Genomic DNA, 288,358 nt, shown 5'->3' with positions numbered 1-288,358 from the left:
GAGAATGAGACACAAAGGAGCAAGTCCCATGAGCCCCACAAACATCTGATCCAGAACACAAATGGCTCCAGCCAGCACAGGAGGTTGTGGGTTTCAGGTAAGACAGAGACAGCAAAATGGGAAATAAAAATTGAAGATACATGATGCATCTGGAGTAAAATAGCCACTGGTACTCCATCCCATTTTTCGTTTGATAACTAGGTGAGTTTATGTAAGATTTAGTAAAAATGGGGAATGTTTGATAGTCACAATTTTGGTGCACTCTAAACTAGAAGTTCTAGTTAATAAAATCAAGGATCATAAACAAACATCCTACTTTAATTGGAATTTAAAAGCATGTAAGGAAAGAAACAATTACATTGCTGATTTCAAAAAGAGAAAAACTTGGAAATTGTAACAAAAGAACAACATATTAAAGGATAAGAAAGCATAGATCTGGTGAGGTGGTGCTAAGGTTAAGAGCATGTGCTGCTCTCACGGAGGACCAGAATCAGATTCTCAGCACATCCTAGGCAGTTCACAACTGCCTGTAACTCCAGTGCCCAGGCATTTGACTGCCTCTTTTTGCTTCTGTGTGCACTTGCACACATGTGCACTACTTACACACAGATATAACACACAATTATAAACAAATAATAAAATTAATACTGAAAAGAAATTTTAGAGGTTGTTTCAGAACTAACCTCACATTGCAGCTGTCCTTCTCTAGTCTTGACTTTTCTTAGCTCTTTCATTTCTGCCTCCTTCTCTTCTTTCCTAGTAATTCCCAAGCAGAACAAAATTCTATGTGGAAGGAAAAGATTGTTAGGATTGTTTAATGACAGTGACTAGAAGAAGAAGGGATCTTGATGCTATCTATACTCCCTGCACCAAACTGTGCTGAAAACTTCATGGGGTTTCCAGAGTCATCTCAGAATGCTCTGGTGTTGGGGGCACAGAGGTCCTTGTATTCACACAGAAGCACTAAGAGAATCAGGAGTGGTCATCACACAGGGGTGTCTCCTCAACAGAGGAGATAAAATCAAATACCTGCATTCCACTCAAAAAGCTAGGATTTTTTTTCAGAACTTGATGACCTTTTTTGCTATCTGTGGAGGAAGACCACACCTGCCTTTTGCTGTAGAGGCAGACCTCACCCAAATTCCCGAGAATGATTGTCCCAGACTGTTTCTTCCTGAGACCATTACCCATCCTTAGGGGAGATGTCACATGTACTTTATGGCCTGCTGACCTCTATGCTATTGGTCAATGACCACACTAGATTCTAGGCCTTTTAGCTACAAAACTCACCCTTTTCTTTTTCCTTTCTCTGAGATTTCTCCTTCTATTTATTCTCTCTGCCTGCCAGCCCTGCCTATCCTTTCTCCTGCATCACGATTGGTCATTCAGCTCTTTATTAGATCATCAGGTGTTTTAGACTGGCTAAGTAACAAAGCTTCACAGATCTAAACAAATGCAACATAAAAGAATGCAACACATCTCTGCATCATTAAACAAATGTTTCACAGCATAAACAAATGTAACGTTTCTTAAAATAATATTCTACAACCAGGGTGGGTGCAGGTTTGGAATCCAACTTGACAGTGCATGAAATGGGTTAGATAGAGAGATACTTACTCTCTGTCTGATTAGCATGACTATTCAAAGTCAGGTGGAAATCTGACCCAAATTACAGGAGGCACACAAAATTAAAGCCGAAATGTCAGACTTTTATCCTGTTTGGGGGTAGCTTCCAGGTCCTAATGAGAAGTCCATGCATTTCAGGGAAGCCTGATTCTAAGTTCTTGTTACAGTCAAATTTAAATCTAAAACAAGTAATTCGTTTAAATTTGTGAGTAAAGAAAAAACAGAAATATCTCTGTGGCCATTAATAAAATTTACTGAATCTTCAGACACGGGTTCCTGAGCTTTCATCCAAATATGAAGTAATTTTATTTCGCTTAAAAAAAAAAGTTTCTGTTGGGCTGGAGAGATGACTCAACAGATAAGGCACTTTTCACGCAAGCATGGGGACCAGAGTCTGGATCAGTCTGCCTGTAACCCTAGCACTTAGAATCCCTCAGGCAAACAAATCAGCTAGACTCACTCAGAGAGCTGCAGGTGTAGGAGTTCAGTGAGAGGTCCTGCCTTAGTAAACACAGCAGAGAGTGATTGAGGAAGACACCTGACCTCAATGTCTGGCCTCCCTACTCATGCACATACAAACACACATTCATGCACAAACATCATATATGCATATTCATACATGCATATACACAAAAAGATTTGTCTAAGTTCAGAAATTGTATAAAGGAAAAGTAAGGACACAGGAACCATCAAATATAAGAAAGATAGTATATGTATTTACATATATAATATATATAAATAATATTTTTTTTAAAAAGGAAGAGATATAAAAAGGTACAAATATGGACTAGATTTTCTTGAAAAATGGTTAAAGTAAAAGGAATTTTTGATAAGGAAAAACTTTAGACTATAAATTAATTTTTTCATAAAATTTAAGAATTTAAAAGAATAAAAAACTGGAGAGATGGCTCAGAGCATCAAAAGCACATGATGTTCTTCCAGAGGACCTGTGTTCAAATTCTAGCACTCAGAGCCAACTATAATTTCATTTCTAGGGGACCTGATGCCCTGGCCTGTCCTCTGTGGGCACCCCACATGCATTTGGTACACAGACACACATGCAGGCAAACACTCATACACAGAAAAGAAGAGAAGAGAAGAAAAAGAAAAAAAATTTTAATTTTTTTCATTTTATTTTTAAGTGCATTGGTATTTTGCCTGCACGTATGTCTATGTAAGAATGTTGGATCCTGGAACTGGAGTTTACTGATAGTTGTGAGCTGCCATGTGGGTGCTGGGAATTGAACTCGGCTCCTTTGGAATAGCAGCCAAGTGCTCTTAATCCATAAACCATCTCTCCAGCTCCCAAGAAAATGATTTTTTAAAGAAAAGAATTACTCTGAAATAGAAACAAACAGGTAAGTACAAGACAAGAAAGCTAAAGTGTGTAATAAGAAGGCTTGTGAAAGAGAAAACTTACAAGAAATGTATGCATGATCAAGTTCACTATAATTAAAAGCTATTATAAAGTCCTTGGGTTAAGATTAAATACACTAAAAGACAGAAAATCTAACTTTCTACTTCCAACAGGATGTTTTTTTCATATATCCCTATCCCATCCATCTTCCATCCCCTCACAGCCACCCTCTGCCTTTGCAACCTCCCATCCCCCACTTAAAAATTAAATTAAAATAAAATTTCTGGAAAAAAAAGAAAAACAAAAAAAAGGAAGAAAGGGAAAGTCTTACCATGGAAGCTGCAGTGTGACACAGTAAGTACGAAGTAAGCCCCTTTATCCATTTATCTGTACATTCAGACATTCATCTCAAAGAATTATTGGTTTGGTTCAAGGCCCCTGGTCTCTGCTACACTATAGATACTACACACACACACACACACACACACACACACACACACACACACACACACACCTACCTGTGCTCCAGCAGATCACAGATGGGGTGGTTGTTGGAGTTGGCCAACACTTAAACCTGGTTCTGGGCCTGGGTAGTTCCAGAAAAATGTTTTAAATTCACAAAAGCAAAGTAAAAAACAAAGCTTGCAGAACAGGATTTAAAGTTATATCCCTTTGCTAGGTGGGTCACTTGAAACCTTATGCGGAGGTTTGATAGGTAGACCTCCATCAAGAAGATGTGAATATGTTGTAAAATGCTACATTTGTATGTTTCCCCACTGTTTTGAAGTCTCTCATTGTTAAAAAGCCACCACCTTAGCAGTAGTAGGAATTCCATTGAAAATAATTATTCCTACTTGGGACCCTGCTAAATTACATAGTGGTTGTGAAACTTACTTTACTGAAGGGGTATTTTAATCTATTTGGAATATCTGAGCTACTGTACAGATTTTTCATTGTGCCTATAATGAATTTTCTATTCTCTAGATTGCTGATTAGATAAACAAATATCAGTAGAAATTAATTTTCACAATTGACAATAACCTTTGTCTCCCTTGGCCAAAGATATTACAATGTATTTGTTCTTTTAAATCTATCCCACTTGGAAAACATCAAATATCCCTTATAAAATAATTCCTGAGCATCCAATGAAAAGATGCAAAGAACTGTATGGGTCATCTCTACTAAAAGGAAACATGACACATTACTATAAGGGATTTTTTTTTAATTGACAATGAAAATTCAGAGCTGGTTATGGGGTCTTTCCTCAGTGAAGAATAAGGAAACAAAGAATTAAACAAGCAAATGCTAAGGCAGGTCATTCCATCAATTAGAAAAGACAGCAGACAGATGCCTCTGTCCATCCTCCATGCGTCAACTTTTGAAGACACTACCACTTGAGCTTCAGAAAAGATGGGTGACAATCATCTTCAGCTGTCCCTGAAAAGTGAGTGCCCCAACACCTTTGGCATCATATTATCATTTCTATTAGCTCTCATTCCTTTGTAATACATTTCATATGCCCTTTTGTGCTTAGAATTTTTTTTAATTTTCTGAAGTATTTGGAATTTTCCTTAGTATATCTTCCTAATGAGAGTAATAATTCTGATTTAAGTATTAATGAGGATTGTATGATAAACTACAAATGAGGATGGTTGTGTCTTCTCATGAATCTTGTTTGCATACCCTGCACTCCTACTTCACTTGAACCTAGCCTTTATGGTTAAAAATACTTCAAATTATTCATCAGTTTCTCTCGGTATTTAGTTTCATTTAGAAAATTAATCCAGTTTTTAGATTGACAAAGACCTATTTTAAATCTTCCAAAGCAAACTCCATTTGGGGGGATATCCTGTGTTCTAAAATCTACTAAGAAAAGGGGAAAAGCCTTAACTTGGTCAAATTAGTTCGATTCCTTTGTAGCCTTTAAAATTTTTAAAGTTAAGATACAAAAAATAACAGGTTCTCTGAAGCCCTGTGGAATACTCAGATTTCTGTTTTCCTTGGAGTAACTGATTCTATTAGCTCTTGTTAGGGATGGTCATGATTTGGAGTTGAATCTTACTATCCAAATTACAGAAAACCATCAGTCTCTAACAGCAATAACATTCATGTTGCTATTGTTGTTGTTGTTAGAAAAATCAAACAAAGCCTATAGCCAAAGCAAGACCTCTCTGGGTGTAGGTACTAAACTAGGAACTATAAAACAATGAAAGAAAGTAAGGGAGGGAGGGAGGGAGGGAGGCAGGGAGGGAGGGAGAGAGGGAGGCTCACCTTATAAAAAGGATTGGGAGTGTGTGGCACCTTAATAGATCAGAGAGCAGGCAGATTTGGAGTGAGGAGGGACAATATCAGAAACGAAAGTACAAGAGAAACTGTTCGAAAAAAAAAAAAAAAAAAAAAAAAAAAAAAAGACAAAATGACATTCAGAAAAAAAAAGGCTTTTAAACTTAGCACTGAGTCTGTTTGTCCTGATGAAACAGGTCTTCCAAGTATCCTATGGTACATTTTTTAGTCAAGATTAAAGAAATACTAAATAATACTCAGTTTTGCCAGGGAGAAGTAGATGGCCTATATTACAAAAGGAATTTTATGGAATTCCTTTTTCTTTCCTGATACTAAAATTAAAACATGAGACTTTGGGACTAGCAAGGTGACCTCAGTGAGTAAGGATACTAGCCTGTGGGCCTGAGTTCAATCTTTGGAACCCACATAAACATGGAAGGAGAGGACCAATTCCACAAAGTTGTCCTTTGACCTTCACACATTGACCTTCACACACTCTGTGGCACTCATGGCCCCCCTTTAATCAAGACTCCCACTTGCACACACATGCATACAATAATAATTATTTGTTTTTTAAGAAATAAGATTTTATTATGTCTATAAAATTTATAAAATCAATTATAGAGTCAATTATGGCGTCTTGATTGTGCCACCATACTAATAATATTTGCCATACAGGGAAAGAACAATGCTGTTACAAGAGAACTTAAAATGATATTATATTGTTAATCTGATTTCTTCCCAAATGTGATTTTCCATTCATTTCTCCAAACGGGAAGTTGTTGTAATACAAAGATAATAAGACAAATAAAATTATTATCCACAAATAACAGTTACAATAATTTTAACATTAAAATGCAATATTTCTTTCCATAGCCTGCCGAGTATCTTCCTGTGCTAAAGAGACTAGAACATAGGCGTGAAGTCTTAATGAAGGCACCAGCTTAACCTCTCTACATTCAGTGAGCTGTGAAGATGTTGTCCTTGACAATAGGACCCCACTGTCAGTTTTCAGAAAGTGGCCTTCTTCTATTATAGCATTAGCCTGGGTTGCTTAGGGATCTTCAAGAGATTCCCTCAAGCAGCAACTCACCGAATGCAATCCAGTGCCACCACTGGAAGCCTTGGAAGCCTTGCCTGGTTACAAAAGATAGCCAGTTCAGACACCCTATCCTCCAGGGTCTTCACTAGGGGTCGCCCTCATAGATTCTAGGAAGTTTCCACTGCACTAGGTTCACACACACACACACACACACACACACACACACACACACACACAGAGCTTCCCAATCCCAGCAGTCCCTCCCAGCACATTCTCTCTCCACCTTTCAATCACCTGATCTCTCTGGCTCCCACCACCTCCACCCCCAGTCGACCCCCAAAATTTATTGTTTCTTCTTCCCAGGAAGGTCAATTGGTCACCCCTAGAGTCCTCCTCTTTACCTAACCTTTCTGGGTCTGTGGATTGTAGCTTGATTATCATTTACATACAGTTAATATCTACAAGACTGATGGCCTACAATCTGTCCTGCCTACAAAATGTGCTGGGGCAATGGTGTCACAGAACATGTGGGAGTGGCCAACCAATGTTTGGTTTAACTTGAAGCCTACCACTGAGAGGAAGCTCATGCCAGACATTTCTTAATGGCCAGGAATTAGAGACTGGATAACCCAGAGATCTAGGGTAAATTAAACAGGATTTGAAAAAAAAAAAAAGTGAAAATTATTTCTAATGATATTCTGCTATACTGATAGATTAATGCCTTGTCCAGTCATCATCAGAGAGGCTTCCTCCAGCAGTAGATGGAAATGGATGCAGAGACCCACAGCCAGACGTTGTACAAACAGAGAGTCTAAATTGGGGATCTCCAATGGAGATTGAGGAACCCTGTGAAAGAGGAGTAGGAAAGATTATAGGAGGCAGAGGGATGGAGGATATCAGAAGAACATGGCCCACCAAATCAACCAAGCAGGGTTCACATGAGCTCATAGAAACTGAACAAGCATGGGGCCTGCATGGGTCTGAACCAGATCCTCTCCTTACTTTGTCTGTTACCTTGGTGTTTTTGTGGGACCCCTACCAGTGGGAGTAGGGGTATCTCTGACTTTTTTGCCTGATCTTGGGACTCTTTTCCCCCTGTTGAGTTGCATTGTCCAGCCTCAATATGAAGGCTGTTGTCTTGTCTTATTGTACCTTGTTTTGTCCTGTTTGAGATCATCTCTTGGAGGCCTACTATTTTCTAAAGAGGAAAGGGAGGAAGAGTGGATCTGGGGAGAAGGGTGGAGGATGGAGAGGAAGCTGTAGTCGGAATGTATTGTATGAGAGAAGAACCTATTTTCAATATAAAAAAATTGATTAAGAAAAATCCAGTCTTTCCTAAAATTAGAACTAGTCACTCTACATGTGGTTATGGTTATTAAATCAAACTATCTAGAAGAAAAATTAAGGCAATAATAAATTATTTCAAAAGTCCAAAATATCAAATAAAATATTTCATAGGATACAAATGACTCTAGACACTCTGGAAATATAGTCAGTCTGGTTAAAGAGGATGACTTTCATTAGTGGTGATAGTGGTTAAAATATGTTTTCCTCATCTGCTAGTTATTTCTTGAAGACATACTATGTTCTTGGTTGTCTTATCTTTGATGATAAGACTTCTATTATATGCTATGTGTATATGGCATATCAATACAGAGGATAGAAAAAAAGGCTGAATATGATCACTAAGAATGTCAGTACATGGAGGCTCCACAGCCACCAGTCCACAGTTCATGGGCTTCCACTAGTGTAGACCGTCATCCCTGCATGTCCTCCCATCATGATCTCAAAGTCCCTCGCCTACACTATCTCTCCTCTCTCTCATCAATTGGATTCCCAGAGCTCAGCCTGGTGCCTGGCCATGGATCTCTCTGTATTTGCCTCCATCAGTCACTGGACAAAGGCTCTGTGATGACAGCTAGGTTATTTGCTAGGCTGGTCACTAGAGTAGACCAGTCCAGGCACCCTCTGGACCACTGCCAGCAGACCAAGGTGGGGTCAACCTTGTGGATTCCTGAGAGCCTCCCCAGCACCCTGCCTCTTCTTATTCCCATGATGTCCTCATCTAACATGGTATCTTCCTCCCTGCCCTCCCACTCTGTCCCTGTTGCAGCTTGACCTTCCCATTTCCCTAAGTTCTCATCCCCCACTCCTCACCCTCTGCCACCCCCCAACACCCAGTCCACTCATGTAGATCTCATCCACTTCTTCACAGGGTCATTCATGTGTCCCTCCTAGGGTCTTTTCCTGTTAGCTAGACTCTCTGGAGTTGTGGGTTGCAGTCTGTCCATCTCTTCCGTCACATTTAGTATCCACTTATGAGTGAGTACATACTATGTTTGTTTGGCTTGAACTGTTTGTGGGGCACCCAGGCAGGTGGATCAGGATCTGTCCCTGGTCTATGGGCAGGCTTCTGGAACCCGGTGCCTGTGGTGTGACACCTTGCACAGCCTTGGTGCAGTGGGAAGGGGCTTGGACCTGCCTAGGCTCAGTGTGCTGGGCTCTGCTGACTCCCCATAGGAGACCTTGATTTAGGGGATGTGGGGATGTGGGGTGACTTGGGAAAGAGGGCTGGAGGTGGGAGGAGGAAGGAGGGGGGGATCTGCGGATACTATCTGGAGTGAGTAGAAAATTTCTTAATAAAGAAAATGAAAGAAAAATAAAGAATGTCAGTACAATCCAGAGGCTGCTTTCTTAATAGCTTTAATAACTACTTCACACTCCTGAAGACTGTTGCCCTGCCTAGTCAGCTTCATCTCTATCAGACGCTAGGAATTACACTCTCTAGAACTACAACACAAACTATTTGGCTTCTCTGTGCACAAAATGTGATGGCTAATAGGGGAACTGTAAGCTGAAGTTCTCAAAACAAAGCGTCTCTTGTGTGGTTTTGACAAACTCACTGACTCATTAGAACTTCGTAAATTCAGAGGCTGGAGAGACAGCTCAGCAGTTAAGAATACTTGCTGCTCTTCCAAAGGACCTGGGTTTGATTCCCCACATCCACGTGGCAACTCACAACCATCTGGAACTCTCCGATTCCAGAGAATCTAATACCCTCTTCTGGCCTCCACAGGCACCATGCATACTAGAGGTGCACAGACATACATTCAGGCAAAACAAATAAACATTTAAAGGTTTATTTTGAGGACCATGTATTCAATTTACAGCTGCAAAACTTTCTGGGGTTGGCTATTGGTATAAAGTCTTAGTGACATCCTACCCTTACCGTGATTTAGCAGATGATTCTGCCACATTTGCTTCTATAAACTTCCTGGAGCTTCTGTGTTTGAACAGAAAATTTGTGGGCTGCTTTCACAAATTTAGAAATTTTCTCCTGTTTTCTAGTTCATCCTCACATCAGGTATTTATTCTGTTTTTATCATGAAGTAACAGAAGCCAAGAGATTAAATGAAACTATCGTGAAAAAACATTAGTTAGTAAATCAAGAGTAGAACCCAGGCTGGGTGACTTGCCTCACCTGCATACAGCCCTAGATTTGATTTCAAAATCTTCCGACACAAAAAGATTAAAGCTCAGACTTTATTTGGCCTACTTGGATTACTCGTGAAGTATGATTTTCCCTGTAGGCACATTCATTTCAAATGCAGTAACTTATGTCTTAGTGCCACTGTACTTGATTTCTAAGAATTAACTCATGAATATTAATTTATTAAACTAACAAAATGCTAAATCAAAAGAACATGATTTTCTTTCTCCAAAAGCTAACATAATCATGTAAAATTAGACTTTCTAAAATTGACCATACTCTTATATTTCTATTGTAATTATTTTAAGAAAATTTAAGTTGAAAAATAGAAGACAACTAATTGCCCAGTTCCTTTTGATTGGCAACGTTAGAACTCAACATGTGAGTTTTCCAAACTCAAGACCCCTCACCCAAGGCAGATTCTTTAAAACAAGTTTAGATTCTTACAAAATTTGTTCTTGTTCATACCAAGTAATTTATTTATATATTTTGACTGACATTATGAATCACAAGATATTTTTACCAAATAAAAAAATTAAATGATTGAATATCTCAACATTTCATTTTACAGATACAAAATGCAGATTTCAAAGATAGATTCAACACTGTTTTTTGTGACTCTAAATGGTATTTTCTTTTTGATTTTTCAAAACAGGCAAAAAAAATTAAGTGAGGGTTTGTGTGGCACACAAGTGAACACAATTAAGGAGACCCTCATTGTTGTCTTCTGAATAGACTTGTCACATAACTATTCACAGCTTTGTCTAGTGACAGTGGAGTATCAAAAAGATACTGAATACTATAGCAAAAACCTATTGTGCTTCTGAGATCTAATCTTTGTCTGAATGTAATTGCCTTATTAAAAGATTTGCAAGCTTACTCTTTCTGTGGTTCTAAAATAAGCCAAGAAAAACCATACTGCAAAATTGCGACTGCAGTCCCCATGATATGACAGCAGCATGTAAGTCAAACTGAAATTAAAACCCTATCACATAGTTCCCCAGCAATGGCATGGATGCGTCTAGTCCTGCAATTATCCCTGGTGGTATGAGTGGCATTTCGAAGACTTTCTTCCCATGAACTTAGCTTAGAGTGCCTGAGGAACTGCTTATGTAAATACGAATATCTCATTTAGATTGTAATTTATGTTGTGTGGCAGTGTCTGCTCCTTAGTACCTGTTCATTATAGCTAATAGATTCAGGATGAGTGCTTTTGTCTTCCCCATTCCCCTCACCCTCAAACACCTTGGTATAAGCCTTCCTAGTTGGGAGAACAGATTCATCATTCAGTAGAAGAAATCATTGTACGTACTGATGCCAATATCTCCTACCGATTGTCAGCTTTGGTGAACAGGAAGTTTCTGCAGCTGCTGCTGTTTTCCCTTTCAAACAACTCCTTTTTTTAACATATTGTAATGTTTTACTTTTATGATTTTATGAAAGCCAATGCTTTCCACTTCCCTCATTCCCTCACCCATATGTAACAGTAAGACATGGTACCAAGTACTAATTCACTTTAGTTGGGAACTAAAGTTATTATTCCCAGGGGAGACACAAGTAACAATAAATTTAATTTTTCCATAATTATCTTATTCAGGAAACAGTGGCCAGTTCATTATTATTCCTCCAATAACAGTGGGTTTGGGTAAAAGAAGACAATGGGATTGACTGATAAGTCCAGATATGTTCTGACAATGTATAAGTTACATGCACTTTTTTTTGTTCTTCCAGGATTGGTGGATTTGGGGCATATATTAAGTACGTGTAAAATGTGATATGTGTAAATTAGACAGATTTTCTTTAAGTACATTCTTTTCACTTCAGTAACATGAGAACTTCACTCTATTCATGTAGGGTGAATTTATATCCATTTGTCTGTCAAAATACAAGCTTAAGTTTAATCAACTCAGAAGCTACGACTCATTTCCATGACCACCATGAAACCTCAAGTTAATGCCTACTATTGCATATGACCGCATCTCGAAAATACAAACATTTGGCATGCCAATTACATAAGATGGGATTTGTTCAAAATGCTACCGAAATTCCAAGATGAAAATTTTATAAACTTAAGCTTTTCCTTTTAAAACCCATTGTTGATTTTATTGTTACTCAATGTTATAATGATATAAGTGTCTTTTAAAGAGCAATTTTACTCAATGTATAGGTGTTGGAATTAAGAAGATCACACACATTTGCCAATAATTGGCATGCCTGTGACCTTTCCAACACAGTTAGAACTTCCCAGAAAGCCATTTCATGATATTTTTCCTTCTTCCTTCTTCAGTTTCTTTCCAAGTCTTGTGTTTTTATAGGGGAAGATAAGAGGTGACAAAACAGTAAATTGTATTGAGTTATGCAGCATGTGTCTGTCCCGTTAGTGTCCTTGAACAACATCAATGTAAATGATGCCTGTAAATGATTAACCCATCTGTCAAGTGAATACACATTGTCCAAGGGATATAAAATTAAAGAGATAGAGTATTTCAGCTCTAATTTTATTCAATTCTAATAAGTCTTCTGGCTTAGCTGAAAGAATGTAAGAAAAAGGAACATCTATTCCACCTCATTCTATTTTCTCTCCACTTAGTCTATCAGGATGGTGCAGTCAAATGCATCACTCAATATTCAGAGGTTCCAGATCAGGATGGGCAGAGTTGTGATCATGTAAGAAGGAGCTATTGATATTTATACCAAGAGGAGTATGCAAAAAGTATCTCATTTAAAACTACAAAATATGGGTTCCACATACTTTTTTTCTAATCTCCAGTATCTGTTTTCAGGACAGAATCCATTTTCTCAAGAAAGAGAAACTATGGAAAGAAAGTGCATAATAGAGGTGATGTGAATCCCTTCACATGAAGACTTGACTGTTCTTGAAGACATTCCATTGTTAAGAGAAGACTGTAAATGAAAAATAGTATGATTTCATACCTAAAATTATATATTTATATTTTATAACATTATATATATATGCATATATATATATACATATATATATAATGTTAAATGAAGTTATGCAACTTGGTCTGACAATGTTTCCCACCAAGAGACATAGACTATCTAATAAAAACCTCAGTACCAGTCATGAGAAATATCCTTTCATGTTGTTGATCAAGGTAGTCCAAGAGATTTCCAAAACAATATAAGCTATTGCCATTGCCCTTGGTTTCAGGCCAGAGATTAAGTCCCTATTCCTGAAGAATTCACACACTTAAGACATAAGGCTTAGATCTTCCCTAAAAGTCTCCTCCCTGAGATCTAGCTTTCATAATATTAGAAGATGCTGAGTAAGGGGCGGGGTGGGGGGTGCATGGGGAGAAATCAATAGTACTACTGAGCTGTGATGCCTGTGAATCATAACAATGACCAGCATGGCAAGATATCCCAAAAGGTGCAATAGTGGCACTCATATCTTGGCAGTAACCAACAGCTGTCTGTTTGGATTTCAGGCCTACTCAGAAAGAGAGAAATCATCCCTGGTACTTGAAGTATAGCCAAGTTCCTGATTTATGAAGAAAATGTATCTGCACTCGGGAGGCAGAGCCAGGCGGATCTCTGTGAGTTCAAGGTCAGCCTGGGCTACCAAGTGAGTTCCAGGAAAGGCGCAAAGCTACACAGAGAAACCCTGTCTCGAAAAACCAAAAAAAAAAAAAGAAAGAAAAAAAGAAAAAAGAAAAGAAAAAAGAAAAAAAGAAAATGTATCTTAGAAGAGAACCAACTGCCAAGCACTTTGCTATACCTGCATAATTCCTAACTGCATTCTAATGCAATAATGGACACAAGTTATGAAGGAATATGTAAATCTAATCTGTCATGAATTTTTGGCACTGGATAAGTTCATAAAATATATTTGATACTGAAAGTATAAAATTTAATGTGAAGCCCCACAGTTTCTGTTCTAAATTCTTACTCTAACTGTATAGAAGTTCATTGAGTTGTATAGAGTATGGATCTGTTTAATTTTGGTATGTACTAGTATTATTTATTTGCAAGATTTTTATAGTAAAGTTTTTTAATCCAAAAGAATAGTAAAACTTATCCTTATATCCACATATAAATGTAGCTCTCACCCCTCATTAAATTCTCTTTGCAGCAAATACCGTAACAGAAAACCACAAATGGTCCAAACACAACGATCAACTAATTGTGGAGTGCTTAGCCTCAGCTGATATATCTACAACACAACTCCTGTACTTAAGGATCACAGAACAGAGGACAGAAAGATTGTAAAAACCAGAGGATCAAGAAGTCTGCTCTGAAAGTCTGTCTCCTAGAAGTGACAGGAAAACTACATCCATGACACCTCAGCAGGATGGCTGCCTGAACAAGACCTGAAAAAAGGACAATACCAATTCAATAGATATGTCAGCATGGAAGGAACAATCTCATAGAGCCCCATCCATAGATAATCCAGTACCAAATCATCAACCCTGAAAAACATAAAAGCAACAGTAAACAGACTCAGCAGCTTGTATTTATATATGTATGCATTTATATATGTGTGCTTGTCTATAACAATAATAACCAAAGAAAAGGAGGCCAAGGATTTGAAAGGGTGGAGTGAGTGGGAAGTGAGGGGTTAGAGGGAGGGGCCATGGGAAGCATTAGAGGGAGGAAACGAAATGGGGGAAATGATGTAGTTATATTTAAATTAGTATATTTTTAAAAGAGAAGACTGTAGGAATTTGGTCTTTCAGGATCCTAAATTTTTCATCTGGAGGGTAAAGATGCTGGAATGCATCATTTTTGCAGTCTCTTACATATTCTAGAATTTACTCTCATGAACCTGTAGAATTGAATTGCTAAGAAAAGGGAAAAACAGCAAGTTTTATGCCTTCATCTTAAAAGGTTAGTTATATTAAACATAAGATGGTTCCACATTCTCTTCCCTTAAATGTGAAATACTTGAGGGCACATTAGAGCTGGCACATAAAGTTGGTTTTTAACTACTGAGAGGAGAAAATCATTTCTTTTACTAAAGTATATGAGCCAAAATTAAAAAATACATTGTAAGTGATATAAATATTGTCATAAACCTATCAAGCTTTTAATATTTCAGAGGATGAGAACTGACAAGATAATTACACATGATTTTTATTTTAATCTCTTCAAAATGACACTGACATCTCTCCTCTTCAGGTTTGCTTCCTTTGGGCCTATTATACCTTCAGTGATTATTTTCTCCTTCCCATTTCTGAAATAAATTATTTTACCTTTAAGATTTTTAATATTTCTTCCTCAGCATGTTATATAGGTGCCATACATGAAAAATCAGCTGGTTTCAAGTTTTACTTGAAGGAAGCTTTGGAAGAAGATATGTGTGTCTTATAAATTCATTAACTTTAAAAGATCAGTTCAATCTTATAGTCATCCTAGATTTTCATATTTATTGACATGTCTCCACCTTTAGTTTTATTCTTATGCAACAAAAGTTAGTCGAAATGTCCTGAGAATTTGTGCAGGAGATGGTGTTGTTGAACACTGTCCAAAGAGCATAACAGCCAGTAACATCTTGTTCAAAGCAGCTGTGACCACTCTCGAGGGACCCTCAAGTCCAGCAGGTTGACTTTCCCACATGGGAAGGACAGGGAAGTTACTAGAACTTCCCTTGACCCTCCAGTCCAGCAGGTGGACTTTCCCCACATGGGAAGGGCAAGGAAGTTATTAGAACTTCTCTTGGCCCTCAAGTCCAGCAGGTTGACTTTCCTGCATGGGAAGGGCAGGGAAGCTGTTAGAGCTTCCCTTGAGATTCCAGCCACGCCTTCCTGCTGTTTCCTGACACATAATTCTGTTCCAGCTGCACACAGCCTCAGCCTCAAGGTCTGAGGTTCTTGGAATAGTCTTTCCAACATCTTCATTGTTGTAAAAGTCAACACGACTGCAGGTGCACCATTGACAAATTCTTATTCACATCTAATGTTAATGCCCATCTAACAGCCAATGTATTAATAGCAAATGTATTTTTTTATAAAATGAAAATCTGTAAAATATACATTGCTAACTAAAATGTCTTTTAAAAAATGTATTCCTCTTTAAAATCCTATTCCAAAGGACATGATTTTTCAGGACTACGTGATGAGTCAACTTTACTTTGTCTTCTTTTGCCAGAAGCAAGACTGTTGAATTAAGTATTCACATGAGCTACAATACAAAGTAGATAGTTAGGGAAATTCTATCTCTCTTTAAGCTTTCTCCAGACATCAACTGTCATCTGACAGATTTTATAATGTATGTTGCTGTTGCCATAAAAATCTAATAATTTTATGTTCTAAGAAATCAATTTGAATTAACTATGAACCCTACTTGCATTTTTCTTAATTAACCTGATGATACTTATAACAATATTTTTAATTTTATGATATTTTAAATGAAGTCATATATAGAGTTGAGCTGAAATCACTTCTGCTATGGCTTTTTCTTTTAAACATTTTATCATTTTCATTATAAATTTAGCATATAATTATTACCCAAAATTATAAAATAGAGAATAATACAGAAATAAAATACATCTGGCATCTTAACATATAAAAACAATCTTAACTACCCTTTTGGCAATTTTCCTTCCAGTCTATTACTTAGATTTTTTTAAAAAAATATTACTTTAGAATTTTATACATATAGTGTACTTAATGCCTCACTCCATATTATGTCCACCCTTTCCAATTCTATGTACCTTTTTTAACCCACTAAGTCCACTTAGTACTGCTTCTATATGCACGAGTGTGGGGAAGCAATATTTCCACAGATTTTTAAAAACCAGATCTAATTACTTGTATAGCTGTATATCCTGAACTTTACACTTCAGTGTCTCATAATATCTCTCATGTCAAACTATTCATGAATGACAATTTAAGGAAACATGAAAATTAAATGAACCTAGAATAGTTAGATCATGGTATCAAGTAAGTATATGTTAGCATATGTCCAATAATATCTTGATCACTTCTTAATATACCCAGTCATAAAACTCTATCAATTTAGATATGACTCTGATTACTAAAAGATATTTAGCATCCTTAGTTTTTAGCCTTACAAATAAATAATACTTGATTTAATAAATGTGATACATTAAGTTTTTGGTATACCTTGTTATATTATTAAGAACAATTTTCAGAATTGAACCATACAAAACAACATGGAATGTACATTGCTCAAGACAATGTTTTTCATGAAGGTTCATTAACTTCTCTTACTCAGAATATGTAGGATTGGCTACAACATCAATATTCAATTTCTTTCATAGTACCTTCCCACATATTTTAATTATGTTCCCAGTGTAATGCTGCCTGGGGGCGGGGCGGGGGGGCAACCTCCAGCAGCATAGAACTCAAAGGGAATCCATGGAGTTGGCATAGACTATGACTTTTTTATCTGAGGGGGTAAGGGAAAAGGACACACACTCTCTTGATGGTTTCCTTCAGACTGTTTCTTTATTCTTCTTTTGCACTCTCTATTCTTTATTTTCCTGGTGATTTCCTTCTCTCATCTTTAGTTTTCCTTCTAACTCTATCTTTATTCTTGATGTTTTCCTTCTAATTCCTTCTAATGCTCTCATTTTTCAAGTTTTCCTCCAAATTCATTTTAACTCTATCTTTATTCTTTCCCTGACAGCTTATATACTCCAGCAAAATCTTTCAGGCAATATAAAAATTACAATGTGGATACATTCTGTTTTTCAAGTGAATTATTACAATGAATATAAGTAAAACACAGCATGTTTTTTACATCTCTTACATGACTAAACACTTTATGTATTACAGGTAAAAAACAAATTATTCCAAGAACCAACATACATTCATACCCAAGCAACTTGTTATAGATTAACCGTGTAAGCAAGCAAGATATTCTTCTACTGGCAGGATGTGTTTAGAAGTTATAAAGACAGGACCAGTCTCTTTATTACTTATCTTAAAAGGTAATCTTATAAGAAATCTTAAAAGAATCACAAATCTAAACTGTTTTATATGAAAAAGAATCAGTCAGCTCTACTTTATATCTTTAGGGTACATACCCACTCACCAATGGTTTCTTGTATCAGGAGACTGAGGGCAGAAATGGGTATAAGGAATTAATGATCACCTTTGGTCATCACCAATCCTAGCAAGAAAGGCACATCAACTAATGATAATTGGGCTGTAGCTGGGTTTTTCTCCAGTCCCGCCTGGGCCTGCAGCCACTCAGACCCAAATAAATGCACAGAGGCTTATATTAATTAAAACTGTATGGCCTGATGTTTCAGACTTCTTGTTAGCTAGAGCTTACATCTTAAATTAACCCATAATTCTTATTTATGTTTAGCCACATGGCTTGGTACCTTTTCCCAGTTCTGCCTTCACCTCTTGCTTCCTCTGTCTGGCTGGCGACTCCTGACTCAGCCTTCCTGTTCCCAGAATTCTCCTCTCTGTCTTGCCTATACTTCCTGCCTGGCTACTAACCAATCAGCACTTTATTTATTAACCAATCAGAGCAACACATTCACAGCATAAAGAGCAATATACACAGCACTTGGGGATATCCTTGGTGCCAAGCGAGCACTGGAGAAAACTTCAGCTACATTGGGCTGCTTTGTTCTTATTCCCTGACCTTAAAGAGTTCTTCACTCAACTATGTACCTTTCTAAAACTTTAGATTATCTTCTTTTTACCTCAAAGGTATTTGACAAAAACATCTTAGTTTAACCTTAAGTTATTTTCAAAGGTTTGTTTCATCTATGATGCACTCTGAAACCTGTGAACATGTCTCCCAACATTAAGGTTAAAAGAATTCAAGCCAGCCTGGCTCCTGGGACTCAATTGTTCTCCTTAATCATTAACCTGAACTGTGATCCCTGCAGTTCCTTAGGTGAAAACCCTAGGTCCTAACTGTGTAACACTTCCTTATACTTATTTCTAATCATCAAAACTCTATTTAAACTAACATTATTATTATCAATTGGACAGTCCAGCTTAGGAAGAAATCATCTTCATAATAATCCACAGGTAAAAATGCCCAGTAGAATGGGATGTTTCCATAAGATAAATACACTACATTACAGTCAGTGGGTATCTCACCACACCAATTCACACCATGCCAGATACCAGAGAAAGATAGCAGAGGCAAACATGTAAAGGCACAGCCGAAGCAAAAGACATTCTGGAGTCTGTCGTCTCAAGGCCTTGCCTGTCTGAGATTCACCCATCAGGGATTTTCCTCCTGGTGGGCTGACACCTCAAACTTCAATTGCCACCTGCTGCTCCTCTGACATGGCCACCAGCTTCACTGTATCTATTTCTATTACCATATTTTCTTTTTATTTTTTGAAGAATATATGTTTTTGTAATTAATAGTGATGGAAAAGACACAATTCAAAGAATTCTCCAAGATTTCTTATCAGATTTTCTGAATGTTAACATGTAGTTGCATTTACCCTATTTTTCCTTTCTTTGTAGACACAGCCATAATTTTTCCCTGAAATGTTTGAGAGTAAGTTGCATAAATAATACTATTGTATTTCACAAAGTGAAAGTCTTATGCATTATATTTCATGATGTTTGACAACTCTGAATCTTTGCCAATTTAGTAGATGGAAATAGCATCTTATTAAATTCACTTTTCTCTGTTAAAAAATAGAGCATGCTTCCTTATATTAACTAATAAAAATAGAGCATGCTTCCTTATATCAACTAATTATATCTGATCTTTGCTACCTGTCTATTGGTGTTTGCACATTATCAACAACCTTATGTACACATATGCTCATCTCCCATGTAAGAGAAAGATAAAAATCATTTCTTTAAACAGTGAAGATCAAGTCTTTGGTCCCTGTAAAGTTATAACAGTTTTAAGAGTAAAGGTATAAGATATTAGATAAATGTTTTATACATAAAACATATACATATACATTACATACATATATAATACACATACATAGACATCATGGAATCTGTCTACAAGTAAAATATTACATGTAAGTACTATGAAAGAATAGTGTCAGATCTCCTCTTTTGTTGTTTTGTTTTGTTTTGTTTTGTTGAGACAGGGTTTCTCTGTGTAGCTTTGAAGTCTGTTCTGGAACTTACTTTGTAGACCAGGCTGCCTTGAACTCACAGAGATCTGTCTGCCTCTGCCTCCTGAGTGCTGGGATTAAAGGTGTGCACCACCACTGCCAGGCCAGCATCGCTTGTAGTTGGTTGTTTTTGTTCTTTTGGGGGGCCTACCACCCAGCTCCCAAATAAACACACAGAGGCTTATTTTTAAGTATAAATGCCTGGCCTTAGCTTGGCTTGTTTCTTGCCAGCTTTTCTTAACTTTAAATTAACCTATCTGTCTTTTGCCTCTGGCCTTCTATCTTTCTCTTACTTGTATATATCTTACTTTCACTCTTACTCCGTGGCTGGCTGTGTGACTAGGTGGCTGGTCCCTAGCATCATCCTCTCCTTGTTCTCTTGCTCTTTCTCTCCACCCCCAGATTTCTCCTTCTACTTATTCTCTCTGCCTGCCAGCCCTGCCTATCCTTTCTTCTGCCTTGCTATTAGTTGTTCAGCTTTTTATTAGACCACCAGGTGTTTTAGACAGGCAAAGTATCACAGCCTCACAGAGTTAAACAAATGCTACATAAAAACATGCAACACATCTTTGCATCATTAACAAATATTTCAGAGCATAAACAAATGTAACACACCTTAAAATAATGTTCTAGAACAGTCTCTGGCAAAAAAAAAAAAATAATAATGGGCAACTCAGATGGCACTAAACATACCCCTTTTCTTTTCAACCTCCAGGTAAAAAAGCTCTCCAATTAACCGGGTGTATTAATTATTTTTCTCATTGCTGCAATCAAATACCTGACAATTAAAGCAAGTTAGGAAGAAGGGGTTTATTTTGGCTTGCAGTTTAAGATGGGCTGTAGTTACCAATAAGGAGGTGAAGGCATGATGGCAGAAGCATGAGGTATCCAGTCATTTATTCAGAGAAAATAGGAAATCAGCCTGGTCTATGAAACCACAAAGCTTACAGGGCAGTGCTATTCCCCTCTTTAAAGTTACACAGCTTTCCAAACTACCACCAGCAGCAAGGGACCAACTGTTCAGACATTTCATATTCAACCACAAAGCCAAGCAAGGTGGCACAATCCTGTAAAACAAGCATTTGAAAGGCAATAGAATAAAAAAACTCAAGGACAACACTGTGTAGTTGGATTTTTACTATTTGCTTTAAGGGTGCCCACCACCTAGCTCCCAAATAAATGCTCAGAGACTTATTCTTTTTTATGAATGCTCAGCCTTAGCTTGGCTTATTTATAGCCAGCTATTCTTAAATTATCCCATTTAACTTTGGCCTCTGGGCTTTTACCTCTCTCTATTCTATATTCCTTTTTTTATGTTTTACTCCATAGCTGGCTGGGTGGCTGGGTGGCTGGCCCATAATGCCCTCCTCTCCTTCTCCTTTTCTTGTTCCTCCCCTCTTCTCCTTCCATTTATTCTCTCCTCCTGCCAGCCCCACCTAGCCTCTTCTGCCTAGCTATTGGCCATTCAGCTCTTTATTAGATCAATAAGGTGTATTAGGTAATCAAAGTAACACAGTTTCACAAAGTTAAACAAATGCAACATAAAAGAATGCAACACATCATTCTATCATTAAGCCAATATTCTACAGCATAAATGGATGGAACATATCTTAAAATAATATTCCATAATAACACTGCTTTCCAGGGCAGATGGAATTATATAATGACATCTTGTCTTAGGAATTTTTAAAAACAAAGTTTAAAAATTTCCAATTGATTCCCACTGGAAGTTGTTTGCAAACTATCAATAGAATCTGGGCTTCCTTTTTTGTTTGTTTGTTTGTTTTGTGTGTTTTTAGCTAGATTATGTAGTCCTGGCATCCTGAAATTTGCTCTGTAAACCAGGCTGGCCTCAAACTCACAGAGATCTTCCTGCTTCTGCATCCCAAGTCCTAGGATTAAAGATGTGTGGCACCATGCCTGGCTAGGATTCCTTTTTTTATAATCAAATTAAAAAAAAAAATATGGTTCTCTGAGTGGCCCGCCTGCCAACAGAATGGCCCCACTCTCTAGATTCTGTATTGCAAGACCCTTCCCATAACCCATGCTGTCCCAGCGCATAACAAGTCCCACTGCTGGACCCTGCCTCCAAACCCAGTGCACTTCTGTCACTCAGGAACAAGCCAAGCCATACCAGTCAGAATAGATGCAAGCCACACCAGTTTGAACAGATTTCAGCTGCTAAGGTGCAGGTCACACCAATCAAAAGAACAAAGGAACCCCCTTCCCACTTCAACAAAGACCAAGCTAACCACCCAAAGGCCAACTCCCAAATTAGACACAAACTCCCAACTAGACCAGAGGTCACTCCAGCCACCAGAAATTTAGGCCACAAAGGCTAGACAATCAAAGAGAAAAACAGAAATCAAGGAATGAAACATCCATTCACAAAGACAAACTCAGAAATCAGGGATTAGAACTAATCATCCCAAACCTAGATACCTAAACACCAGCGTAAAAATACAACCAACAACAGCCAAGGCAATAGGGCACCACCAGGGTTATCCTACTACATCAAGATCTGAATATTCCAATGAAGCTAAAGCACAAGAAAATGACCTTAAAAACAACTTTATGAAGATGATAGATGTCCTTAAAGAGAAAATGATAAACTCCCTTAAAGAAAAGACAACAAAAAATTAGAGAAAATCAACAAATCCTTTAAATAATGCCAAGAAAGCCAAGAAAAAAAAAGAACAGGTAAAGAAAACTATTCATGACATGAATGAATATGGAAAGAGAAGCAATAAAAGTTCTATGTGTGATTTAACCTTTAGTAATGTTTCTTTTACAAATGTTGGTGACCTTGCATTTGGGGCACAGGTGTTTACAATTGAGACATCATCCTGATGGATTTGTCCTCTTTAATGAGTATGAAATGTCCTTCTCTATCTGTCTTGATAAATTCTGGTTTGAAGACTATTTTGTCAAGTACTAGGATAACTACACTAGCTTGCTTGTTAGGTCCATCTGATTGGAAAATCTTTTTCCAACCCTTTATTTTGAGGTGATGTTTATCTTTGATGTTGAGGTGTGTGGGCTATTTCACTTTTCTTGTATCTGTAGAGACTTGCTTTGTGACCTACATATGGTCAATTTTGGAGAAAGTTCCATGAGATGCTGAGAAAAAGGCATATTCTTTTATGTTACAGTGAAATGTTCTGTAGATATCTGTTAGGTCCATTTGAGTCATAAGGTCTGTTAGTTTCATTATGTCTCTTATATCATAGCTGGTTGATATCCATGGGATGTGTACCTATATCTGAAGAGAAATAGTGGAGAAGGAGTGGATGGGGTGAGGGGTGAGGGAGGAAATTGAAGAGGGGAGGGGAAACTTCAGTTGGGAATATAAAAACAAAAATAAATGAATGAATGAAGAAAGAAAGAAAGAAAGAAAAAAAAAAAAAAGAAAAGAAAGAAAGAAAGGAAGGAAGGAAGGAAGGAAGGAAGGAAGGAAGGAAGGAAGGAAGGAAGGAAGAAAGAAAGAAAGAGAAAAATATGGTTCTCTTTACCAAAATAGAATCACAGATTTTTTCCAAATGAATATTTTCATTTTGTTTACAATATTTCTATGGATAAAATTTATGTTCAAAGTTGACATTTTTGAGTCAGTCATTATATGACATTCTGTCTAACAGTAGTCTTTAGGTTTTTATTTTCTTATATCAAAATACCAAAGGTATCAGCTGAAATAACCTCATGAGCTTATAAATTTCTGCACATAAAGTATTTTCTCATCTCTTCATGAGAAGTGAATAGAGAATAGTAAATTTTATTGGACAGAATACCCAAGCCTTCTTCCCAAAATTGCTAAGAACTATATCCCACCTGGAAGTGGGAAGAGGGGATGTTCAAGTCACTCATAAGCCAAGTCTGTGCCATTAATGTCTTTTTATTAAGGAAATCGTCTCTTGGTCTCATCTTGGTCCCCATAGCCTGTAACTTACCATTCTTCCTACCCCCTTGTCTATTCCTTCTTAAAATAATTCTGCTATCCCATCAAGGTTGTTCATTGGGGGAAATTCCATATTATGTGTGAAGAATGCACTGGTCTTACTCTCTAGGAAATGTTTAGATTTTTTCCCTTTTAGTTTTTGTTCCCTTGACCTCTGCTCATTCTGGGGCCACATCAGTCTCTCTTGGAATTTCTCTTCTAACAAAGCTAAGACATCCCCCAAAGTAATTTCCACTGCGTTCTGATACACTAAAAAGCTCTTCATCGGGGTTGGGGGTTTAGCTCAGTGGTAGAGCACTTGCCTAGCAAGCACAAGGCCCTGGGTTCGATCCTCAGCTCAAAAAAAAAAAAAAAAAAAAAAAAAGACTCTTCATCATCTTCTCAGTCTGTTTGGTTCACACCCACCTAGCACTTAAAATTCACATTTTACACAATTTAATATTGTTTTATTTAAATATTTTTATTTTTGTCTTCTTTATGGCTGTATGTCTAGTCCACATCTCTGTTGCTGTGGTAAGACAATGGCCAACACCATCTTGTGGGACAGTTTATTTGGTTTATGTCATCAAGTGGAGGAACCAAGGCAGGAATGGAAACAGAGATCAAAGAGGAATGCTGCTTCGAAACAACCCCAGACCACTTGCTAGGGATGGCATCACCAACATGGTTTGTACCATTCAAGATCAATTAACAGTTAAGAAAATGTCCTACAAATATGGCCACAAGTTAAACCAGTGGAGGCAGCTCCTCAATTGAGGTTCCCTCTTCCCAAGAGGGTCATATTGACAACTGTACCTAATTATGACAGTGTGATGTAGCATGAATCTTAAAGAGTCTTATTAATAAAATCAAAAACCTGAGCCAGGTATTGGGGTGAACTGGAAGATCAGAGAGACAGAACAAGCCACAGTTAACCTCACCTGGCCAACTTCTCAGCTGATCTTGTTTCCTCAGACTGGAAGCCTCTGTGTCCTCATATCCGAATGGCTCTCAGCTGAACTGCTGCTAGAAGCCTGAAAGCTTATCCAGCCAAATGCTTCTAGTTTCTGGTCCTCACACCTTATATACCTTTCTGCTTTCTACCACCACTCCCTGTGATTAAAGTCTCACTTTCTGGGATTAAAGGCGTGTGTCACCATGCCTGGCTGTTTCCAATGTGGCCTTGAACTCACAGAGATCTAGAGGGATTTCTACCTCTGGAGTGCTAGGATTAAAGGTGTGAGTGCCACTATTTTCTAGCTTTTGTATCTAGTGGCTGTTCTGTCTCTGACCCCAGATAAGTTTATTAGGGTGCAGTGTAAAATATCTCTCATTTGCATTTCTTAATACTGGACATTTTCCATATTTATATTGACCATTCCTTTATGTGTTTGTGTGTGTGTGTGTTTTAAATGTATATGTATATGTATATGTTTTAAATGTATATATATAATTTTGTGAAGCGGCCGTTCTTTTGCTTATTTTTATGTGGGGTTATGTGATTTTTTTTCTTTGTAGACACCTTTATATATTCTTAACCTAAATTATCATATACACAGACATACAGAGAAAAAGACCAACAAATATTTCTCTCTGTGACTTGCTTTTTTAATTTATGGCTGGGGATTTTGCTAAAAATCTAATTTCTCATTTTTTCTTTTATGTTTAATAATTTTTGCTCTCTTTAAGAATCTTTATCTCTAGAGAGATGGCTCAGTGGTTCAGAGCACTTGCAGCTTATCTAGAGAAATGCAATTCAGTTCCCAGCACCCATGTGGAAAGGTTCACAACCTCCTGTAACCCCAGCTCAGGAGTCAAGATACATCACCTTCTGGCTTCCATGGCCACCAGCACACACATAAGGTTCACTCACATAGCTCACATAGGCACACATACACATAAATAAATATAATAAAAATAAATCTTTTTAATTTTTAAAAATTGCAAGGGTCCAGCCTCAGCTTGGGTTCAGGACCTGAGGTGGGGAAGGGGAGTTGGTGCAGGAAAACTTCTGACCACCAAGTGGATTGCACTTAAGTGGCCCCAAGTAGCTCAGGCCATCTTTGTATATACTTAAACAGAGTTTTTCTTACCAGGGCTACATGAACAGCTACATTATTGACTATTATTTTTTTACTTTAAGAAATATACACAACTTAAGGAATACATCATGATCATTATGAAAGCCCCCATTGTTCACCTTTATACTTCCAGAAATACATCTTCCCACCCACCTCCCCCCCACCCCACCCCACCCCCCCCACCCCACCCACCCCCACCCCCGCATAACCTTATTCTAGACATAGAGTTCAGCGTTTTTGAAGGCTTAACTAAATATTGAGCCAGACACATCCTGCTCTCACAGCACTTACGTTGGCTGGCAGCTACTTGTGATTACAAAGTTAAAAAGTAATAGACATGGGTATAATATTCAAACCTAAAAAATTCTTTCATGTCTGCAAGAAATGCTGTTACACGGTTTCCTTTTCTATAAGAGGGTCCCATGTCTTAATCTCTCTGTAAAAGGCAGACCTTGATAAAGTACTCTTTTCCCATCTCACTATACCATACTTCTTCCACCATATAAGCTCCTATGTATGGTACAGATGGACAGATGGACCTATCCACCTCACATTTTGTATTGTAGTTTTTCCTCCCGGAGCATACCAGATCCTACCAATGATTCCATGCTTGGTGTTCAGGGAACTTACTCTCAACAGTTGGCACTATGTATATTCCTGAGGCTTTTTCCCTATTCTGTGTATGCATGCCTTACTCTCCTTTCCAGAACTGTGAGATGTGGTTAATGTTCCAAGTGTTGTTTTCTCATTTGTACCTAAACTGTCTCTATTGAGTCAGAAAAGTTCCCATGATTAGGAGTTGTAGTCAGTAATTCCAGATAAGAGATTCTAGAAGCATTAGTCCCCTGCTGAAGCTTAGGGGAAAATATTCGAGAAAGAGCAGAATTTCAAGGGAAAACTACAGCTATTGTATGTGTGACTGACAAAGTAAAACTAAAAACCACCCAAAGAATCACCAGTATAACGAGAGAGAAACAAGCCTGCAAGCTGCACCAATTTTGCAAATTCCTGTGCTGTCTTGTGGACTACTGGTCCTTGCCAAGTGAGAGTCTGTTTCCCAGGTGCTTTGCTCTGAGAAAACCCACTGGACGGGTAGTCATATGCTGATCTGAGACGAGGCTGCATGGCTCCTAACAACAACAACAAAAAATCTTACCCTTCTTTGAGTTCATAAAGACATGAGCCTATGTTCTTTTCTAGAAGCTTTGAAATGTATTTTTTACACTCTGTGATCCATCTGAGGTTGATCTGAAGTACACTGTAAATTTGGGAGTAAATCAAGTTGTCGGTTTTTTGTTTGTTTGTCCTAGGTATTTGTTCATTGCTTCAACAGCATTCTTTGGAAAAGCTTTTCATTCTCCCATATGGAGGACACCTTGACATAAACGAGCCACCAGACATACAACTAGCAAAACCTCCTTCCAGGTCAGAGGAAATGGAAGGTGTACGGATCAAATTAAAGTATAACACAAAGAGAAAGACAGAAGTGGGATATGCTGAGTCTACTAACATATCCAGGACGTAGACTCAGGCAAAATGGTAGTCCCACACTGCTGGATCCCCCCACACAATTCCCTGCTGGGATGGAGAAACTGATTCCCACTTAACCTTTCCAGGAAGGACTTCCACAGGCACATTTGGACAGTTAGTCTAAAAAGCAGTGTCTAAACTAACTGTGCTTCTTGAATAAAAGCACTGAGGCCAAACTAGGTGTCATCAGCGAGCAGCCTATTTACATCCCCATGATGGCTGGGCATGGTGGCTCATGCCTGTAATCTCAGCACTTGGAAAGTAGAGGCAGGAGGACTGATGTGGATTCAAGGCTACCCTGGGCTAGAGTGAGTTACACAATCCCTGGGTATTAGAGTAAGAACATAATTCAAACTAACAAAAATAAAGGAAACTAAATATTGAATATTACAGTAGTTGCAGGACTTGCATCTATAATAGCTACAAAGATGCCATGTCTCTGTTACTCTTTCAGTCTTTCTATCAATAAGTTACACACAGTCAACTCTTCCACCTCTTTTATATGCATCACACACCACTCATGTGTCAGTGCATTTGCTTTATATTAACAAGCTTCATAAGCCAAGTTGTTCTGTATTTAATTTCATCTATCCATTGTATTTGCTTTCCTTATGTTTTGATAGGAGGAATCAGCATAGCCCACCATCTGTTTTTGTAAATAAATCGTAGCATAATGCATCCACAGTCATTCATTTCCATGTTTATAGCTGCTACAAACGCCGAGCCAAGTAGGATCAGCAGAGGCAGGATAGGTGGCAATTCAGAATAATTTACTATATACCCCTTTAAGAAAAAAAACTTTCCCCACCCTCCTTCTGTCGAGAACTGAACGCTGAGCAAGCATTTATTTCAAATCAGTTTCACATCTGTGGATCCATTCTTGGACCTACTACTATGTCTTGTTTCTCTGAAAGTCTACCACTGCACTGGTGTCATATCGGTATGATCACAACAACTTGAAAATAAGTCACTAAATCAAATGAGGTGAATATCACTTTTAGGATTCTGCCCGACTGCAGTTGCATGACCGCACATGCGCAGTTCAGGAGCTAGACAATGGGTCTTGCATCTTATATCATCAGTGTGCACTGGTGATCACATGTGTGGCGTGGCCACTCAATCTTTGCATACATGGCGTGGCTCTGTAAGCCCACCTGCACCTGAAAAAGCGGTGACTCAGACCCCACCCTCTCTCTGTTCTGTTCTGTCTCCCCCAGACCTGGTTCTTCTCCCCCACCACTTTTCCTCCTAATAAAGCTCTCTACTACTAAGTAGTCATGGTGGTACCTCATTATCTTTTTGCATGGTAACCAGCGCTATTTATCATTCTTTCAATCTCACCATTGTTTTCCTTATTTATATATGTTTTGTTAATTCCTAAAGGATTTCATACAATGTATTTTGAGTGCACTTACCCCCTCAACTCCTCCCCTTTATACTCCCTCAATCCTGACATCTTTTCCCACCAACTTGGAGATAACTGCTTTTTTTCCTTTCTTTCTTCTTTCCCAATCAAGTCCAGTTTGTGTTGTCAAGCTAGTCTTGACATTGGTGCTTGACTCCCCTTCTTCTATCAAATGCCAGTAGCTCCTCAGCTAGGATTTAGATTACATATCTACATTTCTACCCTCCCCTGTGGGATTTTGTCTGGATGGAATTTATGCAGATCTTGTGCATGCTATCACAAACACTGAGTTCTCTGCCTTGTTGTGTCTGGAAAACACAGTTTCCTTGAAGTTAGCTGTCACCTCTTGATCTTACTACAATTTTTTCATCCCTCTACTACAAAGATCTGTGTGCCTTCCAGTGAGATATGATTTGGGGTACTGAGCACTCCAGCATCTTTTGTTTTCTGCTTGTTTAATAATTGGGGTTTTCACGGTTGGATAAAGCACAGGGACAAATGGCCAAACGAATGGAAACACATGAACTATGAACCAAGGGCTGAGGGGCCCCCAACTAGATCAGGCCCTCTGAATAGGTGAGACAGTTGATTGGCTTGATCTGTTTGGGAGGCATCTAGGCAGTGGTACCAGGTCCTGGGCTCATTGCATGAGTTAGCTGTTTGAAACCTGGGACTTATGCAGGGAGGCTTGGCTCAATCTGGGAGGAGAGGACTGGACCTGCCTGGACTGAGTCTATCAGGTCAATCTCAGTCCTCGGGGGAGACCTTGATCTGGAGGAGGTGGGAATGGAGGGTGGGCTGGGGGAAGGGGAGGGAGGCAGGAGGGAAGAGAACAAGGGAATCTGTGGCTGTTATGTAGAACTGAATAGTATTGTAAAATAAAAAAAAAAAAAAAAAAAAAAAATTGGGGTTTCACCCTAACAACATCTACATCATCTAGGACCTGCTGGAGCTTGAGAAGGGGAATGGTCCTGTGGAAAAATAACTGCAGGATCTCCATGACTGGGGCAGCCACAGGCTATCCCAGAGGACTTTCAGTGAGGATCCAGTGATGATGGTGTACCAGAAACCAGAGGCCTTGAACTAGACCAATGACTCACTGCAATGAACATTTGCTAGTAATGCTGACTGGACAAAAGGGTATACTATGTGACACACCAATGCCACCAGGACAAATGAAGAAATGTAGGAAAGGTGGGAAAGATGGAGAATCAAAGAGGGATTTTTTTGGTTTGGTTTTGTTCTTGGTTTTATTTGTTTGTTTGCTTGCTTTGGTTTGTCTTGTGCTGTGAGATGTTCTGTATGTCAGATGTGTTGCTCTGATTGGTTAGTAAATAAAACACTGATTGGTTAGCAGCCAGGCAGGAGGAAGTATAGGTGGGACAAGTAGGAGAAGAATTCTGAAAAGTGGAAGGCTGAGTCAGAGAGACACTGCCAGCCACTGCCATGACAAGCAGCATGTGAAGATGCTGATAAGCCATGAGCCACGTGGCAAGGTATAGATTTATAGAAATGGGTTAATTTAAGATATAAGAACAGTTAGCAAGAAGCCTGCCACAGCCATACAGTTTGTAAATAATATAAGTCTCTGTGTTTACTTGGTTGGGTCTGAGTGGCTATGGGACTGGCGGGTGACAAAGATTTGTCCTGACTGTGGGCCAGGCAGGAAAACTCTAGCTATGGTCTTGTTTTTAATTTTCTTTTGGGGGTGCTGCAGGGGTGAGGGGAGGATAAGGGGGGACTGGGAGGTGAGTAGAATTAGGGTGCATGATGTGAAATTCCCAATGAATCAATAAAGAAATTTTATTTTTAAAAAAATGGGGCTTGTCTTAATTACTTTTCTATCACTGTGAAGAGACACCAAGACCAAGGCAACTCTTATAAAAGAAAACATTTAATTGGAGTCTTACGCAAAGTTTTAGAGAGTTAGTCTATAATCGGCATGACAGGAAGCACACAGTCATGTTGCTGGAGCAGTAGCTAGGAGCTTTACATCCACATCTGCAGGCAGCAGGCAGAGAGAAAGATACTGGGCCTGGCATGAGCTTTTGAAACCTCAAAGCCCGTGTTCAGTGACACACTTTCTCAAGCAAGGCCGCACCTCCAATCCTTCCCAAACAGTTCCATTCCCTGGTGACTAAACATTCAAATATGAGGGCCATTCTCATTTAACTACCATACCTTATAAGGAAAAGCATTTAATGGGAGCTTATCATTTCAGAGGGTGAGTCCATGACCATCATTGTGAGGACTATGGCAGCAGGAAGGCATGATGCTGGAGGCGTATATGAGAGGTTACAACTGATCACAAGCATAAGGCAGAAAGAACTGGAAGGTTATGAACATATAAAGGCCGTTCTCGTTCAAACCACTACAGGTTCTCAATTGCCATATGCTACAAGGGAAGCTTCTCTGATTAAGGCTGAGAGATGGTCTGATCCCACTGTTTTAGCCATTCTAAGTATTTTCCATTTTATATGAATTTTAGAATCAACTTGTCAATGTCCCAAAAACAGCTCTTGGGATTCTGACTGGGACAGCATTCAACCTATGGTTAACTTTTATAGAAATTTCATTCTAACACTATCAAGCCCCTTATAATATATTATTTATGACTTCTTTATTTCACTCATTAATGATTTCTAAGTTGTCAGCATAGAAATCCTACACATATTTCATTAAAATTATTCTAAGTATTCTGTGTTTACTGATACTTTCATAAACAGAATTGTCTTTCCCTTTTCTAAATCACTTGTGCTAAATGCAGAAATACAATGGATTACATGCTGAACTTTTACCTGCTTCATTTGTTTATTAGCTCTATTGGTTGTTTTGTGGATCATGTCCTCATTAACTTTGTGTTGACTCGTTCTATCAGTTTCTGACAGTAGCATTGAAATCTTTATCTTTGGTTGTGCATTTATCTGTTTTTTCTCTTTGCTTCAATTTGGCTTCATTTGACTCTCTATTATTAGAAGTATACATATTTATGATTGCTGTGTCTTCTGGCTGAACTCACCCTTTATCCTAAAATATAGGCTTATCTCTGATAATTCAGTTTTGCAATCTTCTTACCTGATAATATAGCTATTAAGGATATCATAGTTATCACATACTTTTATTTATGTAATATATATTTTCTTACCTTTTACTTTCAAATTAGTTACATTTTTTTAAAAGAGCAACTGTCACTGACAACATAAACTTAGATCTTATTTTTTTATTCAGTAACCTCTAAGCTTTAATTTTTCTATCTAAGAATTAGCATCCACTTGCTACTTTTCTTTCTGGTACTCTCAGTCACATTTTCCAGTTTTCGTCAGGGGTAAGACAAATTTATATGGTATACTGGGCATACTGGATGATATTTTGCCAAAACTCTAAATTTTGGGGTCTTCCTTTAAAGAGTTTTAAGGGTTGTTTTTATTTCTTTAATCTCCATTCAGTAATGAAGTTATCTTGGTAAGATCCAGGCTCCAACATCTCCCTGTGACAGACAGCAATTTCAGTATTCTGTCTCTGTCTCTCTCTCTCTGTGTGTATGTGTGTGTGTGTGTGTGTGTGTGTGTGTGTGTGTGTGTGTGTGTCCCTCCTTCACTACCTTCCCAATTTATATCAACCTAACTACTTAGAGTTCTCTTCGTGCCTGTGTCCAGGTCAGTATGACCTAGAACATGAAACCTTTGTGGTGCTCTCCTCAATATGAACTCCTCTTTTATGTCATTTAGCTCTTGCAATTTCTTCTTTTTTTCTTCCTTTTATTGAAAATAGATTCTTTTCTCACATAATATATCCTGATTATCGTTTCTCCTCCTTCTACTCCTCCCCACATCCTCTCCCATCCAGACTCACTCCCTTTCTGTCTCTCACTAGAAAAGAACAGCCTTCTAAGAGATAATATTAGAATATAACTAAATAAAATATAAGATACAACAATAACTATCACATTGAAGTTGGACAGAACAAACCAACAGAAAGAAAAGAGCCCAAGAGAAGGCACAAGAATTAGAGACCCACTTGTCCATACACTCCAGAATCTCATAAAAACACTAAACTTTGGAAGCCATAATACATACACAGAGGACCTGGTACAGACCTATGCAGGTTGTGCACACACAGTCTGTCTCTGTGAATTTTTAGGAGCTTTGCTCAGATTGATTTAGAGTGCCTTGTTTTCTTGATGTCCTTCACTAATTCTTGTAGTTTCAAGCTACCATGATAGCCTCATCTTCCATCTCTGATGCTCTAAGGCAATCTCTCTAGAGTTTTTATTCACATTCTGGTTACACCACACTGCACAGACTAGACAGTCTATGAAAAACAGGTCAACATAAATATAATTGTTTAAGAATCAAGTTTCTGTTTGAGTTTTGTTATCACTACTATTTTTGTTTCTTTTTAATTAAATGCTGTATTCTTAAATATATGTGGATTTTTAATTTGATCTATAGTTTGTAATTATTACATGCAGAATAGTTACTCAAATACTAGATCCTTGGCTGTTTCTAGAATCAGAATTTAATGATTGTGTAGAACTCATTTAAATTTAAGGCACCATTTCCCAATGTCAGTTTTGTAGAACATAAATAGGTCCTTAAAGTGAACAACCCACAAGACACATTGCTAAATATTTCCTGCATGATGTCTCCTAGATATTTACAATGTCCCTTGGAAGGACATTCCAAGTCCATATGTAAATAAAACCATTAAACTTCAACACAGCATTTCATTGATTCAATAAATATGTATTAAGTTGACATTTTAGTATTTTTCAGAAATTCTTCATTTCTCATTTTTGTTTTGTTTTTATAATTTTTGATACTTCATAATCTAGTGTTCTATGCAACACTTGAAAAAATGCTATATTAAGAATATGGCCTTTATATGGAATTCTAATCTCCTTCCCCAGAACTTCATCTCAAAAAAAAAAATCTCTGTTCAGAAAACTAGGATATTACCCCTCTGAGGATGCAAGTAAAAATAGTAACAATCTTTCCTCTCACAACACCTAGCATAAATGTGAGATCACTTTTACCTTCCCATTCAACTGTACAAGGTCATTCATTACTCAGAGACCACCAAATGAGTATGTCAGATCTTATAGGTTGAGAACTCAGTGTCACAAATGTTCCCTACTTCAAATACCAATTGCAAGCCCTGGATCGTTTTGCCTACACTTCTTATCAACTTCTTATCACAGGAGCCCCAACTAAAAATGCATTCATTTACTAGAGTCCCTCACAAAATTAGGAAAAATATTTTCATCTATCAATTTATTATAAAGGATACAGATGAGCATCCAGCTAGGAGAGAAGCATGGAACAAACTATGGGAGAAGAGGCAGGAAACTGCTGTGAATTTTTCCAGTAAATCACCTTTTAAGAATCCCCTGTGTTTAAATACATTGAAGCCATCCACCGCTTTCCTTTGGGGAGGCATGACTAATTATACTGTCAGCTCCTGATGATTAACTTAACTTAGAAATTCTCTCTGCTACCTACAAGTTAGAGCTATATCTAATCCTACAGTTGGCTCTTCCAGGTAACCAACTCCTCTCCTGAAGTTATCTAGAGGACCACCAAGAGTTGTCTCACTAGAACAAAGAGATTCCTAGCACCCCTATTGCTTAGGATATTACAGAGAGTTTAAGAGCCCTGGGCTAGAAATTGGGGGCAGAAATCAATATATGTATTTTTTATTATTTCAAAGCCCATAAACACATCTCATTTGTTTTCTACCTCCATGATTTTTCATAGAATGATTATATCAATCAATACATGTCTTCTCTAACCAGTAAATTTATATGTATCAATTACTTCACAAAGGCCAATCCTTTTTATTGTTAATACTCAAGCCAGCATCCCACTAAGATCCAGGAAAGTCCATCAAAACACTTTCCCATAAGCAGAGCACATGTTCAGAGAGCATGCAGAAGAGCAATGAGAACCAAATTGAGCGTGAAACAAGCAGTCCTTCCTTTGTTGTTCATATGACTATGAAATAAACTCTTAAAATTTTAGTGCCTAAATCTGTACCATTGTATCATATAGCACAACTTTGTGAGTAAACATTCCAGGCAGGGCTTAACTGGCCATTTCTTCTCCACATAACACCACAAAGTGTTATTCAGGGATGGTGAGAAAATGTGAGACTTGTCCATAGGCTTGAGTGATATCAGTTACTTTCCTTGTACCATGATGAGTGTCGTCGCTGCATATTGGGATCAATGTGGATTTTCTCTAGCCCCTGTAGCCACAGGGATTCCTTGCAAGATGTCACTAGCCAAAGTCAGATTTTTTTCTCCATGGTATCTGAGAGGGCCAAGTGGGTGAGGTGGGATTGTGGCTCTTTTTAAAACCAAAGCCCAGAAACAGCCACTGCTTCTTTGGCACTGTCCTACTTATTATAGTTATTGTCCCAGATTACAGACAAGGGAATCTAGAGCCCCACACACTGCAGAAAGAATATCAAAGAATTTGCATTCACCTTTAATCTACCATAGCATTCTCAAGTAGAGAGACCCATAGACATTTTGCAGAAAGAGATATGAAAGAAAGGGACTTCTGGTCGATTCTAGAATGAAAAGATAGTGACATTGAACTCGTAGACAATACGATCATCAACAAGAAAATGATTACAGGCAATGAAGGTGCCAAAACTACGTAAGTACATCATCATCAACTTCATGCCCAAATATTTTACAATTTAGATAAAACTGAAACATAAATAACTAAAATTTATAAAATTGATCCCGTTTTTTTTTTAAAAAAATGAAATTACTATACTATTTAAGAACTCTGTTCAAATGTTTTTTATTTTTTTAAAAAAGCACAGGCCACATGGAAATGTCTAGACATGAGTGGCATCATGAACAAGACAGACAAACATGCCAGGGATAAACCTTTGTGATCATATCCAAGCCTTCCACAATAGCAATAGAAGGAATGATCTCAATTGTTAGGTCCGGACTGATGGAGGTGATGATCAGCCCCTTGAAAAGCTTAAAGCACAGTGATGATTGCATCCCAGGTGGTTGCTGTAAAAAATATTTTCTGGGTATGACAAAGAAAAAAAAGTCAGTATTTTGTTTCAACAAACCCAGGGCCTTGAACATGCTAGGCAAAATCTCTAACTCTGAAGTAAGTCCACAGCCCTGGGAACATAAGGGTATGTTTTCCTCTTCCTGATGTTATTACTAAAAATAATTTTGTCTTTGCCCACTTAGAGTCTTTCCCTCACATTCTCTGATGAGAAGCCCTGCTTTGCTGAAACTATTCTTTTGTGATGCAAAAGTATACAAAGGAGAGGACTGAGAGAGGTATGGAACAGGGAGGCCCTAACTACAATAGTACACCATTTACATAACAAAGAACTGGGGAGGGGTAGAGGAATGAAAGATTTGAGTGTCTGGGAAAGTTTGAGGAGTTCTTAAGTGACCCCCTTCAGAGAGATCACAAGGTTAGTAAAGGCTATTTCAGAAAGTATAGTTTGGGAATTTACACTTAATTCTCATCCTGGATCCAAACATGGAAGGGGTGCTTGAAATTACATTCTAGTGATTATTGTAGTATTAGTTATTACTACAGTATTAATGTTCACTGATTTTTATCACACCAAAAAAAATTAGCAATATCAAACACCATACCTATCATGATCTACCGTCTTACAATAAGAAAATATTATTTAGTAATCAGAGCATCAGCTGGAGAGCTCATCCTCTTGGACTGAGAAAACCTGGCTTGATCTGAGTTCCAAAATGTAATACTATGAAAAATGAGAACTAATTGCTGAGGGTCACATATTCTCAAGGACCCCTCTGCCATCTTTGTTACTGCTGTTGCATGTATGCAATGTTCATGATATACAACCTGAACCTAGATATGTAATCAACGCTCTCTCTGAAGTGCATTCTGAGAGGCTAGGGGAGAATATGTGTATTAGCATCAAGCAGTCAAGAGTTTAAGGAACTGTATAGACTCTGGAGGAAGATTTTGGAAATAGTCTTAAATCTTCACAGTCTATTGATTCTGAGCTATGTTTAAATGTCTTTCTGTCAGTCTTTCACATAATATTGTTTTAAGTTTTCTCCATCGCCTAGGAGCCCCTGCTTCCTCTTTGTCTTGGGCAGAGCAACTTTTCCTCTTCTGATAACAAAAATAACAATAGCTTATTTCCTTTTTCAGACACTGTGCTGTTTTATAGATAGTACCACAGTACTCAAACATCCTTTTATTAACAACTAACATTATCATCCTATCTATAAATGAGCAAATGAAAAGGTCTAATAACTTTTCCATGATCACACAGCTAATGATGTAGCTGACATTTGAACTAATGCAATCTGAACATAAGGCCTAGCTGTTGAACCACCATAGCATTTTGCTTTCCAGTATAATTTCAAATTAATTTTACCCAAAACTTTTCTCACCATGAAAGGAATTCTGAGTCCAATTAATAAAGTGATTAAAAAAAAATCTCTTGTCACCTCATTACACTTGGGTTGTTTTTTTTTTTTTTTTTGAGTTTGAAATAAAAATTTGGCATAAAACAAAGTGAGGAAAATATTTCTTGATCAAATATTACTTGATCATGTGTTTATCCTGATAATTCAAGTTATCACTCAAATCAAGATGGTCTGCCTGGGAAAATAGAGAAAGACAGAGAGAGAAAAAAAGGAGTGTAGAAAGGATCTAAAATTATCATCAGTGAGGGGAGAGAGCCACAGAGCTAAATTACCAACTCAGTGACCTAAATAGTTCCCCCCTAAGCTTTTAAGGACCTCATCTCAGGCCAAGCCAGGGTTCATTGGTTTTACAGTGGAAAAAATTTCATCATTAGCCAGTTTATGAAGGAAAGTTCGGTATTTTCTTTTTATTTTTTTCTTTAGATTTTATTTTATGTCCATGAGTATTTTTTGTATGTTGGAGGAAGGGTTCATTTCAGCTTACACTTCCAGGTCAAAGTCTTATCACTGAGGAAAGTTGAGGCAAGAACTCGAGACAAGAACCTGGAGGAACAGTTACCTTGGAGGACCAGCTCAAGATCACCTTCCTAGGGAGAGAAGAACTCGCAATGGGCTGGACCCTCCCAACATAGGTCAGCAGCCAAGACCATTCCTCACAGATAAGGCCAACCTAATCTAGGTGATTCAGCTGAGATTGACTATTCCCAGGTGACTCTAGGTTGTGTCAAGTTGACAATAAGACTAGTCAGCATAATTAGTGGGTGTTTTCAATAACTATAGGCCAAAAAAATATAAAATCTAGATAAAGGAATATATGTCAGAGGACACACACACACAAAATCATAATTAAGCCATAAGCACAGATTGTAGAAAGGTACATATGTACATATGAATGACCATAATATACATAAAAACATAACTATACAAATACAATTATATGTATAAATGTACATATAAATGACCAAAGATAGTTTTTCCTTTTATTGAATATATACTTTTTTTCTTCACATAATGTTGTGGTTAGGAGGTGTGGCTTGTTGGAGTAGGTATGACCTTGTTGGAGGAAGTGTGTCACTGTGGAGGCCAACTTTGAGGTCTCAAAATATATGCTCAAGATACTGCCCAGTGTCTAAGACTACTTCCTGTTGCCTGCATACCAAAATGTAGCCAGCACCATGTCTGCCTGCATGCTGCCATGCTCCCTGCCATGTTGAGAAAGAGAATGGAATGAACCTCTGAACTGTAAGCTGCCACCTCATTTAAATATTTTCCTTTACAAGAGTTGCTGTGGTCATGGTATCTCTTCATAGCAATACAAACCCTAGCTAAAATGCATAATATATCCCGATTATGGTTTCCTCTCCCTCTACTCCTCCCAGTTCCTCCCTACCTCCCCTCTGATGGAGATCCACTTTTCTGCTTCTCACTGGAAAACAAACAGGCTTCTTAAGGAATAATAATGAAATAAAATATAAGATAAACCAACAATTAACATATCAGAATTGGACAAGACAAATAAATAGAAAGAATAGAGCCCAAGAGAAGGCACAAGAAACAGACTCACTCAGTCCTACAACCAGCGATAAAAAATACTTAACTGGAAGCCATAGTATATAAATAGAGGCTACGTGCAGAGGGTATGCTGCCTCAGACTCTGTGATTTCATATGTGCTTTGACCATATTGGTGTAGAGGACCTTGTTTTCTTGGTGTCCTCCATCCACTCTGGCTCTTTCATTCTTTCTACCTCCTATTCTGCAGAGTTCCCTGAGCCCTGATGAGAGGAATTTGATCCTATTTAGGGCTGAGTATTCCAAGATCTCTCATTCTTTGCATAATGTCTGGCTATGAGTCTCTGTGTTTGTTCCCATCTGCTGCAGGGGGAAGCTTATCTGATGCTGGCTAAACAAGGCATGGATCTATGAGTATAGCAGAATGTCATTAGGAGTCTTGTATTGTTACTTTGTTTTCTTTTTAATAACAGTAATATTTGGTTTTACCCTAGGTCTCTGGGCTATCTAGTCTCAGGTTGTTGGTCACCCAAGCAGTGTTAAGTATTGGTTCCATCTCATGGAGTGGCCCTTAAGTCAAATCAGATATTAATTGGTTACTCCTACAGGCTTTGTGCTACCATTGCCCTAGCATATCTTGCAGGAAAGATACAATTGTAGATCAAAGGGTTTGTGGTTGAGTTGGTGTTTACCTTTCCCCTTTGGCAGCATACAGAGATCCTTCCTATACTAAAAACACTAGCACATAGGGGTGAAGGCTCTAGATAGGCATGAGCTCAACTTCTCTGTGTTCAATGAGTTGTATGGATGTTGTCTTCAGCAATGGGACCTTGTTGTCAGTTTGTGGAGAGCAACCTATAGTCTTGGCAACAATCTGGGTTGTTTGGGAATTCCATACGTTCCTTTTGGATAACAATTCAATTAAATGTAACCTAGCCTGGGTACTGGAAGCTTCGTTTGGTGACAAGAGATGGCCAGTTGGAGCTTTGTATCCCCTATTATGGGTTATATCATTTGGATCACCTTCACATATGTATATATTTTAGGAATTTTCTACTGTATTAATTTTCCATACTACCTTTGAAATGGCCTTTAATGTTAGCTGCCTTTCCCATATTCCCTTCCTCATTCCTCTTTCCCCTCTCCTGCTGTGAGATGTCTTTCTATATGCTGTGAATATGTGTTGTTCTGATTGATTGATAAATAAAGCTGTTTGGCCTATAGCAAGGCAGCTTAGAGACAGGCAGGAAATCCAAGAGAGAGTGAGGGAAGAAAACAGAGTGAAGCAGATGCTGCTAGCCACTGTCAGGAGAAGCAAGATGTAAAAGTACCAGTAAGTCACAAACCACGTGGCAGAGTATAGATTTATAGAAATGGGTTAACTTAAGATGTAAGAGCTAGCTAGCAAGAAGCCTGAGCCATTAGGCCATATAGTTTGACAATAATATAAGATTCTGTGTGTTTATTTGGGACCAAATGGCTGCGGGATACAAATGGGAGAGATTCATCCTGACCACAGGGCCCAGGCAGGAGACCAGAGAAAACTTCTGGCTACACTCTCCCTCTTAACTTGATCCTCCCATTCTACCCTCACATCCATCCATAACTCTCTGTTGTATTTACCTCTCCTAATGAGATCTATCTGTCCCCACAATCCTTTATGTTACACCTAAATTTTGTGGTTCTATGGACTGTAGTTTGGTTATCATTGACTTAACAGCTAATATCCACATATAAGTGAACATATACCATATTTGTCTTTATGGGTCTAGGATAACTCACTAGGATGATTTTTTTTCTAGTTGAATCCAATTACTTGAGAATTTCATGATTTCATTTTTAATGGCTTAGTTATATACTCTATTATAGAAATGTATAACATTTTTAAATCCATTCTTCTGTTGAGGGCTATCTGGGTTGTTTCCAATTTCTGACTATTAAAAATAGAGTAGCAATGAACTTAATTGAGGCAATGTCTCTGTGAGAAGATGAAGCACCTTTTGGGTATATGCTAAGAGTGACATAGCTGGACCTCCAGGTAGATTGATGCCCATCTTCCTGAGGAACTACCACACTGATTTCCATAATGGGCATACAAGTTTGCACTCCCATATGCAATGGATGAGTGTTTCCCTTACTCCACATCCTCACCAGTATGAGCTGTCACTTGTCATATTGGCCTTAGTCATTCTGATGTGAGTAAAATGAAATCACAAAATAGGTTTGATTTGCAATTTGCTGATAGCTAAGGATGTTGAACATTTCTTTAAGTGTTTCTTGGACATTTGAGTTTCCTTTATCGAAAATTCTTTGTTTAGATCTGTACTTCATTTTTAATTGGGTTATTTAATTGTTTAATTAATATCTAGGTTTTTTTAGTTCTTTATATATTTTAGACATTAACCGTTTATCAGATGTGTGTAGTTGGTTAAAATCTTCTCCCATTCTATAGGCTGACACTTTGTCCAAATGATATTATCCTTTGGCTTACTGAAGCTTTTCAGTTTCAAAAGGTCCCATTTAGTAATTGTTGATCTTAGTGCCTATGTTAACTGTGTTCTGACCAGAATGTCTTTTTTTTTTTTTTCTGAACCAATGAGTTTAAAACTATTCCTCACATCCTTTTCTATCAGGTTCAGTGTATCTAGTAATATGTCTCTGATCCATTTAGAGTTGTGTTTTGCACAAGTTAAGTATGGATCTCTTTGGATTCTTCTACATTCAGCCATCCAGTTTGATCAGCACCACTTGAAGATACTGTCATTTTTTCCAGTATATATTTCTGGCTTCTTATAAAAAAATCAGGTGTCCATAGAAGTGTGATTTATGTCTTCAATCAAGTCCACTGATCAATGTGTCTGTTTTAGTCCCAATATCATGATGTTTTTATTCCTATAGCTCTGTAGTACAACTTGAAATCAGTTTTAGTGATAGCTCCAACAGTTCTGTTATCATTTGGGATTGTTTTAGCTATTCTGGCTGTGTGTGTGTGTGTGTGTGTGTGTGTGTGTGTGTGATGTGTGTGTGTTTTCATATGAAATTGAAAATTGTCCTTTCAAGATCTGTGAAGAATTGTGCTGGAATTTTGATGGGGCTTTTGATAGGATGGTAATTTTCACTTGATTAATCACACTGATCCCAGAATATGGGAGATTTTTCTGACTTCTGATATCCTCTTCAATTTCTTTCTTCAGTGTCTTAAAGTTTTTATCATACAACTCTTTCATTTGCTTGGTTAGAGTTACTCCAAGATATTTCATATTATTTGAGGTTATTGTGAAGGGTGTTGTTTCTCTGATTTCTTTCTTAGACTGTTTATCATTTATATACAGGAGGGTTACTGATTTTTGTGAGTTGATTTTGTATCCAGCTTCTTTGATGAATGTGTTTATAAGATGTAGGAGTTTCCCAGCAAAATTTTTAGGGTCACCTATGTATACTATCATGTCATCTGCAAATAAAGATACTTTGACTTCTTCCTTTCAATGTATATCCCCAGCCAGGCAGTGATGGTACATGTCTTTAATCCCAGCACTCAGGAGGCAGAAGCAGGTAGATCTCTGAGTTTGAGGCCAGCCTGGTCTACAGAGTAAGTTCCAGGACAGCCAGGACTACACAGAGAAACCTTGTCTCAGAAATAAAAAAAATTGTATCCCCTTGATCTCCTTGTCTTATTGCTCAACTAAAACTTCAAGTACTATATTGAATAGGTATGGAGAGAGTGGGCAACCTTATCTTGTTCCTGATTTTAGTAGAATTGCTTTGAGTTTTTCTCCATTTATTTTGATGTTGGCTATGGACTTGCTGTGCATTGACTTTTTTATGTTTAGATATGTCCCTTGTAAACCTAATCTCTACAGGAATTCTTATGAATGGCTGTTGGATTTTGTCAGAGGACTTTTCTACATCTAATGAGAGGATCATGTGGTTTTTGTCTTTCAGTTTGTTTATATGGTAGATTACATTTATTTATTTACATATGTTACACCATCCCTACATCTCTGGGATGAAGCTTACTTGATCATGGTGGATGATTTTTTGATGTGTTCTTAGATTCAGTTTGCAAGTAATTTATTGAGAATTTTTGCATCTATGTTCATAAGGGAAATTGGTCTGTAATTTTCTTTATTGGTTCTTTATGTGGTTTAGGTATCAGAGTGATCATGGCCTCATAAAACAAGTTGGACAATGTTCCTTCTGTTTGCATTTTGTGAAATAATTTGAGGAGTATGGGCATTAACTCTTCTTTGAAAGTCTGGTATAATTCTGTACTAAAACCCTATATCCCTGGGCTTTTTTTTAGCTCATAGATATTAATTACTGCTTCTATTTTGGCAGTGGTTATATATCTAATTAAATTGCTTATCTGATTTTGATTTAAGTTTTGTAAGTGGTACCTATTGAGAAAATTGTTCATTTCTTTTAGATTTTCCAGTTTGGTGGAGTATGGGTTTTTAAAGCAGTCCTTATGATTCTCTGGATTTCTCTGGTGTCTGTTGTTATGTCCCCCTTTTCATTTCTAATTTTGTTAATTTGGATATTCTCACTTCATATTTTAGTTAATTTGGATAAGGATTTGTCAGTCTTATTGATTCAGAAAATGAATGGGAATAGAAGTCACTAGAAATGCCAACATTTTCTTTTCTATACAGAATCGTGTGTGTGTGTGTGTGTGTGTGTGTGTGTGTGTGTGTGTGTGTGTGTGTTTCCCCTCCTTTGATTTGCTGGTCTGGGATTATTTATTCCTTGTGTTTTCTTGGGTATGTTTAACCTCTTTAGGTCAGAGTTAGCACCTTCAGTAGGACTGGATTTGTAGGTAGATATTGCTTAAATTTGCTTTTATCATGGAATGTCTTATTTTCTCCATCTATTGTGATTGAAATTTTTTGCACAGTATAATAGGATGACATCTATGGTCTCTTGGTATTTTGTATGACTCTTGTAACCTTGATAGGCATTTCTTCTTTAGGTTAAGAAAATTTTCTTCTATGATTTCATTGAATATATTTTAGCCTATTAACCTAGCATGGTAGTTCTGGTACTTGGGAAACAGAGGTAGGCAGATCTCTGAGAGTTTGAGACCATCTTGTTCTAAACGGTGAGTTTTCAGGCAACCAGGGCTATGCAAAGAAACCTTGTCTCAAAAGAAAAGGAAAGATAGATTTTTCTGGATGTTTTATGTCAGGATGTTTTTCTTTTAGATTTAACCTTTCTTTGATCAATGTATTCATTTCTTCTATCATGTCTTCAGTACCTGGAATTCTGTCATCTATCTTTGTGTTCTATTGGTGAAGCTTGCCTCTGAGGTTCTGGTTCCAGTTCCTAAATTGTTCATTTCCAGATTTCACTTAGTTTGAGTTTTCTTTATTGATTCTGTTTCCACTTTGAGGTTTTTCTGTTTCCACTTTGGGGTTCTGAACTTTCTTTTCTCTTCTCTCTCTTTTCACTTTGTTCTACTATTTGTTTTTCATAGATCTTTTTCATGTATTTTTTAGGGATGCATTCATTTCTTCTTTAAGGACCTCTACTATGTTCCTAAAGGCAATTTTGTCTTGTACCTCAGCTATGTTTTAAGACTCAGGGCTTGCTGTGCTCTAGCGGAGACAGATTGTCCTGGCTGTTATTGATTGTATTTTCACACTGGTATCTAGGTATCTGGGTTTCAGAAGATTATAATTCTAGGTGCTGATATCTGGTCTTGTCCTTGTTGGGTGTATGTTTCGTTCCTTGGTTGTATTCTTTGGTTCTTAGAAGAGTGAGGTGTCTGGTAGGAAATTCTTGCAGGATCTTGATTGGTGTGGCCACTGGAGTTTCCAAGTAAAATGTGTTTCTAGGTATTGGGAGCTGACACTTAGGAAGGAAATGTGGGTAGACTGTGGGTATCCATAGGAGGGAGGAAAGTAGGGTGTTCCACCAGGATCTGCTTAGTGTCCTGGGAATGGAGTCAGAGAGTGAGGAGAGGCTGCAGCAGGTGGTCTGTTACAGAGCTAGGGATGAGACTAGGGGATTGGATTTGGAGGAGAGAGAGTTGAAGATCTGCAGCTAGCCTATCTGCTTACCTGGTCCCAGAGTGGACTGCAGGTTCCTAGGGAATGCCTGATGGGGGTGGTAGCTGGGACAAAGCAATGGTTGGATGGGGGAGGACATTTGGAGGGTAAGATCTGTGTGATCCGATGGAGATGGGGACAGAGATGAAAAGGAGGTCTCCACAGGCAGCCTGCTACAGAACTAGGGATGACACTGGGGTGTTGAATTTGGAGGAGCTGAGGGAGAAGTGAAGATCCGCAATTAGCCTACTTGCTTTCCTGGCTGGAGTAGTGTGTTTAAGTATTTACTTGCATGTATATATGTGTACCACATGCATGCCTGATATCTGCAGGGGTTAGGAAAGCCCATTAAATCTGCTAGAACTGCAATTATGGATGGTTAAAGCCTCTCCAAGATAAACAGGTGCTCTCAACTGCTGAGTCATCTCTCCAGCCTGAGGATTTTTGTTAAAGGTGTTTTAGTATAGGTGTAAGCATAAGGGTTAAGAGAGAGACTCTCAGAAGACAGTAAGACCCTATGGGTTGTGTGCTTTTCGAGGGAGAGTAGGAGAAAGTAGGAAGTCCTGGAGTATGAATACAGGCTCCTCAAGGGAAAGAAATCAAGTAATTGGCTTAGCATTAGCCATATGTATCATTTAGACTACTCTTGGGTTACATCTCAGCCACTAAATGATCTCACTAACCAACTGAGCCAAGAGGCAAACACCAGTTTACATCTCAAAGGTTGACAGAAAACCTTTTCTCCATCTCTGTCTCTTTCTGTCTGTCTGTCTGTCTGTCTGTCTGTCTGTCTCTCTCTCTCTCTCTCTCTCTCTCTCTCTCTCTCTCTCTCTCTCTCTCTTTCTTGCTCTCCCTCCCAACCTCCCTCTTGTATGTGGGGTGGCTCTGGAAGTGACTTGGATGAAATTATAATCTGATAAAAATAAAACTAGAAGCCACTAGGATTGCAAAAGGAGTTTAGAGCATGTCCTTTCCCTGTAAGTGTGGTTTCTGGTGAGACTACCAGGAAATGATCCATTTACCCCTGGGAAGGGAGAAAGGCTCTAAGCCTTGTTCATTGTGCTGGAATTCTTGCTCTCCTGGCAAGAGACTTTGACCAGATTCTGAGAGACTGAGCTACTTTCCCTTTCTCAAATCTCCAAGATTCCCCCTGTCTCTCTATCCTGCCTCAAAATGATATGTGTATCTTCAAACAAATTAGATCCCAGGAAATTTGTCTTGGTTGCAAATGGGGAAGGATGCATATCATGTTGCACTCTTTCTGAATATCTTTGATATGCTCAACCTGTTTGGTGGAAATCAAAACCAAGACACAAGACACCTAGAAGGAACTGTAATTAGGAATAAGAATGAGTTGGTAGAAAGACAGGAATTCACCGTTTTATTCAAGGCCAGTTGAGGAGAGACAACAAGTAATATATGATTCTAAGCAGGAGTTAGCTCCCTTAAAGACATATACCTAAGGCAGGGAACCATAAAGAGCCTAAGAATGTCAGCTGAAAATGGGAATCACATGGCCATTCAAGGGTACTTTTACAGTCAGGTTTTGGGGTAAGGGGTTGAAACTGGCTAATTAAGAAATGTCCTTACTGCATGGTAGGTGCTAACAAGTTTGAAATTTGAAATCTGTATAATAGGTTGGCAGGCTGGCAATTCAAGCATGACAACACAGAAAAAGTTCAGAATGTGGTTTTGAAATGCTAAATTCAATTAAATCATTTAGGAAATGTGTTTAAAATGCAGATCACTGCCTTGCTCATTCTCTATGTTTGCAAAGAAATATGCATTTGCACCATCATTCCAGGTGAAGCTGACAACCGAGGAGAAACGGAAGCAAGTGACAGACACGCAGCACACAGCTAAAGAGAATACACATTCCTAAACACAACACAATCTCCAAAAGGGCAGGCTTCACTCACTGAAGTGACAGAATGACCAGCTAAACCTGAACTATGTCACCCGGCAGAATGAAGAGAAACATCATAAAACAAAGGGAAATGATAGTCTAGATTTGCCAAGCAAATTTAATTTGAGAATAGCTATCTCTGAGCATACAAATGGAATCAGAACAAATGACCATTGAAAGCCAATTCAGGATATGGCTTGTACCCACTTCCTATCCCTGTGTTTTCTTTCATTTGTTTCTGTTAATGAAATTGGAGCATATCACAGAGAAACAGAACAAAGTAACTGCGATGCTAAGTGAACAGTTTGTTCTCTGAACCCACTTTTCCAAAGTGCTGTTGGGGGGGCATTCTTTTCTTTTTATCAAATGATAGGCCCACCAGTTTGAATGCCTTATATGGAGTATAGTATCAGAATGCAAGCATAGCAAACACAGAGCTTCTGATGAAAGAGAGGAACTTGGAGCAAAATTACAATGGAATAACTGTTGATGATAGAGAAGAGAATCAAACTTTCATCTTACAAACCAAACCAAAGGATTGCTACTACCATGTACTTTGAACAACTCATTTAACTACACAAGTAGAAAAATTAAAATCCCTTTCCTTTGAAATGTTATCTATTTCATAACTGCCTTCTAAGGACCTCCAGTTTCTTACCCTTTAAAATCATAGATTTCTAGAATCATCTCTTCATCAGTGGCTTTGATATCAAATCCATTTGTTCTTTATAAGTGATGCAACCCTCCTACAGGATAACCTGGCCAAATATCTGCCAGTCTGTACTTTAAAAGTTTGAACAATGGGAAATAGTGACCTCAAAACTCCTGTACACTTGGAAATGTTTATTTGAAAGTCCCTCCACTTGGTCCCATGTTACTCCCTCTACTTTCCCAAGATAATTCTCACTGCCACTCCTTTTTGCCCCTTACCTCCTCACAAACCGATATAGTCCTCCTCATGCACACAAATACACTCATTTTTATAAAGTTTAGAATAATATTTTATTTACCACATAGAAAGTAATTAGCCTACATATTATTAGTAATTCCGATTTTTAGTAAGAAGAGATTGGGGGTGTGTGATTGGTATGTAAAATGAGTAAAAAATTTAATATAAGAAGAAGAGACTGGATCACCGGGTGTGGTGGCACACACCTGTAATTCCAGCACTAGAGAGGCTGAGGAAGGAAGACAAAAAGTTGGAAGCCAGCCTGAGCCACATAGCAAGACCTTGTCTCAAACAAAAAAAGAAGAAGAAGAAATGCTGGGGGATATCTTTTTGTATGCTGTGAATATATGTTGTTCTTATTGGTTGATAAATAAGCTGCTTTGGCCTATGGCAAGAGAGCTTTGAGGCAGGTGGGAAATCCAAGAAGAGGGACAGGGAAGAGTAAGGCGGAGTCTGGGGAGAGACACCAGCCTGCCGCCCAAGGAACAGCATGCCAGCAGACCGGTAAGCCACAGAACACGTGGCAAAACAGATTATTGGAAATGGGTTCAATTAAGATATAGGAGCTAGCCAGCAAGAAGCCTGCCATAGACCATACAGTTTGTAAATAATATTAAACCTCTGAGTGATTATTTTCTAAGTGACAAAAAGTTAGCTTCTCGAGGCTCTCTCTTTTCATTGTAACAAATCATTATCACTAATCACAAATAGTATCAACTATCCTATTATTTTATTATAAACAGAAATTATTAATGTCATATAATAAACATGATTCGCACACACGAGGCTAGGTAAGTAATAATATTGTTCTCTTTACTTTAGGAATTTTGATGAAAATGAATAAAAATTTTTCAGGAAAAATAAAAATATGGGTGTAGCTCAGTGACAGAGCACTTTGCCTAGTGTGTGCAAGAAGCTGAAGTTCACACCAGAAAGAAGGAAATGGAAGGAGGGGAGGAAGGAAGAAGGAAGGGCTTGCTAGTTTCAACGCAATTTTATCAATTATACCACTTATAAGTACAGGAGTATGACAGACCTAATTTAATTTGGGTTAAAATTATTACAAGTTTCCAAAAATGTTTCTATGACAAATATTGTTTGTTTTTTACACCTATTATTTATTTGTTTGTTTATTTATTTATTTAAGTGTATGTGTGTGTGCACACATTTGCATGTCCTCTGGCCTGGGTGTGATGGTCAGAGTACCGCTTTCTGGAATCACTTCTTTCCTTCCATCATGCGGGGTTCGGAATTGGTACTACACGCACAAAACAACAAAATCAAATGCAGGATCTATTTGTTCAGACATCCTCTCAAATGTCTTCATTATTAATTGCTCAAGTTTAATGTATAATCATTCTATATTAATATATATGATTAATATAATCATTTGTATATAATCAGGTTTATATTTATGTACTAGAACTATATATATAACTATGTGTATACAATTACATTTATTAGAGTTATTTTTCTAGAACACAAGTATTTGTACTGAATGTGAGATATTCGGCACAAACAGAAAGTGTTGTTTTAGTCAGTATTCATTAAAGTGTGTTCCATAGTTCACTTTGTTTATGAATTAGGTTCTGATTTTGTGATACCTAATATAAATAACTCAATCTGTAACAATTTATCCAAAGAATGTTTTCCCCTTAACTTCCAGTCAGTTGGTGCACAAATGAAAAGCATTGTGTCCAACAGATAATCTGTGTTGTTAGTTGAGGAGCTCAATAAATACTTGATTATTTGACTGAGCTGTCCATCCAAGCTAAAAAAAAAAAAATTACTATGAGCCTAGGTACATCTAAACTTTAATATTTTCAGCTCATTATATTCTAAAGCCATCCCAAGGAAAGAATATTTTCCCATTTAAAAATGGATTTTAGTTAATAAAGGACAACGCAGCCACACAGGTTGTAAGCAATCACAGTATATGACAAAATGTCATTCTTTTTAGAGAAGAATATTGAAATATACTGAAGTATATAAGGGTGATATGGTATATTTCACTTAAGACATTCAACAAATGCATAACAGAAATGCATAAATATGTACGAGACATGTACGAGAACATTGATGGCAGCACTCTTTCTTTCTTTCTTTTTTTTTTTTTTTTGTTGTTGTTTTTTTTCAAGACAAGGTTTCTCCATGTAGTTTTGGTGCCTGTCCTGGATCTTGCTCTGTAGACCAGGCTGGCCTGGAACTCACAGAGATCCGCCTGGCTCTGCCTCCTGAGTGCTGGGATTAAAGGCATGCGCCGCCTCCTGGCTTGACAGCACTCTTTGTAACATTAGCACCAGAAATGGCCCAAGAACAGTAGATTGTAAATGAATTGAATACTGTGTAACAAGAGTGAGCAAACCACAACAAAGAACAGCAAAAGGGGTGTAGCTCCTAATAACCAAGCTAGAGGTTGGGGATTTAGCTCAGTAGTAGAGTGCTTGCCTAGCAAGGGCAAGGCCCTGGGTTCAATCCTCATATCTGAAATAAATAAATAAATAAATAAAATAAATAAATAAATAAATAAATACATACATACATACATACATACATAAATACATACATAAATACATAAATAACCAAGCCAAACAAACAAGGCCAAACCCAAACACATACACACATGGTCGACATCTTCATTTGGGTAAAACATCCCTCTGGTAGTAATGCCTGCTACCCTTGAATTAGAGGGTGATGACTAGGAAGGGGCACAAGGTGGCTGTATTTCTGCCAATTTTACTTCTTGACATGGATGTTGATAGGTGTATTCTTTTCATGTGTGTGTTCCTTTAAAACTTTATTACACTTAAAAAACTCACATAAAATATTCTACATATGACATTATGAAACTATCTTACTGAAGTCTTAGTAATTACTAAAATTGGATAATAAATGTATGGAGGCTCATTTCACTATTTCACTTTTCTTTCAACTTTTATGTCTCTGAAACTCTTCATATAAAAATGTAAATATAATTGAGAAATGCATCATTAGGTGGGGACCTAGGGGTCCTTAACTCATGAATTCTTGAGTGGTGGGCTTGGAAGAACAGTGCTCACCTAGTGGGCATGAGGCCCTGGATATAATTCCCAGCCTTGCAAATTAAAATGGGCTCACTGGAGGCTCCTGAGCGGCTGCTGATATTCTAAAATTAATGGACTCTTCAAAAATACAGATTCAAGAATAAGTTAAGATGGTCAGGCATAGTGGTAACTGCCTGAAATTCTGACACTTGAGAGACTGAGGCAGAAGGATTGCCTCGAGTTCAAGGCTATCCTGGACTATTTAACTACATAGCAAGACCCTGTCTCAGAAAAAAAAAACAAGAATAATTTAAGATTATATATCATAATTTAAGATGTATATAAAGGCATACATTTATTTATTATAGGTATGTATTACACTGAATCCTAAAAATAAACAAGCTTCTGCCCCATCTTCTATACACAAAAAATGTTCATTACTTTTTGTTTGTTTGTTTTTTTCCTACTTCCTTTCTTTCTTTTTCTTTAAAAACAGAGTCTCGCTATGTAGCCCTAGCTTACCTGGAACCCACAATATAGACCAGGGTGGCCTTGAACCCACAGAGATACACTGGACACTGATTCCAAAGTGCTGGGATTAAAGGTGTGTGTCTCCGTGCCCTGCACGTAACAGTTTATTATAAAATTAAATTGATGACCTTAGAGATAACCAGTCTAACACATACATGATCATGCTGGATTCCAGTGTTTTCTCATTCCTGCGTATGAAGAAACTAAGCCAACTGCCAACACTGTGTCAAAGATACTGTTTTATATTTTTAGTCTCTACAAGAGAAATAACTTAAAGGAAGAAGCTCTTATTTTGGCTCACAGCTTTGGAGAATTCTGTCCTAGGCCAACTGGATCCATGATTTGGGGTCTGAGGTGAGTCAAAACAATGGTGACGGACTGTGTGCCTCATGATAGCCAGGGAACAGCGAGAAGAAGCCTGCTTCAGTCTGCAAGCTTCCTCCTCTCCCTTTTGATTCCAGCAAGGCTTCCTGCACTTTGGATAAGTCTACACACATTCATGGTGAGTCTACCTTCCCCCTCAATTAATCCTCTCTGGAAACACCATTCTAGGCTCACTCAGAAGTGTATTATACTAATCCCTTAGGCATCTCTCAATCCAATCAAGCTGACAATCAAGATTAATTGTCACAGATGGGTCTCTTCTCCGACACCTGAATAAATTGCTATGCCTTTGTGATTCTAATGTCTATCTTGTGCCTTCTAAGGGCTGATCCTGAAAGGTCCACATAGAAAAGAAGTAAAAGAGAAGGTGAATCTCCTCAAGGCCATCCACCTACATCTGTCAGCAACTCAAGTTTCAAATTTAGCTGCAGAGTTGGACAAAATATCATTAATTAATTGAGGAGGGAAAGAAAAATTTAGCCTGGAAGGAACAAGGCTGTATGTATATCATGCTGTTAACATGAACTCTCAAAAGTTTGCCAAGAAGAAACTCCTGGATATGCATGCCAGACCCATTGTCTATCAAATTAGGCCACTTTTCTGCCCACTTTGAAGAGTGCTCTTTCTGAGTGTTATTAGTTAAGCTTAGGAGTGTAAAAAGGTGTTATCATGACACATGAAGAAAGAAATTATTTTCCCTGCTCTTTGCTTTATTTCTATGAATATGCTTTTTGTGTTATATATAATCAGAAAACGATTTCTGGGCCAAAGCTGAAAGTTAACAGCTCTAAGCATTGATTGATTTTTTTTTCCTTCATCTTGAAACCATTTGTTAGATTATTCCTACCTTTTGTGCCTAAGTTGAAAAAAAAAATAATTTATGGCAGCCAGTTACAACTAAGTCAGTTTCTTCTCAAGCAAACTAACTCTGCTTGTTGCTTTTTTTTTATGTTAAAGCTCAAAAGGATTTCACACCTAGTCACCAGTGTCTGCATTGTAGTTAATAAACCATTACTCTCTGTGAACATTATGATTTTTCTACTATTATATATGCCTTAAATTAAAATTTGAAAAAATCCCACTCCATTCAGTACAAGTAAAATAGGCTTAACAGTGAGTAATTGCTGATCATTTTTGCCAGATATTTTTATTAGAATTACATGGTAACCACTAAAATGGGTTTGCATTTGCTTCGGGAACATTAATTTTCGGATTAAATAAAATACATGGTCTTATTTTAAATCAGGCTCATATTGTACAATAGACCAATTTTTTAAATGAGCTACCCTACACTTAATGTCATTAGTAAACAATACATTTAGTCACAGAGGAATACCAGGCTCATACATTTAAAGCACTTCAGCATCTTGTTATGCCAGCTGAACCCCTGCACAGTGATGCCACCTAACAATAGCTATTTATGTAACCAAATGGATACAGAAGCAAGGCTTCCCAGCACAGATGCTGCCTCTTGTCTCAGAAAAAGTCAAAATAGCAATTACGGTTTTATATGTGAAGTTCCCTTAGCATTCTTCAGGGGAGTCAAGAATTGTTATCCACATCTTTCTACAGACTTCCATCGAAAGTCTTCTGAGGGAAAATGTACCGAACATGTTCTTAGCTCCCTTGAGCGTCACCAAAGAGTCACATGACTTATCCTAAATTATGCCTGTTGTGCATAGAAGGAAAATGCTAAAATATTAGCATAACTCTGCCATCAATAGCTAGGGTTTATCAACCACACACAAGGCAATGCACTAAAATTTTTATATGCTTAATTTCACTAAATACAAAAATTGCACTATAATTTAATTTTTTTTTTACTTTTATTTATTTTGGGGAGGGGGTCTTCGTGCAGGCTATGCTTTGCCTGTGTTGTGGAGCTCAGAGGACAACTGGCAAGAATTGGTTCTTCCTTCCACATTCTGGGTCCAAAGATCAAACTCAGCTTATCAAGCTTGGTGGCAAGTGCCTTTACCTATCAGGCCTGTACAAATAAATTTTACGTTCCCCACTTTGCAGGTATGAAAATAGAAACTCAAAAAAAAAAAAAAAAAAGCACATGTAATATGCAATAGTTACATGGCCTAAATATGGTAAACTGGAGATTCAAACAAAGTTTGGCAGTAGACAGAAAATGACACTAGCCATCTTTCTAGCCTTTAAAAACTGTGGCTTGGTTTTTCTTATGCCTTCTACTTTCCTCTAAAGCCTCAGCATTTGCTGATGCAACAAAAGCTTTGTCGTTAACTGACTCCGTCACAATTTAAGTATGTGTGCAAGCTATTTGTAAGTAGTCTAATTTTTTATATTTGAAACAATCATCCAATTGTGCACTATCCGTAGACATAAACAATAGTAGTAGGCACTAAAGCTAAAGCAGTATAATTCCTAACTGCATTCTAAATTCTTATTTTTATATCCACAAGTAAGTGTATCTCCCACCCCTCATCAGAGACGTTTCCTTTTGCAGCAGATAGAGACCATTACAGGAAGAGGCACAACTGATCAAAATGCAGAGATCAGCTAACCATGGGGAGCCTGGTTTGCATTAAAACACATCCCCTACACCTAAGGCTTCTGGAAAACCTAGGAAGAGCTTGAAAGATTGTAAGAGCCAAAGGATCAGAACAAGGACATGCTTGTGTTTGTGTCGTGCAGTGGTAAGGGCAGGGGGGTGCTTGCATCTGGGAGAAGTTGAGGGGTAGGAGTTGGGAGCTGATCAAGATATGTTGCATGAAATTCTCAAAGAATCAATAACACTATTTTTAAATGAACAACACAAAATTTAGCAGTACTCAAAATTGGTTAAATTAAACTTCTTAACTACTATCAATTATTTTAAAATGGTTCATATACTTTAAAAATTCTATATAAATATTATTACACACACATATATAATACACAATATCTGAATCCAATAATCTGAATCCTGTAAAAATCTACAGGAATCATCTGGTCCCTTTCTGCTTCAGTAACCCACCTCAGAATCCACTCTCTATAGCACACACAGAGAACACACACACCCATCACATGCTTCTGTAACCTCAGCAGGGTTACTATAAGTGAACCATATTTGGTTAATTGCTCATTGTCTCAGACTGCTGTATGTTTTTATAACAATAAATCTGAGCCTAATTTGTTTCTAAAAAGAATTATGTGGCTACAGGTTTTGTCACTGAAATATCTAAACAGCATGCATGGTGTCTGGCATCTTAGTGAGGATCCAATAGCTGTGGCATGGCAGGGCAAAGACACAGACAAGGAAGCAGCAGCATGCAGAGGGGCAGACACACGAGCATCCGCTCTAACAAGCACTAATCCATTAAGGAGATTCAAGCTCTCACGACCTAACTGCCTGCTACCAGGCCTCACCTCTGAAAGGCACAACATCACCACACTGGGAACTGACCGGCCCTGCACATGGATTTTTTTTAGGGAACAAAGCACATTCAAGCCAAAGTACTGAACAAAAAAGAGAAATACCATAGAGAAGCTTTATCCATTTCCTGGTAGGGAGGCAGTTCTGATTGCCTAAGTTCCTCAAAAATTGGTATTTAACTCACAGTCTCACTGAGTCAGGTAGTTAAAATTCAAAACAAAAATTGGTCAGAATAACAACTACGTCAATAAACAAGGCATCGTCTCTCTCCTTCTTTTTGTCCTTATAAATTTTTTATCTTCCTTTAACTCCTTAACTGTGGCTCTGATGCAGTCTTAGGAAAGAGAATGGACATAGACACAAGCATATTTTCAATGGATAATTTTAAATGGGAGCTTTTCAAAGTATTTCACCTTTATAGCTACCTCAAGAAGTGTCTCTTGTGATATATGCACTCTTTAGAGGTTTAACTAGAATCTTCAGAGTACATATTTCTCATTAAATACTTCACAACCAGTTTCCCTATAAAATGATCAATTTTACATAAACCATATTTGCATTAAGTGTAGATTCATATGCAATCATGGTACAGTTTATCAGAGTGCAAATTTATCTTGCCTTATGAAAACAAGTAAAAAGAAAATTAACACTTTGTCCAGAACTTTTAAATAATAATTCAATTGCATCTATATTTAATAGAAAACAATTTAGTTTGCAGATTCATTTTGTGGTTCAATGATAAATTAATTAATGCCATATTGCTTATTTTGTCACATCAAAATAAATCACTAATAGCAGTGATATCTGAGACTTTCCTCAAAAGCAAATTAGTTGATGTATCATTTAATTTTTAAATCTTTATTTATTTATTATTTATTTGTGTGTGTGTGTGTGTGTGTGTGTGTGTGTAAGAGAGAGAGAGAGAGAGAGAGAGAGAGGGAATAGAGGAGGTATTCACATGCCATAGAATGAGTATGGAGGTCAGAGGACAGTAGCTGGTTCTCTCCTACCATGTTAGTCCTGGAGTTCAAACTCAGATCACCAGCTGTGGTGGACTGAACAAAAATGCCCCCCCACAGGCTCACAGGGAATGACACTCTTAGGACATACGGCCTTGTTGGGTGAAGTGTGTCACTGGGGGCAGGTTTTGAAGTATAAAATGCTCAAGCCAAGCCCAGTGTAGTATTCTCTTCCTGCTGCCTGTGGATGCAGATGTAGAACTCTCAGCTCCTTCTCTAGCGTCATATCTGCCTGCATGCTACCATGCTTCTTGCCATGAAGATAATGGAGTAAACCTCTGAAACTGTAAGCTAGCCCTGTTTAAATGTTTTCCCTTATAAAAGTTGCTGTGGTCATGGTGTCTCCTCACAGCAATAGAAACCCTAACTAAGACACCAGCCTTGCCACCAACTGTCTTTATCTGCTGAACTATCTTGATGCCCCTAATTTCAAAATATATATTACAAGACAGCTTTCTTGTGTGCTTCTGAGAATTCTCCAGCTATGAAGATGGTGAGCAACTGCTTCTGAAATACACTTCACACTTACATAGCAGAACTTAAACACTACTACAGAGATAAAGCACCATTTAAATGCAAGGCAGAACTGACTTTCTGATCTCTGTTCATTTGAAATAACAGGAGGCCTTCACTGCACAGAAGATAAACAAAGAACATATTTCATTAAATTACATGTATATGTATATATATATATATATATAGTAATTTATATATAAAATATATAAACCTGGAAGTGACCACATCTTCCAATAGTTCTCTCTACATCTGATTCCACACTTTTTTTCATTTTATTGTACATTTTAAATGAAAATGTATACTATTAGTAGAACAAATAGCTTAATTAAGAGATTTGCTATAGAAAATATATTAATATTTAAATTTTATTAACACTTCTAAATATTCTTGCTTATACAAGACAGAAATACTAAAAAAAAAAAAAAAAAAAAAAAAAAAAAAAAAAAAAAACCACCAAAAAATTTATGAGGGGTTGAGAGGCGATTGCAGATGCCGCAGGTTTGTTTCCAGCCCCCACATGATGGCACTAGTTCCGAGGGACCTGCCCCTCTCTTCTGATGTTCACTGGAACCAGTCACACCTGGGGTACACAGACATACAGGTGGGCACAGCATGCAGACACATAAACTAAATAAATCTAAACAAAATTTGATGGAAATAAAAATCAAAAGAAAGTGTGTGACTCTCCGAAGTTAATGTCTTGAAAAACAATTTGACCTATTTGATCTGCTTACATTTCGATGAAACATAATATGAGGTAGTTTATTAATGAATAATCCAAGTTATAAGACACCCTTTAAATATAATTACATTATATACATAAAGTACAACTGTTTCCTACATTACACTAATCTACCTACAACATGAAAAGCATGTTTAATTAAGTGTTTTCAATGGACACAGAACTCTGAAGACTGGTGCTACACAATGTTAATTTAGATCTCTCAAACGAAAGTCATATAAACACTGTTGCGAATCTAAAATCTTTTCATAAACATTTAAAAAGGTGAAATACCCCCTGAAAAACAACTTAATGTTTGCCGGGGTGGTGGTACATGCCTTTAAATCCCTTTCCTCAGGAGGCAGAAGCAGGTGGATCTGTGAGTTTGAGGCCAGCCTGATCTACAAAGTGAGTTCCAGGACAGCCAGGTTGTTACACACAGAAAACCTCTCTTCAAAAACCAAAAATAACAACAACAACAAAACCTAACATCATATTCAAACACAATTGAGTGTATTCATAGTGGTATGGCTGTAGACCTAATGTTATAATCAAAGAAGAAGAAACTAAATCCAAAAGTTTTGCACTAAGAATAAAAAAAAGGTTAAATCAGAAGTAATATGGCAGACAGCAAAGAAGATGGGAAAAATCAATAATAGTTCCTTGACAAAATAAATAAAACTCCCAAGGGCCACCATGGGCCAGCCTGGGTCCTCACAGCAAATATATAGTGGAGAAATGGGAGAGAAAGAGAAGCAAAGTGGTCCATGTGCTGTGGAGAGAGGCAGAACTGAAGAAATGAAGGCAGTGAGGAACAGGCTGATGTGAGTGGCCTGCAGGGTGACATCTGGCCAGGGCTGCTGCCCAGGACCATGTCTGGGTCCGTGGTCCTACCACAACTGGGGTCTGTGTAGATGTCCATGGCCCATGTTGCCATGAAAGGCCACATGGATGCCCATAGTCCAGGCTGCAACCTGTGGCTGAGGGCTGTTTTGCCACTGGGGCCATGCCGATCTGAGTGACCTGCACTGTTACATGGGGCCATAGCGTAGCCTGGGCCTGGGCTGTTGCTGAGGGCCATGTCTGGGTCTGTGGTCCCCCTGCAGCTGAGGTCTGTGTCATAGAAACCATGGGTATTGAAATCTGGGAGCCATGCTGAGCTGACTCTGCCCTTGACTGACCCTGGAATAACTGGCCCTCCCCCTCACTGGACACTGCAGCAGGAGAGCTGGTCTTGCCCCTCATGGGAGAGCTGGATCCCTACACTTAGAAGAGATGGCCCCACCAATCACCATGGATGTGGGAGAGCTGGCCCTAATGGCAAGGGCCTAGGAGAGCTGGTTCTGCCCCTTGCCTGAGGTGGGTGGTCCTAGTAGCCTGGACTGACCAGCTCAGTTACCACCCAGACCCATATCCTGGGCCTTGGGTTGGCTCTCCCATCTATGACCTGCTGGAGTGCTTGAAGGGATAGGCCCTGCTGAATAATAGCCTAAGAAGCCTCATGACTAGGGTCAGCAGCAGATATCCAAGAGGAATTTAGGGATGGAAATGGATCTGAGGGAGAAGGGAGGTGCTGGAAGCTGGAAGGAGGTTAAACTGTGTTCAGGATGTATTGTAGGAGAGAAGAATCTATTTTGAATAACAGTAAAAACATACAATAAACACAAAGCTGTCTCTTCTCTTACTTCTATTCACCACAGTAGTAGAAATCTTAGCCGGGTAAATTAAAAAAGCAAATGCACCATAGTGAAAGGGAAGAGGTAAATCTATCTCCGAAGAGAGCAAAATAATATCTGCAGAAAACAAAAAAGCCTAAACTACAACCAAAAGTATTAGAGCTAATAACTGAATTCACTAAGGACTCAGCATACACAATCATGGAATATAAAAATTAGTAGCATTCCTATGGGCTAACAGTGAACTATCAGGAAAAAATAACTAAATAAACTTTGTTATAATAGCAAAATACAAAACACACAGGGATAAACTAGAGCAAAAAGGCAAAAGATGTAGACAATGAAAATTGTAAAGCATTGAAGAAGAAAATTAAAAGAAGATGTGGGTGTCTGGAGAGATAGCTTTTGCTCATCCATTGGAAGAATTAATATTGTTAAAATGAGCACAGTGTCCAAAGCGTTCCACAGACTAAATGTGATCCCTATCAAATTTCCAATAATATTTTCCAGAGATAAGAAAACAATCTTAAAACTCATACAGAAACACAAGGGGGCAAAGGATAAGTAGTTTCAGATATGTGAGATGAATAAGTCATGGATATCAGATTTGTAGCATGGTGGCTGCTCTTAATACTGTTTTCTACACTTAGAATTGGGTAAGAGGGTAGATAATGAATGTCTCGAAATAAAAAGTGTGGTGAGTGGATGAAGTCTTGAGTGAATGTGTATTGTGGACATAGTACCCCAATACCTTAAGGCTATATATTCAGAATAGTGAGGCCTTACTCCAGTCCAAGTACAGATGATAACAGTGGTGTGTGTACAAAGTACCAACCACAGCTTCCTCCTCCCAGGTGACTGAAATAGGAGACTGACCCCTTGCAGAGAGTCCTACTGAAATTAGCTAACCCACCTGCTTGTTCAGTAGTACTCTATTGTGTATATGTACCGCATTTTCTTTATCTATTCTTAAGTTGAGAGGCTTCTAGGTTCTGGCTATTAGGAATAATGCTGTTATGGACTGCCCTAGTAATCAGATAGGTGAATACTCTGTCATCATAGAGCCTTTCTCCAGTAACTGATGGAAGCAGACACAGAGATCCACAGCCAAACACAGGGCCAAGCTCCAGGAGTCCAGTCGAAGAGAGAGAAAAGGGATTCTATGAGCAAGGGGCATCAAGATTATGATGGGGAAACCTACAGAGACAACCAAACCAAACTAGTGGGAACTCATGAAATTTAGACCAACAGCTGTGGAGCTTCCATAGGCCTGGACTAGGCCCTCTGCATAAGCAACACAGTTGTGTAGCTTGATCTGCATAAGGGGCCCCCTGGCAGTAGGATCAGGATTCATCCCTGGTGCATGAGCTGGCATTTTGGAGCCCACTACCTCTGTATGATAGGACACCACGAAAAGTCTGCCTCAACTGAATGTACCAGGCTCTACTGACTCCCCATGAGAGGCCTTACCTTCTTATAGAAGGGAATGGGGGGTGAGTTGGGGAGGGGAGGCTGGAGGGACAGGAGGAGAAAAGAGGAGGATCTGTAATTGGTATGTAAAATGAATTAAAAAAATCCTTAATAATAATAATTTTAAAAAAAAAAGAACCAGCAGAGGGGAAGGAGAGCCATGAAATGCTCACTTCTTGAACATGGCATGGCTGTTACTGACATTAACTCCTAGCAACTGTAGTTATCTGTACATGATCAAGGCGGTCAAAATTCCAGCATGCAAGGGAGGGGGCTCCTAAGGCCCCACCTCTTGGAGGAGCTACTGGCAGTTGACAGAGATTGAGGAAAGGAGAGTCACTCTCAAGATGTGGCCCCTAGTAAGTTGCTCATCTCCCATTGGACAAGCACTCTCCCAAGTACATATAGGCAGCACTAATTGAACTGGAGGTGGCGGTATTAATAACAAAAAAGTAAAATAAGAAGACAGGAAGCTGGAAAAGAGAGAGGATAGATCAGCAGAGGGAGTTGGGGGAGGTAATAGTATATGGATAAGATTAATACACATTGTATAATTATATAGAATTTTCAAAGGATAAAAATATGTCAAGAAACAAAAATATAACCTAAAAGTGAAATAATGACAACTAATGCTATTATTTCAATTTTACAGACAAAAACTAACATTCAGAAAGTTTAACTTAACTAAACTAGCTTATTGACTTATAAGTGGGTCACCTAGCTTATTTCTAGAATCTGTGTCTCAAAATGCAAGCCTAGACTCTTTCTTTGTCTACTCAAAACCAGTCTGAGGATAAATGGATGTCTCAGCTAGATCGAGGCCATAGAAATAGCTGAGCATTGGGAAAGAAGCAGGGTTTTATAAAGCAGTTTCCTTGGAGAGACATGTTTCACTGGTGTGAAGGGGGCTTGAAGGATGCACCTTCCCTGAGCCCAAAAAAGAAGGTACAGATGAAATGTAACATGGCCATGTTTGATGACTAGGAATACCATTGTCCTGTATGTTAATGTGGGCATTTTTGTATAAGGTGAATTGCTAAATGGTCTTATTAATTAAAAAAAAAAAAAGCAGAGCCAGTTATCGGGGTAATTTCTGAAAGATCAGAGAAACAGAACAAGCTGCAGTCAACCTTACCTTGCCAACTCCTCAGCTGATCTTGTGTCCTCAGACTGAAAGCCTCTGTGTCCTCATCCTAATGGATCTCAGTTGAACTGCTTAAAAGCCTCTAGTTCCTGGTCCTCATACCTTAAGAGCGTGAGTTCCTGTTTCCTCATGCTTTATATATCTTTCTGCCATCACTTCCTGGGATTAAAGGTGTATGTCTTTCCCAAGCAAGTCCTGGGAAAGGACTTGAGATCTCATGTCCTGGGATTAAAGGTGTGTGCCACCACTGCCTGGCTCCATTTCCCGTGTGGCTTTGTACTCACAGAGATACAGATGGATCTCTGTGTCCCCAGCGATAAGATTAAAGGCATGCGTGTGCCATCACTGCCTGGCCTCTATGTCTAATATATATAATAATAGTAATAGTGGCTGGCTCTGTCCTCTGATTGCTAGATAAGTATTATTTGTTAGAACACAAATGAAATATCACCACATTTTTGTGTGGATATCTGTCCTCATTTTTATTGAGTATGTCAATGACAACTGAAAAGTAATTATTGAATGCATATACAGGCCTAGGGGACTGGAAGGGGAGGAGCATTTACTTATGTAGGGTTTTGAGACTTATTTATTTTTATTTTTACATGTATGAATGAATGTTTTGTCTGCATGTATGTCTGTGTACCATATGCATGCAGTGCAATGCTCATGGAGGCCAGAGAGAGGCTCAGAACTCCTAGAACTGGAGCTACAGTTCTATCTCCTAGAACTGTGAGCAGCCATGTGGTTGTTGGTGATCAAACCCTGGCCTTCTGGAAGAGCAGCAGCAAGTGCTCTTAACCACTGAGTCATCTCTCCACCTCTGCTAATGTATTTTTTATGGGGTTATTTAAATGTTCTAAAATTCTGACTATTGAGCCAGCAAGATGGCTCGGGAGGTAAGCATGTCTGGTTTTGATGACCTGGGTTTGATCTTCAGAACCCAAACACTGAAAGAAAAACATATATTCCTTCACAGTGTCCTCTGAGCCTCACAAACATACCATGGCACACTTGTGCACAAACACATAAGCAAATAAATAAATGAAGGAATTTAAAAGAAAAAGAAGGGAGCATACCCTTAAGGGCTGGTGGAACAGCTCATTGGCTAAAGACATAAGTTTCATCCTTGGGTTCAACATAGTGAAAGGAGAGAAGTGACCTCCCTGAGTTGTCACCTGACCCTTACACACGTGTTGCAGCATGCTCACACACATATATGATAGATAATAGGCAAGTAGATAGATGATAGATAGATAGATAGATAGATAGATAGATAGATAGATGATTGATAAATAGATGATGATGACAGATAAATATGTAAGTAGGTAGGTATGTAGATAATGTAAAAAAAAATTCTATGGTTGAAAATTCTCAAACTGTACCAAAAGCCATTTAATTGTACACTTTTAACAGGGGAATTCTATGACATCTGAATTATATCCCCCAGTAGAGAAGTAATTATAAAAATTTAAGAAGGTGTCCCAAATATAGTCATCAAGATAAATAATTGTTTAATGACAAAAAATTAAAAAGTATTGTAAAAAATAGTCTATGTTGAACAAAATAGCAAAGGCTTAAATAAAAACAGTCTAGCTTTTGTTTGAATTTTGAGTTTTACCTGCCTCATTGAACGATAGAAAAATCATTTCCATACAGCCCTGTTTTCAGGGCAACACTGTACACTTGTCAACATTTTGTCACTGTGCCCAAACACCTGATAAAAACATGTTGGGAGGAAACAATTGTTTAGGTTGTGCTTTCAGACTGTTTGGTCCATCATGGCAGAGGATGGGATATAAGTGAATTTCTTCCCTCATGACAGTTGGAGAGTGACAGGAAGGAGTAAGAGTCTGGGGACAACATGAGAGCTTCAGAGCCAGTCACACCTCAGTGACCCACTTTCTACAACTAGTCCCTGCCTCCTCTTTACCCCCACTGCCCACTAATTCCAACAAATTATGAACCAATAGACGGAGCTGAGCATTGATGCACTTAGAGTCCCCATATTCTGGCCACTTACCCCAAAGCCTACTGGCTGGCTACCTGCTCTCAGTACATGAGTCTTCATAGACAAAACATGATGGATATGTGTCCATCCTACAGTGCACTTATGTGGATTGACAAAATCATGTGAGGAGATTGACAGTGCACCTTTGTGTATAGTCACTGGATATATGTCTGTGTTGGGAAGTTTTGACTTTCATCTATTTAGTTCCAAATATGGGAAACTGGTTTGTGTTTTGTTTGGGGGTCTTTGTGTTTTTGTAAGTGTGTGTAGGTGTGCACATTTTCCTTCTCCCTGGGGTGTCAATGTTGCTCATCAGGACACAAAGGAATTTTCACTGGGAACCCTGAGAGAGTTTGAACTCATTTCTACAGTGCAACTACACTCTGGATGCTACTAAGTTTGGAGAGTAGAAAAGGAGTGAATACATGAACAGTGAAACTAAAAAAAAAAAAATTCTTCTGTGTTGAGAGAGATGCCAGCATTCTGCAGATAGTCAGACCAAAGATTTGAATCCCCAGAACAGTGCAAACAGAATACAAAGACCCAAGTACATCTCTCATTTGGTCTAAGAGGGTTAAGAGCATCTGTCAAAGGACGAAGGGACCCATCACTGAGCCTCTCTCTAGAACTGACTGCTGGGGAGATGTAAGGGACAATAAAGCAGAAAGGAAGAAGCTTGCTGATGGAAAACCTAGATGGTGGTTATGTTTATGGGACCCTGAAATGTTTCTCTAAGAAACCCACTAGGGGGAGTCCACTTTAAACATAACAGCTCTACAGTGCAGGAAGGCATGACTCTCAAAAGGGATAAATCCAATCTGGATATGGTGGTACACACTCATAATTTCAGTACTCAGGAGGCTGAGGCAGGAAGATCACAAGTGTCAGGCCAGCCTGAGCTATACAATGAGACCATATCTCAAAAGGGGTGGGGTAAGGTAGGCATGGGGACACTAGCCCCAATGTCTTGTTTTTCTTTGTCCTACCAACTGTGACACTGGTGGGCTTCAAAATTAGTAAACCTGAGGCAGTGCATGTGGCACAGGGGAGCAGCTGCCAGGGAAGAGGGGTATCACACCAGAATGTCTTCATTCCACTCAACAGATCTCCACATTAGTGAGAGAGAAGATGAGATTATGTGTCAAGTCCACTTTGAGAGGTTATTGTCCGAATTCTGAACAATCCATAGCATGTGAATTCTGGTTTCTGAACTGAGTCTGTTTGATGACAAAGTGACTATTGACTCTCTTTTTTTCCTCAAAGGGCCTAGAATAGGCAAAGAGGTAGTCCCTAGATTCCACCTAGGGAGAGAAGAACAACATACCAATAAGTAAATTTTAAATGAACAGATGGGGAGGGAAATAGGAGGTATTTTTATTACATCTCATGAGTCAGAGTTATATGTTAATATAAAATAAAATACTAGGCACAATTTTTAAAATGTTGAGTATGTACTTATATGGAATTATATTCCAGCATAGTATTTTAAAAATTCTAAAACTATATATATATATAGTGATGATACAATTTATATTAAAACTAAAATGTGAGCTGAAAGTGTACCTCAGTGGTAAAGTTTGCCCAAAACAATAGATTTCTTAGTCCCCAACTCAGAAAAAAGTGTTCTCTCTCTCTCTCTCTCTCTCTCTCTCTCTCTCTCTCTCTCTCTCTCTCCCTCTCTCTCTCTCTCCCTCGCCCCCCTCTCTCTCACACACACACATACACACACACATACACACACATACATACACACACAAAACCAGAAACCATTTCCCAAGAGAATGTATGGATGATAGACAGAAATGCCTGAGATACTTGATTTTCACTGCATACACATTGATATCTTTTGTATTTTCTACTATGCATTGACCAATCAAAAATTAAATGATGAGTCAGCAGATAAAGTATCTTTGCACCAAGCCTAAGGACCTGAATTTTTTGTTTGGTTGGTTGGTTTTTGGTTTTTCAAGACAGGATTTCACTGTGTAGCACTGGCTGTCCTGGAACTTACTTTGTAGGCCAGGTTGGCCTTGAACCCAGAGAGATCTGCCTGTCTTTGCTTCCTGAGTGCTGGGGTTAAAGGCATGTGCCATCACTACTTGCCTGAATTCAATCTTTTGAGACCCACATGATGGAAGGAGAGAATAGATTCTTACAAATTAACCTTTGACCTCCATATATATATGCTATGGCACACATGTACACATACACACAAAATAAGATAATTTTAATTAAATAAATAAAAATGAGTTTATCTCTACATGTAAAGACAATCTAATGAAAGTAAATTAAGAGATGACAATGAAATAGGACCCCCACCACCACCACCACATGTGGGAGAAAGTGGACTAGAAAAAGGCTATTTAAAGAGCATAGAAGACTTGAGTATCAGGATCTGAGTTCCCTTTGTTAGATCCCAGATAAAAAGGCAAGATATGGCAATATGTGTCTGTAATTATAATGCTAGGGAGGCTGAGAAAGGACAGTTCCCAGAGTTCCTTGGCTAGCGGGTTTAACTGATCAACTTTAGGTTCAGCATGAGACGCTGTTTTGTAACCATTTTCTCCTAGATTGAAACATTACCCTTCTGAAGGGAAGCTCCTTAAGCAGGAAGGTAAACAACTCAAAACAGCTTTAGGAAGTTCCTGAAACTGACCAGATTCACTAGGCTACTCCCTCCAGAGTAAACAGCAAAAGCTGAGAATCCTTCTCAGACAAAAGGAAGCTGAACTGCAAAGAATTTTTGTAGAATATTATTTTAAGATGTGTTACATGTGTTTATGCTGTGGAATATTTGTTTAATGATGCAAAGATGGATTGCATTCGTTTATGTTGCATTTGTTTAACTCTGTGAACTTGTGATACTTTGTATGTCTAAACACCTGATGGTCTAATAAAGAGCTAAACAGCCAATAATGAGGCAGGAGAAAGGATAGGTGGAGCTGGCAGGCAAAGAGAATAAACAGCAAGATCTAGAAGCAAGAGGGAGGAAGGAGCAAGAAAAGAAGGGGCCAGCCACCCAGCCAGACATGGAATAAGAAGGAAAGAAAAGATATGCAGAAATATAGAAAGGCAAAAGCCCAGAGGCAAAAGGTAAACAAGATAATTTAAGCTAAGAAAAGCTGGCAAGAAACAAGGCAAGCTAAGGCTGGGCATTCATAAGAAAAAGCTCTATGTATTATTTGGGAGCTGGGTGGCAGGCCATCCAAAAGAATAAAGAGTAATAAAACAACAAACAAGAAAGAATCGCAAAGAAAGTGTACAGAAACTCTTGAGAGCAGCTGCCTGGAAGATGTTTAGACCAATTGGGGCACCTGGGAAAGACACTCTAACCTGTTGAACTGTCTGTAGGTTGCACAATATGGTCCAGGTTCCCGGCTTTCATGAGCTGTCACTCATGCTGGAATGAGCTTTGGTGATGCGTCTTTGAGTCATTTCTGCTCCTTTAAGTAACCCTTCACCAATATTGCTGTAAGTAAATCCCCACTCCCACTTTCACCCCTACCCCCACCCCTCAAAAAAACCTCATGGTTTGCCAATTTGGACTTTGGTGTTGTCCATACTTTGGTCTGTCAAGGGCTCCCTATCTGGAGTGAGGAGATGCGTGTATTGCATCTCCCAAGGAAACGTTTTGTCACACAACAGACTCTGCCTCAAAAACTAAGATGGAGAAGCCAGGCAGCGGCGGCGCACGCCTTTAATCCCAGCACTTGGGAGACAGAGCCAGGCGGATCTCTGTGAGTTTGAGGCCAGCCTGGTCTGCAGAGCTAGATCCAGGACAGGCACCAAAACTACACAGAGAAACTCTGTCTTGAAAAAAACAAAAACAAACAAACAAAAAACCCTAAGATGGAGAGCAGTATTTAACACTCACAGGCACACACACCAGGGAGCAAAAAAAGAAGAGATAGAGGAATCCAGAAACAAGATGAATGTCCCAACCTTAATTCTCTGTCCAACCCACCAGTACCCAAATTACATCTTTGGTGTTCCCTAAAGGGGTCTTTTTTAGCCTTCCTATGTTCTGAAAGGGAAACTGCAAGGAAAAGGCATTACATTCAAATATGCATGGTACATAAAGATTATATTTATAAATAAAAGATGGAACTATAACTCAAGGTTAAAGCAAAATGACCACCAACTCATACCTACCCATATCAGGAAGATTTACAACCACATCATAGGCATCATTATCCACTGGAGAAGCCACCTCATCATTGGTAGCACTGAGAGTTAAGAGAAGGGTACTTGCTGGGCAGTGGTGGTGCACACCTTTAATCCCAGCATTTGGGAGGTAGAGGCAGTTGAGTTCAAGGCCAGCCTGGGCTACATAGTGAGTTTCAGGGCAGTTACACAGTGAAATCCTGTCTCAAAAAAACAAAACAAGAAGAAGAAGAAGAAGAAGAAGAAGAAGAAGAAGAAGAAGAAGAAGAAGAAGAGGAGCACCAGAATAAAGTGTTAATGAATTCCTTCCATGGTATTGGTTGAGTTTCTCCAGAGAAAAGGAACACCTACCCCTTCTCTCCCTTATATATAATCTATTATGAGAAATTAACTTAAGCAATCATGGAAGCCGAGAAGTACTATGACATGCCATCTGCAGGCAACAGCTCAAAAGAAACCAGTGACATAATTCAATGTGAGCTCAAAGGTAAACAGAAGGTCAATGATCTCAGTCAAAAGCAGGAAAAGACCAGTATTCAGTCCCAATAATCAGACAGAGAGTGAGTCTTCCCCCCTCCACCTCTAGCTTTATTCAAATCTTCAGCAGGCTGGATAATGACCAATCACACGAAGAAGAGCAATCCTCTTTACTCAGTCTATTGATTTATACTCTAATCTCACCTACAAACACAGGGATGGCCAAAAGAGAATGTCCCACCAAATACCTAGGTCCCCTATGATCTATTCCATACATAAAGGTAAGTATTAAAAGATGACAACTCTACCATTTCTTTCTCCTGAATGGTCAGGGGTGAAAAAGGTCACGAGGAGATGGTGACACAGGGAAACTGGCCCACAGTCTTCACTCTTTGAGAAAAGTGAGGCCTGTGCTGGGAGCTCATCAACTTAACTCCAAAAGTGTCCTCAGTAAAAATGAGCTGTACATCCCTATACTGCCTGAGTGGGTTCCCTTAATCCTGACAGAAGACTTTTAATGAAAGGTGCGAAATGATAGCAGAGTCCTATGTTCTGAAGGGAAATGGCAGGGGGAAAGCACTATGCCATCACCCATGTCTGACAGCTCATAACCACCTGTAATTCCAGCTTTGGGGGATCCAGTGCCTTCCATGTGCATGTGACCACCACACACACACACACTTCAAAATTTAAAATAAAACAACTTTGAACCAAACTTAGGAAAAGCATAATATGAGAAAGTGAATTAATTCTCCATAAGTGTTTCACCATTTAAAGTAATTTAAGAGGAATAAAACAAAAATTCAAAGATGAGTCAAAAAGCTGAGAATGGATAAAAGAAGGATTATGGAGTGAAGGAACTAGAGGGCTGGCAGAATATCATTAAAGAACTAATAATAAACTTCAAATGCGAGAACCCCCTGAGATAACCAGAGCAAAAGCAGATTTAGAAAAAAGAAGAAACTCAGAACTGGAAAACGGAAAAAATTCTATGCAGCGTAGCAGTGTCTTTAGGTGGAAAACCCAGAGGAATATAGCAATGTGTTCAAAGAAAGTCCTTTTAAATAAAGAAACTTTCCCTGATTGAAACATAAATTTAATCTTCATATTGAAAGGGAGTGTGCAGTTCAAGGTCATTTGATTGCAAACACCCAACCCTGAGATCAGTCCTTAGTGGGCCTTCATTCTGAGTAACATGAAGTGGTAGAAGACACTGGAAAACATCTAAAAAATATTAAAGACAAGGAAATACAATCCCATAAAGACACCTCAAACGGTGTGCAAAGTATCAGTGCACACCAGGCTTATGACCGAGTGGAACAGGCAGATGTCTTCACACTCAGAAGAAGCCTGAAGATCACTCCACCCTTGCATCCCTCCTTCACTACAGTCAAACCAAACCAAACACAAACCAGCAGACACGTTCTGCCTGTTGGTCAAGAAGTCCAGTGGGAAGAATGTGTAAAAGCTCTTGGATGAACAATTAAATTAATTTTAAGTCTATTTAATAACTATAAAATATATGTTGGTGACACAGAAATACCACTAAATATAAGAAAGAGGTGGAAGAAAGTACAAGGAAGAGGCTAAGGTCTTTCTTGTGGTGGGGTTGTTACTGATGGAATATATCAAAAGATTTCAAGACTAAAATTATGATCTCAATATCTTACTTTTTAAATAATTTTAACTCTTAATTGTAGGTTGTTCTATTACAAAATGATATACCTATTCTGAGTGCATTTATTTGAAGTTTAGCAAACCATTTCAATTCATGTCAGCTTCATTTCTCTTCTTTCTACTTCCATACTTACTTATAAAAATACTATGTATAATATATTAATAATGATTAAAAATGTTTTGGGTGATTTTTTTTTATAAACTCTTTACTTTTCTCCATTTTTTTTATAACCTCTTCTTTACTTTACTTGAAATCATCATAATGAGCAAGTGTTATATTTAGAAGATCAAAAAAGTAATTTTTTGTTTAAAAATGAAGAGGAAAGATAAAAACAGAGAGACATTTAAGTTATTCAACAAACTGATTTTGAGCCTAATAAGTACAGTGTTATAATTTAATTATATCTCAGACTTAAGATTTTTCTCTGCATTTGGATAGATCTCATCTCCAAATTCCAGACAAGCGCCTCCATTTGAAAATCCTTTGATTCTGTAAACAGAATTTAGCATGCAGAATAAATCCCAGCATTTAAATTACTCACTTGGCTGCTAAATCAACAACGTAGATGGGATCCAGGTTTGGAGCCAGAGAAGATAATGAAGGTTTAAGACTGAAAATTATTACATTATTTTAAAAAAAGAGAGAGAATTGTTTTATCTTTCATAAAGCCATCTTTTCATAAAGTTCTCTTTCTTCTGCTCAGTCCCACACCCATTGCATTTGAGTTGGTCTCTACTTCCTTTGGAGGAGATAGGCAAACTAGCATTTAACAAATGCTTTCCCTATACATGGATGTATGCTGATGCCTGTACGTAAAGGGCAGTACCTATAGAACACAGGCTACTGAACTACATATGCCTTTAAAATTACATGCTCATACAGGTGATTGCATAGCAATTCTCCCCACAGTTCCTCACAACCTTTAGCACAATATAGAGATTTCCTAAAGGCACAAAAACAGGCACATTTCATGGGCATTTTGTTTTAAGAATCATAGAGAATAAATACCTTTATACATACTCACTTAGCATAATAATCAGTTTTCTTGATATTCAGCTATGAGAAACAAAATAATGCCCCCTCAGTAATGTCCATGTCATAATCTCAAAATTTTGTAGATGTATTACATTAGTAAGAGTGATTTGAGTTTCAGGTGGAATTAAAGTTGTTGATGACATGATCTTGTAATACAAATATCACTGTAGATTTTCTGGGTGGGTTAATGTTATCATAAGGGTCATGTAAGTAAAGAAAGAAGGCTAAAAATCAGTGTCACAGTGATGCAATGAAAGAGACTCAGGCCTTTGCTTCCAGCTTTGAAGAGGGAAATGGGCACCACCTAAGGTGCTCATTTCTAGAAGATAAAAAAGGGCACATGAAATGTCTAACTTAAAGATACCAGCAGAATTTTATCCCTATCGAGAGTGTGGTGGTTTGAATGAGCCAGGGCACCATAGGCTCAAATGTTTGAATGCTTGGTCCCCAGTTGACATAATCTGGGAAGGATTAGGAATTGTGGCTTGGTTGGAGGAGGTGTGCCACTGGGGGTGGACTTTCAGGTTTCAAAAGCCTGTGACATTTCAGTTGGTTCTCTCTATGTGTCTTATAGTTGTCTCAACATATAAGCTTTATGGTGGTTTGAATAGGTTTGGCCCCCATAGATTCATGTGTTTGAATGCTTAGTCCATAGGGAGTGGCACTATTAGAAGGTGTGGCCTGTTAGAAGAAGTGTCTCACTGTGGAGGCAGGCTTTGAAGTCTCCTATGCTCAAGCCATGACTAGTGTGACAGCTCACTTCCTGCTGCCTGCAGATCAAGATGTAGAACTCTCAGCGCCTTCTCCAGCACCATGTCTTCCTGCATACTGCCATGTTTCTCACCATAATGACAACAGACTAAATCCCAATTAAATGCTTTCCTTTGTAAAAATTGCTGTGGTCATGGTGTCTCTTCAGAGCAATAGAAACCCTAAGACAAGCTTTTGTCTACTGCTCTAGCACCATACCTGCCTGCTGCCATGCTTCCCACAATGATGGTCAGGAATTAAGCCCCTGACACTGTAAGCAAGTTCCCAATAAACTCTTCAGTGTCTTTCTTCATAGTGTCTCTTCACAGCATACTAAAAGTAACAGAATATATATTAAAAGGGGGTTTATTCAAGGGGTTCACAGGGCATGGTCTGAGTAGTCCAACAATGGCTATCTCCTGATGGAAGGGCTAAAGATTCAGTAGTTGTTCAATCCAAAAAACTGGATGTCTCAGCAGTCCCAATCTGATGCTGGAGTCCCAGAGAAGTCCCAGAGAGCTGCCAGTCTTCAATGTGCACTGGAATCCCTAAGAAGTAGGTTCAAATGCTGGCAAAGGAATGCCTCAGCAACAGGATGAATGAACTTGCCAGTGAGAGTGAAGACAACCTGGCAAAAAGCAAAAACTTCCTTCTTCCATGTCTTTTTGTATGGGTTGTCCACCAAAAGATGTAGCCCAAATTTAAGGTGGGTCTTCTCACCTCGAATGAGCCAGTCAAGAAAGCCTTTCCTATCAATACCCAGCTGCTTAGGTTTTAGTTGATTCCAGATGGAGTCAAGTTGACAATCAAGATAAGTCATCCCTCCCCCTGATCTAATTCTTCATGGAAATGCACTCAACGACACACCAAGAGGTGTGTCGTTACTAATTTCCTTGGCATTTCTCATTCCAATCAAGATGACAATCAGGATTAGCTGTCACAGCAAGGAAACGCTACAAGAAAGAAAAAAAAAATTCTCCAGGCAGATACATGGCTGCTTAATATCAGGAAAGTTGAATGGCAAGTAACAAGCGCTAGGACAGGGGATGAATAAGGGCCATCATGGGCATACCAACTAGCTGTAAAAGAATCTAGTTAGCAAAGAAAAGGTACCTAGTAAGGAGACTATCTGCTAGAAAATTGTGACTGAAGTAAAAAACCATTTAGCCTAATTCGATGCTGTTAATCTACAGACACCTCTTACCCAGAAATGGAGTTCATGTAAGTAAGACATGTAAGTTCATATAAATAAGACAGAGACCACCAAAAACTGAGACCTGGTAATATGAGCAGGACCTGGACTCATCAATATATGCTTACTGCTGTCAAATGTAATTCCCTTGAGCTTTATTCTGTAGAGTTTCCTGGTTGAGAAGAAACTTAAGCAGATCAAAGTTGGAGGCAGCATTACATTACAGATACATTTCTTAGCCTTCATTGCTGGTGGATTTAGGTTTTTCTTCATTTGTTGTTTTTGATACAGAATCTCAATTATGTAGCCCAAGCTGGCTTCACATTTGTAATCCTCGTGCTTCAGCTTCTAAAGTGCTGAGATTGCAAGCCATTCACTACATGCCCAGTTCCACTGCTGTTTTAGTTTTGTTGTTTTGAACACCTACACAAGAAGACTGGACAAGATGCTCCAGACCTTAAAGCAACCATGTTTTCCTTCAGCACATGTTCTTGTCTGAAACCTTTGTGGAAAGGATTTGTCTTGAAGGTGTGGTTTGAAGAAAACCTTAGGTGGCTGTTACATGATACCTCCTGCCCACATCATATCACCTGAGGGAATGCTTCCATCTACCACGTTGAAAAGACTTACATAGAAAGAATTCTGAGCACTCAGCATGGCAAGAACCACAGAGAGACAGTTCACACTGCAGGAAACCAAAATCAGAGGTAGAACTCACCAGTCACAAAGTAAAAGAGACCAAAGAGCACAGACAGGAGCTGTGGGATGTCCTCTATGCTGTGAATGTATTGCTCTGATTGGTTAATAAATAAAGTGCTGATTGGCCAGTAGCCAGGCAGAAAGTATAGGCAGGACAAAGAGGGAGGAGAAGTCTGGGAGGAGGCAGGCTGAGACAGAGAGACGCTGCCAGCCACCACGTTGAGAAGCAGATGTTAAGATACTGGTAAGCCACGAGCCATGTAGCAACTTATAGATTAATAGAAATGGGTTAATTTAAGATATAAGAACAGTTAGCATGAAGCCTGCCACGGCCATACAGTTAATAAGTAATATAAATCTCTGTGTGTTTACTTGGTTGGATCTGAGTGGCTGCTGGACTGGTAGGTAAGAGAGATTTGTCCTGACTGTGGGCCAGGCAGGACCAGGAAAACTCTAGAAACAGACAAGTGTTAAAAATTGGGTACAGAATCTGAAATGAGAGATGTCCAGTGCCCACCACCTCCCTGCCACACTGCTGCCTGGAGAAGCAAGCAATGAACCCACGGGGAGAGCACTGTAGAAGTTGACTCTAACACATACCATTAGAGAAAAACAGCTCAGCTCAGGGACATAGCTCTGGAGAAGGAATGCAGGAATCCTAAAGTTGAAAATTATGAAATGCTCATCTCTCACCCCCTGCCTTTGCCCCATGGAGCAAAGGATCCCAGGAAGAGCTGAGCAGAGTGTGGAAAATGGTACATCATACTGATCCCAAGGAGAACCAACTGTGATCATAGCCACAGAAGTCTGTTAAAGAAATTCCCACCACAATCCCTGACCCACTCTTAGGCATATGGATCACAGGAAGTTTGTGATGGAAATTGGTACGTTCCCCTGTGTATCAAACTTGTAGAGGATGCAAGTGAAGTGTACAAGTATCTACTTTTTCAGTTAACACTGGGAATGCTGACAAATCATCATAGTTATTACAGCACCAGCTCTTCTCCTGAATATACATCCAAATGAAGACAACCTACCAGAAAGGCTGACATGAGATAAAATGTGCAAAATAAAGTGAGAAAGGAGGGAAATTACAAGCAAGAAGACACATAACACTTCAACAGATGCACGAGACATATCTAAGAAACACACACACACAAAATGAGACAGCATTCCACTATGACATCCCCATAAGCTCTAAGTGTTTCATCACAAGAAAACCAAGATAAATAAAGGACTGGACGGGCAGAAAATTGTTTCAGAATCCTATGTTTCCACAGCCAAGCACTGGGCTGAGCTCTGGGAATCCTAGTCAAAGAAAGGGAGGAGGGATTATATGAGCTGGGGCGGGGGGTCAAGATCATGATGGGGAAAGCTACAGAGACAACTGAACCAAGCTTGTGGGAACTCGCAGACTCTAGACCAACAGCTAGGGAGCCTGCATGGAGACTGACCTAGGCCCTCTGCATGTGGGTGACAGTTGTGTAACTTGGTCTGCTTGTGGTATCTCTAACAGTCTGACCAGGATCTGTCCCTGGCACATGAGCTGGCTTTTTGGAACCTCTTCCTTATGGTGGGATGCCTTGCTCAGCCTTGATGCAGTGGGGGGCGGCGCGGGGGGGGGGGTGTCTCAGTCCTTGATATGCCATGCTTGTTGACTCCCATGGGAGGCCTTACCCTTTTTGAGGAGTGGATGGGGTGGGAGAGAAGAACAGGAGGAGAGGAGGGAGGGGAAACTGTGATTGGTATGTAAAATAAATTTAAAAAATTGAATGATAAAAAAGTATCAAAAAGAAGACTCAAATAAATCACTAAATTCAGGACCTAGACAAGAAAGTAACCAAAGTGGGTGAAAGAGATAGTAAATCAGAGGAAAAAAAAATAAAGCATATAGGGGAAGAGTCAGTAGTGAAATTGATATGCTAGAGAAAAACGAACCATGTTTTGGCAGCCAGACTAGAGAGATGGCTCAGTAGTTGAATACACTTGAGTTTGAAAGAGCTAAGATAAAAGCAAATGCCTTAAATAATCTTTTCAATAAAATGATAAAAGTCTACAGAATGCAGAATTTCCCACCTACAGAAAGAAATAGATGTAGAAGCACAGAAAGTGTTTAGAACCCTAAAGAGACCTGACCAGGGAAGAACCTCTCCAAAAATGTATCATTGTCAAGCTATCAAAAAAAGGGGCCAAGGAAGGAGGTGGCTCCACATGAACTTAAAAGCACTTGTGATTTCCCAGGGGCTAGGAGTTCAGTTCTCAGCACCTACATGATGCTAGCAAACTCTCAATTCCAGTTCCAGAAGCTCTGCCTCTCTTCTAGTCTCCATGGGCAATTACGTACATGGTATACAGATGCACAGACATGCATCCATACACATAACATAAAAATAAAATCTTAAAAAATAGATAAAAAATGTAAAGAACTGAAGAGACGGCTCAGTGGTTAAGAGCACTGGCTGCTTTTGCAAACAACTCAGATTCAACTCCTAGGGGGTGGTTTACAGTCATCTGTAACTCTAGTTCTAGGGGATCTGGTACCCACTTCTGGCCTCTGAGGGCACCAGGCACACACATAGTGCACATACATACAAACACACAGATAAAACCTCCACACCAATGCACATAAAAATAAAGTTAAATGAATTTTTAAAAAGAAAAAAATCATGCATATAAAATAAAAATTAAAGAATCACACATATGAAGCACAGAAACAGTAATACAAGTTGTAAGAAAAAAATGCTAACTAATATTAGTTACTATACTGTCTTAGTTGTTCTGTTAGTCTAGAGAATCTTGACTAATGCATATACAGAGGCAGAAACATCAGAATAACATTAGCTCTGGCATCAGCAACCCAAAAGCCCAGAAATTTTGGAATCATAGATTGCAAATCCTGCAAGCAAGTAACAATCAACCAAAATCACTCTACCCAGCAGTTATCTGTTAAAATGAATGGAGAAATAAGAATGTCTGAAGACAAACACAAGTGTGAGGGATCATCTTGATTGTCAACTTGATTCTATCTGGAATCAACAAAAACCAAAGCAGCTGGTCTCACCAGTGTCCTTGATTGGATCAGTGGATGTGAGATGACTCACTCTAAATCTAAGCCACACCTGGCCTGGTGGCAGCCCACCTGAAAGGACATGGAAGAAGGAAGCTTTTGCTTTTTGCCTGCTTGCCCTCACTCTTGCTAATAAATTCATCTACCCTGTTGCTGAGGCATGTCTTTTCTGGTATTAGAACCTGCTTCTTGGGATTTCCGATGTTGTAGAACTGAAGACCAGCTGAGACATTCAGCCTCATGGACCAAACAGTGACCAGAGTCATCCAGAGACAGCTACTGTGGAACTAGCTGGACAGTAACATATATAGTGTGTATGTGTTTGTATGTATTTATGTATTATATATACATATATATTATATATACATATTGGCTCTCAATTCTGTTCCTTTAGAGAACTCTGACTAATACAGTAAGACATTCATGACATCTAAGCCAAAATGGCAGAAAAGTCTTAAAGGCATACTATACACATGGGAGGAGTAAAACAGTTTCATCCATGAGAACACAGGAAAGAATGCATTAGATAAACAAGGGAGAATGGAAAGGAAAGGAGAGGAGAGGAGAGGAAAGAGAGGGGAGGGGAGGGGAGGGAAAGGAGGAGGGAAGGAAGAGGGAGGGGAGGGAGGGGAAGAGAGGGAGGGAGGGGAGGGGAGTGGAAGGGTGAGGGGAGGGGAGGGGAGGGGAGGGGAGAGGAGAGGAGAGGAGGGGAGGGAGGGGAGGGGAGAGGAGAGGAGAGGAGAGGAGGCAAACCAGAATGGATATATTACTACCAGAAGTTGTCAGCTACCAGAAGTTGTCATCCACCATGCACACATATGTAAAAAATAAGTTAAGCCAGGCGGCTGGCGGCAGGCGGCGCGGCGCGGCGCGGCGGCGCGCGGCGGCGGCGCGGCGGCGGCGCATGCCTTTAATCCCAGTACTTGGGAGGCAGAGGCAGGCGGATCTCTGTGAGTTTGAGGCCAGCCTGGTCTCCAAACCAAGTTCCAGGAAAGGCTCAAAGCTACACAGAGAAACCCTGTCTCGAAAAACCAAAAAAAAAAAAAAAAGTGAAAACAAACAAACAAAAAATCAAAAAACAACTTAGTGCCACTTTTAAGCATTCATTTCCAAGCTTCAAATAAAATCCTAATAAGACTTAAGTGATTAACTATTCAAATCATTCAGCTAGTTAGTAGTAAAGCTGGCACTCAAATAAAATTCTGTTGGATTCAAATGTTTACTTCCTTATTTTTGACGCTATTCTGCCTTACTACTGTAATCACCTGATATAAAGGAACAACACTACAAAAATGTCTTTGACCTATTAAACACTCAGTGTGTTACAGACTAAAAACATTAAGACAGAATGGCAAGGGAAAGGTGGAAATGGAACATCTGGTTTCTTCAAAGCAACTGTAGTGTAAAGTACCTGCAAGACTGCCATGTTTGGCTAACACATGTGAAGGAATGTGGGGCCATCCAAGTAGTCACTGTGGGAAGATGTGCTCACATCTTCAGATCTGCTCCGAGTCTGATCATTCTGGGTACACATGTAACTGCTTTATTTTAGCAAAACAAATAAAAAATAATCTATCTCATCTATGCGTGTGCGTGTGCGTGTGCGTGTGCGTGCGTGTGTGTGTGTGTGGGTGTGTGGTTGCTCACAGCTCACTAGATTAGATTCAGGTCAACTCTGGACATTTCACTATATCAAATCTAAGCTTAGAAGACTTATTTGTGAACATTGCTATAATGCTACCATTCCCTAAAATTGTGATTCAGGTTCTGAACATAATTCTTAAAGAGAATGTTAAAATTTGTTTGGCAATGTGGAAGTAAACTAGGGTAATCAATGACCTAACTAAGCACTGACAGTCTTTCAGAGTAAATCTTTTTAATATTCCACTATGAATACACTTCTAAGTGAATACTCCTTTGCACTCAGTCTGCTCACTTGAGAATACAAGAAAAGCTAAGCACAGTGGTCCATACCTACACTCCTAACATTCTGGAGGCCTGGGTAGGAAGATCAAAAGTTCAAGGCCAGCCTGGGTTACAGAGGAAAGAAAAAGGAAAGGGAAAGGTACTTGGATTTACATTTTGGTTGAATTTTAAAAAACTTAGTCCATGTAAATTACTTTCCAATCCAGTCATTTCAGCAGATCATCTAACCCCCACTAGTCACCTGGCCATAGGTGGGCTTTCAGGGTCTCTCACCCAAAATTTTCTAAAGTGGCTGACATTCCAGTCATACAAATAATCCAGGCAGATTGCATTTACAGAGAACCTGCAACAGCAGCAGACATGTCTGCTTAAGTTTTAAGTGACAGAATATGCAGCTAAATATGTCAAGAGTAAAAAGAAATATCTTTTTTTCCACATATAACAAAAAGTCTAAGGACAGGCAGTCCAGACACTGTCTGCCCACATAGATTCCAGACACCCAGATATTTCATCTCTTTCTTCACCATCTTATAGAGATTGGATTTCCATTTGTTTATTTATTCATTGGTTTTTTAGAGACAGGTTTTCTCTGTGTAACAGTTCTGGCTGTCCTGGAACTCGCTCTGTAGACCAGGCTGGCCTAGAACTCACAGAGATCCACCTGCCTCTGCCTTCCAAGTGCCGGGATTAAAGGTGTGCCCCACCACCACCACCACCACCACCACCACCACCACCACCACCCAACTGGATTTCCTTTTACACAAGTCCTTCTTGATTGCAAGATAGCTGCTCCACCTCCACACATCACATACCAATCCAGGCAGGAAGATGGCAGTGGGGCAAACAGATAGGATACAGTAACCACTATGTTTGTTCATTCGTCTTTCATCAGGAAGGCAAAAGTGTTTCTAGACGACCCCTAGCAAATTTGTATTTGATGTGTCAGACTATGCTAAACAACCATTACAAGCTGCAAAGAAAACTGGGAAATTAAATCTTCAATTTTCCAGTCACTGAATGAGAGTTAAGATGAAGAAGGAGGAAGTTGAGAATTCATGTTGAGTTAGCCAAATTATAATGTCTGTCTCAACGGGCTGACGTTTTACTAGGCAGTGTGTTTTCACACTTCATATCGTTAAATCATCACAACTGTGGGAGTTGGTCTTTGTTCTTTTAATTTTATTAAAGTGGCAAGTATAATCTAGAGTGGTTAAGAAAATTGCTCAAGGAACCCAGCTCACAAGCACTGGCATCAGTTTCTATAGGACTCAAGAAACACTGCTAACGTGGGTAGATAAACATAACAGCATGCAAACAAGTGCTTTCTCAAGGGCTGAGCTTTGAGCTCCCCAGAGGCAGCACACAGGCCTGTCTTTACATCCTTACACACTGATCCTGTCCTTACTTGGAGACAAACAAGGTCGCTTGGGATTAACCACTCTATTCCATTAGTCACCAAAGCTCTCTCATGACTCCCAACATTCCCCTATTGGTGAGAGATTTATAGACAGTGAATTACTCCCTTAATACCTAGCCTACTTATGTTCCAGACTTGATTTGCTTTTATTGATCATGATGTAGCCCTTGATGTATGCCAAGGAAACTAGTTTTCCCTCTGTTTTTCCCTGCCATAGATAGAGAAAAGCCTTAAATAAATCGCACTAATCATGTTAGTAAAAACAGAAAATAAGGCACATGGCCTTGTTCAGGTATTAAATAGCTGTTTTTCAAAGTTGTTGTAATACCATCATATAGATATCATAGAATAAGCCCCATCTTTTGCTAGGATAAACACTTTCACAGGATTGTAGGTTTTTTGTTTTTTTTATTACTATTACCTGTTTTAATGCATCTGGTTTTTCTTTGGGCTTGATATCACTTTTACTGCCTGGAAAAATTTCAGTTTACATTCAGATGTATAATTCTTGCAAATGAAGTACAGTTACATTCACATTATGCTCACCATCTGCAGAGTGAGTTCAAAAACCTTAATACTCTCCAACTGTGTTAACTTTTCCCAGGTGCGACCTGAAATTTCACAAAGTTAACACATTTAGTATGTAGATGCAGTAGGGTTTCTTTTTTTTGAAAACCACATTTAAAATTATTTGATAAAAGTTCTAAATTCATTGTTCAACTCTATAGTCTACTAGTCAAAATATCAAAACAAACAAATAAATCATTCTCCCAGTCATTTGCAATCCTTGCTTTTATAGTCTCTGTCCCTCTCTCCCTCGGCCTCCTCCTCTTCGTTTTTTTTTTTTTTTTTTTTTTTTTTTTTTTTTTGTTTTTGTTTTTTTTTTTTTTGAGACAAGGTCTCCCTATGTAGCCCTGGCTGTTCCTGGAACTCACAATGTAGACCAGGCTGGCCTCAAACTCACAGAAGTCTGCCTGCCCCTGTCTGAGATTAAAGCCATTCACCACCACACCTGCTGTTTTCTCTCTCTTAATCACCAAGGTTCTAGACTTTAAGGGGCTGGGAAGGGAGATCAAACAAATGAACTTTAACAAAGACAGCATTTTCCAGGAGGTCTTCAACACTGTTGAAAAGTCAATTGCAGAATGAACAACAAAAACCAGTTGCCAAGTCAGCTGATGGTAAGTGTTCCAAAAATGACCTTGTAGTTTTTCCTTCAGGAGACTGTGGTCCAAGAAAACATATTTAGTATCTTGCCTAAGTAGGTTTCAAGGAAATAGAGACCTTTGCTAATAACAAACCTTTTTGATTTTTTTTTTCTTTTATTCTTCTCTCACATATCTCTACCACAGTTTCCCCTCCCTTCACTCCTCCTGGTCCCCCTTCCCCTCTCCCCCAGAGCCACAACTCCTCCCTTCAGGGAAAAAAAAAAAAAAAGAGCCGGCCTCCCAGGGATATCAACTGAACATTCTATAACAAGTTACAATAAGACTAGGCACAAACCCTCATATCAAGACTGGATGAGGCAACCCGGTAGGAAGAAAAGGGTCCCAAGAGCAAGCAAAAAAAAGTCAGAGACACCTCCACTCCCACTGTTAGGAGTCCCACAAGAACACCAAACTACACAACCATGACCTATATGAACCTAGCTCAGACCCAGTCTGTGGGTTCAGTCTCTGCGATGCCCTATGAGCCCTGCTTAGTTGATTCTGTAGGCAGTGTTCTTGTGGTATCCTTGACCCCTCTGGCTCCTGCAATCCCTCCTCCTCTGCTATTCTTATGCTTGCAAGTAAAAACATACATCCATTTCCCAGGTTCACTCTCAACTATTTTATAAATGGATGTAAATAAACACTACAACAATGCAAGAGGAAATGTATGAAAACAAGAATTTGCATTATGCTCTTAAGAGGAGCAAGTTAGGGCTAGAAAGATGACTTAGAAGTTAAGAGGACTAGCTCTTTTTGTAGAAGACCCTAGTTCTGTTTCTCGGCATTCATGGCTGGGGGTGGGGGCACTCGCAACCACCTGTAACTCCAGTTTTAGGGATCAGCTGGCCTCTTCTGGACTTCAAATGTACCCACAAGCATGGGCAAATGCAAAGGAGCACACAAGTGTGAGCACACACACACACACACACACACACACACACACAAATACAAATTAAATCAATCTTTTTTTTTTTTTTTTTTAAACAGGCAATTCAGGTGGCACAAACTTGAAGTCTAAGCACTTGGAAGGTTGAGGCAAGAAGATCTGGAGTTCAAGACCAGCTTGGGCTCCATGAGAACATGCCTTTAAGATAGAGAAAAGAACAATTTACATAAAAATAATTATTTTACTAATTCCATATAATTCTTATTCACTAAGGTATATCTCTAAGGATTTCTTCCAGGCAAGCTTTATTAAGTTTGTGTTACTGTTAATCAATAAATTAATTGGACAATTTATTTTTATTTCTCAATTATTACCACTGATCTTCTTGTCCCTCCCCAGCACACCACTTCTCTGTTCCTGCCACTATATTTAATTATTGGAAATTCCAAAGTCTGGCACTAGTTTGAAAGCAAACGACTGAAAGAAAAAACCCGTGAAAGCAATTGGTATCCAAAAGGAGGAGGGGCTGGGATTTGGAATTGGATGCATGCCAGTAATCCCAGAATTTGAGAGGCAGAAGACTCAGGTGAGTTTGAGACCAGCCTGAGCTATGTGAGACCTTGCCAGTGAATGAATGAATGATTTTAAAAAGGAAAAGACTTCTATGTCTTACAGAGAGAGGACCTAAGGGAACTACATGCAGTCAATACATCACCTTTCCTGGAAGTTTGTCAAGATTTCTTCTTTCCGTTTTTTTAAAGGTGGTTCCATAGCTGGAGTGGTGGGTGGTATGCATTTGTAATCAAGAGGCAGCGTCAGGAAAATTACACATTTAAGGCCAGCCTGGAGTACAGATTGAGTCTAAGACTCGCCTAACCTACATAGGGAGCTCTTGTTTCAAACAAAGTTTGTTTTTAAGTTTATGTTGAAAGCGTTTAACTGCTATTATGTCTCTTTCTGCGTGGATCAGGGGCTTTTTAAAGAGTGGTATAGAATTTTCAATGATTCTTCCGTGGTCTAGAGCCGACCGAAAAGCCCATGTGCACAAAATTTAAGTGATTAATAAATAGCTGACATAAAGAAAAGGGGAGCCTCTTCATTAGCCATACATACTGTTTTCTCTCAGCTTCTTGCCTTTCTCTTGGCTACTGTTAAGTCATCGGTGATTAAAAAAAAAAACAACCAAGGAAGTCTTTTGCTCAGAGAAGTGGCGGCTCCCTAAACGCTAATAACCGGGAGTAGATTCTCTCTCTATGCGGTTCTGCAGAAGGTGCTCAAGGTGCTTGGAAGGTGCTTTGACGCCTCATCAAGAGCACGCGGCTTCACTGTAAGTTAGAAATGGAAAGTTGAGTGTAAAACAGAAGTCAGTTTGTTCACACAAGGAAAATCAAAGTATCGGTATGACTTTCCAGTAAGTGACAACCTGAGTCTGCGAACTGGGTCTTTGGGATCATTAACAAAACTGCAAGAAGGAAGAGAAGAAAGAGCAGCTGCTGGGGGATGTTTTCCGCGCGGCGGGGGCAGATGGGAGGCTCCAGACTGGCCCGCGGCGCCTCTGCACCTGGCAAGAGTGTCCGAAGCACACCTGCGGGCCGGGGCGGCGCCCCTGGACGCACTCCCGCGCAGCCGGCGTGGGCGCCCCCAGGGGGTTCGGCGGCTGGGGAGCAGACGTGCTGGAGCAGCTTCCGTGCACCGGCTCGCCTCCAGGGGGCCGGGGCGCCTGAGTTCTGCGGCGCGCAGCCAGCTCCGGCCGGCCGGCGTCTCCCGGAGGCGCGCGGAGTCGGCGGTGCGCTGCGAGGACAGGTGCAAAGATTGGCCCGTTAACTCCCTGGGTCTCCTCTAGCAGCACCCCCCAAGCCCCCGCCCTCCCTCCTTTCAGTTTTAGGATCTCCTTAGTGTTTGGATCGGTTCGCTCTTCGTTATGCGTTGCGCTGAAAATGACTCGATGGTTTTTCCCTACTTCTTTGAACTGAACGCTAACTGCAGAAAATGCCTTGTCGGGAGTTGGATTAAGAGGGAGGAGTGTGTGTGTGTGTGTGTGTGTGTGTGTGTGTGTGTGTGTGTGTGTGTGAGAGAGAGAGAGAGAGAGAGAGAGAGAGAGAGAGAGAGAGAGAGAGAGAGAGAGAGAGAGAGAGAGGACTTCTATCTCCAGGACAGACAGAATGATACATACTGTCATTAACAGTTTTGACCCACCCAGACCCCACCCTTCGGTTGCATCTATCACAGTCATTACAAAGGGGCCGCGCTGTCTCACAGCTTGCGCTGTTCCTGGGGCTCTCAGGCTGGCTTAATGAGGTGCACCCAGCCGGGGCTATTGTGCAGCGCGATCGAGACAGGAGCAGGACTGCAAGGATCCTCGCAGCTGCTGGAAGCAGCCGGGGCTTCAGCAGCCGCTAAGCCCAAACCTCAAGTGGATGGATGACTCTGGAAGTGTTTTCCTGAAGGAACCCGCCAGGCTTTGGAAGACCGTGGCAGGGTTAGTGAACTTAGATGGGGCTTTCCTGTTGTGCACTTGAACTGGCTGGAGGCAAGTGCGGTCGCTCGGGTAATCGCGGGGGTGCTGGGGGCGGGGGTGGTGCTGGCGGTTTAAAGCCAGTCCTCGGTCAAAAGGCGGCTAGGATCAATTTCCCCTCCAACCACTCAACTCTTCCTCTTACCTTTTGTTAGCTTGGCTTTCCCACCCCCTCCTCCTCCCTGGTGTGGTCTGAACCCTGCATCTTGCTCAGGGCTTCGATTGTGCATTTAAATGTAATTCTGATTGGTGAATGCTCTCTTTTTTTGTTGTTGTTGTGATTACTAGAGATTACTTTAGTCCTGCCTTTCCAGTTCTGCGCCCAGCAAAAGCAGTTTTGAAAAATTAAGTGCAAAAAAAAAAAAAAAATGACAAAGCAATAAGAGGTTGCTGTGGTAAGTGAACTTTTAAACCAAAAATTATCATTCTTCTGGTATGCTCTGTCTGTGGGTGGTGTAAAAGGATCCACACACAAAGGGTTGGGGGCTGGGAAGAGGGGGTGATTAAACGGACAAACAAAACCCACTATTTCTGATTTATTTGTTTATTTGCTTTTTTTTTTTTCTTTCTCTCTCCTGGTAATGGTCAACAGACAAGTACTGTGCTTTATTTGATAGTATTGGGTTGGCAATGGACTTGATGCATTTAAAGTGGGTGAGAGTTGACAGTCAGTAGGGGATGGGGGTCCCCCTGGAACTAGGATATGGTCTGTTCTCAGAAGAACCCTGAAGCTCGGACTTCCTGAACTTACCAGAGTTCTCTGGGTTTTCCCTCACAGAAAAAGAACAATAGGGTCTTGCTCAGGCCCTCAGGCTACCTCAGTGGCCTCCCCTGAGCCCACCACCCCTTGTTCTTCTGTTCTTCCTCAGGTAGCAGCATTAGAGACCATCATTCTTAGACGGATTTTAGATCCTGAATTGAGAACCAAATAATGCTTATGGAAAGTTGTGGACCTGAAAGGTTGAGGAAGGCCTTGCTTACACCTTCCCCTGTCCCATTCCCTTTAATGGGAAAATGGACAGATCCTTTCAACAGCCTCTCTGTGTCGCTTTTGTTTATTTTGAAGTAGAAGTATATTCCAGGGAGGGATTCCTCAGTTTCACCTCCTTATCTCATTCCTTTTCTAAGAATGGCTATCCAATATGATGTTTGTTGGCCAAGTTAACAATTCTAAGTTGGGTGAAGTACTCAACTTCTCCTCTGGAGAATTCTAAATGCTGGCTGGATCTTCTCATATGGGAAAGAAGTATTAGTGCTCAGTAGTCTTAATCCATCATCATCATCATCATCATCATCATCATCATTATTTTGTGGAGCCAGTTGCTTTTTGACTGGATTAGGGCTCTTGTCATAGAAATGACTGAGATGCTCTGTAGTGTAATGGACCTATACACTGATATGGGAAGGGCATCTGAGTTTTCAAATCTGAATGATGTGATAGAAACAAAAAAATGCCCCTTGAAAGGAATTAGTTCTTGTTTTGTTGAGCCTCTAAACTTTAATTTCTGTGTGTTGATGTGATTGCATTCTTATGATTCTCAAGATGTATTCTAAATTGACTTTTTTCAGTAATTATAAACTCTCTGTGAACCTAGAAACTTGAAGAAATACTTTAAGAGTGTTTTATGGTACAGATGAATACTTTGTATGCATGTCTTTAATTACTATTTTAACAAATAACTTTTTGCCTATTCTACACAAAGTTCCTGTAATTTCCCAGTAACTTTCACAGGAAAGCGCTCCAAACTCAACTTTCTAAGCTTTTCAAGCTACTGTTTTCAGTTAGAGCTTACAAACTCAATGGCCAATTAAACTACTTCCTGTGTCAAAAAAAAAAAAAAAGTTCTGTAAAATATGTGAGGGAAAAGTCTTAGAAGTTTAAAATTCAGTATTACATGTTTGGAGTAGCAGGACCTCAATAGGGAAGTTTGGTTTTCTGTGCAGCTGGTGCTGGGCCATAGCCAGCTGTTCTTAGAGACAAACAGACAGACAGCAATACTCTAAGACTATAGACAGCCAAACTAGCATTATTCTACAGACAAATTCATTTTGGCCCTTACTACTCCATTTCCTTAGGTATTTAACTATGGGATTAATCTCAAACTATGTTAGCATCATCTGGGGATTTTTAAATAAGTGTATTGAATGTATGTATGTACATAATATTAAAGTAAGAATATTATTTTTCTCTGTATAGATATTTGTAATTAAATATGTCTCCTGTACATAATAAAAATAGATTAGTTTGAAACTTTAATTTAGAAAAATATCCTTAATTAAGAGTTCTTTTAACCATATTCCATCTCAAATCAGCCTTCAGCTGATTTTACTGTAGTTTCCCACCTACACATTGAAAATACTGTTTCAGTTGAAGACACTAAAAAGTATTAGTTCAAAAAGTTGAGGAACAAATCATTTCTAATATTTACCCTCAATAATTCTGTAATTCCCTGCCAATTTTAAGGCTGCTAAGTAAACATGGAAATTTCTTCATAGCAGAATGTAATATTATAACTTATTTTTTCTAAAAATAAAAATAATTAAATAAATATTTTAGACATAAAATATAAATGTTTTTCTTAGGCATTCTTAGCATAGCAGGTCCGTACAGACCATATTCTGACAATGTCCCTCAACCTTAGTCTATTCAAATACATTTTAAACTAGCAGAAACTTTATCGTGCTCATAAGCAGAAAATCCTTTTTTTTTTCTTTTTTAGATTTGTTTATTTTATGTATGTGAATGTTTTCCCTGCATACATGTGTGTAGACCACATTTGTGACTGGTGCCCACAGAGGTCATAAGAGGGGGTTGGATCTCCTGGACATGGAGTTATGGGTGGTTTTGAACCATCATGTGAGTGCTGGGAACTGAACTCCAGTCCTCTGCAAGTGCCACAAGTGCTCTTCACTTCTGAGCCACCTCTTTAGTCCCAGTAAGAACATTAACTGTTTTTAAGTCTGACAAATAGTCATTGCTTCCTAGAATATGGTTATTTTGAGCAATTATTCACATACTAAGAAGTAGATAAGATGTATGAAGTGAGAGATGGGGGTGACTCCCTATTGGTATGTCAAATACATCTAAGATCTGAGTTCTTGTACAATACCTAGGGCATGAACCCTCCCTATGGGCAAGGAAGTCAGGGAGGACTCACTGAAGTGATGTTGTCATTGTCCCAGTGCTAGGGAGTAAACCTAAGAACTCATATATGCTGGGCAAGAGTTCTATCACTACGCTATGTCTCCAGCAACACCAACGATTTTAAATATTTATTTTTCATTTATTCATTGCTGTGTGCATATGTATGTATGAGCATGGAGGAGAATCACACTGCGTACATGTGGATGTGGAAGGACAGCTTCCAGGAATCAGTTCTCTCTTTCCACTATGTGGGCTCTGGGAATCGAACTCATGCAGTCAGGTTTGGCTTCAAGCACCTTAATCCACTGAGCCATCCCTTGGACTCCAACATTAACATTTTTTTAAGGAACAAAAGCAATATTTATTTATTATTAGCATTAAATTCAATGTGTATCTTATATATCAACTATGTAGTCTAAAGTAGCTGAGAATTTACTAATTAACATTGTCAGTGTAGCAGTCAGGATCCAGTCATATGGGTGAGTGTTTTGTATATATGATCTCAGTTAATGTTCAAAACACTGAGTAGTAGGTTTATGTATTTGGGGTTAGATAGGTCATAAAACATAAGAGAAGATTTGAATCAAAATCTGTCACACTATAAACTTGGGTCTAAAGGAAACAAATTGTGACTCAAATAATAGGAAAAATATGAAATAATCTACTAGGCCTAAAAGTCATAAATAAAACCCACACAATCTCCATAAATTCTGATTACCTGATTATTTATGTTGTTTGCATGACAAGAACTTTTTTTCAGAAATAAAAAAACCTTTGAAATATTTCCAACTACATCTTCTAGTTGGTTTTAGATGCAGTAACCTAGTTTGGTTGGTTATTTCTTCTCAGGGGTATTAATTATGGAGAATTTGTTGTATTTTTTGTCCTGTCCCCCAAACAAACAAACAAACAAACAAAAGGGAAAATAATAACTCAATTATAATGGCAAAATATTTTAAGATAAATTTCCACAATCCCTACTTAAATAAAATGAAAATATAACTGAAAACCCAACTTTCCTTAAATTGGAACCTAAAACTAAAAAAGTAGGTTGTTTTATTTTGCTAGCAACTTAAACAGGATTTAATTTTTATTTTAAAAGACCTGAAAATCAGGTTATAATAGTATTTTCTAAAGTAATAAAATCCTATGTGATTTTATCAGTAGTAGATTAATGATTATCTTTTCTGTGGCATACTTTCTACATTAGCATTTACCTTGACATTGGTGGTGTCTGCCTCAACTCTCAGCGAGTCAGGGAGCTCCATGTTATACACTGTCCTCATCTGGTGAACCAAAAGAAATCTAAAAGCTGAAAGTTACACAAAAAGGTTAAAAGTTTAAATGGAACCCTATTCTAGGGTTCCTTTTTAAACATAAAAGGATGGTAGAGTCTTAGCCAGACCTGATGGCTTTCATAACCCTAAGCATTTAGGCAGCTGAAGTCGGAGAAGTGCATTGAGTTCAAGCCAGCCTGAGTGTATGACCCCGCCTCAATGCCCCCTCAACACACAAGGGCCCTCCATGATGGGAGAGTCTCTAATAGACACTGAGAGAACAGCCTTTACATTTTAAGTGCTCTTTTAAAATCAGTCTTTGGTCCATATATATTCCATCTGCCTGGGTTTGTTGCTTATATGGTTAGATTGGTGAAAGTGTGGGGTGTTTAGCTTTTATCAAAATAATTCAGGCAAGTTGCCCTAATTTTCATACTGCCTATATGGAAATATATTTAGTGCCCATGTGGAACTATGTTTAAGGATATAATTACAGCCAGCAGGAAGCTGCTCAGTACTTGACTTTTAGTTGAAGAGGAAGGAAAGCATCCAGTCTGGTGACTTTATGCAGTAGATGCCATCCTGGCTTGTTTGTGTAAATATTTACTCCTTTTAAACTTGTGTTACTTTTGTAGGGTGTATATTTGAAAGAAAGAAAGAAAGGAAGGAAGGAAGGAAGGAAGGAAGGAAGGAAGGAAGGAAAAAGGAAGGAAGGAAGGAAGGAAGGAAGGAAGAAAGGAAGAAAGGAAGAAAGGAAGAAAGGAAGAAAGGAAGAAAGGAAGAAAGGAGGAAAGGAGGAAAGGAGGAAAGGAGGAAAGGAGGAAAGGAGGAAAGAAGGAAAGAAGGAAAGAAGGAAAGAAGGAAAGAAGGAAAGAAGGAAAGAAGGAAAGAAGGAAAGAAGGAAAGAAGGAAAGAAGGAAAGAAGGAAAGAAGGAAAGAAAGAAAGAAAAAAGGAAAAAAAAAAGAATAGCCAGGCATATCTTTAATCCCAGCACTCAGGAGGCAGAGGCAGGTGGAGCTCTATGACTTTAAGACCAGCCTGGTCTATAGAGCAAATTCCAGGACAGCCAAGGCTATGGTGCAAAACCTTGTCTTAAACAAAACACAAACATGAAAAACAAAACAAAACATGAGAGGGTCAGCAAAATGGCTCACCTAGTAAAGGTGTTTTTAGTGAGTGAAAGCCTAGAGATTTGAGTTCGATCCCTGGAACTCATATAAAGGTTGAAGGAGAAGAAAACAGATTCCACAGTTGTCTATTAACCTCCACATGTGTACCCTACATACTGCGTACAGACACACACAATAATAAATGCACAAATAAATAAGTTTTTAAAGCAATTGAATCTGGGTGTACTGGCACATACATGTAATCCCAACCATTTTTGAAGGTAGAGGCAGAAGGATCATAGGTTCAAGGCCAATCTGGATGACATAGTGATACTGTGTCTAAAAAAAACCAAAAATGTTTAAAATTATGCACATACATACAGAGTTTATATTAATGATCTTGTTAAGTGCAAAAACTTTCTTTAAAAAATGACAAGTCCACCTTTTAAATTTCCAACTCTTTTAAAATGGACTCTTTTAAAAAATTTACCATATTTAAACTATATTTTCATGAAAATACCAGTAGATGTTTTTCAACTCATAATTTTGAACTTTAAGGAAGCATATCAGAGAGGGGAGATTCATGAGACTTGAATGTGAATAACATTTAAAAGTCAGTCTTTTTACAATTTGACCCTGGAGCATGTATCTTGAAAGATTTTACCCCCAAGAAATTAAATTGACTGTTTGTACATATTAAAAAAAAAATCTCAATGAAGTTTAGTCTCCTTTTAATGTTAGATGTTTTCATGACTTTTCTATCATATCCATAATTTGTAAATTTATATTATTATGTACTAAAATGAAAACACTGTGTTTGGATAGATTTTCTTTCCACTCAAATTCATCAAAATGCAAAATATAACCATATAAATAATAAATACATATAGCTGTAGATATAAAAAGCTGTCATAGCAATGTGTAGCAAAAGAGGAAAATTAAAATGTTAAAGCTTTTTTTTTCAGCTTTAAACTTAAGGGATAGTAGATACTATGAAAATGAATTGTTTTAAATAATAAGACTATTTATTATAATTACCATTAACTAAAGATTTGGACTATTTTAGTGTAAGTGTATGGAGACTACTTTTTTTTTAACCTCTCCACTACTACATTTTTACAACTTCATACAAAGTTATAATGTCTTTAAAACATTAGTGGGAAAAATATTAAATATCTTTAAAGTAAGGAGAAAAAAGTCAAAAGTCCCTTAAAGTTCTATCTTGGTTCTGAGATTTTCCAGCTCTTCAGTTATCCCTATAAAGTCTCTGAATATGAAACCATCATACATTGTGTTAGAGGACTTACATGTTGTGGACTTTTAGTATATCTGAGAACATTAAAGTTTTTCCAGGCACTCACAAAATAACACAAATGGATGCCACTACCCTTGACAGACACTGGGAAAGCTTGAGAAGGCAGTGGCAATGGTCCAAATTCCTTAAAATAGAGATTATAAAGTTAATAAGACTGGAGATCATTTCTATTAAGAAGAAAGAACCCAACTTTTTTGAATGTTTTCAGAAAAGTAGTTTAAAGAGCTGATTAATATTATAAATATTTAATACAATCTTAAAAATTACCATTATCCTTTATAAAGATAATGAGAGCTAAGATTGCTGTAGAAATTTAGGCATGCATTTCTAATTTCTCAGGGCTTAATCTATCAGCATCGAATCCGATTTTGTGGCACTGATTGTGTTCAAAATAGGTTTGATTGTTACTGTCAAGGCCACATTTGAGGCCACTGTATCTGATAATACAGATGAATGAAAGACTTCACTGTACAAATATCACTGTGCATTTCTAGTTAAGTGTAATTCTAGAGCATCCATGGTAATGCCCTTTTGGAAAATAGAATGATGTTGCCAAGCATTGTACATCCCATGTCTGAGGTAGATATATCTCCTGATGGTTAAATGTAATGAGACCAACAGTGTCAGAAGTATGCACAGAGTTCCCTTAGGGAGAGAAAAGGTGGATCCACTGGGATGCCTAGACTGGGCATTACTCTAGCTTATTAGTTTTGTACATGGACTTTGTGCTTTCTTTCCATTAAAAAAATAGAATAATGAGCTTTCAAATGACATGCAGAAAGATGGAAGTATACATTTCTCTTGTTTTTTACTTAGATATGCACTTATGATGAGAGAGCTTCCTGCATAGGATGCTGACTGTTCCAAGATTCATTAGTGTAATTCCTCAGACACACTGCCTTTGACAAATGTGCACAGCTAGGAAAGCCTTTAATATATTGATTATGTTAGTGTTTTGTTGCTGGTGGCATAATGGATCCGGCACAAGCTCCATTTTTATTCTTCTATGCTAAAAAAAAAAAAATCTTGCAAACTGTACAAGGTTCTCACAAGCAAAGGTAATTAAATAATGTAAGTGCTGAACTGGCTATGGTGAGGAAGGGGATGTAATAAAGAGGTTATTTGAGAGCGATTGATCGGAAAATGTTTTAAGGTGGTTTCAGTTTCTTTGTATTGTTGCATATCTGCCCGAGAGGAAGGAAACATGGCTAATGTGAAAGTTTCCTTACTTGTGATTAATTTTTACTGTTAGTCAAGTTCAAACCATCCTGTTTATTTCTGAAGCTTGCAGTATGCAGTTTTACTGTGAAAACCCTTCACTTCAGACTCAGACTTTGTGTGCATACCATCACACAGTTGCTCTCTTGATACTCCCATACCACAGTGTAGCCCTTCCTTCTGGGATTCTCTCCTGGCAACCATTTTCTTTTTATTTATTTCCCTGTGTTCATTTTTAGGAAACTCCTCTCAACATTGTTATATGTATTATTTTATAGGAAGGAAGTATGTAAAATACTCTTGAACTCATTTTACTTGTGAGCTTGAATAGCATTCAGATTAGAATGATTTCCCCAGAATTTTGTAGGCTTGCCCAATCCAGCTGTATATTTTATATGCTAATGTAAATTCTATTTTTGTTCCCCTTGGGGGTTTAAGTGATTATAATTGTTGCTCTTCAAAAGCCAAACAGATGATGATTGCTGCTTCAGGAGTGTACCAAAAGAAACTGGCTTTCATTAAACCTGCTCATCCACTTCATAATTATCTCCATTTTATCTAGCTAAGAAGCAGGAAAAAATGGCAAGTACAGTTCATTGAAGCCAGTTCAGTTATTTAAACATCGTTTTATTGAACTAGCAGGAGGTGTTAAAAGTAGGGGGAATGTTTTCGTTCTAACACTGATCCGTAGCCAGTGGCTCAACTCAAGAGGTGGTTAAGCATCCAGTGCCAGAGGCCACAGAGAGCGAGAGGAGTCCTCTAGTGGATACATTCAAGAGTACTGCCGTGACAGCTCTTCTGAACTCCTCTTCACTTGCTCTTCTTCCACTATGTTCAAAATGAAGTTATCTATTTACTACCCAGGGAGAAAGACCTAAAATGCATTCTAAATGGTAGGAAAATATCCTATAGCATGTGCAAAAAAAAAAAAAAAAAAAAGAATTTGTCAGTTTCTAACAGGCTGCTGAGTCCTGAGCCTGGCCTCAAAGATCTTGCAAGGAATCCTTATAATGAGCTTCCAGATCTGACGAGGCCAGGAAAGGCTGTCATTCAGGGAGGGTAGTGACCTCAGGAGGGAGACACAGTGACTGTGATTTATCTGCTCTGCAGTCCTGGGGTGGCTAGGAGTCCAGTTGCACTGGACAGTGCTTCTGACCACACATTTGACTCGCTGCTCACCAGAGGTATAGATGGTGTCCTGAACTCTAACCCAGGGACAACGGAGTGTCAGAGTCTACCGCTGTTCAGCCTTCCATATGTGAGAAAACAACTCGTCGCTGGTAACATGGAAACACTTTCACTTTATATATAAGAACTGGAATATGGGCCTAGCTACCCCTCTCATCTACAACTTAATCAGCATCTCCTTGATCTACAACAGCTTGTCAATGCATGATGCTAAATTATATCTAGACTGCAGAGTCATTTCTAAAGCCTGAAGGTAGATTGCCCTCAGGGAATAAGTATTTTCACAGTGAGCTCCTAGGTAATCTATGCAATTTGCATCCTTAAATCCAGGGATAGTATATCAATGGCCTGCTCTCTAGAATTTCTGAATTAAAAACTGTTTGATAGTGTGACCGCCCTGGAATTTTCCTGAATTCCTATGACTAGGTATGTCAAGATATGTATCACTCTGCTTTAAAAGGCTTGAGTCTGAGAATGTTCCATCTGTACCCAGATGAGCCCTGACAAAAATAGGAGCTTTTCTCACCTCATCTTCACCTTGTCTCTTACTTCTAGGACCTGAGTATCCTTCCTTCTTCTTAGGATTTGTTTCCCCACTTTATTAACATGGTTAAAGTCCAAAGTCTACTAGAAAAATATCTCTCTTCCTTCCAAGTTGACAGACAAGTTGCTAATCTAATAAAATCATTTCTAAACTAATGAAAAAGTGTTAAGGATAGTCTTGTTGTAGTTAATAGGAAGTCACTGTGAATCACAAGTAATTTGTAGAATATTTATGTCAGGTTAGCATACCTTGTGTGTGTACATGTGAGTATGTACATTTATACATTTCTTTTTTTTTTTTTTTTTGGTTTTTTTTGGTTTTTTTCGAGACAGGGTTTCTCTGTGTAGCTTTGTGCCTTTCCTGGAACTCACTTGGTAGCCCAGGCTGGCCTCGAACTCACAGAGATCCGCCTGGCTCTGCATTTATACATTTCTTTAGTGGTTGCTTTTCTTAACTGTGTGGCACCTTTACCTCTAACACTGAGAAGAACGTATCTTGAAGTATAACAGTTAAAAATGAACTAAATAAACTAACTTGAACAGAAAAATATGAGCCTGAAAAAATAATTTGGTAGTGTTGACTCATCTGCTTGTATTTATTAAATAAAAGTAAAGCTACAAACATAGCTGACACTAAAATATATCTTGGCCAGGAATGATTCTGTAATTTCCCAGGGTCATTTCTCATATCTGTTCTTTCATTTTACTAGCAGGAAGTAGTGCTTATTCCATATATCCATATGATATAAATAAAATCCTAATATATACCAACTTAAATATCCTTCAGCATCAGTAATAGCATTATGGAGAGAACAGAGCCAAAATAGTTCAAGCAACAGTTTACAAATGCCACAATAAGGGACCAAGAATATGAAATCTGTACTGATTTTTAAAATTTTGTGTTTTTTGCTCTAAACCAATGTTTTATCCAAATCCTCCATGGAGTTTTTGTTTGTTTTTGTTTTTTAAATAAACAGATGTGGTTAGAACTCACCTCACAATTACCAAGTGCAATTTCCTAGAGTCAAGACCAGGAAAAGAAAAGCCCGTGCTCAGGTAGAAGAGGCACAGATGCACAGACCTGGGTGGTGCCTGCCAGGCGCTCTCATAATGAGACAAAGACTTCTTTCTTTTTTCTTTTCTTTTTAATTTTGAGACACGGTTTCTCTGTGTAGCCCTGACTACTCTGGAACTTGCTCACTCTATAGACCAGTCTGGCCTCCAACTGAGAGATATGCCCGGCTCTGCTTCCCAAATGCTGGGATTAAAGGCCTGTGCCACCACACCTGGCTAGGGAACAAGTACTTTTTTCATTTCCACGCTCACTGCATGTATAAAATAGTGGCTCTTATTTTCAGTACCCATTTGACTAACAACAAAACTGAGGCTTAGAATGTCCAAACGACTTGCCTAAACTCATACTTGGGAAAATGCAGGACCAGAATTCAGGTCTGCTTGAACGCTTAACTGCCACAACCCTGAACTTCAAAAGCCTTTTTAATACACAGATGGAAAATGTATGGCTCTGGTTTATAGCTGCAATTTCCCACCCAGGAGCTTCAATTTTGCTGTTTTGATTACCCTAAGAGTATCCAGATTGGATAGGGATTGTCTCCTTTTATAGCCTTGAAAGAAAGCCACTATATTCCTGTGTAAGGCGACATGGTCTAGTAGGTAAAGGGTACTTTAAAATTATAAGTAAAATGTTTTGCTTTCTCTGTATAAAGGTCACTTCTTAGCTCTTAATTCACAAATTCAAGAAACTTCTGTCATTTCACTGCAGACTTTATTCAGATGGGAGGCAAGGCTGGAAGTGCATGAGCTTTCTTCCAGGTCAGCTCCTCATGACAATATTAACAATTATCTAAAATCGTTTCTAGTAGATGCAGTTTCCAGAGTGGACTGCACAACGCTAGGACCTTTTTCTTTCTGATGAAGGGATGACAGCAGTATTTTAAATAGTGATGACTCATGTCTAGGACTGAAATTTGTTTTTCATGAGTTTATACATTTTTTCCCCTTGAATTGCACCAAAAATGGTTTTTTAATTGGCTTTAACTCATGCCCAATAAATTGGATGAGAATTGATTGCTGCAGTCCTGTTTGGTTTAAAATGATTCAGGACTGCACTTTGAGTCAAAGGAGAGCATGAGTGAAGGCAGCGAGCGGCACTCGCTGTCCTCTGCTATGACAAGCAGGGTTTTAAAAATAGAATTCAGGTCTAAAAATTAATATAGATGTAGTTCATAAAGCTGAAAGGATAGTGACAGAGCACTTTAAAGTAGATCATATTACGAAAACGCTTCTCTAATTAGGAATTGTTTCTTGGTATCTTTCCCCCAGTCTTAACAATGCTACAGATTTAGTTGAAATTCCTTTAAGATGCATCGCACCTGCATGTTGCTTGTGTTCAGAACCCTGCCATAGTTTTAGAATGCTTCTAAATAGTGCAATGGAATAAGAGGGAAGGCAGAGACTGCATCAGAGAACTGCATCATCCCACCGAGATAGACTTTGAGTGAGGCACTTCTCCATTCTCTGAAGAGTGATTTTGAAGGCAAAAAATTAAACAATATGAAAATTGAATTAACTTGGGTGACTGTTTAGGGCATTGAAATAGCAATTCACTAAATGGTACCTGTCAGCAAGCCAGTTCTTGTTCAATCTCATTATAATTACTTACTGTATTATGGTTTTCACTTACTTATGTGTCACAGAAATATAAGCAAGTCATTTTAAGGATTTTTTTTTTCTTGTTGGCAAAGGTTTGTTTTATGAAATTCTTTACCTGTGGTAGGGAAGGGTATAATGGGTAAAAGAAATGATTAATTAATGAGAAAAGAAATTTCCCTTGGTTTTAATTTAGAAAGGTAGTAAGTGAAGGAAACAGTTAATTTTCTTTTTCCAGTTAGTATCAGTAAATTCTAACTGGGCAGGATAATTATATGTGCTGTAGTCTTAAGAAACTGGGAGAACACTTTCTTATATTGTGGTTATATTGCTCTGTCATATTTGTTTCTCATCTGCATTAATTTTAAATATTTGATTTTGTCAGTAAAAGGTATTTGCTTATAAAGCTCAGGGATGCAGGTCTGACCCGTCTGCAAATCCAAGTCCTAAAGGACAGTACTGGACCTTACCACTCCACATATAGCAGCTGCCCCCACCTGGTGGCTGGAAGGGCAGAAGCCTGAGCTGGAGACTTTTAGTTTCTTCTTGTCGAAACCCCAAGCTGTCTGTCTCCTCTGGAAAAGATAATGCCTAGTTAGAATTTTCACAAAGGCAATAATGCAGAAAATGTAGTGAAAGAATTAACTGTAAATCTAGTACCTTTTAGCTCAAATTAGCTTCTGTTTAATGTTTCAGTGAACATCCTCTATATAAAATTTAATAAGGTCAGTATTTAAAGAAAATCCTCATATATAGTTAAATAGTAAATATATACCATCCTGTCAATGGCTTTATAGCTATACACTATACAATTAGGGAGAGAACTCCTCAAAATACACAAAAACTAAATCACAATCTTCAAATTCTTAAACAATTTTACCTAAAGTTGAGAATATCCTAGGACAGCTTATAGTTTCAAAAATTCTAGTATTTTCTCTGATAAAAAGCAATTATCATTTTGTTTCTTGTCTATAGACAAATTATCATGAATGTAAGACATATGAGTATAATTATTTTTGATATGAAAGTTTTGACTGTTCATGTTAATAATCTATTCCTTATCATTTGTCCTTATTCAAGTGTTACATCACCTGCAATCTGTGCTATCTTTAACGAGGTTGGATTTTATATCTAAGAGGTACAGTCGGGGTGTTGTTCCAGACAGTGGGGAGGACTTAGATTCTAGAGACTGTCCGTTTCTACTTGTATGTCTTGGGCAAACTGTTTAACTTAAGAGTGCTGTGACGATTCCTGAGTTAGAAAGCTGCCTAGCGTATAGCTTAGTGTTATCACTCTGATTATAAGTTAAATACTAAGTTAGAGTGGGAGTCATGAGGTGTACATGGAAGGACTTGCTGAAGGGAAGCAGCCAGTTAGAGGGAAAAACAGTGCTAGGACTCATGTCTCTTTTCTCTAAGTCGAGGAAGTTTTGGTGAACAGCACAATCTGTGTCTTTATAGCAGGGTTTTTAATGCCCTCCATAGGCACAAAGGTGTTTTAGGGACATCCAAAGCGAAGGAGGTTATCAGTCTCACAGGCCATGGCTCCATTTCTCTTTCATACAACTGCCTTTGGCTCCTTGTTGCAAACATATTCTTTGTTCAGAATCCTGTCACTTTCCCAGTTCTAAGTAGACATATTTTGACCATCAGAACGTTTTCATTCTTATTAGTGTCATGCACCTCTCTTCAAAGTCTGCCAGTCTCTCCTTGCTCCCTGTTATTCGCTGGTCCTGCCACTTCATCTGAAGAAGTTTTGAATATAGACAAAATCCAGTTTATATTGTGGGTCTCATTTCTGTGTTTACCAGTCCCATACTGCTCAGCAGTTCCCAAATTTACATTAGTCAATGATACGTAATTTGTCCTGGTACTTTTATATCTGTATGTCCCTTAGTTGATTTTCAAAGCCAGCAATGGGAACTTAAGCATACTAAACCAACCTGACAGCTGTACAGGCCTTCCAGCCCACTGCATCCACCGTACCTGGTATACTGCTCTTCACCACAGGGCTGTGACTCTTACCTCTGAAACGTCTGTTTGTCCTGAACGACACTCCCCACCCCCTGCACACACAGAGTAGATTTGTATAAAGATCCTTCCGATTGAAGCTGAACACTGCAATATGTGTTAATATGGCCTTCTTTATACAGACCTTATAAAAGAGACGCAAACTTTCATGAATTCTTTTGATATGATTAAAACAGAGGCACGCCTCTCTTAGTATTCATTTGGCATCTAGGAAGTATTAGTATTCCAGAAAACATCAGTGTTCTATGAGTTAAATAATGAGCGTTGACATAAAAGAAAGGCTTTTCTTTTTATTGTCTGCACAAGGAATCCATAAATACCAGCAAGAGAAAAAAAATCTCATAGTAAATTGTGTCAAAATAATTCAAGGAAATGTCTATTTGTTGCTCAAACAGCTTAAACAGTCTGTACCTCATTCATTTATGTTATAATTTCCAACTTTTGTGTATAATATCTAATATCTTAAGCAATCATAGTCTCTAATTTCTAGTGCCAGGATGACAGTGACCAAGGAAATGGGATTTTATTTTTATTACAACAGTATCCTTGGCCTCAAAATGTTGCTCGATCAAAAAAGAAGATTTTTTTAAAAAATTTAATCATAGCAACATTAATAGTTAAGAGGAATTGGTGTGAAAGAGCAGTAAACAAGCGTTCTAGCTCACTGTGTATATGCTTATACAATTCTTCCTGGTGTTAATTACACTTCCTCAGGAAATCTGGTAGTCACATGACTAGGCTTGACCTTGAGTGGGTCAGTCCTATCAAATTATGAGGGATCAGATACCTACTGAAAGTTAAAATAAAAAATGTTGCATCTGCTTTCCACTGTGATATACAATGAAGTAAGGCCTCCAAAAGTATACATTCATTCTTTTTATCAGGCTGCAAAATTTTGTTTCCTTTTAATTAATGGCTTAAAATCCACATCTGTAGCTATATCTTTATCAATTCATAGCAAAGTAAGCCTGGAGAAAACTGCAAAGCTATAAACTGTAAGCCAGTTTTATTGTTCTTCTAATAGTCTGTTTTATGATGTCAACTTGATATTAATTCTCCACTTTGTTTTATTCAAAACAAACAAAAAATCCCTATTATTAAAAGCTCTTTATACAGTCAGTCTTTATATTCCTTTGGATATTTATTTGATAGTGTTTTTCAAACACAGCAACCTAAGATATTGTATACTAAACTAGAAATTCCTATTAGTCCATGTAAATGGAAAAAATACAACGGCATATAAAAATACATGTGGAAAAGGAGAATGAGCCTAGAGATAGGCTAGGGCAAGGACATTGGGACCAGTTTCTTTTCATGTAATAAATAACTAGTAACTTTTCAAATCATGTTTTGGAATTAGCAAAGAATAGAAAATGAGCATAGATTGTGTGTGTGTGTGTGTGTGTGTGTGTGTGTGTGTGTGTGTGTAATTGAATAATCAAGTGTTTCTACATTAAATCAAAATATCTTAATTTGGTTAAACTTCAGTGTTCTATATTTGATTAACTGTGATTCCATCAAGTAATTAACTGAATTATAAGCTATACTGAATGGCAAACACTAACATTTGAGCCTAACTAAAGTAACAATAGCCATAATTAATGCCAGAGAGGGAACAGGTTGCAGGAACATCAGCATTCGGGAAACCTGCTCTCTGTTTCTATTAACCTTAGAAATGTTACCTAAATTCTTCATCCCTCTGCTGTGCTCCTGAAAATGAGACATAATTTATGTCCCTCTCACCTCCAGGGGTTACCATGATAAATATGTAAAAGTGCATTGAGCTTTTTGTGATAAAAGGTACTATAAAAATCTAAGGTGTTTTTATTATTATATCAGTCAAATGGGATCTCAGACTCAGTTCCTTTTTGAAGACCCACAACTTTTTATGGGGGAATCATGAAATTGTATTGGGAAATATATTGGAGTCACATAACAGGGCAGACAGAATGTTTTTATGCCTTCTGGGGCCTGTAAAACTTGGTTACAATTAGAAATATGAGAAGATATTTATCATAGTATCAGGTAAGACATTAATGAGAGCAAATGAAAAATATTTAAAAGCCATATGCAAGGCACGAATTCTAATTCTGGCTTTATGAAAATAAGAGTGCCCATGATTGTAGTTACTATGTTTTGACCACTTCTATGCAGAAATTTTGATTTTTTTTGATACTCATGATTATATTTAACCTCATAGTGATATTAAATTGATCATCACTATTAATGCTTAATAGATCAGGAAACCAAGGTTTAAAGGTGTTAAGACGAAGCAAGATTCTATCAGGCAGAGTCGGGAACAAGTTGACATGTGCTGAAGCCATGGCTCAAGCTCTTAACACTTTGCAAAACTATAGCTCCAAAAAGGGTACTGTTATGATATCTACTTCAAGGAGAAAATGTTGACAGTCATGTAATAAGAAAGTTACCATGCACACACATTTAGAAGACTAAACAGCAGTAACAGCATAGGCAGGCATACTATGAATATGCTTTATATAACACATTTACTGAGCTATTTAGATTTCTTAATTTTTCTCATTTACTAGGGTTTTCTAAAAGATTAATCTGATTTCCATTAAACACTTACAGTCTGTAACCCTGTTTTGTTATTCTGGCACATGATGGACACTTAAAGATGCCTGAATCAAATTGAAAGGAGCCTTTTGTCAAAGAGGAGGGATACATATTTAGGAACTGGATGGATTGTTACTTATTTGGCACTTACCTGATGATAAATGCTATAACCGGGAAGCTGTAATAGCTCTGTCTGATATTTTTGGTAACAGATTCATAATCAGTTATAAACAAAAAGTATTACAACTTTTGAATATTTTAAAATCTTCCAGCAGTTCTGCGTCTGGGGTCACAGAAAGACTCTACCTTAACCATTCATCATTTTGTTTCCTACCGTGAACTGATTCTAGAAAATCCTTAAAAAATACATTTTATACTCTTGACTATTTTGCTAGTTTTCACCACTGATAATGAATTGCTTAGTCCTTCATAAACAATACCCACACATGTATATATTATTAATTAGTGGCAAAATGGAGATAGAAGTGTTTTTCATATTAATTTCAACACAAAACAGTTCTCTATTCAATGAAAAAAATTATAGTTATCTTTTAGTTTTGAAATGTCATAATAATTTAAATTCATGAAATGTCTTTCACCTCAAAAATTAGAATGCATCTTTTAGCTTTGATGTAAATTTGTATCTTTAAGAAGTTCTACCTATATCAATAAACAATGCTTTAAACCATTTTCTGTATATATATTTTCAATTGGCTTAAGAAAAACAAAAATAGAACCCATACCTTAATTGCTCATTGAACCTGGTAATTCAAAATTGTCTTTTTGTGACAAGTAGGTAAATATCTTGTTCATATGGATATCGAAGATAATACTATAGTATGGAAATGCAGGAATTTATAAAGAGAATATTCCTTAACATGTTTATACAGTTGCCATTATTTAAACTTCTATAACTTTATAGGAAAAGATAATGCCAAAAAGAATTATTTATATAACCATAGATTTCTGTCTCACTATAGGATACTCAAATCCTTTAATCATTCATGCACACACTTTTTTTTTTTAAAGAAAAACCTAACCATCTGTTCTCTGTGTTACATGATATAAATGATTTTCATATAGTCATTCAACAGTGATATCTTTGAGATCTCATGACTGATAATGTATTTATTTGTTTATCACTAACGGTGAGTAATCAGATCACTTCAAAGTTTAAAAGTTTTTCATATGGGATAAAAGAGTTTAATAATTACTGAAACAGTGATAGAATCTTAAAGTTTTTTTCTTATCCCCTTTTCTAACAAATTTACCTGTTTTTCCTCACTTCAAAGTGATTAAAACATGCTTTATATTTTTAGTCATGTGCACTCTAGCATTGATCTCAGTTTGAGAATTACACAAAAGACAAGCAGACCGATTTTCTGAATCTGCTTGAAGGTACTTTTTATGATGTGTCTATGACAGAGTATAAATATTGTGGAAATATACCCTCTTGTACATATCATAACTGGACACCCCTGGTCAACTTACAGTTAAGTCACTTAAACAGAGCATAAGGTCCAGTACCAGGCTGTTAGAGAATCAAGACAATACATCAGGGGTTATATATGTTGGTCCTTATGCATATTAAATTGTGAGGGTAGCAAGAAAGCAGAGGAGTGTAGAAATAAAACCTGCTGTGTGCAAATCTGAATCTGTTACAACACATACCTTGAGCGAGTTTCCTCAGTTATACCATTGTAATGAGCTGTGTAAGGGGGAGCTGAGTAAGAAATAACACAACTGTTATTTCTACAGGTAACTAAGTGGATTCTTTACAGTAGTTGATGGCTTCTCAAGCTATTCTAAAAGGTAGGCCCTTTCAGGGAGCAGGGAGGAGGCCATTTCACTTAGAGACCAAAGGCCAGGTTATCGCCTGGCTTTGGAAAGTCTTGTATCCTGGTTGATGTGTTTTTCTTACAGAGGAAGGAAAACTTTGGAGCCCATTTGGAAGCCAGTTCCTCTGCCCTCTGCCCTCTGCCCTCTGCTCTGAGCTAGAGTACCCTTTCATATCAGGTTGGATTCAGTTGTTACTTAAGCTCTGTCTCACCAACTTTATGCCCTAACACTGAGTCCCTTTTCCACTACTCATGGCATCCCTTTCCCAGATAAATTTAAAACCTGTTGGGCTTTTCCCTTCCACTGCCCTCTATACCGTATAAAAAACAAAACAAAACAAAACACAAAGTCCCACTGCAGGCGCCCCCTCTCTGCCTGCTGAAAGCATTTTAATGTCAGTTTGCTTTCTGAGTCTATCAGCAGCCGACTGCCTCTGCCACCTGAATTTCAATTTCTTAATTCACAGCCCAGATGAAACAGAATGGAGCAGGATCCGGGCTGCCCTCTACATTGGGTTGGGCTTATCAAGCGTGAAGTTTGGCGCTTTGCAAACCTATTCAAGCGATTATCTGTTGAGGACCTCTCCAGCCATCTCCATCTCTGCAGCGGGCTGATAAGACAGCTGTTTCACTAGCCGCGGTCTCCCCGGGCCTCAGTCTTCAGATACAAATCCCGCCTTTGTCACTGTGCCCCGGTGCTGTCGCTTGCACTGTGGGGCAAGGGTTGATCTGAACACACGTGGGAAAAAAAATGTGAGTGTGTGTGAGAGAGAAGAGGAGGGGGGGGAAAAGGAGGGGATGGGAAGGGAGAGCCTGGAGGGAGAGGAAAAGAGTTGGAGACCTCAGGGAGCTGGGGGCAGGGCGCTCGCGGCGCAGTTGATGGCTGTGATTGACTGGTTGGTCAGCCCGGCTTTATTATTTCAAATTAGACGTGGATCGCACACAAGTGGAAACATAAATCTTCAATATAAGAAAGAGCCTCTGAGCATCGGAAGCAGAGAAACCGTTTCTTCCCAGGTCCGGGGAAAGGGGCGGGCGAAAAGACTGATTGCTACCATCTGAGACAGATGGTTTCCTTTAACTTTGGAAACTGCTATTTTTAATTACTTGTATTAATTTTGCATGAGCTGTATCGGCTGCAGGAGGAAGCTTAGAGAAGGCTGTTAGCATCACTGAAAGAGACGGACACGAGACTCTGATTTGCCCTGTATCACCTCCAGTTTTTTCTTTTTCTTTTTTTTTTTAACCCTTGCCTGATTGCCTGGATGCTCCCCTTTACGCTAACAGAGATAAGAGTTATCCTCCTAAAAGTTCCTCCCGAGTAACCGATGCAAGAAAATTTGAAGATATTCGTGGGAGCGTTTCGTAAATTATCTTCGATCGCAGGCTAAAACACAGTGGGGCACATGCGACAGACCTTGGTCTGAAATCGGCAGGCAAAGAAGGGCTTAAACAAGAATGTGACTCATACAAAAATCTTCCCAGGAGAAGAGGGGGACAAGTGGGGTCACAATGTAGGGTCATCTCCCAAGATTTACTGGAAACTCTGTGTGTGTGTGTGTGTGTGTGTGTGTGTGTGTGTGTGTGTGTGCGCGAGTGTGTGTATATATATCACATATCTCTTCAGGTAAAATAGGAACCGGAGGAATTCCCCTGAGTATATTTGATGTTGTAGCCCTTCCCCTGGAAGAGGAGTTTAGAGACAAGAAAAGGCTGTTCGTGATCTTGCAGTATGTCTTACTAGACACTGTCACTGCTGGAGCGCTTGCAATATAAAGGATCCTTTGCAAAACAGTCCTGAGGTACTCACCTTAAAGGGTGAAAGACATTCCCTCTTTTCCCCGGAGTAAAAGCACCCCAGAAAACAACTTGGGGGAGTCAAGGATGAGTTCTTGCTGCCATTCCCAATGGAAATTTTCAGAATGAAAAACTCTGGAGTAGGCTTGCCAGACTCTTCCGAGAGCACCGAGATTTGCATTTATTTTGCAAGAGCACCTTGATGAAAGGAATGCTCCTCCAGGTCAGGGGTTGGGGGGTGGGTATAATAGAGGAAGATGCCACACATTCAGGCTTTAACTGGGGTTTGTCACAATGACTGAACCCTAACAAAATCAAGCCCAATTACAAACAAACCTGTTCCTACAGCGGGCAGTCTCTGCCTCGAATCCGCAGTATAAAAGGTTTCCCCAAAGTGCTCTTACCGAGTCTCAAAGGGAGGAACAGAAAATACTGTACCAGTCTTGCTCTGCAAACTTCACCCTGGCCGCTAGGCTTGTCTCTGTCCATGGTGCTAATCCCTGCCTCATTCTCTTGTGGGCTCTCAGGACCTAAACTCACTGAAGGGTCCAATATTTCCACAACTTTTCCTGTTTTTCAAACAGTTAAAAAAAAAAAAAAAGCTGAAATACTCCTTTAAGAAAGAAAGGTAAAAAAGGTAGTGGGCAGGTTATACATTAGCAACATTTCTTATCAAGGATTTAAATAGCATTTTTCCATTATGAACATAAAACCTCTCAAAAGCTCAGCAATCAAAAACCAGTATTTTAGTTCATTTGAGAGGGTAAACTATTTAGAATTTCCAAGACAAGGCAAATGGTAATTCATACACATAGTCAAACCATTTTATTTACTGTTTTAAAAAGTTACAAAGAGTTTTCCGAGCCTTTAATTATACTCAAGTCACCCTTTCTCCTCCTGTTGAAGGGCTCCTATAAGGAAGTTATTTATCTTAAACAACATTGTCCACAACAGCTGTAAAGTGCTCCTGTGAGGGGTATATTATTTTCTGAGAAAACCAGTAAAATAGTCAATTGAATTCTTTAATTTTCAGCTCCAAAAGGCATTACTTTGCAATTTTAGCAACATCCAACTTTTCTCCACACCTCTAGCAGCTCCCCAAACTCTCTCCTTTCTGCCTCAAGTCCAAACAGTGCTGAGTCTTTGGAGAGTGTCAGAGCTAGCATGACTTAATCAGAATTTGAATATCTTGACAAATCTGTTCATCTAATGGAAGTTCAGGCGCTGAGGATAATTCTTTTTTCTTCATTATGAATCAAGAGGGATTGATTAAAATTTGTGCTTAATTTAGAAAGGATGCTTGCATATAGTCTTCATTAATTGCTAGAAGTACAGTGTACTGTACTGTTTCAGAGTATGACGTGAATTTCAAAGTAAAGTCTACATCGGATAGCATTTGTATTAAAGCAGTTGCCATTTAGTTTTATTTTTAAAAGTTGGAAAAGTAAATGTTGTTTATCTATTTAAAAGTTTTAAAATTTAACAACTGTCTTATTTAAGGAGTAAACTACTGTTTTAAGATATTTTCAACTTCCTGAGTAATCTAAGTGTGTTGTCTACAGAGAATAGACAACATGTTGAATATAACTATAGTTTGAAAATTTTTCCTCCTTTGCCAAACTGAGAAAAAGCATATGTACTGAATTCACAGACTTTAGTACTTTTGCATTTGAATGAACAGCTTTACTATTTTTTATGTAATATCTTTGCTAGCTTCCACCTATAAAAAGGAATTTAAATATTTACAAAGGTAAGAATTTTCTTCAAAGTGCTACAATTATATGAACATAAATAAATAATGCAGTATCAAAGTGTGAACATGGTCATAAGGAAAAATATAGTTCATTTCATATACAGTTCTGGATAAATCAAATAGTAGTATACTTTTGCCTAAATGACATTTCTTTCCTTGCACTGAACTGGCAGGTGAGAGGAGGCATTGAAAGTATATGGCACGAGACCCAGGCTCCTATTATTCAGACTTCTATTGTAAATAGGGATGCAGTCTTTCTTATATTTAGCCTCTTGGCTTCATGTCTTCAAGCTACTGTGTTTTGCTTTCTTAATTTTTGCCTGTAGTTTTGCTTGAGACTAGATAATAGTTTTAAGTTGAGATTAAGCTCCAAGGAGCTATTGTTATATAAAAAGTAGGGGGTGGGAACTAGGAAATGATAATTATACATATAGGGTCCAGGCCCCTTTCCCAATGCCAGTTATTGTTATGCAAAGTAATATAACCTAGACACTGTTACACCCACCGGTTAAATGGGAGATAAACAGGTCCCCAGTTCTTTGCCATTAATCATTTATCAAACTCAAGGACACTCTCAAGGAACACTGATTCACGTTCCACTTCCAAGTCATTTGCTCTCAGACCATCTTCCTCTTTCCCTTCTGACATCCCACTTTCCCGCAATCTTTAATTCTCACCCGTGCCTCCCCTCTTTTACACTATCAAAGACAGCGACTAGCAGCATATAAAACAGGGAAAATAATTTTTGAGAGAAGATAGATTATGCAAGAAACGTATGTTCTCTCTAGGAAGTTGAGGCTACCTGTCAAAGCTGAAAAATTCCATCTGGAAACAAACTAAGTTAGGTGGCTATTGTTTCTCCTTATAACTCGAGGCAAGCGAGTAACCCCACTTTCACTTAAGAGAAGAAATACATATGAATAAACCTGTATTTCAGCCTTCTGAATATTAATAAAATGTGGGGTTGGAATAAAGGGATCTTCAACCATAAAGCAAAGACACAGGCAGCACTTGGTCTACTGGTCAAACTTTTGCATACTCAATAAAAACCTGGTAAACTGTCTTTACTGTCAGCAATCCATGTGTGTTCCAAGAACTGTATTGCCAGCAAATGCAGAGGAGTGGCTTGTTCTAGCTTATATACAACTGCTCTTTTTACCTTCAAGTGAAGGACTTTATCTCCTCTCAGTACCTGTTTTTCTGTACAGGATGTTTATGCTACCCCTTTCCTATTCTGACATGAACTGAAAGGCAATTCAAACTATACAGCTTTAATTGAAGCCATTTTTAAAAAATTTCATTCTTATTCTAAAAGGAGGGAGGGAGGGAGGGGGGAGAGGGAGAGGGAGGGAGGAAGGGAGGGAAGGAGAGAGAGAGAGAGAGAGAGAGAGAGAGAGAGAGAGAGAGAGAGAGAGAGAGAGAGATGTGCACATATTAAAACAGAAACACACACAGCTACCTAACATCTAATACAGATTTACAGATTACTGGAACACAAACCGAAAAAGGCATGCGGACAAGTAATGGGTGTTACGTTCATCCCTCTCAGATCAAAGAGAGGAGCTCTCAATGACTCATACATACCGGACAGTTTACTATTATAAAGAAATATGCCAAAGATGCAGCCGTGGGGGCAAATAAAACGAATCTTTCAGAAGCAGAAAGACTTAAGAGGAAAATAGATGGTGCCATATCGCAAACTCTCATAGTACAGTTCCACCCTCCCACGTTGCTTTCTCCCATCTCTTTTTTGCTTCTTGCATTTCCCTTCGCCGCCAGTGTTAAGTGTGTACCTCCCCGCACAACTTACCTTGAAACGGGACTCCATTGAGTTCTCGAGAGTGACACAGGTCTGTAACCAATCGTCTGGCAGAGCTTCGCCTGGGCGGCCTCAATGGAAGCGTCGCGCCCAATCAGGAACCTGGGGCGATGAGCAAGTTGCGTTGTGGCACGACTCGGCGTATACTTCCGCGCGTGCTGCCCGGGATAGGACTCTGGCAGAGCAGCTGCACACACGGCAGTGCGGAGGCAGAGAAGGGGTTGGTGATACGGTGCTATAAATCTGTGGTCCAGTCCACCTCCCTTTTAAGACGTCCTCCCCCCTTATTTCTGTTCTCACTTAGAGATGCAGCAGCTTACTCCTGTAGCGACCTACTAAAAAGCAACAAGGAGAAAGACATCGTCTTTTTGAAAAAACGTTCTTTCGTCTCTTTTCTTTGTTCCTTGGTTTGTTTTTCTTGCCCCTTTTTGTTTAGTTGAACGGCAATAGGAGGGTAGTCTCTCCGTCTTTTTAAACTCTCTTTTTTAAGTTTCCCCTCCCCTTTCATATTTTTTTCACCATTTCTTTTAGCATTGGACTTTGGGGTCGAAAGCATTTCTTTTTATTTGCTTCTTTTAAGCCGAGCACAGTTTAGGTTTCGTGCTGTCTTAAGAGAACTATCCAGCAGCTTCTTGCTCATCCTTATTGGGAGAACTGCACCGTTACTTTAAAAACACACATACACAAAAACCTTAAGGGAGAAAGGTAAGTTTCGGTTTGGTTTCTTTAATCATTAGTTGCAGCGATGCGCTGGCAAACCCAGAAAACCTGTAAGTGAGCGGAATACAGAATGTGAAGTTAATTGCACGTTTGCCTCATTTCAAAGCGACTGCTTTTTTCTTTTCTTTCTTTTCTTTTCTCTTTCTTTTTCTTTTTTCTTTTTTATTAATTCTAGAGAGCCAGACTAAAAGATAGTGGACGCATGCTTAACGTACTGAATTTTCGCAAATGTCACTGGCAGAAACTTAAGTGGTAAATGTGGTCAGGATACAGCAGGGCTACAATGGGAGGCTAGATGCTGAGTGAGCTTCGGGGTTGAGGTTGGAAGTTCATTTCGTGGGAAGAGAGGGATAACTTGAATGTTGGGGGGAATGCATGCCTCTACTTTCTCAAAGGAATCGGAGGACCGGGGAAATCAGAAGCCTGGACTTGCTTGCAGGTTAGATCAGGGGGGAAAAACGCTCAGCTTAATTGCATTAACCAGATAGCATGTGCTGGGAAGATGGGATTGCCAGATGGAATTTAGATGCTGCACCAGGCAGCGAGTTGTAGTTGACTGAAAAAAGTACATACAGCCTGAGGGCTGGGGCTGGGCAGGGGCTAGGGTGGTTAGAAGCTGTCAAAACTCATCTTTGCCAGATACGAGGTCTCTGATTCACGGATTCCAATGATCGTAATTCAGATTTTAAAGAAGATTGCCAATTTGGGGCCGAATCTTTGAGCCTGTACCGGATATGAGATTCCCTTTGTTCAGAAAAGCGTAAATAAGATCCTTGGAGCTGTGTGTGAGAAGTGGCGGCTGCTTGGGAGCCTCGCGGTGCTGGGCTCTGGGCAGTGGATTCCAAGCCCTGTCCTTGGTCCTACGCAGCGGAGCCCGCCTTCCGGGAGAGGGGGACCCTCTGGCAGCCGCAAGGCATCGCAGCTACCCTGGGAGCTGAGTAGGCTGCATAGCCCTCAGCCCCTCCTCGCAGCTCTCCTTTCCCGAGTAGCTATTGTTAAAACTGACGCCGGGAGAAAGATGGTTGGGGACCAGACGCTGGGCAGACAGGCACACGCTTCATTTTAACTTTTGTGATTTCTCCGGGTGCAGGGGAAACCAGTCGGCTTTCTACTGCGAAAGAGCGAATCCCGGTAGACGTGGGAAAGGGGGAGGATGCTCGCCGGGCGAGGAGGGCGGGGGAGGTGGTGGCGGACCGAGGTGCTGGCTTTGCCTCGGAGAAGTTTAAATTATTGGCACGAGGGGGTGTGGGTGAGTGTGTGCGTGCGAGCGCCGAGTGGTGCTCAAGACGCAAAGTATGGGGGCAAGGTACAAAGCTGGCCCGGGTGTTTCATCTCTTGCTGCTCCCTACCCCACCCACACGCTGGTTGGAAAAGCCAGCACTCTGCCACCCCCCCCCCCCAACTCGACTCTGCCCTGGGCGTGGGGGCTAGGGATGGCAAGGTGGCAGTGCCCACCCTGGAGCTCCGTGGCAGACAGGACTTCTCATGGCCATTGTTGCTTAATTTATGCCCAGCACGTTGCTACGTACCCACCTATTTCACGTCTATAAAGAATTAATAGGAGAGCTGTACAACTGTGGCAGATTGGAGGGTGGATACGGTCCCCATTTTCTATTTTCAAGTATCCGTTATCAAAACTGACCTCGAGATTGGTTATTTTCTCTCCTAATTATAGCTTCAGGTCTGGCTTTATTGTGTCGAGGGTGAGAAAAATAATCAGCCATTTAGTGTTTACTCTTAACACCACTGGACGGGGATGGATGTCCCGTCCTTCCCTGAAATGCACAGGTTCTGCCCCTTCCCCCACCCATGTACAAACATTCCATTTGGTTAAGACTCCAAACCTTCAACCTTTCTTCACACCCCTGTTTATTATAGCTATTGCCAGGGAAGTGGGGGTGGGGGGGATACATACGTTTTATTTTTTGGGCCTACTGTTAACTGCAACCTAAAAAGGTAGGCTTAACATGAAGGGCGTTAGGGGAGTACAACCTAGACAGTATAACCCAGTAGATTATCTTCCTAAATGAGAATCACTTCCTAAAGGTCAGAAAAGGTGTTTTGTGGGGAAAAGGAGGGTTATGGATGTTTGTGCCCAGAAGATAATCCTTGTAAAATGGCTTCTTAAATGGGACATCTGAGAGATTTGTCAAAATTGAACAAACAAGTCCATGAAAAAGAAAAAAATGTTGAATGTTTCGAAGTCATCATTTAAGAGATTAATTAAAAAGCTGTTTCCGCCTGTTATCACTGCCATTCTCTGAACCTGTCTTAGCAGACCCATGAGTCTCCCCCTTCCATCTTTTAACCAAGGGCTTGGACATTCCCTTTATAAAGCTAACCGGTTTTGGCATCCTCTAGGAGAACGAAGATTGTAGACAGAAGTGGTTTAGTAGACTTGGAAAGTATCTGTTGAGAGAGGTCTCCTAACTTCAAGCAGACATCTTCAGAAAGTAGAGTGAAGGGCATTGGAAGGGTTTCAGGTCTAGATTAGCAAATTGGGTAGGCCCGTTTCTCCCCAAGATTTCAACACTGGCATTCTTAGCAATAATGCATGCCTAGGACAAGAATATTGTAATTAACTGTTTAGAGGGAGGTCAAAGAGGTACGGGCGATTTGAGCGGTTTTCCCAGGAACCCGCACAAAGTCAGTTAAGGTCATTTAATTCTAACTCTGATTTGGGGTGACACAGAAATGCTGATTTGAATCAATTAGCTATTTCTGATGTCCCCAACCTGGGTCTCCCAAATTGAGGATGGCCTGTCTCCATTTTGACCATGATTGTGTTCCCTAATTTACTATGCCTGATTTCACTTCCCTTTAGAGGGTAGATTTGCCTCCCTCCCCAGCCCTAGGTTAGAGGAGTCCTCCCTCCCCGCCCGTCGCATGGGGGCGGGGAGCGCTGGGCGCCCTTAGCGAACCTTGCTGCATCAAACCCGCATCATGTCCTTGAAGCTGTAACCTCCGTCACGTTCTTGCGGCGACTCGATCGCCCACTGTTCAGTTCTTTCCTCCTGCCTCCCGCAATTTCAGGTAGGTATGACAGGTGATGTTTTTAAATGTAGTTTTCTAGAGGGAAGGGTTAAAACTGAAACCTTTTCAATAATAGAAAAAAAAAAAAATCCCAGTACGACAGGTGCTCTGGTAATTAAGCCGCCAAGCAGGTGTAAAAAACGTGCGCGGCTCTGTCTCCCAGTCTTGGGTCTGGGTCCAGGGCAGACACAGGTTTTTCGGGGTAAGGGGGGTTGAGCCGGGCGAGGGAGCGGGCTGGGGATAGTCAGCATTCGGACGCCCCCTCGGAGTTGGGCCTTTCCCTGGCTGGCGCGGGGGTCCTGGGAGGATGTGGTTCACGGCAGGTGCAAGCATGGTCGAGTGTAGGATTTGCTACTTCACTTGTTAAGCAGAGTATAGCACCCCGCACAGGTACTCAGGGCTTATTTAGACTTCAGATTCTGTCTAGGGAGGTGGGAAAGGCGCAACGGGGGCTAAGCTTTCAGTTTTCCGTCGAGGGACAGGACCTTTGGGCTTTGGACGAGTGTGTGTGTTGGGGAGAGCCTCTAAAAATTCTTGAAAAACATGTATTCTCTGTGTATGTCTAGACCTACTACACTCGGCGCACGTTCATTATGTCCAAAGTGACCCCTGCACAAGCCGGGGTCTCCGGGGTCGCTGCTCCGCACCTCTCTCGGTGCGTCTGCAAACTTGCTCAGGCGGCCCCGGGAAGCCCAATGGAGGACGCCTGGTGGGAGCCTCTGCCCCCCGAGGGTGGCGGAGCCGGGCACACGCGGGCCGGCGGGCGGCGTGGCGAGCTCGCCTCGGCCCCGCCTCCTGGCGCGCTGCCAGGCAAGCCCCGCCTCCCCGCCCTGCTACAAACGGCGGGACCGCGGCGCCCCAGCGTCACTGAGGCAGCAGCCGGCCGGTAGGGCGGGGTTCCGCCGTGTTCCAGTCCGCCTTCCCGCCGCCGCCAGCGTGACTCCTGTGAGCGGTGCTGACGGCCGGCGGCGCGAGCCGTGGGAGCTGCAGCCGAGCCGCAGCAGGCAAGTGTGGGGGGCGTGGGTGGGGGCGGGGACGGCCGCTCCTCCGCTGGCTCTAGCCCAGACTCCCGGGCCCGGACTCGGTGTCCGCCCGCCCGCCCGCCCGCCCGCCCGCCGCCGCAGCGCTAGGGCAGCGTCCGGCTCGCCTCCGCCCGAGCGCTCTGGCCGGTCGGGGCGACCACGCCACCGGCGACAGCGGAGGTAGCGCCCCTCGAAGTTCCTGCAGGGGGGGGACGGACCGGGCGCCCGGCACCGCCCCTCCCGTGGGCGCGGGTCGGCGGGGGGCGGCGGGAGCAGAGTGGGCCTGGGAGCAGAGCCGGGGCTGGTGGCGCCAGCCGCGTGCACGGGCGTGGACGTACTCTGCACCACGGCGTGTAGCGCCACCGGGGAAACTGCGCCCAGACGCAGGTGAGTGCATTGGAGGGAGCGTGGGGGAGGGGGCTTCCCGCCCCAGCGCCGGCTTCCTGTGGAGCCTGCGGCCGCCTTGTGGGAGGACAGGCAGCTGCTCTTCTTCGTGCGGAGCGCGGCGTGCAGGAGAGCGCGGCGGCGGCGGCGGCGGCAGCGGCAGCGGTAGCGGCGGTGTCTGGGACGGTGGTGCCCACCTGGGACGGCGTCTGGAGACTTGGAGAGGCCACGCGGTGCGCCGGGGTAGCGTGAGGCCGTGGGCACTCGGGGCGGGAGCGGTGGTGATCCCTTTTGCGTGTTAGGCGCAGTCGCGCGAGGTGGCAGCCGGCGATCGCATCCCGGGGCTGCGCGCTACTGGCGCGAAGCGCGCGGATGCTCTGCTCCGCAGGCTTCGGGTTTAGCTAGCTTACCCGGCTTAGGTGGCTCACCGTGATTCCCGCATTTGCTCCCTCCGTACGTTTGCCAGCCAAAATCTCCGAGGCCTTGGTGCAAGACTAGTGAGCGCACTGGGGGAGACTGGAGGAGCCAGGCGGACCAACCTAACTGAGTTTATACCAGCAGGTGCGGCAGTGACAATGACCAGCAGTCATGCCACGGAGAAGCCAACCAGTTAGTACAGGGCCAGAGCGCAAACACCATGCCTCTAGGTGTGAGCTGAGCCTGGAGTTTTACCTGTCCAAACCTTCATTTACAATTATATGCATATTTAATATTCCATCTTTATAAGGAAAATTTCCATCTTCTGTCTTCTCTTTACATTTTCTGAAATTGTGGAAAGGGGAGGAATTGCGACCAGTTATGTGCTTTCTTTTAATTCCTTCCCCCGAAGAACGGCGCTTAGCACTGCCGAGATACAGTACCTTCCGAAAGGACAAAAGAGCCTCAAAAACAGTTTTTCTTTCCATCTTATCCTTAATAATTCTGTCTTCACAAAATTGTTGCCCAGTGTCAAAACTTAAGGCAAAAAGTCATTGACTTGAGTGCCAGTTTGGGGTGTTTTTCCCATTCTCCTCATTGAAACCCGCCTGTTTGAAATATTGCTTAGTTGCGTTAGAACGCAGCCGTGTCTAGAACCGTTTGTCCAGATTCCTCGAGTTTCATATTTGTGCTAGGTGGTGATTTTTTGGTAGACGCTGACCTGGAGTCTCCATTTTGGCGAACAGGTGTAAAAGCTCTCGGGGCTCTCCACCTTCTTTCTTATCTGGCGCTTTGGGTATGCAAATGGAGTATGCAAATGGAGTATGCAAATGGAGACAGTTTGCTGGATGGCTCTGAGTATTCCTCTATTTCTTTTCCAGCTGTTACTGGTAGGGGGTAGAAAAATCCATAACAAAACACATTCCTTTTCACCCCATCAACCCCTTTCCGTGTGTGTGTGTGTGTGTGTGTGTGTGTGTGTGTGTGTGTGTGTGTGTGTGTGTGTGTGTGTGTGTGTGTGTTCCTGTTATTAAAACTGGCTCCTTGTTGCCTATTTGAGTCACTTAACAAGGTATGAGAGGATTTTTGCTTGTTTCTGCTTCAGAGAGGGAAGCTTAAGTGTTCAGCCTCTAGCTCCCCACCAGTTCTCAAGCGTTTGCTCCACAGGGTGGGTAGTGCCTGGTGTTGGGAATGAAGTCTGCCACTGTTCAAGCAGCTCACACTACTGGTGTACACTACCTAGTACTAGTCAGTGTCTGCTAGCCCACCTGTTCACGGTGGGTCCTCTTTGACTTACTTAGCCCTAAGGTGTGTCAGTCATTGGAAGTCTGAATTGGTTTTTAGTTTCGGTTAGTTGGTTGTGGTTTCTCTCCACAAAGTTTAGTTCTGGTTTTTGTGATTTTTAATTAAGACTTCACGCCTAGCCTAGTAGGTTAAGATAGACTAGCCTAGTAGGTTAAGGGAGACCTGTGCCGCAAGCTGCAGTTCCTCCATCCTAGTCCTTGCCGGAATCTCTGTTCTGTGTGGACAGATGGTTTGGGCCGAACCCTAGAAACTACCCTCAAATATTGGTACTTCTCTTGTTAACATAAGTGTATATAATAAATTTTTTTTTCTTTCCCATTTTCTCTTCTAGAAGCAAGTCCCAAGTTCTCTTAAAAGGACACAGCAGAGGCATCCAGAATACTCTGACTGCTAAGTTACAATCAAATGTTTCTCTTGATTTGAAAAAAAAAATTTTTTTTTAAACTAGTGACGTTTTCCTGGTATTATTTGCATGCTATAAGAGCACCAGCACCACATGTAGAATTGTCCTTAGTCCCCACCCCTGAAGGACCATGTACTCTGAAGTACACTGGTCATTTTTAATTGCTTGTCTGCCTGGTGGTGTCAGTTCTTTGGCTCTCCTTTGAGATTGTATTAAGTCTGCCGTGTTTGTCACATTCTTATTAGCACCTTTATTACACATGATATTTATTTGGAAGGAGAAACTGGAGAGCTGCTAGCCTGATTAGGTTACCATTGTGTTAGCATTGACTGGGGTGTAGTACCTCTGTGTAGTAATGGTTACCTTGGGCCTAAATGTTATAACTGCCTTTCAGGGAAAAAAAAAAATGCAGTAGTCTACCTGGATCTTTAACTGGACAGACCACATCCCGCATTTCTGATGGTTTTGTTTTTAATTTAGCAAAGTACTATTTTAGAGTCAGGGCTGCCTTATGGGATCTGGGATCTGAACAGTTTTATAACTTTCCCCCCTTGCCTTAGACATCTTGAAATTAAGACTTTTTGAACAAAAGCACTCTTTTTATTTTGTGTTGCGACCTACAGATTAGCTTAGCCTGGTTAGGTACTTTCTTATTTGTGTGGTCATTCTGTTGATAAATAACTGTATGCAGGCTCTGCGTACTTACTGGGATGCCACACCCTGCTCCGGAAGACATAAAATAAATTGAGTGGTCACTTGTTTGGACCAATGTCATTTACTTAGGGTACTCACTGAACCCACATGTTGTGGTTTAATGACAAGTCTGCTATTGCATATTCTAATATGCGACAATTGTGTATTTAACTTCTCTAGCTGGCTAGTTGATTATTAGTTCTGGATTTTAAGCGATATAAATTGAAGCAGAAATGGGGACGTGTATAAGCTTGAAAAACATGAGCATGAAAAAAAATGTTTTCATGCAGGTTTAAATGACAACTTTCAGACTCAGTAGTAGAAGTTATATATGGTAAAGTCCCAAGTCTTAACTAGTGTTTAGGGAAATATTTAGTAAAAAAAAAAAATTAACGGATCTGATATTTAGCTTTGTCATGTACTTCATAAGTTTCACTGTCGTAAGGTCACGAGGAAAATTTTTAATTTCAAGGGAAAATCCCTTGTGTCTTTAACCCTTCCTCTGAGGCTGTAAGACAAAACCAAAGGCAATTCTTGTGTGGCAACACTATCCTAGGTGTATTTTCAACCTACCCCCAATATGCATTCTAAGTTTCTGGACATTGGTATTTATAAAGATAATCTGCTTTTGGATGGGGTGTTACCTTATCAAACAGTGTTTGATGCTCTGAATGCATCCATTTTACCAAAGTCCTTAACTCCATGTTTCCTTTTTGACTGTTACTGAATCATTTGTGGACTGACAGGTTTCCTTGTAAGATGTCTTCATACCTAGAAGGATAAGGACTTTGGGAAGGCATGTGACATGGGAAACAGCTAAGAAGGTCGTAAGAGTGTCATGGTATGAAAACGAAATCAGTTTATAGTTTATCTCATTTACAACAAATTAACTGTAGTGTTTTTTTAATCTTTTTTTAAATGTGAAGTTTCCTGTTGAATATCTGTATTACCAATATGGTGTCACCTTCTGACATTTAAGAGCAAATTTGACAGGAAGCTGCTATTTCCCACTTATAAAAATTCGTAGTTTCAATAAACTGATAATTTTTTTTTCAGTAAACTTATTTGTGTTTAAAGGATTAAGGACTTTTTACAAAACACTGAAGTCTTAGTGCTATGTACAATTTGAATTCATAGGTAGAGGTCTCTATTTTTTTCCAGTTCAATTTAATAGTGATAGAGTAATTAATACTAGACTCTTTTCTCCAACTTAAAGAGTCTGTCTCAAAAAATTAATTCTAAAATATTGGAGAAAGGAAATTGAAACATAACTTTTTTTTGAGACAGGGTTTCTCTTTGTAGCCCTGGCTATCCTGGAACTTGCTCTAGACCATGCTGGCTTAGAACTAACTCACTAGACCCACCTGTCTCTACCTCCCAAGTGCTTGGATTAAAGGCGTGTGCTGCCGACACCACCTGCCCTCTTTATGTTTTTATTAAATATTATTCTTTAATTGTGGAGAAGAAAGTCATTTAAAAAAAGGAAATTTATATTCTAGTTAATGGTTCTTTTTTTCCATAGTTCTGTTGATGTGGGATGTTCATTATTTTAATAGCTTTAAAAACTGTATTAATGGAATGTCACCACTCTGTATTTCTGTAAGCATCCGGCAGGTAAACTGTTTTATTCAGGATGGTATTTTATTCACTTTCTCTGAGCCATGGTCAAAGTCACTGTAAAGTTTCATTAGACACTTTCTTGACTGATTTTGTTTAGAGCAAAGGGTACTGGCTGCTTTGTAACGTTTTGCTTTTCCATATCTCCTTATTGTGGAGTGTATGAAATGCACACACCTTTAATCCCAGCACTCAGGAGGCAGAGACAGGTAGTGCTAGTTCCAGGACAGCCAGGACTGCACAGAGAAACCCCGACTGGGAAAACAAACAAAACAAAACAACAAAAAATGCCATGTATTAATATTTAGGATCTGAGTATCTGGGAATATTTGATTGAAGCTTGTAAGTCTGGCCTGTCTTATTAGAGAATTGCACAGATACAGAGAATTCCATAGCATTTTTTACCCTCTTGCCTTCTAGAGCAAAAATTATTGAAATTAGATTATTAAAATTTGGAAGAAAGGATTTTAGAAATTGGAGTTGCACCACTCTGACAAGAGCTAAGAGTTTGTCTCTCGTGGAGCTGTCCCCATGGGCCTGTAGCCTTCTTCGAAGAATGGCTCCAAGCCTGGCTGTTACCTCGGAGTTTGTTTGAGGGCCCGTCGTCCTGTTTTTGTAAGTAAATATCACACACGCAAGGCCTCCTTGGCCCAATGCTGCCAGCTTTCTGCTGAGTTGCTTTGCCTCAGTAGGTTTTGTCACTTAGGCTCAGATTCTTAATTTAACAGAGCCAGGTGGAAAATACCAGGCTTGAGTGCAGATGTTTCCAGTGCCCGATTTAAGCTTAGTTGCTTGTCCTGGTTCCTTTAACACCCCACCCCCCTCCTCGCCCAACCTCACTTTCCTCATCAAGGACCAAGTAAAAATGAGCATGTTGACATTGAAGTACAGGTTTTTGGGCAGTGCTTACCGAATTATAAAAGTTGTAATAGGCGATCACTCTAGGATAGTTTTACATACTTTGGGCTGTCATTGTGGTGTTTATGAACATTCTTTTTTCTTTCTTTTCTGGATTTGGAGACAGGGTTTCACTGCCTTGGCTGTACTGGAACTTGCTCTGTAGACCAGGCTGGCCTGGAACTCACAGAGCTCTGCCTGCCTCTGCCTCCCGAGTACTGGGACTAAAAGCATGCTCCACCACCGCCTGGGTTTATGAACCTTCTTTAAATGATCCAGAGTCTCTGTCTTTGGTACTTGGGATCAAACAGAGGTTTCCCCTATGTCCATAGTACTTGTAACACTCACTACATCCGTAGCTCTATAACACACCACTACATGGTTTTTGTTATTGTTGTTTTCCCCCCCATGGAAGATGAGGAAAATCAAAAGCTCCAGCAGTTTATTTATGCCTTGAATATTTCAGTATGGAATATAATGTAAATTGCTAATGAGCATGGAAGGAAAGTTTAAAATGTATTTTTCTTGAAAATATAAATACTCCTGAAAGATGAAATATTTTAGATGAGATGAACATTTAGCCAGCTAATATTCTGGGAAATTTAAATTTTAAAATTTAAATTTCTCATCTTTCAGTGAGAAACCAATTGTTAAACGAGCACTTTTTAATTAAACAGTCAGTGAATTTTTTTCCTGGTTTGAATTTGACTTTCTTTCTTACTGGGGATCTGTTTCCTACATCACAAAATGGAGTTTATGATGTACATTTGCTATGTTTCTTTTGGTTCCTTGCCCCCCACCCAAGTGACAAGCCATTGATGGATGTGCTCTGCCAAGTAAGTTATTGGAAATTGCTCACTAGCTCCGTTTTTTTTAAAGGATGCTTAGGACTTTTTTTTTTTTTTTTTTTTTTTTTTTTAAATTCAGGCATCATTTGTGTCTATCAGAAATATAAGAGGTATTTCTCAAAGCAAATAAATCACACTGCATTTGAAAATAAATTCAGCAAATTGGGAAGATAGGGAAAATATTCCTGGGACTGATCACGCTTTGTCTTGTTTCCTTCAAACTGCTTTTCAGAATAGAAAGTGTGACTTTTCTGTTTCACTGGCTGCCTTACTGTTGGAGCCACTGGTGACATGGTGTGGGAGGGTCACCTACTTGTATTGTAGAGCAGACTAGAATGTGTAACATACGCAATCCATTATGGGATGAACACATTTTATCATCCATAGAAGGTACATTCCATATGTGTTTACTGAGCCCTGCTTTCCTCCCTAGGTGCCACTTACTGACTGCTGGTCTTTTTTTTTTTTTTTTTGGCTTAGAACCTGGGTGTTCTTTCAGGCCTAAATCCCAGGTCCTCAGGATTTTTGACTTCCTACCAAATCCCTTCCAAAGTGAAATGAACCTGAACCAGCCACACCCTTTCTCTGTCCTCTGACCCCTGTGCTTTGGTACCTGTCCCTTATTTATGCTTTTGAACCTCGTACTAGTTTTCCTTTGAACTTCTTAATCTCAGCCAGGGTCAGGTGACACATTATTTATTGTCTTTTCCTGCTTGTACTTTTTCATCATCTCTGATGGGTGTTCTTACATTTCAGTCATTGCAGAGTATCTTCTGTAACTAAATGAATCTTTGCTGCAAGATAGAGAAATGCAGCATGCTTGTTCCACACAGTGGCTCTCGGGCAGGTATGACCTGCAGCTATTTAATTTTGCCTGAATTCTTTTTTTTTTTTTTTTTTTTTTTTTTTTTTTGTATTTTTATTTTTGGTTTTTGAGACAAGATTTCTCTGTGTAGCCCTGGTTACCCTGGAACTCCTGTTCTGTAGACCAGGTTGGCCTTGATCTCAGAGATCCTCTCCTGCCTCTGCCCCATGAGTGCTGGGACTAAAGGTCTGTAACACCACCACCCCACAATTTTTTTTTTTAATTTTTATTTTTTAAATAAGGTCTCATGTATCCCAGGCAGATTTCAAACTTTCTGGGTAGCCAAGGATGACCTTGAACATCTTAGTCCTCCTGCCTTCATTTCTGAAATGCTGGGGTTGTAGTTTATATGGTGCTGAGGATCCAGTCCCAGGGGATGTATATGCTGGATAGACACACTACCAGCTGAGTTGCATCCCCAGGCCATGAACTATAATTTTAAAAGTTGTGAGTCATCGTCATCATCGTTATCGTCACCGTCATTATTAATATTATTTGAGTTTGGAAATATCATATGCAGACCCATTGCCATACTTATTGCCTCATGAGAAGTTGAAGGGACCCAGTAGCAGGGCCCACAGCTGTCAGCTGAAGATTAAACGGGATTCTGTCGATCTGGGGGTACGTCACTGTCTGGGGGGGGTACATCTTTGTGACTGACGTTCCAGCTCTCAGGGCCATAGGGTTTAGGAAGTTGACTCACATAAAGATTTTGTTTTTTTGAGTTATTCTCTTGTGTATGTTTGAAAATGATCTTTGAATTCTGTTAGATTCATTACAGATTTAGATCCCATCTCTTCTTTCAGTTAGAGATGTCCTGTTTTAGTCTCTCTTGCTAACTTTTGGTTGAAAAGCAGCTTCTCTTGTAGCATGTGTGCTGCTTTCTCACCGTTCCGTCTTCCCTTCAGTGCTTTTAGAGCCTGGAACCTTCTTGCCTGATGCCTGCCTCTCTCTCTCTATTTTTAAAGATATTTTGGGGTCAGCAAAAGATTCCTGGTGTTGGGAAAACTAATAGGATGTTATGAGCCATTGAAAAGAGGCTCCTGGCCTCCTGCTAGTCTCGTTGCTGATGGTGTCAGCTTAGAAAAGGCATTCTCCTCTCAGATGGCTTCAAAAAGAGCTGATTGGACAGGCTACCAGGTGTGCGGTTTATATGTGTTTCGCTCCCTTCCTCCCCTTATTCTTTTCAGCCATCGGCCCCTTCTCCCCCTCTTTAGAAACAGCAGGGCACCTTTAGTGCGCTCTCTCCCATGTGTGCAGTAGAGCAAGCTGATGTGCCAGCAGAAGTAGGAAGAGGCACCACATGTCATGTTTGGACCAATGCTGTAATTTTATTTTACAATAAAGAAGGTGGATATTATTAATCTACTCCTGAACATAATAGCACGATTTGAATAGCAGAGAGCAACTTTGGTGTGTGTTAATGTCTAGTGAGATGAATGCAGATGAATGCTAAGTAGGTAGAAAATGTCAGTGTAGAGCCTTCCATTCGGTGACTTTAAGCACTTATATTTCTAGTTAACTTTTTGTTCAGCCTGGCAAACAGATATGAAGACCTATTCTATCAAGCCAGCATTAATGCAGCTCCTGAGGATGAACAATGCCCACAAAGCCCTGCTCTCCTGGCAGCCACTTGAGCTAGGCCAGTTATAACGATGAATCAGAATGTGTCTCTGTGTTGAACATCTTAGAAAAACTCTTCAGAATAATGGGAGCTTAATGTTGGCAGTTTTAAAAATTGGCACAGCCTACATGGCTCAGCTAATTTTTTGATGTTATTTTGAGTGTGAACAAAAGTTTATCTTTACTTTAAAAATGGCTTCTGCATTAACTGTTTATTTTTCATTTAGCATATGCACACTCTGAACTTATTTTTTCGAGGCATTTAAGTCTTAATTAGCCATAGTCCATGATGACCTGATTCCAGAGATGAAAATGTTGCTTGTGTTTGATCTTCTCTGTAGTGTACAGTTGAGTTGCCTGCAGGGTGTCTTGGCCAGTATGTGCTGGTGGAGAATTGAGAATAGGTTTAACACCTCCTCCCCCAAACCAAAACCCAAATCACAGAGGGTGTTTTATCTCTCTAAAGGAAGGTTGGGGTTGAATCTACCTGCAGTGAATGAACTGGAGTTGGTGGTTAACTTGCACTCTGTATCTTTATAAAGGGATCTGAAGTTTGTGTCTTTGTTTTCATATTTGCAGAATACTCAGAAGTCAGGAAGGTTGAGTAATACTTTGTGCCATCACATTACCAAGTGCATAGATACTGAGCACTTTGCGGAAACTCATACAGTGTTCCTTAACCAACTGCTTAAGGAGAATGGACAGAAATTGCTAATTAATATTAAACCCCACAAGCATTACCCCAGGCCCCCGGACTTTAGAGTAGAAACTGAGTGTTTAAGGAATTGGGAGAAGGGATTTATTTTTGTGTTCTGGGTATGAGTAAACAGGTCAGATTCTTGCACACTTCTCTGGGGACGGAAGTGTGGCTTTTTCCAGTCAATTTAGTTTATGTATTTACTGATTTTGGGCCCCCTTTCTTCTTCCTTTTCCATGTTTTTGTTCCTTTAGATTCTTTCTTGTGGTATGTGTGACTGTTTCCTGATTTGCCAAGTACCCTGTCGTAGGTGAAAAATATTTATGCAGGACCTGACACATTTTAAGTTGTGGCTGCAGTGAGATGCTGAGATTGTCTGGTTCTGCTCTTGGCTCAGAGGAACGGGTCTGAAGCCCAATCTTTCTCCAGTGTTAGTCTCTCAGGAGTATTATGTACCACAACTTTCTTTGGTAAATAAGCTTATTTTTCTTTTTTCTTTTTAAATAAAACTAGCTCCCTCGTCTCAATAATTTGTGTGTGTGTGTGTGTGTGTGTGTGTGTGTGTGTGTGTGTGTGTTTAACAAAGCATTTATGAAGTCAGAGGACAACTCTGGAGTCTGTTCCCTCCTTTCCACTTTTACATGGGTTTCCAGATGGAGTTCAGACTTCCAGGCTGGCATCATTAGGTGGCTGGCTCCTCTGCTTGCTGAGCCATCTCACTGGCCCACAGTTGTTTTCCCAAAACTCTCATACTGTTTATGTTTCTTCCGTTCTTTTTTTAAAGGCCTTTAGCTTCAAGGTCAAGAGACAAACAATAGGTTCAATGCTCACACATTTTCTGGAGGAGGGATTTCACATCCTTGTATCTTTCTCATGCCATATCTTCCATGAGCAAGTGTCCTCAGGACAGCGGCCTGTGGCCTTCTCTTGTCATTTCTTGGTGTCTTCTAGTCTGCATGTGGCCTTTCTATAGTAATAACACTTATATATACATATTTCATCCTGAAAGCTGGTTGAACTGCTCATGTGTCGGTCACCTTCTTGGTTTGCTGGGAAGGTTTTATTCCCTTAGTTGGAGCTGGCTTTTGAGGGAATACTTTGTATTCCTGCTTCTTGTTTTCTGGCACCCCCACCTGAGTTTGGCTGATTTAGCAACACTGTTCTGTGGACAGTAAAAGGAGTCTTCAACTTCACAACCAAGATACATGTTTTGTTTTTTGCCTTATAGAACTGCTTTACGGCCTGCCTCTTAGAGAGCAGAGGAGACTTGGCCAAGTTGTCAGTGAGTTGAGAGATGGGCAGCAGGTGACTAGCCGTGTGTGCTTGATGACTCTTAGGAAGACGGAGCACCTGGCATAGCTCAGCAGCAGTGCCCCTGGCTAGTATGTAGAAGGTCCCCAGGCCAGTCACCAGCACAGTAACAAGGTAAACAAAATTATCTCTTCTGGATTTTTTTTTTTTTAAGGGAAGACAGAACAGTGTGCAAGCAGCAATTCAAAGGTAGTAAGCCATTGAAAGTGTTGGAGTCTGGAAATGAGGGAATGTTTGCTTCTGAGCAGTGCTGACATGGTGCGGAGCTTGGTGACTGCTCCACAGGCTATCACCTTCTCAGTGAGAAGAGTGACGCTCGCTCTAAGAGATCAGTGCAGGAGTAGGAAAGGAAGGCTCTGACCGACTCCTGAGTGCTGCGCCTTTTCCTCTTCGTGCCCCAGTGAAGTTCTCTCTCCCCTGGCAAGTCCTGCTGGCTCTGGTGCCCGATGCTAGAGCCATCCACAGGCAGCTTTAAAGCTTGGAGATTATTCACTTCTGCTGTGTTGGTGATAAATGGGTCACCCAGTAGCAGCTGTATCTCATCTTCATGCTAATGGCTTGATTCTTCAGTGTTGGGGCCAGCTGTACCAAGCTTATGTTTTTGTGAAGGGTCACTCTGGTCTCTGCAGCACTTCCACGGGGAATGACCACAACCTGTTCCTTAGGACCAGGTTTCTGCCCAGGATTCTGGTAGGTCTGAGACTAGGTGACTGCTGGAAGCGATTTCTTTGCAGGCTGCTCTCTGCCTGGTGCCAGCTGGCAATCTTGACTTGCAGAGTTACTTTTTGGAACTGTATGAAGTAAGGACATGGCTTGTTTTCTCTAAGTGAGGGAATGAAGACATCATCTGCAGACTTATTTTTGGATGCTGTTAAAATCAAGAAAGAAGATTGAGATACTGTATGTTGTATTCCCAATGAGAGCACATTCATATAACCCCTGCTCCTAGGAGTACAGATTCTGTGGGGCCTGATCTTTTGATCTTGCTACTTTTGTGAAACAAATATGTTCTAAATCTGGTGGGCTTTTAGAAATATCAGTGTTTTGAATTCAAGAAAGAGAAAAAAAAATCAGGTTGGATGTTCAGTAAGATACCGGATGTCCAGACATGAACCAAGAAAAACATCCCTGAGGTAAGAGACTCCTTGATTCTCCTCTTTCCAGGCAGTATCAAGGTCACCTCTGCCTTTCTTCCACTTCATGGACAGAGACTTTGGTGAATGGGGAAGAATACAGATTCAACATAATCTGTTTTCACCCCTTTGTATGTTTACCATGGAAGTTCAGGGTACATTTGCCAAATTTGTGTAAACTCCAAGTTAAGAATGCAGATAATATAGATACAAAGATGATGCAGTTCTTGAGTATTAAGGGTGTTTCAATTGCATTTGTATCAGAATTTGATTTCCTGTAGGAGAATTGTAGCAAAACTATTACTTTAATACTATAGTTTTACATCATTTTTGAATCTCAAAAATGTCCATTAATGTCATTTTACATCCCCCAAAGCTGTGAAGCTTTTAGTTCATGTTTAGAATTGAGAAGCTGAAGTAGAGGCATGCTGACATGTGTTTTGGTTTTCCAAGTCTGTGTGTATTTTATTAGAATATACTTGTTATTTGATTAGAATATATACCTTCTAGAATATATACACCCGTTATCTGTGTGTGCTGTGTGAAACTAGTATAAACCTAAGTAAATAAGGTCATCAGATTCAACAGGGTGCTCTAACATCAAATTGACCCAACAGGCAGAGTCCATGAAGGCACAGTGGAGCAGAGCCAGTGGGTGGGGTCCTGCTCTCGGGATGCTCCACACTGCTCAGCTGTAGCTTAGAACAGTACAGCTGTTGAGAATTTAAAGATGGGTGGGGTTTCTTTCTATTTTATAGGACAGGGCAGCTTTACTTTCTTGCTCTCCGTGGTGTGTGTGTGTATGTGTCTTAATTAATTAGCAGAGACTACCACAGGTTTTATTAAGAAAAATATCTTTCTTTTCATTTTTTTTGTTTGTTTTGTTTTTGAGACAGAGTTTCTCTATATGGCCCTTGGCTGCCCTGGAACTCACTTATGTGGATCAATCAGGATGGCCTTGAACTCATAGAGAGCCTCCTGTCTCTGCCTCCTGACTGCTGAGATTAAAGGCTGGGTAACTGTACCTAGCTGCCATCCTTAAGGGAGTGTTTATCCCTAAGGAATTCTATTTTATTTTGGCTGATATATTTGCCAGCTTTCTCTCACTATAATAAAGTGATCAGGATAATTGAAAGAGGACCATGAGGCCAACAGAAAGAAGAGAGGTGTGCCACCTGTGGCCTGCAGGTCTCCCACTCTCACATCTCAGTGTCCACCTCTGAGCTGCACTTGCTGAAGAAGCAAGTCTTTACTGCATAGCCACCTAGGGCCTCTCATCCAAGCCACAGCAGCTAGCCATGCTTTGTGTTCCACGTGTTTAGTATTTGCTGTCGGTTTAAAGAAAGGAGTCCAATTGACTGACACTTTATTGTATAGCTTGTGCACATTTGAAAATGTTCACTATGCCTTTTGGGCAAATAAAGATTTTACTGGTAGCTTTTGAAATTTTATTCTAGACAGAACTTAAAAAAAAAATACTTTTCTTTTGGGCTGGCAGTATGGCTCAGCTGGTAAAGGTATTTGCCGTTAAGTCTGATGGCCTGAGTTCAATTGCTAGAGCCCCCATACAAAACTTTGTTTATGCATACCACCATAAAAAATAAATTTAAACATTTTCTTTAGGGATCTACTTTTGTAGGTTTTAAATTTTATGCTTCTCTTGTAGCTTCATGACTTTTCGGATTTCTTTTGCTTTCTTCTTGATTGATTATCCATTAGTTCTTGTTATTCTAATTTTGTTTTGCTTTGCATTAGTTTAAAAAGGATTGCATTGCTAGCTTGTGTGCGGCAGGTCTTTGGTTTTCCATGTAGAGTTCATCTGTGTTGTGGCCCCCTGTGTTTGTGCGGTGTGCTGTTTCTGATCTTGAGGACTGTGGAGGTCTGTGCTGAGATAGACCTCAGGATTTATTGCAAAGGACATGTATGTAAAAAGGTCTATAATTTATTTATAATTATGATTTGTGCTGTGAATGAAAAGAGCCCGTGGGGCTCCTAACCTGATAGGTGGTGCTCAGTGAAGGTCATTCATTTGTTGACTTTTTTTTCTTTCCTCATAGCTACTGTCTTCTGGCTGGACACAAAGTCAGGCTTTTAGCTGGAAACTTTCTGTGTAGTAGGGCATCAGGATTGATAAAGATCAGATAATTTTTATTTTCTTGGTAAATTGGTGAACTTTGAAGTCTAGGTCTGATCTTTAACACCATATTTGTGTATCCACTGTAGACCTTGAAATCTCTTAACAGCTGATGCAGAATTTTCAGCATTCATTTAAAGACAGCACAATTAGGAAACTTTTGCTCTAGTAACTGTACAGTGAACGCCAAACCTAGCAGGCAGATCTGTGTTCCTGTATCATTTATTCCCTTCACTCGTGACTTTGAAGATAAGCTGTGCCTGATTTTGAAGTAAAATAAGTGCTTTTTTTTTTTCCCCCTTTTGAGATAGGATCGCACATGTATCCCTGGCTGGCCTAGAACTTCCTCTGCAGACCAGCTTGGCCGGCCTCTGCTCCTAGACGACTGGGAATAAAAGCGTGTGTCATCCATCACATGTGGATCCACCAGTGCTCTTTTTTTCTTTTTTCTTTTTCTTTTTTTTCCCCGAGACAAGGTTTCTCTGTGTAGCCTTGGCTGTCCTGGATCTCCCTCTCTAGACCAGGCTGGCTTCGAACTCACAGAGTACCTCCTGTCTCCACCTCCTAAGTGCTGGAATCAAAGGTGTGTGCTACCACCATCTGTGCTTTTGAATGATTGCTTGTCCAGGGGTGGATACAGGCCGTAGGAATGGAAGTATGTCTGTTGCTATTTTTGCTTAGCTTAAAGGACTTACCAAATAATCCAAAATTTTATTTTGCCATTGATGTTGATTTATGAAAAAACTTTTTACGGTTCCCTCTCTTTGCCAGATCTTGCTTAGCAAGCCACTTTATTTCTTTACAATAGCGTCGTGCTCCTGTGCATGCTGCCATAGTCGCTGTGAGTTCACTGTGCTTCAGCCCTTCTGTGTCTAAAAGGCAGTGTTTCCTTGGCATATTCATTCCCACTGACAATCATTCTGCTGCCTCTTGCTATGGCCAACACAAAAGGAATTCAATAGTATTTTTGAGGTTTTTGTCTCACAATGGTTTGTCTGGGCTTTTCCCCCCCTTCTTTGCAAGTCTTTTGCTTATATATTATAGTTTTTTATTTTGTTTTTGTGTGTTTTCTGTTAGTAAATGTGTGTGTCTCAGCATCTGTATGTATTTCTTGTACTTTGGCGCCCTTTTTTTCTGTTCAATTTTGTCCTATTCTGGTTTGTTTTTGTTTTATTTTCTATTATTATTATTATTATATGCCTGTTTATATGCTAATGAGAGAGGAAGACAGGGTGTGGATTTGGGTGGATGGGGAAGCAGAGAGGATCCAGGATGGGTGGGGGAGAGGAAACTGTAATTACAATATATTGTATGAAACAAATCTGTTTTCAATAATAAAAAAAAATAAAATACTGTGTCCCTCCCTGCATTCGTTTAACTTTAAAAGGACTTACTGTGTTAAATTGTAATTGTCTTTAAAACCATTCTTGTAGTGGAGAGGCTCAGGCAGTTTTGTTTGTAGGAATCTTGTAAGACACTCTCTCTCTGTTTCTCCCCCACCCTCGTGTGTGTGTGTGTGTGTGTGGTGTGTGTGTGTGTGTGTGTGTGTGTGTTGGATATTGAATCCAGGGTTCATACATATTAAGGACATTCTTTACCACTCAGTTATAGCCCCAACCACACATTTGCCTTAAAATGACTAGATTGACATTTGTCCACCTCACGAATCTTAAAGGGTTATGTATGTCTATAAGAGATTTTCTGATTGTTCAGAAATGACAAGGAAGAAAGGAGATCTAGGAAGTAAATCTCCACCTGACTTTATCCCTAGAGATTAGGAGGAAGCAGTACAGTAAATGTATAATGTATCTTACAGTGGTTTTTCTGATCTGCTTATTATAGCATTATATTTACCTGAAATGCTTTTAGTTTCCTGGAGAAGTTAAAATCAATGTCTTTGGTTTTAAATATTACCTGTTTTTTGGGGAAGGAGATTAAAACTTTCGATTTCTTTAGTTTATGCTCCTCTGTATTTGATGGATATAACATTCTTCTAGTTGGATTTTATTTCATCATAGCTTTTCCATTTTAGGCTTGTTTTCCTTAGGTGTGCAGAAAGAAACTGCTGAAATTGTACAAACAAACCTATACTCTCCTGGAATTTTTAGAGAAGGAAAACTATTTGTGCTGTTTGTGGCCTGAGTGGCAGAGCTGGGAATGGGGAGTAGGTGAGGAAGAGGAATATTTTGGGGTATCAGGCTTTAGTTGCCATGGGTGTATGTTTTTAATGACTAAGTTGCTTTGAATTCTTAGGACACTTCTCACATCCTGAGCAGCCACTTCACCTATTTTGAAAGTTTTACCATTAGTTCTGCCTTATACCTATTTAATTCTCCTTTTGATACCGAGGATTGAACCTGTGGCTTTTTTCATGCTAGACCAGTAGACAAGTGTTCCACCTCTGAACCACATCACCATCTCTTTGCTGTTAACTTTTCTCTGTTGTTCAGGCCGGGTTGCCCAGACTGACCTTGTACTTGGAGTTCGAGCTTCCTGCCTCAGCCCCTGAAATAGGTAGGATTCTGCTTGTGTAATATTGGGCCTTGCTCAGTCTCATTTCTTGGACATAGAACCTACTATAATTAAGAAATACTGTTTAGTTACTTTATCTTATGTGTATGGGTGTTTTGCCTGCATGTCTGTCTGTCTGTCTGTATCTCCTGTATGCAGTGTCTGCAGAGGCCAGAAGAGGGTAGATCTGGAACTGGAGTTAGACTATTGTGAGCTACCATATGGGTGCCGTGAATTGAACTCAGGTCCTCTGGGAGAGCAGTCAGGGCTCCTAACAGCTGAGCTACCTCCAGCCCCAGTTTCTGTTTCTTAAATAAATAAATAAAGCTGTAAAGTTACATAAATAAAGGTAACTATGTCATGTAATTTTTAAAGCTGGCATATTCAACCTTGTTATTCTGTTTATTGTAAAGCTGACATTACAATATACATATTTGATTAATTGCAGTTAATAAAGTCCTTGATATTTAAACTACTGAGCACTTCTGTACTTTAAAGGAATACCATCTATTACCATGTGATAATAATTAAATGCTAGTTTCTGTGTAGGTTAATATTTTAAAATGACTTCCGTGTTAACAGCATTGTTCGTCTCATCCATCCCTGGGAATAATTAAAGCTTTACTCTCTCCATTTGTAGTTTCCTAGCCAGTGAGTTTTAAAAATTTACCTTGAACCACACAGGGGAAGAGTTCACGTGATGATTCTGTGAGCACTTTGAAACTTTGCCTTTTACATGAATCCATGACTGGCTTATACAGCTTCAAAGCATGCTATATTAAAAAAGTATTGGCTGCTTCAGGGTTGGACTGAAGAGGCTGTGTTTGGCAAGAATACGGAGCAGGCTCCAGGGATGACCTCTAGGCCAATCATTTAATAGCCCTGTGAACTTCTCGGGCTGTCGGAAGAAGGGCTGCTTTCTGAACAGCACTGAGCCTGTGTGGAAGTAGACAGAGCGGTCAAGGGCTGAGGTGGTGGGCTAGACTCTCTTGTGGCGTACACTTAGGTACACACATGTGTGCACACACTGGGTACAGAGCAGCAGCTCCATCTGGTATGTTGTAGTGCTGCCCTGTCATAGAACAGTGTGTTCTAAAGCAATTCATTTTAGAGTTGTAATCTGTTCCATGGGCAGCCCTTTCTCGAATACCTCTGGTATGTTGGCAGTTTATCAGCAGCAGGGTTGTGATCTTGTCACTTCTCGTTAATGAAGGCTTTTATTTAGCTTAGCAAATCATATCTCCTGTTAACATCCACGCTCGCAAACTGTAAACTTGAAAGAGACGTTTGTGACTTTCTATTAATTAGTAGCCACTAGGGTGTTTTGGCCCTTGCTTGTAGCCATTTAACTATATTTCTTCTATTCATACATGGTTTGTCTTAAACCAGGAAGCCTCTGAATGCCCGTGAAACTTTTTTTTTAACAAAACAATTTTCTGATTTTTTTAAACCAATTATGTGGTCATTTCCCGTCTCAGTTTGACTTGCATTTTAAAATTCCAAGTGGAGACTTTATCGTTTTATCAGAGCCTTGGCTCCATGATGCAGCAGTTCAATTTTCTTAGCATTTGTTTATTCCTGGCCTGGGAAGCAAAGAGAATACTCATCTTCTGTCTTCGTACTTAAAGTGCATGTCTTACTTCAGCAAGTTCAAGGACACGGGAGAATGTCACAGCTAGAAGGGCTGGTACCCACAGGGCTGACCACCTTACACATTCATAGTCGATGCTGAGTATCTCAGGTTGCCTGGTGTCTTAGGACTGACTAGCCAAGGTGATTTCAGGGATGCAGTTATTGACTGACTTGCCTTTACTTATCTAGAGTTTCCGTTCCTTGGTCTTCTGAAATGATTTTTTTTTATTATAAGTATATTATAAAGTATATATTATAATATATAATATATAGTATAAGATATTTTTAGTATGAGAATTGTTTGAGGTAGCAAAACAGTTTTAGAGTTGAGTTAATTAGGGCTTATCTTTGTTGTATTCTGAGGTAATATTGTAAAAAGCAGAGGAGAGGGTACAGCCTTGAGGAAGATCAATGCATATTCAAGTATTTTTTTTCTCACATATGCTTATACTTGCTTTGAAATGGTCAAATTGTTCATAAGACTCATATCTCAGATACAGGTTAGAAGAGTTATAGAGTTAAATCTTTAATTTTGTAATTGGGGTTTTTGTATCAGATATATATATTCCTTAATGGGTAAAATGGAATTGTTAATTACTCCAAAAGGTGATTTTCCTTGTATTGTTCAAGGCATTCAATAGATCGTTGATTTTTTTTTTTTTCCCCCTGTGTTTAGACTTGATTAGTGCTCAGTGCCATTTGTTGATCCTGGTGTCAGTCCACGTTTGGATGTGCAGAGGAAGTAGAATGTGGATGCTGCTGAATTGAATCTAGCCCACAGGGAGTGATTATGGGCGGGGCTTTAAGGATAGCTACTGAAATTGGGAAAAGGCTCTTGAGACCAGTTAGATAGGAGTGGTGATGGGAGTGGTGCTTCTGGAAGGCTTCATGTGAATGGAGTTTTGTTTTGTTGCAAAAGCAGAAGATTAGGCATGATTCACCTTTGACATACTTAAACACTTGATTCTTAAAAAAAAATCTTTTGGGAGGATTTTATTTTTAGTCTTACGTGTATGTTTGCCTTAAATGTGTCTGTGCACCACATGGATGTAGTGTCCAAGATGGCCAGTAGAGGGCGTGAGATCCCCTTGAACTGGAATTCCAGCTGCTGTGAGCTACCCTGTAGGTGCTAAGACTCAAACCTGGTTCTTCATGAAGAGCAGCCAGTGATGTTAATTGCTGAGCCATCTCCTGCATCTCCTGTCCCACTTCCCACCTCCTTTTTTTTTTTTTTTAAGTCAGGATCTCACTGTGTAGTCCTGACTGACCTGGAACTCACTATGCAGATCAGACTGGCTTCAGACTCAAGAGATCCTCCTGCTTCTGCCTAGGAAGTTCTGAGATTACAGATGTGCACCACCACACACTTTTGATTCTTGTATGTTTTTTTTTTCTAGAAGGCCTTGTAATCCAAATGGATTTCTTGTTTAAGAGACCCACACTGGATAGAGTTCTTTAGGGTGGCTGGGTGAGGAAAGCAGAAGAAAAAGAAATGTATTGGAACTTTCTGCACGAAAAAGCAGTGGAAGATGACTGAGTGTGACTGTGGGATCCACCAAATGAACACAAAGAGGTGCTTCTTGGAAGTTGCATGTAGAAGAGACCTGTACAACATACCAGCATTTCCTGTAACCGTGTGCAACATGAAAGCATTTGTGATGTCTTTTGCTTTCTTGATCAAAGAAGTTGAGGTGATTGGGTTGGTTTTTATTTTTGCTTGTAAGTTAGTTTGTTAGTTGCTTAGGAAAGCAACAGTTAGCAGTCTAATGTTTATGTGTATTAAAGGAATTCACTAGAAAGTATTTGGCAACAAGTTAGGCAAAGACTCACAAACCACAGGTGTGGTAATATTGTGTCCCCTAATATATTGTGCACCCTAATAAACTTATCTGGGGTCAGAGAACAGAACAGCTACTAGATAGACATAGAGGCCAGAAAATGGTGGCACACACACCTCTAATTCTAGCATTCTGGAGTCAGAGATCTGTCTGGATCTTTGTGAGTTCAAAGCCACACTAGAAACAGCCAGGCATGGTGACCTTTAATTCCAGGAAGTGATGGCAGGAAGCAGAAAGGTATAGAAGGCGTGAGGACCAGGAACTAGTTGCCCTGTTAAGCTTTTAGGCTTTTGAGCAGCAGTTCAGCTGAGATCAATTTGATGAGGACTCAGAGGCTTTCAGTCTGAGGAAACAGGATCGTCTGAGAAGTTGTCGAGGTGAGGTTAGCTGTGGCTTGTTCTGCTTCTCTGATCTTTCAGCGCTCACCCCAATACCTGACTCCCGGTTTGTTTTTATTAATAAGACCTTTTGAAATTTGTGTTGCATACAGGGTCTTTTAATATACTGAATTTATGTAGAACGATCAGGGACCGTCTGTTTATGCAGGTTATATTGGCCAATATTTATTATACTAGTAATTAAGAAAAAGTTTAAAATACTTACTTAGGAAAAAATAAGCTCAGTAGTTATTAACATATTTTTTTTAAATGAGGGACATATGTATATTTTTATTTCCTAAGGCAGAAGTGATAAGGATAGGACAGTTTTGCATTTTTTAAACCCATTTAACTCTAACCTTATTAGAATTCAACTTTATCCTCATATGGCAGCAGACTGAGTGCAGAAGCAAAGGTCATATATTTGGAACCCTCGGGAAGCTCTGGTTTACATTTATGAGAGAAAAAGACTTTGTATCTGGTTCCTGGATCTATTAAAAATGACGCAGGAAGGCGACTGCGCTTAGTAGTGTACACGTTTAGTACCGAGGCCTGGGAAGAGGAGTGGGGGATGATCTCTGTTGGTGGAGACTGTCTCTCAAAATGCACTTCTACCAGTCCCTCACCCCTAAAAACTATAGATTCAGAAATCACAGGGAGGGGCACCTGGACTGCATTCTGAGCCTGTTAGGTTAGACTAATGGTTTCTTGGAAGAAGTAAGGCCAAGCTCACCTGAGACTTAAAGGAAACTTGGACTAGGATGGTAAAGATACGAATTATCTCTCCAAGGAGGAAATTTAAGACTACGGCATGGGTTGGAGACGGAGCTCAGGGTAGGATGCTTGCTGGGCACACTCAAGGCTCTGTGTGGATCTCTAGCAGGGGCTGGGGTGTGTGTGTAAGCATGGAATTGAAATAGTTGGAGGTGAGAACACTGTGATTTGGTTCTGCCACTGGCAGATTTTTCATTGGTCCACGTCTTAGGTATTGCTTTCCTTACCTAAAAATTGAGGCTGTGGGCTAATCTTAAAGTGTGAACGTTCTGTGATTTATGCACATTTTTTTTTTATAGCGCTCTCAACACTTTCTTTCTATAAATATACACATGCCCACACATTGGCTTACACATACAAAGAGCACGTTGGAAGGTCACATAAGCTAAAATTGCACCTTGGAGTAGTTCACCTAAGCATTTTCTTTCTTTCTTTCTTTCTTTTTTTTCTCTTTCCCTATATTGGTTTCATTGTCCTATTTTCTTTCCTAAATAGAAATTGACTAAATGGTACTGTGGGTGTATATAGAATCCCGATCTCCTTTGTCAGTTGTTGAGCATGCCTGCACTTTGAAAAAAAAAAAAAAAGCCTCACTGTGGAACCTCCCCACTCACCCCCCATTAGTCATGGGATTAGGTGGGAAAGGAGGAGGGAAGGGAAGTGTCAGTCATCAGAACCCTATTCTCAGACAGATGCTGACTCCTGGTTGCTGGGAGAAGAAAATGGCCCCCAAATCTTTTTCTTGAAGCAGAGATGGGTGGTGGCCGAGGATGCACATTCATTGTTTTTCTGTCTGTCTCAACTTTTAATATTCTGATAGAATTTCTTTCAATTGTCAAAATGTGCAGGTTTAGACATTTTCTGAATTTGATTTGGCTAACAGTTTAAACGTTGTGTTTAGTATTAACCTCTTTATGTGCCGAACCAGATCGAGAAATATCAATAACAGTAGCATCCAGAACTCCTAATGATGTATTTTTCTATTTAAAACCAAGGAATCTTAGTGAGGATACCTTTGCTAGGTAAGTGGGTGGTAGGGAGAATTACTGACGGCCCAGAATTACAGATTATAAGAAATATACCACTTTCAGAACTATGAAGGCAAAGACACATTTTTATATTCAGATAGTTTCTTACTATGTATTGAATGGATGGCATTAAAACTTTATTCAAAATATAATATTCAAGACACCAAACATTCCCACTTTTATTTTCCCTTATATCTATGAAAATGAAGTCTTTAAACTGAAAACTTCTGCCCCATTTAAAAGCAACGAGGCATCACTGAGTTGTTAATTTTTTTAAATATTAAATTTGAGACTATTTCCAGTAGTGCTGTTCTCGTTCTCTCTCTCTCTCTCTCTCTCTCTCTCTTTTTTTTTTTTTCTTTCTTTCTCTCTCTCTCTTCTCTCTCTCTCTCTGTAGGACAACTTTGTAGAGTCAGTCGTGTCTCGTCCCCCCCCCCTTCTCACCTACCCACCCACATAGGGGTTCTGGGATTGAACTCAGATCTCCAGACTTGAAGGGCAAATGCCTTTACCCACCCACTGAGTCATCTTCCTTGGCTCTATTTTCATTTCTTTTGTTTTTGTGTATGTGTGTGCATATATATGCGGAAGCCTGAGGTCAGCCTTAGCTGTGCTTTCTCAGGTCCTTCTTGTCTTTTGACACAAGGTGCCTGACCGGAGCCTGGCTCTCTGGATCCTCCTTTCTCCCTGTCACCAGAGCTGGTATTCCAAGTGTGCCGCAACTGCCAGCTTTTTTCACTGGGGTGCTGGGGATTGAACTCGGGTCCCGTGTTTGTGTTGCAAGCACTTTTTTTTTGACTGAGCTATCATCCCAGCACCCATTTCTGGAATTTTATCTTTGTTTCACACTTAAGGTGTTCCTGGGTAGTGTTTTTAAAGGCAAAGAGCTGTTTTGAGAAATGACATCTGGAGAGCTGTTGAATCTGTCCTACAGCTGGAAATTAAGAGAAGGAAGGAGTGGAGGAAGGAGGAGAGGCCTGCTGTAAGTTCCCAGGGTTTAGGATGGACATGAGGTTCTTTCTGTATTGGGTCCGGCTGTGAGGCCATTGTCTTTAAGTGTGCCCTTCTATGAAAAGCCCAAAGGAAGGGCTCTTGGGGAGAGCAGGGGGAGGTGTCAGCGCTGCTTCTCCACGGCTCCTGTTGAATGAGTGATCGCGGGAGCAGCTGAGGAGATTTACAAGGTGTTTTTATTGAATGAAGACAGATGGAAAGCCAATATTTGAATAAAAGTTTCAAACCTTGTATCCTTACCCAAAGTAGATTTAGTTTTAAATGTTTAGTATGAAATTTGACTTTTCCAACTTTTTAGCATTTTAATGCTGAGGATGATTCCTCAGGACCAACAGTTCCTTCACTGAGATCAAAGATTTTGAAGTAGTTGTTGCCTCTGATACGTAAGCCGAACGTTGGCAACAATGAATGATCCATGTCCTCTGAAGAGCTTTTTAAATTGTTCATTTTAATGGTAATCAAAGTAAACCAGAGACTTGTGGGCATGGGCATGGTGTCACACTTTCTATAATCCTTGTACTCTGGTGATACAGGCAGGAAGTTTTTGAATTTTATGCCAGTTTGGGCTATATTGTGAGACCTTGTGTCTGAACACTATTGCCATCTGCCCCTTACGTCCCTCAAAAAAAAAGAAAAGAAAAGAAAAGAAAGAAAGAAAAGCTAGTCGGGTAGTAGCCCACTTGAAGTTATTCTTAGAGAAGAAAGATTAGGGCTGGAGTGGAAAAAACCCCCAAAGACAATCACTGGACATTGAATTACAGTGCCACTTGCTCATGCCAGCTGCTTTGGGCTCTGCCATCTTGATGTGAAGGGGCACTCTTTGGCCCCTGCGTGGGCCAGAAATCTGTCTATAAGACCTGCTTAGCATTGAATAAGTTGAGCATAAGGGATGGGAGACTCTTGTGTTTCAGAACTTGATGGTTGGATTCTTCCTCTGTTCTCAGCCTTGCCAAGCATGACGCTCTATTGAGGATACTACCTGGAAGATTAACATGCTGTGTACCAGCAGTTCTCAACCTGCAGGTCGTGACCCCCTTGGGGATCAAATGACTCAAAGGGGTCGCATATCAGATATCTTGCATATCAGATATTTACATTATGATCCATTGCAGTAGCAAAATTATAGTTATGGAATAGGAATGAAAACAGTTTCCTGGTCGGGGGTCACCACAACAGGAGGAAATATATTAAGGGTTGTAGCGTTAGGAAGGTTGAGAACCATGGCTTTTTAGGAAAGCTCTCCGAGGCAGTGCTACATTTCCTCATTCCTGAATTGGTATGTTTTAGAAGACTGAACATACAGTTCTTAAATGAGATTAGTTATATCAGGAGACATCATCAACTTCATGAACTGAATTTATATAATAGAATTCTTTGAACTTTGCATATGCAAAACCAGGTCTGCTTCTGCATCCACAGAGCCCTGGACAATTATGTCTTAAAAGCAAGGGCTTAGCTTCCACTTTCTAGGAGACATCTCCTAATTTTCTGGGAAGGAAAAGCAGATTGAGAAAAATAAGGTTTAACTTTTCTCCTCTTAATGGTGAGAGTTGTTTCAGGGCTTTCTAATCCTTAATATTCCTCCACCCCCAGCTGTGCATGTCTTGTTTGGTGTATTATGCCTGTAAAGAATCTTGGTCTGGCCGGAAGGAACTTGGGTGTGGTAAGGCAATTTAAAGGCTCTCAAAGAAGATGCACTAATTAGTGAGTTGCATTTCTTTCAAAGAAGAGTGTTGGCTGCTGGGAGTAGCAGGCGTTACTATTAAGGATCAGTGACTAAGAATTAATCTTATTTAGCTGCAAGTGGGGATAGATATTGTAATTAGATGTGAGAGGGGAGACATGGTAATCAGGCTTGAAAATATAGGCCGTGAAAATTGTTCCATTTCTCCTCACCCATGGGTGGGGCTGCTTGCCATATCAGTGTGTACAGGATGCTTGGATTCTAGTTGTGGTTTTGACCCCCAGTGTCTTGGGAGAGTACTTACTTCTGTGGGTGCTTTTCTGTCTGGAATTGGATGGGAAAGAAGATAACCCTCAGGGCTACATTTCCACCTTAAAGATCTGACTTTTGATGATAGAGCCCGAGGTGTTGATATGCACATCTTACTTTCTTGTTTGGAAGGTGTCTGTGGGAGACTCCTCCCTCCACCATGCCTTTTGTTTCCGTGATGGATAGTTGTTTGGAGACCCAGGTTGAATAGTATAATAAAAAAAAGTGCTGCGAATAGGATCACATTAGGTTTTGTTAGGCTCTGCATGCTCAGGTTATACCTGTCATAATTGGGTAATAATTAGCACTTTAGGAAGGCTATTACGATAAGGATTTATTAGTTTTTCAGCTCTTCACTTTATATGACCACCACCTGGGAGAAAATTCTGTGCACTGATAAGGAAGAAAATGATCAAGTTTTGGATTAAGAATCTAATTGTTAAATCTTGATTAAATGACGCCTATTAGGTTGTAATTATATCTATCTATAAAAAACGGGTGATATTAGATTTGATTGCTGGGTTTCCTAAAGCAGCATTTTAAGATAATGAATTTTAATTATATGTGTGCCTGGGAACCATTTTAAGCCATCGAGGGAGGAAAAATGGGCAAGGCTGAATAAAAAAAGTGCTCATCTAGGTGTATGGCTTTCAGCTTGTGGTTTGGGAAGGATGGAAGCAGAAAAGTGTGCCTCTTCTCACCTTTCTACACAGGACTTCCTTACAAAGCCCTCTGAACCAACAGAATTCATTTTATTCCGAATACCCCAATACCATTCACTCGATGTCACTGTTCTGTGGTGAACGTGCTTGCATCAGCATCATTTGAAGGCTTTTTCTTTGTGCCTGGAGAATTTAAGAATGGAGACAAAGTCTGTCCTAATATTTTCATCCAAAGCAACCTGCCTGCATGTACTCATGTTCTCACAGACATTTTCCTGTGTACAGGTGAACAACCTACATGAGAGCCTAGTCACTGGTGCAAAGGTGCAGTCATGATAAAGCTAAGCCAGAACGCATGAGCTCTGTCTAGTTCTGGTTGACCAGCTTGAAACTTGTCTAGAATTCTCTGTGCCCCAGTACTGTAGTTTAATTGTAGATTAATTAGTACTATTGTGCTTTTGTAGCTTTGGGCACTAGATATGTGAGTTGTTTCCTAAGACAAATGGGACCTTGCAGTAATTAAAGGAGGCACAGGCTGCTCACCTTTGCCTGAAGGTTTCAGCGTCTCCCTGTTGCCTGCAGAGCAATTTCAAGCATTTTCAGGCATTCACAGTTCCCCAGTTTTTGGATAGACACAGTATTTTATTTTATGAACTAGCTAAATATTTTTCCCTTTAGTAAGCCAGTTAGTTTTTACCTCATGCTTTGTGATCAGTCTAGTATTTTGTTATGACAGCCCTAAATTGTGATTATTTTTTGTCTTCTCTCAGTTTCTACCTCTTACTTTGTCATTATCAAGCTCTCCTAACTCCAGTACCCTGTTTTCATTTAGAATATTTTAAGTTTTAAAATTGATTAGTCTTTGTGTGAGTCTGTGTACATGAGTTTGGGTACTGGTGGAGGCCAGAAGAGGGCATTGGATTCCCTGGAACTGGAGTCATAGGTGGTTGTGAGCCACCTGTGTGGGTGTTGGGAACTAAGCTCAGGTCCTCTGGAAGACCAGAACTGTTAAACCAGCTAAGCCATCTTCCCAGCACCCCCCCCCCATTTTTAATACTTTAAATTCCCAGTAGTATTTGAGAGTCATATAAATGTGTGGTGCATGTGTTTTATAATAGATGACACTGCTGTTTGTGGTTGTATTTATTTATACTGCTCCTAGTGAGCATGCATAGATTTAAGGGCTGATTATGGTTTATGATCTAAGAAGTTTTAGAGAATAGTTATTTTTGTTTTTGCAAGACAGGGTTTCTCTGTAACAGCTCTGGCTGTCCTAGAACTCAATTTGTAGACCAAGCTGGGCTCAAACTCCTAAGAGATCCTCCTGTCTCCGCCTCCAGAATGCTGGGATTACAGGTATGTGGTGTGGGCCACCACCACCTGGCAGAAAATAGTTCTTTTAGTAATACTTTCTTGTTGCAATTTTTGGAAAACACTTACGATTTGTTTCTTTAACAAAGGGATTTTAGTTTACTTTTGGACATTAAGTGAAAAGTAGAGTCCATTCTGGATTTGGTTCATTTTTGTTGAATATCCTTAGTCCTTTTGTTCCTATGGGTAGCTGCTCAGGACTTGCCTGGGTAGATGGTAGCTGTTGTACATATCAGAATATTGGAGGATAAAGGTGGCATCAATTCAGCCCGCTTCCACTTGGCTAAATTGGCTACCATGTCATACTTGTGAGTTGGACTCGACATCAGCCAGCTTTGCAGATTTTTGTCCCTGTTCACATTTATTATCACCAGCTACCCCTCAAATGACTTCATACCATTGGCCAGTAATCAATTGCTGTTAAAGTGAATGTTAGATAAGTAAGTCAAAATTCATTCTTCTTGAATCGCAGTATCATGGATGCTGGGTTGGTCTGTTATGTACTCTATACTAAAGGCATAGACAAGTGTGCTCGAGTCTCCACTGCATGTTTGGGATAGTACTTTTGTTATGTGCTATGATGAATAGCCACTTTGCAGGTAACCAGTTCTGTTAGTACTTATCTGCTATTGTCAGTGTTGGGGCTTCTTATAAGGCTGGTCACTGCCCTCCTGTGGTAGTCTACACATCTTTGAACCACAGTGACTAAGCAACAGAATTGTAATCTGGCAACTTTGTGGGTTTACTATTAGATTGTGAAACTGCTTTTGCCTTTTGGCAGTACTTTGCTTTCATCAAGATGATCTCAGCTTTCATTAAGTTTTCATCTAATTGAAAAGATTGATTTTTGAGTAGGTGAGAGTCCTTTTATGTAATGTCTCAAAGGACAGAGTGTGGGTCAAATCACTCTTCAAATGGATGGTAATTGTGAGGAAGAGGCTTTTCAAATGGAGATAGCAAGTTACCCAGAGCTTATTGGAACTAAGAGCTTTTATATGTAATAAACATCCACGTTTGTAAATAACAGGAACTGAAATAAGCTAGTGAAAGCCCGGAGTCCAGGGGTAGAACTGTAGTTATGTGATGGCGTCAATCAACATTGTAACCCTCGTGTTTAAGAGTAGGATGTAGGGCATTTGTCACTTGATGTTTGGCTTTTGGGTCTATCCTTAGATAGCTGAGTTGATTCACTATTCCAATTTTTGTGCCCTTAAAAATGAGGCACAGTAGAGAATCCAAGAACTAAATGAGTACTTTGCTTTCGTATGATACTCCAAAGTCTGGTGGGGGGAAATATTGAGATGAAGGAAATCATTTATGCATCTCTTTTGGTGTTTCCCCAGTTTGTAAGGAGGTGGTAACACCACAGAGCAGGCTGTGAAGAGGAGTTGATATTGAAACGATCACTTAACTCTTGGAAATACTTTCTTGGAAACACTAAATAGCAATAAACCAGCTTTCCGGGAGAAAGCACATTGCCATTAAATGCCTTGTTTTTGTCTCAGATTTGTAATGAACTAAGGGATAGTCTTCATTAGGAGAAATCTAGAGATTTTAAATTTTGTTTAATGCCAAAAACTTCATTTCATCTTGGCTGCAAGCTGTACTGTCTTTTACAAGACTCGGTCTTTTTAGGGACATTTTATTTGGTAACTAATGACTCTGCATGCTTTATTTCCAATTCTTCAAACACTGTTGCTCTTCATATAGTTGTTAGGATCTTGTGCTCTTAGAAAACATTTATATAAAATATAGACAAAGAAATAACCCATTTAATACATGTTGATGATGACCATAAGGGTAGTGCTTTTTCATTGTTGACTTTCAACATATTGCTTAAAAATGTTTTACAATCTAAAATACCAATTTTACTCTGGCAATTGGCAATTTGATAGTTGCATGTGTATTTCTGTGTGAGACAGGGAGATTTGGTTAAGAAAAGTGTTAATCCATTGTAGCTTTTTAGTTTTTTGTTTTTGTTTTTGTTTTTTTGAGCTATGTACACTGACCAAATACAACACTGTTCTCTGCTTGTCATTGATGAGAAGGTTAAAGCCTCCTTTAGCTTGTTTGTATTCCATTGGTCAGGGCTGTTTCTTAGACTTTAGGGAGTGAGTAGGTGGTTGTATTGGCTCTGACAAGATTACATTGTGTTTAACTGCATTGATTTAAAAATTATTTTCTTGAACAGTAGGCTTTGCTCATGCACGCTCTTTGCAATTTTAGTAATTACTCTTTTATGACTAATGTTCTTATTTAAAGATGGCTGATATTTTAGAATTCTAGGAAATTTTAAAACTGAAAGCACATTATTCAGTCTTAAGTTTGAGAAAAGGGCTATCTAGTGTGCATTAGAATGCATCTTTTTACTACTTAAAGATCACGGTCCTCAGAAGCTTTTAAGAACTCTGGCAGGACAGCTTGCCTTTTCTCCTGCAAGGCCTGCTGTACATGTGCTTAGCAATCAATCTGTCATAGAAGTGGGTGGTTCTTTCCCCTCTTGATGGGAAGCTGGTGGCCCAGCCCTCTGGGCACTTAATGTTCTAGGAAATAGTCACTGAAGTCTATGAATGTTATACTATTGGTTTGTGCCAGATTCTGGACCTGATGTAGATCTGCTAGCCACCATTCTCTATCCTGTCATACCTACAATAGAGGAGATACACACATCAGATAACTTGAATGCTTTTAGCTATTATTCGTGGACCTTGGGCTACCTCTAGGCGATACTGATGAGAGTACATTTTTATTTTGGTCAGAGGGATGGAAGACCTAAAGCTCTTCTAGAATTCAACCTTCCACACCTGGTTGTGTCTCTACCTAGAAATTATCACAGAAGTGAAGTCATTGGCAGGGTCTTATAGGTATCTAGTTGCCACAGTGCATGGAAAGAGCTCTTGGAGGACTTGGCAAGTTTGTTTGAATGGTGGGCATAAGTATGCATAGGAACTAGTAGGGAAACAATGTCGACTGGAGAAAGCACTTATAAAAGTATGAAGCAACATCCAGAGAGTGGGGCAGAGGCTGTTTAGTCAGCATATAAAACTGAGAGCCAGGTGTTGCTTGCTGGAAGCCATGTTGTCTTACTGTGTCTTGCTACCACGTGATGTAAAATACGTAGGGTCCAGTGTAGGTTATCATTGGTGTCTTACTGTGTCTTGCTAACATGTGATGGAAGTCAGTAGGAACCCATTGTAGGTTATGAAGCTCAGTTACCATTTCATAAAAAGAGGGCTGGAGAGGTTTGTTGTCATGTTCTTTGTGGGACTGATGAGGAAGGGATAGTTGGAAATTGGGAAATTCAGAGGCTTTCTCAGTGGGAAGTTTTATCGCTGGGATTGAGGTGATAGGTTTGAAAAGAAAGTAGAGTTTGGGGAGCAAAGCTGTGGGTTCCTCCCATGGCCTCCAGACCCTATGCAGAACTTGTGATGGGCTTAGGAGATTGCATTTAATTAAGGTCACATCTCCCCAGTTTTCTGTGAAACACAGAGCTAAAAATTTTCTGTGCTGTCTTAAGTTGACATTCTTTGCCCTAAGGTATAAGGTATAGCATGTGGTCTCTTTTAAAAGTCAGCCAAACCCTCATGGTTTTTCTCTTCCGTCCTCTCAGAACTCATGGATATGCTATGAAATTTATGATTTTATAATTCTTAAGATATTGTATAAGTTCCTTTTTTACTAGGTGGTGCCCTGTTTCTGCTCATCTGTGAGCAAACTGGCAGTATGATTTGGTTGGAGCCAAAGCTTTATTTAAATAAATTCACCAGTGTGCAAAACACTTGGGAAGAGTTCTCCATGACCCCTTCTTATAGCTTAACACTCCCTGGAACTCCTCTCTTCCATCCACCACATATGAAGAAAATAAGCAGAGCCGTCATTCTAAATATTGTGCCAAGGAGAATAAGAGCAAGGGAAGAAGAAAATGTAGTCGATGCTGATAGGATGGTTATGGGCCATTTTGACCTGTTAAGGGTTTTTGCATGAGAAGTTGGGAGAAAAATAGTAGGGTAGGTAAGTTAGAATATAAAAAGCCCCATGTGGCTGGAAAGATGGTTCAGCTGTTAACTACTCTTCCAGAGGACCCAGGTTTGGTTCTCAGCACCCACATGGAGGCTCACAATCATCTGTAACTCAAATTCCAGGTGATCCAATGACCTCTTCAGGCCTCTACAGGTGCCAGGCCTTCTTGTGGTATACATGCATGTACACAAACATACATGTTAAAAAAAATCTTTAAAAATATTGAAAAAGCCCTTGAATGTATATTTACAGGCGTACTTTTAGTAGCTTTAAGTAGTGGTAACATGGGGCATTTGGAGAGACATTGAAAGGTAGTCAGTACGTATACATTGAGAGGAAGAGTGGGTAAAGGGCAGGTAGCTAGGTTGTAGCTGAGTAGTGTTTTCTTTACTTGATCTTAGCCAAAAGGCTGAGATGCGATGAGTAGTGTTTTCTTAACCTGGAGTCAGTGGAAAACAAAAGGCGACTGAGAGAATTTGTGTGGGGGTTCTATTGGTCAGGTGGCCTTCTGTAACAGAGTAACAATGGTTAGGTAGGCTAAACTGTAAAAATTCATTTTATTACAGTTGTAAAAGTCTGAAATCAAGTGCTGGGGCACTGGTAGTGAGTAGAGGCCAGGCTGTCTTCTCATTGTGTTGTTCATTTGTGTGTGCATGTGTGTGCATGTGCATATGCACACAAAGCAGCATCTGGGGTCTCCTGTTTTGTGTGACCTAACTTAATTGCCCTCTTCTTTATAAAATGTCTGCACATATATAGTCACCTTGGAGCCTAAGGCTTCCACATCGGAATTTTGTAAAATACAGTTCATCCAAATATGGATGTTCCAATTCTTCTAGAAACGAAGAGAAATGAGTCTGTTTCCCCTGTGTTTCTGGTCTTCTATCTTTCTTTCTGTCTCAAAGGGAAATGCTTTTGTATGTTCACAGTTGCTCAGGGCTTTCCACCCCACCCCCACCCCCACCCTCAACACTTAGGTGTTTCTAACCTGCAGGTGGGTTTTTGTTGTTGTTTTTTGTTTTTCATGTGTAAAACAGCTTTTGACCAACTCTGCCATTTAAAACTGGGTTTTGGCAGTTGATACACAATTGATTTCTTCTCTAACTTCTTCAATTTTATAGTATGACCTCTTGTTAGAAACTACTTTTAAAGTCATTGTGCTTACACTTTAAAAGCCACTTAAACAGAACAAAGCGCTAAAAGGCACCATACTTGGCCACAGGTGTTAAGGAGGGTCTCAGTGGTGTTGTTACAGAATGGCTTCAGGTGTCTGCCTTGCTAAGGTGCTGGGCATGGCACCTGCAGTGTTTATGTTGGAAATGCTGACACAGGAGGGTGGGGTGTTCTGTGTTATTCTTCTCAGTGTACTTACCCAGATCGTGTATCTGAAAACATGGCTCCTTTAATAGGGCTCTGGCTTTAAAAATGAAGAGAAAGCCAGCAGTGAGATCCTTGTATCTAAAACACTCCCATTTAAAACATCAAACCACACCTCTGACTTCTCTTAGCTAATTAGTTTATGGTTATTGGTCCTAACCTAGTTAATGGCTACTTGTTTGTTCCTTTAAGGTAACCATGGAACACCCTTTCTTCTTCTGAGGGACAGCAGTGGGTCTGACAGCTTTTTTTCCTTTATTTTTTGCTTTATTTTTATTTTGTTTTTTTAAAAAGTCCATAGGTTGTTTGTGAGGTGAGATAACGTATTTTCTTCTAGCTCCTTCAGTCGGGTTTTAGTGTGACCTCCTTTTGCTTCAAAGTGAATTCCCAGAGCAGCTGATGTGCCTTTAATTAATCCTAAGCAGAAAAATCCATTCTGAAGTGCAGAAGTATTCTTGTTTTACCTGCTAGGCATATAGGAGTGTGTGGGTCCCTGAGAATGATTCAAATGGCTTGGCAAAAATACCCCCTGTCCTTTCATCCAAGCTTGTGTTTCTGGATATTTTTGTGTCCGTCTCTCTTACTTACCCTTTTTGGCCACAAAAGCTTATTTAAAGAGTCCTCTGTGATCTCTGCCTGGTATTCATTATCCCCGTTAGATCTATTTTGTTTCCAGGACAAAACAAGTAAGCAGGAATTGGATCTAGCACATCATTTAGAGCACCTCTGTAGCCACAGAACGTTCGTTGTCAGAGAAAAGTATCTCCTTTGCAGAAAGGCTTTTAAAAACTGATCTACAGCTGCCATTTTGTGTCTGTTAATGGGTTATCCCAGTGTTATAGACGTTCCCTTTAGAAAACTATGTTTTCTGGCATTAGAACTATTTCTGGCATATGCTGTAGGAATGTTGTACCATTGACCTCAGAGTACATCATCTGTGTACCCAGGAGCGGGTTAAGGGAAGAACTCCAGCCAGGCACGGTGGTGTATGCTTTTAATTCCAGTAGAAGAGATGGATTTCTGTGAGTTCAAGGCTTACCTGGTTTACATAGTTCCAAGACAGCCAGGGCTCTGTAGCAAGAATCCCCCCCAAAAAAAAAAGTAAAATAAATAAATAAAAAGGAAAAAAAAACTTCAAATGTTTACATACCTTTAAAAATTTGTAATTTGTTGCCGGGCGGTGGTGGCGCACGCCTTTAATCCCAGCACTCGGGAGGCAGAGGCAGGCGGATCTTTGTGAGTTCGAGGCCAGCCTGGGCTACCAAGTGAGTTCCAGGAAAGGCGCAAAGCTACACAGAGAAACCCTGTCTCGAAAAACCAAAAAAAATAAATAAAAAAAAAAAAAAAAAATTGTAATTTGTGATATTTTGCAAAGTCTTGAACCATCCAAGAAATTATTTTTATAGCTAGATAGCTTCCTTCCCTTAAGAATGTTTACGTTTGGAAGGGAAGGGAGGGGAGGCACCTTAGTGTTGACTCAGGTTTCCTTTACGGACTAGAGCAATAGCTTGTAGACTAAAGTATCTAGGATGCACTTTCTTGCTATTTAAGTGTGGATCTCAAGATAATGCAGCTAAGGAATTACCCATTGAGCACGGAGAAATCATCTTAAGACAAAACAAGGCACACGAAAATTAAAATTAAATAGGAAACTTTGCAGGTGACCAAGTTGTTTTTTTTCCCCACTTGACAGGTGTCAGATTTTAAGTTGTTGGTTTTTGTAAATACTGACTCCAACAGGTCAGCTGAGAATGTGTAATATAATCAGAATATAAGATTTGATGATATTTATTTATTTTACTTTTTGGAGGGGGGTTCTTGCTACAGAGTCCTGTAGATAATGTCACTACATAAATTAGTGAACTGAGAAAGCATTTATGAGATGATGGTTTTGGTTGTGGTAGAGTAGGTTCCAGCTGACCATTTAGGAACCTTTTCTATTTCATACGGCTGCATCTTGCACCTGACACTGAACTAAAGCTGCTATACCAAGAAACCAGTAGGAAGCAGGATATGCTACAGTTGCTGAGCCCATGGAACCACTGGGGCTTCTAGGCTTAAACTGTAAGCTGAATACAATTTGGGAGCTATTTTCTTATCCTGTGCTCAGTTAGAATGTAGAAGCTCTTGGTCCATTTTATGTGGATTATTTCATTTTTTTTTCCCCTTTCTGGTTACTAAATAAAATGACAGGGCCACCAACCACCCAACTGAGCCATGGTTGTGACCACTGTCCTGCATTTGATCGCTCCTCAAGGCTTGCGTGGCTTCTACCCACTCATTGCTTTGTATTACCACCTGCTGGCTTTAGGGTAGTCGACTGTTAATTTTTCCTTTTCCTCTATAAATTATATACTACTTGTCACATCAGTTAAAGAGCAGTTTATGCTCTTTGTACATACTAGGTTTGCTAGTACTCTGCTCTCAGTGGAATGATTCCATTCTACGTTTTCTGCCTTTTCAATCACTCCTTTAAAAAAATTTTTTTAAAAAGATTTTAGTTATTTGTGTGCATACTCGTATGTGTACCACGTGATATATGTGGAGGTCAGAGGACAACCTTTTTTACGGAATTAGTTCTGGGGACCAAACTCATTAGACTTGCACAACAAGTGTTTTCCCGCTGAGCCGTCTCATCACCCCTAATTAGTGCTTTGAATCAAGCTTTGTGGTCAGACGTGTGTTGCATTTGCTCTCTATTCTGTTGCAGCACCTCCTTTTCTGATAGTTTGTTTTGTTGAGCTTGTTTCTGTATTTGAGACAGGGTCTTGCTGTATGCTGCCCATGCCGGTATCATACATGTACTCCTCCTGTAAGGAGTTGAATGTTGGAGTTCCAGGCATGTGCCGCCACGCTCAGGCTCAGTGGTGTTCTTGCAGTCTCGCTTCCTCCTCAGAGCCAGATGCCCTCCACACCTGGTTTGACTCTTTGGTTCACATGACTTTTCCCAGTGGCTCTCATCCTCTGCTGCATGTTAGAATCCAATTGAATGCATGTATCAGTGTCTAGTCCTTTAGGAGAGATTCTTACTTATTTTTTCTGGGATAAAATAGGCCCTGGTTATTATAACTGTTTTGCTTATAATAGCACAATGAACATATACTTGGAGTCTGATAGGCCTGAATGAGCAATCTTTTGCAGTTCCGGACAAGTTAATCTTTTGTAAGCCCATTTCTTCATTTGAAAAACAGGTTTAAAACAACTCATCTCATTCAGTTGTTAGTATCCTATGAGGTTAATGCTTCCTAAAGGGGTTTAGCACACTGCCTGACATATCCTGGATTAAGCCACTAAGAGCCTTGCCCCATCCAATATTGTCTCCGTTTCCAAATGCCCATGTGTTGACATTGCCCATTTATCATCCTTTCCCCATGTTTGAATACTTGTCTTTCCTATTAAAATTTATTTACAGATCCAAGGGCCTTAGTGGTGTTTTAGTCCATTGTATACTGAAGTAAAAACATGCATTTATCTCTTCAAATTTACTAGAAAAAGAAAGCTTCTAAAGAGAGTAAGAGAAAGACCATCAAAGTGTTTTTGAATAGAAAGGGAAAAGGGGTTATGTGGGTGTCATTTTGGAATCTCAGTGGCTTAGATTTCTAAAACACATACCTGTGCACTTCTTCCCCCTCTCCTCTTCTTCTCACTGTCTTTTTCTTCCTCCCTCTCTTCCTCTCTTTACCCACTGGAGTCTCTGTTATTCTGTTGTTGTAAAAACTTGACACATTTGTCTCTTATACACCCTTCTAATATTCAATATCCTAGGTTTTTGTTTTTTTTTGTAAGCATCCAGCCCTATGTTTATTTTGCGGGTTAATTCTTTTCCTTCCCACCTGTGATGGCTGAAGGGTCACCTTCTGTGTGATACATTGTGTCTTCAGTCATAAAGGCCAGATGGACACCAGTTGAAACAGCTGTCTTTTGAGTTTTAGAAAGTAGATTTTTATAGAAGTGTGTTTTTTTACAGTAAAAGATACTGTCTCTCAAAATTTCCATTGTTATTCTTCTGATAGTCTGGTAATCACCTTTGGGTTGTCATCATCATCCATAGCTCAGGGTCCATGTGCATTTACAAATCATTCCTGTCTTGTAAGGAATCAGCATTCACCTGAGGTTTTTGCAGGGAGTAGTCTGAGCTATATTGCTTCTCTCAGTGTAAGTTAGGTCTTGACTGATTATATCATTTTGATAGAATGAGGTATCAAGATTTTAATTTTCTTATAGTCCCCTTGACTTTCTTGATGTATAATACAATTTTGTTAAACTACTTTTCCTTCCTCAAAGTACATGTGATATGGGCTTTGACTGCATTCTTTTGGAAGGTGACTTTTCTTCGGTAACAGAGATAAATGCTCAGGTACAGACACAGTTTCTGATGTCCTTGGAAAGGTTTAGAAATCTCAAGTACACCGAGCTCGAGATAGTAGGTATCAAAAATAGAGTGCAGCATCAGTGTGGACCAGCCAGTTGGGCTTCCAGTAGATCATTCAGCATCTTGGGTGACCTCATCTGTGACCATCAAGGGCACACTAAAGTCTGGAATTCTTACTCCTCATGAGTGGGCCCCATCTTCTCACCTGTTCTGAGAGCTGCTAAACTCTAGGACTGTTTACTTCTCTGTGGCCTTTTCAGGTGTTGACCCATTATACCGCTCAGGCGGGAGGTGGTCAGTTCTTCAGAAATGCATATTTACAGGTTGACCCAGGCCTTGGATGCTTGTCATTGGCAGAATAGTTCTAGTGCTCTGTGTTATACATGATTAGCACCTGGGGGTAGGAGTTTGAGGGAGAAGCCCTGGGGGTGAGTGGCTTCACGAAGTTTCTCTCTCGTTTTAACTATTCCTGCAAAATACAATGCAGTGTTTGGGAAAATTGCCATTAAAAATTAATGTTTGATCTTGACAATATTTGATTTTTAAGGGCAATTGTAATTGAAAGACCCTAAGTCTGTTGTTTGGTCCCCTAGGACAGAATTCATGAAAAATTCATAGCATACTTTGTTCTTTGCATGGGCCTTCTTATTTTGCGGTTGTTCAATTGGATGGAAGTATATTCCTGTCTTCCTGTTTTCAGTGTTTTGATTTTAGGTACAGTGCATTTGCAAACCTCAATGGTGGCTTTCTTCATTCCCAGCCCTTAGTAACAATTGTTCTATGCTCCTGTTTCTTAGGCAGGTACAGTAAGAAGTGTTAAGTGTCTGTCCTCAGTGGCATTGGGGGTTGTTTGCCAACTCTGTTTCTCCAAGGAAAAGCATTTAAAATAATTTGACACACTGTATTTTCACCATGATTTCCTAGATATTGAGACATCCAAAAGGACGTGTGCAATGTCAGAAGAGAAACTGAATGTATTTTATTTTGTGGAAAACTTACTACATTTCTCATTTTACGTCAACTGTGGAGGTTGTTTCTTTTTTTTTTTTTTTTTTTTTTGGTTTTTCAAGACAGGGTTTCTCTGTGTAGCTTTGCGCCTTTCCTGGGACTCACTTGGTAGCCCAGGCTGGCCTCGAACTCACAGAGATCTGCCTGGCTCTGCCTCCCGAGTGCTGGGATTAAAGGCGTGCGCCACCACCGCCCGGCAAGGAGGTTGTTTCTTTATACAGTCTAGTGAAATGCTTGGCACCTAATCTGCTTATTTAACCGGAAGATATTAAGTGCTACTTATTCTTTACCTATTTCCTGAATTCCAGCTTTTCAAGTGAATTATCTGATTAAAAAGCTAATTGACAGTTGGATGTAATGAATGTGACAGGCTAGGACCATCCTCTGCCTACACCGACTTAAGTGATACTGAGCCAGCCACTAGGTTTCGTTTCCTTCATTTGAGCAGAGGAATGGCTGGACATGGATGGCATTCAGGCTTCCTAGCTTAACTTTGTGTAGTCGTAACAGTTCTGTCTGTAGAACTAACACACTGCATGTGGCCAGTCTTGGAACAGATTGCTCAGGGCTCATGGTTCATCTTGCCCTCTCCCATGGTGGTACCATGCTGTGTCCCCAAAGACCAAGTATACCTAAGATTTTTCTCAATTTTAGGTCTCCCTTTAAATGCTGCTTCTCTAGAGAGGATTTCTTCTTATCAGTTTTTATGTCTGTAACATCCTGATTTTCTTCATGGCTGTGGAATGTATTGGAGAGAGAAATTGACCTTTGACATGTTTAACACCTGTACCTCCCACTGCATTCCCTGCATGCCTGTCTTGTTTGTGCTTGTACTCTGCACAGCCCAGTGTTTAAAACATGGTAGGCATTTATGAAATGGTTGAGTCCATGTGGTCTCCACCATGTTTGAACATTGGATAGCACACAGCCTTCAGCACTTGCACTTGTTCAGTTGGGATATGATCATGGATTTCCCCATGTCACCCCGACATCATCCCTCTTCACACTCCAGCTTGCGTCCTGTGTTGTGGTTCTATTTATGTTTTCTGTTCTTTGCTAGAAAGTAAGTAAGGACTCCTTGTCTGAGTCAGCTTGAGTACACAGCATGTTGCCCCATGTCTTATGAGATTTGCCTATTAGAGCAAAGGCAGATGTCTAAGTCCTTCAAATGTGTTGATATTTGAAGCACATCTAATTTTTCTGTGACTAAAGCTCATTTGGAAGTTCCATCTCCCAGAGTCTGTGATGCCTCATTTCAGTATGAACCTCATTGTTTTCAGATTGAAGTATGGGTGTCCTGTAGCTGCTGAGAGCGGTATCAATTTGCTCTGTATTTCTTTAGCTTAGGAACCATAGTTATGCATGTAGTTACTCTAAGTAGTCCCATATTGTGAACGGAGATCTTGCTTCTTTTTATTCTTGGCAATTTGAGCATTTCCTTTTGTGTTTACCAACTATTTCTGTTCTAGGGGGCTGTAGTTTAAGAGATGAAGTAAAAATAATTATGCCCAAAGAATCTACTAGAAGAAGGGCAGGTCTGTTTCTTGAGAGAACAAAGATCAGCTGCCTTTTACAACTATGGAACGATTGCTTCGTGTTTTCTGCCTGTGAGGTTTGAGTTTGTTGATTGCCTAGATGAGAGGCGCTTTCCTTCTTTGGCTAGATGAACATTTTGGGCTATCTGGGAACTCAGCTGAGCTCTCAAATAAGAGAGGGCATGAGAGAGTTCAGTGAGCAGTTGAGGTAGAAAAAGAGAAAAGAGCCTGATGTTCAAAAGCATCAGGACAGTTAGATTTCCTTCTGTTTTTCTCAGTAGCTACTGTGCCCAACCTTTTTGTTGCCATCACTACCCACACCTTGGCATCTCCATCTTTAGTGTGCATTCTCATTGTGCCCAGGTTTATTTACCAACTCTTGGTGGTTAGACAGCCTTGCAAATAGCTTCTTTTTCATCAATAAATACAGGCAGAATTGCTTCATCAAACTGTACAAAGTGATTTTCTCAGTGTGGGATGGTTCAAACTAGTTTATCTCCAGAATTAATCTTAATTCATGGTTTAGCTCTCTAAAATGGCCTAATCTCCTGAGTGACTTTAAGAGTAACAGGCATGTAGTATTAATCACAGCTTACTGACAATTTGCTGACCCTTCTGAGATTCCCCCCCCCCAGTTAAGTACTATGCTAAATTGAGCAAAAATGTCCACTATGTACTGTGGTTCTGATTTCCTACGTGGTATCTATAGGGTATGCTTCTTAAGATGCCGTCCAGCTCTCACTGTTAGCCAAATCTAAACATTTTATTACTAAACAGCTATCTGTGTGAATATTTTTCTATTAAAGGAGTTTTTTTTTTTTTTTTTTTTGTTTTTTTTTTCAAGTAACTGATGGTGTGTGCTATAGTGGCTTAAATATTTCGTACTGAGAACATGGCATTTGATAGATGATAAATGGTCTGCTTGCTAGTAAGTAAAAATGTTCTTTTGAGTAAGTGAAGGAAATACATCCTAGTCTATAGGCACAGTTTATATACTTGTGTGTATGCACATGTGTGGGTGTCACACACACACACACACACACACACACACACACACACCTTAACAATACCTTATTTTGTGTAGTAACTGGCTCTTTTTTCTTTTTTCTCTTCTTTTCCTTTCCTTTTCTTTCTCTTTTCTTTTTTTCCCCTTAGGTTCTAACCATGTAACCTAGGCTTGCTTTGTTGTTTAGATTGGCCTTGAAATTTTCATTTTCCTGCCATGCCTCCAGAGGGCTAGGCTTATAGTCATATACTACCACACCCAACCTGACAGTTTTATTGTTCTCTTTATCCATTGCTTAACTTCTTTTAAAAATATGATTTTTTTTAGAAAGATTAAAAACCTATGCTTTATAAATGGGAGAAATTACCCAGGTTAAAATTTGTCAGAGGTCACCAAAGTACTAAGAAATAGATTTGGAACTGGCTCCAGTTGTCCTTGGACCAGCCTCAGGGGACAGGGTTTGAACTCAGGCTCTCAGAGTCTGTAGCAAGTGCCTGCTGAGCCAGCTTACTGTCTCATCTGAAATTCTTAACTGATGAAGAACTGGACTGACACCTTCAATATATTTTATTATTATTTACTTTTGGTGCTGATGAGTGAAACTAGAGCCGTGCATGTGTAAAGTACATGGTCTTTACCATTGAGCCATACCTTCCAGCCTTGAAACTTTTGTTTTACTATAAATGGATGCAATTACAATCTTATTTTTTTTAATACTTTTATTTAAATTTTCAGTTATGTGTGTGTGGGTATGTGCAGGTGAATACAGGTGCTTGAAGAGACCAGTTAGCAGCCTGAGGTGGATGCTAGGAACTGAAAGAGTAGTAAGTGTTCTTAATTATTGAGCCATCTCTCTAGCGTCAACATCTTAGGTTTGAAATATTGCAAATAGTGGCTGTATTTGGGACTGTCCTGTGTTACATGTGATTATTTTGGCTTTAGATTGTCACAGTGTAACCGTGATGCTTAATGAAGAAAGTAAGAATCTTTACATGGACAGCATAGCTATGAATGTGAATCAAAAGTTGTCCCTCTGTGTGATAGACACATACATATTGTAGAATTTAACACAAAAGGGCACATTAAGTTGATCAAAAATAGCATGAGAAAGTGATTGTAGTGAGACATGTAAGTACATAATATTGATAAACTTTATCCAGTTGGAGGTATTCCTCTGTGGAAAGCCAGATCCATATTTACTAGATTAGAAGTTTATCTTGAATGTTAATGGCAATCCTGTGCCAAGAGACAGCCATGCATGTATGTGTGCCTGTATTTCAGGGATCATTGAACACATCACGTTCTTTTTGGTACATTCTCTATTGTAGTCTACAGCTCTGTGTTTGACTTTCACATGTCAGGTTAGTGTACAGCTGTAAAATGATTGGAGCATACCAGGATTTAATGCCAGTGTTGGTCCTTTCTCAGTTTATAATTGGCCTAGGAAGAAGAGAAGGTCTGTATCCATTATGTATGTACTTTTGTAGGAGTGGAGCCTTGCTTTCTAAACTGGAGCAATGCTTCCTCATGTAGACTGGATTGAAGGTAGAAGCTTTTTTTTTTCTCCTTTAAGGGAAATTACTATGTACCCCTGGGGTGGGGTAGGATGGAGTCCATAGCTTTAAAGTAATGTTCTGCAACTTTAAAGATTTGCAGTTGATAGAGAATAATTTAATGTGCACCATAAAAACTTCAATTTTGGAGTTTCTCCAGCTTTTTTTTTTTTAGCTGTGGCTTTTTAGTTAATGAGAGGTGGTGAAAACTATACTTTCCTCTTGTCTCTACCTGGAATTACAGAAACTTTCAATACTGTACAAGTTTAAGAGATGGAGACCATTACTTATTGCATGGTGGTGTCCTCTCTTCTTTGCTCAAATCCCTATTTCTAGAAAATTCTATTTCTAGAAAATGTTAATAACACAGTTATTATCTCAGGACTTTAAAGAAATACTCATTTATTTCCAAATGAATCTAGAGACAGCCTTGTTATGGTGCTTTGAAAACTTGTATAGGAGATAATGCAGATTTTGGGGCACATAAAAATGAATCCACCTCCTATATTGCCCATTCATCCTGCTGTAAAACAAACAGTCTTTAGGCAAGGCTTTGCCTCAGAACCACCTTGGTTTTGTGGCTTGCCCACTTTGCTGTTTTGAAGCAGGTTTTCATGGAAATCTATTTGGGTAAATGAAAGGCAGATTATATATATTATATGAATTAAACTACTTTACACTTCTGCTTTATCATTAGGTACCCTCTTCTGCATCTTGTAATATAATTTGTGGTATGTCATGAGCAGCTTTGAACTTGAGACAGGGTCATACTGTGTAGCACAGACAGGTCAGCCCGAAAGCCCAAGCCTTCCACCTCAGTCTTCTTAGTGCTGAGGTTATAGCCATGAGCCAAAATGCCCAGTTGTTAAGTTTATTTAATGTGGACTTCTAGTATAATGAGATGACTGTCAGTTTGTTGGGGAGGGACTATGAGTGGGGGTTGGTTTCTCTCCTCTTCCCACCTTCCATGCTTATGATAAAGCATTTCATGAGCCCCTCTTTTTCTAGTATCAAAATACTTTGTTAGCTCTGAATTAACTTTCTTCTTAGCTGCTGTCTTATTTTTCTTTTGCTATGAAGTTCACCATGACTAAGGCAACTTATAAAAGAGAGCATTTAGTTGATGGCTTGCTTACAGTTTCAGAGGGTGAGTCTATGACCATCATAATAGGTAGCCTGGCAGCAGACAGGCAGTCATGGTGCTAGGCAGTAGCTGAGCACCTATATCTTATCCATAAGCATCACACGCACGCACTACTTACTGACAGGGAACCATATGGACTTTTGAAACCTCAAAGCCCATCCTCAGTGACATACCCAGCAAGACTGTGCCTCATAATCCTACCTAACCAGTTCATCAACTGTGGAACTAACATTCAAATATGTGAGCCTTTGGGGGCCATTCTCATTCAAACTGCCCCATAAGGGAAAAGACATTCCTAATTTGTGTGGGCAAGATAGCTTTCTCTAAGAATCCAGGGAAGTGGGTCTTATTTTCAAGTGCATTTAACATGCTGTGGTCTTATTAGGATATTAGTAATACAGAATTGATGCTTATGTTTTGCTTATACCATGGAATATTTTGAAGATGATTAGATCAAAAATTAAAAATCCTCAGTTTAGGTGATCAGGATATGTTTGAAGTATTTGGATTAATTTACTCTCTTCCCACCTCACTGTTGGTGTATTTCTGTGCTATTCCCAGGCCTTTTATGTTAGGGGTACCCTTACTTCCAATTCTCTAGTCTTCTGGAACTGTTCATCATGCATAATAGAAAAGTTATGCACACTTTAGGATGGCTTGGCTCTAGGCCATGGTATTATTCTTCTGGGGAACCCAGCCTTAGCAGGAATCAGGGTGACATGGCAGCTTTGGGAAAATTGGAGAGAACCTCTCCTAAATAGGTCTGTGGGAATGTACATCCTGTTACAGAGCATGCCTGTCTTAGTCAGTGTTCTACTGCTGTGAAGATACACCACGGCCATGGTAATCCTTCTAAAAGAAAGCATTTAACTGAGGTTTCTTACAGTTTTAGAGGTTTAGTTCATTATTGTCATGGTGGGGAACATGGCGACACGTAGGCAGACATGGTGTTGGAGTTTTAGCTGAGAGTTCTTCCTCAGGATCCAAAAGCAGTGACACACTTCCTCCAACAAGGCAACACCTCCTAATACCTCTTAGCTGCCACTCCCTAGTGGCCAAGCACTAAATATACGGGCCTAAGGTGAGGGGGCATTCTTTTTCAAACTGCCATACTCCCCTAGTCCCAATCTCACTCTTCCTTCTTGTTAAAAGTGGGAAGGGGGTCAGGGAGACTGACACCAGGCCAGTGAGAGAGTTCATTGAGTAAAGGTGCTTGTAGCTGTTCCTGAAAGTTGTGCTCTGATGGTGTGTGCGCGGGCACACATACAATATAATTTCATTTTCTTAAGCATGTGTGCATTTGAAGAAAGGAAGTTGAGGGACCAGTGAGATGGCTCAGTAGGTAAAAGCTACTCGTGGGCAAGCCTGAAGACCTAAGTTGTTTGATTCCAGGACCTCAAATGATGTAAGGAGAGAACCAACTTCAGTGTACTTGTTCTCTCACACAAAATACAGTTAGTAATCAAGTAAGAAATGTGAAAAAGAGAGCATTGTTTGAAATGTCAATTGATAAAGTTTTAAATGTTCTAAATGACTGATGAATAAAAAGATCAAGCAACAAGTTTGCATGCTAAATCTCCCTGGTTTCTTGTGCCTCTGGCCTGTGGGTCTTAGAGAGCATTATGGGTCTGTTTGCATCTCTCTTTCCATCTATCCTCTTGGCTTTTTCTCAGGATACATGTGTATGGTCATGGGTGGTTACGTGTGATTTTTTTTTTTTCATATTTTCTTTGCAGCCCTTGCAGATTTTGAAGTGCCTTTTAAACTTTGTGCATGAATTATTTAAGAGGTTATTTTTATTTTTGGTTTCACTGACTGGCCAGCTAAACTGCCATTTATTTGAAGGTATAATACATTGCTTTATAATATATTAAAATTGTTGATGCCCATCCCCCTGTGTGAGCCCCACTCTTTTCTAATGCTTTTCAGGGCCATACTTGGGTCTTGTTTACTGTGCCATTAGATGTGTGATGAGCTTTCAACCCTCCACTGTTTTTGTTGGTGGTGTTTATCAGGTCTTAACTGTTGTTTTTGTTGGTAGTGTTTATCAGGTCTTAGCTAATGTATAGAAATGTTGATGGATAAATAGGATATAGTGGTTTGTATTTTAATGATTTTTTGTTTTAGTGATTTTTTTATTAATTTTTTCATATACTTTGATCATATTCTTGCCTCTCCATCAACTTCTCCCAACTCTGCCCACCTCCCTACCCACTCAAGAAGAAAAGAACTTTATGTTCTTTTCCCTTTCTTAAAACTAATAAAAAAAAAAAAAAAAACCCAACGCCTAAAATCCAACAAAAACCCGGTAAGATAAAAGGCAAAACAAAACAAAAAGCACACAAAAACATGGAGTTTGGGTTTTTTGTTGCACCTGGGCTTGAGACCTGCCCTAGAGTCTGGTTGATAACCCAGTGTCACTTTAGAGAATACTGATTTTCCCTTTCCCTGAAGGTATCACTTGCTAATTATTTCTTGGTTAGTGGTGGAACTTTGTGTCTATCTCTCCATCTCTGTATTGGATTTTTCCCCGGTTCGAACCTGTGCAGGTCTTGTGTGTGCTGCCAGTCTCTGTGCATTCATGTGTATTACCAGCCCTGTTATGTTTGGAAGACATTGTTTCCTTGGGGTGGTCCATCACCAGTTACTCTCTTTCCTCGAGGGGAGGGGTTTGATGAAGATATCCCGTTTAGGGCTGAGTGCTCCAAAGTCTCTCGCTGTCTGCTCATTGTCCAGTTCTGAGCTTGTGTTAATTCCCATCTACTGTAAGACAAAGCTTCTGTCATGAGGGTTGTGATAACACTGATTCCTAGGTATAGCCACATGTGACTAAGAGTCTTCCATTGCTATGGTCCTTTAGCACAGTGGTTCTCAACTTTCCAAATGCTGTGACCCTTTCTACAGTACTTCATGTTGTGGTGACCCCCAACCATAAAATTATTGTTGCTACTTCATAGCTGTAATTTTGCTACTGTTATGAATCATAATGTAAATATCTGTGTTTTCCGATGGTCTTAGTCGACCCCCTGTGGAAGGGTTGTTCAATCCCCAATGGAGTCACAACCCACAGGTTGAGAACCACTGCTTTAGTAGACTATAGTACTAGATTTTCCCCTAGGGCCCATGACCTGTCTAGTCTCAGGTTCTTACCTCTTGAGCAGAGTCAAGTATGGATTCCATCTCATAGAGTAGGCCTTAATCCAATAAAAAAGCAGTTTTAGTCCTATAATATTTGTGTCACTCTTGCAGTTGTATATTTTGTAGGCAGGTTGCTATTGTAGGTGGCAGAGTTTATCGCTGGGTGATATTCATAATTATTTCCCCCCTCCAGTAATGTTCCCAGTAACTTATAGCACAATGAGTTCTAGTCAGTAGGAGTCAGGCTTCTAGCTGGGCACCAGCTCAGTTTGTCCATGTTTAAATGACATAAGTGTTGTCTTCATCAATAGGGCCTTACCATCAGGTGGTGGGGGGTAATCAGTGCCCTTGGCAATAGCATGTGATGTTTAGGGTCAGGTCTATGGGGCCTCCTTTGGCCAATAAATGACTCACCCCATTCCTAGCACTGGGAGGTATTTCAGTGCTTAATGTAGGAAGCTACTTTTCCTTAATTCCAACAAATGAAGTTGTGGGTCACTGTCAGTAGAACAAGAAGATGTGCTAGAGCTGAGTTTTGTACAGTGGTGCCTGGAACTCGTTCTTCATCTGATGGTGGTGAAATTCTGAGCTCCACCCTCTTTGTTTACTACCCTTGCTGCCGTCTCCACGAGCCTTTGTTTGTCCTCCATATTCTGGTCCAGGTAGTGAGTACAGAATCACTTTCCGCTGAATTCCAACATGTGTCGTCCCCACTCTGTGTATGTGATTGACAAAGATGGGTTTAACAAGCCTATGTAGGTGGGGCAGTAGATTTACAAAAATGATATGCTCCCCTAACACTGACTTTTAACTAGAGGTTGTCAGTCCACATCAAGTCTTTCAAAGGAGTGTGTCTCCGCTATGTTTACAAAGAAAGTGAACATTCTGAGGTGAGGTTGGAGAAATAGTTCTCTTCAGAAGAATGGTTAGGCTCCCTTTTGTCAAGCCATCCCAGATTCAAGTAGTAGGAGATGGCAGGAACTTTCCTTCAAGGCTGTTTTAGAAGAGATTACAGCCATAACCACTCTATACTAGCATGTCACCTGGTGTGTAGTGGGTCCTTTTGAAAGTCTTGTCAGCTATGAAAGATTATTTACTACCAAGTGGTTTGATGTTCATCTACTGTCCTGCCAGAATTCTCTTAAAGAAACTTTCACTCTCCATAAGGTAAAATTTTATCTGGGAATGACTACTCAGAAACTGTATCAGAAAACGTTCAGCCTGTGTTTCTTTGTAATTTCAAACTTTGATAATAAGGCAGGAATCTAGTTTAAATGCTAACTGTACTGAGAATGCCATGTGCACTCTCTTGCTATTCTCTAGCACTTTAAACATTGGGAAGCGAATGCCTCATTTCTTTTTGCTCACATACATGTCTAAACTCCGTTGTTTAAGTTACAAGTAGTTTCCATAGCAGCAGCTGACTTTGCCCTTTTATCTTTTCCGTAGTGAAACATTTAGCATAGGTCAGCCAGAATGGCTGGGAGTTCTGGAAGGTTTCCTTGTATGCCTTTGACTTCTTGGGGTTCAAGGCTACTTAGGAAGGGGGGCGTTGGGAATGTTCATGTTTTGTGCACCTGTTATTCCCATCTGGCACAGTGCCTGGTATATCCAGTGGGTCAGGGAAATTGCTTTCTGACTTTTAAGTACCTTTTCTATCTTTCATACAAGCAGATCTTGGGGGAAGAATGTGGGTATAAACCTCACATGTGGTTTGGGGTTTATTTATGCATCTTTGTTGAGATCCACTTATTTTAAACTGTGATGTGATGACAATATGACATACCTACACTTGTCTTTGCCCCTGATCACTGAGGCCTACATTCTTTTAGTGAAACCTTACAGCTAGGTGTTGGTTGTTAATGTTGGTTCAACTAGATGCTTGAGCTTATACTGAATAGTAATTATATCCTGAAAGAAATATGTGATGGACCAATGGAAGCCTTTCCTTTATAGGCAACCTAAGATGACTTTGACTCATGCAGGTACATGAGGCTATGATGGAAAAATCTTCTTCTTGGCAAGGAATATAGGCCTACATTGTTAAATAGGGGAGTGTTTACTTGCTTCCTTGATTTGCCCTCATGGCCATTTATCTGCTTTGTGTGACTTTTTACACTCATGACAAGAAGACAAATCCATGTAAGGTATATGATAGAGGCATGGGCGTCTAGAAGCTCTAGATGATAACTATCTGGCCTAGTTCAGTGTTTCTCAGAATACTTGCTGGAGGCAAGTGTGTCCCCTTCTTCTTAGACTGATGTACCTTTTAATCAGAAAAAAGGTAGTGAGGATGTTGCAGATGAAAAAGAGAGGTTGAGTGACAGTGGAAAGCAGACTGGGAGTGGGTGGGACGACTGGGGACTTTATTGTGAACCATAGGAGCAGTAGGCATGTGATGCAGAGGTAGGTGGGAGCAGGTCTAGTTGGTGCTTCACTGGGAAGCTGAGATGTTGTTTGTAGGCAGCATGGAGTCAGCAAAAGCCTTGCGAAGAGACATTGTGGGATGCTGACTATTTGGGGAGCTCTGTGTAGTTGGGGATTGGAAGGTGACTTGCAGATGGGGTGAGTGCAGAAGCAAACAGTAGTTAGGAGCTTGTAATGGACTCCTGAGCCTGGTTTCAAATCTCATTTTTCTACTTTGTATCTGTGCACTTGCAGTCCTCATTTATAGCTGGACTTGTTGGTACAGGCCTGTAAATCCTAGTTCTTTGGGAGTCTGAGGCTAGAGGATCATAGGTTCAAGGGCTGCCTGAGCTATACTATGAGTTTAAGGGCAGCCTGTGCAACTTAAAATAGACCCTGCCTCAAAATAAAAGTAAGAATAGTGCTGGGGATATGGCTCACTCAGTATAACACATTCCCAGCAAGCACTGGGCCTAGCTTCCTTCTATAGTATTCCCCCCTCCCCTGTCATTTGTCAATTAAAGATCATATAAATATATATGTATATGCCTATATACATATATATATATCATACTGCACATGAAGATTAAATGAAACTTTATCTTCAAATTATCTGACATAGAATAAGTAGTCAATAAATGATAGCTTTTTTTTCTTCCACTTTTTCATTTTAGTCAAAAGATTCATTGAATTCTACAAAATTCATTGAATTCTAACAACCTCTTTTTGTACCAAAATTATGCAAATCCTGTGGAGAATTCAGAATGCCTTATTTTTCTTTTAATTAAACATCTCAAAACCACAGTTAATGCAGGCTTATAAAAAATCATATTTAAATGTAGGTTGGTTTGACAGTCATGATGGGAGAGATATCATGAGGTGAACTGAGTGGCCTTGTATATCTGGACCAGTTCCCTGACTGTGGACACATCTGATAGGCACATTCAGTATTCTAGAGTGTGTTCATGGTTGGTCTCCACTTTCCAGTGGAAGGAGAAGATGGATGGCTCATCCTTGAAGCCCTCATTTGTGAAAGAAGCGGAGTGGGTGGTGAATTCTGAGTGTTGAAGTTCTAAGAGACTGTGCAGTTGTTGAGGATGAAAGACCAAGGTGGGAGGGATGGAAGCCAAGTGCATATAGTTTAAAAAGTAAGGTAAATTAAAATAGATAAGTCTGTAATTCAGAAGTGAAACACTTGGACTATTGGCATCCTATATTTTTAAATATAGTGTTTGGAGATCTGGGGTTAAAAATTGCAGCAATTTAAGTAAAAATTCCCATCTTTCTTAGTCACCATTTGTGACTGTGCTAAATGTAGTTTAACATAGCATCTGCTTCAGAGGCCCAGGACAGGAGATGACAGTCATGATTAGGAAAGTACTTTCTGTCCACAGTGTTCCTATTTCATATGAGAGTCTTCAGAAAAATCTTCAGTCTTGTTGCCCATTTAGATGTTGGGAGGTCTGGGAGGGGTTATCCAACCCTTAACCTGAAAGACAGACAGATTTTCTAATGATAGCATTTGAAAGAAATATTTCCCTTTGTCTAATGATAATCATAACAGTCTGATACTCATTAAGCACTTTAGTTTGTAAAGTGCTTTGACATATTATCTGCTTAATGTTTGTACATAACGAAAGCATTTAAAGGAAGTTGGTCCCTTTTACCCTCCCCCCCCCACCTGTTTGCAGAATACAGATAATTCGAGGGCTAAATGTGTTCCTGGCTTGAGTCTCAGGAAAGTTTTCTTAGGTTCAACGAACCTTTGATTACGTCTCTACCTTCTTTGACTCCTTACAGTAACAAGATAGATCCCTTTCTCAACAACTTTTAGAACTATGTTTCTATATAATTACACAGGTGATACTGCACATAGAGACTTATACATTTGCCCCACTGTTAGGTTCTAACTTAACCCTGTGAACTTGTAGAGACCTACTGATGTGAAGATGACATGGGAAGTAAAACGCCCACAGAAGTGAGTGGAGAAGCTTTTCTCTATGACACTTGGGACACAACCCCCAAAAGACCATTTGAAAACACAGATATTTACATTATAGTTCATAACAGTAGCAAAATTACAGTTATGAAGTAGCACAATGAAAACAGTTTTATGGTTGGGGGTCACCACAACATGAGGAACTGTATTCAAGGGTCGCAGCATTAGGAAAGTTGAGCATCATTGATCTATGAGATGGCAGGGGACATTGACTGGGCACTGTAGCACCTTGACTTGTTTGCCTGTTAAGAGGGATATCTGGACCCATGTGAGTGGTGGGATCAGTAAAGTGTGAGGTTAAGAAGTGTCTTCCTGTTTTGTAGTGTATAGCATCACTCATTTGAGCTTTAACTCTTGTGTACATTCTTAGGCAGCAGATTAGCTAGAAATGTCTTTGGGATGCTCTCCCTCTGTACTGTCCACCATTGGAATTACAAATAAAAATACCATGTTAATTCAATGCAAATTCTTGAAATGTTGTAAATAGCTGGGAGTTTAAGTACCATAACAAGTCACAGATGTACTTAAGCCTTTTTTTCCTAGCTGGGATGTTGGTTTTAAAGAATTATGCCATTAGGGAGTCAGCAAGAGAGCTAAACCAAAGGAAATAAATAACTTTCTTGGTGTGTGAATCTTGCTTTTGAAGATGCCTCAACTTACCTTGCTAAGTAATTCATAGTTCTATGTCTAAATCGAATGTATACGCCCCTTGGGACTTTACACAATTTAAAAGAAAAGCGTTACATAGGTAAATATCAGTATGTGAGATGATTTGGTCCAATTTTCAGAGTTGAGGGTTGAGGGTATATGGATCACCATGGACAAGGAAGCAGGGAGGACATTGCTCTGCTCTCCATGATGCCTTAATGCAGTGTAAGGCTTGTGTGTCCTAGGATAGTATCTCTGGCTTCAGTTTTTTTTGAAGTCCTACAGAAATATTTGTAACCTTGCAGTATTACTAAGAAAATAACATACCTTGTTCAATCAACTGACATTTCAGATGCCTCCTTTATTTTGTTATAAACGGCTTGGGGTTAAACACTAGCTATAGCATTTTTTTTTCTAAGTTCTTTTAAATGACAGTGAGAAGTAAAATGTTACCCCAAGTGGCCAGATGGAGAGCTATGGCCCTTTCTAACAGTTGTGAGTTAAAAAGTGGTATTTCTGTCCGTAAGCCTTCCTTGTCTTTTATATTCCCTTTAAGATTAAGTATTCCTCCTGTTCTGGAGCTCAATTATGACAGAGCATTTCAGTGTCTCTATCTTACAGACGAACTATGTTTTTAGCCTACCTTATGAAAACACTCAACTACTGGGATTAATTTGAGGATTTCCAATCAGCCTTTCACAATGTGTTCTACCCTAAGGGAGTTCCTGATAGCTGTGATTTCTGTGGAAGAATGTGAAGTTAATCCAATTTCTGCGCTGATTACTATGTGAACTGTCTTAATTTAGCAGTTCACATCTATCTGCCTATATAAAACAACCCTGCTACAGAAATGGAAGGTGAAATTGACTTTATTCTCATTATACTTATGCTCCCTTTTAGGTTCTGCAGCCAAATAATGGCTTGGAAATTAACTAGGCCACTGAGGTTGGGATGAAAGCATGAGGTGGCAATGATTCATCACCAGAAGTTAACGGTTTAGTATATTCCATGCTGTAACCAAGACCCAGCTAATCTACAACTTAATTTCACTATTCTACAGCAGGGCAAATGGCCCTGTTGAAGAGTGTGCTTCCACTTCAGAAAGTGCCACTTTTAATTTTTAAACTTTAGAGGAGAACATATTTTTCTTGTCTTTGAATCTTGACTGATTAAAATGGACTCATAATACAGATCAACTGTTTTGGAATGGTAGTGCTTTAAGGTCAGGTCTCACAAAGAAGCCCAGGATGCCTTCGAACTCTTCCTGGTCCTTATACTTAGCCACGAGGACTGGGGTTGCAGATGTCCGCAAACATGCTGCATGACTTTAGTTCAACCATTAAAATTAAATGGTTGTTGATTTTACATTTGCTATAAATGAATTGAATACTGAATTCTTGCTTGAAGAATCCACTGTAAAGAATACTTGCAGAGAATAGCTTGATTTAATACCCGGTTTTTATGCTGGGTTTCCTGAGACTCTTTTCCTTCTCTTTAAGGTTCTGCTCTCTATATAGAAACCTTTCTCTGTTTATTAATCTTGTATTCTTAGTCCCTAGCATATGATAAATGTTTTGGTGATTTGTTTGAATGAAAGCAGTTAGAATGTAAACTGGCTTTGTTTTGTTTTGACTTTTTTTTTAATGATGGATTTAAGCAATTTGCTGATATAATTTAAATGTAGCCCTTGAGCTATATGCTTTCTCCTAAACATATCTAGGATCTGATGGTTTCCCCTGACAATACCTTGGTCAGAGTCACTGCCGTCCTTATATGCCTGAGTTATTGTGGCAGCTGCTTGCCTGGCTTAACTGCTTCCAGACTTCCTGAGCCCTCCTATTCTCCCACACAGTTATCTTCACAGAAACCTCATGCTACTCTTTGACTTGAAACCTTCATGTGGTTTCTTTTCTTCTGATGCCCTTCGAGGTCCTATGTAGTCTGGCCTCATCGCCTCTTTGACGGGTCTCTCTAGTGTATCTCTTTCCTTACTGTTCTGCACAGCAGCCTAACTTTGACCTCCCTGGAATATTTTTCTCGGTAGTCTAGTGGAGACAACAGTTATTTTCAGTTACATTCCCAAATTGCTGTAACATAAGCAAGTAGCAGAACACAGCACATGTCACTGCTGGACAGCACTGTAAGTCAGAAGTCCATTCAAAGTAGTTCTGAGACAGCCAAGGGAAAGTTCCCCCAGGAGGCTTTAGGGGAAAATATTTCCTCATCTGTTCTACTTACAAGGGGCTGGCTGTGAGGTCCTTCTGATCCTGTGATTTCTGGACAGTGTGACTTTCCCACTTCCTGCTTTGACTTGTAAGAATCATTGCTAATCCTCTGCAACCACCTGGATAATATAGGACAATCTAATGTTTAAAGATCAGTTGATTAGCAAACTTAATTCCACTGTGTAACATGACATAGGACTGAGGAGAGAGTGGGATGATGGACATTTTAGAGAGACTTTTATTCTCCCGATGCAGCAGCCAGGTCACTTCTCTTTGAAACCTTGGCTCAAAACTTATCTTCTCAATGAGACCTGTTTATTCCTTGAGACTGCCACCATTATTTCCAGTCTACTTCCTCTGCTCTGCATTCTCACTAATTTCAAAGCATGCTTTTTCTCTATCTAATAGACCACTTTCTGTATGTGTTTCTTCTTGCTCAGCTGTACACATCTACCATTGTGTGTGTGCGTGCTTGCGCCCTGGTACTTCCATCTTGTAGTCAGTTCCTCAAGTACCTAAAGCTTCCCTTAGATCCTAGGAGGTGCATGAAGATGTTTGTTGAATGGACAAGCAGGATTGGAATGGTGAGCAGATCTTTTTAATTGGATCTTTATTTTCCCATTGGCTAACATGATTGACTGTAATAAGCTTAGAACAAAGGGAAGGATTTGGGGCCTTGTACTCATCTTAATCCACAAACCTCAGAGCCTTTAATCCTGCCAGCTCTGGAACTCGAAACCTATAGACTGATATCAAGAGAGACTTGTTTGTATGTAGAAGCTGTAAAGGCCAAGAGACAGTATTAGCTGCTAAGGAAAGTTTCTTATGGTATTCCTGCAGCTAGTTGGTCTTTTGGTAAGCTCAAGGCCGCATATCTGAGTCTGAGGTTGAGGAATTCATGGAGCTGAAGAGATAAAGTGGTATAAGGTAGAGAGTTGATGGAAGTTTGATGATCCTGTGGACTCTATGAAACAAAGAACTTTGTAGAGAACACACTGTTGTTCATCCTTGTGACTCATGGCTTATCTCTGGTTTCAAAGCTTGGTTGAATATTCTTGTTTACTTGAGTAAACACAGCAATGTATCATGAACATGTCATTGTAAGGATTTCAGAGGGGGATGACAAAACATTCACTGCAGGCATGGTGACCCCCAGACAGGTGACCCCATCTGTCCTCAGGATACTTATTTTGCTCTCATCCTGCATGTCACTGCCTACTTTGTGCTCCAATTTCTTACCCTGAGTTCACTAAAGGAGGGTGTTCGATTAGGATTCTACTGCCACCTAGCTATATCTTTCAAACTTTAGAGACAGGTGCTTTCTTTTCACCTTGTAACTTGAACTTGGTGCTTAGAGGAACTCTTAATATGCAGAGGGAAGACACTGAGCTGATTCTGCCTGGTGTGCACCTGGAGATATTGAACTTGTAGTCCCAAGTGGGTGTGGAGTCCAAGGTCATTGTATCCAAACTGGATGTTTTAGTCTGAGAGAGATGCTTGTCCTTGCCTCTAGCCATGATTCTTTTTAGAGACATCATCTGTATTTGCCTAATATTCTTTGCCAATATCAAATTAAAACCATTTAAGACCTGTGACTTAAGAATAATGGGTTTCTGAATTCCTTTGCATCAAAATCTGTTTTCTGCTTGCATTTACTCTTGGCTTTTGGCCATTTTGCTAAGTGATCCCTAAATGGTTTGTCTCCATAACATGGTTTGTCTCCATAACTGTACTGGACAAAGGCATGGAACTTACCTGTGCAATGTTTCAGGATTTGTTTTGACTTGGTATTATTTTATAGATGGCAAGTTGAAATGACAGATTCTTGAGGTCAAAGTCACACAACTGATCACTTCAGAAATAAATGATTTCCTTTGTTGAACCACGTAACAGGAATTTGGGTTTCAGTGGGTGGGAGTGGCTGGTAGAATGCACCCAAATTGGGAAATATGCTTTCATTGTTGTGTTTACTGTGAATACGTTAAGTGGAATAGAGAAACAAGCTATTGAGTTTGCATGTATTCAGGACAGTGTGTTTCACCCTTTCAGTCCCTGAGTTTTGAAGGAATTGCTTCTGTTCTTTCCTTGTACGGATCCTTCAAAGGGAGTGGGGTGATCTTAGAGGAGATTCATGAGCAAAGCAAGAGAGTAAGGCACTGGGCTTGTCTGAAGGACAAGCAGGGCTCAGATGTCCAAGGTTGCTAAAAGTAAAGAATGCAGAGTGCTCAGTTTCTGTATCAAATATCTAGTGTTTGATTAGACAGACAGAAGGTGGCTGTTGATGGCTTAGGAAAAGCTTCCTAGAGAAGTTAGTGTGAATTAGGATGGGGAAGCACTTTTGGAGAGGCTGTAAATAACTTGGGTTCTTCGGAGGAAGTATGAGCCTACATCAGTTTTATTTAATTCCTCACCCCCTTAATGTGGTAGTTAGCAAACCCTAGGACTTAGCTCATGATAGATCAGTGCTGTACCCCTGAAGCAAATTCCCAGCCTGGGGATTGGTGCCAGGATGGTGAACATAGCAGTGGAGGGGGATGTTAGGGGAGACTGAACCAGCCTTACTGCTATGACTGACTTGTGCACTTCTGGTCTCTATATTGGGTAGTGTTGAGGCTTTAGAATCCTTTTTCCTAGCTTGGTCATAACACCAGGTGGACTTAGTGAGAATTCTCAGGATATTTTTAAGGTATTTTTGACTAGAGTCTGTCCTACATGGTGGCTGTCTGGAAGAGGTTTTAAAATAGCAAAGCTGATTACCTCAGTTTTCAGAATGTTTTTGTTGTTCTGTTTTTAAACTAGGGAGATTAGAAAATGGAGACTTTTCATATGTGGTCAGGAAACTGGTGGGCTAATTTCTTATATTCTCACTGTTGCCAGATAAGAGAAATAAAGTGATAGTTTTGATCTCAGTACACAGTCATGTTAGCATGAAGTACATATGCAAATGAAAGAAACAAAAAAGGGGAGGGTTAAACACATGTGGAAAGCTTCAGTGCCTGTTGTAGGTAAACTATACAACCATGAAAAGATAAAGGCTACCTTCCTCCCTTCCCTGTGAGAACCATGCTCCCATCAAACTGTTCCTCACCATTATCTCTTGTAGCTCAGTGCAAGTATAGAATATTCTAGATTAATCTATGAGAGTGTCTTTTCATAAGTTATTGCCCTGAGAATAACAGGACGAAAAGCAGTCTGAGTTGGCACGATTGATGTCTAAATTAAGAGGTGAACATATATGAAACATTATTTTTTTTAAGCCTTAAAATTAATGGCTCTGTTTCACTGGAATGTGGCCTTTTTTCCTTTCCAACAAGCCTCAGAGCCAGTGGATTCTATAAATAGTGCACAGCCGGGTTGTCTGTGGTAGATTGAGTGGAGCAGAATCACCTGTCCTTAAGTGAAGGGGAAGTAGCTTTACATTTTTAGTAACTGGATTGTTGGCCAGCATAAAGGTAAGGGCCATGTGAGCAGCTTATTTATAACTTCCCATAAAGGTGTGTGTCTGCCTCAAGCGGAGAGACTGTCTGGGTGCTGGGAACGTAAAAGTGCAGTGGAATCATTTTCCATCAGCAGCCTTTCCAACTTAGTCGTTCAGTAGAGACTGCTTGCATCCCTGGGGCCTTGCAAAGGAGGGGTGTCAGGAGATCAGCTCGTTAGTGTTGTCTCCTATGGAAGACAGGGGATGAGGCCATTGAATCCGGTTTTATCCGTGATTTTAGGGAAGGAGGAATATATGGATATTAACTCCTGAATGTATCCTGGATATACATCTTGTGTTGGTTTAACCTGTTGGGTGTGGTTGCCCTGCTCCACCACTAGGCTCTTGCCAACCCGTTTCATGGTTATAAACACTTGACTCTCTCAGGTTAACTGTAAGATGAACTGTAAGATTAAGAACACAGGGTCAGACTGACTTCTCTGGCTACAGTGGGAGAAAGAACAGCCAAGCATTTTCATGCATCCTTTTATAGATGCCAGAGTCCACTCCATGTTTGCATTCCACGGGGATCATGTACAACCAGGCTTTCAACTCTGAAGTTGAAAACTTGAAATTACTAATGTAAGGGGACTTTTTTTTTTTTTTTTTCAGCCTTCCTTTGTTCATTATTGTTTCCGAGCCTGAGTTTTCTGATTGCTACATTGGTCATTTTAAACATGTGGTGGATGTACATAGCTAAAAAGTAAACTTCGGCCTTTGGGCCACTAGCACAGCTCTTTTTAGTTTTCAGGCACATTAAAGTAAGGAATAAACAGCCCAGTAATGCTATTGGCGGCCCCATGGCAGCACTCATTTCAAAGCATGCTGGGTTCACAATTTACATATTATGAAAATGTTCCTTTGATTTCCTTCAGGGACAAAGCTGACATCCTATGCAATTATTACTCCTCCCCACCCCACCCACCCTAAAACCTATTTATTGGTCCAGTTCTTTCAATTAAAAGATGCCGGTTTATTACCTCTTAGTATATGTAAACTGTTTTTGGTGAAACTGGTAGAGACTAGTTTCACTGTAGTGTCAGAATAACCACAGGGGGCTTGGATTCCCTTTTAATTTGGAGTCCCAGGATTAAAGATCATTTGTAGTATAATGTAACAGTATGGGCAAATACAGCTTCACTTCATGCCCCTTTGATATTTAGGGGAGAGAGTGCTTTTGTGCAAAGCAATCACTTATGAATCGCTTGACTGCTTTTCTCACTAAAATTTCACTCGCATTTCCTCCCTTCTCCCACATCCCTAAGAGAGGACTGCATGTAGTATTTTCATTTTATTTAATTAAAAAATTTTTTTTGAAATGGAATTTAAGGTAGTTTTTAAAGATAGATGCCAAGATAACTAGTTAATATTGTTTTAAAATCAGGTTTTTAATTACAAATACTTACATTTATGCAAGAAAACTATATGTAGAAATAAATTTGGAAGGATTAGATTGGAATTGCCTCAAATTCAATTAAGCCCCACTGCATGGCCGTGCTGGGAGTATGAAGACAGTCACTGTAAATCTGTGCAAGCTGACGTGTTACATTACCTTGCTCTAATCTAACGTATGGTACTTTTTGTGTCCATATTGCAGACGGCAACTCCAAACTAACATGGCAGTCAGACTGTGTGATGTGGCTTCTCTGCTTAGAAGCGGTTCGTGGGCAGCAGAGCCTTGGACCGGGGTCTGTGGGATTTTTCTTAAATTCTGTAGGCTACTTTTTTTTTAGCATGTTGCAGAAGTGCCGAGGCCATACCAAACACTTGAACCTTTAATTTGGCATACTAATCATTCTTACCTACTGTGGTATGGCCATCATTAAGAATGTTAAAGCACATTGCAATTTTAACCATGGCGGTAGATGTAGATCAGAACCATGCTGTTTAATGTAACTGAAATAATCGAAATTAGGATTTAGTGCAGACTCAAAAGAGTGACAAGCTTGTTTGAAAAAACAAAAACAAACAAAAGTTTTGGTATGGTCTGAATACTAAGTTACCATAATTCTTTACATTCTGTTTACTATGTATTTTTTTGGTTACTACATTTTGAAGTTATTTACAATTCCTGATGCTAAAAAAAATTTTGAAATTGTAAATCTGGCTGAAAATTATTTGCCCAGTAACTGTTGGAAGACTGTGCATTCTGTGAACAGTTGTGTTGAGCCTATCAATGGAATATGCATTATTTGGAAAATATAGCACATTAGTATCATTTTATTCAGAGCAGATGGTCCTATAGCTGAGAGATGCTGTGATTCTCAGTGCACACAGCCTACTGCAGCTGTTCACTTGAATGTTGGCTTAGGAGCTCATTCTTGCCACCTGAACGTGGAAATAAATGTGCAATTAAGTGAGAGTGTTTGTTGTCCTTATTAAACCCTGTTAATTTCAGTCAATGAACATTTATATTTCACACGACATCCCAATGAGCTCTAGTCCAAATCTCACATTTGGGGTTCTTGTACTTTGTGCACATACCCTAACTTGAGTGGTGGTTTATTTGAATAGGCCTTGGCCACTCTCCTCTTGCAGGTCATTTTTTTATAGTTGTGGAGCAGAGGTAGCCCTACGAGAATTTTGCTGTGAAAAGAGTAATTCACAACTAACCCACAAACTGGAACAGTCACGCTTGTATTAACAAAATCTGAAGCCTCCCTTCTTATTTTCCAGTACTTTGACAATTATAATATCTTGAAATATTTTGACTTTTTTTCCTACATAAATCCAAAGATTTATTATTCTTTAAGTATTCACTGAGAATACTTACCCAAGAAAAGTAGTTTAAAACTTGATGGGGGGGAATTGTTTCTTCGGAAAAGAAATGAAGCTATTGAAAGGTTACAACTTATTTGACTATTTCCTGACTACTCTGCTCGAGTCTGTTTTTATCCCCACAGCACTGATTCTTGTCCAGTCTTGACCAGTCTGGAGCTGGTCCATTGACCAGTCTGTCTGGTGCTGCTTTCTTATGTAAACATCTCATGGCAATAGAGATTTTATACCTGTAGATGTACCCTTTTATTTTTCTTAGGCAATTTGAATTTGAAAAGACATTTTCCCTATTCCCTTAATAATCAGCCATCTTTCCCTTCTGCTTGCTTTTTTTCTTTTATCAAATTCTTTGCCTTTCCTATGTTAAAGCCTCCTAAAGCTAGCATGCTCTCATTCAGAGTTGTCAGGTTTGAGCATTTCTTTGGGGAGCTGAGAGGTGTATTGGATGAGACAGAGTGTAATCTTTTCATTGATGCTTTGAGTTTTGGATTCCCCCATAGTCTTGGCTGTCCAAATTGGACAGTTATTAGAAAATACTTTTGGAAAACTTGGGGGTTGTGGTTTGTGACTCTTTTGTTCAAAGACCATCACATTGGTTTTAGGAGACGTATCTCAAATTGTATAATAACTGATTTTTAGAGAAGTTGGAACTTGTGAGGAAATTTCCCCCTATGCTGCTATTCATCTGCTGTTTGGTTTATGGACACCTTATTACTTGCACTCTCAACAGCCTTGGGCTGGCCTGTTTGGAGAAGTTGGTGTATTTATATTGTTATGTTGCTTTGGTGAACTGGATATGTGTTTTTGGTCTTAAAATTAGAGTCAAGGCAAAATATTATCCTGAATTTTGTGGATTCTGTTTTGATGCTATAGATTAGTTACTTGGTGGTGGTCACCAGCTGCCAAATTGACAAGAATGGCCGAATAGTCTACAAATGTAGACAGAATATTCATAGCTCTACTCCCAAGCTAACCTACCCTTTCACTCCTGAACATATAACATCTATTTTTTTTTTATTTCTTACCAATGATAGAGGTACAGAATGTTAATCAAAAACATTTCAGTATGTAACCAAAACAGTACATGTTGACAATTTTATTTTTGAAAGTACCTTTGCTCCTTGATTTTGTTAATGGATGCCTGTCAGTCTTAGATAATTGACTCTTATGAACTGAAGAATCCTCTTCAGAGTTAATATGTCATTTTTTTTTTTTTCGTTTGTTTTGGCAGCATGTTAAGTATTTTTATTTTTAGTCAGGTCGCAGTTCTGTGCCCTTTGGTATTAAATTGCTTCCTCTGTGGACACCGCAGGTGAGTTGAGGGTATATGTCTAGCCCCAGGATATGAGTCTAGAAGATGTTTAAGATTGAAATTGTGCTTATGTGCATGTATGGAATATGTATGTGGAAGTATAATTGTAGTCTTAAATTGAATAGCTTAATATGAAATACAATTAGTGTAGGTGCTGCACTTTTTGTTGGAGCTTTATTGTAATTTCAGCAGAACGACTTTGTTTAGTGACAAGTGTTTAACTCTTGGGTGGAATCTCAAATAGCTTGTGAAATATGAATTCTGACATTTCTTATTTTCTCTGTTTTTAGCAGGTAATTGCTGCCATGGAAACACAACTGTCTAATGGGCCAACTTGCAATAACACAGCCAATGGTCCAACCACTGTAAACAACAACTGCTCCTCACCAGTCGACTCCGGAAACACGGAGGACAGCAAGACCAACCTAATAGTCAACTACCTTCCTCAGAACATGACACAAGAGGAGCTGAAGAGTCTTTTTGGGAGCATTGGTGAGATAGAGTCCTGTAAGCTTGTAAGAGACAAAATAACAGGTATGCATTTTTATGTAGATGGGTGAAATGTAAAGAACCATGGGTCAGGTATGAGAAAATAACTTTGTATGTATAAATCATTCAGTGCTGAAGCTTGACATACCTAGATTTTCTGTTATGGTATAAGCAATATGAAACTAGTGTTAAGGGTTTCTTTTAAACCATAAAATGCTTTTGGGGGCTGTCTTTGATTTGATTTTATATTATTATTTTCTTTTTTTGCTGTTTTTTTAAAGACAGGGTCTCACTCTAGTACAAGTTGGCCTGCAGCTCACTATGTGGTCCCTGCTGACTTTGAATTTGTAGTAGTCCAATATTAGCGTGCTGAGTGCTGAGATTGCAGTTGTGAACTACCATGCCTAGATAGCAGTGTGTATTTTAACTGGACTATGACTATATTCTAGGACAGTGCTTTTGGAAAAACATGTGTGATAGCAATGTTCAGGTTAACCTTTGTTTTTTCAGTACCCCTGACCTTACATAACTGAGCATTTCAACAGTAGCTATAAGGAGAATATTTTGTTTTAGAAAGAAGGGGAAAAAACCCTTATGATAGTCTTTGCTTTGGTCCTTATGCTTATAATATGTTTGATAAAGTACTGGCTAATACCTTTTTACTATCTAAACAATTGCACTGATAAAATTAGAGACTAATGGGACTTTATGTTATATTCCTTGACAAGGAAAGAATATGTGGCATGAGCATCCTTTTTATTGTAAAGATGAAGAGAAAAGGGTGAGAAATTGGGCCTAAGTGATGGCCCGTTTGGCTGAATTTGAGTACTATGTATTTGAAAAATCTCAGTATGCTTTTTTTAAAACAGTTGAGTAACTTATTTAAACTCGAACCTATTTAACAAGCATGTTCTTGGGACAGAGGTTAATGTTTCCTACTAGAATTGTTTTAAAATGCTAAAACCAAATGACATTAAGTATAGATAGACCTTGTAGGTCTTTCATGTAGTGAAATTTGGTGGAGCATCAGTTGCTTTATGCAGTTTATAAACAAACTGACCAACTAAGTTTTTGTTTGGTTGTTTTTTTGTTTTTTTCATGACAGTTTCTCTGTGTTGTCCTGGCTTGTCCTGGAACTTGCTCTGTAGACCAGGCTGGCCTTGAATTCAGAGAGATCCACCGGCCTCTGCCTCCAGAGTGCTGAGATTAAAGGTGTGCTCCACCATTTCCTGGCCAGACTATTTGAAATGAATAAATGTTCCTTAAAAGTGGTGTGAATGATGGGGCCAGAGTTTGACTGCTTAACTGGTCATGTGACCATGGACAAGTTAGTTCTTGGCTTCACCTCTGGTTAATTTAAATTGAGGGCATCAATCATACTGGGGTCATTTAGGACTAGTTGAGATGATACTTTGAGCAGCTCTGTAATGGAGGTCTTGGTACTCATTTTTTAAAGATCTTTAAGTGCCTGGATTCAATGTCTGTGTTTGAGCCTCACTGTTCTGTTCCCTGATGTTACAGATTGAAGGCCACAGATAGCTTATCTGTTCCCATGAGATTAAAAAGAAATCAGTTGCTTACAATACATACTGACTAATCCTGTTTTTAGCTAATTATGTTGTTTCTGGGTTCACCATATTACCAGGAGAACTCAAACTTAAGTGGATCACATTTTCCTTCAGTCCTTTTTCTGTGTGTGTTGGAAGTAGCACATAATGGGGATTGAACTAACGTCTTCATGCACACCGTAGGCAAGGGCCTATCCTGAGCTACATTCCTGTCCATTTTCAAGTTTCATTTGCAAACTGAGGACTAGCAGTATATCAAATTAATAGATTTTGAAAGTTGGGAAAGGTAGAAAACAATTCTGTCCCCTATATTGGATTTTACCTTTAATTTTTTTAGTAAAGCTATTTTTTTGCTTGTGGATTTTTTTAGGCTACTTGAAATAAGTAGTAAAGTATGATAAATGGCATGCAGGCTATAATATCAATTTCTGTGATTTCTAGTTCGATTGCTTAGTGGCAACCCTACCATTATAAGATGAAGATGCTTGAGTAGAGTATAAAAAAAATCACATTTCTTTTTTTATGATACTGGGAGTGGTAAGTGAAAATATTAAATAACTCATCCATCTTTCATATTAGACATTTGCCACAGAAAGCATCTTAGGGGATTTTCCACATCTTATCCCTGGGCAGACTTGAATCATCTTATTCTTCCATAAGCTCTTTACAGGGCTGTTATGTAGCATAATGGGGTAAATTTGAGTTCTGAGTCTTCATATCTGTGCACTGTTAGGATTCAGTGTGGTGCACAGTGGTAATGGAAACATGTGGCTTACCTCAGACATACAGATGTTGAAATGGAAATGATTCTTGAGGTCCCTCTGCTTTATTTTCTTGCAGTAATGGAGATTTCTAGGATAGTATAATTTCTATTAAAATATCAGGTAAGCCTATGAACTCACAGTGGTGTGCAAAACCAGTGCAAGCCCATGCTAGACCAATTCCAGCATGGAGAAGGGAGTTGGGCACACAATCCCACCCCTACCTCGAGTGATTTGTGGTTGTTAGCTACTGAGAAAATAAGGGTCAGTTTTCTCTAAGAGTGTAGCTTCTGGTAAGTCAACTACACTCCAGTAGAAGACCATATATGTAAGAATATTTTGGGCAAAACATATTTAAATAAAGGACTTAAAAAAAATCTTAAAGGGTTTAAAAAAAAAAAAAAAAAAAACGAAGGGTACAAAGTTGTGTGGATAGAAAAGGCAGGAGTTGGACCTGGGAAGACTTAGTGGGATGAAGATGGTGAAAATGCATTGTGTGAAACTTGAAACTCTTAAAGAAAAAATAAAAACATAAAATTGGAACTGAGTGTGGTGCTCACTCCTTTAATCCCAGCACTCAGGAGGCAGAGGCATGCGGATCTTTGAGTTCAACAGCAGCCCTGGTCCACAGAATGAATTCCAGGATAGCCAAGATCTATACAGAGAATTCCTGTCTATAACTTCCCCCCTCCCTGAAATAATAATAAAATAAAAACAAGTTAAAATCAGAAGGCCCAAAATATTTTAGTATGGGGTAAATTTAATATTTGGAGCAGACATCACTCTTTACACTTCAATTTTAAAATTTCCACTTGAAGTTCTTTTAATAAAGTCACTGAGAAGACAAGGAAAAAAAAAAATTATTCAGAGAGCAAGTAGCAAGTCCTGAGAATGCCACAGCAGGCATCATAGTCACACTGTACTTTTCTAGTTCCTTTCCTTTAAGAGAGTTTTTGGCTATGGAGCCCAAGCTGTTATGGCACTGGCCATCATCCTGCCTCAGCTTTCCAAATGCTGGGGATCACAGGTATGTGGCACCGATAAAGGCTTTAAAAGCTCTCAAAATTATCTAAGCACTTCTCAGAGAGTTTAGTTTAAGGTTCTTGCTTCTTGGAGTTTGATCAGTGATGATGCCTGTGTTCCTATAATGAGCACAGTGGTAGGGAAGTATAAGTCAAGAAGCCAAGTAGTAGGAAAGACTAGATTCAAACAGAAACTCCAGGGACCCAGAGACTTTACAGGTGTTGGTCACCCACTGTTAGGTGTAACACCTTAAATGTTAACAGGTTGTTTCCTCCCTTTAGGGGTGGTGGTAGGGCGTGTAGCAGAATTCATAACTTCCTGAGAACTTTAAAGCTGTTTTTTCATCCTTGTTTATTCTACCAGAACACTGATTTTCAAACATTTTACAACGGGATTCTCTCCTCCTTTAAAAATAAATGCACTCAATCTTAACTCCTCAGAATTGAACTAGATAAATGGTATTTTATTAGTCTAATAGATACCTTCAATTTAATAGCATTTGTTTGCTGGGATGAAGTCAGTCATGGCTGACACAGGCTGTTTTGATGAATGCTAATTTGAAAATACAGCTCTGTAAATCAGTTATTATTTGGAACCCATAGAGTATCAGGTGATCAAGAAGAATTCTGAGATAAGTAGTTGACAACAGCAGGGTGACCAGGCAAGTGAGTGGGTGGTAACTTTAAAAAAAAAAAATCCATTCTGAGCCTCTGTGTGTTTAATCATAAGGATAGTGGCAAGTCTGCATGTGTTCCCAGGCACTTTGTAGGTACCTATCTATCCTGCAGAATTTATTTTGAGATTTTTTAGAGGCTAAATTTATAAAATGACATTTGTATCAAATTTATGGAACTTTGATGAAAGTTTGCAGCATCTCTAACCATTAAAATATACCAGAGAAACTTGTGGATTTTATCAGTATATCATTAGATCTTATTATTTTTCATGTACCTTTTTTCCTTTCTAAAGGTCTAATAATATATGGATAAAATCCATAAACAAATTCATAAGCCCTTGCCCAAACCTTTGGGATAAGTTTCTGTACTGTTAATATCATACTTTGAGACGACTGATTAACTTGTCCCAAAGGTTTGGACAAGGGCTTATGAATTTGTTCCAGACTCATTTTTTGTTGTGTACTCAAACTGGGTATTTACGTGTGTGGAGGGTGGTGGAGTGTGGTGCATCTGCTTGTGCTCGTGTGTATGTGTGTGTGTATTCACGCACGTTCCTTTGTTCTTGAATATACATGAAGGTCAGAGCAGGACATCCAAATTGTTCTCCTCGTTGTTGCCTTGAGATTGGGTCTCATTAAACTGGAAGCTTGTTTGTCAGCCTTGGTGGGCTAAATAGGGAGCTCTCAGGATCTGCCTGTCACTTAATGGTTTTTTTTAACATGGGTGCTGGAGAATTTGAACTCAAGTCTGGATCTTGAAAAACAAGTACTTTTGCCCATAGAACTCTTTCCACCCCAGTTTTAAAATACTTGTTTTTAATTCATACATATTTGTATATATACATATGAAAGTGTGTGTGTATGTATGCCTACATGAGTTTATATACAACCATGTTAATGTAGGTACGTGCAGAAGCCAGAGGACATTGGATCCTTGGGACTGGAGTTATAGGTAGTTACGAGTCACCTGATGTGGATTCTGGAAACTGAACCTCTGGTCCTCTGCAAGACCAATAAGCTTTGTTAACTGCTGAGCTTCTCTTCATCCCTGAATTAGGTATTTTTATAGAACAGTTTTTGGTGTTAGTGTTGATTAATACCCATACAAAATTACTGAAATATACACACGCACAGACGCACACACACATACACACACACACACATGCACACATACACTTAAGAAGTTAGATACACTATTATACCACTGTCAGAGAGGAAACTCTTCTAATCTGTTAGTTTTAATGTATGAGTACAGAAATAAATGAAATTCGAAGTAGTACTTAGACAAAGGAATGAAAAATTGTCTTAAAAAATGAAAAGTTTGGTCATCAAAAGATGATAAATTACAGTACATTGTCTAGGAAATCTACAGGGGGAATAAAATAAAGAGTTGTTTTAGCAAGGTATGTTTGTGTGAACTTGACTCATGTCTACCATCTGTAATGATCAGGGCATTCCTTTAGCTAGTGTAGGATAAGGAGCACACAGAAACTGGGGAGAACCTGTGCTTCCCTTTGGGGCAGAGCAGGAGAGGGGAAGAGATCCCTTTTTGTATTTGTTGATTCTTAATCATCTTCAGCTTAAATAGTGCCTATGTAAGAGTAGACTATTTTAGGGTAATATTTGCTGGATTTTCCCCTCAGATAGGAAGCTGAATTATCTACTACATTAATTATTTTTCTATTAGCAAGATAAACTACCATGTCCAAAAAGTAATTTATGGAGGAAGAGTTTATTTTGGCTCTTAATTCTAGAGGGAGAATCCATAATGGCTGGCAAGGATGGTAAAGCTAGCTGATCACATCTCACCTGAAAGCAGGAAGCAGAGAAACAGCCTAAGTGGGATAAGTTTATAAATTCTCAGCGTGTGCAAAGGTCCATGTCCTGAGAGTTAATAACTTCTCCAGTGCCACCAACTGGGGACCAGGTGTTAAAATACATGAGTCTGTGAGGGACAGTTCTCATCTAAACCATACTTACCACCTCTTCTTTATAATGTGGTACGAAATCAGCCTGCTTTTGATGTTTCTTATTCATTCCCTTATAGATCTGACTATCATAGCAGTAGCCTTTATTTTCTTACACTTTGTTGAAATTCTGAATTGCCTGGGACTGTTTTCAGTACTGTCAGGCTCTTGCCCTTGACTATTCCTGGACGGAATACTTGACCACTGAAGCTGGAGCTGTGCTTCAGAACTTGTCAGCTGCATCTGAGCTCTTTTAAGGCTAATTGACTTTCACCTGAGCATGCTGCTGCTGCTGCATTCAGTTGTGGAAACCCTCCTGTGAAAAGGTCAACTTGAACAAATATTTCCTGGCATTTTGTTTGTGAATGTCATTTGACTTGTTAGTTCTGTGTACAGTGACTTAATTTTTTACTTCTTGCCTTTTTTTTCCTTCTTCTTCTTAAAGTTTTAGAATGTTAAATTTGACATCAATTCAGGGCCCTCTTTATCAAACACACACACACACACACACACACTTTAATAAGTTTTGAGGCAAGGTCTAACTGTATAGCCAGTACTGGTCTTGAACTCACCATGTAGCCAAGGCCAGCCTCAACCACTTAGTCCTTTGGCCTCCGGCTTCTGAGTCCTGGGGATACAGATGTGCACTACCATACCCAGCTTTGTAATCAGATACCTTTTGAGGGCTTAAACACTGTTAACCCTTCCCAGTATTGCGAAGAAACAGATTCTCAGTTAAAGGGACATATTGGGGCCATAGTTGCACAATGTTCTCTTAGGCAGTGTACCACCTTCATATCAGTTTTACTTGAGGACTTACCATAAGTGTAATGTCAGTAAATTTTCCTATTTTGTACTTTAGACCTCATTGAAGGAAAGATTTTGCAAGATAGAGTTATTTAATTTAAGCTGTGTTTATGTATTCTCTATCCTCATATTAAATGGGTGTGATGAGGATTTACCAAAACTTTCTATATACTACGGTTATTTAACTTGCATCTCTTCTTGATAGAGAAGATAGTTTTATTCACACTAGTTTTGAAGGTTTTATCATACAAAGTCCATTCTTAGGGGCTAGGGAGATGGTAATAGCGTGAGCTGAGCAAATATGAGGACCTGAGTTCAGTTTGGATCCCCAACACTTATGTGAGGAATCGAGTATGGCTGTTGACACCTGTGACCCCAGTGTAGTGGTGTAACATAAGAAACCTTAGGATCTTAAGCGTTCACTGGCCATCCAGCCTAGCTAAAACACAGCAGTCTCCAGGTTCAACGAGCAACCCTTCTCCAGTGAAAACAGGTGTAAAGTGATGCAAGGGACACCAGACATCTCCTGGCTCCTGTGCATGCACGCACATGCACACTCGAGTGCACAACACACACACACACACACACACACACACACACACAGAGGCTATATTTTTTATATGTGAGTTGAAGTCCAGCCTGGCCATTTGGCTTGTTTTGTAGCCTTATTGGAATTGTTTGACTCTGAAATTTAATTTGGTTTTGGGAAAACATCTCCAAATAGATCTATTATCCAAGAGTTCTTAGTTTTCCATGATCTTGGAGGAATGCAAAGCTTCTTTTCTAGCCTAAATGTGATCATCATCACTAGGAGGTGGGACAAAGTAGGAAAAGGAAGTTAAAGGAGCCTAGTAAGTTGATTGATGCTAATATGCCAGCCTTGATGAGGTAGATCCCTGGTGTATGGAAACTGCTCTGTACATGAGTGTGTGCATGCGTGTGTGCGTGTGTGTGATTTAGTGACTCCATCTAACTCAAAGCATGAAGGTACCATCAGCCAGACTCCCTAGCGGGGTATTACTGACCTGGAACCTGAGCAGGTTGTTAAATATAGCCATAAGGTGTTGGTTGAAAAGTATCAAGAGTGCTTGCTTGCACTTTTATGGATGCCCTCTTCCTTTTGATGACTATCCCTTTAATGTAAATCACAGTACCCTTAGTAAAATTCTGATTTCGTCAACTAAGGCATTCACATAGAGAAGTATGGAGAAAACCGTGGCTTGGATGTAAAGAAGGCCAGTATTTCTGCAGTGTTAGCAGATTACAGGACTTAGAAGAAGAAGAGAAAAAAATGCTGTCTCTTTGTTTTCTTTTCTGTTGAAACATTCATTGAAAACATTTAAAGCATTGCTTCCTTCACTCACAGATTTTTACAGATTTCAGTCTGTGGGGATGAGGGCGAGTTCTGTGAGGGCATGGTTAACTTAGCAGATGCAGTTTTACATCTTGTTTGCCTTTTCTGTTAAGTCCTTATGCATGTTGTGAATTAGAGTTTATTTTTAGTTCTTAATGAGTCCTTTTCTCCTCATTGTACTTTTTGTTGGAATTCTGTTTTCAACATAGTGTTTTGATTTTAAAGGGAGCGTGTGTACTACTTACCAATTTTGTATTTACACCCTCCTCCAGCTCAATTAAAATTTTATGTTTCTTGGTGTAGGGATGAGAGATTTATTACTGTACACTTGCCCTTGGTCTCTCATAGCTTGTTTGACCTTGGACTCTTACCCTCAGGAAGTCAAATCTTCCTTTTCAGATAAAGTTCAAGGGAGGTATAGATGCAGGTAAACTGTAAACCAGAATCACTGTGTGGTCTTCAAGGTCACTGGAAGGTTTATTTCCTCACGTTTTAATGTCCTCTTAAGGAGGACATTAACATTGGGGTCTATAACCTACTGTCCTCTGAAATCTTCCTGACCTTGGTACTAGTCTGAGAGATTTTCATAACCTAGCTGGAAAGAATGATAGTTGCTTTTAGTCTGCTTTAACCGTATCCAAACAGGCTGGTTGTGGTGTTAAATCAGTGGACACCTTTTTGTAAAGGATGATTCCTAATGACATCCAATTCTATCCCTTGGAATTCTGCTTTTCCCTTGTGACCTGAGTGCTGAGGCAGCCCTCCGTAAACACAATGCTGAATGCTTTTGCTCTGTTGATTCACATAGCAATCACCTTTTTAAACATGATGAATTGGGATTCAGAGTGTTAGTATCTCAAGGTTTTAGGCCAGGTTTGTTTTAAACCTTTAAATTACTAGTGTTTCTAGGCTCTTATTTGAGAAGATGAAAATTAATAATTGACAATACTGATTTGTAATTTTTCAATATATATTCATATATTCATTTCTTTCTTTTCTTTTTCTTTTCTTTCTTTCTTTCTTTTTTTTTTTTTAAGTGCTAGAAGCCAAAAGCTTTGATGGAAAGACAAGGTAACATTCAGTAACACTACTTTTGGGTTTTAGAGCATCCTAATCTAGACCTGGTGGTAAAAGTCCATACAAAGGGGCTAGAAGGCTGGGCTCAGCAATTAAGAGCACTAGCTGCTCTTCCAGAGGACCCAGGTTAGATTCCTGATACCCACATGGGGCATCCCAACTGTCAATTACTTCAGTTCCAGAGGAACTCACACCCTCTTCTGGCCTCCAAGGCCACTAGGCAGGCATGTAATACACAGATATAATGCCTATACACACAAAATACCAATAAATAAATCCTTAAAATAATAGATTCAGAGTCATCTGTGCTTCACTTCCTTATGCAGTTAAGGTTTCAGTCCTCTGAGTGTGGAAACCTGTATATCTGGACCTGGTCATCAGGTGAAGGGTGCCTTGGGTTCTTTGCTGGCCATGAGCCAAATGGCTGTTTTCTAGAGAGTCCTCCCTTCTGAAGTTGTTGCAGGCCTAGATGAGGTATTGTAGACTCCCCAATAGGAGGGGACAAACAAGAGTGAGACTTTCCTTCTGTAACTTGGTATTCCCATTTGCTATCCTCTTTTCCAAATCCCCTTCCATCCACTTTTCAAGAAATCTCTTTTAAACCCTCAGAGTGGAGCCGTTCCCCCAATCCCCAGACAGCAGGGACAGTTCCTGCAGTTAGGATTCCAGTGTCTTCTTCAGATGCTGATATATGTGACTTTAGGAAAAAGTGATGAGTGGCTGTTTTCTGTCTTTTGCATCATGTTGAAGTGTACCACCAAGTAGAGCAGTCTTCCTCTTATATCTTGGGTCTATGGACTCCTGCCTTCCACTTGGCATCAGCCGCATGTATACCTGCTCCTGCTGGAGCATCATTCCACTCTCAGTGACTGACTGTGTTCAGAAGTTGGCTATAGACAGTCCCAAGCAATTACATGTGTTGGAGCTTAATAGACCCACTCTCCACATTGTATGAATTTAAAATAATAATAAAAAAGTAATACTTCTTATGGTGAAAATTTTTGTTCTTGTTCTGTTTTGTTTTTAATTTCCCCCCATGCTGGGCATTGAAATCAGGACCTTGCAGATGTTAACCTTGAGTAGGGAGGAAGACATCCTGTTGCTGAGGCCATCATCTGTCTTCATTTGGTGATAGTGGTGCTGTTGACTCCAGTAAGCTGTTGTTCTTTAGCCTGTGGGACAGTTTGGCTATGGTTGGGAACATCTGTGCTGTTGCCTTCTTCATTCATGGGGTGATGTGACCATGTGTTCCAGAGAGAAGAAAGGTCCTGGTTAGGGTAAGGTAGAGAGCAGACCATGGTCAGATAAGGAGGGGCATACAGAGCAGCATCGTTCTGTGTGCTGTCCTAAGCAGATGTGTAGCAGCAGTCTAGTGGGCTTTGTTTGCTGATGACCTGTTGATTATACCACCTGATAGTTGTGGTAGTCCTTTATGTAAGAACGAAGGGAGAGTATTATTTTCGGTTTAGATGGAAAGATTTATAAGGACCTTTGTGGGTTCAAAAGAAAGTTGTCTCATTCTTTTATTAGGGCCATGCTGTATGTGAATTCTCTTTCTGTGTATAGTGGGTGTGAGGCTAAAAAATGGATATTTCCTCTCTGAATCTGCTACAGAAAGCAAGGCAAGTAAAGGACTAAGAGTCACTTAGGCAGTTTGCCCCAGGACTCAGCTCCTTTTTCTTAAATTGTTTTTAAAGACATTATCTCACTCTGTAGCAGGCCTGAGGCTCAATCTTGAGCAATTCTCTCCAAGCCTAGTGAATGCTGGGATTACAGTCAAGAGCCCCCAGGCCTAGCTGGACTTTGAAGAGTCAGTGGAAGGAGGAGATTGTGGTGGAGAGAGACACTATCTGTCTGGCTTGACATGATGGCTTTACTGCTCATTAACTGGAAGCTGGTTTATAGCTGCCTCCTCTTCCTTCTAAACACTTGTGTCTATTCCAGTAAATTCCTTTTTGCTAATTAGCCAGAGTTAATTTGTATTTCTCCTGATTTACACTGTAATGTAATGGGTAATGCATGTGTTTAGTTCTTTCTGTCAGAGTTTACTTTTGAATTCACCCTAACGGAAGGTCATTTACTTCTTCATCTTGCCTTGAGAGTAACATTTGTAACTGTGTGGCCTGTGTATTTGATATATAAACTCAGTGTGTTCCCCTCCCATGAACTCCTCAAGTATGAGGTGTTCAGTCACCTCCTATTGGCTTCCTTTTGCCAGTGTGGTAAGAAACCAAATTCTGATAAAATAATGCCAGAGCAGAAGAGGTACAATGAAGAGTACTTCCTCCCAGGTTACCTCATGGAGTGCCCCCATCCCTGCATGGCTGTGCCCTTATCATGCCTTTTGTCCTTGAATATGAGCAAAAATAACCAGAGGGATGACAGGGAAGACCAGCAACGCTTGTGCCCACAGATGATCAGCTCACTTAGGGTGTGGACTTTTTTTTTTTTTTTCTCAGTGAAGTTTTACAGTTGCTATTGCTTATGGCAGCTGTTTACCTATCTGGTAGTAAAACAGAATTACCTTCATTTATTCCTTTTGCCTATTTACTTTTCATTTAATAAAAACCTTTCTGTGGCTAGGGCATGAGGACATGTGTACACTCAGAGGCATTACATTTCTGTGTCTTTTGGGTTCAGTAATATGTGTTATTGTTATCCATTTAAAAAGTTTCAGTTGGCCTATATTCATTGTACATGCCACTGAGTTTCATAGGGACATTTACAGACAATTATATAACCATGTAGTGTATTTGGGCATATTTCACCCATATTCACCACCTCTCCCGTTTCCCCCCACTCCCTTCTCTCATTAGTTCCTTGTTCCCCTAGATGAGTTTGTGTTCATAACATATACACATATATGAGTTTTGTGTCTGTGTGAAATCTAGAACCTACAAGTGAGAGGAACCTGAAATGCTTGTTTTCCTGACACTGGTGTAGTTTTATTTCTCTGCAGGTGATATAATTGTATTCTTCAACTTAGTTCACCACAGTTGTCCTCTTCTTTTAGTCAGACTTGAGTTCTCTTGGAAAAGATTTGTCTTACTTTATCTTTATTTGCAGTGTGTTTATTCCCCGTAAGTCCCTGCTGCAGAATTCTAAGTGTAATTGTTTAAAAATAAATTAGTCAATGTTATGCTGTTAACTTGCAATTTGTGGAAGCTGAAAGGAATCAGATATCTCTTCTGGTGGTTTTACCTGAAAGAACAGTGGGGGTTGGGCCACTTAAAAAACAAAGTTCCCTCACACCTTTCATTTGTGTACTCTAGAGGCAGAGACGTGGATTTCTGGTGAGTTCAAGGCCAGTCTGGTCTACAGAGCAAGTTCCAGGACAGCCAGGACTGTTATACAGAGTAATTCTGTCTCTCAGGGGTGTGGTGGGCCTGTCTTAGCTCCTAGTCACTTAGTTGTCGGATTTTTTTTTTAAACTTGTCATTCCCCCCACCACCCCTCCGTGTTTTCATTGTTGAGGCTGGCTTTGAACTCACCATGCAGCCAAGAATGACTGTAAACCTTGGATCCTCTTCCCTCTTTTGTTCCATCCTCAGTATTGGAATTGCACATGTGTTCTTCCACACCCAGTTTAACCTTTTTCTTCTTAAAAGGACTTAATTCTGAAGCGATGTGTATATATGTACATCTGAGGGCAGACAAGTGCTTTGAGTCCAGGGCCTTTGGAAGCCAGGTGAGGGCTCTGGATCCTCTGGAGCTTTAGTCACAGACAATGTGGTTCTCTGACCTGGGTTGTCTTCAGGAACAACGCACTCTGTTAACAACGGAGCTGGCCTCTCCAGCCCTCTCCCCTTTCTTCTCTCTGGTAACAGTGCCAGAACAAGTTAGTTTTGATAGGGATGAGGAAATCAAGAGTTTGGGGGTAACCATCAGGACTGAAAATTGATTGTGTTCTGGTGCTAAGATTTCACACTCAACTTAGGACGATCATTGGATAAATTTTGATGGCCGAGATTACCTTTAGTTCTTTTGTTTCTGTTCAGCCAAAATTCTGAAGAATATCTAAGGAAGAGAAGAAATTCTGGATTAATATCCATGTTGTAATGAGTGAAAGAAATAACATCCAAGTTGTTAAGTATCATGGAATAGTTGAATTGAATATAGGTTTAATTTGTCATATTCTGCAGAGTTAAAGTATCTCTCTTACAAAAATGCTTTTGCTGGGCATGGTAGCCCCCATCTGTGATCTCAGCATAAGAAGCAGAGAGATGATCTTGAATTCAAGGCCAGCCTTGGCTACATAGTGAGACATTGTCCCAAAATAAATAATAGATTAAACATTGGTGGCTATTGAAACAAACAAATCTTTATTTTAATCTCAGCTAATTTGAAAGGGATCTGAAAATTTTAATACACGAATAAATTATAACTGTAGATGTGTCAGACAGCTTTTCAGCACAGTGCAAGTTCTCCTCCCTTGTGCTCATATTGGATGTCATTTGGGTGTGGGTGTAGATAAAGAACCCTAATAGGATTTAAATGGGTGTCTGTGTTCAGATCCTTGTCAGTGTATATGCATATTTTTTATTGGCTAGAAAGTATCTTTGCTTGAGAAAACCTTAGTAGTCTGGAAGGTAAATGAAATGCCTTAATAATGTTGTCAACTAAGGAACCTAGAATAAGTACTTCACAGTTTATATTGTATTTGAGAATAGTGCTCAACTAATAAGAGATCTGGCAGCATCACAAAATAATTCTGTCACCCCTAAATAAAAGAGACCATTTTACAATCTTTCCTGCTACTTCATAGGTGGTAAGCAAGAATTTGTCAGCAACAAAACCAGAGAGTTGATTGACACCAAAAGCTGTTGAGTTAGGGAAGAGCTGAAAGGTTGACACTTAGTAAAAACTTTGTTTCTTTGAGTTTACTTGTAATTGAATATCTGATGCTCAGTGATTCTACCTGTGGAAAGTTCTTAAACAAACTTCACTCTAGCACATAGGGCTAGACATATTTTTAGAAGGTAATTTGATGAGGGTAAGGCAGATGGGAACATTGTGGGCACAAGCATTCAAGAACCCCCTTGGTTTAGTTTTTGTCTATAGGTGAGATGTGTTAAGCAATCTAGGTTAAGTTCATGAGGCTATTTAGCAGATAGCCTTAAGCTCCTAGCCCTAGAAAGCCCACCTGTCTTTGTTCTAGATATTTTTGCAGAGTTGCCATGTGTTGTGGTTCAAATAGCTGGCACAGAAATTATGTCTTATATCAGAGATCGTCTTAATATTATTTCATGAAAACATAGCTACATGTCTTCTCTAGTGTCAGGTGAACAGAAGTACTATATTTCACATTCTGAGATGGCTTAAAATGTAGGTGATCATGAATAAGCCCCTTTTAATTTATACCCTTTTGTAGATTCATGGGTGTACTTGAAATGATAGCATGGTAGTAAGAAAGATTACTTCTGTGTTCAGAATTTTCTTGTTTCACTGGGAAGATTTGACCGGAATTGCCAATAGTGGTTGAGTGCACATTTCTGGGCATGAGATTAAATATTTCACTGTCACCATGTGACTAAAAGACAAGCTTCTGCTTTTCCAGTTCAGTGAGGGTGATTTACTTTGATGCTGCCGCAGACAGAGCCACACTACTCGGTGACATAATGAGTTGTGTTTTTCTGAGTGTTAGTTCCCTTATTACAGTATCTGTGTGAATTTTAAATCTTTTGAGGTTTACAGTGCCTCCTCCCAACTTTTAAATGAGGTGATTTGGGGGAAATGCCCATAAGTGATGTGAATGGGGTAGTCATCACAGGAACTGCACCATCTTGTATTTCTCTTCAGAAGCCATCTGATAATTGATTGGCAGAATGCCATGGGGTCTGAGTGGTTTGCTCTAACTTAAGCTGCCCCTTAGCAAAAACAAAATGTGTATCTATTTCTGCCAGGGTCCTTTGTTGACTGTACGTGTAGCCATGCTTCCCACGTGAGCCCCAGCCTTTCCCACTATTTTGAGTACCACCACCTTCCCTGTGAGTTGTGATCCACTGGGGTTGTCCCCTCTATTGCTTCAGAAACAGCTTTCTTGGGGTCCTAAAGGTTGTGTCTGCAGTATTTAAGTGGGTTTCTTTGTGCTCAGTATTTATTCCCTAACTGACGAAACACAAGCTTCTTTCTGTTGGGGGATTTCTCCTCGATATAAAATTCAGTACTTTTTGTGTGACTATTTTACATTTAAGGGAGGAAAAATTGGTTTTTTAATACACTTGAAAATGTTAACTGTCTTTGTTCATCAAATATAAACTAAGCAAAATGTTCCATACAAGAAGGAAAATCTTGTTATTTATGCCTAGATCTTTGTGTTGAGTGAGGACAATGACAGTCCTTGGGAAACTTAGTTCTCTGTCTTTGCTAAAAATATCACTAATAGAATTCTGCTCTGTTTTGAAATAAAAGGAACTAAAGTGGGCACTTATCCCCAGGTAGAGCTTGGTACATGCCACTTTGTAGAGGTCACTTTAAGGTGAAATGAGGCTTTTACTTTATAGATTTTGTTTTTCTTTTTGGTTGTATGATATTACCCATTATTCCTTCTGCAATGACCCTGCCTCTTTCCCTCTCTAACCTTTCTTAACTTGGTATTAACCTTGTTATCTGTGATGAACTCTGGCTTGGATTAAACATAATCATATGATTCCTGTATGCAATATCAAAATCGATTGTTTTGTGGTAAATGTCTTCCCACATTCTGTCCCCTCAGAATAGCATCTTAGTAGTCAAATCCACATACTTTTACATCTCTGTAAAGGAGACTTAAATCTGCCCAGGGCAGCCATCTTTGTCTTTGTCTTTTGGAGAGGTGGTTGTTTAGCTCTGCTGGCTGTGGGATGAGATGGCTTCACAGCTTTGATAAAGTGTTAATCTCCATGAACTCATAGGTCAGCAGATTCCTTGTTCTCTTTCAAATGATGTTACTGTGCTAGGAACTGCAGATCCTCCTGGGAAAGGCTGGGATTCCTGTCCTGTCCTTGGTTTGAGGGAGTTACTGCAGGACAGGATTCTGGGCCCAGAAGTTGAATGCTGGGTGAAAGGAGGTTTGTGCTTCATTCAGATGAGTGAGAGGGTCTCATGTAGGCCTGGAAAGCTCATGAAGACTGTGGAAGAAAGGTGGGATTTTAGTGATTTTGAAATCAGCATTTCCCCCATGACTGCTATAGACAGACTTCTCAGGTGTCCTTCCTCAGTGTGCCTCAGTGACTGGTCAGTCCTGTGTTGTGGAGTTAAAGCTCCCCTAGGTCAGACCCTGTTCTCAGGGAGAGGCAGTTCTTTTGCCTCTGAAGATTTGTGGTGTACTTTTGTTCTGATCAGATCCTTTACACTCTACAAATTCCTCATCTTCCTCTGTGTGTCCTCTCCCCCCTTATTTTTTTGGCATGAAAACCCTGAATTGCATCTGTCCTAAGACACTAGACTTCAGCTTTTCAGGTTAATTATTGGTTAAGCATGAAACTCCTGTGATCCATCATGCTTATTCATTTCTGGTACCTGCTTCTCTTCCACCTGTGGTGGGGCTTTACATTTTGAAGCATGTTAGGGGTTAGAGACCATGCAGTATCGATCCCACCTTCTTCCCTACAGCTAGGAAACCATACTCTGAATATGAAAGCATTTTAAGCAATCTGCTGAGGAGAGATGTGTCTTGTGTGGGAGACAGTTTTGGCAGTAACAAGCATGTTTGGCTTTAGTCATAAGAATTGCTTTCTGAGCTTCTGGAAGAGGAGTATGTAAATCAAGCTTCATTTAAGAGGAATCTTGTGATAATGCAGATACCTCTCATCTATCTGCTTTATAATGATGGATTTGTTTTGAGGGCATAAGTGGTTTCTGCACCTGCAGGATGCTGTTCCTTTCTTTCAGGGCTCCCTTCCTCCCTTTTATATGTGGTCTTTTGGATAGATCAAGAAAGAACTGTGAAGTTTCAGTCAGATGATTATACAACAAGGGACAAGAAATCAAATGCAGGTGTATTGGAGATAAGTTTTCTGGTTAGAACATTGTGATGTATGGATGCACAGGACCCTGCTTTGCAGTGACTCCCAAGTTCCGCTTATGGCAGTGAACTTGGAGAAGCTGGGTTTGGGAAGACCAGCCCTGGCTCTGAAATCAGACTCATTTACTAGCTACTTCTGAGAAAGTTAATTACTGCCTCTGAATCTCCACACTTCTCTCTGTAAAATGTCTATAAATGTGTATTCACAGAATTAAATATGATGAATCTATGCAATATAAGGCCCATTAGTTCCTCTATAGCAGTTTTAGGCAGTATGGTAGCCTTTGCTTTCAGGTAGGTAGGTCTATTGGGAGTGGACTTTGCCCTTCAAACTTATTGACCTTTCCACAGTAGAAAATTTAGGGTGTTGAAGCTTTGGGGTAAGTAGAAGATATTCTTAAAAAGGTATGTTTTCAAGAAGAAAATTTATCTTCCGAAGAACCTCATATCATATAGAACCACATAATCTAATGTTTCTTCCATAGTTTGTATAATCAAATGTTTCTCTTTGAAACTTTGGACAGAATAGGCTTCCTAGTAAATTGCAAGGCTGACATAATGTCAAAAGGGCTGCTCAACTAATTATAGTGCTTAGGGGCTTTAATTTTTTTTTTGGATAATAACTAAATGAAAATGCTGGCTTGCAGAGAGTAAAAGCCACATTGAGAAAGCTGCTTTGCTTCTCGGTGGACTGCTCTCTGGCTTCTTTGTGTGAGTGTGTGTACGCACCCATGCGAAGATTGACACCAGCTGGGAGAGCAAGCAACAGCAGATGCCCTTTTTACTACCACAGTTGTCGACTGCTTTCCTGCGTTCCCACAATACTATTTTGAGGAATGTGGTTCCTCTGCCCTCATCGCAAATGATATTTACTTGAACAACCCCATTGCTTTTTAAGCAGACACAAGGCAAAGCAGAGACCGTGTAAGTGTCTGTGTGAATGGAGGTCCATATATGTTAATTCTAATGGAGGGACAATTGCAGGAGACCCAGACCTTTAACTAGGAGTAGATCTGACACTGGTTCAGAGCTGTTAATGTCCTAACTTCAAACTATAAGGACTGAATTTTTTGGCTACCTGCCAGCATTTGACTTTTGCTCACATCATTGAATGTAGGGCTGCTGATGGCTCCTTTTGAGCAGCTACCTTAAACTAGTAAGAGACAGTGTTGGCTTTTCCCCTCCCTGTCCAGGTTCTCTATCATCTTACTCCCTTTCACACTGAAGAACCTGCTCCATGAGTTTCTTCTGGAGATATGGAGTGGGAGGAATCCATTTATTTTCTTACTTCAGATTATGCCAAATTGCCCCAATGTTTCTTGTATTGGATGCAAGACAGTCTTAGTACCTGGTGCAGCACTTGAAAATTTAGAGGATTTAATATGCTCTCTCTGTTCTCGATAACCTAAGATTGAATTGTGTGGGAGTTCTTAATGCTGTCTGCAAGGGTGATGTATTAAGAACCCACACTTTCGCCAACTTAAGCAAGGTCACACTGCATTGCCAGCAAATTCATAATTACTGGTACTGGAACTGTAGGAAATAGAGCTTTACTAGTTGTATAATCAGGACAGATATGACCATTAAAATTAAGTCTCACAGAAAATGCCCTGGTGCAGAGGACATTAGACGCTCCCCATAGAATTAGACTGTTTAGGTAATATTTACCAAATAATCACTCCTTACAACTTTGATTTCAGCAGAAAAGTTGTAATTTAACTCTTTTCTTATTATCTCCATATATCTGAAGTTCCAAAGGCATTTAAAGTATTAGGTCCTTTGTGTCCCAGGCCAGCTTTATTAGCATTTGGGGAGAATATGATTTTGGATCGATCCATCTGTTTTCTGCATTGTGTGAGCATCTAGGTTGAATTCTCTATCCTGGTGCTAATCCATGGTAATGTCCTTTGGGAAGCTGGACAAAATCCTCCTCATGTTGATAGCTGGCTTCTACTGTAGTAACAGGATCCTGCCAGCCTTTCCTCTCCATTTGGTCTTATTCATTAGAGGGCAGCAAGGAGGAAATGTTTGGTGTGACCCAAGCTAGTGGGTTGTTCAAATGGAATGACTAACTGCATCTGGAGGAGATTCAAGCTAAGAAGAGACTGGACATTTGGAGAGAAATGTGACCAGGAAGGATTACATCCCTCTGCTCTCAAGGTTCTCTCTCCCCTTTCCCCTTCAGAAGTGTGGCACCATGCAGTAAAATATTAAGACGACTGGTTAAAGTCTGGATTGTGCCATTCTGGTGCCAGAGTTGTGGTGCACAGCCTGTCTGAACAGACACACATGATGGGTGCCCAGGAACAGAAAGTCCATCTGAGGAAAGACAACGCATTTACAACTTTGTGTACTGGGAGGAGGAAGGAGAAGGGTAGCATAATGAGAAAATGGGGTCTTTATTGAAAAGAAAAATTCCCCTTTAGAGATCAGATTTTCCAAATCTTATGTTTTGCTTTCCCAGTCTTTTTAGTTAAGGTATTCAGTTTTACACAGGCGCTTTTGGGAGATTACAAATATTTCTTCTTTTTCTTTTTTCTCCCCAAATGTTTCATTGTTAGACTTAGGTTGTAAGAGTCTTGCTTGACAGAGGACCATCAGCAGCCTGTTTCTGATAACTCTAGAATTTAAAAAAGATCCATGCTGCTTTCATTCTGTTATTTCATAAAACATTACTACTGCCCTAAATGAAATAATAGATACACATCAATCAGTGTAGTCACCTTTTATTGTTGATTCAACTACCAGGTTTTTACAGAATTCACTCTGCATTTTATTTGACTCGTTCATGAATAGTCTCGGCAGACTTAATTATATTAGTGAAAAAGCACTTTCAACAAAATTATATGCTGACATCCCATAATTCATACTTACAGATTTGTGAAACAGATTTATGTAAATCTATCAAATTACTCTATATAACATTATTTTTTAAATTGAGATTTCATTTTAATGGTATTTATAGAAAACTTTCATGTGAGAATTTTACATGAACTATTTTAAAAAATAGCTTATGATTCCCTTATGAAGACAGAATACTGTAACATTTGAGCATCTCATCTCCATGTTCTGTAATCCATCTGGTACAAGACAGGGGCAGGGGAACATGTTGGTAAGGGCAACTCGATCCTAAGACATAAGCTCCTGGAACACAGATACTGCTCTTAGTTAATTCATCAGTTTGTGGTTGGTTCATTCATTTGGTCACTGAACATTTATTTACTAAATAGTATGTGATAGGGCTTTGTCAGGAACTGAGGTCAACTTGCTCTGCCTTGCTCAGTCCCAAAGTGGAACAATCTGCCTATATTCAAATTAGCCCAGTGTGCATCCAAATTTGCTAGTGTACACACACACACACACACACACACACACACACACACACACACACACACACACACGGTAAAATAAGGCCATAATATGGAGTCTGCTGTAGAACTGCTAGGGAGGGGAGCAATGGACCCTACATATTAGGATCCAGGCATGTAGTAGCAGCAAATAGCAAATGCTGTCACAGTCTCGGAGGTTTGTGTGAGTAATCCAGTTCTGGAAGTATGTTCCTGCACTGGCACCTGAGTGTGCGTAGTAGGGCATATCTGTAGGACTAGCAGAAGCAGAGCTCTGCTGGAAGTCAGCAGGAAGCCAGGAAAACAGGGCATGGTCTGGTTTGATTTTTAGGAGTTCCATCCATATAAATATAGTGGAGGATGGCTCCTGTCTTGGATTCCAGAGTCTAGGGAAGAGGGTTATTAATAAGGAAGAGTGGAGAAGGAATAAACCAAGTCAGAAAATTAATAACAAAGGATGCCCGACTGAGGAAGAGAAGTGGATTTAGCTGTGCAAGTGAGCAGCATGTTGATAGAAGTCATCTTACCCATTTTGGTCTCTGGTTTAGGACCCACTTCCTACTGGTCTTGTTTTGGACATTACCATCAGGATGAGCCCTACTCTTCTGTATTTAAATAGCAGTGTCACCCCTTGGTCTGTTTCCCACTCTCACTCCATTTGGTGTTTCTCCTTAGTATTTTATTCTTGTTCATTTGTCTCCTCTCAGAATGGAGGCATGTGAGGAGGAGCAGTACCTTATCTTGGCATCCTCCAGGGCCTAGCAAAATGTAGGTTTTGATAGTGAATGAATGGATACTTAGTTTAGGTGAGAAATACTTAAGTATATAACCCTTCTCCACAAATTCTTGTTGAGAAAGGTCTCATTTAATATTGGTTGGATAAAATTAATGTGCCAGGTTTTTAATCAAGAATTATGGTAGTCTATTGCCTTTAGTTTTAAACCTAAGGGGGTAATTTGATATTTTGAACACTGGTAGTAATTTTAAATAGAAAAAAAAAAGTAAATGAAGTGACCTTTGAATGAAATGGGTCCAGAAGATTGTGTATTTTTAATTAAAATATGCAATTAAGTTTTTAATTAAAGTATGCTGTTAAAAGCAATGTAGGTGACTAGGGAGTGGCTGATGCGTTGAATTACACACAGTTTGGATAAATTGGCATTTACTGTGTCTCCCATAGTACCACTTTAACACTAAGCGGATTCTCTTTCTGCTTAGCTCTTCTTCCTGTGACCCCCCACCCTATTTGGTGTGGTTCTCTGTCCCTGCTGGAGCTCTGTGTTTTAGCTCCATGCTCCAGGTCATTGACCATGTTTCTAGCAGCTTGCTCTTGTACCAGTTGCATTTTAGACACCTTTTTCTTAAATAGGAAGGGATCCTTTTCTGTGGTGTGTATACTCAATTAAAAAGAATGCAGCTAAAAAGACATCAACAATTTTCTGGAGTATAGTATTTGTCCAGAGAGTGGCTGTGAAACTATCCATCCGGGCTGTTTCCATAGTGAAGTTCTAGAGTCCTTGCCATGCTCTTAGGTCCAAGACGTGGATTAGTGGTTCCTAAACCCTTGAGAGACTATGGACAGGGTAGCATGGGAAGATAGCTGGGGAGGAGTGGTGTTAGTTTTGTTTTCTTAGAAACTTTTTTAAAAATTATAATGGCTTCCATAATTCATCATACATGAAATTTAAATGTGCAGCTTTATAAGTTTTCAAAAAGTGATATTTGGTTTGGGGATAAACATGTGCACACTCTAAATTCAGAGTCCCTTGGGACATTTGGATAATATGGGGAAAAGGTGCTTGGCTTCCAAGCCATCCTTTGTAGCTCCTCTTCGGGAGTGACTGGGGAGTGGGAGTACAGGAATGGAAAGACTAAGTCCTGGTGCGGGAGGTTTTCAGTACCTTTTCTTTCCTTGCTGTTTGGTTTTCTGTTGCTTTTTAAAAAAATATGAGCTTGTAACCAGAAATATAAATAAGCGAATTGAAAAACAGCATAGACATAGACATAAAGAATAAATTGTTAGTTGCTAAAATCGACAGAAATGGGACAGTAGACAACCAATACATTATTAATAACACACATATGTATCAAGTCCGTCAGAAGATGTCTGGTGATACTGTACTTTAGACATGCTGAAGACAGCCTGCGTTGCTGAATGGAAGAGTTACACATGCAGCGCCTAGCCTTACTGCTTTACCCCTTGCTTCTTATGTTGTAGAAGCCGATTGCCAAGCTTTGGATGCCATTCTTACCTTGGTGTGAGAACTGTGAGTTTATAATGAGTGTTAAATGATCACATAGCTGAAAGGGGACAATGGGGAGCCACTGTCTATAGCTGTGATGCCTTTGTTTACCTTAGGCTCAGTGAGCATTTGCTCACCTGGATAATTAATGCACTCCATACTGAAAATCTATAAAGTTCCTGTCACTCTAATTTCATACAATATGTATTGATCTTATTCACCCCCCTCTCCAGACTCCCCCTAAATACACCTCTCACTTCTCTACCCACCCACCTTTGTGTCTTTTTTTGTGTGGTTTTGTTTTTTTGTTTTTTTTTTTTTTTTAGAGCTCATGGAGTCCAGTTTGTGATGCCCACATGTCCTTGGATGTGTGGCCTTCCCCTGGAGCTTGGGAGACATACCAAGGCAACACTCTTGAAGAAAATTGACTCCCCATCTTCTAGCAGCTATCATTTGTCAGTAGCTCTTCAGCCACCACCACCCCTCTTCATGCTGGGATTTTGTCTGTCTTGAACTTGCACAGGTCTTGTGCACTTTAACAAGCACTGTGATTTCATATGTGCAACTGCCCTCTGTGTTTGGAAAACAGTTTCCTTGTAGTTACCTGCTGCCTCTGGGTCTTCTAGTTTTTGTTCCCTCTCTTCCATAATGACCCCTGAGCCTTGGGAGAGGGAACAATATGTTACAGGTGTCCCATTTAGGACAGAGAATTTTGCAGTCCCTCGTTCTCTGCACCTTTACCAGTCGTGGGTTTCTGTGTTAATCACTATCGGCTCAAAAGAGAAGTGTCTCAGATAAGAGTTGTCTCTTGTATTAGCACCCCAACATTTTGTTTGCTATGCTAACAGTGGACTTAAGAATGTGCCTTTTAGTAGCAGATAACCCTTACATGTTTTATTATTAATAGGAAACGTCACTTACCTTGAACATATTTTACTTGGCAGATCGCACACCTCTCAATAATGCTAGATCAGAAACTTCTTTACAAAGAGAAGAGGTTATTTGGAGGTGAATGTGTGTTTAAGTCTAGTCAATAATAGTGAGAATTTCATTCATCATTGTAGCCAGCCAGATTTCATTGGGTGTCAGGTCAGATTCAAAGAATGTGCTCTCTGATCGTGACCTTTATATCTTTGGTAATATAAATGGCACCATTTAAGTTCTTCTGGTTTCATTTTGCAAACCTTCCATTGCCTATAGCGCGCTAGGAGTCAGGACTCCAGGCAGCCTAGGAACAGGTTAGCCAGAGCAAGTGACCAATCTTCTCCATGTGCAGCATTGAGCCTAGAAACATGGCTGCCCAAGACCCATGTCAGGAGGCCAGTGAATTGCTTGTTGAAATAGTGGGTAATGTGACAGCATAGAAGAAGACCATCATAAAATCTCTGTAAGATACATCTGTAAAGTGGTGTCTTCTATGTAGAGACATTTCACATGCTAAGGCCCTCTCATAGCGTCCAGATTTCTGTGTACCTCAAGATTCACCTTTAACACTTGTTTTCTTTGCTCAGTTAAATGACTCAGCAAGTGAAGGTGGTTGCTGCCAAACCCAATGACCTGAGTTCAATCCCTGGAACACACGTACAGTGGAAGGAGAAGACTTGAGTCCTTGAAGTTGTACACACATACAGAGAAATAGCTTAAAAAATAAAAAGCAAAAAACCTGTTTCTCTGCTTGATTGTACCTTAAAATCACTAAACTTTAGGAAAGCTATTTTCAGTGCTTCAAAACAAACTGATCAAGTCAGAATTTTGGAGTCTCAGGTTCAGGCTCCCCATGATCTCTGAGCTGATTCTCCCATGCAGCTAAGGTTGAATCACTAAGATGATTACAAGTTGTTGGTAGAAAAACTGCCTGTAGAAAAGAAAGCTGCATTCTTCTGATGGCAGTTACTACTTAATTTTAGTAGAGTGACAAAACTATACAATATGATGCTTGTCTACTTCTTTTCCATCATATGTTAATGGCTTCCTGAAATAACCCTGAATTGATATGCTTAAAGTTATAGTGTATAGTATGTGTGCTCTTTTTCCTTCTGTTATCTTTTGACTGGGATGTCCACTTTCATTCATAAAGAGTATCATCATCATCATCATTGTTTTAACATTCTAGTTGTATAGGAATTATCTTTGTTTTTAGGTAGGAAGAAGTGGTTCTGAAAGGTTGAATAACATCTTCAAAGTCACACATTGGTAGATAGTAGAGAGGAGATTGGAGCTCACATGCCAGTCTTCAAATCCCATATTCCTTCCATCATAAGCTGGTCTCTTGTGCAGATTCTTTTTGTGTTCTGCCAACTTGAATCCTGCTCAATGACAGGAGAGTCGCAGCACTTCTCTTAAGAGGGCACTCTACACATATACAGTAGACATGTGAAAAATGCTTCTTAAATTGATAAAATGCTGGAGGCTTGAAATTACAGTAGTTTGACATATGACCTTTTTCTGTAGATTTATTTTATGTGTATGAGTGTTTTGCCTACATCAAAGTGTGCACACGCGTGCCTGGTACATGTATATAAAAAAAGAACCTGAATATAGTGCTAAGGAAACAAAAGAGCTCACTTCATTCTTGGCCCTCCCTTTTAATTCTTTGCTTTCTGAGGTGCTGATCTTCTAACCCAGGGCCTTGCACATCTTAGGTAAGCTCTGCACCACTGTCTCATACCACAAGCCCCCTTCTCTGTTTGTGGTTGTTTTTGCATACAGGAAAAACACATCTTGCTAAGAGGGAATGTTAGCTCCTGTTTTCCCAAATTCTCTTCACGGTCTCCAAAGCATAATAAATCACAACTTCTCATGCTTACTAGGTTATGGTTGGCCTTCTGTGTTTATCTGTTCATTAACAAAGAAGTCACACACTAGAGTAACCAGAGGGGCTGTCTTTAATACCAATACATAGCAGTTGGGGGACACAACAAGTCCCCACATTTTCCTATGAAACTGCTAGAGAGCCAGGGTTTTTTAATCAAGCATTTGTACTTTCCAGGAAATATCAGTTGTCTAAACCCTTATTCATTGTGTCACCTGTCTCTTCTCAAATGGAGAAACTTTGCTTCAGCTGAACATTTGATCCCTGGGAGCAGCCTGACATAGGGCTGTGTTGTCTCGCTTTCCCCTGCATGGTACCTCCCTGTTTTCTAATAGGGTGCTACTGAATGAGGGGTGAGAGCCAGCTGATGGGCACACCACAATGGCAAAAAGCAAGAGTTGTTTGGAAGTTATTCTTGTGCAGCCCTTTTTGTGCTTCATTATTTCCTTGAGTCTCTCCCTTTTCTTGTCATGATGGATGCTGTTCTCTGTGTAAATCCCTTTGTTTTCCTGTAATCCCTTTTTAGATTAGAATAATACCTAGAGAAATTTTGTTGAATTTATTCAAAGAAATACCCTTCTAAACTAAGTGTGGTCATACATTGTTTAATGACAGTTCATTCTGAGATGTTCTGTTTGTCCATTTTGTCATTTATGAGCATTGTAGGTGGTCCTCATATACTAGTCTAGATGAGGCAGCTCAGTTATCTAGTATAAACCTTGATAGAATCAAAAGGTGAATTTGAGGAGACTGTATACAGAAACATGGTGTATTTTTGTATAGCACACCTTTTAAATGCTTATTATTAAATGCATAATAGAAAATACATTAATCAATAATAGCCATTATCAAGTAAGTAATCACTATACAAACTGTATTGCTGTGCTCTCATATGACCAGCTCATTACATTTGTTTACATCAGCATTGTCATAAGCACATGACTCTGAATTGTGTTATGAGGTCACCATAGTAATGATGGCACTATGTGACAGGAATGTTGCAGTTCTATTAGACTCTCCTGGGAGCACCATTGTGTATGCAGCACACTGACCAAAATGCCATTATGTGGCACATTCCTACACGTATGCACCGTCTTCGCCACTTTACTGACTGTAGTAACTGCAGCTGTCCAGCTGTGAATGTGTCGGTGCAGTTCAGACAACACTGGCAGGCTCTTGGTTGCTGTTGCCATCTTCTGTTTTATAGGTAAAGAAAGGGGAGTTCATGTTTTTGTCTCTTCCTTCTGGAGCTCAGCAGAGAAACTACACCCAGTTGTGGGGGCTGCTGCCACATCCCGAATTAGGCACATGGTGTGCGATGGGATGCTCTGGGTCTATGTGGTTTCTAACGCAGCTCCGCTTTTTAAATTTGCAAATATACTGGACAGGAGATGAAAAAAAAGACTACATCTTTATCTGAAAGAATGAACAGAGTTTCCTTTTCTATTGAGAACCTATTTGGATGTGAATGACAGGAGACTGTGCCCAAACCAAAGTCTGCTCCTGCCAGTGGGTTGAACTAACGTGTCTTTCCCCTTCTCTCTCCTTAGGGCAGAGCTTGGGTTACGGCTTTGTGAACTACATTGACCCCAAGGATGCAGAGAAAGCTATCAACACTCTGAATGGATTGAGACTTCAAACCAAAACAATAAAAGTATGTTTACATTTTTCTTAAATCTACTTGTAGAAAAAGGAGGGATTTTTTTTGTTTGTTTGTTTTTTAGGTTTATTTGCAGTTCTTTTTCATTTGGGCCTCATAAACACTTCTCTGGGAGCATAATATTTTTGTGCTTATTCCGCAAAGGAGGCGAAGTATTCTAAGTGTAAGTCTAGACACTTAATATTGCCAGACAGTGCTCTTGGATAAATACTGTATGAAGCCCCCTACATTAAGTACTTCTCATAGAGAGAATCCTTATCCTATTGCTCGAGGGATTCTTGAACTTATCTAGACAGTAGTTGTTGGAATTGTTTTGTAAGCTAGTAAATGCATGAGGTTTTGCAAGCCAGTAGGACTCAGGGCTCTCACCTCTGCCCTTGCTATAAGAATGTGACTGTGGCTACTACATATATAGATGAGTTGTAGTATAGCCTTTATTATAAACACCAAAACTTAAATTTCATGCAATCTTTGTGAATAATAAAGTATTATTTTTTTAGTTTAAAATGTAAAGCTATTAGTGGTTAAGCAAGTTAGATCTAGTAGTGGTGTTTTGGCTTGATTCAGTCCTAGCAGATTTCCGAGGAGATGAACTCTAAAGCTCCCATGGCACATGGGTCATTTTTTCTTTGAAGATGTATAATGGTATTTTATGGATACTTTTCTGCAGCTTTATATTTTGAAATCCTTACTTGAATTATCTGGGTAAGAAGTTGATCCAGTTTCCAGCTTAGATTTCTTTTTCCTTAGCAAATAGGGGCAGTGTTGCCTCTAGCAAATCATTGGACGTCTGTCATCAATTTATTCCCTCCTGTCCAGTGTAGACATCCCATATCTATCATGGTACACTTTCTCACTGAATCCAGATGTAGCTCCCAAATATATTTCAAAATAGTGTTCCAGACAATCTCTATCAATTGACTCAAGTTGGAACCTATTTTCTGCCCATGATGTGAGAAGCCAGCCCAAACTATGGCCTAAGAGGAGGGTACTCAAGGCAGACTCTGCCATCCATCTTGTCTAATGTTGCTTTTTTTTTTTTTTTCTTCCCCTTCCTTTGGAGGTATCTTGAAATGCAGTGTCATCTTTGTGCTTAAAGTGACTTCTCTTAGGATTGTCAGTTAAGGTGATTTGTTAGCCCTGGGTCGTTTTGACACCTCATTCTTAATATTTATTGGCCCAAAGGAAAAATTTCTGTCGGCACTTTTCATCTAAAGGAAACTGTATGATGGTCTCCAAATATACTTAGATGTAAGATGTCCAATAATGCTGGGTGTTTCTAATAAAGAAAGTGGGAGAAGATACATCCTGTAATCAGAAAAGGAACTGATCATTCTGTTACCAAAATTCTAAGAAAAATCTTAGAGAAATTTAAGATGATAAAAAGTTGGTTTTGATCCTTTTTTAAAAAAAAAACCTGAATTGCTTTTTTTCCTAACTCCTCACACTTGCCTGCTTAATCTTTCTCTATGTCAAATGCTCAGTCTTTAATAGAGATAATACAGTGCCATTAACAATGGTGCCCACTATCTGGCTCTCTCTAGGCAGTTTAATGTATTCTATGTCCTATGGATTTTTGTAGGCTTCCTCTTCCTTAACTTAAATGACCAGCAATCCTGGAAATCAATTGCTCTTAGTGCTGAGAGCCCAAGTTGTTGTTAAAAGGAAAATGAAATATGATTGGGATGACTCCTCTTAGCAAATGACCATTTTCCTCATTCCAGAAATAATCACCCTTATTTCATTCTTAGTGAGTCACTTCTTTTGCTATACATACTGTGTGCTCTAAGATCCAGAAAAAGGTAGAAATGCAGAGGAAGCAGGTCACTGTAAGATAAATGTACTGGGCCTTTACAGAAACCATTGATGACAGCTGTTTCTATACTGCCCATGGTCCTGCCTTCTTTCCTCAGGACTCAGCTACTTGGGCTGAATGTACAAGAAAGGACAGTAATGCTTTGTGGTTTTTATACTGTGACACCTGCTACTTGTGACTTTATGAAATTTGGGAGGGATGATGGGCAGGCAGCAGGCTACTTCTTCCCCCACCCCCATTTAGTTCTTGCAAAAAATATCAGATAACAGCTGGTATCCTCAATTTGGCCCAGATTTCTCCAAAAGGCAAAGCAGACCATTTTCCAGAAGTAGATTGCACAATTTTTGCCTATATTTGTATTTCTATTTTTTCATTTTCTTTTTTCAATTAGATAGGTTTTACATGCTTAACACGAACTCTCAAGTATGTTTTTTCTTGCCTTCACTATTTTCTGTGTGATCTGGAAGCTACACTGAAGTTTTTCCATTTCCTGGAATGCTGTTTCACCATTCTCTTTTCCCTGCTTCAGTTTGTCCTGATGATGGCTCTCAGGCTGATTTTACCCATTCTCACTCATTGACCCATTCAGAGCCCCTCTGAAACTGCCTTGTTGCACTGTTCCAACTCATGTTGGGTTCTCCTCTGTTTAAGCTCCATGCTCTTTACCCACAAGTAACCACAGACATTTTCTGATCAGCGTGATCCAGGTGTAGTTTAGACTTACAGACTGCACTCTGTCTCCCAAAAGTGTGGAGACCTTGGTGCTCATACATCTTAGGCAAGCTTGCATAGTTGAAGAAAGCAGTGACTCCAGTACATGTTTTCTGATACCCCACCAAAACATGTGCTAGTACACCATGTTTTTCTTTAGAGGAAAATAGCTACTTTGTATACAGATGCTTATATATAAAATTTAGGTTTCTTGAATTTCAATTTCTGTTCTGTTTTTCAAGCCACCCACCCTATCAGTATGACTTTGGTAAATGCCTGACTTTTTAAAATATTGAAACATTGAAGCAGTGACTGAAGTACTGTGAAAGATGGCTTGCTTAGAAGTTCTCCCAGGGCTTCCTCATAGTATCAGCCCAACAGGGCTCCATGTAAGAGCTGGTATGTGAAATGATGTATATTCACTATTTCTTCAGTGAGTGGAAGTCCCTTAGGCCCCATGAGAATTAAAGGTTATTGTTGGGTGGAAATCATGTGAGGAATGACTTAGATGCACACATTCCAGAACTAGGATGTATTAGCTTAGTGTCCCCTGGTGAGATCCAGTAATCTGCATTTCAGTGAGTTTTTGTGGTTGTTTGTTTGTTTAGTTTTGTTTTGAGACAGAGTTTCTCTGTGTAGCCCTGGCTGTCCTGACACTCACTTTGTAGATCAGGCTGGCCTCGAACCCAAAGATTTGCCTGCTTCTGCCTCCCCGGGGCTGGTATGTGCTGCCACCACCCTGCAGGTTTCTGTTTTTGAATGGGTGGGTTCTCTGTAGAGTTAATGCTTTGTACACACAGTTCAGTCTGTCTCATAGCTCCTCCTTTGATCAGCCTTTGTGGCTAATTCTATTAGCTGGAGTAAAATGTTGGTGTCTTCTTGAGTATGTTGGATAAGTGGTCAGCATTTGTAGTTTATGGTTCAGTCTTCATAAAGAGCATCTTAGCATCAGAAAGTCCTGAGAGAATGGTATCACTTTATTTTGAGCAGTGGTAATACTTAACCTTCAATATGATTAATCACTTTTCTGGATCTTTCTGTGCCTGCTGGGGCAATATGCTTAAGACACCCCTTGCTAGTAACAAGTGATGGATCTGTCAGCAGCATGAAGGTAGCCACTTTGGGCTAAACCTTGCCCATATTGTTCCTTATATTGACATAGCAAATAAAGTATGACTGTTCCCAGATGTTAATGTCTTCTGTTTGGAGGTGGATAGGGAAAAAGTATAGTTTCTGTACAGCTCAGACAGTAGAAGCCCAACATATCCTAAGGTCAGTATACAAAATTATGTTCAAGATAGTGTCTTTGCTCAGTAGCCCTCCATTATCCACAAGATCCTGTCTATGGACTGCTCAGGAGCCAGTGCCTATTGACTGCCAGTCATAATGCCCTTTCCTGACTTGTTTTTAGGGGACCATATATGTTGATAAGATCTGAATAGTACATATAACACACAGTTTAAAGCCAATACATTTGTTCTTTGTCTACATTAACATATCAGACTTCAACTTATAAATAGAAGAAAAATGATTATTTTACAAAGTAAAACAATTCGTTTCTGAAGTGCCTATATATTCTCTTGACACATGCTCACAAAAGGTGATTGTGCACAGTAATACGAACAACTGATTCAGCATATCTCCCATCGTCTCTCTTCTGGAATAGTATTCTGAAATAGCAGGGAATATGAAGCTTTATTTTCTAGAATGTGAGCTCTGTCACTGGAAAATGATCTTTTATTGTTAGGTACTACTCCTGAAAACCAGTCCTTGCCCCCTGAGAAATCTGGATGGAAGTATGGCCAGCATGGAAAAGTGCCTCCTTGTATTCTTTTCCCTCCCCATAATTATTCAAAGCATATAGCAGACTAAAAATTTTTTTTGCCTAAAAATTATTAACTACCATCTAGAAATATAAAATACCTTTATTAAAATAACTAAACTACTATTTAAGTACATATGGAAAATTCTATTACAAAAATTAGAGTATTAAATATTAATAATAGCTATTCCTTTAAGTGTTCAGATTGGCAGTGATTAAGGTAATCTAATAAACCTTTATTCTGAGCCCCTATATTGCTTTTCATTTTTTTCTTAAAGATTTATACTTTTTACTGTTTCTCAATTAAAAATTAGAAAATGTCAGATTTCATTTTCCCACCTGTTTAGCCATGAGTTGGAAACTTCACATAGAACCGGAAGCCTCTGTTTCTGAAATTTTTTCTTGACTCACCTGTCTCTGTCACCCTAGACAAGTCTTTCAACTGTTTAACTTCCAAGTGTAGCTGTGAATAACTTGGAGCTTGACCTCTCCAAACTGGGAAATCTTAAGTGATCCAAAACTTGAGACCTTAGACTGTTGCCCTGATGAGTCTACAACATAACACTATTCTATGCACAAAATTCTTAGAAATAACCTGTGTCCTTCAAGTTGTTGATATATAGTGTATATAAAATGTGAATAGGCCTTATTCCCAAGATACCTTACTGTATATGAAACATTAAAAAATCAGGAAAAAACTGACATCCAAACCACTGTGTTTGGGGGCGGTGGAGGGGAGAAGAGGAAGAGAAAGAGTTGAAGTTGGTGTGAGATGTCATCTTCAACCCACTCTTCTCTTTATTTTTTGAGTCAGAGTCTCTCATGGAACCCAGAGCTTAGCAATTTGGTTAGTATTGCTAGGTAATGTGTCTCTTGAGTGCTGGAGTTACAGGCACCCTCTGTACCCACCCAGCTTTTTACATGGATTTTGGCTGCTCAAATGTAAGTCCTTATACATGTGTAGCCAATACTTATCACTGAGCTAATCCCCAGTCCCCAAAACACTCCAGGTTTGAATCATTTTAGGTAGTAGATATTCAACCTGCAATTGATAAACTTATGTTAGTAATTCATACCAATATTTAATTTATACTTATATGTCTCTCTATAGCTCCTTGAGGTCAGAATATTCATGCCTCTGCCTCCCAGTCCAGTTTTTGGTACACTAATGCTTTGCCATGGGATGATTTGGTTAGCATCATAAGCTAGTTTTCTGTTGGTAATATAAGTTAGGATAGAAAGTGAATTAGGTACATTTTGGACTCACCAAAATAGAATAGATAATGGAATATTTTCTCTGAATTTGTCAAATGCAAATGGACTAGACATTATTGATGTGTTTATTGGTTTTATATAATTGTATATTTTTATATTAGTTAGAATTTTTTATTTTTTTTAATTTTTATTAGACAAAAAAGGGGAAATGTGATATTTTATTTGTATGTTAATAAATAAAAGTTTGCCTGAAAATCAGAAGAAACAGCAAGCCGTTTTAAGTAAACACAAAAGTCAGGCAGTGGTAGCACAAGCCCTTAATCTGATCACTAGGCAGGCAGGGTCTCTGTGTGTTCAAGGCCACAGTAGGGAACAGAGCCAAGCGTGGTGACACACAACTTTAATCCCAGTAACAACCATAGAGACCTGGAGGTCTGTACAGACAGGCAGTGACAAGGAAGTGAGGTAGCTGGGCTAAGAGCCAATGAGAGGGCAGAACAGCAAGACAATAAAAGCCTGCGTAGACAGGAAGTCGTGTCATTTGGAAGTTGCAGAGCTGGTGAGGTAAGATTGATTGGTGGCTCTCACTATTTCCCTGATCTCTATGGCTTCTATATTTGGCTCTGTGTTTTTATTTGAAAATACTGCTTAGAAATTCGGCTACAGAAATCAGCATTCCTTTCTGAAGCTTAAGACTTCTATTCCTCCACCACTTGTGTACTTAGTACAGTTTGTGTTGGGAAACCCTTTGCTCGTGCAGTCTCCTTTTGCAACAAGATGACTGGGGTGTGGTTGGCTTTCATTTATCACTGTAAGTTATCCTTTGAGATTCTGACTATTGGGAAACATTCTCTATATATTATATAATCTGGTCTTACTGTAGAGTAGGAGGAGGGGGCATGGAAGTTGTGCTAAGGACTTGCTAGTTGGCAAGTGCTCTGATACAATGGCTGGCAGCAGAATTCTGGGAGGTTTAGGACAAATGCTGTAATGTTGACTGTTCACATAAATGTCAGGCATAGGAATTTGACAGCAAATGTTAGAGGAACCACATAAAATTTGTATAGCCTGAAATGACAACAGATACTGAAAGTAAGGGTACTGTGTAAAGGAGACATTTTTTCTCTAGATGAGGGACACATGCCAGAGTTTGGGGCATAACAGAGATGGGAATGGACTTCTCTGTTCATTCTGAGAGAACATTTGTTTTGTGTTTAGACTCCATATATACTGAGTATCTCAATCTACCTAGCAATTTTTTGGCTAGAAAATTATTTTTAGTGATAGTCAACGTGTAGAATTTGTGAATCACATCATACAATGTTCCTTCATTTCAAAACGTATCTGTAGACCATTATTTTTCCTGTCCTTGAAAAGATTTCAAACCTTGGAAATAATCATTTGAAGTACAGGTTTTAAATTTGCTGACCACCTATGAGTTCCAGCCTAATAAACATTGTTTATTTCATTTCTTCAGATCTTTGTCCAGCGCCAAAGCCAACTAAACAATAAGAAAAGACAAAAAGTGGGGGAAATAGTTGCTCCACAAATGGAGCAACAGTGAAAACTGAGCAATGACTTCTTTGCTTTTTAAAATACACAGACTTAGTATATGCTTTCTTAATTTTGGTTATGATCATAGAATGCAGTAGTGTAGCACCATGTTTTAGCTTTTAATGGGCTATTTGCTATATCTCATTGTAAAATTCTTACATCTCTATTAAATATATTTTATATAGTCCTTGAGGGAAAATAACAGATTACTTTATTAGTTATTTATATGAGATCTCCTCCATGTATTTCATAGTCTGCTTCATCAAAGCCTATGCATGATTTCTCTTACCTAGCTTTGTCTAGGTGTGGGTACATAGTCAGAGGGTCTAGACCTGGTTGTCACCCTCTATCTAGCCTTTTATATCCAGCTGAGAGTTAGGCGGACATTTTGAGAATTCCCAGTAATTTTCCATTCTTTGAACAGATATTCTTTGGATATCGTGTTCTACATTCTGGAGTAGAAGCTGATCTCACGGAGAAGGTGGGGTGGGGAGCAGGTCCCCAGTGGTGGCAGTATCCTCAGCTCTCTTGCTGTCGGTCCACGTGTCATCCAGTGGACCATGGAGTGTGGTAATGGTAGAAGTCTCAGCAATCGACTGAACCTATCTTTCTCAGGAAGAAGTTGGTGGGTCATTTTGTTGCCCAAGCATTCTCTCCAGGAACATCATGGCCCTGGGAGATGGCTCCGCTTATGTGTGTGATGTCTAGCCTAGAGAATGCTGGCAGTTTCCCTCTGTAAGCAGCCTGAAGGACTTAAAGCTTTTATAGGTACATCCATTGGAATAAAAGGTTTAACAGCCTATTGAGTACACATGTCTGGAAGTGAGGGGAAGGACATGGGAGTAATACTTGAACACTGGCATGGGTTTAGGGAATTGCTGTTGTTACTGCTTGCTTGTTTGTTTTGTGGTGGTGGTGGGGAGGGGCAGTTATTTTGACCAGAACTTGGAATCGTTCAACCAGAGCCTTTCTAATACCTAAAGAAGCAGCAACTCCCTAGGGCAATGGAATAGTAGTCCTATGTATGTGGATCTCTTTGGGTTGGCTTTTAAGCTAACAGTAAGAGAGGAAAATCTGAATCTGATTCACATGGCCAGAAGATGCTATCCTGACCAGACCTCTTGATCCACCATCCATGCTGTTGTAGAAGTGTGCCTCTGCAGAGACGTTTCTGTAAGGCCTTGCTAGCTGCTGGCTGCTCTGATTTCTGACTGCTATGGCCACGATTGGGTTGGGATTTTGTGTATAGCCAGGAGAGCTGGTGCTTGATCTGTTTGCTCTGTTCTGTGCAGCTAGTTAGGCAGAATTAGGTGCTAACGTCAAGGAGCCTGTCATTTCTTCTTTGCTATATGCCTGCTTTTCACAGTGATGTCATGCGACTCTTAAAAAATAGAACTTGTTTGGATTTGTGAATGAACAGTAGCTGAGAGGCAAAATGCTTATTGTCTTTCACTGATAAGATAAATTGGAGCCCAAGTTAATTTGTAAGACTTAAGACAATAAGTCTTAGATCTTGCTAGCGTGCCTTTTTTTCTTCTTGGTCATTAATGTAAAGCTACTTCCACCCACAGGAATAGGGAATTTAATCTTTCCTGCTTAGTCTCTAGGATGGCTAATGAGTGTCAAAGAGCTCTCAAGTGAGTGACAAGAAAGAAACAAAACTATATTGGGTCCTGGAAACCAGTAACTCAGAAAAATAGTAATCTCCATGAATTTTTTTTCTTTTACTTAATCTGTATTTAGAAATTTGATGTCTCCTGCCTATTTTATTCTTACAGCCCTCCTTTCTTTCCTAGAAAGTTTATGGAGACATGGAAAGGTACCCTCCTACACACACACACACACACACACACACACACACACACACACACACACACACTTAGTGAGGCTGAGTACAACAGCAGTTTTATGATTTCATGGTTTCCCAGAGTCTGGTCAGGCTATAGGGCTCCTTGCTCAGAAGAGCCAAGTTCAGGCAGTCTGAGATCCTGGAAATCCTTAGGATTCTATGAACTTACTTTTACTTCTACAATTTTGCATTTGTTGGCAATTTATATTCCTATAAATGCTTCTAAGTTGCAACATGGGAATTATCTCATTCAGACACTAACATTAGAGGACAGTAAGTAGTACCTGGTGGCTCTGAATTTTAGGAGCTCTTCAGGAAACCCTAGCAAATGAGGGCCAGAGTTTGAACATTACGGATTATAAATCTTTCTGATGAGAGGTTGTCAGAACTTCTGTCGTTCCTCAGTATCAGTAGGATGGAGTGGTTGATAAAACACAGATTTATAGCCATTAAGGGTTACTGACTGACCGGCAGACCTGAGCCAAGGAGAATGTTACTCTAACAGCTGCCACAAGTGGTTCTTAGGCAGTAATCTTACCTAAGAAGCCTGGGTTAATGAGGCTTTATAATTTACATTTGGATATACTCATGCTTATTTCCAAATAAACATGGATGCAAATAACAAGATCTCCACTATGTGTTGTATTAAATGATCTTCATGGCAGAGCAATATGCATTCAGTGAATAAAATGGTGGATTTAATGAAGGAACAATAGATGTTTACACACACACACACACACACACACACATACACACACACACACACACACACTGATAGTTGGCTCCTTTTCATGATAGTTATAGTTCATCAGGTACTTCACAAGTAAAATAACATTATTTGTTGCCTGTGTATCCTTTGTGGTTATTTAGAGCCCATGCACTGAAGATGGCTCTTAATGGTGGTCTATTCAGATGTTCATGTTATAAAAGTTGATTTTGTAATTCATTTTAAGTTCATATCACCCTGACACCCCTCTTTTCACCTTTCCTTAGTATCTTGATTTTTTTTTTTTTTTACTTTTTTGCCTAAGACATCCCCCCAAATATAAATTTGTTCCATTATCATGGAGCTGTAGCATACTACAGTTTTTAAAGAAACCGTTTCCTGTCAGCAACCTTAATTTAGGACCTTTTGACCTATGAACTGAATGTTGCCCCACAGCTACATGAAAGCAGTATATAGGTTTTCCAAAAGCCTGCTCATATTTGCAAAAACAAAGATTTGTAAGAAATTGTCACAGCCAAAGAATTTTTTTATAGTGTTCTTCCCTAAGCAGTGTCTTGAGGGAATTGTGAAGTATGCATTGTCTGCAAACTACCCTGGCCCACAAAGTCAAGTGAACTGTGAAGGTGAAGGCTAAAACCACCTCTCACCTTTGTACTTTGTTCTCTGAGTATTAAAGCACATTGATCGGCCAGCAGCAAAGAGGATACTATTTGGAAGGTTAATTACAGCTAGTGAGTGTTATTGATGCTATCAATCAGTGAGACCCAAGGAGAGGGCCTGGTGCCAGATCATTCTGTGTAATTAAATACCACAGGATGGGATTCTGAAGGTGAAGTCAGGTCTGAAGAGGACGCTTTGTCTCAGAACAAAGGCGAAGGTGGCTGACTCCCTTTTCACTGCCCCCTTCTTAAGTTTCCGGAGATGTTCTAGAAATGGCTGTGATGCCATCTCTTTCTTTTGTCCTGTGAAGGTTGTCATGTATTCTATAAAACCTCTCTTGTAAAATCTTTACAACTGCCACAGGAAAAGCTTTAGGAGTACAGTAATTATTTTCTGTTAAAGCAGTTTGGGGGAATATACAGCTCAGATGTCTAATAGACATTTGGAGAATGGAGTATCTCATCTTTGAATGAGACTATTAGTCTTGCAAATCAGTTCATTTAAAGAAAGCTTTCCCATGGTTATTCTCCAATGTCTGATCATGTTGAGAGAGAGAGCTATCTTTGTAGACTTAAGTCATCAAACACTCAATAATATTTCACGTTATCCCCATAGGTACTGAATAAATTTCTCACAGTCATATAACTTCAATCACATCTACAAAAAACATGTTGGAGAAATTCCTTTAGCTCTGTGGGACGCATTTCATATTTTATATAAATCCCCCCCCCACACACTTGTCATGCACATGAATGTCTCTCACACAGATTTTCACTTTGTCTCATTTAAAGGCTAAGTATTGTAGACAAGTCCAGAATGTCTCCTGCAACTGATGGGAGTTTTCTGTTTGTTCATTTGCTTGTTGTTGTTTTAAATGGTTGCACAGTTTATACTGATTGAGGCTTACTATAGACAGGCCACTCTGGAAAGAAAATAGTTTTGTAACTGTTTGCATGAAAGTGTGTGTACATGTACTCATAAATTGAGTTACCTCAGATCCTCAAACATTGACTTGGATGTTGTGTGGTTTGCTTATAATAAAAGAGAAGGAGCTGAAGTTATATTTATTGTAAAAATTTTACTTATTACTTTTGTATATGCAGGTACTTTTTAATTAAAGACAATGTGTATATGTTGGGGAGGGGACATGCACATGTCACAGCATGCATATAGTATTCCAAGGAGAACTTGTAGAAGTTGGTTTATCACTGTTCATTATATGCATTCTGGAGGTTGAACTCAGGTCTTTGGGTTTAATGCCTAGTGCTTTACCCACTGAGGCATCTCACTGTCCTGGGCTGCAGATTTAAAATATATATCTGAAGGGAAATTGTTGGGAAAACTATTGTCATGTGTTTTAATGTGGAAAATATTTTGTTAAGAAATTGTCTTTGGATGTATGAGATAACTTTTTAAAAGTACATCATGGTAGTGGCTTTAAGGGTCTCATATAGTCCTGGTTGGCCTGAAAATTGCTGTGTAAACTACTGAACTGACATCAAACTTCCAAAAAATCTTCTTACCCCTGGCTCCAGAGTATTAGGATCACTTACATGCTTGGTAGAAAATTACAGTATGTTCAAGAATCCTATTCTCTTAAAGTCTTTAGTACTATAGGGGACCAGACAAAGATAAGTTTCTAAGTGAGTAGTAAAGTTTGCTAACTTTATTATTATTATTGTTTCTGTCAATACCATCATCAGCATTGAAACGGGGTCTTGTGTAACTCAGACTAGCTTTAGATTCCCACTGTAGCCAAGGTACTTCAGGAATGCTCCATAATGTCTAGTTTATGTGATACTGGAGATCCATGCATCCATGGTAGGGCCTCATGCATGCTAGACAACCACTGTACCAGCTGCTTCACCAGTATCTATCTTTAGTCCAGGTTGCTAGCTTTTAAATGTTACCTTTCCTGTCACACATGTACTACCCACCACCCAAAGGACAAGAATAAACAAATGTAAAACTCTAAAAATTAAATTGAGAAATAATTGATCATATTATAATGGCTGTGCAGTCTTAGGCAGGAAATATCTCTGAGTAATTAAATATTAACTTGATATGCATTTTGAGTTTGTAGTGTGTTCTAGTTAGCTTTGCTGAATGTTGGAGCAACTTAGAATAAGGTGAGGCAGTCTGACGTTGACATGGTTATTTAGGGAGACAGCACTCACTTTATATGACTGTTACTTGGATGTTAGTTAAGTGAATGCAGAGAGCAGTGGAAATGGTTGTGACCTTGGGTTTCTAGAAGGCTCTGTAGTGACCGCTTTACAGAATGGTTTCATTCAGTGAAGAAAGGAGAAGAATCACACAGGAATATCTGGGGCACAGAAGCTTTGATATGATGCCCCCTTTGCAAGAAACTTAAATCTCAAGATTATAGAAGTGTATGTATTCTGTCAAGTAGTCACCTTTGATAGAATAGATTCGTAAGGAAACGCTACCAAATGTAGCTGTATATTCTGCATCTAAGCCCCTTTTGTGAAGACCTGATCATTAGAGGAACAAGAAGAATGGATTAGAGATAGATGACATCATTTACTCTTAGAAATGGGCTCAGCTTGCTCTATGAAGGTCCATGGTGACCCGTGGGACTCACTAAGCTGTTTACAGTCCCACATCAAGGTAAAGTTTTTCTACAGTTTTTCCTAAACACAAAGAGACAGGAACAGTTTACCTTTGTTATTTATTGCATGTGTAAATAAGTCAGAGAAGACTTGAGTGTCTGAACTAATAATGTGCTGAAGAAGTGTGTCTGCTAGTTATAGAACAAAAGGAAGCTTACTGTGGATAGGATTAACTTAGACTTTGACTGGCACACTCATGTCAGCCATTTTTTTTGTCCAGGTCATGATGGGAAAATGCCCTTTATCTTCTTAGCCTTTTCCTGCCAGGTGATTTTTTCCACCTTTCAGCCATTCTCTCCTTTGCTCTTGTGAGCTGCACACTGATATTTAAGGGCCCTAGAATCTGACCCCAGCTCACCATTTCAGTAGTTCCAGCATCTGTATTCTGTCTGGGCTGGGTTCCTTGTCCTTCAGAATGCAGAGCTCACTCCCATCTCCATGCCTTCTGCCCTTCTTCACAAGCCTCTGCGATTATTTATCAGTTTTAGTCTGTCATAGAAGCACTTATTTGGCTTATTTATTTAACCAACAGTACCTTTGACTTCTGCTAATGGTTTGCTCTTTAGGGATCCCTGTTAGGAGACATGCTCACATGCTCAAAAACAGTGAACCTCATAACTTAAACACAACTAAAAACAACATTTCTGGGTACTTTAAAAAGCCATCTCTAATGTTAGGTGGGTAGTACAAAGCTCTGTCATGTCCTTACAGGCATCATTGGAGATATGGTCCCACAGCAGATGTCTGAAGAATTTATCTTTTTCTGAAGATTTAGTTGAACTTTTCCTTCAAGTGAGATTTTCCCTGCAGGTCCTTCCTCTCAGTCTCTCTCTGCCTGCTGCCCATGACTCTTTGATAGCTTCCTCTTTTCTTCTCAGACCTGAAGTAGAGATTGTGAAGCTCTAGGATATCAAGTCCACCAACGCTAGCTTGCTGAGCTCTTCTTGCTTTTGTATAGATTATCAGCCAGCACTAGATGATGTTATTCTTAAACAGCAGGGGTTACTTAAAGCAAGCCCCAAGTGTTTACCTCCCCAAGCCAGCATTGTAACCCAGTGACACTGTGTTAGAGACATACTCATGATGGACTACTACATACATTATGGCTTAGGATGTTTTAGGAGATATAGTGCAGCAGTTAGAGATGTCCTCTGTTCCAGTTTCGGAATCTTGAAAGAACCCTTAAGAAGCCATTACTGGAAAATGGCTTGCTATTATGAGGTGATGAGGACATCTTGATTTCTACAAGCTAATTTAACCCGTGTTGTTTCCCTGGAAGCATAAATGCCAGTTGGGCATTTTTGAGCAAATAATCACAACTATTTTTAAAAAATATAATTAATTTATTAATTTTATATCCCGACCACAGTTTCTCTTCTCTCCTCTCCTTCCATTCCCTCCTCCCTCCACCTGCCCCTTCCCCTCCACTCCTCCTCTGTTTCTGTTCAAAAAAGGGCAGGCCTCCCATGGGTATCAGCAAACCATGGCATATTAAGGTATGATAAGACTAACCACCTTTCCTTGTATTTAGGCTGGGCAAGGCAGTCCAGTATGAGGAATATGTTCCTAAGAGCCAGCCAAAACAGTAGGAACTGCCCCTGTTCCCATTGTAAGGAGTCCCACAAGTAGACCAAGCTATGCGACTGTCATATATGTAGAAGGCCTAGGTCAGTCCCATGCAGGCTCCCTGGTTGTTGGTTCAGTCTCTGAATATCACAACTTCTCATCATCATGCTGGAGAGGTACTTTACAGGTAGCTCCTTCACAAGTCCCTGAGTTATATCCACTCGTCATATTCTAGAGTGTCTACTTGGTGGCTGGGCTGTAAAATAGGCATATAGTTAAGAATCAATTTCAGCCTTGTAGGCGCTTAGAACTTATAAAAGCTCCGAGTAGTGATGTCATTTCCCTGTACAGAAGCTCTGAGGCAGCTGACTCTCGGCAGCATTGAAGACATCTCACATGGAAATCCCAGTACTAAATACCAAGGTCTCCCTTTAAATTTCTTGAACATTGTCATAGCATATTTATGCTATGAACTGTGTCATATGCTAGAGTTATCCTGTTGGGGAAATCACATCAAAACATTAGGCAGCTGGTTGTGTAGTGAATTGGAACCAACCCATCCTATGCACAGAAACATACACAGAGCCCTAATCTGGAGTTGAATGTTCTTCTGTTAAATTGATTATTTCTATTACTGTTGCCCTCTAAAGTTAGCCTTTGTTTCTTATTTTGCACCCTTTTTATTAGATGTAGATGCTAGCAACTATACAGGAGGGACTAAGAAAATGAGATATTTAATGTGTAATAGTTTGGTTCAAAATAGAATATCAAGTCAGATTCTTCTGTTGTCTCACATGAAAATTTGGCATGACTCATGTGGTGATGTACACATCATATGTAATTCTAGTACCTGGGAAGCTGAGGCACAAGAATTATAGGCATAAGGCTATCCTGGGAAGATTCCCTGCCTTCCCCCACTATACTCTTTATCCCCTCTCCCCCTCAAACGATTCTGGATGTTGCCTCTGCTTGTGGTAAGGCAGTTTGCTTCCCTATATGTCACTAGCTCTCCATCTGTTGTTGTCTTATAAAATGCATGTAGTATTGAAGCACGGACTTTAGTCATTACAGTGGATTTTGGCAGTCTTACTTACATAGTGCCTGAACCATTGTCCTCTTAAAACATCATATGCCAAGTTGTTCTCACCATGTCTTCTTATCTGAAAGCTAATATCAATTGGGAATTGCAATACTTGGTTTCATTTTTACTTACTTTTCACATGCAGAAATAACTTAGGAACTTGGAAGACATTGTGTTCTGTTGTGTCTTGGGACTGTCTTGGTCACATACATGCTGTTTGCTGTTACTATCTTGAAAAGTCCTCGTTAAGCTATTTGCCTACTACAGCCAAGAAGAAACAACAGTGAAGGGCCAGAATTCTTTACCAGCTGTCATACCTGAGAAGATAAAAGCGTGCCCCTCACCACGGCCCATATATGCTTGGATGGAATTTGTTCCACTTAACTCTGCTTGGTGTCACGTTCAGAGGCTGTTTATACCATATGTAATAGGAAAGCACATTTGCCAGTTCTTTCTATTTTTTAATCATTTGTTTATCTTATCTTTCACTTTATGGGTATGGGTGCTTCGTCTACATGTATATCTTGAACATTTGCATGTGGTGCCCACAGAGGTCAGCAAAGCATACTGCGTCTCCTGGAACTGGAGTTACAGACCATTGGGAGCTGCCGTGTGGGTGCTGGGAATTGAACCCAGATCCCCTCCCTGAAAGAGAAGCGAGTACTCTTAACCTCTGAGCCATCTCTCTAGTCCTGCATTTGTCAATTCTGCAGTTGCTAGTTTGCTTGGCACAACCCTTACAACCAGTATGCTTTTGTTTTGGTTTGGTCATTCAGTGTTCTCAGTTATTATCTTTTAACAGAGTCTGATGACCAGTTATTCTTACTCTTACCTTCATCTTTATGTTGGCTAACGTCAATTGCCTTGACTTTTACTTAATGAAATTTAAAACTGCTACGAGGCCTTGAGAAGCCTCCATAGTGTAAACAACCAGTTGTGTCTTTCTTTTAAATGCTGTATGATTTTCAAAAGGCAGAAGCACTTAATATAGGAGAACCTCTATTATAGGTATATTTCAGTTGCTGCAAATTGGTGAAATGTCAAGATTCTTAGTTTTTCTTTTTATTTTGCTGGCCTGCCTCCAAAAATTATTTTTTTTCCACACATAACCTAAATTTCTCTTGGGCATTAGTAGTAGAAGAAATTCTGTATTTGTATTAATCGAGTCACTTCCTATGTGTTTCATATTTTAAAGAATGTATTATTATTATCATCATCATCATCATCATCACTACTGTGTATGTGTGCACATCCATGGAGGTCAGAGGAGAGCTCTGTGGGTTGGGTTCTCCTTTTCCACCTCTATGGGGATTACAGGGATTGTACTCAGCTCATCAGTCTTGCATGGCAAGTGCTTTACACACTGAGCCCTCTTGCCATCCATGTTTCATAGCTCCTATATGTACATAAGAGAATAATTACTTTACCAAAGCAAAGTTCCATAATTTCTCAGAGCATCTCTTCAGGTATCTCCTTGGCAGTGGCTGCTCATCCTCTTATGGACTGGCATTTTACCAGTTATTTGTGAGTACAGAGACCATGTTTCAATAAATGGTATAATTAAAAAAAAATGCTGGGATAGAAGTGTCACACCTCTGGATGGAACACCTGCTTCTCTGTCTTTGGACAAGCTACTTGCCTTTCTGTGTCACAGTTGTGTTTTCTAAGTGTAGAAAAATGGAATTAAATGATCTCTGATTTCTTTTTATTCCAACATTAAGCCCACTCCCACCCCATTGTTTTTCTGTTGAAGATTGTTTCTTTCAGGGATTTAAATCTCCAATTTAAGAGCTAAAACTTCTTGTTAATCATGTTTAATAGAATTGTCAGTCCCTTCTGTGGGTAACACACGCTTTGAACTTTTGGCACTCCATATCAGATTTGTGGCTTGTCTTTACTTTTAAATAAGATTTTATAAACTCCAAGTTAGTATATGATCATCTCATACCATGTTCATCCCAATAGATGTGTGGTCGATACCAATGCATGTAAAGTAGTATACTTTATGTAAAGTAGTATACTGGTTATTACCTTATTTTAAGGAGTCATATCACTCATAAGACAGGATAATAGTACGTCTTGCCCTGTTTCAGTCAGTATTTGAGAGACCAGCACAACCAGTTCACTGTAGGTACAGGTAATGAAGCATGGGATTGGGACTAGAGTGGATGGGCCTGGTAAGCATTGGCTTTTATGTAGTAGTAGAATAGATGATGTCTGCAAGAAGTTGGAAATGACTGAAATATAGGTGAGTTAGAGCAGCAGCTTTTATTTAACATGAAGAAGCAGGGGAACAGGAAGCCTAGGGAAACTGTAGGTTATCTGAATTTATATAGAAAAAGTACTCAGTGCCCTGGGCATAAAGGCCCAAGAAATTTTAGGTTACTCTAAAAGCAATAGGAAGCGCTCCAGGCATTTTAAACAGAGAATAACTCCATCAAAAGTATTCCCTGGTATCTCTGAACTCAGTTGAGTTGAAGCAGTCATTATTAGTCAAAACAGTGAACAAATATATTTTAAATAAAACTTGAAATTCTGTATTTTTTCTACTGGTAGTGTTTTTTAAGTTCTTTATCATGGAATATCAAGGATAACTACACTAATGTGTAAGGCTTTATAAGCCTTTTGCTAGAAGTGATTATTTCTTTTAGCCCCAACGTATTTGTGGGAGCCAGTCTTTATTCTGCACTGTCAGCCTTTCTCATTTGCCACCCATGGGAAAGCATGCCCTTCCTGAAAACGTAATGTAAGACTGTGATATGCATATGCTTGGTGTGTTTTGAGAAGTGCCCCTGGTAGCATTTTGCATTGGGAAGCTGATCAAAGCACACCTCTTCCCTCTGGGTACATTTTAAGGTCTGTGGTCTGAATTGTGTTCTGAGGCTGAATCCCTCTGTTGTGTGTTCTAAGTCCCTCCAGAGGAAGCCACACAGCAGCCAGCTGTTTAGCCATGACGCTGTCATAGGACCTCTGCTTCCACTTACTACACCGAGAGCCAACTTGGATTTAATAATGGTCACTTTTGCACATAGTCCCAATCAGGCTTTTGCTTTATGATATGAACAGCACTTAACTTGGAGCATAAATGGGCATAATTATGACCTTTCCTACTCTTTTCAGTTAGAAGAAAATGAATAAGGCTTTTAAAAAATATCTAACGTGTCAAGTATCTAGTTTTCAAGTTTAATGTTTGTAGTTCTGGGTCAGTAGTTGACAAATGATAAAAGTTGTTCATTGATGATCTTGTCAGTGGGTGATTTTTCAGATGTTCATAGTTTAAAAAGAAAGGGATTGCTTTGTTCATTTGTGGATCATATCACTTTAATCTGCCAGTATTAACATCACTTTCTGGTGTTCCCATTGATGAATCTGAGATGGGTCAATAGTGCTTTTGGACAGAATTGTTTCAGATGGGGCTCTGTAGAATGCTCAATAATGTTTTAAGGTATTAAGCTTCATGTTTAATGAAGTACCAGTTCTTACCCTAGTAAGATATTTTTGTTCCCTTTAAATCTGTGTATTTTGATTAACGTGTTTCAACAGCCCACTCTTAGTATATGTGTTACTCATTTTGCATGTTTAATGTGTAATTAGTTTTAGCTGATGATGAAGAAATAGGTTTTTAATTACAAAGAATATAGTGTGTTTCAGAGTAGTCCATTTTTGAGACCTAATTACCTTGGTAAGGTTTGTTTTTTCTGTTTGTCTGGTGTAATCTCATTTGAAGAGCACTTTGGGAAGCCATTGGCTAGAGGATCTCTGCCTGCTGCTCCTCCCTCCCTCCTCCTTTCCTCAAGTAGCCTCAGTCTTGCTTGTCTTGGTTTATTATATCACTTGTAGGCTTGTGAGAAATTCCAGAATAAACCTGAGTTTTAAATTGCTATCTTGGAAGCAGATTGGTGTTCAGATTTTGTACTCCCTGTATCATCTTTAAATATTTAAATTGCAGACGCTCTGGCTGCCTCTTAAATTAGATCCTTCACTTAGTAGTTTTGACATTTCATAACCTTGCTCCTCAAGCATTAAATATTCACCTGTTTAAATGGCAGTGAAAATTTAAAATACAAACCCATATATTAATCCAGTGACTGTAGATTGGAGATCAGCTCACATTTACTGAAGGAAGATGCTATTGGCCCCCACTAGGACATATGCTAGAGATTCATTGTATTGAAGTATTTCTAGTACAGAATTCATCATGTAAAGAAAATCCATTTAGTTTTCTCTGAGGGAATTTAGTTTTAAAGACCCACAAGCATATTTAACACTCTGAAGATGGAGCCAGCCCCAGTGTGGTTCTCTAGGTGAGTGCTGATGCCAAGGCATCCATACAACTCCAAAGTCACAGCAAAATCAGAGTGGTGACCATTGCTGATAGTTAGTAGGTAGGTTGGACTGATAACTGATTTAAGTTCCCACAGTGAATGTCTTCATCCTTCTACAAGGGTTTCCACTGTGGTCTGAAGTGTACTTTGTGTTTATAATCCTCTGAGATTGAAGAACTGTTTTCCTTTTCTTGGAAGTCAGGATGTTGTTGCCAGTGATATTCCTGACAGTGCAGAAGAACGAGGCTGCTTTAATTCTGAGAAACTTACAGGCATAGGATGGAACCTGGTACATTATGGGAGAAGGGTCAGCACAAATGCTTTTTCTTACACTTCTGGAAATTCTTGGGGATAGTGTTCTTTATTTATATGGATTAGAGTGTGTAATAAAACAAATTTTACTCATGATGTGCAATTTCTGCTGTTAATCTCAACTGGTAACCACTGTTCTTAAGAAAAACTACTTTGAAATACATTAATGCATGTGACATAAAAATAACTTTGGTTTAGTGACATCTTTTCTGCTATCTTTGCTTAGTTTATACATGGTGTTTTAAGAAACAATCTAGAGTCCCTTAAAAATTCTGAACTCTTACAAGTGAACTGATAAACTAGTTCCAGTAGTGTGACACTGTGGAAAGAAAGCTGGACAGGAGAAAAAAGTACAGGGCCAAGAAGATTAGTTGGTGAATCCAGAACTCAGCAGCAGCTGCACATGACCTCAGGCATGAGATTTGTCTTCTCTTTACCTCATCTGCCAACCTTAATTTCTTTTTATGTGTGTCCTACCTGCCTCATGAGGTAGTGGAAGGCATGGAAAGAAAACTCTTTGATCATGCTTTATATTTGGCAAAAACTTAAGCCTGAACGTGATTTTATTGTTAAGCAGTATTTGCTATCATCATGGGCTTTTGTGTAATCCATCAACTCTAGTCTGTATATAGTAATGGAAATCATTTCTTTGACAGCATTATAGGGAAATGCTGTTTTAAGATTTGTCTTATAGGCTTTTAGATATGATTTGGAATTAAATAATGTGAATTTAAATATGTATATAAGCCTGCTATGGATGTTCATACCTCTCAAACCAAGCACACACAAGGCTGAGGCCAGAGGATTGACTTAAGTCTGAGGCCAGCCTAGGCTACATAGTGAGTTTCAGGCCAGCCTGGGCTAAAGAATGAAGTCCTATCTCAAAGACAAAACAAACAAAAGAATGGACATTGAGAGGAGGGCAACTGATCCAGTATGCTTTCAGTTTTTACATAATCACTAAATATAAGCCCTTTATCCTAAATATATTTCAGGATAACTTAAAACACCTCACCCACACATGTCTGAAATGTACAAAGCAGTGAATGTCACTGCATGAGTAAATGACTTTGGAAAGCCGTGATGGACTCGGTTACTCTAAACTTAATCATGTAGGTCTTTCTTGATATAGTCAGATGCACATAGAGGTGAATAAAATTTGTAACACAGCCACCCCAATTTTTAGACTTAAGAATGCCATGCATACTAAAAAGTACTTATTTATTCTTAAGAACTACTTTTAAAAAGGTAAAATTCTGTAGTTTATGTGATGTAATAGTAGTAAGGCGTTTGTCCCAAGTTAACAGGGTTTGTAATGAATTGAACCTAGCTTTCAGTAGGCTCACTGACTGGAGAATTGTCACTTTTCACCACTGTGGCACTCACTCCCTGCCTTATGCTAAGCTTGAGCCTCCTGTCTGCTTCTCCTTTTGCTTCCTCACTCATTGAAAATGCAGAAATGCTTATACTTGACCTCGACCCCATGGCGAGTGGCTCTTTCACAAAGAGCGCATGTCAGTCACATGGTCCAGAGCATGGTGACTGCTGACTGGCTCCCTGCCACAGAAATAAAGCTGTACAATCCTCAATCTAGAAGGGGACCAAGTGCTGGATTATGTAGCTTCCTTAGATGATTGCAAATCAGTCTAGAAAAGAACCATAGACGTGTATTTACACGAATGGATTCAAACTTACTTCAGTGGCTGTGGGATCATAGGTACAGAAGTCTCAAGGCTGAGCTTTTGCTTATATTATTTCGATTACTTTAAGTTTTTCTCCCCCAACCCTCTCCCCCTTTTTTTTTTCTTTTGTACTTACAAGTGTTCATTACTAAGTAGCTAGGAGCAGAGGGAAAAGAATATATGTGAATATTTTCTCTTTGCTCCTGTCCTAGATTCCTTTGTGTAGGACAGGACAGTGTAATGTGACTTTCAAATAAGCCCTTGGAACAGTATCTGTATTTTCAGTTGTTCGTGAGCAAACTGATTAAATAAGGATGGGGGTATTAAATGTAACCTCTGTTGGGACAAGGGAAAAAGATACCAAGAACTTCATAAATTAATATAAAACCTCACCTGTTTTCTTCTTTGGTTTTATTTCCTAGAAAGTTCCTTTTAAAAGTAAGAGAGATGAGATCTGTAGGCATAAACCAAAAAGAAAATGTTTGGTGCTTTAGTTATTAAAGCTATTTAATAACTAAATTTGTTTGGCTATTTTTCTGAATGATGTAGAAGACAGGTCATGTTGCAAAATTTCTATCTGTGTAGTTGGCCATTCCTGAAGAGATCACAGTCAAACCAAAGGGAGTGTGATTACAGATCACTTAGGGAATCCATAGCTGTCTAAATAATGCTTATATGATAGGCAAAGCAGGTATTGAGTTCAGTTTGGGCAAGAACCTAGATGAGATGATGGACTGTGCCACAAATTGCTATGGTGTGGTGTTGTGGACTCACATGATCAGTGAGGTATTAATTAGCAAGTATTCTTGCATTGACCACATTCTGGTCATTTCCAATAATTAAGGTTCTAGTAGTGTGCAAGACCTAAATAGTGAGGATTATAAACTAATACAGACTTTTTGTCTTCCATCATGTACAATTTGGGATTCTTTCATTAAAAGACTTTAAGTATAAGGGAGGCAGAAAAGTTGTAAGAGCCAGAGAAGATGGGCAACTCCAAGGAAACACCACAGAGCTGATACATGTAAGAACTCATAGATCACAGAGACTGTGACAGCATGCATAAGACTGTCACAAGTTCTAGCCAGACAAATACCAACACAGAAAAAAGGGGAATAAGCCCAAAGTGTCCCATCCCTAACCAAGAAGCTATTTGTAGTTGGTATGTGCTGGGAGAGGGAAAATCAGTTTTATCCAATGGAGTGACACTGGGTATATCAGCTGCACTCCAGGGCAAACCTTATGCTCAGGAGTATTGGCCAACACAAAAGGGATTCCCTGTTTATATTTGTGGCCTCTTCTGGCTTTAGTATAGTGGGTTTTGTTAGTTTGTTTTATTTGAGATAGAGAAAGAGTGTGAAGTTGGGTGAGTAGAAAGGATGGATCTGGGAAGAACTGGGGGAGGGCAAATAATATATTATTGTATGAAAATTAAAATACATTTTAAAAGGTTTTTTGAGGACATTAGATAGATAAAGTCAGTGAAAACACTTGGGGTCTAAAAATGAAGGTTATGAAAACTTGTGGATGATAAGACAATGGACAAAGAAGGTTATGACTCCTTTGTATTTAAGTCTCTAGGAGTTTATGTGTGAGTAACATTGGCATAAATTATAAGAAAGCCTTCACTAATAAAGACCACATATTTTTAAATGGATCCCACCATATCCAGAGATGGTAGAGGCTAGAAAACAAGTCATAAAAATGTATCTGATAACTTCAAAATATGTTAACTAGGAACGATTGCTTGCACATCTCTTCCTTCCTGTTGACCCCGCTGAGGACAGCCTGCTTCCATTAGTGTGCCATGCTGTGTGTGATACTGGTCTGGTTCGAGACCTCACAGATATGCTTGAAGCAGATCTTCTCTTCACACAGAGAACTAGCATTTCCTTTTTGTCTGGAATGCCTGCCCCCCAATGAATAAACAGCATCCTACTTACATTAAGGCCAGTGTTTGCTCTCTGCCCCTTATGGAGCAGTTATGGGTTTCTGAAAGGAGTGAGTATACCAGTATGCTTAACCTTATTCCCCTTTTCAGGTTTCCTATGCTCGCCCAAGTTCAGCTTCTATCAGAGATGCCAACTTATATGTCAGTGGGCTTCCAAAAACAATGACCCAGAAGGAGCTGGAGCAGCTGTTTTCACAGTATGGGCGCATCATTACTTCTCGCATTCTTGTCGACCAGGTCACTGGTAAGTGGGCAGTGGTTCTGGATAGTCTTGTGCTCCCTGACGGGCAGATTGTGAAATATTCTGTCTTCTCACACAGCAGTCTTGCCTCTAGAACACATCAAAGGTATATGTGGGCCAGAAAATGCAATTTTCTGCTGGAATTGTTCATAAATATGCATGGACAGAAATAGATTGTGGAGTGGAGTGAGCGAGCTTGAGTCATTTCCACCCTGAAGGTGCAGGTTTGAAGCCTGTTTCATGGCTTGTAATAAATTTATAGATGCTATAATCTTCATTTTCAAGCCTCTGTGTGAAAAAAGCCCCTATCCTCCTTATAAACAATCTTATTTTTGTGAAAAGCAAAATTTACTGCAGCAGTATGCAGCTGGTCCTCTGAGCAAGGATGAGGCTGTATCCACTCTGGTAATTGCCGTGGAGGCAGTTTTCCAGGGTCTGCTGTACCGTAGAGGCAGATGTAAGAGGATGAGATTTTGAGTGGTAGCAATTTGTTTTATGCCTAACGCAACTTTTGACCAAATGAAATGAGAATAAGATGTTCATTAGAACTTTATACACAAGAAGCACTTCTGCCAACACTGTTAGCTAATGCCATAAGTTGGCAATATGGATTGGATTACAGATTTTTAAAACAAGGTACACATACAGTCTCCTACTATAAAAGCAATACTTGTCCTTTTGCAAAACATTTTAAATAAAGAGAAATATGAAAAGGAAGGGGCGGAAAGTCACCTGGAATGCCTTATTTCCATGCCAGCCTTCTTGTGATATCATATATTACAATGTGTGAGTTTTTATTGTAAGAATGGAGCAGATTAACCCCAGAATAAAATCAGGCCACAGTTTTCATCTTCAAGTGGATATCAGTTCATTTGTTGTAAACTTGGCCAGAGTGTCTGCTTTTCCATTCTGTGTTGTTTATTGGCTTCACAGGAAGTGCTGTTCATAGGCTTTTGGGTAGAGAATCAACAGTGTGTACACTTGCCTGGGAGAATGGTCTATAGATTGTGCTGCCATGAGAAAGTCTGAGAGCGCACAAGACAGGGCATTGGCTGTCGTAGCCAGTCTATTCTCCTCCTGATTCCCTCTGTGACACTGGTGTGTTGCACACACTGTTTGTTAAGGGTGCTAAATAGAAATCCAAGCATAACAAACAAGATTTATTCTGAGCAACAGAAATACCTTTTTGTTCATAGCATTTTTTTTTTTTTTAGAGAATTTTGTACTTCATGAAAAGTTGGTGGATTGAGAGTAGGTTTTATCTGTGACATGGAAATATGCCTCTTCCTTTTAGTGATGACCCTTCCTGAGTATGAAGGATGACAAGTAGACAGACTTACTATTTCCTGAGTGGGATCCATACTCTGACATCAGCAGAACTTTGCTAGAACTAGAAATTCTGGGGTCCTCCAAATGTATTCAATCCTGAGGATATGCAGCCCCCTGCCCCAACACACACACACACACACACACACACACACACACACACACACACACACACACACTCACACACAAACTTTAAGTAGCCCCACCTGTGAGGATGCCATTTTTAATCTGTACTTTCCTAATGGAGCAGCCAAAAATTTTAGTATTTTATTTCCTTTTCTGTCTGTGTGTTTTGTTCTTTTTTTCCAAACCCTTTTTCTTTCTTTCTTTCTTTCTTTCTTTCTTTCTTTCTTTCTTTCTTTCTTTCTTTCTTTCTTTCTTTCTTTCTTTCTTTCTTTCTCTCTTTCTCTCTTTCTCTCTTTCTCTCTTTCTCTCTTTCTCTCTTTCTCTCTTTCTTTCTTCTCTTTCTTTCTTTCTTTTCTTTCTTTCTTTCCTTCTTTTTCTTTTTCTTTCCTTTCTCTCTCTCTCTCTCTCTCTCTCTCTCTCTCTCTCTCTCTCTCTCTCTCTTTCCTTGCTTTTCCATTTTTCTGTTTTGAAATTCAAGGTCTCACTTTGTGACCAAGCTGGCATCTCACACTTGTCACAAACCACCTGCCTCAGCCTGCTGAGAGCTGGAAATATGCTAGCTGAGATGTCGGTTCTGAAGAGGAGCCAGTGGATAAATGAAAGGATATATTTATAATTATTTCTTCTTCATCCTTACAACTATCAAGAAAACATACCCTTTCCCCGAAATGGGGAGGGGGAAGAGAAGTGAAATCCAGAGGTCTTGGTATTCAGCCACCAGTTTACCCTCTATAATGTACGCTGTTTGTACAAAAAAGGAGAAGTGACAGAGGATAGCAGAAGAAGCATACATGGAGAAAATGCCTTATTTACCTTAGGAAATTCTGAGCCTTGTCCAGGCTTGGTTGTAAGGCAAACAGACCCTGTGTCTTTTTGAGGTTGCTCTAAGTCACGATGGTCTAGGTTTTCTCAGTAGCCCTTCCTTTCTTTATTGGCCCACTTTGAATTATCTATACTTTCCTACCTACTAGTCCAAAACCTGGTACTGTGAGAATCTGGTTGGTTGCCAAGAAGGCATTTCTCTGCAGCTGTTTACCTTGTGTTGACCAGCTGTGATTATCTGCTCACCTGCCTGTGAAAATTAAATGGAAGGGGCCGAGAGTCATGCTGCTGTTTCCTCGTAAACCGGAAAAGCTTTGTTCATGTCCCGCTTTGCCATTGTTGTCAGACAGAGAATGGCCTTCCACGGTTAAGAGGGATGCTAGAGGTGCCAGGAAGCTTGCAGGTCTCCTGGTTTAACTTGGAAAATCCAGGTCTTTTTTTTTTTTTTCTGCCTTTTACTCCATGCAACTTTACTTCTGTAACATAAAGCTAAAGAGAAGCATGGGAAGCTCAGAGAACGTGAAGGCCCTCTTCAGATTTTTTTTTCCATTTTTCTTTTTTTTCAAGAAAGGGTTTCTCTGTGTGCCTTTGACTGTCCTGGAATTTGCTTTGTAGTCCAGGCTGGCCTCAAGCAAGAATCAGCCTTGCCTCTGCCTCCCAGGTGCTGGAATTGAAGGTGTGTGCCACCACCACCTGTCTAGATTTTGTTTTCTTGAGAGACCTTCATATGCTATATGATGTGATTAAGATGAATGTATTACTTAGAATTTTGGTTGAGCTTATCTGCTCTAGAGTGTTTTAGCAAATGCTTGATTTTGTTCTCATTTCAAAGGAAGGGGCTGCCTGTCTGATAGCATGCTGTGAAAAGTGGAACTCAGGCATACAGTTGGTGTAACTACTAAAAGAGCACAGGAGGCAGGAGGGAATGCAGGGAAAGAAAGTATGGGTTTATGTGCTTTGTGCTTTCTTAGCTTCTTGAAAAGCACGTGATAGGTAGTGAGAACTCACATTGTATAGGTCATTTTGTGCATTTTAAAAGGGTGGAAAATTGAGATTCTAAGTTGAATTGCTAAGGTAAAATTTTCTTCCTGATGTGATTTTTGTGGCAAATGTTATATGTGGGTAAAAAGATGTTCATGAGAAGGAAAAATTAATTTATCCTTTCTTCTCTTCTTCCCCTCTCCTGCTCCCTCTTTCCCAAATCTTTACTTAAATCTACCTTAGGCATATCAAGGGGTGTAGGGTTTATTCGATTTGACAAGCGGATTGAGGCAGAAGAAGCTATCAAAGGCCTAAATGGCCAGAAACCTCCTGGTGCCACAGAGCCAATCACTGTAAAGTTTGCTAATAATCCAAGCCAAAAAACCAATCAGGCCATCCTTTCCCAGCTGTACCAGTCTCCAAACAGAAGGTACCCAGGACCGCTAGCTCAGCAGGCACAGCGTTTTAGGTAAGTCTGGTCCAGTTCTCGTGCCCAGCTACTAAACTGGAGGAGAATGTGCAGGTTTACTGTCAAGTAATTGTATCAACAAGATCTCTGCTTTGAGTTTGTCATTACTGTTGTTTTCTTTCTTTCTTTTTCTTTAATGGGCACAGAGAAAACATACTTGGGGAAATAGCAACTTTTGAAGGTGAGGGCAATTAACTGTAGGAGCAGCTCTCCTCCAGGAGTGATTTTGTCTCCAAGAGACATTTGGCAGAGTGTAGACTCATTCGTGATGGCATAATTTGGGAGGAGCTGTGACTCACATCAAGTGGGTAGAGTCCAGGGATGCTGCTGAGCATCCTGCAGCATACAGGATACCCAGTAGCCACAGGTGCCTGGGCCCAAAGCACAGCTTGAGAAAACCTGACCCACAGACCGTGAAGTCTGATGTGCAGTTTTCCTTTGGTTACTGTTTTCTTGAGAAGAATTTTTGTGTTTGAGCTATTAAGTTGAGCTCTTTCAGTTAGCTTTGTTTCATGATATAGACATTGTTTAAGATATGTGACCTATGTGAATGCCCTAAACTTCTAAAAGTGGCCCCCTATCTCCTGTTGTTAGTTTAGAGATTGATAAACTTTAGCTGTAATGGTTCAGAGAGGAGTCATTAAATTTTCTGAGTCATGGTTTTTGCACCTATGCCTCCTCCTTTTTTCCCTTTTCTTTACCATTTCCACCCCCCCCCTTTTCATTTTCTTCCTTTATTTTCAGCTCTTTAAAAATCTAAAAGTCATTTGCTGTGCCACACAGAAAGTAGTGGTAGTCTGGATTCTGCCTCTATGTGGTTATTCACTGATTCATTAACTCAAAGAAGGCACCTAGTTACTGATGGGCATAAGTACCCCAAGTTCTCAAGTTAGCTAGTCCTTGAATAAACAACCAGACCAGGAGTCATTCGGAGCATATCTTCTGCATGTGAAAAAAGGAGTGACTTCAGGTTTAGTTAGAAACAGTGACATCTGATTTTTATGAACAAGTCACCCAGTTTTTATTTCCCAGGATGTTGTAAATACCATTTGGCCACATGATATTGTATGGCCACATTGCATCTAACTCCCAAGCTAATGTTTTATAATAAGTACATATAATTTTTTATTCTTTCCTTCCTGAGACAAAATAGTTAATTATCAAAACACATAATCACAAACATTGTATGCTAGAGGACTTAACTTACATGTTTTCTAGCCCTAGTCACATATATTTTTCCCCATTGATGTATTGGAGTGTTTAAAAAGAGAAGAAAAAAAAATCAACTTAAAATATCTCCTTCTAAAAATACTTAAGTATGTTACTTAGGTGTGAAAAGAAATTTTCTGTAAATGCCAGGTTGAATACCTACTTAGGTTAGCATTCTCTCTGGGAGAATGATAGCATTATGAAAGGCTGTGTTGACAAAGATGACCAGCTTCCTGGTTCAGTGAGTTCAGCTGCTGTAATTTTGAGAGAAAAAGCATTGGGAAAAACAAAATGTGTGTCACCTTTGACCTTGGTGACAAGTATTGGCAATTGAAGGAGAGGAAAGGCACCTCGGCTATTTGATTATTTCCTTCTGTAGAAAGAAATCTCACAGCACCCTTTTCAGTGCCAGATTATGCCCTTTCTCTGTCATCTTTCTTGACTATTCTCTTGTTGGTATTTTAAAATATAGTACAGTCAAGATCTAGTTCATTTTAACAGTTTTTTCTAGTCATCCTTCCCAATTCGTTTTGTTTTGCTTTTAGAAGAAAGCTGTACTGCCCTAGGCTGTTGTTTTATGTTTTCAATTAAAGCTGTAGTTTTGTTTGGTTGATATTTATTAGGGGAGCACTCTTAGACTCTTAAGACCAGGGCAGAGGACCATGGATAGCATTGAGAGTCCTGATCACTGGCTAGCACTTATGTGGGCAACATGTGCTGGACACTGGGCACCACAGCATCCTCACTGAATCATCCTGTCCTTCTGTAGGTGCCCCATGCCTTTTATTTTTGATGGGGTAAAGTTTTCTAAGGTTGTCCTCATGATTAAATTTAATACTTTTAACAGTATATATTGTCATTACTTTTGAGATTGTTTGGCCCTTATAGAAAGACATTGTAGAAGAAAGGAATGAGGGGCATTAGTTGAAAGGAAAGACTGGTAAATAGTAAGTGAGGAAGATTACAGGAAATGGAGCTTTGAGCTTGGTGTCCCAGCTGCTCTGGAGGCTGAGACAGGAAGATCACTAGGAGTTATGGACTGGATTGTACAGTGCCCTTCTTATCAATCTAAGTTTGTCGTCAGTTGGCTGGCCTCAGAGGAGTAGCTACCACCAGGTTACCAGGTGAGCGCCAAATGGAGAGCAATCAGGAATTAGGGCAGACTTTTCCTTCCTTAGATTCCTGCTCTCTCCCTTTTCTCACCATTCATCCTTACCCCTAGCACCTCTAAGTGGTACCCATGTGCTAGAGAATGTGTTTGATCTAGACTATGTATTGGCAGAAGCAGTCTTAATTTCTACAATCCAAATGTATTATGATGTGTGACTGGTGCTTTTCAAAGGTTTCTTTAATTTGGCTGTCATTAACTTGAATTTCCTCATATTGTTTTATTAAATAAAAGTTGATCTTCTTTGAGTTTTTGAGACACTTGAATTAAGGACTTGAAATTTTGTTGGTACCTTGCTCTTTTCTGTAGTTGAGGTCTAACTCCTTACAGTTATTTCTTCATAGTACTTGTTGTTATAATGCTTTTGCTTTGAGTTTGCCACTTCCCAGCATGAATTTTAGAAAACTTTTGTATTTTTATGTTACCCTGGTACCTTAGCAGCTGAGAGAGACTGGAGAATACAAGTTATATTAACAGTGAAAGGACTGTTAGTACTCATGAAGATACAAATGTAAAATTCCATGTAATGAGGATTAACTTTAAAAGTGGGCTTATGAGGTTTATGACTCAATCTGTATTGATAATTAGAATTATTTAAACATGAACACTGCTAATCTGATGGACTCATTGAAGTGTTTATTGTTTTCAAAATAAGACGGACTATTTAATTAAATTCATGCTGTAATTTCAGTCCTTAAGAATATTCTTAGTACAGAGTGTCCAAATTAAACTGTATACAAAATTTTTTTATTCATTCTTACGAGGTAGATTTAACTTTCTTGAGTGTGATCTGGGCAGTGGCTTATGTGTCTGCTTCTGTGTGTCTTTTTGCATTTTTGAAGAGCCTGGAATCAGCTGTTGGGTTGAGCTTCAAGCATGTTGCCGGTTGCATTAGCTTGGTCTCATATTGGAAGACAAAGACATCAAGCCTCACGAATTATTTTCCTCTTTCTTAGAATACATGATGCCATGTGATTGGATAAGTGAACATATTGATGAGCTTGTGTTGGTTAACTTCAAGCCAACTATTGCTTTATGCTTTGGAGAGGTTTGATAATTCTTCCAGTGTCCAGAATTGTGTTTTTTACTTACTGTCTTTTTCACATGTTATATCTGACTTTAGTTGATTTTTTTTTTAAATTTTCCTTTCAATATGGTCTTTCCTTAACCTACCAGCTGAATAGCTTGAAAATTAGGCAGATACCTTAGTTTTATGCTGTATTTATAAATACCCAGCTTTGATATGAAAATGCTCTAGCTGATAGAAGATTCTATTAAAAATATTGTCTAGTAAAATCTGAATTACATTATCCTGGTGAGAGGAAATGTTACCAAATGTCTTTGCTGTGCACTTGTATGTGCACATGGCTTGTGCCTCTATAGTCAGTGAACTTTAAACTCTGAATTCTAATCAAACATACAAAGATAGGATAAAGATGAAATATATTCTCTACCAAATATAGTAATGTACTGATAATTGTTATACTAATATATTTACCTAAAGTATCTTAGTCAATGAGAGCTTGCTTTAAGTGAGATTCATAGTGTTGATATTTATCACTTTGAATTTTCTGACTGCATGTAAGAGATGTTGAATTGACTTGTGTCTAGCCTCCTGATGCAGTTTCTTTAGGAAGGGAAATAACTGGTTCTTTTTTTTTTTTTCCTTAAATTTTCTTCACTGAATCATCTTTAACCCAATTTCCTTTCTCTTGAGAATCTTTCTTTAACTAAAGGATGTCTTAAGTGAAGCTAGGTATTTCTATCTAGTCTTCCAAATAATGTGTTATTTGTAAAGTAGATTATATCCCCGCTAATGACTGGGTGGGAGTGACATTGGTCACCCTCTTAGAAAGGCTCAGACTTCCTTGGGAAGCATCAGATACCCTGGAGAGTAGATGTAGATATTGGTGCAGTCCATATGTTAAATATAATTTAAGAACATTCTGGTTTTAAATAGCAAAATATACATGCAGTTGACTCTTTGCATTTACTCCTATGGTGGAACGCCTCGTCTGTGTGTATCCCCCAGTTACTGCAAAGGCCACAAGACTGAAAGTTGTCCTTGAGCTGTAGGACATAGCGTGAAGGTATGATAGCTGTGCCGGGGTACTGTGACATTTTCTCCTGTAGCTGCACAGTTTATAATGTGCTGGCTGCTGCTGCACAAAGCCTGCTTAATGTCCATATGAAGTGCCCACTGCCTTCCATAGATTCAAATGGGACATATAGATTTATGGCAGTGAGAACAAGGGAAATGGGTTTCAGCTGCATGTATGTAGTCAGCCAGCTGCTGTGCCTGGGCTGTTTAGGAGCAGTATTTCACACCCCTGCTGATGGGGGAGGAGAGCTAGTGTTGAGGTTTAAATACCCAAGGACTGAATTTCCCCTAAAAATGGGAGATGATTGAAGGTCAGGGAACCATATAAGACTCCACAGGCTGGGCAGCTATAAGGCCTATTGAGGGTCTGCAGAGGCCTAGTTGCAAAAGTCCTAGATGTCCTAGAGATTGTGGAGTGGGATAGAGTTGGGAACAGAGATGTCTTTCCCTCAGTGATTGTAACTCACACCCGTGGCAGGTTTGGTTTCCATCTTATCTTAAAAACAGATACATTTAACGGAAATTCTGTTGGGAGTTTGGTTGCTGTCTTCTAAAGTGGGTGGAGGGAAAATGGAGCTTCTGGATTTCATCCTTTAGTCACTTGGAACAGGGACTCCAATATGTTCATCTGTCCCACAGGTGCCATTTGTCAAATGCATTTCATATCTATCATTCCAGGAAGTTGATGAACTTTTCTGTATCAGATCGCTTTGTGATTGGTGTTGCGAATTTGCATTCATTTTTCCTGGTGTTTGTAACCTTGGTTTTTTTGTATATAAAGGCATGACATCTTTACTCATCTTCACTCTGTAGAATACAAAGTCCTCTGACATTCTGTACTCTTCACACCTGCTCTATGCTTTGTGTGTGCAAATATTCTCACCCAGTCTGCCTTCTGGGTAGTTTCTATCCTATATTAAGTGGTGGATGATAATTTTAGTAACCTTTGCTTTTATACATAATCATCAGGTATGTGATAAACATGCAATGCCCAGACTAGTGGTCTGTGCTAAGTGGTACATTTGAGAGGGTCATGGCACATGGCAGGCCCAAATAGATGAAGGAAGATCTTGTGCCACTGCGATTTGTACTCTTGTCTTACACTTTGCATTACAGCAACTCAACACTTCTTTCTTTTCATTTTTTTCAAAACACACAAATGCCCAGTGGAGACTGAGATTAGGAAGTGCAAGGACAACATTCTTTCTCAAAGACCAGAATGAATACATTGGCTTTTATAAAACTGAGAAGAGTTGCTTTTCTTATGTGCTCTGCTGTGTGCTTGGGTTAGACATCAAAAGCTCATACCCAACCCACTTAGCCTTTCACAGGTGTTAAAAGACAACCTAATTGTGCCTCCCCTCTGACCTAGGGCTGTTGTTGGGAGTGGGGAGCATTCTCACAGTTGGGTGGCTGTATGGCTATTCATTAGACATGCCTGCTCCTCATGTGTAATTTATTTGTAAAACTAGAAACTCTCAGTAGTCTCCTTGACATGATAAAGCAGGATGGCACAAATTCTATAAAGTCATGTTTGTCCATAAAATTCAATGCACTTATAATTCTACATCTTTGATTTTTAAAGATCAAACTGCTCTGAAGTGACTAGCCTTGTGAAATTAGGCTAGCTGGCTAATCTTTGTGTGCTTCAGTATCCTCAGGAACCAATGGAATTGTGGCAAATAGAAGTGTGGGAGTTTGTAAAAGTGCTGATCAGCTCCAGTAACACTCTTAGAACTTGCCTGGTGGGAAGTCACCTGTTAACTGCTCTAGCACCTTCACATTTTGTTTCTGGCTGTTTCCTCAGATGACCACTGCTTTTTTTCTTTGCTGCACTGACCCTGTAGATATAGCCAGTGTTCTACCACAGTGGGTGCCCATTCTCTCAGGAATGGTCAAAGACCCAGTGTTTTGAGACATCACATATATTTTATGCACAATTATCCCCTTGGAAGGTGGCAGTAATGAGCCTAGCTTTCATGAACTTCAAGGGGGAAAATTAAACACTGAAGTTTGCTAAATGTATGTTTTGCAGGTTGGACAATCTGCTCAATATGGCTTATGGAGTGAAGAGGTAATGACACAGGTTCATGATACTCATAATCCCTTCCCACAATTGATTAATTTCTTTGATTTGGGGAGCAATATTTCCACCCTCATAAATTTATGTTGGGTTTTTCTTTTGCATGTATAGCCTATTGTAAAGCTGCTTTTGAAGCACATTTGACTCATGGAATATTTTTATACCACTGTATGCCACTTAGTCTTTTAAAAAGTCATTATTTGTTTCAGGTTGCATTGCGACATTATAGCATGTGTATGTTATGTGTTGGTTTTTCTCCCCTCCCTGTCCTGTTCAACTCATGAAGGCAGTTTTTAGATTTCTTTGCCATTGTGTAAATTGTTACTCAGTGCAGCAGATAATGGTCATTTCATAACCTGTCAATACCTGAATTGTTTGTCTTCCCTGCAAGCCACAAATAGAGCCTCGGTTGACACATCAAGTAGCTGTATACATCTGTTGGGAGAGGGGAATTGCTAAATTTGGGGAAATGGAGAAGGGAAAGAAACTTAAACCCATTGCTATAACCAATCTGTATTCCTTTTGTGTGTGTGTATGTCTGTTTCCTATTTTGTTTAGTAGGTTTTCACCAATGACCATTGATGGGATGACCAGTCTGGCTGGAATTAATATTCCTGGGCACCCTGGAACAGGCTGGTGCATATTTGTGTACAACCTGGCTCCTGATGCAGATGAAAGTATCCTGTGGCAAATGTTTGGGCCTTTTGGAGCTGTCACCAACGTGAAGGTCATCCGTGACTTTAACACCAATAAATGCAAAGGTTTTGGATTTGTGACTATGACAAACTATGATGAGGCTGCCATGGCGATAGCTAGCCTCAATGGATACCGTCTAGGAGACAGAGTACTGCAGGTCTCCTTTAAGACAAACAAAACGCACAAAGCCTAATGAGCTCTTGTCCTCAGTCCATTTCTATATGAAAACTATACAACAAAAGCAAGTTAAGAGAAACTTTATACATTAGTAAATGTCTTTGTAAGTCAGTGTTGAGATGGGGATAAAATGACTACTTAGCATCCTAAGAACTATGTGAGATTTTTTATTGCTAGTATTTGAATTAAAACTTCTTAAATATCTTTTATGTTTGAATATGGACAAGAGGTACAGGGTTTTTACCTGTCACATTGCATTCTATTGCCTTCTTTGAAGAAGGTGGACCTTTTAAAGTGTTTCAGCTAAGGGAAGACATTGCTTTTCTTTTTACATAACTGCCTTGAACCTGTGAGTAAATATTGAGGCTTTGTGTTGTAACTCTTCAGTTGGTTGTGTCTTTCCCCACCTCCTTTTCTTTTCTTACTTTTTCTTTTCTTTTTCTTTTTTTGTTTTTTTTCCTTTTGTTCTCTAATTAGCTTTGTGTTTGGTTTACATTTAAAGCATTGCCGTTACGTCTCAGAAAAGTATTTTGAAGTTTACATTTTTATTTATGAAGTTACAAACAGTATTTATTTTGTAATTCTGATTTGGGCTGGGGCAGGGGGGGTGACATTATAAACGCTTATTGTAAGAATACTGGAGAACTTTTCGTAAAGCAGTACCTTGCCAAAGAGATAAGAGCCTCTTTGATGTGGGTTTAAAAAAAGCATCTATTTTTATAAAAAAGAAAATTTGGAGAAACTTTTTACTGGTCCTGGAACAAATATTTTGACTTGAATACTTTGAGAAATCTCTTCATATGACACCTAGTGAGCTTTTAAAATTTACCAGGAAATTTGCAACGGTTGGAAAATTTAGAAAGATTTATGACGTAGAAAAATACTTTTGAGATCTTTGTATGAGAGGAATTGAGTCAGTGAGGGAACACTGCTGGTTTCATTTTCGTAATCACCAGTGGGGTGTCTGATCATCCTGGTTGCTATGTGATAGATGGCTCACATTGATTTGTGATTTTGAAACAAATAAAAAAAAATTTACAAAAGAATATATAAGAGCAGGCAAGAAATTTAAATTACCAAGAGATGGGGGAAAATCTGTTCTTCCTAAAGAAATCCCTTCAGATAGAGCTCATGGTGTTTAGTGATGTACTTGCAGTATCGTTTGAAGAATTGTTTTGTCTTAAGGAAAATAAGATGTTGCACATGATTTGTACTGCAGCAAGTCAGCAAAGGCGATCTGAGTTGGATATATTTGAAGGTATTTTGAGAGTTACGTTTAAGGCTAACACCTGAGCTTTGTGTGATGTAAATAAGACCTTGTGTTTATGAACCTTTCAGCTAATTTTATTTTTTTTCCCTTACATATCAAGTGATGTTCAGGTTTTGAATGTTTTGTATCAGTTTTTTCCTTTGTAAATGGCATTAACATTGTTACTTGAGGTCTTGCTTATCCACTTCTGTTGTCCTGAGGACTTGAATTTACAGTGCATCAGATTCGTTGCTAATTCTGTCTGTAGATAGTCTAGCTTCAGCTGTTTATGGTGATGCTACATTTTCGTTTATAAATATGTTTGTGGTAAAAAAAAAAAAAGAAAAATGAGTATAACCATAGGTTTTGAACAAATTTCCTTACATTTTTCATACAAAAATCATAAATATCTGTATGCTATTGAAATTTAACTTTGTATGATGCTTAAACCACTATTTGGGGAAATAATAAAATAAGTCTTTACCATGTATGAAAGAAATTTTAAAAAATACAAAATATTTTCTGATTAGCATCTAGCTTATAATAAATTTTCAAAAAAGCTGAAGGCAACCGTTGCCTTCATCAGGATGCACTGAGAACTATATAGTTACGTCCTGCGTTTTGTATAAACTGAGATGCTCATATGCTTCCCCTTAGAACAGGCAATGTGCTATGCATAACATAGTTGTACATTATCTTTGCAGTTGCTTTGAGTTTTATTTTTTATTATTTAAAATTGTAGTTATAAAATTTTTCAGTATAGTACAGTACATATACTGTGAGGCGCGTGCTAAAGTGAGTAAGCGAGTTTTCATGCTGACCCACTCAATGCTATTCAGAACTCAATTGGCTTAGCACTTTCTCATATCCTTAGGTGCATTTAGATTGTCAGAGTTAACCTGCGTTAAAAAAATAAAAAAATAAAATACATGTATATACTTAAAAAAAAAAAAATAAGGTTTCCCTTGTGGGAAAACAGCAGCTACACGCTTCTTTCCTGTACTACTGTAGCAAACCAAGGCATTGATGAGAGGGCATGCAAATTGTGCTTCACTTTACAGTGTTTATCAGAGCACTTAATAAAATGTAAGGCTGGTATTTATTTGAAGTTGTACAGTATGACTTAATTCACATCTGTTGGAATAGAAAATATATTCTGTTGAGTATTTAAGAGGCTGTACATGTTTTCTTTTGTGTTTGAATTCTTTGTGCTTTTTCATGTTCGGTACATCAATAAACAAAGTTGAAGGGAAAGAACTGTGGTGTATCTTTAAACACATCCGGGTTATGGGGCACCTCTACTCAGAGTAGTAAAAAAAAAATCTTTAAATAAAACAGGGGTGTTCTTAGAACTCTAGCTGAAAGCTGTGCTACCTGAAAGAATCCAGAAGACAAGTTAACTGAAGGGAGAATGTGGAAAAATAAAAAAACAACAACAACAACAAAAAAAACCGCTAAAAGCAAAAACCGTGACTGAATGATACTCTGGTTAGTTAGTTAGTTGTCAGATGCATTTCCTAGGTGACTCTTGCCGGAACATGTACTTTCATCAGCCAGTTGTAAAATTTGAGGACTCAGTTGCTATTACTGTGTCACTGATTTAACGTTCAGCTACTTGTACGATAAGGAATTTCACAGTTACTTTAGCTAGTTGAGGAGCACTTGAGGAAGGCAAGTTTATTCTCTTCTATCGGTAAGATTGAATTCCCCATAGGTGTTGGTGTATGATACTTTAGTTACACAGTTGCTGTCTCATTAAGGGAGTTTTTCTGAAACAGAAAATTCACCTTCTGTTAGGTTAACATGTGTATAGCACACATGTGCAAATGGTGAAGTGTGCCAGCTCTGTCCATGCTTCATTTACACATTTAATCGCAACACGTCCCTAGCAGATGAATGGATGGAAAAACATTTCTTGCTGTTCCTTTTGGCTGTCTGTCTTCCCGTCTGTCTGTTTGAGACAGGGTCTCACTATGTAGTCCTGGCTGGCCTGGAACTCACAGAGATCTGCCAGTCTCCTGAGTATTGGGATTAAAGATAAACACCAGTGTCCCCGGCTTCTTGCTATTCTTTTCTGCAAGAATTCTACTTTCCTAAAACTTCAAAAAACTGAGCATTAATTTTTTTAAAAGTGTACTGAATAACTTTTTTTGATTGCATTGATTGGTTGTTTGCATTTTGCTTTTGGTAAAAGTCATGTTAAAAGTATTTCTTCTGAATTCACAACCTAGTGGCCAAGAGGGTCTGAGTGGCAAGGCATTGCCTCTCCCTCTAGCTTACAATTAAACTAAACTCTCCACTCTTCCTATTGTGTGAATTTCATCCTTTTACTTGTGTGATGTTCGGACACCCTTCCCGCCCCTCCCTCCTCTCACTTTAGCAGTATTCTGATTGGCTTGCATGTCAGGAGGAGTTCCTTTACATTTGAGAAGACAGTGGACGAAAAGAAACCTGTAAGAGGGAAGGTTGTGAAGGCACTGTTATATTTGTGGAGAAATTACATTTTCTACTTCAGATTCCTTTGCCATGTATACTTGAAAAATCATTTGAATTGTACAACTCACTGTTACAGTGAATGACAATAACTGTTAACATTATTTCAAATTAATCTGATTTAAAGAGAAATGGTGGCGATTTAATCTTCCCCTTTAAAAACAAAAATGAATTACAAGATTCTACTCTTTACAAGATATTAAAAATGTAGTGTAAATTTACAGCTACTCTTTCATAGTGTTACTTACAAAACAAAACAAAAAATGCAAATGTCTTAACAGTAAGTGTGTAGAAATTGTAATCCCCGGGTTTCTTAATGCACTTCCTAGTACAGTATCCATATGTCACTTTATAAGTAGAATAAGAAAAAAGACAGACACAGGTTTTGATATTCAAGTCTCTGTTACTATATTAGAACACTAAATAGTAGAAACAAATAAAAATGCAGATAAAACCATAGCGATTTGAATAACAAGTATTTGTAGTCTGTCAAGTGAAGCGTCCCTATCTTTTCTACCTATATATATATTTTTTACATTCTTTGCCTCAAAGAATTACCTCAAATTCACAGATTCATTCTCCTTCAGACTGGGAAATTAAAGTACATACCCCACTAGTTCAGTCAGCTGGTAGGTGCCAGATGGAAGTTGCTGAAGTTACCTGTTCAAAATTCCATTTCATATAATTAGCAGGTGAGAGAAAGAGAATGAGTGCATTATGCTCTGAGGATGAGCAGGTGCCACTCTTCCAAGAAGCCTTCACCTAGAAGGGAGCACAGGTAAGCTGCCAGGTCATGACTATAGTGCCATCAGACGCAGTCACTGAGCTAATGTGCTGCGGCTTATACAAACACAGTCAGAGCTCAAAACCTGTGCACCCATCCTGTGCTCCATCTCTGCAGTAGCCAGCACATGCCTTTCATTTCAGTGATCCTTCTGAAGCCCAAACTCTTTCAGTTGCCCAAGTCCTTTGTGAAGCAAAATGAAAGTTATAAGCCACTATATAACCTCATAGTTGGGTTGACTGAGAAATTTGAGTGGATGTTTTTTCTATAAATGTGTCATATAGAGTGACAGTTTGGGAAGACTAGTGATGATAAAATAGCCTGAATATTAAAAAGATGTTTTTTTCTATTTTTATTCAGCTTTGAAGTAGGACAAAATACAATCTTGGGCCTAAAATTTGGGTATTAATGTTATATTTAGTTTAAATAGTCAAAGATGTAGGTTAGGACTAAACTGACATGACCCTAAAAAACACTCATGGGTGTTAGTTTTTCAAATATCTCTTATAGCCAGCCACATTTCAGACATAAATACAAGCTTATGTTTGTGCTGACATGAGTGGAAGACGTACCTCATTGCTGTCAGAGGTTGCCATTTGTAACTCAGAAGGACTACATATCACAACTATATGATAAAAGAAAAGGGCAGACTCTCATGCACAGAAATCCACAGTTACAATAAAGAGGACATTTAATTTTCAATGTACATGGTCCTCAGGAATAACAGGATAAGAATACTTAGCCATACAGAAGTGGTAGTGGTTAAGCAGGTCATTGAAAGTATATAGGATTGAAAAGCTGTTCTGGGAGATAGAATTCAAGAAGAAAACCACATGAACAGGTAAGTCATGTTCTTGGAGCATTAGTATCTTCATTTGTAAACTGTGTGACCTTTCAGATCCTTAAACATTTATTTGCATAGACCAGTTAGATTTCAGATTAGCCTGATATTTGAGAGCATGATGAAATAGGACGTCCTTAAATATTGAAACTTTGACATTTGAAGCAATGATAAAATAAAAGTACCTAAACATTGAAACTTGGCCCCTTTTTTCTCTTGTCCATTTCCACTGTGACCTTGGCAGTATCTGATGTGGTAAATTATATGAATTTGGAGAGTACATGGAAGTCACACTACTGGGGGATTGCCTCCTTTATGGCATGTGCATTTGAAATGTCTGCAGAGGCACTAAACACAACCAACGTTTCCCTGGACATAGAATGCTATGCTGATCTACCATCCAACTGTGCATCTTTCACACTGGACAGTGTGATTCTCTCTTAGCACCTATATCTTTTTGGGTGTTCATTCATTAGCCATGCCTTCCCTCTCAAGAAGGAGCTACATGAAAGATCAGTTACAAAGCTCTTCCCTGACCAAGTCTTGCAGGTTTGTTTCTCTTGTAGCTCTCTTGGATCTACCAGTGGTTAGTAGCCACATTCGATTCCTGCCACTTAATTTCATGATGTTTTCCTCTCATTCTTTTCTATATGGTTAAATGTGTGTTTCAGAAGCATCCTGCCTATCTGTGGGACTTCCTTGAAGTTGTGATGCCACCAGCTGCTATCTGCAAGTAACTTACTCTTTGGTATGAAGTATGGCAGGCAAGGTAGCTGTGTAAATTTTGTGTTGCGGGGGGATGGTAAAGGTGTAGCTACTGGCTATGAGAAATGGTGAGAAGGTCACTTAGGCATCCAGTAGATGGAGAGCTTTGGTTGCCAGAATATCAGGAAGTGCTGAGGGTACTGTATCAGAAGATTACCCCTCACTTTACATGTATGTTATGCATACTCTCCTCTCTCAAAGGGTAGGTTTTCCAAACATAGATTGTAATAATGAATAATGCAGATGTTCATATTCCAAATATCCAAGTTGCTATCAAAAAGGATACATAACTGTTGTCTTGAAGTTGAGCCAGAAATTAATTTTCCTGTAATAAATATTCTTTAATAAAATTTCACCTCAAGAATGATTGTTGCTATATGTTTTCCCCCAACACAATGAACTGAATGTTAACATTCTGTTTTTCAAGTTGTTCTTCAAGAAATACCCTTTTTATACCCAGACACTGTATGAAAAATAGGAAGCTTCTTCAGGTACATTGCAGCTTCTGTGTCTATTTTAAGATTATATGGCTTGAATACTAGATTGTAAGGCAAAGATTAGCCTTTCTTTCCTAAAAGCAAATGCATGGAAAACTTTCTGAGAAGTTTATCCTGAGTCTTAGAGGATTTGTCGGGTTTTTGTTTTTGTTTTGTTTCTTTATTTGTTGTGGGTTTTAAAAGTTGTTTCCCTAATTTTTTCATCCTGTTGGCCTCTGTCCTAAAGGGAACCATATTTTAGTACACCAATACCCTGCCCATAGTCAGCTGTATACTGTGGCACAGGGTGGGAAACCTTAAAAATGCATGCTTTATATTTAATTGCTACTTTTTTTTTCAGTAAGTGCACATCAAGAGGCCACTCTGTACCACTCGTAGGCTGTTTCTAGGCTGAAGATTCAATTTATATTTTTCCCTCTTGTTCTGAGCTGGAAGACACTTGAGCGAACTCCTTTAGTATCTTATTTCACAGATATGTGAGCCAGGTCTCACTCGAGACTTGGTCTTTGCCCCAGCTCTTCTAGCCTCTGTAACCCTGCCCTTCGTTATTGTTGAGGCACTAACACAAAGCAGAATTGGTTTCTGCTAATGTGCTTTTGCAGAATCACAGTTTTGACATCGTGGTATAGATATGGCATCTAGAAGTAGAACAGAGGTGAGTGTGTGTACATACTTATTTAATACATTTTACTTCAAAATCGTAATATATTTTGCCTCCTTTGTTTTTAAGTTGCAATTGTGTGTGTAATAGTCTCCATGTCCTTTTCAAACATTCAAGTTTTCATTTTTTTCCTTTGGTAGAATGTTTTTTGCTTTTAAAATTGCTGTTTTTTAGCACAATGGTTCTCACCCTTCCTAATGCTGTGGCCTGCTGTGGCCCATTTTTAATACAGTTCTTTATGTTGTGGTGACCCCCAAGACCCCCAAGCATTATTTTCATTGCTACTTCATAACTGTAATTTTACTACTGTTGTGAATCATAATGTAAATATCAGATATAAAGGATATTTGATATGTGACCCCTGTAAAAGAGTCCTTCAACCCCAAAGGGGTCATCACCCACAGGTTGAGAACCATATGCTTTAGTATATGGAAACATAAAATAATACGTGTTGATTGGCTTAAGGCAAATCTAATGAAAGCTGCGTTTTTTTTTTTTTTTAATTGTGTTGATTGCTGCTTACATTATTTCAGAAAGTAATGAATATCAAGAATGCTGCATGGGTTCCCATTGGTGTATTCCCCTAGATTTGTGTGACTGTGCTGAAGACAAATTGAAAGCCCCAAGCTAGGCTTCTCTCTCCCTAAGTAGAGCTTAGAGAGGCCATGTCTAAATGCTTGCCCCAGTGTTCAGTTGGCATTTTGATTGCAGTGTTCTGTGTAGCAGGGTCCTGGGTGAGAAGAGAAAGACTCTGAAGTCATAGAGAACACATAGATATCCTAGTACCAGGAAGTTCAATGTCTATCCTTTATTTCCTTAGCAAAAGAAAATGCTTTCTTCCCTGATGGGGGCCAAGAAGAGGGCATCTGGGAAGCCAATGGGTGAGTAATTTCTTCCTCCTCCTTCCTAGGTCTGTGATTGCAGTGATCTTTCCTCTTGCAAGGGTCTGGGTAAATACTGGCTCCTTATTGCATGTGCTCAGACAAGTAGCTGATGGAGAAGAGCAGTTTTCAAAGGATTGATGAGCTTAAAAGACACTCGTTAGAGTGCACCTGGATCCTGCCATGACATCACAGGCGGACCGTCAGCGGCTCTCTGGAAAGCATGGCAGCCTTTTTTCACCTCTTTCTTAACAATGAGACGTAGATTGGGCCTGTTCTCTATTCAAGCATCCTTATGAGTAAATGTCTATTTTTACGATAGAGCTGCACGTTAAAAATAGCTCCAATCAGTGTGACTCTTTTCCCCCATATGTTAAAAAGTTATACATGAGTTAAAATATCTCAGATTGCTTAAATTCCTCCAAATGCAAGGCACATTCCTTTTTCATTTTGAGGGGGCTGGACTGGGTAGAGGGGAGGATTAAATACAAGATATGTACTGCGGGGGTGGGGACACCTCCACAATTCTGTTCTTGTTATTTGATTTGAGACTTACCAATGGCAAAACTTCTAAACCAAGAGTTGAAATTTCTGACTGTTAAAAAATTCATTAATATTTGGCGGGCACGATCTTCTTCCTGGAGCGATTGTTTATTTTTGTTGCTGAGAGCAATTAGCTAGAATAGTCACAGTTGCAGCTGTTAGATACTATAAGCTCCAGTGGAGAGCACAAAGGCCTTATGCACATTTAGAGTCTGTATTTGGATTGTTTTTAATGGGCGATTCTTCTGGAGTTGACTGTGTTAGCAAATTCGATTGGGCGATCCTGAGCCAAATTGAGTGTGCGATGGGATCATCAGCTGTGTTGATCAGAGTCACATCAACACCTTGCTGGTGTGTGGAAGCCAAGATGGCTGGGGCTGCTCTGTGTCTTGGTCCCGTCTGCATCCTCTTCATGCAAACCTGGATGTGATCCATCAAAACATTATGCTGTTTTTTTAAGGGAATGTTTCCTTTTGTGTTTACTTCTTGACTTGTCAGGGCTTTCGTGGGGGTAGCCTGCATGTGCAATCATGGGAAGAATTTTCATACAGTCTGGTGCCTACTAATTTGTCTTTTTTTCAAGTAGCTTACTAGATAATCTTGGCTGCAGTTTAATACCTCACACTTTAGAAACAGCAGCTCAAGTGAAGGGATTGTTTTCTATTTTTATAGTGTCTGTGCATTTGCCTTTGAATATCGTTTGGAGGAAAGAGTGTCTACCTGCTTCAGAACCATAATGCTTTAGGATTCACACTATGCTTTTAATGTACATATTCTCCTCTGGCTCTAACGGTCACCTGGGAAGCAGAGGATTCTGTATAACCCTCTCTTTACTGAAGAGTAGACAAATTTAGTGTTGATGGATGACGACGCACCTGCTTATTTTCTGTACTGCTGCCATTTATTTGATATGCTTATACTGTGTCTCTTACTGCTAACTAAAGTGTCTTGATGGACTCAACTTTATATTATAGGCTGGTAGAAACTGCTGTCAGGTTCAAAATTAGTTTAGTAATGTATTGGTGTAGGAGGCTTGAGGTAGGTTGCCTTTGGTGGGGTTAGTATTGGGGGAATTTTGAAAGGTTTTGCTGATTGTGCTACAAGTGAGAATTCTTAGGTGAATATTGAAACCTTGTTTCCTAAATTTAGCTAGCCTAAATCAATTCAAAGTCATTAGATTTTTATAAGATTTTAGATACTTAAATGAAAGTATTTTTAGAACAGCCTTTCAAATGGCAGTTGATTGACCAGATGACAATCTTTTGATCAGCCAGGTTGGATCCATTACAGAGTCAGGTGGAGTAGTTCTTTAATCACACCCTTTCCAGTAATGCCTTTCAAATAATTGGGGAGGTATGAACACTGGTAAATGGAAGTTTCATCTGTTTTTTTTTTTTAAATGAGGTTTTCTTTCCAGTAAATTGTTTCTTTTTAGATTACTTGATACTTAAATTATATCATAGTCTCCTCTAATATTCATATTTAAAATTATCCACATAAAAGTTCTATCATATGCAGTATTTTCTTCCCTTATCCCTTCTGAGTATTTTTTTTTTCCGAGATAGGGTTTTTCTGTGTAACAGTCCTAGCTGTCCTGGAACTTGCTTTATAGACCAGGCTGACCTCGAACTCATAGAGATCCACCTGCCTCTACCTCCCAAGTGCTGGGATTAAAGGTGTGTGCCACCACCACCCAGCTCCTCCTGAATATTAATAAGTATAGTTAGTGATATGGACTGTGGATTGAGTGGCCTGTATTTATGCACATAGGTGTATATATACATGTTTGCAAGTGTGTACATACATGTGTGTGTGTGTGCATGCATCTAGAGCCCAGAGGTTGATAGGGGATGATTTCCTCTGTAACTCTCCACTTTGTTTTCTGAGGCAGGGTCTCTTGCTGATCCCAGAGCTTACCTACGCAGCTTTCGTATGGGTACTTAGAGGGCATGGACTTTATCCACCAAGCCGTCTCTCCAGCCCCTTCTTGGTGGATTTCTTGTTTCTTCAGGCTCTAAAAATTTCTTGGAAACAAAAAAATATGCTTCGGCACCAAAAAATGTTAGACTTGAAGAATGAGTATTAGATAGTCATTTTCAATATTGAGATTTAGTGTGATGAGAAATGGTAATGAGAAATTTAGTGAGAATGAGAAATAGGAAATATGAGAAATAGTGAAATATTGGTGATAACATCTTGAATAAATAGAGCAAGGGCCAGAAGAGATGCGGCTAAGCAAATGAGGAAGATGAGGGAACCATGACTAAGGATAGAGGGAAGGGGCCAGATACCTGAACCAGAGGGCACGAGTGCATCTTTTTCTTGCTCCTCTTCCTATAGGATGGAAAGGGACGAGTGATACTGATGAACGGGGAGGAACTGGGCTACAAAGACTTCTGAATGGAACTTAGAATAGTGGAACTGAGGTTTTAGAGACTAGATAACTATTTAATAAATGCGTCTTATCCTTGGATACTTTCTAAAGTCCCGAGTAAATGGCTGAAACCACAGCTAATACAGAATTCTCAGTGTAGAGACATTCCTTACTTGTAATCGGGTTATATCCTGGTAACCTCATTGCAAGTTGGACACATTATAAACTGAAATGCATTTAATACACCTAGCCTACCAAGCCTCATAGCTTAGCAGCAAGGCCCACTGTAGTACCAGCTATTCACCCTCATGATATTGTGGCTGACTAGAGTTGGTACTGTCTGCTGCTGCACAGTGTATGAGACAGTATCATACTTCATATTGCTACACTGGGAACAGGGTCAAAAGACAAACTACAGTTGCCATCAAATGTTATTACTGCTACACCATTATAAAGTTTTTAAAAAGCTGTCTTTTTCTTACATATACATAACGGTGACAGCTTAATTTGTAGATTAGACACAGGAAGAGATTAATAATAAATAGTAATAAAACAACAATTTGGAAGGTAAAAGAAGAAAAGGTTACATTAATGTGGTCTCTCTCAAAATACATTGCACTTGCCTTTCTTGTCTATTGGTAACTTGCCTACCACAGGTATTGAATTTGCAGAAAGCCGAGCCGTAGGTCACTGCCATGTGTGTCCCTAAATGGAGCATAGATCTCACCTGAGCCACATCTAAGGCAAAACAAGGCATGGCTACATTCACAATGGCTCTCTGCTTGGGTAGATGTGGTACTCACATTTGGAATTACTAACTGTGATACTTTAGACTCACCTCTTCTTTGTTCTGATGCTTTGGCTCTCTAGTGAGTTCCACCTCTTCTTTGTTCTGATGCTTTGGCTCTCTAGTGAGTTCCAGATAGTTCTGTGACAGAGCCCCTCTGGGTTAGTGTCTGGAACCAGCCAACAAAAGTGTAGGAAAGCTGAGGTTGTTCATACCTTGTGGTGTTTCCTTCAGGTCCAGGGAGCCCTTCTGCCTCCTCCTACCCCAGTTACCACTGAGAAAGCTTGCATATGACAGCATAGTGTGGGCTAGGCGCCGTGCTAAGTGACAGGTAATCCAGTACCTGTTCTACACAGGAAAAAAGGACCCCAAGGTACTAAAATTTCCAAGATCCCCCACACACATACATAGCACCACTAACTAGAGAACCAAATATTCAACATATGAGCTGTGTGACATCATTTTCTGTCCAAACCATAACATAGGAACATGCTTGTTCACATTTCAGCTTTCCATACTGGAAGGTTCCTTTGTAGATAGCTTCCTGTTTCTTTCTCTGTCTTTCACAGGGACATGTATGTCATGATTGCCCAGAGGATATTGTTTAAATTTTTATAAAACAGTGAAATCTGGGGAGCTGGCATTACTCAAATTTCAGACTCATCCTAAACTTTATTTTCTCTATCATAAGATCTGACCAGATACCTATGGAGTGATCCATTTTCTGTTGGTATAGCATAATATTATAAATTGCGGAAATTACAAAGAAAAGAGGTATATTTTATCTCACAGTTCTTATCCAAGATTAAGGGGCCACATCTGGCATTTGCCCTGTTTCTAATGGAGTCCCAAAGTAGCACAGGGCATCAAGTGATGGAATACATACGCATGTATGTGTGATATCTGTCCCTCTTCTTGGAAAACCCCTGAAATGAAGCATTCTAATTGATTTCCTCTAACCCTAGGCACCTTCTGAGGGTTCCGAACTTAGATGTGCCTGGTACCCCCTAAACACCAACCACATTCGGTGGTTTCTGCCGCTTTTACTCCCTTGCAGTAAGGATTACATTTCAACACCATTTCTAAATAGTAGCGCTGTATCCAACATTCTGGTTTTGTTTGCTTGCTTTAGGGGTGGGTTAAGATTAAAGACAATTACAAATTTTAAAATAGCAATTCTAGGAACTGTATGGAAAGGGAATCCATATGTTCTGGGAGAAACTGAGTCTACATGCCTCCTATATTTTACACACATCTGTCTATATTCTTCTTGAATTGTTTCTTTTTCATTTCCCACCTAAAATTGGGGATATGAAGAGTTAGTTATAATGTATTTTCTATTGAACATCATATAAACCTATTCTATAATGTGTGTGTGTGTGTGTGTGTGTGTGTGTGTGTGTGTGCGCGTGCGTGCGCGCGCGCATGCACATGCACGGGATGGAGACCTTGTGCGCATTTATGATGAAGTAAGAATGGGACTGAGATGTGGTGTTGAATGTCTTTAATACTGTTTCTCCCGGGTCTCAAGTGAACAATGCAGTTATAAATGGAAGACTCCTCAGCTCTTTCCTGTTTAGTGGAAATGCTGTGTGATAGACACAAGGAATCTAGCTGCTTTGCTATTGCTCCAACTATAGAGTACTAGCCTCTGCTTAGAATTTATAGCCTGGTATACACCTTTTCTCGACCAAATGAGATCTGAGGAGGGAATTGGGGAGTGTCAGGATGATGAATGCCCTTTAGAGACCTAGTGCACAGTGCGACAGGGATCTCCAACTTCTCTTAGAAGCTAAAACAGTTTTCCTCTGCTGACTTGACCATAACTAAGTCTCTTAAAGAGACCAGTATATCTACTTTGTATAGAGGAAAACGTGGAGTTTAGAACAGCAAAGCAATTTCTGGTGGATTATAAATATTATAACTTATCATTAAATAAGGTGGAAAAGAGGATTGTTTCCAGATAGGTACAAGGATTGATAAGTGTTATATATGTCACTAAATTATGGCCAGAGAATTAAATTTGGAGCTAAAATCTAGGTAATTCCGTTTTTGTCTTACTTTGGAGGTTAGGAAACTGCAAGCTTTGCTAGGAGAACTCAGATTAAATTTATTTTATTGAGAAGTTTTTGTTCTTTAGGTGACCAGGTAAGCTGTTATCTTGTAGCTTTCTGTGTGTACATTGGCCTTACATCAGTTGCATTTGTGACTCCTGCTGGGCTTGCTGCTTCCTGGTGGACATGCATGGTGTCCAGTAGGAGTACACACATCTGTGCACTTGTTAGTACAAACACCTTCACTCAATATCTAAGGAACTCAGGTAGAGCAGAAGTGATCACTTCGGTGTGATTAGAACTGCAGACCTCCAGGTACCAGGCTGCTGTGACTTTTGAAACTGAGCAGTAGCATGTGAAATGACATCTGGGAGTACTCAAACACATTTCCCAGTAGTGCTCACTATCTAAATTGAAGTGCACACCTGTGCAGGCCTAAAGCTTTTTCTTCAATGAACTACACAGTATTTGAGGCAGCATTCTGATTACATACCACACTGCCACAGGGGCTTCAACATCATGTGAGCTTAGTTCCCCAATCCGATCGCTAATGAAGTGTAATAGTACACAGAATAAAACACTGCTTTCTGTTCCCTACGGCTGTTACCCTAAGTATTACCTGTGGATCAACAGCTTTTAAGCCACACAAGAACTTATTAGAAAGTACATACTTTGACAGTTCCACAACTGTGTGTGGTGATTTGCACTTCCTGGGTTTTTAGGTGATTCTGTGTTCCACAAAATTATGAGAAATAATCAAGTACAGTGTAAGTGATTCTCAAGCTGGAATATGCTTAAGGGCTGACCTAGACCTTGCTCGACTCAGAGATTGGCTTTGAGGGTCAGGAGGGACACACACGCTAGAAGCTGTTCTTCCTCTGGACATTTTGTAACATTGGTTGGATGGCCCCCAGAGCTGGGGTATTCTAGCTATGGTTTGGGCAGTTGAGTTCAGTGAGGTTAAGAGCTTAATGGTCAGATGTAGTTCTTTTCACCAAGGGCTAAGGATGGAGCTTGGGAAGCTTGCAAAAGACTAGGGTAATGCAGAGTGTCTATAGTTACTAGAGGAAATGCTGATTTATAAGGAGATAAATAGAACAGGGCAGTCACATCTGAACTGTTTTCAGCAAGCTGTTTTATGGGTTGACCAGAGTCTTTGTCCCCTTTATCTATCAAAAAGAAAAAAAAAATGCACATCTCAGCTTTTCTAAGATTCCACTTCCTTCGAAGAAGGAACTCAGATAACTTCTCATCCCTCCCCTCTGCCAAACATTGAACAACAAACACAGACCAGAACTCAGCAGCTGACACAGCCATCCTGCTTTCCCTTTTTAAGTTGATTTAGAGCGGTTCTTGGCAGCTGGCTTGGCTGCCTACCACTTTGCCTTTAGGCGTTTTTGTGTGTCCACCCATTGAGAGCATAGCTACCTTTGAGGCTCTTGAAAAGTCTGCTTAGTTTAGGAAGTACAGGCTCCCTGACCCTCACTCCTTTCCCCTCATAAGGCTACAGAGTGGGGATTCTGAGTGAGTATTTAATGGAGATTGACATGTATTCTTGTCAACATGAAAACTCTTTGGGTTGAAATATATTTTTGTTTGTATTGCAAAAATTTAACAGTAGCACAGGAAATTAACTATTATTATTATTATTATATTATTATTATTATTATTATTATTATTACATTGCCAAGAAGCTTTTCCCTGATAGCTTTGGAACCATTATTTCTCTTTTGTGTTGGCATTTTATATATATAGGGTATGTTTAATGGAAAAAAAAATCTCTTCACTACTTGTAGTGGCACAGTATTAACAACCACTGCTCTTTGAAGAAGCTGGGGTATATAACCTGTTCATTTTGCCTTTAATTTTCAGCTAGGAACTTAAAAAAATAACACATTCATAGATATGCCAAGTATTTGCTAAGAGATGAAGAGTATGTTTTTTATTTTTATTTTTTATTTCAGGTAAATTTATTTCAGTTTATATAAGTATGTTTTTGAGAACAATAGTCAAGCTAAAGTTATAAGGATATTTTCTGGAAAGCATGTCCTAGGAATTCTTCGATTTTTTGTTGTTGTTCATATGTAGAGGTGTGTGTGTGTCTACATGCATGTGTGTGCATGTGCACATACTATAGGATAAGATCTTTGTCAAAAGTCCACTAGATAATTCTAGGGATGCTAGTTGTAAAGGACCTGTAGACTGAAATAAAGCCAATTCTTCACTGAGGACCCTCTTTTTTAAAAAAAAAAAAAAAAAAAAAAGTATTAATTCTTTGAAATTTTTATAATTTTATTTTGACCGTATTTTCCCCATCTCCTCTCAGATCTACCCCCACTTCCATGTCCACTCAACTTTGTGTCTTTGTTTTTTAAAAACTCAATTAAGTCCAGTTTGTATTGTCTATATAGTCTTTAGTGTGTGGTCAGCTGCTAGAGCACGATGAAGCTACCAGGGGCTTCTTTTATCTTAGCCCTGTGTTTCTACAAAACCTAGGAAACATGAGGGTCAGTTCCAAATACGTACTTGCAGAACTGTGATTGAAATTTGAGACATAAACATAGGCAGCCCAAACCATTCTCAACGTGAAAATCCCAAGGCTGGGCACAGTGGTACATACCTGTAAAGCTGGCAGTTGGGAGATGAAGGCAGGAGAATTGTGAGTTGAGGCAAACTAGAGCTATAGAGAGGAAAGCCGTTGGAGAAGGGAGGCAATGAAAGAATGCGATCCAGGAACGCCACATGAAATAGCTGGGTCAGGTTACTTAACAGCTTACCCTTAGGTGAGATGGAGCTGAGCAAGCTGAAGCTTGGGTTGAAGGGCCTGCTGGCTGTACAAAGCTAGTGAGTGGCAGGGCACGGGGTGCTCACGTTTGCAGCTGTTGACTCTTGTTCCCTTCCAGCATGGTGTGCTTCCTCATGCCTGACCAAACAGTTTGTCTCAAGTGTGTTTGAAAGAAACTGAAAGGGGGGTAAGTTAGCTTACTTCAGGATTTTGTAATGTTTCATAAAAAAGAGTGGTGGATACAGCATTTGCTTTCCTTCTGCTTCCTTACCCACTCACTCATCGTTTGGAAATGGACAGCAGGAAGCTATGTGGCGACTGAGGACCACCTACGAATAGTTGGACTCTAATGATATTCCAAATCTCTATCTTCAGAGCTTAATTGTTAAGGCTATAAATATTTTAATGCCCTGCCTGTTCGAAAGTGAAATATTCTTCCCAAGAGATGGATGGATAGGTTGTGCTCATTACAAAGATCTGTTGGCTCATGTTGCGGCTTCGTGTTTGTAGCGTTAACTTTTGGTTGCATGAAGCAGGAGATTTCAGTTACCACTGAGGGGTTTCTAGACTTTTTACTCTGGAGATCTTTGGAGTGTCATGGTTGAGTCAGGTGTGAATTCCATGGCCTGATTGCTGCAGGCATGGTCTTTTCTTTCGGGGAAGGGAGGGGTGTGACATTGCTTTTGTGGTGACCTGTTGTTCCTGAATCTCTGCTTCTGTCTGGTTATGTGGGGGACTGTTCTTCCTGTCTGGTCTACCCAGTCTTGGGAAGTGATTTGTCAACCCTGCCCTGAGAGCCTGCTGGAGAGAGCTGGCAAGCTCTCCTGTCCTGCTGTGAATCCCTCAGGCTTGTGAGGGACGACAGATGGCCAGGCTAAGCTCGGAGCCACCCCTCTATGTAATGATGAAAAATGACCAGCCTCCTGGTAAATGGAAATCAGGACCCAGGCAACTTCGAATTCTGGTAAATGACTTTGAAATCAACCCAAAGTGAAGGAAGAAGTCCTTTTTTAAGTTAATAGTCTGCCTTACAGGTCTTCTTCATGTGTGCTCACCCAGGTGAACGTTATACTTGGACTGCTGAGCCTAGGAAGTAGTCCTGTGTTCTTTGGGGTATAAGTAATGTCTGTAAATGCCAGGGATGCATGCCTGGATCCCAGAAGGATGCAGAATTGCCTTCTGTGGTTCATGAGCATCTTGAGGCTCACTGTCCACACAGCCCTCTCCAGGCTTGCCTGCCTCCCCCATTACTTACTGAAGTTGTGCTTGTCAGTCCTTGTCTCCAGGCTCTTGTGTCTGACTATAGTTAGTATCATTCAGTCTCTAGGTTATCCAGTGAGTTGTGTGAGCCAATTATGGAGAGGGGAAGCATGTTAGCAAAGCAGAGGGTAGCTAAGTAGTGTCACCAGCAGTAAAGTTCACTGTGACTGTGGTGCCTGGAGCCTTTCTGTTTACTTTAGCTCCATATGCTGTCTCCATGAAGCTTGATATTGGGGCTCTTGTAAGTTCCCATCCTACTTCTCCATTATGCCCATCCTTAAGGGGATGCTTCTTCCTTCATTTGGGCTAAGGTGAGTCAGTCTATTTGTACTCTGTGGTCACAAAGGCAGTTGATCTGAGGTATAGCATCTTGGCTTCCATCTCTGTTCCACCCATCTTGCGTAACCTATGCATTATTGGATTCAGGTTAATAATTTCTTTAGATATCCATTTTTTTTTCTCCTATAAGAACGATCCCAACTTCAAAGTGTTGATGAGACTGTTAGCCTAATTCCTGGTACTGGGTGGGTACATACTCAAAAGATGTTAGCAGCTGGGGCTGAAATACGGCACAGCAGTTAGAGCACTGGCTGTTCTTCCAGAAGACATGGGTTTGATTCCCAGCACCCACATGATGGCTCGCTACCATCTCTTAACTCAAGCTCTAGGGGATCCAGTGCCCTCTTCTGGTCTCCTCAGGCACTAGGTATAGATGTGGTTCATATAGATAAGCATGCAAGCAAAACAGCAACATACACAAATATTTTTAAAGATTAAAAAAGATGCTAGCTGCTGCTATTTCTCTTATTACTGTGTTTCTCTTACCACACAAAGAAAAAAAAATGAATAAATCTCTTTGCTGAAGGAGTAACATAAAATGGTAGTCTTATGACTACCATTGTCCTGCTCTTGACCACTGGAGGTTGTGTTGGAGTCTATTAAACACTTTCATTGCAAGATGTAAGGCTTTCTTTTGCTTGGAGCTCTGCTGTGGGACTAATCATTATCTACAAACCTGAGGCTGTCCACAGCTATGCCTGTTTGGGAATGGAGAATCCAGTCTACAAAAGGGGTTCCATACCTACACATCTCTAGTTACTGGAGTATTTTATACCAGGATAAAATCACATGTGTCTGATAATTTCCTTAAGCAGTATACTTTTTAACTGTCTGTTACCAACTAATTATAAATTGAAAAGGATTTTCTGGAAGACTCTTGGTAAGGATCAAAATCAATGATCATGCCACAGTCTCACTCTGATCTCACACAGAACCTCAAGCTGATCTTGATCAAGCTATGTAGCCCAGGCTAGCTTTAAACATTTGGTGATCCTTTCTGCCTTGGCCTCCCAAGTGTGGAGATTTTGGGCCTGCACCACTGCACCCAGCTGTATGTCACAATCTTTTGACCTTATCTTTACAATTTTGATGGCAAAAGCCCTTTGGATTCTTCCCTAACAACACCAGAACCAGGAGAAGGTAAACAGAGATGGTCTTTCATCTCTGGACTGTTCACCATGCTCAGTGCCCTGCCACTCCTTTTCAAAGAAGAGAAGTAAAAAGTAATTATTAAGAGAACTCCCCCACCATCCCTGCTGCGGCTTCCTCTGACAGGCAACTTCTTAAACAAGCATCTTGATATTTCAGCAGATGGTGCCGGGGTTTGTTAAAGCAGCCTGCGGTATTCCCAGTTCGATCCTGCATTTCTGGATTCTTTGTAATTAGCTCACAACATGGGTGAAAGTGAGCTCAGTGTAATCTAAACCCAGGGAGCCTGGAAAAAGCAACATCTGGCAGAGAAGAAGGCAGGGCAGGTTTGCTCTGCTTTCAGGGGAGTGGCCCCAGAGGTAAGCTTCATGAGATTAACAGCAGTGAGAAGTCATTGCAGCTGGGTTCTGGATTCTGCCCTGGCCACTCATTTGCTTCCAGGAACAATGCAACCAAGTATTAGTTTGCATTCATAAAGCTTTTTGTTCTTTTGTCCCCAGCCTGGTTCTTACTGTATAGTGTGTTTGTTCATTGTCCTTGTGATAGTTAATTTAGATTATCAACTTCAGATATGCCCGGGACATCATTAAGTACACCTTTGGCCATTTCTTAACTAAAGAGAAAAGGCATGCCCTGAATATGGGTGGCATTGTCCCTGGGCAGAGGTCCCGACCTGAATAAAGGAGGGAAAGGGAGAGGCACTACTGAGTTGAGTGCAGCTTGCACCTCTCTCTGCTTCCTGATCCACCTAGATGTGAGAAAGCAGCCTTCTCCTTTGGCCAGGCCTTCCCTGCTGTGGTGGGCTCTTTCCTCCCTACAGTTGCTTTCTTTTGGGTCTCCCATCATGGCAGTGAGAAAAGTAATGAATGAAGTCCTTATGCCTTATGTGTGATTAGAGTTATTGTATGGAAGATTACTACCATTTTAGGAAAATATAGAAACAAATTATGTAAGCAAATAGCATGTTAGTTGTGAGTCTAGATGTGAGCTAGGGGCTTTACCACTTTAAGTTCAGTTATATGATACTGAGTTCCTAATGCTAGAGCAACTGACTCTTTGTAGCAGAGACTGTTTACAAACCACTGATGGTGGTTGTGTAACTGGTTCCTAGTGGATTGATGTGATACAGCATCATCTGCAGAGGCCTCCTGTTAACTGAGGTGGTGATGTGGGAGCTGGAAGAGGCTGTGCTAAATCTTAGATAGAACTTATTAAGTATTAGATTTAGGTTCTTTAGGATAGGACACCTTTTGGAATAATCTTTGTAACATGCCATTTACCTATGTTCCAGACTTCTCTGGATTTTAGTATGTGTCTCTTGTTTGATATTGTTTCCATTGGTTGTAGTTCCAGCTTATCTGGGTCATTATCCCTTATTACTCCTAGACAATATTTGATAATCATTCCTATTGTATATAGTCTTGTATTAAGTTAGAACCTTCTTATTTAGACAAAAGGGGGAGATGTAGTGGGTAGCCGTTCCAGCTTTGACCTGGAAGTACCACCCCCTTTGAGGCTTCAGTAACTGTCACACCTACAAGGCAGAGCCGAGAGAGGACCCTGAAGACCTGAGATCCGGATGGGCCAGCTCTCTTGGTTCCTGGATCCTGGATGCTAAATAGCCTTTTATTTACAGCAGACCCCATACAAAGTTTGATGCCCCAAATAGGAATTTTAGTGTCCCTAATGATAAGAACAGTAGATGTAGAATGTAATCTTTTTACACTAAAATTGTCTTTGTCTCCAAGTACGTGATTCAGAAGAAAGAGACTTCTTGTGATGTCTGCTCTAGCACACCTTTGTCTGCTTCTAACAGCAGCCGTTTTCTTAGGCACTTTACTCAGTATTGATTAGTAAGTTCACATTAAGGAGTCACCATAAATCACTGTAAAAAATGGTTAAATGGCATACGCATTTTCACCCCATCCCCATAGTGATGCTATAAGGAGCTCAGTTATTTTGTTTTATAGACAAGGACTCCTGAGATTACCCACGTAGTAACTAGTAAAATGTGGGTTTCACACCAGGTCTATCATACTTCAGAGGACTATTGCTTGAGACTGAATGAAAAGAATCTGTCAGCAGTTGCTTCCCTTAATGCGTCTGCTTCTGGTTCTCTAACTTTCCCCCTATGTATAATCTCAGTTTTATCTCTTTCCTATTTATGTGCCAGCATTACATGCTGTGAAGTATTAGGAATGAAATAGAAGAAACCTCAGATCAGAGTTCTAATTAACACTGTAAATTTATGGTCTGTTGTTCGGGGAGAAACCCCCTTTGGTATAACAAGGTCAGGATACCAGAGATGAGTTAGAATAGTTAAGTGTAGGAGCCCTGCTGCCCCAAGTGGAGGAACACTGCTGTTTAGCAGGTCAGACAGGAAGGCATTGCTCCTACTGTGTACGTGGAGGACTATCAGGGTTGTTTCCTACAACCCGGAAAATGGTCCCTATCAGGAAAGTGAGGGTGTTCTCTGAAATAGGGTCCCCAAGTGAGGGGCTGTCACTGACTTCATCCTTACAGTATCTTCTGCCCTTATAACTATGCAAGGCTCCTGCCTCCATGACCAAGGTGGAAAGCTATATTGATGTTTTCATAGTAAATACCCAAAGTTTGGGTACTGGGTCCCAGGATTCCCTTCCTGAATGTTAAACAAAGGTACTCCTGAGGAATCCTCATTGGCCAGATGGATCAGGGACGCATTTCCAAAATTAGTGCTGCACAGAGAATTCTCTCTTGTGGACTCATTCTTCTCCCCCTCTCTGAGGACCATCTGTCTCAGGGGCACAAGAAAAAGCAGGCATCTGTTCAGATTTGTGGGGTTGGCACCTGGACGTGTTCCTATAGTGCTTCCAAGCAGATGACTTGACTGGGTTATCTTTGGACCAACCCCCAAATTTCAAATTACTGGGGTCTTCAGGTAGGAGTTGTATAATCAAGACAAAACAATTTGGGTGTGAGAGGGCTAAGAAGGTGTCTCAGTGGGTGAATCACTTGGTCTGCAAATGTGAGGGCCTAAGTTCTGAGCCCTGTGGTGGTATACACTTGTAATCCCAGTGGTGATGACGAGGAGGGAGAAGGGATACAGGAATGGGATGAGGGTGATCATTGTGAGTTTCTAGCCAGCCACTCCAATGAAATTGGTGAGATTCAGGTCCAGTAAGAGTCCTTGTCTGAAAAATAAGATGCTGGGCATCAGCCCCATGTGTGTGCATATAAAACCTCCCCACACCTCAAAATATACAAGAATATATACACACATACATTGCACACACATTTTTTTTTTTGTTTTGTTTTGTTTTGTTTTTGAGACAGGGTTTCTTTGTGTAGCTTGCACCTTTCCTGGAGCTCACTTGGTAGCCCAGGCTGGCCTCGAACTCACAGAGATCTGCCTGCCTCTGCCTCCCGAGTGCTGGGATTAAAGGCGTGTGCCACCACCCAGCCACACATTATTTTATAAAGACCTGGTTTTATAGGACAAAGCACATGATCCACTACTCTAGAGCAAAAGATAAAGTATTTTCTATAAGGAGATAGTATTTTAGACTCTGTGGAAATGTGATTTCTGCCACAACTACTCAGCTCTTCTGCTGCTACACAGACATATCTCTCTGTGGATAATGTATAAATAAGTGATATGGCTGTATTCCAGTAAAACTTTATATAATGGTCATGATCAACAGGATTTGGCCTGCAGGCCATGGTTTGTAGATGCTTGTGACCACAAGTATTCAGTATACATGTGAGATTTTTTTTCATGTAAAAGTTATTATTCATACAATATAGTGACACATTGGCAATCTATATCCCTTAATTTTTTTAAAAACATATTTAGTATGTGTGTGTATGTGTGTGTGTGTGTGTGTGTGTGTGTGTGTGTATGCTTGCAACTGTACATGGTAAGTGTGGAGGTCAGAAGACAACTTGCAATAGTCAGTTCTGTCTTTCCACCACATGAATCTCAGGGATGAAACTCAGGTCATCACATTTAGTGTCAAGCAGCACCTTTACTTGCTTGGATGCCTCCCCATCCCATCCCTTGTTTTTAAAAATTCTGTCTGAGTGGTTGCCCTCCTTTACCATAGTGCTCTCTGTTTATTCTCCAGCCTGCTTATTTGATTTTTTTTTTTTAATCAACACCAAGTAACATTGAGAAGAGCTCAAGGTGATGTCCAGTATAGCAGAAGATACCTTTGAATGTCAATTGGAACACATCCATTTGGATGTGATACTTAAAACCAGGTTTGACTAACTCAGTCTTGGGACATCACTGAGTGTGCTGAGTGAAGAAGGAGTTAATAGTGCTGAATAGACTGTTCTCTCCATCTAGGCTTTGCCCATATGTGGGTTGGAGTTAGTTGTTCAGCATGAAACTAACAACTTCCTTCCCGAGATGCTGTGGGTGGCTCATCATATCACAGGCACAGGGATGGATTTAGGCCCAGTACCTTTGTTCCCTTCCCTGTTTTGGCTCTGAAAGGATACATTGAGAGGGAATAGCTGCAGATGTGAAGCCACCAAAATAAACACACTTATGACAGTACCAGTGCTTCCTGTTTCTCAGTTGGACTTAAATTCTTTATCTCCAGACTGATGGCTGACTATCTCGGCAAGTGAATTAAAAATTGTTTACAAGTTAGAATATGACTATCAGTCAAATGTTCTACATTATTTTGTTTCAGTTCCTCCCTTTCCATTCTCTATGGGGGGTGGGTAGTAATTGTGCCTGTCTGACAGTTCTGCTTTTACTGGACAATTTAAAAAGGCAATGTTTTGTTAGGTCCACTATTTGCCCCTTCCCCATCAGGAATATGGGAAGAGTAGAGATGCCTCTTTTTTGTTTTTTTGTTTTTTTGTTTTTTAGCTAGGTGATTGAAAAGCAATGTTAATTAACATCTCTACATCATTTCCTTGAGACAGTGAGTCAAATGATCCAGCAATTATCACTAAATATTTCGGAGTTGGACACATCAAATGCCAACAGCGCCTTTATGCACCGGAGAATTTGTTCTTGCTACAAACTACTGTCAGGCAGCTAAGAGAAGAATGAATGGAGCATAGAGAACTATGGAGGGGTGCAGGGTGAATGCTGACTTTTCCGTCCTACCTTTGTCCAGCCAGTCTCCTCTAAGCCTCCAGGCAGCAATTGATAATTAATGGGAATTATGTAGATGTCTTGTGAAAAATAGTAATGGGAGTAATTGTCTCTGATGCTGTCAGGCTGTATTATATTTATTCACATAACATATTTCATATTGACAGGTGTATGAAGTCTTACAAAAGACCAGCAGTCAGGACCTCTATCCAAAGCACAGAGGAAGAAAGTAGAAATGTTATTTGAGTAGGTTTTTTTCTTTAGTCTTCAGAATTTGAAGATTCTTTCTACTATAGTTTTCTTCAGAATTGCATAGAGTTAAGAAAATATGTATATATAAAATAAAAATTAGTAAATTTATTTACAGCTACGTAAATGCAGCAATGTTTTTTGCTTACAGAAAATAGTCATCTTTTCATAATTCTTTGGCATGAAAAATCCTTTTGTAAGATTGAATACGTTCCTCACTAGCCTCTTAGGATGACAAGAAAGACAATCAGGAAGGAATTGTCCATAGGAACTGATGAGGGCTCGTCTGTCAGGGTGCTGTAGGGAATGAAAGGAATCTCCTTACTTAAACATGCTGAGAAAGACCAGCTCTCCTGGCAGAAATAGTAAATTGAGGCTCAGATGAAGAGGACATGGTAGGGCACATCTGCAAGGCCTGGAAAGGCGTTGAAAGTATTTGCAGACAGCAGGTGTGAAGGAAGAATATAAGGAAGTTCAGCAATGTTCCAGTAGTTGATTTTAACCACAGTGCAGGGAGGAGGGTTGCAGTAGTAGATGGTAGGATTCAGTGGATCTGAACAAGGACCAGACACTGATGGGCCCTTTACTCTGTGCCAGTCAGACTGTCACTGGAAGGCCTGGTGTACTGTGCCAGTCAGACTGCTATCAGTGTGACAAATACCTGAGATAAGCAGGTGAAGGAAGGGAAGATTTGTTTTTGACTCCTGTTTCTGAGGTTTCGATCCATCATAGCACAGGGTGTGTGACAACTAATTTATGCTGGCCAGCAAGCGGAAAGACCGAATGTGTTGGAAGGCTTTCTCCCCCCCCCCCCAATTCTATCTAGGGAAAATGGATCTTCCCCTCACAGACACAGGTAGGTCTTTCTCCATCCAACCCACCCAAAATGATTATTAACTAGACTGACTGTCAGCTAACAGCATGTTAAAAAGATGCCCCCTGCCACCAACACAGGATGCTTTGAAGAACTGAAAATAGGGGAGGATATGGCTGAAGTTGATCATCTGGGGAACTCTTGGAGGACAGGTTGTAAGAAAGTTAAGATTGGTGACAAGAAAATCAGTGGAATGGTTGCCATAGGTAAATGGGAAATTATGGGTTCCATCTCTTTTCTCTTTAAATGATTTATTTAATTTTACTTTATGTGAGTTGGTGTGAGGGTGTCAGATCCCCTGGAACTGGAGTCAAAGGCAGCTATGAGCTGCCATGTGGGTGCTGGGAATTGAACCTGGGTCCTCTGGAAGAGCAACCAGTGCTCTTAACTTCTGAGCCATCTCTCCAGCCCCCAGTGGTATCCATTTCTCAAAGTCTGTTCAATTGGGAATCTTCTCAAAATTGCAAGTGAAGTGGAGTGTGGAGTGGGAGGAGATGGTAGGGTTACTGACTTGGTTTTGCCATATAAGCTACTCAGTTGTCGAGCTGTGGGGCCCTGAAAGACAGCAAGCAAGTCCTTTCTTATCAAGGCCCCTTTAGCTATTTTGGACAAGGACCAAATTGAACTTACTTAGGGTATAAGATACCTAGAACAAGAACTGAGGCTGGGGCCAAATGGTGGAGGTCAGTGAAGGTTCTGGCTAAGGCTAAGTTTATAGATGAGGAATGCTGCCAGTGTGACCTGGACTTGAACTCAAGAGAGGTAGAAGAGGACTGAGTGACTGCAGTACACCCAATGTAAACAGGAGAAATTCCCTGTGGAAATGGGATGGAAATGTGTGCAAGAAAATGCCTGGCTCAACAGTGTTGGAACTTGGCAGTGCCGGGGAAGACTTTACTTCCAAAATAGTTCTCTTGTATTGTTGACTGGGTCACCTTTGTGGTCTCCTTTTTCCTTTAACATGCTTGCGTCTCAGAACACCTGGACTGTTGGCAGTTCCACCAACTCCCCGGTAAGCTGTGGTTTGTGTTTCACTCCTATTTCCCCTTTATTTTGCCCTTCCTGTCTATCAAACTTTGATAGCCTGGAGAAGAGACTTGAATTTTAATTTGGAAAGGTAGGGTCTTGTTCATCCTAATTTTACTTCAAATGTCTTCTCCACCAACCTCTGGGCTAAGATGTAGTCTGCTCGAGGGCCTGTACTGTGACAGGTGGCTCATACATCTGGCTGCACTAAGCTGAAAACTCACCGGCACTTCGTCTGCCTTTGTCCGTGTCTGTTTCCCTCCATTATTTCTAGTAATTACTCTGTAAAAATGGACATGTACTTGTTGGAGTCAAACAGGCTGAAATCTAGCCTGGGTTGGACTTCTAATTCGCTTCCCTACCCAAAACAGCATAGTTTATATTCTTGAGCCTTGAAGTTGGCATAATAAAATCTACCTTCCAGATTTGTCATGAGGGGTAAGTCAGGTAAGGCACATGTGACCAGAACTTGATGTGGTACATAGCACATGGGCCCATAAGACCTAATAAGAGCAATATGAATGCTAAATAGTGAGCTTCACATAGTGATTACTTGTAAATTGGAAAGGACAACTCCACTAGTGGATGATGTATAGCGTATAATGGAGAGATGTTCAAATGATGGATTCTTACACATTTTCTCTACTTGTAAGAGCTGATAGATATGTACAGTTTAACAGGATGCTTTGTTGGAAAAGAGAACCAAAGACACACCTATGTTTGACTTAGTATTCAGGCATATCAGAAATGATTGCGTCTTTCTTACCCCCCACCCCAAACTGTAGACTGCATCTTCTCTGCAGATCTCAGGGAGTCACCTAGTTCTGTATCACAGAGAGCCTCAGGTCTTCTGTCCCCATTTTGAAATTCCAGGGTCACCCAAGGTGTTGCCATGCCAAAGGAATGCATATGCAAAGCGGCAATTGTGAAGGCAACGGGGTTCATCTGTGATTGTTTCGGGTAGACACAGCTTATCACTACTTCTTTCTTACACTTGCACATGTCTATGATGGCTCAGTTTCTTATATTTGTGAGGTTTGGGTTTTTTTTTAACATATTATTTACATACATTCCATAGCCCTCCCCATAAATTTCTCCTATACACTTCCCTGAAAGAGGTGCATTCTGCTCCAGGTGAACAATCAATAAATGTCCTAGAATCTAGGTTACAGAACCCACCTATTAGATGAGGCTGATCCCTGAGTCGTGGTTACCTGAGTCCTTTTCCTCATCTTCCCTGTGGAATTCTTTTTTGGGAGGGGGCAATTATGGTCTATAGATATGTTCCACATCCTGGAAGGTTAGCATCAAATACAATTATTTCAAAGTGAAATCTGTTTGTTTTTAATCCACACAGGCAGTTTCCCATTACAGTAAAGCTTTCACAGTTGAGTACCACTGATCTCTTGTGTTCTTGAAAATGATTGGTGATTAAAATCACCCCTTTTGCAAGCAGCTACCCACTGCTGCTCTCCACAGAGAATAATAAACTACCATCCACAGAAATATTAAGATACCACTTAGAGAATTAGAATTTTAACCACTTCATGTGGCTGAGGCACAGGGGCCCTTTCAGCCCAGTGCTAGTTATTTCAAAATTGGTAATGCAGCCCAGCTTAACTCCCTGCTCCCCTGGGGCTGGCTGCCTCCTGCAGTGCCCTGTGAAACTTAACTGTAATTTGTTGTGACTGATCCCTAATGCAAGTGTTAACAGTGGCTACTTGCCATGAGAAGGAGAGTGAGAGTAAGTGTTGTTTATCCAGACAAGAAGTGATACCAAAATGAGACTGGAGGTGTGATTCTAATTTGCACCTCCATTTCATTTGCCTGGAGGAACTACATTTCTTTGTCATTATTTCTGAATATATATATATAGTGACAAGGGAAGGCTTACCAAATGCACTGCTAACAGATGTGGCAGTCACACTTCTCTCTAGCCCCTCGGTTTTTATTCATTCATGCTTTCAACAAATCACTCTGCGCTTTGGAGGAAAGACCCTTACCAGAGCTACTCAAGATAGCAGCCAGATAGGAAACATGAGTGATGATGCCAGAGAGCATCTGGGAGCATGTTGAGTGCTCTGTATCTTCCCTGTGACATAATGGTGTGCTTTACATTGCATTATGCAAACATATCCTTGTATTAGGAAGGTAGAATTTGAAAGCCTCCTCCTGGGGTTCCAAGAGTTCATTCTGTGGAATGCCTGCCCTACCAAATGTTAAACACTTTTTGATAAAAAGGATTCAGTGAAAAAGCTTTAAAAGATCCACAATACATATCAGAATGTTGAAGGCCCAGAGAAGTTCTGAAGAAAAAAAAATGAACCCAGACATTTTGCCTTATTAGAAAGTTGTGTCTGAGGTTTACAGGCACATTTAGATGGTTCTTGAGTTCTGGCACTTGCCATGTATTATGGAAACAAAGCCTGAAGAAGTGCCTGATGGATGCTTGTTGTCCTCCCTCTCTGACTTTTAGCAATAACTCACAAATACAGACTTTGAGTCCAATAATGAAGTCTTTATTTCAAAACAAAACAAAACAAAACTCTGATACATACTGAGCCTCATTGCCTTCTGAAAACTCAGGGCCAGGGAATGTATCCATAAGTCAAAACTGTTGACTTTGCCAGCCAACACTTGGTCACTTTAGAACATAACTCTTGTGGTTGGTTTTTTTACTGCCATATGACAGACATACCACCCCAACTTTCTGTCTGATTGCTTAAAAATTAAACAGCCTATAGAGTGGTGTGTGATGTTCCAAAGACTAATGACTGCAGTTTGACCCAGGCTGCTATTTTAAAGGTCACACCTCAAGGTACCACTTTATGAAGAGCAATATATTAAAAGGGAAAGTACACAGATGTAGACCTGGGTAAAATCAAGGACCATCTTCACAACATCTTCATGAGACATCAGCACTGATTATGCTGCTTGCCTATGTGAACAGAAAGGTGCATAGGAATAAAAATAAACACTGTGTTTCCTCAAAGTTAGCCCCTTACAACAGGAAATCCACAGGAGAGAAGTGACAGAATTGAACCACCCAGTAGAACAGGTGTAAGCACTTTTCTTACATGCTTAAGAGAAATGGTTGTATAGAAAAGCACATTTCATAACCAGTCACAGCACATGCATTTCAGAACTAAGTGAAGAGAATCCTGGCCCAGCAACATGTAGCCCAAAGGTCTTTTAGAAACTGATTTTCCCCGAGATGGAGCCATTCCAGGCACAGATGAGTTCCCAGGACTGGGTTTCTCGATTTGCTGGCAGGTTTCAGATAACTGTGCCTGGCCTCATTTGGGGACTCTGAGGTATAGGAAGGCAAACTCTTATAACTAGTGCTGACAGGTTATTTTATCTTCAATTAAGTTGTAGCGAGTTGCACCAAGATCAGATTGTTCTACCTAAATTAAAGATGTTCTTCCTCATATTGCGGTCTGTGAAGCAGGGGAGAGGCTCAGCAAGAGTGGAACTGCACAGTGAGGAGCCAGGCGGCTTCCCACACTGAGCCAACCAAACAAGTGACTGAATCCTGCCCTACTTTTACTTTGCTTCCTGTACTGTATGCAAGTCTGAGCCTCTCCTCACCGGCACAGAAAGGAAGTCATCACCCTGTGTACTCTTCCAAAGAGAGACTTCAATCATAATGAAAAATTCATTTTTATATGGGAAATGGACATTAAACTGGTAATCTCCCAGATTCCACTAGTCTAAGTAAAGACACTTCTTGTTAAAGTTGGTTTCCTGTGTCCCCAACACTGAGCCTCCATTGTTACTTGGGATTGTTGACCTAAGATAAACCATGGAATAAATGAGTCATTAGAGTAGATAATCAGATTAATCTGGCAAACCCTTAACCACTCATCATGCCTCTAGGAACTAGTGTTACTCCAAGCTGTATGGCAGTCTTACTGGAGAGCAACCCTTAACCTGTTAATCCAAATCACCAGTGTGAACACAGTTAAGTAAGAAGATGTTGTTTTGTGAGAGTAAGTCCCTGCTTCAGTGATGATCCCAGGGAACAAGAACAACATGAAGAGACCAGAGGACTTCACAGGCACCATCTTATTTCTGCAAACGTTAGCTTGTAGTAAAGTGAATGGAAGGAAGAAAGGAGAGAAGTAAGCTGGGCCATGCTGCCTCTCCCACATCACTGACTAGCAAAACATGCAGTACAAGACACTACCCTAGGCTTGAGCTGAGGCATTGCACACGTGTGTAGCCTACCAAAGCTTTCCTTCTAGTTCAGGGAAATAGGCACAAATAAGTAAATACTCAAAGTAATTCTAGATCTAACCAATGCTTTAAAGGGGACAAAACCAAAAGGCTAAGGTAAAGAGTTTCTGGTAGAGAGTGAGAGGAGGCCAGTTTTAAAAGAAGGCTACTGAGGTAGTAGAAATTCTAGCTGATAATTGTTGAGAAGATAAACTCATGAAAAAGGAAATAGTAAATGTGGAGAGAGCATCCCAAATTGTACAAGTGTAACAGTTCACAGCTTTACAAATCAGGATTCTTTTGAGAAATGGAACCAGTCAGGTGAATGTTTATGAGTGTGTACATAAAGATCTTTTGAAATGATCCATGTGTACATTTAGGAAGATGGTCACATCCCCAAACTGAAGATGAGTCAGCAGTCTTGAGAGCCAACCATGTAGTACAAACTGAACTCAAATGCTTGAGAAGCACAAGAGGACCTCCTGTGTTCATGGACAGTGGCTGGCAGGCCTAAGACCCTGATAGCATGCTTCAGACGAGTTGGGTAGGAGGGAAGACTGTTTCTTCTCAGTAGAGCGTGAGCTTTCGTGTTCTGTACAGATCTCCAGCTGAGTGAGACACAGGCATGCTGCGGGAGGGTGTAGAGGTGGGTTGTCTGTGTCAATGTGACTGGCTGTGCATCTACTTAGATACTTGATTCAGCTCTGTCACCAAGTGTGTCTGTGTTGGTATTTTAAATAATGGACTAAGAAAGCAAATCGCCCTTCCAGTGTGGAAGGGCATCACCTGACCCATCAATGACTGGAATAAAAGAGAATAACACATTTCCACTCTTACCGTACCTCTGTCTACCTGCCTGAGCTGAAATAGTCTCTTTTTGCATTGCACTGTACCTTAAATACTGCCATCCTTGAAAGGTTCTCAGTACCTCACTGTCATATTGTAATACCACCAGCCCTCTTGGGTCTCTGGGCTTTCAGAGGACAAATCACAGAGTATCTCGGCCTGTAATCATGTGAGCATTTCCTTAGAGTAAGTCTCATTGTAGACAGAAATGTTTCTCGACATTGTAGGTCCATTTCTCTTGGGAATCCTAACGATGAGATGAACTCTTTTACTCAGTCTCCCATTCAATTGTTAATCTCCTCCAGAAGCATCCCTTGATGCTTCTAGGGATGGACCTAGAATAACCTGTGGTTAGAAATCTGGGCATCTCTTAGCCTAGTCAAGTTGTCACATAAAATCGTCATATGTGGGCAATGGAAAGGAGAAGAGCTCATGAAATCAGCAGAGACAGAGCCTTGCAGTGATCAGGGATTTGGAGTGTATTCTAAGTGTCTTGCTGAGGGCTTTAAAGGAGCTTAAATGAGAAGCAACTTGATCCCACCTATTTTAAAATTCATAGTTCTTGGGGCCCAGTGAGATGGTTCAGCAGATAAACACACTTGCTATCAAGTCTGACTTGAGTTCAATCCTGAGACCCACATGGTGGAATAAAAGACCTGTGTCCTGCAAGTTAAGTTGTCCTCTAGTCTGTGTGTGCGCGCGCGCATATACACACACACACACACCTAGTTTAAAACCAATTACTCTTTGAAGATGGAGTTGTGAAAGGTGAGGCAGAAGCTGTTGGACTGGTGATAGAAGCTGCGACAGGGGAGATGAAATCAAGGGGAATTAGAGGAATCTTAGAGGGGAGGGGAGGTTTGGGGAGAAGATAGGGTAAATCAAGTACGAACCAAGCTTTATAGAAAGGCTTTTTTTCTTTGCATGTCTGTGATGGGATGAAAAATCAGACAGTGGACTCAGCCAGCAATCAACAAACTCTATCCTGTTTGTTTTCATGTGGCTTATGATCTAAGCATCATTTCTTTCGTGTTTTTTTTTTTTTTTTTTTTGACCAGGCACTGGTGGTGGATGTCTTTAATCCCAGCACTAGGAGGCAGGCAGGCAGATCCGTGTGAGTTTGAGGCCAGACTGGTCTAGAGAGTGAGTTCCAGGACAGCTAGGTCTACACAGATAAACCCTGTCTCCGGGGTGGGGTGGCGAGCGGGGGGAGAGAATAAAATAAAACATCTTCTTTTTTCAATAGTTAGAACAACATTTTAAAAAGAATGCCTCATGACCCATAAAACCTAAAATATTATCTGCCCCTTTACAGAAGAGACCCACTGGCTTCTGTCTTTGGAAAAGTGTGTTGGTGTTGAAATGCCCAGGTCACCTAAATCTCAGTCCCTATTGGCAGCAACACTGTGAAGTATAAATTTTTCCTTTCCATTTGTGGACTAAAGTTAGCTAGCATTAAAGGAGCGTTTTATTCACCAGCATTGGAACCTCAACCTGTTCTCACAGCCAGCTAAGCACCTTCTGAAACCAGTGAGATCTTGGAAGTGACATCAGAGATGAGTAAAGCCATTTGTTCTGCTTGGGTTGTTTTTTTTTTTTAATTAATTAATTAATTACATGTTTTCTCTTAATACTGACATGGTTTCTCTTAATACAAGCCCATGGTTTGCATTAGGGCTTAATCTGAGTTGCACATGCTGTGGTTTTGGCAAATTAATCGAAGGGGCCAATGGGGAAAGAGAATGGGTGGCTTTAGCACCACGCAAGTGCAGTAGCACACTGGCAGAGGAGAGGGCGGAATTGGGTGCTGAATGCTGACTACAGCTCAGAACTAACTTGTTTTTAAACCTATCTTCTCCAGAGGTGGTCTCCTTAGTTGAGTCAGCTCTTCTGGCCCTGAAATTTCACACAGGTAACATTCTGTGTTAGGCACCAAGCTTTTAGTCTCCATGCAGGTCTCGAGGTCATTTTCTCAATCACTTGGCATGGCCAAGTTTTTGTACAGACAGAAGCCCATTAGCCAGGGATAAGAACAAAGCAAATCCAGCCTGCTTCACAGAGGCAGAGGAGCATTTCGGAGTCCCCTGAGACATAGCTCAGGTGGGTGTGGTAAATATTCTCCAATAAACATGAGTTTGATGCCTGGAACATTTTTCCATTTGGGGGAAACACCTGAATGTTTTTGATTGGGTCCTGTTTTTCTTGGAACCTATGTGGCTAGATTATGTTTACACAAATGTGTCCAAGACTTCATGATTTAAATCATAAAAAGGTAGAACAACTTTTAAGTTAGAAATTTACTCCAGGATCCAGGCAGATTGAGGACTTTCCAGAAGACTGAGTCCTACTTGGTAAGGAAGTGGAATCCAAAACAAAAGGCTCCTCTCACAGGCCACAGACTACTGCTAGGAGCTCTACTGTCCCTAGCCATCGAGTTGTGTCTTTGTAGCTTCATGTACCTCCACCTCTGTTGGTTCACCTTGAGTGTCAGGAAGGCCAGAGTCCAGCTACAAGGCTGGCTGGTAGATTGAATGGCTGAGCAGTGTAAGGAGGACCCAGGTTTTATATGTAGAGCCTGAACAGAGCATTCCAGGGCCAGGCTCTCGAGCCTCAGTGGGCTTTCTAGAGTAGCAGCATAGCTCCAGTGAAGAGCATTCTATGTTCCCTTGTTTACCTACTGTTTCCATCTTCCTGACCTAATGTTTCCTTTCACGATTGGTTTTTACCTCCTAGAAAATCTGAAAAGAATCCCGAGCAGGAAGTGTTCTTTAACCATAAAGAAAAAGAAAATCTGCTGCTCCAGCATTATTTTTTCATACTATGCTAATCATTTTTGAATACATTGTACAGATGGTAGGTTGTATTTTTATGGAGGGCTTTTTTTTTTTCAAGCCAAGTTCATAGACATGATCTTGAATTTGTAATGCTGTATTCCAAAGTGTCTTTTTTGGCTGTCAAAATAGCACCAGCTTTAAAAAGTACATAGACACTCTGGGCAAGGCTGATTATTTCTGCTTGCTTTCTTTATACAAAGTAAGTATTTTCCCTGTTTGGAAAAAAAGATAACATATTCGTTGTGGAAGACTAGAAAATGAGAAGGAAAAAGAAGAACAATCCATTGGTTTAAGCACTACCCTCATAAAACCTCTTCTCTTCACCCTCCTCCACTCCTTGCCGTTTGGATCATAGAATAAGCAATATTATTCAGATCCATACAGTTCCATCTCCTGTCTCCATGTCAGATATGCAGGGCACAAAATAGCTAGCTTGGAGAACATGTTAATAGAGGTTGTGCTTATGTGGAGTTTGCATGATAGAATAGGAGATCTTGGGCTTAGAAGGCATGGAATCCTTGGTTTGGATTGCAGAATTGGTTAAGCTATATGCTCCCAGGAAGTTCCTCATCTGGGTTGCAACTATAAATTAGGAGAGTTGTTGTGGAGATTCCTACAGAGCCTCAAGTTCCTAGTGAGGGTAGATGGCAATGATGGTACTCACCTTTTGAGTACCTGGGTGTAGGTCATGTGCTTCTATGAGAAACTTGTACATCTCACATGGTTCATATTTTAGGTTTTACAAAGTGAGGCAAAATCAAGGGTCAGGTAGAGAACACATGATCCCTTAACATGTGAGCATTTTAGAAAGTAAAGAGAAAATGTTAACTCAAAATGGTCAATAGACTGGATATTATCAGCTCCTATATTACAATCTTTGCAACTCTGTGTGCAAATCACTCTTCTAATGAATGGTAGATCCCAGGTCCAAACTGAGGTGGCCAGTGTGCTGAGCCCACTTCCACCTCTAACCGCGAGGTCATGTGACTCCAGTCTCCTGCCTGAAGGTCATTCTTAATTTTATGTAAGCAGTCACCTATCTCTGCCTCAGTCTATACAGTCCACTTTCTTCCTTTTGCTGTGGCCCAGCCCATTCTGTGATCCCTATCTGAGTCTCTTCTTCCCCCAAGTGCTGTTCTGATGCTGGAACCCAGGAAGCTCTGCTCCTCCTTAGCATCTTTCCACTGTTGTTCACACTGCACGGTGCTGATTCTTCCCTGCTCGCTTTGCTGACTGCTTATCCTTCAGATCTCAGTTCAGATCTGCACCTCATTTGGAGAATTCTTTCCTAAATAGAACACCCTACACCCTGGGTGTTCTAACACATCATTCTTTATTTTCCAGCCTCTTTATCCCTGCCTTCCCTCCCCTTTGAGCATCCGTAGTTGAGTTGTCTGCATGTGTGTATATCTGCTTCTGCTCTATAGAAAACAAGCTCCACCAGGACAAAAGGAGGACTCCGTGCTACCCTTTAACACATTCCCAGCTCAAAGGTAAGGTATGTAGCACACAGTATTTGGCAGATGTTTTAATTTGCCTTTGCTAAGTGTTTTCAGAAATCAGCTGAAATGTTCATTGTGGACTTCCATGATTCCCAAATCCATGTAAGTTTCTTGAGGTACTCCCATTTGCTTTGTGGCTATAAGGCCTTCTATTATTAGTAAGCTCAACATCCAAGAAGGAGAATCATTGTCTCTCCTGTGCAAGGACTAGGAAAACACATGAACCTCAGGAACCCACAGTAGCCGGGTTGCCTGCATAAGACAGAAGCTAGTTTTCAGTACAAGGAGTGATGGCGTGAAGGAGAAACATGCCTGGCAGAGACATTGCCTCACGGTGATTGCTTGTGTGTGTAAGAGGTACCTGGGTCTTGTGCAGCTCTAATTTATATACCAGAGTGGCTCAACATTCTAAACCTCTGACCTACTTTTAGGAGCTGTTAAAAGCTGTCAATCATCAGACCACCCTATTAATAACATAGGCAATGCTGGAATATAAACCTTAGATGTATTGACTTTGGGAACCAAATGATTCACTGTTGTCTGGGGTTGTTGTAGTCATTATAAAGTGTCGAGAACCATCCCTTCCCTGGCATTTACTCATGGATGCCACTAGCACTCTTAGAGCAAAACAGCTGGCTCTGTCTTCAGATGTCACCTGCCATTTTCTGAGGTTCTAAACTCATCTCCATCCACTGCCCTTAAAGTACGCTTTAGCCCTTTGGAATTTCTGAGCTAGAGTTGTCCTTTTGCCTAAGCTATTTTAGTAGCATATTTATGTCTTGTAATTAAATCCTGTAGCTTACATTCATGCACTTCTTATTTGTGTGCTTTTGTACGTGCTGTCTTTGTATTCCGCCAAGCTCCATAGAAGTGCCTTCTGAGTGTCTTCATTTTAATGCTGTGTTTTAATACTTAGCAGGTAGTCTCATCTGCGGGAGGTAGTTGATAAATGCCGTCTGAATGAAATTCTACAAGGAATGTGGTTAAATGCTTTCTTTTCACTTTTGAACATATGATCCTTCTTTTTAAAAGAAGTTTTGTTGAAGTATAATATATATATAGTCCCAGAAAAGTGTACTGAGTCTATAGCTCGATGAATTTTCACGCTTTGGACATTCCCGTGTTCATGCTAACATCAAGGACACAGCATGACCAGCATCCCCAAAGCTTCCCCTATGTCCCACTTCTACTTTATAATCTTTTAAATATTTCCTTCTTTTCAATAATGAAAAGGAACCCATGTTCACTGTTAAAAAATTTAAAAGTAGAGAAAAGAAAAAGGGAAAAACATATTCCTTTTTATAATGCATACATTTTAACATTCTTTCAGTGTTCTCAATGCCTCAATGTGCACATAAATATATTTTTAAAACAGAAGCAGGTTTTTGAGGTTTATAGTTCTGTGTCTAGCTTTTCTTACCATGTTTCTCCATGAAGACATGTATATATTGTTAACATATTCCCTGTAAATATATGTATAAATACACACACACACACACACACACACACACACCCCTAATTTGGAACATTAATGAAAACATTATATTCATTGTGTTTATAAGTCATTCTCTTTTATTGAGAAACTGGATATTTAGATCGTTTCTATTTTTTTCTGATAAATACCCTTTCAATAATTAATTATTTTATGATTCCTTACCATTATAGTTGTTGAATCAAATGAAAATGAACCCTAATAAATTTATAGTTTACATATGTTTGGTTCATAGAACCAACCATCTTTTAATTAACAAGTTCAAAAATGGATATAGGTGAATCCTAACACAGAGAGAAATGGAGTTTAGCATTCACTCTGAATAAAATAGTATAGACAGACTAGAGTGCACGCATGCTCTTTCTCAGATCGACAGAGGCCTCTATTCAGAACAGGTATCATTAACTCTTCATGTCTCACTATTCTTATATAGGGACGTTAGCCAATAGATAGGGCCTTTGAAATGAAGGCAATAGAAGTGTATTTTAAAGCTTGGCTCTCCTCACAACAAAAGCACTCGTTGGATGACCGACTCCATGCTTTGCATCAGGGTCAGCAAACATTCTTTTGTGTAAAGAACCAGATCAATGCTTCAGCCGTTATAAACTGTGTGCTCTCCATTGCAACCCTTCAGCTCTGTTGTAGTGCTGAAGGTGACATAGGGAACATGTGAACACATGGCTCAGCTGTGTTCCATGGACAGTGTGTTTACTACAGCAGCTGGAATTAGACAGCACACCCTAGTTTGGAGTCTACTCAGTTGTCTGATGTCTTAAAATGTGAATATTGAATATGAATGCTAGTTTTACAGTTCTGAGAATGGAACACAATACGAACTTTAAATTCAATAGTTTGAAGACAAGTTGATTAAAAAGTAGACAAGAAAGCTGAAAAGCTAACTTCACAAGGAAGAGGTACGCATGAAAATTGGGCATATGAAAAAATGGTCAACATCCATAGTCATTTTGATATTGAAAGGTAAAGCAAGGAGATACTGGTTCACACCTGTTTGAATGGCTAAAAGCCAAAGGCCTGATCACACCATACTAGTGAGAACATAGAGCAAAAGAAACGGAATCTCACTGTTGGGAATGCCTGTGGTGTGGGCACTTTGGGAGACAGATTGGCAGATTTTACAACGCTAAACACTATCAAACCGTGAAGTCCAGCAATCACTCTTCTAGTTATTTGCCCAAATGAGTTGAGAACTTAAACATCCACCCAGGAAAACTGCATGTGTTTATAACAGTTTTATTCGTAATTGGCAAAAAATTGGAAGCAGTCAAGATACTCTTCAACAGTTGAATGGGTAAACAAACTGGTAAATACATACAATGGGATATTATTCAGTGATAAGGAGAAATGAGATATCTAGCCATAAAGACACAGTGAACCTTAAAGACCTATTTCTAAGTGAGGGAGGCATGTCTGAAAGGCTGAGCAATTGATGTAACATTCTGGAAGAGGCCAACTATGGGAACAGTAGAAAGAGCAGTGTTTGTCAGCTGTGCAAACAATAGAGGGATAGAGAATGAACTAGTGGGAGACAGGTGATTGGGGCTGTGACACTTCATGTGATGGTATGAAGGCAAACACTTGGCCTTGTGTATTTGCCAAAACCCACAGCATGCACAACTCAGATTAACTCCTAATGCAAACCATGGGCTTTGTCAGTATTAACAATAATGTGTTCATGTTGTCCATTAATCTAACGAATATATCACATTGATGTTAGGATAGTAGGGGGAGGGCTGTATGTGCAGGCAGCTGCCTAGAAAGCTCTGCACGTTCTATCCAGTCTCAAGATTTTGGTTTAATCTTTATATTCTCCAAAAGAAAAAGTCTACTAATTTTGAAAAAAGTTTTATATGCTACCTTTTCTGTGTAATTTTGCTTCCATACAACTTGAACTGCGGAAATAATATTTTGAGGTTCTTCCCTATGGGAAATGTACCATGTCTCACTGTCATCAGTGTGACATCTCTCTCTGCTTCTCAGAGGCCTTTTTACTTTTTGATGGCTCTCATGGGTATGATTGCTTGACAGCTGAGCTCTGAAGAGATGTTATGTTACTATGTATTTATTCTCTATCCTCTTTCCTTTCTCCTCTTCTCTCTCCCTTCTCTATCTCCCCCCTCCCCTTCCCTCCCCCGCCTCTACTTCTTCCTCCCTCCCTCCTCTCTGTTAATGTGATGCTAGAAAGATCTGGGAAATCCCTTATAAATATAAAATCCAAATAAAGAAAATGTAAAACAGCTGTTAGATTTATAAAGGAGTGATTTGCCTCAGCAGATGCACCTTTTGGAAGACAGTAACTAGGCTATGTTTTTAGAAAGTAGATTAAAGGTCAGATATAGACCCTTCTATTTGTAATGCAAGGACTCAGGTTGCTTGTCAATCATCCTATTGCTCAGTCCTTGGCTTCCTTGCCTCCTCCGAAGTCTGAAAGCCAAAAGCCTGTCCTCTATTGTGGGGATGCTTTTCCAGTTCATAGTTCAATTCTGTGTGTGACTTCCCTTACCTTCAAGGTGAAACACAGCCTCCTTTGCAGCAACACCGGTAATATCAGACAGTGAGTCAAATGTGAAGATCACTGCTGAGGATGTAGGGACTGTGGTGGCCACCTTTCTGCCTATACACAAAGCCTCAGCACTTGTTAACTGACCCCACCGCAGCTCACAGGGGCACACAGTCTCTGGGATCCAGCAGCTTTTGTACACATTTCTGGAATGTGTGTTTGGAACCTCTTCTACTGTCCCTGTGCCTCAGTAACCAACTTAGGTGTCATGTTCCCTAGTGGTACTTTGAATTACTATTTGCATAGAAACTTCCAGAGCTCCCCTTTTCACCTATAGGACTTAGGACTGTATATTGTTTAATCTTTGTCACTTACTTTGCTTCTTGGACTTGGACAGCTTTCTAGGATTTCATTTGTTTCCTTTTTGTCTGGTTCATGGTGAGTACCTGATGCATTGTTGCTTGAACTGACTGAACATAAGTAGATGAGTCAAGCAGAAGCACTGAGTAAGTAAAGCTCATGTTAACTGCTATAATAAATAAATGTCAATAGTTTATTTTTATTCCTTCAGGCTCCTTCCATTCTGTAGCTTTACCGGCCTTCTGTAGCATGAGGATTCTAAGGCTGGCACTGGACGGGTAGAAATGTGGAAGACTATTTCCTTGAAAGTCATGGGCCTATGGGAAGCGGTACACATCAATATACTTGCACATGTGCGGCCCTAGCTGTGTGTTCAACTCTAACTGTAGATGAGGCTCAGAGACTTCTAGTCCAGCTATGCATCTGTGAAGAAGATACATTAGTGTATGCATCATCTATTAAGTTTTCTGCTGTTGCCTTCCTGTGGAACTAATTTATATTCAGATTTGAGTTTGCATCACTTTCCCTTGAGATATCAAGCTGCTTTCATGCAGAGGATGCTATAGAAAGCAGTGATGGAAAGGGCAAATCCCTGGTGGAAAGTGAGTTGTTTAGAAGCTATATTCTAGTACTTACATAGGATTCTTTCTGTATTTTGGCATGTTAGTCTCTCTGTACTTTATCCTTTTACAAAAGCAGATTTTGCACAAGACTACCCCCTCCCAATGCTGTGCTTGATGGTACCTGTGTTTGTACTGCCATGTCACAGCAACATACCCTCGCCTCATGCAATTACACGATGTGTACACTGTATACCTTCTTAGAGAATTAAGGATCCCTATGTGTGTAGCATATGTCTCAGTCTTACTTGTGTTTAAAGGGAATGGATTTTTGGAATTTCACATAGTAAGAGAATTAGAATTCAAGTCAGTGTAATAAATCACCAAACATGCCTCTGAAAGGCCTAAATTTAAATTAAATCTTTAAAAGCAATAACCTCTTTTCAATTCTGGTATTACCAGGAGATAATGGAGCTGTTAAGTGGAATGGATTTGATTTACAAGCACTGCAATTTTTTCCTCAGTTGCTGATGTTTTCCACAGTGTATCTTCTGTTCTTTAAGAGTGTAATCAATAACTAAGGTAAGTGATCTGTCTCCTTCTCCCATCTGCTCTACTTAACATGCCCTCTGATACCCAGATCTGACATGAAAGCTGTGTGTATATAATCGTGTCAGGTGTATGTTAAAATAATTACCTGACCAAAAAGGTGATTTTTTTTTACATAAACTAAAAATCTCAGAATATTGGCCACTAATACTAAAAGGGCATTATTCTGGATCATTTTCATATGCTCATAGTCCCTATGTAGAGCTAACTATTTTCAACAGTGCAGCTTGGAGGTGTTGCATTTGGAGGCTGTAGCCAGTGGCCTGGCACATGAGACCCACTCTTATAACTTAGAAGATTGGGTGAATTGTTCTTGCCTTCACAAATCACCACCACCTTTGTGACTGAAAACTAAATGAAATTTATGCTATCTAGTTCTGAAAGACACAGTTTAAAATTAGTGTCACTGTGCTAGAATCAAGGTATCCACAGAGCTGTCGTCCCCTCTGGAATTACTAAGGGAGAAGTCACCTCCTGTCTCTTTCATATCTCAAGGCGCTCATCTGTCTTTGGAGTATCACCATATCTCTCTAGTCTTTTACTCTGTGGCCAAAAGCCACCTTCCCTGCTGTTTTTGGTCATACATCTTTCTACCTCTTCATCACAATTTATGCAAGATTACATTTAGGGTACACCTGAATAACTATATAACTGTAAATAACCTTTCCATTTCAAGAGCCTTAAATTAATCACATCTACAAAATCTTTGTACCAAGCAAAGTAACATTCACAGACTCCAGAGATTAGGGTCTCTTTCTGTCTATCTCTGTCTCTCCTCTGTCTGTGTCTGTCTGTGTCTGTCTGTCTGTCTCTCTCTCTCTCTCTCTCTCTTTGTGTGTGTGTGTGTGTGTGTGTGTGTGTGTGTGTGTGTGTGTGAGTATGTGCATATGTGTGTGTTTTAAAGGCATAAAAATCTGGAACAGTCTGAGTAAAACCCTCATATGCTTGGCCATATGAAATGACTACTGTTGCTGATTGGCTCATTCAATCATGTCATATTAGCTTCCCATCTAGAGTGTGGAGCAGTTGTTGACACCATTTGTCCAGTGGACTTGGAACATCATTTCTACTGTAGAGTAAACAGCAAATGGAAGAATCAGAGCCATCATTAAAACTTGGAGTCTATTTTCGTCCTCAGTTAAGATTTGACCTGACTGGCCTGAATTTGATTAAGTATAAAAAGAGCCTGGTACATATTAGCATTGACTTAGAAGGAGTTCTGTCACTTGTTAGCATCCACTCTTCCTGAGTACCTCTGTAAGCCACTTTCTAGCATGTTTAGTAAAACACGTAACCTGGGATATTTCTCAGTGAAATTAAAGTCATTCATGAACAGTAAAGTTCAGGACTTAGTGGACTACTTAATGCTCATTCTCTCCTGCATGTGTTGTTGTTTTAATCTTTACGTATTAGTGTTTGTGTGTGTGTTCGCGCGCGCATACGTGCGTATCTATGCTTGCATACCACAGACACCATGTTGTCAGACTCCAGCTTTCAGAAATCACATCTTGGTGGATTTGAACTTATGTCACCTGACTTACAAGGCAAGCACTTTTACCCTCTGGGCATCTCACCAGCCCGATGCATGTGTTTTAAAGGTCACAGTGCATATTATCACTTTAAAGTGGTAGATTTTTCGAGACTAAGGAGTTTGTCAAACCCAGAATGATTTTCCCCCTTAATGCCTATTACGAGAAACTCTGTAAAACATAGTTTGTGGAGATATTATTAATAAATATGGATTAGAAACTTCCAAATGTTTGGAGTATTTTAAGACTTTCCTTGGTCAAAAGGACATGTGTGTATCCCCATCTGCATTTCAGTGCTGATGTCACCTGCCCAAGCCCATAGCTGAGAAGCAGTTCATCTGATGCTGATGTTATCAAAGGCCTCTTCCAGATGTCTCACATCCTCATACATTCAGTGGTTTCCCTCTCCCTTGAGGGAACTGGGAATTGAAATCAAATAATAGTATCGAGCAGAGAGAAAGTTCAAGAGAAAAGTGAAAAAGATTTGTGGTTTTTAAAATGTAGTGTGAAATCCTCCCAACCTCTCCCACCGAGTGTCATTTTGGCCTGAAGCTGAATTAGTTCTCATCCGATTAAATCAGAACTGAATTCTGCTCTTTCCTAACTGCTGTGAAATGCAGATTTCGAAGATGTGTCAAAGAAGCAAGAACGTGATCCTAGAAGGAAGCAGCTCTCTCTTTTCAAAGAGAATAATTAGCATTTCATTTATGCCGTCATCTTACATTTCAACATACAAAAGTTTCATCATGTTTGTATAAGGTGATTATTGAATGCCCGGCCAGAATGTACACATTCACTTTGAAATTTAGTATTCTAAATTTATACCCATGAAGATTTCCATGAAGGAAATAGCAAACCATGCGAACATGCTTCAGGATTGTAATCCTATTTAGAATGGTGCTTTTGGGGGCCATATCTAGGACCATAATCACTTGATAACTAAACACTTATAATGGATGATATGAGAGCATGTATTTTCTGTACATGGTATTTATCCCTGAAATACTAAGATGCCCCCCAAAATGTTTTATCTGATTGATTGAAACTTAATAGGCAGCTGGGTCTAATGGCCCACACCTGTAATTCCAACACTAAGACAAAAGGATTGCAAATTCAAAGCCAGCTTGGACTGTATAATAGGGAGTTGCTGTCTGAGAATCTCTCTCTCTCTCTCTCTGTCTCTGTCTCTCTCTCTCTCACACACACACACACACACACACATACATGACAGAGTGAGAGGAGAGTGAGCCACTTATAACTGAAAGCCCATTGTTGCTAGGTGATTTTATTTCTCTTAGCTAATTTGTTTTCACAGTCTGTTAGGACAGTATCTCTCAGAGGACCGAGAACTTAGGCACTGCCCTCTATGATGATTTGGGTGTCAGTTTTGCTGAACTGTGATGCTCATATGTTTATGTAAAGGCTGGTTTAGATGTTACCTTAGAGGAAGACTGGAAAGTAGATCCTTGTTTATAATCTGAAGTCTCATTTCCTCTGCTGAAGGTCATAACAGACTAAGCTCTCCAGAAGAGGAGGGGAGAGGAGGGTTCTGTCTGGGGCTATCCTCAGAATGAAGTCTGGAACATTGACTGCTGCTGAAATTTCCAGCTTGCTGGACTGCTCTATACACTTGAGACTTGGTGGGCCCACTCTTCTGGAAGCAAGTGCCTTAAAATTCATAAAGTTCAACATCATGCTCTCTTCTCTCCTCTGCTCTGCTCTCTCTTTGCTCATTTGGTTCTGTTTTCAATAGAATCCTTTTACTGTCAGCATCTGTTAGAAATGCAGTTGGGGCTCCCCCTGAGACCTAATGGATGAATGCAGGTCTCCAGGTGGTGACAGAGAGCTGCTTGACCAGCTGCTATCTCCTTCTGATGCTGAATACCTTCAAGCTCCAGACCTACTGCGAGTGAGTGGAGAGGCCCCCATTTGAAGTTAAGGAGATAAAGGTTTGACCAGCTGGTTAATAATGTGGTCTAGATTCATTCTTGGTGCTTTCAAATTGATGAAGTAATATTCTTTAGCATCTTGGTGACTTTTGGACTGATTAACTCAATTTCTTAAGAAAAACAAATTCCTGAAACAATTGCGTGCATTTGTATATGGCTCCAAATCTTAGTACTAGCAGTTGTGTCTTCTGTTATTTTATTGACGAAAAGATCACAGTAACTAATATAAAATTAATATTTATGTTGCCATAACTGTAGCTCCAAGCTCTGGCTTATCTTGCCTCTGTCAGTATTTCTGTGCTAAGATGACATATCTAAGTCAAAGTCAGAGAGATATTTGATGTCTTAATTAGCCTATAAATGTGGACAGGCCCCTTTTTGAATATTGAAATTTTGAATATGGAAAACAGTTAAAGTCTTTTATTATTTGATTATGGTTTTTCAAAGCTTCTCAGAGACCCCTTCTTTGATATATTTGCACCAAAGGACAATTCCATATATAGATGCTTAATGCTGCCAGGTAAGTTACTACAATGTATTTGAATGACATATACGGGCCATATCTCAGGAGAAAGATAATGCCTGAGTCTCAAAAGTACAATACTGTTTCAGTCACCACAATGGATGTTCTGTTTCGAGTGGTGGGAATCTCTCTCTCTCTCCTGCATGAGACAGAGACCCAGGATCTGAATTGGAGGATCTCCCATTACTAGCCAAGACTTCTGTGAGAGGGACAGCCCATGGAGGTTTGCAGTGGCCAGGCTTGTAAGTCGGTCACACTAGCACACCTGAGTATAAAGGATGCTGCACTGTCATTGTGCCCAGGTACAAGATCTGAGTTTAGTGGTCAGCTAGTGCCCTATGCCACCTGGGGCTCAAATTCAAGTTTGTGCTTTTGTGATTGAGTCAGAGTCTGGTGCAAAGCATTGTTGGGTGTAAGGGTGGAAATAGATATAGTAGAGATTGATGCCACCTGACATGTGATTTTTATTAGCTCATGGGAACAGAGTCACAGAAATAATTTTCCTGGCTCTTGACATCTTCAACAAGGATTTCCCTCTAAGTTTTCTAGTCCTTACATCCCAGAGGATAACCAGCTAACCAGATGGTATCTGCCATCTTTGGCCTCGCTCTTGTACACCCTTTACCCAAGACTTAAATTCACTACCTACTTGGTCACCTAAGGACACCCTATTGCCCCTGCTGTTCCAGGAATCCTGTCCCTCAGGTTCCCCTACAGAGCTAGAGGGTAATGTTCTAACTACTCAGGGCAGTACTAAGAACACTATTGTCTCTTACCTGTTGCTGTGGAATGAATTGTTCCCTAAAAATGCAGTTTGCTCTTCTCAGTCTTTGTTGATTTGATTCATCTGCCCAATTGTTCTGCCCCACATGCTACTTGTTGTGGAATATTATTTTAAGATGTGTTACATTCCTTTGTGCTGTGGAACAATTGTTTAATGAGGCATTCTTTTATGTTGTATTTGTTTAACTCTGTAAGCTGTGTTACTTTGCCTGTCTAAAACACCTGATGGTCTAATGGAGAGCTGAATGGTCACTAGCGAGGCAGGAGAGAGGGATAGGTGGGGATGCCAGGCAGAGAATAAATAGGGAAGAAGAATGAGGAGAAGAAGGAGCGAAAAAAGGAGAAGGAGAGGAGGACACCAGGGGCCAGCCACACAGCTAGCTACAGAGTAAGAAGGAAAGGGGGGTATATAGAAGAGACAAAGGTAAAAGCTCAGAGGCAAAAGGTAGACAGAATAATTTAAGTTAAGAAAAGCTGGCTAGAAATAAGCCAAGCTCAGGTCAGGCATTCATAAGTAAGAATAAATCTCAGGTATTTATTTGGGAGCTGGGTGGCGGGCCCCCCAAAGAACAACAAGTAAACCAACTGCACTACTAGCTGGGGTTACTCTAGTAGCTAATGCAGCTCAAACTACTAACTAGCACAGATTAGTCCCAAAGAGCTACTCACCAACCTCCAAGGCCCCTCTACCTGTGGCCCTTTATCCTGTAGATTTCCCTGGACTACTTAAGCTCTTGCAAGTCTCAGAACTCTGTTTCTACCACCTAGTTATTAGTCTCAGCTGATCCTCAAGCCAGCCCAGATGGGCCCTGTGTGTTCAGAGATGGGAAGGATTGTTAGTGACTGAATCTGGAGTTTATTAACATGTCTTTTCACTTTGTCACCTGTGTCTTAAAGCTGTGTTACCTGTCCTGCAGTCTATCAGAGTCAACACTTAATTTGCCTCATCTCATGACTAGGATTACCTTCCTTGGGAAGATGGGAGGTATGCAGAAGATGTAATGAATGAGGCAGTCTGGCTGGAGAATAATGACCTTGAAGAATTAAGCAACACTCTGAATTCTAAACTAAAGGACGAGCAAGCCTTGAACCAGTGGTGATGAGTGGGAGTTGTGTTTAAGCAAGATGACATTTATACAGTGGGTCACAAAGAGAACTGAATGGTGACCACAGTGAACAAGGACTCACTGCCTACTTGAAGTTTACTGAAATAGAGTAATGGAGGGTATATGATCAAACTATACTCATGTATGCAGATGTCATAATATGTTAATAAAGTAAAATGGAATGATAGAGTCTATAGCCAAGACTTGAGTATTTGTTTTGCTTTGTGTTTTTGTCTCAAGATTTGTCTAGATTCAAATAAATGTCTTTCTTTTCTTTCGTTTTTCTTTCTTATTTATTTATTTTATTTTTGTTGCTGAGTAGTATTCCATATTATGGCTATGCCATTCACCTGTACTGGATTAATTCTTGGTTATTTTTGTTGTTTCAAATAAAGTGCCTATTAACAAAAAAAAAAAGTACTGAAGAGCAGGTTTTTCTAAAAATTATTTTTAATTTTGTGTATATATGTGTGTGCCTGTGTAAGAGTATGTGTATGTGAGAGCAGTTGCCCAAGGAGGCAGAGGCATTGGATTCCCCCTGGAAATGGAGTTACAGGTGACTGTAAGCCATTAAACATGAGTGCTGGGAACTGAACTCTGGACTTCTGGATCAACAGTATACACTCCTAACCAATGAACCATCTTTGCTGTTCCAAGAGCAGGTTTTAAATGTTTTCAACAAACAAAACCATATGTAAAGTGACAAATTTATTGCTTCATGTGTACAGTGTATGTTTAGCACATTGAAACATCACATGACACCCCATATTATCATGTGCATGCTAGACATATATGCACACTTATCTGTCAAAATTTAGAATGAAGATTGAACATAGTGTCATTGTACATGGTTACCAAAGGCAGACATGCATTGAATTAGCCTGGAGTACAGAGAGGTCAGCGGGTCTGAGAGACAGAGGAGAGGAGGAGTCGGCCAGAATGAACTTTGTGTCATCTCCATGTTGCTATCCAGGGTAGAGAAGCAGCTCCTAGCACATGCCTCTCGGGGAAGAAAAATGGGAATTTATGAAAGCACAGGATTAGCTCTCAATCTTATTGTTGAGAGTCACATGTGTCCCTCTGTGCACATTTTGTTTTTTATCAATCAAAGCATGTTTCTTAGTTAGCCCTGGTATCTATCAGGACAAGAATAATATCCTTCCCATAAAAGGAGACTCCTAGGAATAGACAGCAGATATTTTTAGAATAAATAATACAATCAGCCACATTTGCATTTTCTCTTTTCATTATACAAATAATGAAAAAAACACAGAAAATACTAAAAAAGCACAGGACAACATTGCCAATCACTTCAAAATTTCTCTCACTAGAAATAATTGCTGATACTAACATTTTGATGTATCTCAAATAGTTTTCTCAGAGAATTTTTATAAGGAAACTTCTATCTTATAGTCTGGTGCTGGCTTAATGATACACATTGAACACACCACGTGAACAGGGCAATGAGTAAACAGTTTCTCCCATGGTGTGATTATGCTAAAATGTAGTCAATGTCAAGACTTTAGGTGGTTTCAATTTGACCTTGTGTACAGTGTTCACATAGCATCTCATACATACTTGCTCACTTATCAGGCAGTTTTGTTAGATAAGTTGCTACTAGTCAAAATATTAAACGGAATATCTTTAGAGTCTTTGGAGTGATCATTGACAAATTTTATAGCTTATTTCTAAGGCCTACCCCCTCTAAAATGGAGTACTGTTGCCATAGCAATAGAAAAAAAAATCAGTGCTTTCTTGGAAGTGCCTAATTTGTCTTTGTCTTCATTTTAACTCAGCAAGTTATGTTTTATGCCAAGGTTAGCACAAAAAATACCTGTGCAGGGCCTCTTGGGAGGTTAGGAGTTGGTGGCCTCTGACAGGAGACCTTTCCCTTCTCTGGTTACCCAGTTTTACAAATTGGCTCTCATGGTGTCTGCTGGGACATGCTTTGTCAGGCACCATTGGTCAAAGACATGCCACTGAATAGAAAGAGCAGCTGATGGATATCCTGGAAAGCTGTCCTTCATAATAAGGGCATTCATATAGAGATCAGTAACTTCTAAAATTTATGATAGATTATTGTGGGAATCTATGTATCTCAAGATAGAAGACATAGTCACTCAATTTTCTTGAAGAAATGAAGAAAATTAAGGTTTAAAGGATGGTTCATTTTAACACTTTCTTCTTTGGACCATGTTCTTGAGGAAGGTTCTTGCTGAGAAAACTAAGCCTGACACTGTGATCTGCAATAGATGGTTAGACTAAGGGATGTTTAAAGGGTGGTAAGGAGTGGTAGCATTAGTGGCAGCTCTCGGGGGACTTCTGGGGTGAAGAATTTGGAATATGGGGAAGATAAAGATGAGCAGAAGAAAAGCATATTGGTTGTACAGCTGCCCGGCCAGGGAACCTGGAGCTAGTTATTGAACAATCTATGAGTGGTAACTAAAAGAAGTTGCCTACTTGTAAAATATGGAGTTTCACATAGTCAGGAGAGTAAGAGCCATTGTAAGAGCACTTCACCTACCTGCTTATTTCCCCTACGGAAGGCAGGATAGCTGTAGTATGAAAAAACTTTTCCTAGGAGACA

At 39.7% G+C, this 288,358-nt stretch overlaps 1 protein-coding gene across 15 annotated transcripts; it reads left to right on the top strand.

Annotated features, from left to right (window-relative positions):
- The first annotated feature begins 84,406 nt into the window (after positions 1–84,406).
- Positions 84,407–240,819, top strand: Elavl2 (ELAV like RNA binding protein 2). 15 transcript variants are annotated; one of them, XM_028877009.1, is made up of 8 exons: positions 108,995–109,551; positions 172,652–172,742; positions 175,435–175,678; positions 202,824–202,927; positions 226,928–227,081; positions 230,577–230,802; positions 237,316–237,354; positions 237,925–240,819. In XM_028877009.1, the coding sequence occupies exons 2-8, from the start codon at positions 172,671–172,673 to the stop codon at positions 238,250–238,252; spliced, it is 1,167 nt and encodes a 388-aa protein (XP_028732842.1). In that variant the 5' UTR covers positions 108,995–109,551; positions 172,652–172,670; the 3' UTR covers positions 238,253–240,819. The 15 variants fall into 15 exon arrangements, with proteins under 15 accessions (XP_028732846.1, XP_028732842.1, XP_028732839.1 ...); XM_028877006.1 differs by having other exon boundaries at positions 237,922–240,819; XM_028876998.2 differs by having other exon boundaries at positions 109,004–109,551; positions 175,438–175,678; positions 237,925–240,739.
- Positions 240,820–288,358: the final 47,539 nt, after the last annotated feature.

Source organism: Peromyscus leucopus, chromosome 2 (assembly GCF_004664715.2).
Source record: "Peromyscus leucopus breed LL Stock chromosome 2, UCI_PerLeu_2.1, whole genome shotgun sequence".
Classification (NCBI taxonomy): Eukaryota; Metazoa; Chordata; class Mammalia; order Rodentia; family Cricetidae; genus Peromyscus; species Peromyscus leucopus.
The sequence above is the reverse complement of the archived record's forward strand: the minus strand, read 5'-3'. Positions and strand labels throughout refer to the sequence as shown.

Coding starts and splice junctions, on each gene's coding strand:
- Elavl2 (XM_028877005.2), top strand. CDS start 172,690: ATGTGGCTTCTCTGCTTAGAAGCGGTTCGTGGGCAGCAGAGCCTTGGA. Junction 202,928..226,927: donor TTCAAACCAAAACAATAAAA/GTATGTTTACAT, acceptor TCCCCTTTTCAG/GTTTCCTATGCTCGCCCAAG. Junction 227,082..230,576: donor TCTTGTCGACCAGGTCACTG/GTAAGTGGGCAG, acceptor AATCTACCTTAG/GCATATCAAGGGGTGTAGGG.